This window comes from Alosa sapidissima, chromosome 3, assembly GCF_018492685.1.
Source record: "Alosa sapidissima isolate fAloSap1 chromosome 3, fAloSap1.pri, whole genome shotgun sequence".
NCBI classification, from domain to species: Eukaryota; Metazoa; Chordata; class Actinopteri; order Clupeiformes; family Clupeidae; genus Alosa; species Alosa sapidissima.
In genome coordinates, this window is record NC_055959.1 from 2,576,834 (window position 1) to 2,847,500 (window position 270,667).

Here is a 270,667-nt window from a genome sequence, read left to right on the forward strand (position 1 = left end):
CACAAAGGTGTAAAGCAGTCCCCTGTACAGTAGGCCTAAGCCGTTCCAGAGTATTCCGGTTAAATTAAAAATGTAATCTGCAGCAAGGTCTACATTCATGTCTCCAACTTTGGTCTTTAGGTTTCAAAATGTGTTTAAATTCGTTCTTCATGATTTCATAACAGGCCAAATACAAAATAAATGTTACAAATATTGCCTAGATATAGGTAAACATTAAAATCAGAGGATATACAGCTGAGTAAGAGTTTGTGAAAGGAGTCTTAATGATCAAAAAATGCTAAGCATGCATCTAGGTTGCATCAGTTTCTTAAAGCTGAGCTGTGCTTAAATTGTTCAATACATGATTCCATAACAGGCTAAATATAAAATAAATATAAATATTAAATATAGCCTAGACATCTAAATATTAGATGATCAGATAATTTACAGTTCTATGTAATATGTCATGTTTCATGTTTTTGTAATGTTTCATACAGTGATTCAGGTCTACTGCTGTGGATAGGCTAAATACAACTTTGATTATTTTTATAGCCTACTACTGTATAGTTAACTTTGGCCTTGGTGCCCTGACATGTGGCCTTTGTGCCCCCCACCAAATATGCCCAACTGAAGGCCAAGTGGCCTTGCCCCTAAAATGGTGAAATTCCAAGCCTGGGCCTAACTGTTGATTATTAATGATATTGAATCATATGAAAACAGACATGTTTTTATGGTCTGGGTCTCGACTCGGGTCTTGACTCCTAAAGGACTTGGTCTTGACTTGGACTTGCTTCCTCAAAGACTCGGCCTTGACTCGGACTCGACTGTATTTGAAAACCAACTGACTCGGTCTCGACCCTTCAAAGACTCGGTCTTGTCTCGGACTCGGCATAGGCGGTCTCGTCCCCATCACTAGTTCTACAACACTTTTTGGGTCGTTTGGTGGGTGCTTCGTCTCCCCCTAGTGCTTCTCCGCGGAAAAACCGAATATGCAACTTTCTGGTCCCGGACCGAAGAAATCCGGATGTTACTCGGCGGAAGGACTCGAAAATGTAGTCAGATTGTAGTTTCTAAGAAGACTGCAAAACGCACTCCGACTTGGCTTTGTTGCTGCTGAAATTGTAAGTAGCCTACTCTTGGGTGAACTTCGTTTTTGTAATGTGGTTTGATAGTCTCTTGAACAATGTGTTTGCTCGACCGTTTTATTGTGAGCCCTGTATGTGTTTAGCTTGGTTTCTTGATGGCTAGCTCGCTAGCTAGTGGGGGTTTAGTGTAGCAGTCACTTGCTACCAAAGCTGCAGGGGGAGCTATGTCGTGAAAAATGCGAGCCCAAATCAGGCGAAAACCCAGAAACAGCGAAGGAATAACCAGACTTGCATAGGGCTTCTTTAAGTATAGGTATAAGTGTGGCCACAATCCGGCTGTGGGATGGAGGAAGGGATTATGCATGTGCTAATATAGCATGCAAACAGTGAAGCAGTAAGACAGTGGTAAAAAGTGGCTAGTGGACAGACAGTACACAGACATGGAGAGGGTGGAGATAGACAGACTATGCGGAGAAGTCTATCTCTCCTCTTCCCTTAAGTGAAGCATTGAACAGTTCAATGGCCCTAGGGACAAATTACTTCCTCAGTCTGTCTGTTGTGCAAGGCAGTGAGCGAAGTCTCCAGCTGATCAAGCTCTTCTGCTTTGTAATAGTACTGTGGAGTGGATGACACTCATTGTCCAAAATGTTGATCAGTTTGTTCAGGGTCCTTTTATCAGATATTGAAGTGATGCACTCCAGTTCAGCTCCCACTACAGAGCCAGATTTCCTTACCAGCCGGTCAAGTCGCCCAGCATCCTTCTTCTTTGTGCTTCATCCCCAGCATACCACTGCATAGATGAGTTCTTCCAGAATATCTGCAAAAGAGTCAACAAATGTAATAAGAATGTATTGTGCAATTATTAATTGCACTCGAGTTCATAGGGTTCACCTTCTCTGACTCAAAATGTAACAGAAAATGTTATTAGACTGATGCTTTTCTGTGGATTTACTTACTCTGTAAATTTTACTCTGTAAGCACAAAAGTGATGCTCTGACGTGGATGCAACTCCGCTCAAGGATGTTGTTCTGTGCATGGTTCTGTGTATAGAACCATATCTGTTGTTCTGTGTGCTAGCCAGAGCAGAAACGTATGGAGCTAAATTTGTCTCAATAATATTTGTATATGCGCAGAGGGGGATCCACAAATATTTCTTGATTTGCATGTGTGTTTTGATATCTACAAATAAAAAAATCATATTTGTAACTCTTATATTGATTCTTACAAATATAGATAAAAAAAAAATAGATAAATAAAATGGCATTTGTAAAACCGAAAATTTCATTTTTCATAAACAAACTCAAAGATCGTAATTCTTGATTTCGCTTGCAAACTGACGGTTTTATGCGTTTACTAAACAAAGATTATGGAAACTAGATGTACCGCATAGCGGTACAAAATATGACCGCCGCTCAGTCCTGTACATCCATTCCGCGAAAATAAATCACACTTCAATTTGTCTCCATCTTTTACTCCATCCCCCACTCTTGAAACTTTTGTGTATGCTTGTTTGGCATGCCTGAGTGTGTGTGTGCGGCTGCACTGAAAGTAGCCTACTTGTGCTGAAAAGGTGAATAGATTGTAGAATAGCCAAAGAAGATGTAGCATTGTTATAAAACCTTTAAAATCTCTAAACAATCACAAGTAGGGCAGGTCATCACAGTTCATCCATTGCAACTGGATTGATGAAAGGTCACTTACACCTGTAGGCTACATTGTATTTGGGAAAAGCAAAAGGTATCAGCATAATGTTATTTATTTATTTATTTATTTATTTTTTATGTATTTATAAACAAAAACATCTCTGTCAGTTCCATGCCGTTTTCAACAGCTATCAAAAACAAAGGTCATTTTTGGATGGATGGATTTTTTGTGAATATTTCTTCTTCTACATAAGATTTTAGTCATCTTTAGTTCATGTAATACTTTATTGTCAATGCACAAATTAAGTAACAGTAGTCTGAAACGTTATTGTTAATGCACAAATTAAGTAACAGTAGTCTGAAACGAAATGCTGTTTTACATCTAACCAGTGGTGCAAATAACTGACATGTCCAAATGGGCCTTGATGAAATGCGTCGCTAGACTGTTCATACACATTTTAACGGGCCAAAGTTGAAGAGCTTTTGTCCGTTATTGTTCGTGCAAATATAGGCTTATTCATGTTCCCTTGCATTGTGTAACTGAGGTCCATGGCTAGTCTGGCTTTCATCAGACCAAACTCAATCTTTTAAGAAATCAAAAAATAAATAGCGGGCAGATCAGGCTGGGTTCACCCAGCCTAGTCCATAGGCACCCGATATTGTTTAATTTTCAGATTGAGATATACCCGCTCTGGCTATTCTAAATGCAAAAATGCATTAGGGAGTTATGACAAAACTGTAACTAACAAACTAGATCCTAATAGAAAGCGGTTAGCTTCCCTAAGCTACAGGTAGGATTATAAGGTAGGCCTATTTACAACATAAATTGTCAATAGGCTATGCTGGCGACACAAATAAAATCTCCTTTGGAAACCAATGGCTTACGACTTACAGTATCAAGCGGACTTAAACTGCCATATCGTGGCGAAAAGTTGTAATAACATTCACGCAGTTCCATGAGTCAAGGAAAGCGCGAATGAAGTAGCCACTTCTAAATGGGACCCACTACACAGTAGCTTAAGGTGTGTTGCTAAAGCAGCCATAATGAAATGAAGGTGTCATTGTTTGGATACTTCACACACACGTGCTTTTTAATTTCACAGACTACAACTACCAAGCTGGAATCAAAGCACATCGATTCCCCTCTCACACCCTGCACGCACTTAAAACAAAATAAACAGGCGTCTCAGTCTCACGCATGTATAGGCAAAACTGTATCAGACCGGTGTAACGTTGGTAAATCTTCCATTGCACAGAATGATTTGGAGCACGTGCAATAAATGACAGTCGAAAGATACAAACAGTGCTGCTATCAATTTGCTTGGTATAACCGCATTTATAGTTTTCTACAAATGCAATCAATCAAATGGGCCTCCATCACTCAACCAACGCTAACGGTAACATTACCTAGGTCCTTATTGATATTACAAGATTAACGTACCTGCAGTAAAAACCAAGCATGTCCGATAAACATCCTCACTTCATCCTCACTTACACTTCATGTGAACATCGTCCTGTCCTTATTAGATGTTCGCTGCGGTAAATTACAGTCCTTGTAGGAAGTGTCCATTATTTTTTCAACCCACTTTTAACTTCCAAAAAAATTACGTCTCACTGCAACGATGCGCCATCTAGTGGACAAACGACTACTTATCGCCAATACTGAAAATGCAGCCATGATGATGATGATGAATATTTTGGCTTTCTTTTGATCCTATTGAATTTGTAATTATGTATCGGCCGTTCTAATACCGATAGTATGTGGGTGCCTGTGTGTGTGCATGTTTATATGTGTGCACCGCCATTTACAGGCCAATGAGTGTACAGTCACTAAATGTACACATAACCTAATTTTTTTAGCCCCCCCCATGGATGAAATTCTACGAAACTTGGCATACCCCCAGACCCCCAGAGAATGCCAGGTCAATCATACACATAAAATTTGGTGCAGTTCTGAACATCTTAACTGAAGATAGGGGCGATTAAAGCAGAATAATATTGCATTTTCATTTTTGACCGGGGCGGGGCGGGGCGGGGCGGGGGGGGCAAATCACAAATGAGTGATTATGAGCCAGGTTGATGTGGGCCCTTGAGACCAACATACCATAAAAGATTCACAGAGAACTGTGTCTGCCCTACCCTCCTTTCGGGGGGTCCAGTCCAGCGGGGGGGCTGCAGATCAAAACGAAAAACGATGGTTCCATGCTATCCATGTGGGGTTACATGCCCACCAAGTTTTGTGTACCCCGGTCTTTCAGTGTCCCGGGAATCCTTGTTGGTGTACGTCACTAAATGTACACATAGATTATTTTATTGTAAGGCCCCCCATGAACGAAAGTACACAAAACTTGGCATGCATTCAGAGGGTGTCATAATGATCCTACACTTTTAATTTCGTGCAGTTTTGACCTTGTCAGCCAGAGATATTGAGATGAAAACACCTAATTTTTTGCTTTTTAATTTTTAACTAGGTGGCGCTATACATGAAATAAGTGGTAATGGGATGGGTTGACATGCCCCCTTAAGACCAACATACAAAAAAAAGGTGGACCTCCTAGGCCCTACGGTTCTCGAGATATTCACAGAAAACTGTCTCCGGCCACCTACAGGCCAGTTGGTGTATAGTAACATAAATTAATTTATTGTGTGGCCCCCCATGAACGGAATTCCACAAAACTTGGCGTGCATACAGAGGGTGTCATAATGATCCTACACTTCCAATTTCGTGCAGTTTTGACTATGTTAGGTCACAGATACCTTCAATTACACCACCTCATTTTTACTTTTTTGTGTTTAACTAGGTGGCACTATACATGAAATGAGTGGTTATGGAATGGGTTGACATGGCCCCTTGAGATCAACATACAAAAAAAAATGGTCCTCCTAAACCCTACGGTTTTCGAGATATTCACAGAAAACTGTGTCTGCCCTACCCTCCTTTCGGGGGGTCCAATTCAGCGGGGGGGCTACAGATCAAAACGAAAAACGATGGTTCCATGCTATCCATGTGGGGTTACATGTCCACCAAGTTTCGTGTACCCCGGTCCCGGGAATCATTGACGGAAATTTGGGCATGCGAAAAAGAAAAAAAAGAAAAAAAAGAAAAAAAAATAATCTGACTAAACCTATATGACCGCCGCTTCGCTGCGCGGCGGTCATAATTAAACACTACTTTTCCATCAAAAAGCTTGTTGTGAAAGGCATAACTTGTTAGATTTAAGAACTAGGTTCGCTAGCTCTGTGTGTTATGAGCAAAGAATCTTTGGTTATGAGTCCCATAGAACAACACTGCCATCTACTGGATTAGAAAGTGTCAGCAGTCTACTTGTGGATCTGAGTGGCTTCTCTGCCGCAAAGTTTGTCTCAAAAATACGTGATCCACAAATGCTGATCCACAAATGCGAAAAACGAAAACTGTGTGTGCTGGTGATCCACAAATGCAGAATCACATTTCACAAATGAAATTTTCGGTTTTACAAATGCCATTTTATTTACAAATGCACATCTATATTTGTAAAAATCAATATACGAGTTACAAATATGATTTTTTTATTTGTAGATATCAAAACACACATGCAAATCAAGAAATATTTGTGGATCCCCCTCTGCGCATATACAAATATTATTGAGACAAATTTAGCTCCATAGAAACGCCCCCGCGCGAGAACTGCTGGGCTCGCCGATACTTTTCTCTGATATGAGCACGCTTTTCTGTTTTCATGGTTTTATAGACTGAACACAGCAAATTCTTCCGAACCACTAGGTGTCGCTGTATACTTTTGATGTAAATAAATCGTAGCATCCTTACAGCGTGTCAAAAGAAGAAGTGGTGAAAATGTACTTCTGGAACTTTCTGTCCCGGGTTACGTTGCGAGAAGATGAGAATAAGCGATAGGTAACTAAGCTTTTCTGTGAACCTCTGAAATTTAAGCGAATATTTAGTTCTTAACATTCGATACGAACTCTGTAGTGTATAAAATCAGAGTGACGTCTTATTCTATAACGGAAAATCAAAGGGATGCGGTCCACATAAACTACCGGAGGTTGACAAAATACACTAGCCAGCTAGCTAGCTTGCTAACATTAGCAAGCTTGCTATACTTGGCTTCTTCGCAGGGTAGCACTAGCTAACTCGCTAACTCATAAACGTTACCCAGCATCTGTTAACGGTTAATCTGTTAACACCATCTCGTTTGTTACTTTGAGGTATACGTATTATATCACGTGTGAAAAATAACGTTAACTTTAAACTTATTGTGAAATTGGAATCTTTTCAACCAGCTAACTTTACGTCAACGCGACAGTGGTTCATGGCATGGGGTCCGATTAATGAGTGTCAGTGACTTAATAACGTAAATCGTTCCTAAATTAACTTGTCAAGTGAACATAGGAAGTATTTGTGATGGGTAAAGACTATTATAAAGTGTTGGGAATACAAAAAGGTGCGTCAGAGGACGAAATCAAGAAAGCTTACAGAAAACAGGCTTTACGATATCACCCCGACAAAAATAAGTCCCCCGGAGCGGAGGATAAATTCAAAGAGATTGCAGAGGCCTACGATGTCCTAAGCGATTCGAAGAAAAAGGACATCTATGACCGATATGGAGAAGAAGGTAATATTATGTGCATGGAGTGGTTATAAACTTACATTCTGATAGTTAAACTGTTTTGTAGTTGGTTTGTGATGAGGCTAATGCTAACAGCCAGGCGGTAACATGGAATGACCTGGACTAGATAGCCAGCCGTCCAAATCGTTTGGAGACAGTAACCAATGTCACCTGTCTTAACATTTCTGGGTTGTATGTGATTTAAAGTTTTATTTTAACCATCTCTTCATTGTTAACTTTTAATGGTAATGTAAACGGAGCCCTAAGCTAAGGCAACTGTCATAGCTGATGCTTGCCCACCCAGGAACTATGTTGCTCCTTGTACATGTAGCTGTTAACAGTAGCTTTAGCTCCTCGTTTAAATGCGAATTTGTATTTTGCAGTGAGACAAAGTTCACACGGTACTGTTAGACATTTCCGTTTTGTCTGACACCCGTCCATGAGTTGGCCAGATGGCCCACTCTGTTGCCTCACCCGAAACTACCCAGTGTTTTGCTGCCAAACAGGTTAATTCTGTCACGAGCTTGGCTATGAAGACAGGACGACTCTGCACGACTGACGTGCTGCTTATGGGTTGCACTGAGGTTACTGTTGTTCATGGATTTAGTTGGCTAACGTTTTTCTGACACAGCCACGCTGTTGTTAATTTTTTTTTTTTTTTTTTTTTTTTTTTGTAAAACACAACTCATTTGTATAATGAGTTATACAGCAGTCAGATGACCCTGATGTGTAGGCAGTACGACATGCCATTATCTTAATACAATTTTCTTTTTTCCCAACAGGTCTCAAAGGAGCTTCAAGTGGTGGATGTCCCAATGGACCCACCTACAACTACACATTTCATGGGGACCCTCACGCCATGTTTGCTGAGTTCTTTGGTGGCCGCAGCCCATTTGACCAGTTTTTCTCACACGGTGGCGGAGGAGGTGACGATGACATGGACATTGACGACCCGTTTGCAGCGTTTGGCATGGGAGGCATGGGAGGCATGGGAGGCATGGGAGGCATGGGGGGCATGGGGGGGTTCCAGAGGTCCTTCAAATCCAGGCCTGGGAACATCCACGGCGGTAGGGAGAAGAAGAAGGACCCTCCAGTCATTCATGAGTTGAAGGTGAGCTTGGAGGAGGTGTTCTCGGGCTGCACCAAGAAAATGAAGATCTCCCGCAAGCGCCTCAACGCAGACCGCTGCTCCATGCGCAACGAGGATAAGATCCTGACGGTGGACATCAAGCGTGGATGGAAGGAGGGCACCAAGATCACTTTCCCCCGGGAGGGGGACGAGACACCCACCAACATCCCAGCCGATGTGGTTTTCGTGGTGAAGGACAAAGCACATCCAGTTTTCCGCCGAGAAGGCTCAGATGTCATCTACCCTGCTAGGATATCCCTCAGAGATGTAAGTGCCAGAGATAATTAAGATAGAGCTGTCACTTTGATAACAAATTTCTGTGTCAAAATGTTTAAAAGTTCAAGGCTAAATATAGGCCAGTGTCGAAGATGTGTCAGAGATGTAAGATGTAAGTATAGCCTAGTAGGATTGTGCCAAGCTCTATGAGAATGCATGCGACCCCTGAAATGTCCCTTACTTTTAAAAAAATAAAATCTTACTAATAATTCAGACAGTGAACTTGGCAGGTAATTGGGTGTAAATTGAATTGAAGGATTTTACCTTTTTGTTTTTTCTGCTCACGGAACATCAGTCCCTCAGCGTTCCCTCTTGTACTGTCAAGTCATGTCAGAGTAGATATGTATTTGCAGAGCAGTAGCTGAATAAATAGGACGGAGACTTGGATATCATTCAAATTTTCTGTTTCAGTTTCAACATTCCTGCTGGCCCCCTCCTCCCTTTTCCTGTCTTGAGACCCTGACCTGTTTGCAATCTGGCTCCTTAGCTTCCTGCTGTACTCTTGTCGTAGGGCAGTGTTTCTCAAAGTGTGGTCCAGGGACCACTGTTGGTCCGCAAGCTATCCCAAGTGGTCCGCAAGCAGACGTGATAAAATATAATATAGAGTTTGCCATCTCCAAGCAACTTGTATGCAAAAACAATTCTGCAACTCTGCCTATGGAAGCTATGCCAATGTAAATGATATGAATCCTCTGACACAAAAAGCAAGGTGCAAAGACTATAAGCAAGGTGGTTCAGTGAGTAGGCCTACTGTGTAATATACTGTTGAAGTAGGTTTTTTTTTTTTTAGCTAGGTGGTCTGTGTTTTTTTTTTTTTATTATTATTTATTTATTTATTTATTTTTTATTAGTTAAGTGGTCCTTGGTATGAGAAAGTTTGAGAAACACTGGGCTTAATAAGTTTCACAGCAAATTGTCAGTCTGGGACCTAACTCAAAATTCTGGTCCACCTGAAAACTTTTAAGTGGTGACCACCCTTGATGGATACCCCTTCCTTTCTCATGACACTGGTCAGAGGATTCCTATTCTTGCTCCTCTTGGTGTCCTTCAGGCATTGGCAGTAGTAGTAGTAAAGAAATCATATTAATTAAATGTTTTGTCATTTACTGATTAATATGATACAAGATTTGTAAAAACATGCCCATTGTAAATACTCCATCTTTCATTTCCTCAGGCGCTTTGTGGATGCTCGATTAGTGCCCCAACACTGGACGGCAGAACTATTACTGTGACCTCTCGCGACATCATCAAACCTGGGATGAAGAAGCGTATTGCGGGGGAGGGCCTGCCTCTCTCCAAGTGCCCGGAGAAGAGGGGGGACATGGTGGTGGAGTTTGTGGTGAAGTTCCCCGACAAGTTGGGCCAGAGCACCCGAGACGCCCTCGGTCAGATTCTCCCGCCGTGATCAGAGTGTAGTGATGGGAGGAGCCGTTATCCAACACTAAGACTGCCTCATCCAGTAGCGTTTTTTGCTTTTTGCCCTGGTATCCTGCTTTTCTTTTCTATGTCCCATAAAGATAAAGAGACTTTCTGGTGAACTGGAAGTAAGACAAGTGTAACCGCACTTTTTTTTTCCCCTAAAAAATAAATATTTTATTTTACCCATTGCTAAAGGAACCCTCCGGTTTAAAAACAACCTAGGGTCTCTTTTTGGATGATAATAATTGTAAACATTTTACGTTAATCAGAGTAGTTTTGAGTCAGACCAGAATACGTATTTGCAAGGAAATGGCATATAGCACAGCCTTGCGAGCACACTACTCTAAACCACTGACTAGGCTCAAAATATTGTTACACTTTTGTGCTACTGTAGTCCATGCAGACCAGACAAGCTGAAGTATTTTAACTTTAAGTGTACAAAAAGGGTATAAAAAAACAGGTGGTGTTTGTGCAGGCAGTGCTTTACCTATTCTTCCGGTTGCCGCCATGTTGTATGGAGTCCTAGCAGTATGGCGGCAAAAAGGTAAAGCACTGACTGCTCAAACAGGTCCTTTTATACTCTTCCTGTAAACTTAGGAAGTTAAAAAAAAACTGCACCCTCCCCACAGTAGTACAGAAGTATAATGACATTTTGAGCTGAGTCAGTGGCTTTCAGTAGTTTACTCTGATGTAGTGAGCTTGCCCACAAGGCTATGCTATATGATACTTATATGCTAATTCCGTGCAAGCGCATAATCCCGCCCTACTCAAAACTACTCTGATTAAATTATATTTTGGTCCTCAACAAAGGTTTACACTCAGTATCATCCAAACATAGACCCTGGGTTGTTTTTCAGACCAGATGGTTCCTTTAGTTTCCCTGTCTGTTGGTGATCACTAACATGATGCACTTTCACATCACTGTGAAATATTAGAATTTTTATTTTTTTTATATATATATTTTGGACTGGGGTGGGACATACAAGACGATTGTACTACGTCTTAACCTATGCATCAGCATTCATTCCCACATAGCTTTACATTGCTGAAGAAACTGGGAGTCCCCCTGAAACGCATTGATTTTTGTGCATTGATAGTTGATTTTGTCTTGTAACAAAATATTAATCTTTGTGGTGTATCGTTCCATGTATATCCTGTTTTACACATTGTTTCAGACACTGATGTCTGGATTGAAATCTCGCAGCCTTTTGCAGGTAGAGTGGGAGTTGTGCAATTGTAATTCCCAATGAAAAGGAGTACAAAAGCTTTGAGTTTTGTCCATGGTCATTCAATTTTAGTTATGCAAAAAAGACTCCAACCTTTCCCCCTGCCAATGGGGCCTCCCAAGATCCACATTACAGTTGCTACATTGAGGCCCAGATTTACCAGAGGCTTTAGCAGAGATTTAGCCTGTGCAAAACCATTATCCTGACCTATGATTGTTCCATGTGTTTGTACAGTATGTATTTTCACTGAAGGTCATGATTTTTGTTTTGTTTTATGTTAAACCTGTGTGCCAAAACCTTAAGTCTGGTCCTGCGTGTATCTCAGGTGCAAGTATGCCTGAATGTAGCGTTTGTCTTATAGGGAAAAAAACACATTTGCACATATCTATATGGATATGAATAGCCTAGGGCTCAGACAGGTCTAACTGTGTGTGCCGTGTAGTGACCTGAAAACTCCAGTTAAATTCCAAGAACTCACAAATGCTGTTTTATTTCAATGCACCGTCAACCATGAAGCAACCAGGGAAATGTCCCTGAGTCAACCTCATTACTGAACTGACTTGTGGAGGATGTTAAGTATCAGTATTTTGTACTGACTGAACGTAATATCAAAATATACTCAATCCACTAATCGGTGTGTGGTGTCTATGGATCCTTTCACTTCAGCCATCTACACAAAAAAAAATCACTTTAACGTTGATCATTCTTTATATATTTATTCCATAGGAACTAAGATACAGTGCTAACAAGTGCCAAAAAGGTTTGTGTGTTCTCTGTAGATCAGAATGTGTGTGTGTGTGTGTGTGATATATATATATGGAGTTGCTCCAAAAGAAATCTATGAAACCGCTTTACCAAAATAGCAGATGAAACTCCGCAGTGATGGCTTGCCAAAGGTATTTTCAAGTTGACCCAGTAGAACATTTAACATTTTGGTTGGATGTGTGTGAAAAAACATTCAGAAGCCGTGTTCATAATTGTGGGTCACAAACATTAAAATATTTTTAAAAATATGCAACTGACTACAAATTGTATGTTTCAAGTGGCATTTGTTTTTAGTTTATGGCCATGGAAACCATCCAACCAGGTCAGTCCAATTGTATGCCAACATGTGAGTATCAATGGAGAGTTGTCTAAACTTAAATGCCATACAAGTCTATGTTAAATGCATGATGACGCATGGGGCAACTTTTTGAACAATGATGTTGGGCAACCGGTGAACATAACCGGTTCCTTGTGGTCTGATTGGATGATCATGGTAATTTGCCTAAATGATTTAGTCAAATTAAAGTTTTCCAGAAATGTTGACCAATCATGAGGAATGTGCCAGTACAACAATGCCGAGGATGGATTATTGCCCTGCAACTTTGCTGAGAATCATGGTTTTATATCATGTACAGTCGTCATACATCTTAGCTTACATAGATGTTGAGCCTGCTTGAGCCGAGTCCAAATACTGAGAAACTAAGGTAGGTGGCAGTATTGGTATGTGTTTGTAATAAATCGGCTAAATTAAGAAGTGAAGAAGAAACCACGAAGATGTCCCACCCTCTGAATTACAAGCGTTAGGTAAAATTTTGATGATCAAGGCATAGGACTTGTCAGAAGTGGCAGCGGATTTCATTTATTATAGGACCAAGACTTATTTCCAGAGGTTGGTGAACGTCTGCTGCTAATGGACATAACGCTTTGCCATCTATAAACGGGTGAGTTAGTGTAAATTTGGTGGCTAGCTAAGCTAACTAAGACGCGTCGTTTCGAGATAAATTTCTTCACTTTGTCACCTTATTTGTAGCAGGTATGTTTCATGATGCACACTAAACGAACCGAATTAGCTTTTTTATAATTACGTGCAACGTAAGATGGTAGTTGGTAGTGGTAAGATATACCTTTACCGTTGTAATCACGAGTTAGACTGTGATGGGCCTCAGGAAAGTTAGCTAACGCTAATCAGCCTATTAAATGGAATCAACAAGGTAAGCTAGCCATCGCAGCTGATGATCGCTTAATAGATGGCTAGTTAGCTATTTGGATTAATAGTTGGACGTATTTCGTCATTGTGGTTAGCATATCCGTTCAGTAATCAGTCGTTTATTTGTGTAACATTGTTTTAACAATCTGTTTGTTTAACAAACAAACGTTACACGAAATTGATCTAATGACTAGATTAAACCATATGGACAGTGATTTATGCCTACGTAACTGTAAATACACATTTGTATTTTTAGTAAGGTGCCAAAGACGCAGTTTTCAGGCAAGCACGAGAGGCCGCGTCAATATGTCAACAGTTGATATCTGCTGTGTGTTTGTGTCTAATTTGTCACAGGTGTTGGCCCTGTAAGAAGTGATGGCATAGAGATGTGAAGGGCACCTATCCGTGTCTGTTTCATATTTGGCCTCAGTGCTGTAGGGTTTGCGGCTCCCACCGCTGTTTTGATCCTCCTGGCCTAGCGAAAGTGGCTCACCCAGATCATTGTGTCTGAGGTATACTGCTGTCACGATTTCTTCAGTAAGACCTAAATAACACTTAAACACATAAGATGCCTTTAGGACTGGGGCGAAGAAAGAAGGCTTCTCCACTTGTAGAAAACGAAGAGGCGGAGCCAGTGCGGGCAGGCTTAAATGTGCCAGGCTTGGACGGCATGGATGGGGTAGGGGGCGGACTTGGGGAGGCAACTGCACAGGAGGGTCTGCCTCCCCCGCCCACCAGCTTGCGTCCCCGTCTGATCTTCCACACGCAGCTGGCACATGGGAGCCCAACGGGGCGCATCGAGGGGTTCAGCAATGTCCGGGAACTCTACGCTAAGATCGGCGAGGCCTTTGGAATACCACCAGCTGAGGTGAGGAGCAGGGGACAGCCGGGGTCCCCATCTGCTGTCTAGACGTAACTCTCGGTTACTCGGGAGTCTTCTTCAGGTGATCATACATGGGCCGACTGTTCGAGTTATGTGGCTAGGCAACCACATAACCGGTTCCATGTTTTCTGATTGGATATTTATGATAATTTGCCTATGAAGTATGAACAAAAATTGGCCAATATAAATAAGAATATGCCATAACAATAATAAAGAACATTGCCCAGCAGTATTAATCAGAAAGTCGCTTTGTCAGCTTTAAATTCGCACACCATAGATAATGTTGATGCAAACGGTGTGTGTTGTCTGTCACATACGTTCCTAGGTTATGTTCTGCACACTGAACACGCACAAGGTGGACATGGACAAGCTGTTGGGTGGTCAGATTGGACTGGAGGACTTCATCTTTGCACACGTGAAAGGCCAGCGGAAAGAGGTGGAGGTGTTCAAGGGTGAGGATGCCCTTGGCCTCACCATCACAGACAATGGAGCTGGCTACGCCTTCATCAAGGTGAGCAGGAAATGTGTCCTTGTAGTTCTATCAGCACAGTGTTTATGGAGTATATGTCAAAGTTCATGAGACTCATTCCTAGAGATTATAAAAATATGAAATGATGTGTGCTCTTAGATTTTTATAAGTGTTTTAAATTTACTTAATTGGTGTAATTTCAGAGAATAAGAGAAGGAAGCATCATTCATCAGATCCAAGTCATCAACGTGGGAGACATGATCGTGTCAATCAACGGCCACATGCTTATTGGCTGTCGACACTACGAAGTAGCCAAGATGTTGAAGGAGCTGCCCAGGGGAAAGACCTTCGTCCTGAAGCTGGTGGAGCCCTTAAAGGCATTTGGTGAGTGTGTGCCCCTAAGGATTGGCTGTTAAGTCCCAGTTTAATTTCAGTACTGGTTCTTTACTTGGCCTTCAACACCTGTTTAATGATAAGCTCCTGAACAGATGGCACTGAAATGGCACTTGTGTTGTATGTCTCTGTGTAGTGGCAACACAGCACAAGTGGCGTTTGCACCAGTTCTGTGGACAATCAAATGGCACTCTCTAATGGTGCGCCATCACATTTGATCTTGGCTCTCTGATTATAAAGCAAGCACCTAAATTACAGCAACATCTACAGAGTAGGTTGTAACGCATTTCATTTGTTCTTGAAAGTGCAAACAAGGTCAGGAATGTATAATTGTGTAATGAGTTAGTTACTGCCATGGTCTCTCTTTCTCTCTCCAGAGAATTAGGTCACCCAGTATTAGTAAGAGTAATGCTAACTTCTGATTAACCGTATCAGTGACGGCAACAGTGTCACTATCCATTATCTGCTGGCGGTGCCTAGCCCTAATACCTGTACGTGTATGATGCCGTTTACGTGTATGGCCTGGCTGTATGGCTTTAGTGAACTTCCACTCTTAAGTAGTTGGTTAACAGACCGATTAAATGGTCCACCTTTTTGTTGTTGTTACAATCAGACATGATCAGTCAGAGATCAGGCGGGTCACGGTCCGGTGGGGTCCAGCTGGGCACTGGAAGGGGCACCCTGCGTCTTAGGTCAAAAGGTCCTGCCACCGTGGAGGAACTGGTAAGCTCATAATAGTTTTGTCCACAGCAAGGGCCATGTAAGCATTCAAAGTGGGTATTTAAAGCTTTGTGTATCTGTGAATTGCAAAATAGTAATTTCAGGCTCCTGCCTCATCGGTCATCCTCATGTTGATCTGTCCGTGTCTTAGCCATCTGCGTTCGAGGAGAAGGCCATTGAGAAGGTGGATGACCTCCTGGAGAGTTATATGGGGATCAGAGACAGCGAGCTTGGTAATGAACCCCACACTGTCTTCTGTATCTGACCGCCTCTGATAGACAAATACTTGGTGTGGTAACAAGACATGGACACAAAAGCATGGGTTTTATTTCACCTATTGGCTTACAATTGTGAATCACCTGTTGGCTACAAGTATGAGTTGTATTTTACCTGTTGTATTTTTTTTTTTTTTCTTTCCGTGACACACGCTCCTTTCATCCTGTCCTCTCCTTTTGCAGCGGCCACTATGGTCGAGCTGGGCAAGGACAAGAAGAACCCTGATGAGTTTGCCGAGGCCCTGGACGAGACGCTGGGTGACTTTGCCTTCCCTGACGAGTTTGTTTTTGACGTCTGGGGCGCCATTGGCGATGCAAAGGTCGGCCGGGTGTAAAGAGTCTGGAGCAAGAGGAAGCAGGGGGCTCTGTCTCACCCTGTGGCTGTGGTGAATCTATGAAGATGCACTACTAGAAATCACTCTAGTACCTTTATGAAATCTGTTTGTTTTTTGTTTTTTTGCTCTTATGTTGTTCGTTTGCTTCAGCTGTCTACCCTGTCTACTCAGAACCTGTTCCACTGGGAGGTTTCACATGGGGACTTCTCTCCACTATATGGGAGAATTATCTCTGACCTCTTGACACTACTTTCCCCAAGTGGGTTTTTATTTTACTTTTTTTTTTTTTACCAAGTGTCATTCTGTGCAGAGTCCCAAAATTGTGATTGACATGTAATCCAGATGAACAGTAGTGAACTAGTCATTAACCACCATTTTAAAAGTGTTGCTTTAGTTCTCCTGACTTTAAGAAAAAAAAGTAACATGAAGTTAAAGTTAACTGATATTTAGCAGCTGTTTTTATCCAAAGCGACGTGGACTCGCAAACATGGAAAGATAAGAGATAAAATATGCCGCTGGGAGACTTGATAAATAAGAAATTAAATATGGCGCTGGGAGACTTTTGTTGTTTTACAGGCCCTCTGACGGTGGCTTCTATAAACTGTGACTCTTCCCTTTGCACTGTGTCACAAGGCGCTGTACCAGCTGGTTTGCACCTGCACTGCGGCCGCTCCCATGCTTACTGCGCAGCACTGGACTGGAACCGTCACCACTGAGCCCGATCAGAGCCGTGCTGGACAGGACGGGACTGGACTTTGCAGTGCTGTGCAGTGACCTTTGAGCACTGCATTAGGTCAGTGCAGCCTATGGACCACTTAGTGTGTGACCCACAGAGACCTAAACTATAAACCGATGAAGCATGTGCTGACTAGGGTTCCTTTGAGTTTCTGTTTTTCTTTGATTGTTTCTTTTTTTTAAGTGAGTGCGAGAGAGTGAGAGCAAGAGCTATAGAGAAAGAGAACTATGAGGCCTTGGTGGACCAGTTGATTTGGCAGCATTTGTTAACTCCCCAGTTCATTACATGGAGAAGTTGCATCACAGACATTCGAGATGGGGGCCCTGATTTGAAAGACAAGCAAGGTCTTCAGTGTCAAACACGTGTTGCAGAGGTAATTGTCATTGCTGGGCAAATGGTCTGATCGTAAATCTACATGAGTGTGTAAGATATAAATAAATTGTGTGAGTAACGCTGACACATTAGCCAGTTAGTCTGAAGTCTTAACTTGTCTCACTCATTTTTATATATTTACAATTACTATTACGTATTGTATTGTTATATTTATATAAATTTTTACATCTGATCGTTTGTCAAGCAATGGGAATTATATTTGCTACATATGTTTTACACTTAAGACCAAAGACTTTGTCTGTCTTTCAAATTAGGGGCCATAGCGCTGAGCAGTACAAATGACAAACAGGCTCTGACTAACACTCCCGTGCTCCTCGTTACCTGTAAGGGGCGTAAGACAACCATTCCATAATGCCAAACTGAAGGAAAACTCACTGTTTTAGGCAATCAGTGTGACTACAGTATTATACCAAGATATAAATATTTCCAGTGTATTTTCTTAGCAGAAGAAAGGTTTACAATGTGTTACAAAGGTTTACAGTGGCCTCTTAAGAGAACAGTATTGTGTCTTTATGTTGACCTCCTGTCATTAGAGGGTTCGTAGTGTTGATGTGCTTGTCGGTCTTTTTTTCTTTTCTTTTTTTTTGGAGCGGGTCATTGGACTCGAGTCCTGATGTCCACTCCTTCTCCACTGCACCTTCTTCTGTAGGCCAAGCTGTGGCCAAAGCACTTCCAATGAGCTCAACCAACAGCCTACACAGTAAGGGGGGGGGATCACATTAGCCAACGGCAAGCGGCAGGTTTCCTATTGTTCTTTATGGTTGGGCAGCGGAACGGTGGCAGCGCTAGCGTTGAACAAGCTGAGGGTTGAACTTGGTTCAACTTTCAAAGCACAACGCAAGCGTATTCAATTGACAAACCGTTTGTGTTGCTTAGGAAAGAGACACAACTTATTATGGTCTGAGCGTTACACTACGTTCGCTTGTCGCTGGCTAATGTGATCCCCGCCTAATGCTGTGGGATTCAGGGCTAGGAGAACAACCAAACGCTAATGCCAGTCGGCAACTCAGTAGCTTATGTGATGTGCAGAGAGATCGTGTCATGACAAAAATAAATAAATAAACAAAACACACACAAAAAAAAAAACACTGATCATAGAGCTGAATGCAACTTGACTTGGAATCTTTTATATAAACTGTGTAGTTACTTTATATACATCATACACTCTGTGATGATAGTTTTGTATCGGTTGATTTTGGTTTGTCTTTTTCTGTCACTCCTCAGTGCTTTTTCAACTATACTTAACTGAGTATTACTGTCAAATAGCTCTATGTTAGAAACTGTAACACTGAAAGATTTATTGTCTTGAAGGATTTTCTTTTTACACTGTTCCGCTGTTACAAATCATAGTGGCAATAATGATAATGGGATTGATTACAAGGACCTCATCATCTTTTTAACCATGTTACAAAATGAAGCAAAAAAAAAAAGAGTACCATTTTTGAATGGTCAATATATGACGAAAAATGCCGCATTAAAAAAAAGAAAAAAATATGTTTGTAGTTGTGTTTTATGGTGATGTCATCATTTACAAAACATCAACAAGTGGTGTGTCATGCGGTCTTTGCGTAGTAAACAGCATTATTTAGTTCTTTCTGATGCTATCAGGGAAGGGTCATCAACGTGTCTGTGTGTGAGGGAGTGAGAGAGCTAGAACCTCATCTGTGAGCACAGATAAGTGACTTAAAAAAGATAATGTCATCATTTGCTCTTTTGAGTAAACTGGGAAAATAACAAACTAGTGTGTTATTACACTAGAGTAGTGCCCAGGCATGAGTGATGTTGTAAAACCACCATGGACTACCTCCAATAATGTTAAGCCCGTTTCAGTGAAAAAAAACAGATCAAGCTGAAATCATTCAATTGCATGGAAAAGAAGGAGTCTTGGCTTTACCCAATAGGCCCTAGTCTCAACTATTACAATGTGTTTTGGCAACATATGGTTACAGTCTATATGCCTATGAGGCGGTGCCGTCCCAGACTTTGATCCTAGCCCTGGGGGTGTACGACAAAGCGAGTACACCTAAGATAATGGAGAAGGGCTGAATGCAAAAGGATTATGCTACAAGCATCTAACTGAGCTATCAGAAGGCTGGTAAAAGAGCCTGTGTTTTTATTGTATTCTAGAACCATCACAGCCCCAGGGTCCTGTTCAGTACAATTAATTACTTAATTAATAACTAATTCATTCTTATAACCCGCTTTGGTTATAAAAATGTTCTAAAATGACCTTGAAGAAGAAATATATATATATACAGTATATATTTATGTTGTTGTGTTTTGTCTTTTTGTTTTTTTCACTTTTATTACAATATTGTGTAATATGACCGCCTTTTTAAATGTTCTCATTCTTGTTCATTTTTATTGTCAATTGACCTGCCTCAAATGGAAAGGACGGTACAATTCTAATGCTTCATAAATAAAAGTGACATGACAGTCAACCGCTCACCGAGTCCCCAAAACAGTACTGTTGACTGCAAACAAGTCAGAAGTGCTTTCTAAGTAGTGCTGTTGGTTTTGGTGGAGCCTTTAAGGCTGGGTGGACATAAACCGTAAATGTTTTAAGGGCGTGTATGGTGACTATGCTCTCATGTTTAGATCAGATGGCCAGGTGAGCTGTACTAGGCTGTGAACACTCTAAAGAGCAGGTTGGGCGTTGGGGTCAGACCAGTTCTTCCAGTCAATCCGTTGACCAATACCATAGTGGACAATCTCTGGTATGGTGACAAAAGCTGAGAGAGATGCAGCGAACTACAGGTTATAGAGGGAGAAAATGGAGCTTTGAAACATACTTAACCCAGACAAACAGCAAGGAAAGGGGATCCTTTTTGTTCAAAGAGAATCTTAGTGCAGCTAGTGGTGCCGCCGTTCCCCTTCGACCGAGGGCTCTCTCGCAGCCTGGCGGGGCCAACCCGCTCCTCAGCGTCAAGTCGGCTGAGCTGAGGCGGCGGGCGATGTCCTCGCGCTCCAAGTCGGCGCTGGAGGACGAGCTGTCGTGCCCGGTGTGCTGCGAGATCTTCACCGACCCCGTGGTGCTCCAGTGTAGCCACAGCTTCTGCAAGAACTGCCTGCAGCAGTTCTGGAACAAGAAGGCGGCCAAGCGCGAGTGCCCCCTCTGCCGCACCAAGTGCTCGCTCCAGGAGCCCACGGTCAGCCTGGCTCTGAAGAACGTGTGCGACAGCCTGCTGAAGGAACAGAAGCTCCAGGCCGCCGCCGCAGCTGGGGCCAGCGGAGAGGCCAGTGGAGGCGCAGGGCCTCCGGAGCTATGTCCGATACACGGGGAGCCCATCAAGCTGTACTGCCAGGAGGACAACGAGGTGCTGTGCTGCATCTGCCAGACGTCCAAGAAGCACCAGGGACACAGCGTCTGTCCAGTGGTGGAGGCCGCCCAAGACCTGAAGGTAGGTCCAAGAGAGAGAGAGAAACTGAGAGAAAGTGCTTTGAATTTACTGTGGTGCTGGACGTACCCAGGGTGTGACCGAAGGAATCTGAGTGAGACAGACAGTCAAGGTGTGTGTAAAGACCATGTTGTATTACCCAGCTGACCTTCTCATATATGCCAGCGCTCAGTGTTGCAGACATTGTCTGACATTCTCTTTATTGCAGCCTGTCTGCTCGAGTAGACTCATTGTGTTGCTCAAATGAGTTTTGGACAAATGTAAAAAACAAATGAATCGAACGTTGATCAAACTGCTGTCAGGCACCTTTATGAAAATGTCACTTCTCTGACTGATTAAGAAACAAATGGGCTGGGCACATACACCTTCTGTAAAAATAATCAAATGTTGAGAAGCAGAAAGTGAGCCCATTTGAGTTTTTTTTTTTTTTTTTTTGCTTAGTTTTGATCAATCATACCACTTTGCTTCAATGTCTAAAGATTGCCATCTGCAGATTGTCTTGTCCTTCTGTACAATTCGGTTATGGATTTGTCATTTAGTTCCTTTTCCTTAAATTAGACTTATAATGCTGAGGAACTTAAATGGTTAACCACTAAATGGTCACAAACAGTCACGTTAGATGTATACCTTTTGTATGGATATATGACGGAATGTAGAGATAAGTAACATGTTTTCAAATGGTCATAGTGTGTATGTGTGTGGCATGTATGGTTGTTTATATCACAAGTTTTGCTCCACATTCTTTATTAATTCTTTCCTGTGTCTTTCTTTAGGAAGAGCTCAGAAAAGAAGTGATTCCTTTGAAGAAGAGTCTTCGCGGGCTCTATGTAGCTAAGCAGGAATGTGATGACATGACAGTATACATAAAGGTATCAACATGAAGGGCACTTCTCAGAAAAAAAACCAGAGTGTGACATCAATGTCTAACATAATTGACATTTGGTGTCAAACTAATGAATGCATCAGAATAACATGACCCATTCTGTGTTATCTAAAAATCAGTATAAATCTATTTACTGTGTAGTACATTATTGATGACAGCGGCAAAATTGTGGGCTCTCTTGGCAGAATCAGAAACAGATGACAGAGAGGCAGATAAAGGAGGACTTTGCGGAAATGTATCAGTTCCTGCAGAAGGAGGAGGCGGCCAGACTCGCAGTTCTGGAGGAGGAAGAGGAGCAGAAGAATCAGATCATGAAGAAAAAGACCGACAGCATCACACGAGACATCCTCACCTTCTCTCAAGTGGTCATTGCCATCGAAAATGAGATCGCCACCAGCGACACAAAATTTCTTCAGGTTTGTGATGCTCAGCTTTTTGCAGGTTTTTCATTACTTCAAGGATTTTTTTAATTGGACTGATTCATACGGTACATTTTTCCCAATAACAGAATTACAAGAATACCACCAAGAGGTGAGTGATTTGACCCATGGTTTTGTTTGGATTACACATACTAGCTGGCAGGAAAGCACACACACACACACACACACACACACACACACACACACACACAAGCATGTGTACAGACACACTCTCACTCTATTGACAGAAAAATACCCTCATTACAGAGCCCAGATTACACAGCAGGTGCCAGAGAGTGTTCCTGGAGTGCTGATCAACACTGCCAAGCACCTTGGCTCTCTTAAGTACAGAGTCTGGAACAAAATGCAGTCTCTTGTGGAGTATAGTGAGTATGGCATTGACATTTTGCAAATGCATGGACATTGAGTTTTTTTTTTTTCCAAGTTTAACCATACAGAAATGTAAAGTCAAAAGTCCAAGTGTTTTCAAGCATCCAGAGCTGAACTCTGGTTATCGCTTTAATCTGTTTTCTGGCAGCCCCTGTGACATTGGATCCCAACTCTGCGTACACCTGGCTCACCATCAACAGAGACCTGACCAGCGTGACCAACAGTGGCAAGGTGCACAAGCTGCCAGACAACCCCGAGCGCTTCGACCACTTCGTATTTGTGCTGGGCTCCGAGGGGTACATGGCCGGGCGCCATGCCTGGGAGGTGGAGGTCGGCGACAAGCAGGACTGGGTGCTGGGCGTGGTCAACGAGTCCGTGGAGCGAAAGGGCAAGATCTCAGGCTGTCCCGAGGGCGGCTTCTGGACCATCTCGTACTCGGATGGCGAGTACACAGCCATGACCAGGCCTCGGACGCCCCTCTGCGTCAGCGCACCGCTGCAGAGGGTCAGAATTCAGCTGGACTACGTGGCAGGTGAGGTCAGCTTCTCCAACCCCGTGGCTATGACACCCATCTACACGTTCAGTGACCAGACCTTCACTGAAAGGATGTTCCCTTTCTTCTGCCCCGGAGCCAACATCAATGGCAACAATGGCAGCCCGCTGAAGTTGTGCCCTGCAAAGGTTGCTGTGTGGAATAGCGCCACCTGGTGACGAGGAGAACTGCTCATACTTTATTTGACTTCCTGTGCTAAAACTAATTGCAACCTTGATTCAATGAGTTGATATTTTCCTTGTGTGTGTTAAGAATTGATTGTAAAAGTTTGATTCAAAGGTTAACTAATAGGCTAGTGACAAATAGTCAGAAAGGGCTTTAGTTTTTGAGATACCCCTACCGGAGGTAGAACTAAACCTAACAATGTTTTTCCTCATCTCTAAGGTCTCCCATATATGAAATGGATTCTTGGCTAAAAATATTTTACTGCTAAGATTGTTAAATTAACAGATATTGTTAGACACCCCAAAACGGACTAAAATATAGCCTGTCCGTATTGGAGTTCAGGCATATAAATTACTGCAGATCAATCACACAAGCTCTGAGAGCTTTGAAACTTGGCATGTTCATAGTCAGGAAGTTGCTTTACCTACTAGAAAAGACTGGATGTGAATATCTTGATGTATGGAATGTATAGAGACATGTAAACATAGACCTAAAATAAGCAGACATGCAAAAAATGAATATCTATGCAGAATGTTTTCATTTACTTTGTAGATGCTTTACCAGGGATTATCATAGAAACACATATGATGGCTTGTTGGAAAGGTGGGGTTGTTCTGAATCCAATATGTAAATATAGTATGACGAATCAGGGTGTTCTGTCACTCAATGTATGAGGTGTCCAAAATAAAATAAAAAACGGAACACTGGCAAAATACAGTCTCCAAGTCCAAATCACATTATCAGTGGTGAGAAGAATGTTGACATTCATTGTTACTGCAAGGTAAGTGCTGCTCTATATTTACATTTAATAATGATACATTTCATATGTCCCAGTATTAAACAATTAATATGAAACAGAGATCCAACTGAATCAGGTTAACATTGGAATGGAACACCTTTATTAAAATATTTATATTCACTTGAATTTAGTTTTGGTCAAGTCATTACTGAATAATGGAAAATAATATTGTTAGCTTTTGTCTGTCCAGACCAGCAGTGGACACAGGGGTGAAGTAAGCAGTGTAGGCCACTAAGTAGCTAAACAGTTACAGCGGGGAAAATAATTATTGAACACGTCAACATTTTTTTCAGTAAGTATACTTCCAGTGAGGCTATTCGCATAAAATTTTCACCGGACATTAATATTAACTTAGGTAATCCACACATATATAAAAATCCAAACATTAATGTCTAAAAGTAGTGTTATGAGTAAAAAAGTGGAATGGCACAGGGAAAAAGTATTGAACACGCTAAGAAAAAGCAGTACACAAACGGAAGGAATGGCAAAGAACAAACTGGAATCTATAAATAGTTCGAGAAATTATCCCTCCTATCTGTGCAAATTGATATAAGCTGGGTTAGTACATACTGGTGGGCTATAAAAAGGTTTTTTGTTAGCAAGGTGTCACACAAGTAACATTTCATGATGGGTAAAAGCAAAGAGCTCTCCCAAGATCTTTGCAACCTCATTGTTGCAAAACATATTAATGGAACTGGTTACAGATGCACTTCAAAACTTCAGAATCATCCAGCAAGCAGTATTGGAGCCATTATTTGCAAGTGGAAGGAACATCACTACATCATCAACTGGCCATGCACAGGATCTCCTTTCATGATTTCTGACCAGGACGTCAGAAGGATAGTCAGAAGAGTAGCCCAAGAGCCAAGGACCACTCTGAGAAAGCTCCAGAAAGATTTGGAGGCAGCAGGTACAATTGTTACAGAGAAAAATCATAGGTAATGCACTCCACTGCCATGGCCTCTATGCACGCTCATCCAGCATGACTCTATTGGAAGGAAAACGTGTCAAAGCTCGTTGAAAGTTTGCTACACAACATTTGAACAATCCTATGAAATACTGAGAGAATGTTGAGAATGTTTTGGAAGTTAACTAAAGATCAAGATTCACAAGAGGGACCCCTGAAATCTTCAATATTAAAGGACTATCTGTTTAAAATAATGGGCCAAACGCACACCAGAATACTGTGACTGAATAGGTTCATCATACAGGAAATGCCTTGAAGCTGTCATTACGAATAAAGGCTTTTCCACAAAGTATTTAAGAAATTTCAGCAGGCGTGTTCAATACTTTTTTCCTGTGTTATTCCACTTTATTGCACATAACTCTACCTAGATTTTTTTATGGGTGGATTATCTGAGTTAATACTAATGTCTGGTGAAAATTTCATGCAAATAGCCTCACTGGAAGTATACTTACTGAAAGAAATGTTGACGTGTTCAATACTTATTTTCCCCGCTGTAGTTGTAGAAACTACTTTCCCTAGCTAAGAAAGTACTTAGCCCTCTGACCAATGTTGCACGTGTAATTCAACTTGATTTGCATTTCAATGAAAATTCTGAAATGTATATCATTTTTCCTTTTCACTAGTCTTTTGAATTATGGAGAATGTCTTACAGGCATTGGATCCAAAGCTTTGTATCATTTGTGGGAAACATTTTGAAAAGGGCAAGAAAAAAGATCCCTATGTCCAAAACCCCACAGTGGAAGGCCTCCAACGCATACTTACCCTTGCTCAGCAGAGAGAGAGATGGTGATGTCCATAAAACTCTGGCTCCATATACAGATGATATATACCATATACAGTTTCATATCATGTAGAGTGAACTACTGCAGTAAGACAAACATCAGTGAGCACATGAGTGAGTGAGAGCACATCTGCACCAAGAAGGCTGAGTAGGGTTGAAACAACATCATTTCAAATACTGAGAGATTGTTTCATTTGTGGGAAGGCCAGCTCTAGATCAGAACCTCTGACAGCCAATTCGACTGGTACAGGGGCAATGTAAATTATAGGCCAAGTATACTTGCGTATACAAGGAATTTGGTCTCTGCATTTATCCTATTCGTGAATTAGTGAACACACAGCACACAGTGAACACAATGAGGTGAAGCACACACTAACCTGGAGCAGTGAGCTGCCTTATTACAGCGGTGCTCGGGGAGCAGTGAGGGGTTAGGTGCCTTGCTCAAGGCCACCGTGCATGTGGGCATGGGAGAGCAGTGAGGGGTTAGGTGCCTTGCTCAAGGGCACCGTGGATGTGGGCATGGGAGAGCAGTGCTCAACCACTTCCCCCGCCTTTTTTCCCTTCTGGGTCGGGGATCGAACCGGTAACTCTTCGGTTAGCCCGAACCCCTAACCAGTAGGCCACGGCTGTCCCCAGTACCAGAGACAAGGTCCTTCGGGCAGCTTCTGAATGTACATTCAAATTTTCTCATGCCCATGATCTCTTTGCATATGATGGCAAATACCATAAAATGTGCCTTGCACGCTACAGCTCTAAACAAAATATAACAGCAGCCATAGAAAAGAATAAAAAAAGTAGACCAATGTCTATAACAAAGCCTTTATTAAGCTCACTGAAAACATTGATAAAACAGTATCAGAGGTGGAAAAAGTACAAAAATATTGTACTCAAGTTAAAGTACCAATACCTTGATGAAATATTACTCAAGTACAAGTTAAAATACCGATCTGAAAATGTACTTAAGTAAAAGTAAAAAGTAGTTCATTTTAAATGTACTTTAAGTAAAAGTTACTTAGTTACTTTTTTTTTTTTTTGGGGGGGGGGGGGGATACCAGAACAACCAGTTTTACCAGAGACTTTCTAATGAGGAGATACAGCACTCAAAAAATCCTCCATAGTAATGCATTTGGTTAGTCAGTTGTCTACAAATATCACAACCACGGCAAAACGTTGACATGTGAATACATTGAGCCAATCATGTGGTGTGTTGTAAAATACATTGAGCCAATCATGTGGTGTGCTGTGAAGACATCATGCCAATCATCTTTTGTGATCTCGCTGCTGGAGCAAGATTGGTGTCGTGAAGCCTTACGCACACGCATTTCTGCCGAAATAGATGCACGATAAGTGCCCAAAAAGTGTTGCAATATGGCCGCCGAGTGGAGGTACTTGCCTGAAAAGGACTTTGGTCCTAGCTCGAGTTGCTGCAGCCAGCAGCTAAGGCAGCCATGTTCATGCTCCCAGTGTGTAGCGCTGTAGCTGCAGCAACTCGAGCTAGGTAAAACCGATTGTTTCAGTTTTGTTCATACCGACAGTACTCGGTGACGTTGAGAAATGTTGTTCTCCTTTAAGTTTGAGCAGTAATCCAGCACAACTGAAAAGCCCCTCACAGGCAGCTGAGGCAGGCAGGCCAATGTTGAGTTGCAGAGAGTTTTTTTTTTTATATTTGGAAACGAGCAGAAGGTTCAGCAGATTAAAGGGCGTCAAACTGGGGGGGAGAGTGGGAAGTATATGGCCCCAATGGAGGAGAGGGCCCTTGAAAAGTGGAATACGGGGGGGTACAACATTTTCACCAGGCATTAGTAATAACTCAGGTAATCCACACATAAAAAATCCAAACAACTCCATAAGTAGAGTCATGTGTAATGAAGTGGAATAACACAGGGAAAAAGTATTGAACAAGCTAAGAAAAAGCACTAAGGCAAGGAAAGGGAAGGAACGAGCTGGAATCTGTAAGTAAGAGTAGTTATCCTTTCTATCTGTGCAAATTAATATAAGCTTGGTTAGTATATTGATGGGCTATAAAAAGGTTTTTCATTACCAAGGTGTCACACAAGAAACATTTCATGATGGATAAAAGCAAAAAGCTCTCCCAAGACCTTTGCAACTTTATTGTTGCAAAACATATCAATGAAACTGGTTACAGATGAATTTCAAAACTTAAGAATCTTCAGTAAGCAGCATGGGAGCCATTATCTGCAAGTGGAAGAAACATCACTGCCATGCAGGATCTCCTCGCAATATTTCTGACCAGGGAGTCAGAAGGATAGTCAATTCCAAGAGCCAAGGACCACTCGGAGAAAGCTCCAGAAAGAATTGAAGGCAGCCAATTCAATTAAATTAAATTAAACAGTTCTGGAAGTAACTAAAGATCAGGATTCACAAGAGGGACCCCTGGAATCAGTTTAGAACAATGGGCCAAAATCACACCTGATACTATGACTAATACGTTTTGTCATACAGGAAATGTCTTGAAGCTGTCTTTACAAACAAAGGTTTTTCCACAAAGTATTGAAGAAATTTCAGTAGGCACGTTCAATGCTTTTTTCCTGTGTCATTCCACTTTAATACACATAACTCTTATGTTTGGATTTTTTATATGTGTGTTAATATAATGTGTGGTGAAAATTTCGAATAGACTCACTGGAAGTTTAAGCTAATTACTGAATATATATTCAGTAATTAGCTTAAACTTCCAGTATATATATATATTATATATATATATATATATATATATATATATATATATATATATATATATATATATATATATATATATATATATATATATGTCCACCATATATTTTATTTAATTTTACCTGAATATATTTGAACTTCCAAATTAAATGTCAAAATGAATGTCAGACGAAATTTAAAGTTTGACTGACTGGATTTTGTATACAAAACATAGTGAAAACTGTCTAAGGTCACTCTCACTCTCCCTTGCTAAAGAGCTAAATGGTTTAGTCCGCCTGCACGATTCATAAGGTATCTTTTGTTTATTTAGTTGAGCATCGCTAGACTAGTGGACCGCTAATTGTTGTGCTGCTGGTGCAATGTTTTCTCCAAGAAAGGTGAGCACAAACGTCAAAACACGAAATCCCATGGTGTTTGCTTGAATATCTCCGCTATCATTAGTGCTAAAACGAACTGAGACAACCCATTGAAATAGCGGAAAATACACTTTCATAGGTAGGCTACACATGTACTGTAATCTGATGCATCTCGTGATCCAGCTCAATCTCCATCACTTTCAGAAAGACTGCATGGCGCCAGCTTGATTCATGTCCTGTTGTAGGCTACATGCTGATCATTATCACTAGGCTAGTGGTTTAGGGCGCGATTTCTTTTCTCTCCCTTTCTGTTTTCGTTAGTCTTAACTTTTTTTTTTTTTTACTCAAGTAACGGATGGGCTTTTTTATGTAGCGAAGTACAATACTTCACTCAAAATGTAATCAAGTAAAATTTAAAATACTTTAAAAATGTTATAAACTACTTAAAAAATGCAAAATACTCAATACAGTAACGTGAGTTACTTTCCACCTCTGAACAGTATTGTCCAAAGATATAAAAGTGAGGACTCAATTCTTTGACTGATAGCTATGATGACATACTAAAGACCATTGCTGAGCAAGAAGGTGTGTCTATAGTTCAACACAAGAAATATAGATCCTGGAAACTAAAGGAAAAGCTGATAGGCTACAGCATTACAAAGACAGGCTTGCATTTGTTCTACGTCCAAGACAGTCAGATCTGATCTGCTCAGATATGACCATATTGTGCACTGAGGGAAGCTGCTAAACTCACAGAAATAACAGTAGACTGAGACTACACTTCCACAGACAAGTCAGAGTCTTTCTGAAATCCAAATATTACACAGGGCTGCAGACATATTGAGGAAAAGCATGGATCAGGTAGAGCATGACAGTGAGTAATATGTCAGCAGTGACTGTCTATTATGTTTCCAATGCAGCAAGTATGTACCCAACATCCTGTATAACTTTGTGAACTGTTGTGTTGATTAACATGCCCACAGAAATGACCAAACATGTGATGATGACCCAGCTTCAAAGGAGAATCTGTGTGTTATCGCAATTTGTCATGATCTCATTGAACAGAGCTGTCACATCCATACGCCAATCACACTGGGACTTCCCATTTTGATACATCATGAGTTTGGTAGTAAGACAGTCATCAATGAGCTCAGTGCAATGGGACACTGTGTTTCCTATACAGATGTTAGGCACTTCTCACATCTTTTGCAGCAGACCAGATATCAAAGACAGAGGGTGGTGTCTACATGCCAACTGGCCCCACTGGAGTTGCTGAACATGGAATTTGTGATGCAGCCATCAGCAACTTTGACCAAAATGAAGACACCCTGGATGTGAAGCGTAAAAGAATGGACAAAATGTACCTGTATACAAGTTTATCTCCATCCATTCATATCAATCGTGTTTAAGGTGGTGAGGGACCTCTGAACCTGAGGGAACCTGTGCTAGGCATTTATCTGCTGTGGACACTTGGCCTCTTCGGAACACAACAGACGTCAAAGCATGAGTTGTACACTTCCCATCCAGGGTGTCTTCATTTTGGTAAAAGTTGTCGATGGCTGCATCAACAATTCCATGTTCAGCAACTTAAGTGAGAACAGTTGGGATGTAGACACCACCAGGGCCGGCGCTAGCCATTTGGGTGCCCTAAGCACAAATGCTTGGTGGTGCCCCCAAGCCCCCAACCCCCACCAAAGGAATAACAACCATTCAGAATTTCTTAGGTTCTCTTTATTTACAAAATCAGAGCTGACTTTAAAAGGCCCTCTCCGCACAATTTCCACACATCAGCATCTAAAATGTGAGCTGACCATAGAGCAGGATCAGTTGGAGGGGGCAGATGTCTCTGCAGTGTCACTTGCTGATGGCCCCTCAGTGACAGGACTCACTCTGCCTTCAGAAGCAGATGCGGTTGTGTGTCGACTTGTATCTGTACCTGGGCTATTTGATGATTGTTGGTCAGGGCTGAGTGCTGTTGCAGAGTCTGCAGAGCTGGTTGGTGGCTGGTGTTATGGACTAGAACTGATGGTTGATCTAATTCTTCCTCCTGGCCTTGAGTTGCTCCTTGCATGCATCTTAGCATTGACCCTGTATTCAGAAATACAAGACAAAATATTCAGGGATTCTACTGAAATGCATTTTTGATTGAACCATCATACAAGATATTGCACACCTTAGGCTAGTCTTTTAGGTTTATATAGGCCTGTGTCACATGTGACACTATGTGAAAATGTACAATTCAAAACTCTATTTTACCTTTAAAAGAGGTCTAGGCACAATATAATAATTCTGTACATAATTTGACAACTCTGTGAATATGGAAATCTACAAACACTGAGATTGTGTTTTTTTCTTCTTCTTCTAATTGCAGTTCCACCAACACATGTCGCCCTCTATGAACCTCTTGAAAATAACCACATAGAACAACAACTAAACTTATCTAAAGCTGTCTAATTTGGCAAAATCACATCAAGTTCAGTTACAGGGTTTTTCCAAAGTTCACCTTAACAAGAGCCGTGTCCCACTCATCTAGGTCTACGTTATGAAAGTGTCACTTGTAGCGTTACTTTTTCACTACACAATCAGATCGTTTGATCATAATTGATAACAAACGCCGAAAAAGCGTCCTGAAATGCAAAGCAAACTAGACTAATAGGCTAACGTTATCTGACTATATCTGATGGCTAAAAGAAATAGCAAGCCCAGTTTAAGCATAATCGGAAATACCATTGCTAGCTAGCAACCTGAGGAAGGATTGCTAGTCTTATGCACCGATTGCTAACGTTAACAGAAAACAGCCGAGTGCATTCAATAACCCATAATCCATATCCAAATCCACAACGTAAAATAACTAGCTAGCCAGCATCAGTCAACGTAACACTTGAACATGAACATGGCTAGTAGGAGCTTACGTTACAAAGTTTAAAGCATAGACATGCATACACGCAAGGGCCACAAAACTAACATTTCTTTTAAATTTAAAACATTGTCTTACCTGCAAGCGCCGCGCGAGTATCATGCCTCTTCTTTTTCCTTTTTTCCGCCCCCGACTCTTGAGGCCATGTCAAAGGTGTCTGCCTAAAGATTGAGGCGTAATCGAACAGACCACTGGGAGGTGGGGGAGGGGGGCACCAGAGCGAGACTGGAGAGAGGGCCGCACAGGAGATTCACCTTTTTCTCGGCTAATTTAGTCTAGGCCTATTACATTTGTATTGCTTTTGCATATTAACATGCTTTAGACATATTTTATTTGTTATTTATACTAGTAGCCTATTGTGATGATTTTTCACGACCAAGATTGTATTGGTGCCCCCCAGGCACTTGGTGCCCTACGCGCAGTGCGTGATGTGCGTGTGCGGAGCGCCAGCACTGGACACCACTGTCCTTGATCTATATTTCTTGTGTTGACTCACCTTCATGCTCAGCAATGGTCTTTAGTATGTTCTCATAGCTATCAGTCAAAGAGTTGAGAGTCCTCCCTTTCCTACCTTTGGACAATACTGTTTTATCAATGTCTTCAGTGAGCTTAACAAAGGCTTTGTTATAGACATTGGTCTGCTTTTTTATTCTTATCTATGGCTTCTGCTATATTTCATTTAGAGATGTAGTGTGCAAGGCATTTTATGGTATTTGGTATCATATGCAAAGAGATCTGGGCATGAAAGAATTTGAAGATGTACATCTTCATCAAGCCTTTCAGAAGCTGCCTGAAGGACCTTGTCTCTGGTACTTGCGACTGTTCCAGTTGAAATTGCTGTCAGAGGTTCTGGTTTAGAGCTGGCCTTTCCACAGATGAAACAATCTGTCTGTATTGGAAATTATGTTGTATCAGCCCTACTCAGCCTTCTTGGTGCAGATGTGCTCTCACTCTCAACATTTGCAACTTGCTGCTGCTCACTGATATTTGTCTTACTGCAGTAGTTCGCTATACATGATACATGATATGAAACTTTGATTTTGGAGGAAATATCATCTGTATATAGAGCCAGAGTTTTATGGACATCACCATCTCTCTCTCTGCTGAGCAAGGGTAAGTATGCGTTGGAGGCCTTCTACTGTGGGGTTTTGGACATACATGGGGATCTTTTTTCTTGCCCTTTTCAAAATGTTTCCCACAAGCTTTGGATCCAATGTCTGTAAGACATTCTCTATAATTCAAGAGACAGTGAAAAGGAAAAAATTCAGAATTTTCATTGAAATGCAAATTAAGTTCAATTACACATGCAACATTGGTCAGAGGGCTAAGTACTTTCTTAGCTAGAGAAAGTAGTTTCTACAACTAACTGTTTAGCTACTTAGGGGTGAAGTAGGCAGTGTAGGCTCTAATGTCCACTGTTGGTCTGGACAGACAAAAGCTAACAATATTATTTTCCATTATGCAGTAATGACTTGACCAAAACAAAATGCAAGTGAATGTAAATATTTTAATAAAGGTGTTCCATTCCAATTTTAACCTGATTCAATTGGATCTGTTTCATATGAAATGTATCGTTATTAAATGTAAATAGAGCAGCACTTACCTTGCAGTAACAATGAATTTGTCAACATTCTTCTCACCACTGATAATGTGATTTGGACTTGAGACTGTATTTTGCCAGTGTTTCATTTTGGACACCTCATACATTGAGTGACAGAACACCCTAACTTGTCATACTATATGTACATATTTGGTATTGGATTCAGTACAACCCCACCTTTCCAACAAGCCATCATATGTGTTTCTATGATAATCCCTGGTAAAGCAGCTAAGGTAAATGAAAACATTCTGCATAGATATTCATTTTTTGCATGTCCGCTTATTTTAGGTGTATGTTTACATGTCTCTATTCATTCCATACATCAAGATATTCACATCCAGTCTTTTCTAGTAGGTAAAGCAACTTCCTGGCTATACACATGCCAAGTTTCAAAGTTCTCAGAGCTTGTGTGATTGATCTGCACTAGTTTATATGCCTTAACTCCCATACGGACAGGCTATATTTTAGTCCTTTTTTGGTTTTGGGGTGTATAACAATATCTGTTAATTTAACAATCTTAGCAGTAAAATATTTTTAGCCAAGAATCCATTTCATATATGAGAGACCTTAGAGATGAGGAAAAACCATTGTTGGGTTTAGTTCTACCTCCGGTAGGGGTATCTCAAAAATGTGGGGCCATTGTCACTAGCCTATAATACACATATGATTCTGCCAAAGAGGGTTCATTAAATGTTACACAATAATTGTGCATAAATGTGACACAATAATTTTAAAACTGTAGTTACATATATTTCAATGAACAGAATGGGTGCAGCTCATCTACTGTCAGGATCCCACAAAACAACAGGCCTATAATTGTATAAAGATGCATTGAGGTGGACAAATAAGTTACCGTAACTCAGGTTACGGGGACGCTGGCGAGACACGCCGCTCCGTCTGGCATCATGTTTTTGTTTGTTTTGTAATGTTCGTAATTTTATGTAATGTCATGTTTATTTTTTGTATTGGTTTGTCTAGTTAAATGTTTTCCCTATTTATTTACTCTATTTTTGATAGTTTTCGTGTTATTCTTAGTCCTTTTTACTTCTTCTAAGTCAGCTGATGTCGTTGACATGTGTCCATTGGGAGCTTGCTATGGCTAGCTTTTGCCCTAGCTTGGCATCGGACATCCTTCCATCTATCCGTGAGCGGTGCAGCACTTCACTGTCTGGTCGAGGGGATCTCTCGGGACAGCTGGACGGTCTTAGGCTACTCTGCGAAAGATCTGCCGTTGCTGACCTGCGAGCTGCCATGCCAACTGACTCTGACATCCTTCCATCCATCCGTGAACAGTGCACTTCACTGTCTGGTCGAGGGGATCTCTCGGGACAGCTGGACCTAGGCTAGCTACTCTGCGAAAGCTGCTGCCAACTGCAGACTAACGTTAACGGTGAAGAGCTGCAATCTCACGGAGCAACAAACGGTCGCTGTTAAGTCCACCGAATTGCGGATCTACACGATCGCCCAGTACTTTGGACTGTGCTCCAGTCATCTCCAGACTGCAGTCTACAAGGCCTAGCAGCTAGCTTCTAACGTTAACGTTATCTCTAGACTGCCAGTGACCGGGTTGGTCAGTTGCTAAAGAACTTTGTTGGCATTGCATCGGTTGTGAAGACACAGCTCTGTGCGCAGTTTTCACGGATCATCATTGCCCTTGGACATTTTCAGCTGGTTTGGAAATTGGACTAATTTTAAAATCACTTTTCCCCCTTTTGAAATATATTTTCTTTTTTTCTTTGTTTATTTGTTTTGTTGTCTGTCTTGTATGTGTTGGTGTCACGGGTACGCTGGCGACTACGCCGCTCCGTCCGGCATTTTTTGTATTTGTTATTTTTTAAATGTATGTCATGTCTTGATGTCATGGGTACGCTGGCGACTACGCCGCTCCATCCGGCATCGTTTGTCTTGTTATGTGTCTTGTTTGTGGAGCGCTTTGGGTTGCACTATGTGCATGTTAAATGCGCTTTAAAAATAAATCTGACTTGACTTGACTTTTAACAAATAAGTAAAATAATGAAATAAAATGATGGAATAGATCATTACTTCTTCTTCATTTCCACCAAGGAATTGTTTGTCCATTGTAGTCCACAAAAGCTCTGTTATGTTTTTCAGTCAGAGGATCGGTGGCGCTCAGCAGAGAAAGGAGTACCAATGTTGAGAAATGAACATTCTAAAGAATATCTGGGTTCATTGAATTCAACATAGAATTTTAGAACCTTCAATTGTTGCGGAACTTAGAATGTTCAAAAACCTACACCTTTAAGGGTTAACTCTCTCATGGGTGTCAGTGGCCCCCTGGTGGCCACCAATACATTACATACAGTACTCAAGTGTATTTCTCATATCAACAAAGCCAAGGCTATTTACACAATGAACTGTTGTAAAACGGCTATCGATTTGACTTAAACCAAGGACAAAATGTCTTTCCTTCCTACGTGGCTGACATCAGAGCAAATTCAAATGCTCTCTATGATTCTTCTGGTTTCCAGGCTACAAGAGTGGCGATATTCAACCCAGAACATTTTCAGCACACAACATTTTGGTCTCTAATTGATTGAGGATGCCTTACATAAGCCTTGATGCCTTACATAGCAGCAGACAAATGATCAATGAACAATTACCTGGCAGCCTGAATTTCCACCCCAAAGTTAGGTCCAGAACTGAACATTGAAAAAAATCGTTCATATCTTATATTTACCATCATGCAAAAAAGAAGTGGCTATCTCATATAGCTCGACTTACCTCACGTTTTTGTCTGTTTTTGTAGCAAAGCATGTTTATAATCCAAAGCTATTTTCTGTTTCTCTATGGCAAAACATGTTCATAATCCGGTTTTGAGATCCTACCAAATTCCTGCATGGCATCCAATTCAAGGCTCATATTGCATCCCAATTTGCAAAGAAACACCCTTTTTGCCTTTACATTGTTCATGGCAATGCAGCAAAGTTGTAGAGAATCATGAGTGTAGACACCAGACACACACAGGCTATAACACGTAAACTCGGGTCAAGTCAGGTCAGATCAGTTCGTGTCACAGATATGGATCGCAGAAAGGTCATTAAATCACTAGATAAAAAAATGGCATTTATTTCTGTAAGGCACACACCACGTCTGTAAATTGCTCAGCCCCAGAGCATTCGTCCATGGCAATGATAGATTCAGGACAGTCTGCCCTACACACACATGAAATGCATGTAGAGCTATGAGCTTGCTGTGGTGAGATACATGTCAAAATATAAGATTTTTTATAATACGCTTATTTTCTTTAAAAATCAAAATCAAATCAATGCTAGTACTATGAAATGCTAGTACTAGAAATGATGGCAGATCTGGATAGCATACACTCTGCTGAAAAAAGCAATATATAATATGTGTGTGTGGCACTTACAATGACCAGAATAAATCCTTATGAATAAAGGTAGTGAAAATGCCCTAAAAACAGCTTAGGGTTAAAATATACATAGATTTAAAAAGTAGAATCCATGAAAAAATACTTTCAAAACAATTATGGATGGAGTCGTGGTTCCAAAGTTTAATAAATTAGACACTGATGTCAAAGTGCTGTTTTAAGTCTTTTTTCTCAACTAAAAATGCTTTGCGCTGGTTAGGGGGTACTTGGCTGAAAAAATATTTCACAGGGGGTAGCTTCTACATCACTGAAAAAAGGTTGACCACTGGCCTATGGTATTCCTTGCTAATGTGATATGGAAGAGCACAGATTATTAAGAAGGTGTTTGTTCTGGTAACATTTGCTATGGAGGCTGCTACGGAGGAGATGTTGATCACTTCTATCTTGCTGCAGCAGGTTGAGTCCATCCACCCATCTTGGGGCGGTGGTAGCGGCTAAGGAGCTAGCATAGCTAGCATGTAGTAGCCTGAAAAATTGTGGGTTCAATTCCTGGCTTCCACCGTTGTGCCCTTGAACAAGGCACTTTACCCAAATTGGGAAAGTTGCTTTGGATAAAAGTGTCTGCAAAATGAATAAATGTAAATGTAAATCCTTCGGACTGAGCCAAATTGGGGCGTGTTTCCCAAAACCATAGTTGCTAACTAAGTCAAAGAAGCCCTATGCAGTTTCTTCGCTGTTTCTGGGTTTTCGCTGGATTCGGGCTCGCATTTTTCACGACATTGCTCCCCCTGCAGCTTCGGTAGCAAGTGACTGCTATGCTAAACCCCCACTAGCTAGCGAGCTAGCCATCAAGAAACCAAGCTAAACACATACAGGGCTCACAATAAAACGGTCGAGCAAACACATTGTTCAAGAGACTATTAAACTACATTTTCGAGGCGCGATTGGATACTTCCGCTGAGTCACATCCGGATTTACCTGGTCCAGGTTTAGAAAGTTGCATATTCATTCAAAGTATACTATGCAGTTTTGCATACATTTTGTTAACGAGCTCCCCCTAGAGTTGCAGAGTATTCGTATTTTACGACTAAAAGCCTGGTTGATGTGGTGTTTTTTCATGATTCAAAGGATGAAGTCATGGTTTCATAAGTTTTAATATTATTGCATTTATTGTGAGCGTCTCAAGGTGAATTCATATCTTGAGCAGACCAGACCAGCCGTCAGGAGTGGGGTGCGGGAATGTACTGTACACCAGGAGAAGACATCCTTTCATTAGATGGTCAAGGGGGAGACGATGACATCAGCTGGCTGAGACAGAGCAAGGACAAGTACCAGGTGGACACTGTCTGCTATTAGACTAGGCAAGATTTTGGGAAATGTGCTTAAAGTCCCGAAGGCAAATCATGTTCATTTTTGGCATACAACATTTTTAGGGGTTTTGAAGGGTGCTGAATTCAAATCTTCTGTATGCCAGGCTCAAAAATGTCCCATAATGCCTCAAAATTGAGAAATCCAATATGGCCGCCACCGCCAGGTCAAAATCTAATTAATCACTTATCTTTTGGACTGTACAAGGTAAAAACCTGAATGTAATGTGCTTTTATAGGTTTTCACATATAGGGAATTCAATGCCATGCTCAGATTTAAGTTCAAAACTAGAGAAAATGCTTGAAATTAATGTACATGGTTAAAATTGTTGTCTCTGATAATGAATAATTCATGAAAAAAGAGGACCATGAAACAGGTTGATGGCTTTCTGAAGAATTTACTTGAAACATGTTTAGAAGCAAGGTTGATTACCATATTTTAACTATCTGTATTTTAACTATTTATTTAGTATTTGAATAAAATGTTTGAAACTCTTAAGCTAAATGCCGAACTGTTACTACTAGATTTGTCTACTAATGAAATATTGTACCTAAGGCTATTGTTTTGATGTCCAGTGTGCTGTGATGACATGTTTGCCCATCCCACCCCTACCCTTACCCCTACACACACAAATACCCATATGTAACCCTGAATGAGGCCACACCCTCTACCTATACACTGAGGAGGTGCTTGTGAATTATGTCGCTCCCCTCACATGATGCTCAGCAGTAACAGGTAAACTATAACATAATATCATAACAATTTGTTTAGGACCATGTACTGTAATACGTCTGTAATAGCATGTGAAGATTGTTATGTGAGGATTATGTATAGGCTAACTGAATAATTAATATATAAGAAACTAAAAACACGTTAGCTAGTTAGCCTTTGTGAATAGGAAGAAGCTAACTAGAGCCTCCACTCTATTGATCTATAACTATTGATCTTATATTAAGATTAAAAAATCAATTTGTATTGTTTTTAGTATGACACCAAGTGTAAAGGTCATGTAAAAAAAGATGGCAGAGCACGAACGCGATTCAGTTGCTTCCGTAGCAGCAACTGGAATCCTTGCATTTTCACGGAATTATTTTTGGAATCTGATCCCTTATACCTGTTCGTTCGTACTCGTCGCTCGACTTATCGTGACTAAATTCAAGATGGCGTCGAACGGTAAAATTCCTTAAGGTACTGTCTGTATAAATCGTCTTGTAAATAAACTACCAGTGCTTTTTCAAAGTTCTCTATGTCTCGTTTTAAATGGCAAGGCCCTCGGAAGGCTACCAATGAAGTATGGAGCTACTTTGAGCCTCGTAAATGGTGTAAAACAGTGATTTATTTGCATGGCTAGGCCGATGCCCGAGGCACCACAACTAAACACTGTGTTGGTAGCATTGGCTAACTAGCGCCAGATTTCTGAGTGCAGGGGACAAGCCGAGGTGAGCTATGAGACATACATTCACACTCATTATCATGTTTCAACACACTTTAGGTCAAAATCACACCGGAATTATCCTTTAAAGCCGACCTAACGATGAGTCCCTTCATGACGGTGTGTTGCAATGCATTCTGGGTGCTGTGCTGTGATTCGACGGCTCGTCACCTGACCCACCAAACAACGATGCTTGAACTAAACGTAGTAAAAACTAGAAATGCAATTCCGAGGAATTACATGAGGGGATGCAATCTGCTGGTTAGGATGTTGGTGGGGCTGTTGAGCTTGCTGCTAGCTGGTTGGTAGGGTAATTGTGATACCTGCAAAGGTGCTTTTGGAGTAACCAAATTTGAATCTTGTGTGACATGGCATTCTTGAGATATCACACTCAAGGTGTTTTTGACCTTGACATTTGACCTTCAACCTCCAACATCAACTCACTTCACCTTTGAGTCCATAAAAACACTCGTACCAAATTTGAAGCATGTACGTCAAGCCGTTCTGAATGCATGAGATATGGCTGGGACTTTTATTTTGACACACAGGAAACACTTTAACAGGATGTGTAGTTCAGGTAGAGCTAGATTGTATGCTTAGAACCTGAGACAGTTGGATTTCTCACAGGTGACACCTGTGCCAGTGTTCTGATTAGCCTGGGAACTGCTCTGAGAACTACTTAACGAGCGCAGCTGGCTCTATTATGACATCACAGCCCCCATTTAAGTCTATGGGGGAAAAATACACTTTTAATTACAAATATCTCAAAAAGTATAAACTTCTCAAAAATGAAAAACGGATAGGACGGTAAAGCCTTAGAAGATCTACGGAACGGTGTTTGAACCAAATTTGTATGTTAAGCGGTTTGGGCTGAATAGCGTGCACAAAAAGGTAAAAAGAAAAATAATAATAAGAAGTCTCCGGATTTCAATAGTGGGGATGCCTCCCCTCTAATAAATCGCTACCAAGGCTCCAAATAGCAACACACTTACACCGTAGCATAATAAGGGTATCTACATGTAAACCGAAGCATTGAGAACTGTGCAAGTCTACAGGCAGTTTATTAAAAAGAAAAACAGTACCGTTCACGTCTCGTTCACATATACAGACGGGCGCCATCTTGGGAAAACAGAACTCTCTAACTTATGAACGTGTCGGGTCAACGTCAACGATAAGTAAGTTAGGCTAACGTAAACATTAGCTATTTGCTGTTGTCATATGCTTTACGTGATGGCCATTCATCACACTGTTTGGATATTACTTGGCAGTCTGAATCAGAATGACCTTAGCTCTCAGTAAGTTACAGTTTATTATAGTCATGTGATTTACATAAAGTAGTAAACAACAGTAATGTTAAACGTGTCAACAAGTTAGATTCTAGGTCCTACCCCACAAGCCACAATAGGGAACGTTCAAGTAAGCGTTAGCACATACAAACCTATTAATGTTAGCTAACATGCTAAGCATTGAAAATGAATGCGTTAGCAATAGCCAACGCATTTTTTTGAGCTGACAACTAAGCCCTGGAAATGCGTTAACGTAATCAGCCAAATTGACTCACTTCTTAAGACCCTTGGTATGGTGTTACAACGATGTGGAGTCGAAATGTAAATTGTTAGTATGGTTTTAATGTGTAAACAGCCCAACCGCGATTTTGCAATGAAGTGAATGGAGTCATTTTAGGTACTACTTTCACGAGGTCTGTAGTTCTGTCAAAATTTATCTTATCTTTGAACAGACTACATGGTTATCATCCTTAGACTTCGTAGATGTAGTTACTACAATTTGGAGGCGAAATTCGAAGTGTAAATATGGTTTTAATTTGTAAACAGAACAACCGCGATTTTGCGAGCTAGAAAAAAGGAAGTGAATGAATGGTTACTGCTTTTCTGAGGGCTGGTGTTCTCATAAAATCTACGTAATCTTTGAAAAGACTACCTGGTTATCTTCCTTAGACTTCGTAGATGTAGTTACTACAATTTGGAGTCGAAATTCGAAGTGCAAAAATGGTTTAAATGTGTAAACAAGACGCCTGATGTTTAAAATATGTTAATGAATGGGCACAGTATTATTGTGTACAGTAATGGGCTATCAGTAGTATGTAAACAGTTCATGTGTTATGTGATTTACATAAACTAGTAAACAACAGAAATGTTAAAAGCTGGTATTGTGTTTCCTGAATTCTTACATTCAGGCATTCAAATGAAATGTAATTAAATAGCGTATACTCTATCAGTGTATGATGCTTGCATGAGGGAAACATCCCAAAACAACGGCACCCATATGATTGCTGTTGTTTTGAGAAGTATTTCTCATGCAAGCATCATGCAACAATGCGAAAACAATGAAACTATTGTAGGCCTAATTATATTTTACATTAGTAAAGCAGTACTCTGATGTGCATGCTTTCACAAACTTTTGTGAACAATCTTGGCACTTTAAACATTGACTGTTTTGAAGTGCATGTATAGCAATATAGTATAAAAATGCCTTGACTGGGCCTCAGGTCAAAGATGTTTGAGAAAGGCTGATGTAGACGACAAAGCAGCAAGGAGGCGTCGTGTGATCATTTAAACAAGTTTTATGACAAGGTCGATGAGGGTGGGAAAAATCGTACATTTCTGTGCAAACTTTGCCCGCACTTCAGTCACATTGTCTTTTAAGAAAATGCAGTCCATTTTTCGGTTCCAGCAGCCAACAACCTCAGAACTGACCCTTCAGGCCTCTCAGGAGGCGCTGGCCTTCTAACCCAGTGACCACCATAGCAACCAGCATGATTGCCCTAGCAACCAGCATAGCAACCACAATATTTATGCGTTTTAGCTTATTGGATGTTGCGTTAATGCAGATAACTTTTGATCCGTGTGCCCGATTTTCATAAATGAGGTACCGTTGGAATCCTTGGATGAGGCCGAGTTCCATACCTCTGATCAAACCCACTCTTGCAGTTCCTCGGAACCGCAAATCTAGTTTATCTTGATATAAGATTAATGACACTTGGTTAGATTTTGCTAGATAAGCAGTTTTTGCAGTGTGAATAGGGGATGAGCCCAGAGCCACAGGTCTGTCGCCAGGCTGCAAAGACCTGGAGACCCCAAGCCCCCCTGTATGTTGATGTAGGCCACAGTGACCGTGCTGTCGGTCCTCACCATCACATGTTGGCCTCTTAGCCCCGGTAGAAAGTGCCGGAGGATGAGGGGAGTGGCCCTCAGCTCCAGGATATTGATGTGCTGGGATAGCCAAGCAAGTCCAGAGACCATTGATGCCCTGACCATCGAGAACGGCGCCCCAGCCTATAGGGGATGCGTCTGTAAATACGACCCGGCGACGAATCACCGGTCCCATGCCCCTCTCGGTGTTGGCGGGATCTCTCCACCAGTGTAGGGCCCTGTGAAGCCTGCGGGACACAGTCACCTTGGCCTGGGAGGGCCTTGGGGCACAGGCCTAAGCTCAACAGGCACCTCTGGACTGGGCACATGCGAAGAAGGGCAAGGGGGACTACCTGCACCATTGCCACCATAAGGCCCAAGAGGCGAAGGCAGAGTTTCCACTCCACCTGGGCGTGCAACGTGAAGCGACTGAGACATGCGGCGAAAGACTGCTGTCTCGCCGGTGAGAGAGTCACGGATGCCCTCCTGGAGTCCAGGACCATGTCCAGGAAGGTGGTGACCTGGGAAGGCGGGAGCCTGCATTTCTTGGGATTGAGGCGCAAGCCTGCACCTCAGGGACTCAGGTACCCCTGAGGTCTAAAATAGGACCAAGGTCCCCTGTTCGCTTGGGTACAAGAAAATAACGGGAGAAGAACCCTGCTTGGGGGTCTGAACACATGACTTCCCTTATCCCCCTTTTATCCAGGAGGGTGGATAGCTCTGCACGTAAGGTCTGAGCGTGCATGGCACTGCTCACCAAGGTAACCGTAGGTGCCCTCATCACACAGAGTTTGGTCCTGAACTGCAGGCGATACCCATGGGTCATGGTGGAGAGCACCCATGGATCCGCTTCTAAGGCCAGCCAAGCCTTCCTGCATCGAACTCAGAGGCGAGGCTGGCTGGCCCGCAGATTGTCAGGAACGATGAGGGCACCTGGAGGGGCCACGGCCACTAGCACGCTGGCCCCCCCGGGGATGCCTGAAGCCGCTGCCTGAAATCAGTCGGCCCCCAAGACGGATGCCCCAAGGTAGGTGTTGGCTGAGGCATGAATGCCCTAGGGCGCCTAGCACCCCTGGCATGCCTACCAAGAGACCCTGACACCTCTTCTGCACAGCGGCGGCTGTCACGCGCCTGCTGCAACAGTGTGGTTGTCTGTGGGCCGAACATGGACCCAGGCTCCACCGGCACTCTCAAAAGACGCTCTATGTCTGCCTGCTGGAGCTGAGTTTGAGACAGCCAGAGATGGCGTCTAGCTACCCAGAACTGAGCCAAGGAGCAGCCCGATGCCACTGCCTGCTTAGACACTGCAGCGAGGCACACAGAGGCTGACTGGAGCTCTCTCAAAGTAGTGGGATTACCGGAACTGCTTTGCAAGAGACCAGAGAGGTGTCGAACAGGCGGGCTTGCATCGCTGTGGGCCTATGCAACTTACCTAGCAGAGCCTCCATAGTCCTGCCATTGGCACTGAGGCAGGAGGGACCAAAGAGGGAGTTGGGAGAGGAGAAGAGGCGCTCCAAAGCTTGATCCACTGGGGGGAGCGAGCCACAACCAATCAGCCTTTCGCATGTTGGAAAGCACCTTAGGCTGGCCAGAACACGAAAAGTAGTTGGGGAGGAAAAATGGCAACAGACCAAGTCACTAAAGTCTGATAGGAGGGGAATGAGATAGGAGGGGTCCCTTGCCAAGAAAGCATGTTAGTGGCCTAAACACAACACACACTTATCATGGCCATCCAAATGTGGATGATCAGTTAGTGCCACAGCTACTATCTCTCACCAATTCCAAAAGCTTGTAGATAGATAGATAGATAGATAGATAGATAGATAGATAGATAGATACTTTATTGATCCCCAGGGGAAATTCAAGGAGATTCAAATTTGTAAGGAGATCACCTCCTGTGGTTGCTTCAAGGGATGTCTAAGCCTGCGCTGCAGTTGCAGGAAAAGTGGCATGTTATGCATGGAGTCAGGTGCTGCTGCAGCTGCATGTCAGAACACTGCTGGAGAGGAGGAGGATGAGAATTATTAGGATAGCCTAAGGCGGGGATCACATTAGCCAGCGGCAGGTTTCCTATTGTTCTCTATGGTTCGGCAGCGGAATGTAACGCTAGCGTTGAACAAGCTGGGCATTGAACTTGGTTCAACTTTCAAAGCGTAACGCAAGCGTATTCAATTGACAAACCGTTTGTGTTGCTTAGGAACGAGACAAAACGTATTATGGTCTAAGGGTTGCGTTACGTTTGCCGCTGCTGCTTGCCGCTGGCTAATGTGATCCTCGCCTAGTGTAGCCTTCTTCTTCGTACCAAGAAGTTTAAAGAATTGAATAGAATAGAATGGATTAATTACTAAATAAATAGGTGAATATGCATTATTAAATACATAGTTAAAAAGACAGATAAATAGATAAATACAGATAAATAATATAAATAGATAGTTAAAATAGGCATTTAGCTTAAGAGTTTCAAGCATTTTCTTCAAATACTAAATAAATAGTTAAAATACAGATAAATAATATAAATAGATAGTTAAAATATGGTAATCAACCTTGCTTCTAAACATGTTTCAAGTAAATTCTTCAGAAAGCCATCAACCTGTTTCATGGTCCTCTTCTTTCATGAATTATTCATTATCCGAGACAACAATTTTAACCATGTACATTAATTTCAAGCATTTTCTCTAGTTTTGAACTTAAATCTGAGCATGGCATTAAATTCCCTATATGTGAAAACCTATAAAAGCACATTACATTCAGGTTTTTACCTTGTACAGTCCAAAAGATAAGTGACTAATTCGATTTTGACCTGGCGGCGGCGGCCATGTTGGATTTCTCCATTTTGAGGCATTATGGGGCATTTTTCTAACCTGGCAATAGCCAGATGAATTTCGCTCCGCCTAGCTCCACTCATCCATCTGGAACCGATCCATTGAAGTGTTGCTTCAGAAGGCTGGGCCTAATCAAAAAATGCTTGCATATGATTGAATAAGCCACTTGTCCGTCATCTATTGACGTGCTACTTCAACCACTCACATCGAAGCCAACCCGTGACGCTAATAACAGACTCACAGTCGCTTCTACGCTATGTCACATCTATGAAACTCCCGCCCTGCGTCCTGATTGGCTAAACCATAAAGTTGGTTGGAGAAATCACTCTCAATGGAAGAGGTCCCAGATGGATGTGAGTGAAGCTAGGCGGAGCTAAGCGGAACGACATTCATCTGGCTAGGGTCAGGTTAGCATTTTTCAGCCTGGCATACAGAAGATTTGAATTCAGCACCCTTCAAACCCCTTAAAAAGGTTGTATGCCAAAAATTAACATGATTTGCCTTCAGGGATTTCTTTTCAAAATTGACCTAGACTATATGAAGTAAACAAGATAAGAAAGCCCTCTTACACTAAACTGGAGAGAACCAGAACTGTCCAAGGCGACACCGTTTAGCATGTATTTTTATGCATTACACAGTTTTGCATATATTTTTATAGAAGATGGTTTCCACCTATGTAATTGACCTTGCCCGACACTGATTGGCTAACAGGTGTTTTGGGGGATGGCGCGAGAAGGGGGCACTTCTCGAGGACCAAGGTGTATAAAAATAGGCCGCAGCCATCCATAGGGCAGATCTCATCAGGGGCTGTTTGGGCTGTACTATCACTGCAATACAGTGAATAGATCAACAGTCTTCGGAGATCTCCTGTCTAAATTGTCTCCTTCGGACGCCTTGTTCCAGAATGCTAACTACTAAACAGCTAAGTATTAATTGTTAATTGGTAATTAGATTTGGAAGTGGACTTTTTCCACAACATTGACATTCTTTTTTCCTCTTCTTTGTCTCCTCTGAAATCGCTTTCTTTATTCTCTTCACCGCCCACCTCTGCCATCATTCACGTCTGAAATACCGTGCTAGCTGCTTCTTATGTCTTGATGTGTGTGACGTCATGCCGTAAAGCAATTCATGATTCTCGTGAGATTTTTCCACCAGGTGTGTCCTATGGAAACAGCTCTCCATACAGTATGTTTGGGAAAAAAATGTTCGGGGAGATACACCCTGCACAGGAATGCTTGGGTGGGTCGCAGAGGCACATGCTGCCTCTCCCAGTCCTGAGAGAGTAGGTCAGGCGTTTCCAACCAGTGCTCCGCTGGTTATCAATAGGTTTACAGAAAAAAGTACAAGTACACGCAGCAGACCACTGACTCTCCTGGGCATCAGTGGCTCCCTAGTGACCAATAAATCACAGGTCAGAACACTAAAGTGTATTTCTCACAAAATACATTAACAAAGGCCATTAGTAAAACAAATTTTAAATGTTGTCCATCAATTTGATTTGACACTGATTTGATTAGACTTGCTTCTTTAATGCATACAAACTGTTAGATTATAGGTCAGATATATGTTTTTTATAATGTCCAGGACAGGATATCTCCACCAGCTGACCATCTCCAGCCCAGGTCAGTTGGCTCAGATGATCAGAACGTTGTAAGCCTGTTCTGCCATGTGCTCTCTCTCCCCCCTCCCAGTACCTCCTTCTGTGTGGTGCACTTTCACCTGCAGTATGTATTGCCTATATTGCCCTGCTAATGGCCCTCTTGACTTCAGATAGGTGACATAGTTGTGCTGAGTCACAGGTGCCTGCAGTTGTAGTGATAGACTGTCATACTATAGGCTCATTATGGAGATAACATGCTTAAAGTGCAACTCCCTTCATTTGTGATTAACAATGGTGTGACTACTAAATAGTTGTGTATTTCACGAGTGCCTTTTGGAGCAACAGATAGTACCTCACGCAGTATCCTCAAGACTGGGTTAAGATGTAAGTCATAGCAAGAATAAATAATGCTGGATAAGATTAATAATAATATAATAAAATAGCATTTTACGGAAAATCCACAGCAAATCCTCATAGGGGTCCTAAAGAGCAAAACTACTGTAGGCCTCGCATGGGCAAACCCCAAGGGCCACATGGGCGAGCCCCACAGTAAACCCACAGCTATCCACAGTGGGCACGGACATCTTTGCTGGGTATTTGTTTGAATAAACCGTTTTAATCCCCCCTCCATCTTGTTTGTCACACAGGGGAAAGATACACCCCACGTAGGAATGCATTTAGTAGCCCTCTTTTGTCACCCCAGTCTTGCAAGTGTTGAGGTATATACAGGCCTTCTGTGACACACCACACATGCCACTCACTCTCTAGTCTAGTGTGAGCAGAGAGCCATGGATTTGCCTCAAGTGTGCCTGGTGTGTCCTAGCCTAGGGGGCAGCCGTGGCCTACTGGTTAGCGCTTCGGACTTGTAACCGCAGGGTTGCCGGTTCGAACCCCGACCCATAGGCACGGCTGAAGTGCCCTTGAGCAAGGCACCTAACCCCTCACTGCTCCCCGAGCGCAGCTGTTGTTGCAGGCAGCTCACTGCGCCGGGATTAGTGTGTGCTTCACCTCACTGTGTGCTGAGTCTGTTTCACTAATTCACGGATTGGGATAAATGCAGAGACCAAATTTCCCTCACGGGATCAAAAGAGTATACTTATACTTCGCCTGGTGTGTGTCCTAGCCTGGCTTCGTCTATCAACTGCTCCCTGCTCAGCTTTTGCATATTCATGAACGCATGCACTCATGCGTTCATAACATGGATGTATGAGGTCATAGACGCCATTCAAATCCTCCAACATACTGGGAAGAGGGAAACGTTCTCATTGAAAGGCAGCTATTAAGGCCTCCTGATTTGCTCAAAAGGAGTGGACATAACTCTTGCGCGTTCAACTTTATTGTGATAACAACAGGCAAGCAAACTTAAAACTGTATCATACTGACCACACCCTGTGTAGTATAGAATCAGCAAAAGTGGGCTAGATGGTGACCCTTAATACAGCATATGTGACATGAAATGCTGGCATGTAGAATGGTACTCCTCCTTCATTTTCACCAGGGCAGAGGTTGTCCTTTGTAGTCCAGAAAACCTCCGTTATGCTTCTCAGTCAGGGAATCCATGACGCGCAGCATACCACTGACACTCTCACGGGCGTCTATCTCCCCCTAGTGGCAAGCAATAAATCACATGCAGTCAGACTGATGGGGTTCTCTCATGGGCAGCAGGAAAACAAAGGCAAAGACAAACACAGGACAGTGACCTCTACAGATCTGCCAGCTTGGGGGCATTAATTCATTTTGATTTGATTTGAAACACATTCATGATCATTAAGCAAGCTACTGTCTATTTAGCATACTTGGTATTTGAGACATTTAGCCAAATATGTCTCTTGACAACAATAGTTGATTTTTCAGATTGTTAGTGTATGTTTTTCAACATTTATGTTCATTATTATTGATTTTAACATTAATAATTGATAATGAACATTGTTAACATTATGTGTTCACAATAATAGTCCAATGATTGGTTGGTATCATTAACAACAGCACGTATGAGAGAGAGAGAAATTACTCAGTCTATGAAGGAAAGACAATGAAAGACTAGTTTGATCTCAGTGGCATGATTAATATAAATTTGAAGGAACTGTGTACCAGAATCTAGTGACAAACTACGAGATGACTGTTGAATAATAATTGGTAATGTCCATAAGTGTTGGCAGAGTGACTAATCCAAAACAACTGAATCTATTGTGGTAATATTCACGTTTTTATGCCATTGTCAAGAAATGTCACACAAATGTAAAAGCACATGCATTCATAATGAATAAAGCCAACATACCATTTATCTAACAATTACCTCTGAAACCAGCAGGTTAAATAGACCATGATTATCAGATTACTTGATGAAGTGTAGTTGACTGATAAGCACAAGATTGTATGGTAACTACTCACGTCTGCCCCCCCCATGTCAGTTCGCACCCATCCTGGGTGTAGGAGTGTAAACAGGACCCCGTCTGCCTTGAATTCCTGTGCTTGGCACACTGTCAGCATGTTTAAACCTGCCTGCATGGACAGAGAGAAAGAGAGAGAGAAAGGCTTTATATCTGATGTCATAGAAGGCAAGAGTTGTGAAATGATTAGTGGGAAAGTAATTTGCAGTCATGGCATGCATGCATGACAGTCATCTTTCTGCAGAAATTAACTCTTAACTTTCTGACTAGATGGGAACACTGCCATGAAAGAGTGTCAATACATTGTGCTCGCTGTTACCGTACACAAACTGTAGTATTGAAGCTGTCAGTACCTTGCTTATACGATATGTAAGTGCCAGAGTTGGGAAGAGGGAAATATTTTCAGGGGCTTTCGTGATGCTGGACAGTATTGTGGAGATATTTATCACAGCTGCCTTGCAACAGGACATCCCTGGTTTCCCACTGCTCTTCGCCGCTTCGCGCAGATATGGCAGGAACTCCTGATCTCACACAAGAAAAGAAGGAACAGAAAATAGCTGAGCAAGAAATAGACACCTAAGGAAACCTACACCTGCACCTTTTAAAATGACTAGAGAAAGCTATTTTGCAGCTATCTTAATGTTAAAGCACCACATCACATTCTACTTGAGTCACCTTAGTAACCATCATGGTTCCAATGACGTTGGTTTGGAAGGTGTCCTGCAGGTCTTTGAGTTTAGCGGTTTGCGTGTTGTCATACGGAGCCATGGCAGCGTTGTTCACCAGCAGGTTGAGTCCATCCTTCCCCAGGACTGAGCCAACCTGCTTGGCAGACTCCTGAATGCTGGACAGGTCAGCAACATCTGACAGAAACAGTGATTAAGTTAATTGGTTTGATCCATTTTGTCCATAAACAAATAACATATTAGCCCCAAATCTCCACTGTAGGCCTAATCACATGTTGGTGTATGTGTCGTAACAATGTAAAACTGGATAAAATGGAGAGATGAGACCCTTATTGTTCTACAGAATAACAAAATGGTACTAAAATGGTAGATTATACCCTAAATGTAAATGCTTTTTTACCTAGGCGAATAACATGAATGACTCCAGGGTGCTTCTTGGCCAGCTCCTGCAGACTCTGTAACACATGCAAGAATGTGCACTTTAACACACAAGCAGGAAACAGTAGCAAACGCTTTCGCTAGCTTATCACCTTAAAACCTCTGCTGAACTCTCACCTGAGCCTTGGGGGCGTTAGGATCACGGCAGCAGGCAAAGATCCTCCGGCCAGGACACGGCATCTCCGCCAGCTGTTTGACCATCTCCAGCCCCAGGCCACGGTTGGCCCCGGTGATCAGAACGTTGCAAACTTTTCCTGCCATTCTCTCGTTGTCTCAGTCTGACTCTCTCATACAATCCTCCCTCCACCTCAGTATTTATGGTCTAATAACACTCTATTGTTGGTGTAAGACCGTGGACACTCCTTCTTCTTAGTTCTTCAGATATAATGTTACAAGCTGAGACATAGGCTCTTGCTGGGTGGAGCCAGTGGTTGGGCGGGAAGTTGTTATTATGATACTGTGATTCTGTCAAATCACTATGGAGTTGGCATACTTAGCGTGCGGCTGAGTTAATTTGTGACTTCTTTAGGAGTGATCTTAACTGAACTGCCACATCATAATGATGTGGCAGTTTAGTGCATGTGTTTATGTATTTTAATTGTGGCAATGGGCATTGAGCAGATAGTAACACATTTGCAAAATATACACTGACAGAGATGAAGCGTCATCTACACCACAGATCAGTTGAATGTGCATAGAAACTTTTCTTCAGCCGAACAAAGAAAATTGATGTAATTATATTTGGTAAAAAGGAGGAAAGACTTAGGGTTGCCAATGACACAAAAGGGATTAAAGCAAAGATGTTAACAAATCATGGTATCTTAATTGACAGTGATCTAAATTTCAACAGCCACAACAAGCTATACCACCTCAAAACATTGCCAAACAATATTGCTTAGAGGTTTTACGTCTTTAATGAATGCATTGATTTATCATGTTGATTACTGCAATGTGCTTTTCACAGGCCTTCCTAAAAACACAATCAACCAGGGTTGTATTTACGGGTGGTCTGGGGTAGGCATTGCATTGGTAAAGGGTGAACAAATACTAGATAGGTGAAGAAACACAGGAATAACCTGTGCTAACGTGCAGCCCAATCTCTGTCAAAACCTCCCAGACTACATTTTACTGCCATGGATTGCCAGCAGCAGGTCATCAACAGTTTTACCACAGGTAGAAAATAATGATGAAATGAAAGCAATTTCTCAGTCATCTATATACAGTATGTCATCTTTCACACAAAGGTAGTTAAGTTCTCAAGCAGACAGATTAACAAACACAACACTACACATGCACACACACTGACGCAGGACCCAGAGAGAGTGTTGATTAAAGGATAATTCCGGTATTTAGCACTTTGAGTACCTTTTCTGGTTTGTTTTGGATGAACTAGAGTGATGGACACTGAAATTTTGACGATGGGTCCATGCCCATAACCAGCCAGTCAAAGGCGATTCAAAACGAGTTAGAAAGTCGAAACAGGACCCATCATCAAAATTTCGGTTCATCCAAAACAAACCAGAAAAGGGACTCAAAGTGCTAAATATCGGAATTATCCTTTAAAGGTGGCAAGCACCTTGGCTGACAGGCTGAGAGAAAGTTCTACCGTTCGTGGGACACTACCCCAGAATTACAAATATTGACATACTCCTTCCACCTGTAATTCTACAGTGAGTACAGTTATTGACCTTTTAACCACTTTTGTGATAAATACTGCTGGTGTTAATCTACATGAATTGTGCTATTGGCTTGATTTTGTGTTCATAATTCAATTTCAATTATCATCGCAAAGATGGTCCTAGTGAGTGTGCGAGCAGCTGCATTTTGTATAAGCTGTAAGCTCTTTAGACAGGTATTATTGCAGCCAGCGTATAGAGCATTGCAATAGTCTATCCTTGAGGTGACAAAAGCATGGATTAATTTCTCGGTATCTGGTCAGGATAAGGACTTGGGTGGATGACAAATAAGCCTGAAAAAAGGAATTTAAAAAAACTTCAAATATCATCCCTAAAAAGTGTTTATATGTGTTGCTGTATCTCTAAACTTGACTAATATACATTTTAAAAAAAAAAAAAAAAAGTGAAATATATATTTATATGCGAATTTGTCATGTTAGTGCCTAAAATTGTCATATGGTGTGACGTGAAAATAATTTGAAATAAAATGAAAATTAGATACTTTTTTCTACTTTAATTTATGTCACTGTACATTTTAATCATGTTTGCTTTGATATGCAACATTTCCTTGTGAATATTTAGAAGAAAAACCTAACATTTAACAAGTTATTTTGTCAAGGTGGAGAATGCTCCTAAATGTAACCAGATATTTTAGCTTAATTCTGATATTTCTTGTAAGAACTCACTCAAAATTCTTGAGGTTCTTGCAGATACCATTTCCTTTGTGTGCTATTGATGTTTTAATGATTTTTCAATTATAAAGTCTTTTTTGTGACATTATTTAATGTCACACCAAATGACATGGTGTCACGCCATATGATGAACTGCACCACTCCACCATGTGTCAGAGCAAAACAGGGTTTTTAATGACAATAAAATCATTAACAATGACTTTTGAAGTCACTCTATGAATGGTGTATGCATGTAACAGCAAAATAGATGAAAGTTTAGTATTTATTTTTTAAAGTTACATGGCATGGTAACATAAAAGAAAAAAGTATGAGAAATATGAATTGTACAGATACATTTTTTCCCAATTATCACAGATTTAACAAAAAAACATAATATCTGAATTTAAAACATGTTTTTACAAGAACTTTTATGTAAAAATGCAATTTGGTCATAGGGTGTGACAGAAATGTCATATAGTGTGACTTGAAAAAAGCTGTCACACCATATGATGCAGCGTCACACTATATGACATTTTGACAGTTAAACTAATTTTCTAGACAGTTAAATACAGCTAACTATTATTTAGCATGCAACTGACCACATGGCAGCAGTGCTTTTTAAGAATTCATGAAGAATATTTGTGAAAAATAGCTACTTTTTAGGCAAATGATGTCACACCATAAGACACTAAAATTTGGCCACGATTGATGATGTCCAATTCTAAGCTTTTTATATAAAAACCTAAAAAGCAGAAATCACCTCTTGACCATGCCAATTACTCCTGACATTCTATTGTTACTTCCTGGTTAAGCAGGGTTCTCTTCACAATAATAATGTCCAAATGAATGCCCGGTCAAAATATACAATATAGTGTCACGCCATATGACAACCATTTTATGGACAAAATATATTTGATTATAACTTAGTTGGACAGCATGCATAAACATCAAAACTTTCTGTGGTTGTAAAAAACATCCAATTATTTTATATGCATGGTAAAACTTTAAAGTAATTATACTTTTTATGGATATACACTCTTTTTAGGAAGTTCGCACACATGGTGGACAGTCACACCATATGACATTTTTTATGTTTGGATGATTATTTTAAGTCAAAAGTTAAATACAAATCCAATAAATTTAATATGACAGAACTTGAACCTACCAGACCTACAACATTTCCATATCAATTCTTAATAATTGCCATTTTTTATAAGTGTGTGACACATGGACAGTCTGAATTCTGCTATTTGTCATCTACCCACTTCCCTATCTTTGAAATGTTCCTTAAATGGTCAAATTAAGTTTTGGTGATCTGTTTTATGTGATTATTTAGTGATAGGTCCTGGTCAATTATAACTCCTACTAACTCAGCAGAATAACAAATGTACAGTACACACAACATGTTGTTTTCATCAAACTTTATTGCATGGCTTAATAGTCCTACATTTATACATACGTGCATTTAGCATATATTTTTATCCAAAGCGACTTAGAAAAAGAGATCTTGTAGAACAGTAGCACAAGGCAAAACATATAGGATAAACATCTCTACAACAAATATTTCATTTTGATGCTTGAGCTGGATGGTAACCAGACAGATGAAGTTGCAACATGAGGCGGCGTGAAACATTGCTCATTCCTTCATTATCACCAGGGCATTGGTTGTCCGTTGTAGTCCAGAAAAGCTCCGTTATGTTTCTCCGTCAGGGAATCCATGACACGCAGCATACCACCAACGCTCTCCTGGACACAAGTTTTACAATGAGCTACAAATTAAAAAGAAGAAGATAATCTCTGAATATAACATGCATATAAAACATATATTAACAATAATACACCTGAGACCCCACAAAAGAACAACTTGATTAATAAACTAGATGTACCACATAGCGGTACAAAATATGACCGCCTCTCAGTCATGTACATCCATTCCGCGAAAATAAATCACATTAATCAATTTGTCTCCATCTTCTACTCCATCCCCCACTCTTGAAACTTTTGTGTATGCTTGTTTGGCATGTGTGTTTACGGGCCGCACAGAAAGTAGCCTACTGGCGCTGCAAAGGTGAATAGATTTGTAGCACTTGCCAAAAAATGTGTAGCATTGTTATAAAACCTTTAAAATCTCTAAACAATCACAAGTAGGGCAGTTCATCACAGTCCATCCATTGCAACTGGACTGATGAAAGGTACACCTGTAGGCTACATTGTATTTGGGAAAAGCAGAAGGTAGCAGCATAATGTATTTATTTATTTATTTATTATTAAACATAAACAATCCCTGTCAGATCCATGCAGTTTTCAACAGCTATCAAGAAGAGAGGTCATGTCATGGATTTTTGTGAATGTTTCTTCTTCTACATATGCAAGAGTTTAGTCATCTAGTTCATATGATATTCAACTTAATTGTCAATGCACAAATTAAATACCAGTAGTCTAAAACAAAATGCAGTTTTACCCAGTGGTGCAAATAACTGACATGTCCAAAAGGGCCTTCATGAAATGCGTCTCTAGATACACATTTTAACGGGCCAAGTTGAAGAGCTGCTGTCCGTTATTGTTTGTGCAAATATAGGCTGATTCATGTTCCCTTGCATTTTGCAACTGTGAGGTCCATGGTTAGTCTGGCTTTCGCCAGACCAAGCTCAATCTTTTAAGAAATCGAAAAATAATCGCCGGCAGATCAGACTGGGTTCACCCAGCCTAGTCCATGGTAGGCGCCCGATAGAAATATTGTTTAATTTAATATCCACGCACTGGTGCCCCCTCTGCGATGTTCACCCCCCGGTTTTAGAGCTATTCTAAATGCAAAAATGCATAGAGGGAGTTATGACAAAACCGTGACTGTTAAACTATAAGCTATATAAGGTAGGCCCTATGCTAGGCCTATTACACAACATATATTGTCACTAGATTATGCTGGTGACCCAAATAAAATCTCCTTTGGGAACCAACAGTATCAAGCGGACTTAAGCTGCCACCTCTTGGCGAAAAGTTAATAGTTTTGCATATTAGTAGTAATACATTTCACGCAGCTGCGTGAATCACGGAAAGCGCGAATGAAGTGGACACTTCTAAATGGGACCCACTGTACAGTAGCTGAAGGTCTGTGGCTAAAGCAGCCATAATGAAGAAAGTGTTATCATTGTTTGGATACTTCACACACACATGCTTTTTAATCGCATAGACTACAACTACCAAGCTGGAATCAAAGCACATCGACTCCCCTCTCACACCCCAAACACGCACTTCGAACAAACAAAAAGCATCTCAGTCTCACGGTAGGCTATAGCAAAACTGTATCGGACCGGTGTAACGTTGGTACTAAATCATCCATCGCAAAGAATGATTTTTGTAGCACGTGCAACAAATATGTGTAGGTACAGCCCTGCCCTGGATACATCTCTCAACGTGCGCTCTAAAACATTTGGTTTAAATGGAGATGTAGATCATCACGGGTGCGTTAATAAATCTACATTGCGGCGAGTTGAGACAAATTATTCACTTTGACGAATTTATGTTTCAGTCCTAGTTACTTTACTTTGAGCCATGTTCTTCCTTACTTGAATCATCTTTGAAAATAGAGGATTGAAGTAGCCTAGTGGGTGTTTGGGAATGAACGTTAACTCAGATTCAGATGCTTTTTGAGACTTTGAGCAGAAATGTCCCAGCCTGGTGTTTAGGATGCATCATAGACAGGTTATCTTTCAGGTAGCCTATATATTTTCCATTAGAAAACCATCACGTTAGCGAACGTGGTCACTTAGCTCCTGCTAGTAGCCTATGGTCATAAGAGAATGGGATGACAGTCGAAAGAGAATTAGTGCTGTTATCAATTTGCTTGGTAGCCTATAACCGCATTTATGGTTTTCTACAATACATAATCAAATTGGCCTCCATCACTCAACCAATGCTAACGGTAACATTATTTTACCTACCTCCTAGGCTATAACTTACAAGATTAACGTAGCCTACCTGCAGTAAAAACCAAGCATGTCCGATAAACATTCTCAGATTTATTTAGGCTTCAAGAAGAAATGGGAATTACATTTCATGTGGAAATCATCCTACCCTTGTTAGACGTTCTCTGCGGTAAACTACAGTGTTGTCCTTGTCTTTCCAACCCACTTTAGATTAACTTCCAACAAAGTTACGTCTCACTGCAACGATGCCCCATCTGGTGGACAAACGACCACGTGATGCCAATATTGGAAATGCAGCCAAATTATTATGATGAATATTTGGTTTTCCTTTAATCCTACTGAATTTGTAATTATGTATCGGCCGTTCTAATTGCCGATACCGATAGTATGTGCGTGCCTGTGTGTGCATGTGTATATGTGTGCGCCACCATCTATAGGCCAATGAGTGTACAGTCACTAAATGTACACATAACTGTCAGGTTAATCATACACATAAAATTTGGTGCAGTTCTGAACATCTTAACTGAAGAGAGGGGCGATTAAAGCAGAATGATATTGCATTTTCATTTTTTACCAGGGGGGTGCAAATCACAAATGAGTGATTATGGGCTAGGTTGATGTGGGCCCTTGAGACCAACATACCATACAAATTTCTTCATCCTCGGTGCCACGGTTCAGGTAGTTATTTAGGAAAAACTGCATTTTTTGGGTTTCGGGGGGTGGGAGTGGCCCCTGGGGACCAAACGAAATTTTTCCGTAAAAGTCTAGTGGGCTACATACCCACCAAATTTCATTGTGCCCCGGTGTTTCGGTGTCCCGGGTATTGACCAAAATTTCAGGAAGTAGATGACGGGGGAAAAAAAAAAAAGAATAAAAAAAACTTTGACAATCCCTATATGACCGCTTCGCTAGCGGCGGTCATAATTAATTAAGACATTAACAGCCTAATTAATTAATTGTGGATCATTAAGTCCAGTCATGAACAAATGCACACTGACACTGCAGCCTTGTAACCAAAAACTGTAACACCATCGGTCAAACTATATCACTCTAGACAGACACTCACGTCTTCTCCCCCCATGTCAATGCGCACCCATCCCGGGTTCAGGACAGTAAACAGGACCCCGTCTTGCTTGAATTCCAGTGAGTTACAGACTGTCAGCATGTTCAGACCTGCCTGCGTGGGAGAATGAGCAATAGTTCCTTTCAGCAGCTGATGCCACAGCAAGTAAGAGTGTTGCAATAATTCATGGGCAGGTAGCTTCTGGTCTAATAATCTGGAGTGCATGCAATACAATACAATATCATGTAAACATTCAGTTTTCTGTTTACTTTATGGAAAGTTAACATTGTAAAGAATATTAAATGGGATATTGAATACTATACAAAGGATATTATTTTGTTTCTTGTAGAAAACTGTGCTTGTCTTATTACATTGATATTACTTTACCTTTCAATAAACAAGAAAGGTCTTTCACAATATTCTGTTCTTTGCCCGCCATAGCTTTACTGTGAACATAATGGATTAGTTGTTCACTGTAGCACAGGGAATGATTGGACTCAAGCATATGATAAAAGTGGCTGCTGCCTGTACCTTGCTAATGCGGTATCAGAGGGCAGGGAAGTGAGAGTGCATCTCAAGACCGGTTGCCATGGAGGCCAGAAATGTGGAGATGTTGACCACGGCCGCTTTGCCGCAGAACATCCCTGTCTTCCCACTGCTCTTCGCTGCCTCACACAGATATGGCAGGAACTCCTAATTACAGGATTGAGAGGAAAAGGTTAACAGAGAGAAAGATGGAGAGAGGCAGAGAGAGAGAGAGATCTACAAGGATACAAGGATACAAGGAAGTTTATTGTCACATGCATATAGTTACTGGAAGTAAGAAATGCAGTGAAATTATGTCTGGTGTCAGCCTATTTGTGCATTAATGGGGGGGGGGTAAAAAGTGCAGTAGAAGAGGGGTTTAGTAGATTAAGTGGCAAGGGCTGCATAAAAAAGGTGGGGGAGGATTGGGATTGGGTGGGGGGCACCAACAAGGGGCACCCAAGAGCAATCTATACCTCTCTCTTAGAATGGCGGTGGTGTGTAGTGGCTAATGAGCTGGGCTAGCATGCAGTAGCCAGAAGAATTCCCAGCTGCCAATGTTATGCCCTTGACCAAGGCACTTAACCCTGAGGTGCTCTGGGGAGACTGGCTCTTGTAATAATTGACATGTAAATGGCTTTGGATAAAGCGTCAGCCAAGTAAGTAAGAATAAGTAAGAGACATTGTGTATCACCCCTCAAGCTTCCTCTTTTGACCATTACCTTGGTGACCATCATAGGCCTTATGATGTTGGTGTTGAAGGCATCCTGCATCTCCTTGACTCCCGTGGTCTGCATGGTGCCATTGTCCAGTACAGCAGCGTTGTTCACCAGCAGGTTGAGTCCACTCTTGCCCAGGACCGAGCTCACCTGCTTGGCAGGCTCCTTAATGCTGTGGGGGTCAGTGGTGTCTGAGCGAAACAGCGGCTAAACATCAAGTCTATCATTAATCAACGGCATCCTTAATTTCTTTAGGAATATTCTATAGTGGAAACGATGCTTCATGTGATTAATGGAGGATGATGATGCACTAGAGTTGTAAGAAAGTTCAAATGCTTTGTTAGCAAGGCAAATGACATGAATGACTCCAGGGTGCTTCTTGGCCAGCTCCTGCAGACTCTGTAACACATGAAAGTGTGTGCACATTAAAACCGCCAGCAGGAAACAAAAGCAAGAGCTCAGTTCTCTTTTCAACTGAGCTCTGCTGAACTCTCTCACCGGGACCTTGGGAGCGCCTGGATCACGGCAGCAGGCAAAGATTTTTTTCCTTTTTTTCTTTTATATACTCTTTTGATCCCATGAGGGAAATTTGGTCTCTGCATTTATCCCAATCCGTGAATTAGTGAAACACACTCAGCACACAGTGAACACACAGTGAGGTGAAGCACACACTAATCCCGACGCAGTGAGCTGCCTGCTACAGCGGCGCTCGGGGAGCAGTCAGTGAGGGGTTAGGTGCCTTGCTCAAGGGCACTTCAACCGTTCCTACTGGTTGGGGTTCGAACAGGCAACCCTCTGGTTACAAGTCCGAAGCCCTAACCAGTAGGCATGCCAGGTAGGAACACGACATCTCCGCCAGCTGTTTGACCATCTCCAGCCCCAGGCCACGGTTGGCCCCAGTGATCAGAACGTTGCAAACTTTTCCTGCCATGCCCTCTTTCAGTTACTCCTATTTGTTCTCTTAGGCCTACTCTGATAAGGACAGCTTAGCATCCCAATTATAAGCAGCTGAAGTGTTTGTTCAAGGCTGTAGTCATGTTTTCTGCAGAGTCATGGTCTCTAATGGGCGGGGAAAACCGGACAAAAGCTTGGATTGAGGGTTTGATCTTCAATGGACCGCATATTTTCTGCAGAGTCATGGTCTCTAATGGGTGAAGAAAACCGGGCCGAGCGACGGCCAATGAGAAAAGGATGGTGGGAAGGAAAGAGGAGAGGAAGTGAAAACTAGACACTGGGCTCCAGCATGGATGTTGAATATGGAGAAGTATGTGGGCGGGTGAGGTTGTGAACGTAAACAGCTGTCAGTGCTACCCTCCTCCACACTCACACACACTGTTAGGAAGGGGGAAGATCAGAAGTGCGCAAGTTTGCCACAGTGGTCTGTTTGTGTGAGCGGAGCGGCTACAGTAAACACAGAGAGGGCCGGGCAGGAAGCAGTGGCCCCTGAGCTGGGGAGTGGGGACCCTTGGGAGAGACACACACCCGCTGTGTCACATCACCATGGAGACGGCATACTGTACAGTACTTACAGAATTAAGTTAATGTCACTTGCGCTGTTCTCAGAAAGATACAAACTGTCAGTGATATTGCTTTTTCTTGATGTGTGTATATATGTGTGTGTGTGGTAATGAGTGTGTTTGCACTCTGAAATAAACATTTGGAATAGCAGATGTGGCTCACAGAAAGAGAACAAAACATTGGAATGTCTATAACTCTTGGAATGTCTAGAACATATTGGACAAATTGAAGAGAAATGAATGTTTCTTTTTTCCGTCAGATGTCTGTGAAAAGACTATTTCATCTGTGTTGAAAGATTATTAAACAAATCCTGATATTAAACGAATTTTCTTTAACAGAAAGGTAACATGTTGGCTAATACATCTTGACAATATCGTCACAATAGTGACTGCACATCACTCTTGGAGATCAGGGACTACCGTCGTATGAAACGAAACACCTCAGGCTCACTCCTGGGACGTGATTAAACGTTGGCTTCTCAGCACCGTGCGCTTTCACACTCAGCTAGTCATCCTTTCCATCCTGGCTCCCTGAGCTGTGATCACGTAGTAAGGCAGCGTTCAATCTGCACACCACCACGACACTAATGACGTCCCAGAGGACAGGAGACGAGGCGAGAGCCGACTATTCAAATTGGCGCATCACCAGAATTCCATATTAGACCATAAAGTATACAGGAGCTTGAGACTGAAAACAAACAGTCTGATTTTGAGTTGCGCCTTGTGTGTATTTACTCTAAAAAGGTACAAATGGACTGAAATGGAAGAAAAGGCGAATATGTAGTGTGAGACACAGCACACGCCTGAGAAGTATGATCTCAAATAAGTGATTCAAATTTTGTTACTTGAAGGTTCCATTTGTTGATGTTACAACAAACAAACAAACAAACAGACACTTACAAACATCTGTCAATTAAATTCTAGATCTGCATTTGATTATTCCATAAAAGCCTCCCAAAGTAAACTCAGTTCTCAGTGGGTTAAGCACATCAAGCAAATATATGAAAGGAGTCATGCTTAGTCATGCTGAGTACGGCAAAAAATACAACAACTATGTTGCAATGACAGCGTCAGGGAGACTGATAAATAGACTGAGCACAATGAGGGTATACGTGAGAAAGAGGCTTCGCCACGCCATGGCACACGCTGAGTCAGGCGCTTTATGTACTTGCACACTTACTTAGCCAAAGGTGAAGAGGAACCCAGAGAGGAAGCTTGTGATGTATGCTGTATGCTGTAAGTGTAAAACCTTGCTGCTGGCACAGGTCAACTAAGAGCTGCAGGCTCACAAGGGGAAGAGGGGAATTTGTACCAACTAGCGTGAAATAACTCTCTGGGTACGAGTTTGACAGCGTATTTTGTTAAATGTGGCCAGAACAAAGTCAGGCCGAAATGAATTCATAAAAGATAGATACAACAGAATTGAACACTGGTTGCACTGGTTTATTCAGTTTCACTTCACCTGAGAGTCCCTGCCTTGACGTAGCTTCCGAATTCTGTGTGTGTGTGTGAGAGAGAGATAGAGAGGAAGATAGAAAGGGGTTATGTGCAGTGAGTATTGGTGGATATATTTGCAGTGATGTCAGGGCATTCAGATATTCATCATTTTCTCATAATGGCGCCCCTGATGGGACTCCATGTAAAGACCTGACAGCGGATGGCAAACACGTTGCACGGCAACGCCTGACACTCGACGACTGACCTTTGCTTGCCTCCGTGGACATATTTCTGTCTGTTTGTAAAAATACAGTCGGGAGAGCGAGAGAGAGAGACAGAGAAAGTGTGTGTGTGTTTTTCGCCAACTTTATTATGCAAATATTTCCTCATTGATGTCAATGGCACTAAATGAAAGGCTGTATAGTGCAAGAGCTGGTACACATTAATATGACTGTGGGAACAGGCCGTATGTCCTCTCCTGACCTCCTCAGTGGCCACACGTATGGAGTCAAAATAGGGTCTTTAATATTGAGCTTGGGTAAAGATGTTCACATGTGTATTAAAGTTTTGCAGCTGTGCAAAAGAAGTTCTGTATGTGCAAAGACATTTCGTACCTGTAGAATTTTTTTCTTCATGTGTGAAAGAAATGTGTATCTGTAGAAATGTTTTGTACATATGTGGGGGGGAAATGCGGATCTGTAAAAATATTTGCGTCGCGTAGGAGATTCACACACATACAAAGTATTTGTGCAGGTACATATTTTTTCCACACGTGTACAAAATATTTTTTTTACAGATCCGCATTTCCCCCCCACATATGTACAAAACATTTCTACAAATACACATTTCTTTCACAAAAGTACATAATATTTCTACAGGTACATATTTTTTTTCACACATGTACAAAATATTTCTACAGGTACGAAATTTCTTTGCACATGCAGAACTCCTTTTGCACAGCTGCAAAACTTTATTACACATGTGAACATCTTTTCACAAGCTCTCAATATTAAAGACCCTATATTTTGACTCCATACACACGGTGTACAGCTCACTGACTCACAGCTCCTGCAAGGCCGGGGGCGGCAGCACGCATGCGCACAAGCCTCAAACATGCAGGCCAACATCTACGATTTGAAGAGAGGGCTCAATCAAGACTGAGTTGGACAGAGAAGACAACAGTGGAATGGAACGACCTTGGCCACAATGTAAGCGTCCCCACTTCTGTAAACAATACACAAATAAACAAACAAAACCAATAAAAAAGAGACATTCACTGATACTGCAGTTAAAATAGCCTGTTTTCATAAAAAGAGTCTTGTTTTTTTCCTCTGGGCACATTTAACCACATAAACATCAAAACCTGATTGAAGGTTGGCTTTGAAGGGAGGCATAAACAACAAAGCAATTAAATAAACATGATCCAAGACTCTTCTTTGACAGCAATAGATAGATGAGATGCTAAAACGGTGGAAGGCAGACAATTACTTCCATTCCCCCATGGACAATTAATCTAGCAGACGTGTTCCTGTGATTCTCTCTCGCTGGTGGTAAGCACGAGATGCCTGTGGTTTGTAAGCTTCGCCAAGCAAACACCCTCCAGGACGTATTCAAAAACACAGACAGCACATTGAAAGAGTGTACAGGCTCAAGCGACAGGAGAAGAACACTACTGGCCGTCGATCGTCTCTCCGGGTTTGCAGAGACAGACCGCACAAAAAAACCGAACACAGAAAACACTCGGGAGGTTTGGGGTGGGACGCTTCCTCTCACACGATAAAAACATTTTGGCAGCGTGTTCCTTTGGCAGTGCAAGTCAGACAGGCAATGCTGGCTCTGGGGTGAACACTCACATGCACAAAAAACACTGATACGAATGTTTGTTGGTTTGTTTGTTTGCTTCCCACTTCTTTTTAAATGCACTTATGTGTCTCCAGGACCCCTGGTCTTGGGAAATACAATGATGGATTTTAACAGAGAGAGGGGGAAAAAATAAGCTTCCAAAAAGAAGTCCATGCATTTCGGTTGACAAACGGGGGGGAAATTGAAGAAACGTGGGCCTTCTTGTCATTCATGTTCTGTTTCTCTCGCTTTCTCTTGCTCTCTCTCTTGCTCTCTCTCCCTCTCTCCCCCAGTCTCTCTTTCATTCGCCCTGGCTGCTTGACGTGCTGTTGCGCCCTGTCCGTCCTCGTTCACAGGTGTGTGCTGTCCTGCGACTCAAAGCGGTGTCCCTCGGTCCTGCCGGCGCTAGGCTTGCGGCCGCTCCCCTGGTTGGGGACGGCGGAGAGCGGGTCGGGCCGGATCAGGTACCTGGTGAGAGGACACAGCTTTCATAGGGCACAGAGAGAAGAAGTAGTCAGTCAACCAACACACATGTTGTTGTTTTCTTTTCAGTATATCTGTAGGGCCTCATGCCTTTATGCAACTAGGAGATCTGGGTGTGACAGGACGTGAGTGGGTGAAACAGGTGGGGGCAGGACGGGAAACTGACCCGTGGAAACATCGACCCCTACATGGTCGGGATGCTTCTGCTTTTTTAAAATAATAATAATAATAATAATAATAATAATAATAATATTATAAATATTAATATTTAAATATTTTAATTATATTATGTACTTTTTAAATTTTAAACTATTGCCCTTTTATTGGTTTTATTTACTATTAAATTTACTTTTTTATTTACTCTTTGCTTTTGTTTATGTAAAGCACACTGAATGACCCATGGGTGCTAATAAACTTGACTTGACTTGACTTCTGCCACGGCACCCCACAACACACATCTGTTTTTGGACATTTACTAAATGTGTTGCACACATCAGTTTCTCCCAAAGGGAGGAAAATCTGCACTGAGAGTCAGCTCTTTTTGATCAGGCTCGTAATTGCACATCCATCAGTCCCATTAGTTTAGTAATTAACATGACCATGAAAGCTGACAAGCCTGCTTAATTACTCTGGAACTGAACATCATTACCATACCACAGCTCCACTATAGCAAATGCAGAAATCCTACAGCAGTTTTAGATTTACATTTATATTTATATTTATATTTAGTTCAATGTTTGAGGAAGAGATGAGAGTGTCACATTGAAACATTGTGGAGAGGAGTGATTATGTTGTCCCTCAGGGGTGTGTGAAGGGAGTTGTGTGTGTGTGTGTGTGTGTGTGTTGATGTTGGCTCTACTCACACAACGTCATGCAGCTCCAGTCTAGTGTCAGGCGAGGGGTTGATGAGGATGTAGGAGAGCCTGTTGCATTGGTCAGTCATCCCGTCTGACAGGAAGTACATGCAGGGGACACAGGAAGCATGGAAGGCGTCACCAGTGAGAACACACAATGGAGAGGACAGAGGACAGTCCAGCATGTAGCGGCTCAGGTACAGACACCGCTGCCTTGTTGCCTGTTTTATTATAGGCTTCAGCTTTGTTTCAGATAGCTGGCTAGGTAACGCTAGTCTGTCCCAATGTCCTTTAATGACTGCTGACTGGATTCAAATAACAATACTAGTTTTAGCAAAGTCCTTTTAGGCAAGTCCCTCCACTCGGCGGCCATATTGTAACGCTTTTTGGGCATTAATCGGGCATCTATTTTGGGCAGAACTGTGTTTGCGCAAGGCTTCACGAATCACGACACACAACCTTGCTCCAGCTGCGAGATCACAACATATGATTGGCACGATGTATTCACAACATACCACATGATTGGCATGATGTATGAACAAGATACTGCATGATTGGCACGATGTATTCACATGTCAACTTTTGTCGGCGGAAGGTGCGGGATATGTGTAGACGACTGCCATGTTTGCTTTACAAACTAACCCCATGCATTTCTATGGGAGATTCTTTGAGTGCTGTGTCTCCTCAGTAGAAAGGCATGTTGAGAGTGCAGAACCCTGACCATATCTCGTAACAAGAGCAAAACAAGTCAGATCTGCTCCAAAACCAGATGTATTCTTTCTAAGCCCATGCTACACCTTTCCACTAAATGTCATGAAAATCGGGCTAGTAATTTTTGTATAGCCTAGTCCTGCTTACAGACAAGCAACCAAACAGCCAAACATAGCACTAAAAAAGTCCTCGATGGAGGAAAAAGAATGTAGAGAGAGGAGTCTGAATGTATTTGATTATTGTCAACAGCAGCACTAGAACAAAGGAGCACAACCTGTGCTCAGAAAGAAGGGCTCACTACAGTGAACTGTGCTGTGTGAAAGAAGCACACTAATGCACTAGGGGTGTGTGTGTGTGGGGGGGGGTGGGGAGTGCTAATGCACTCAGGCCACATGGAGAACTGTCAATCAACTACTATGAGGACAGAGATGGAGCAGAGGGACAAATACACACACACACACACACACACATACATAAACACACAGACAAATGTGCAATGACAAGGGACATCCTCACGCACACACACATACACACACAAATGGCAACATGTGGAAGGAACAGGAATTTACATAAACACTGAGGTAAATTGGTCAGAATTTCATTCTGGGCTCTATCTTGGCGATCAGAAACGGATGGTCAGAGGTGCAAAGTTTATAGACAATAAAGGCATGGCCAGTCCATATTCACTAATTTGATGGCACGATTATGTGGTGAAATGTCGGGAGCTTGGCGCATAAGGGTTGTTCTTATGTTTCTTAATCAGTCATGGGTGTGTTTTGGGCGTAACATCCTTTAAACCAGTGGTTCTTAAACTTTTTGTCTGGCGACCCCCCAAAAAACATGGGCCAAGTCTCGCGACCCCCTTCTCTCTAACCGGTGGAATTTGGTTTCAAAATGTTGTGAGATGGGCATTGGAAGCAGAGGCAAAAAATGTCTTCTCTCATAGGTAGGCTGTCAACATCAAAGTTCCCCAGTTTGAGAACCACTGCTTTAAACCAATGAGAAGGACATCGGTCATTCCCTTTAACAGCAAAAAGCGCCACTTCAAACAGCGCATCGGCATTTTGATAGTCAGCGGTGCATTTGAAGGAATCTGCTTGCACGCTCAACCTTTTTTCAGTGATGTACCCCCTGTGAAATATTTGTTTAGCCAAGTACCCCCTAACCAGCGCAAAGCATTTTTAGTTGAGAAAAAAGACTTAAAACAGAGCACTGTGGCATCAGTGTCTAATTTATTAAACTTTGGAACTGATAAACATACAAAATTCAAACATTTGGAAAAAAAAATATTTTGAACATTTTCAATTTTAATAATCCATGACTAAATTTATTGCAAATTTTGCAAATGATATGTATATTTTAAAATCTCACGTACCCCCTGGAGTACGTGTACCCCCATTTGAGAATCACTGCCGTATGGAACAGGCATTTACACTAAACCTTGCTTTACTAAAACCTGTTTGTGACTAGCAGAGCATAGCCTGCATGCATCTGCTCTCGTCTATTATTTGAACTCATAGGCAAAGTGAAACTAACTTCACCGTGGTCTCATTGTCAGCATTGTCATGGTCTCTTTGTCAACAACAAAACAGTTCTACACAGTTAATTACTTTCACTATTGACTGACAATGGGTTACCATCGAAAACATAGCCTGAAAAATCCTGCAGAGGAGTTGCTTCAGCTGTGCTTCATATGCTCCATTCGTTATAGACCAGGTTCTCCTTGGTCAGTGGCGTAATGCTTTTTAGATGGTGTAAGATAGCGATTTTTAGATAATGTGCTAGAGTCCACACCTTAAGTAATTAATTGGCACACCCCTGGGTGCATTGTTTAATAAAAGAGAAGTGCATGGCAAAAAATTAGAGTGTAAGATAGACGCTTCGGTCAGCGCAGATCCATAGTCATGATGATGAAAAGAGTGAAGAGGGCTGAGGAGAAGCTAGTAGCTAACCTGAATTGTCCAATTGTCATTGCTCAATCAAATCTATTAGTATTAATATTGTGTTTATTACTTATGTGTATTAATTGATTGCTTCAGAGACACCATATATTTCTACTCCTTAAAACAGCCATATGGATGTTCAATCATTTCATGAAATTAATAAAAATACTGTTAACACAGTGCATAGGCAAGCACAGTAAAGAGTACTGCTTCTTATTTCTTCAAATTAGTCTACCTTTCGAAGAATGTTAATTTTGCTTAAATATGAAATATATTTCAATTTAATAGTCCACGACTTAACAATTTAGTTTTGGCCCGTGGCCCTCCACCCCGATAACACACACACACACTCACACACACACACACACACACACACACGCATACTCACTGAATCCGGACGGCGAGAGGCCCAGGTGCTTCATACGGGTGCGCACCAGTGCATTGAGCTCCTGGCGCTCGGAGCGGCGGAAAAGCGTGAGCCGCTGCTGGCTGATGCGCTCGGCCGTGCTGCCCGGACCCTTGGAGCCGCTGCCCAAGCCGCGCCCGCCCTTGCGGCTGAGCCGCCGCGCCCACTGCATGCTCTTGCGCCGCAGGAGCGGGTGCTCGGACATGTGCGAGTGCGAGGAGGACGGCGGCTCGGAGGAGGTGGAGTTGCGGTGCGGGCCCGTGCGGCACAGCAGCGGCTCTCGGGGCTCCCGCGTGTCCTCGTAGTCCTCCACCGTGATGGACACCTGCGACTGGGACAGAATGGGGGCAGCGTCACGCGCTGCACATCTCAGGGCTAAGCTACGCCAGACGCGTAACTGTAGCGCTCCGTTCGTGTTTTGCGTCTGCTGCAACAATTAGCTTCCACTGTAATCAATGAAAGTAGCTACACCAGACGCGATAGCAGCGCGTATGTTCGAAAAAAATAAGACCATTCTTCTAAAATGGATTTTACGCGTCGCGAACGGAACGCTTCAGTTACGCGCCTGGTGTAGCTTCCCTGTCACTGTGCACACATGATATTTCATTATGACAGGACAGCAAAGAGGCTGCCAGGAAGCGAGTGATAGAGAGACATGGGGTGGGATTGGGAAATGACCATGGCCGCGTGGGCTCCTGGACCCAGGTGTGGCATAGGCACTGCAGCGCCCCCCTCAGTGTGCATTCCTATTCCAGCTGTTCACTAAGATGACAGAGTGAAGATGTGTGCTCTTCCATAGACTTGTGCACTGCTACATAGGCATGAAAAGAAACTTGGCTGGATAATACTGTGATGTTTCAACACAGCTCAAATAGCAGAGAAGGGTGTTTGCAGTTCCAAAGTCACAGGTTTGACAAGAACGGAGCATGCATACTGCAAAAATTGTCTGCCTAATGTACTGGAAGCACTTTAATTAATAGTATTTAGTGATGTGATTGGTGTGACATGAGACACTGAGATTGTAACTGAAGATGACAGGCCCATTCTAGTTCTTCTTCTGAGAAGTCGGACTTTCCTATACCTCGGAGACAGGTAGTTTCTGAGCTTCTGTGCGGTAGATGCCGATGGGGATATCTCCTGTGGATGAGCAGAGCTTCTGGTAGAGGCGCCCGTATGTGCGGATCCACAGGTCCTCCTCCGTGATCTTCATCTAGTGCATGATAATGGTCAAACAGAACATACAGTAGCACGTTCAACTCATTCATTGGTCTGAAGTAATATTGTTTTAATATTAAACTGTAATCTGTATACTTATAAAATCAAGTGGCACTCTACTGACAATAATATGCATGTATGAAGGTACAAGAAGAACAAATAAAATGTTGTCTAGTTGTACCCTGACGGTTGTCTCCTTGAGTAGAAAGTACACAATACATAAAGTATATGAAGAGTTTTATGTACTCACAACACATAAAAAGCCAGACCCGGGCATGGAGTCAAGGCCAAGCAGCAGTCTGGCGATGGAGATCATGTAGTCTTTCACAAAGGACTGTCAGAAGTTGGATAATGTCATTTTGGAGGAGGAACATGTCAAACATATTATAAGCCATCCACAATCAATATGAGAATTATAACAATGACTCTGAGAAGATGGTCAGTACCTGATAGAGTAAGGTGTCCAGCATGCTTACGCTAAAGACTTTCCCCGCAGCGAACGGCAGTCGGAACATGAACACCAGGTTGGAGCCTTTCTCCCTCTCCTTCTGTAGTGGGTGGAGGCAGAAGGAGGAGTGGGGCATGCATGGAGACACAAGGATGTGAGGTAGGTAGCAGAAAGACAGGCACAAAAGAAGGTTTGCTTTCAAATAAACCTTTTACGGCCCGGCAATCCAAAACAATATCAATGTAAACTATCTTCATTTTTAACGTAACTCTCTGATCAAGGGAAGAGTGGAGGAGAGAGAGAAAGAGAGAGAGGAAGCCTGTGCAGAGACGAGGCTCACAACTGGCCTTCAAGTGTTCTTCCAAGATTTCTCTTCCATTACTCTTTCATTGCCTATTACTGGAGTTGCTCTTAGGTTACAGGAGATAAAAGGCCCTCTTACCTTCTCCAGTTTGGAGAGGGCCAGTGAATAGTGGTCTTTGACTTTGAACTGCATGAAGCGCATGTTGGCGGGGTGGGTGAGCTCTGTTATGATGCTGAGAGCTGGAAACAGCCTGTAAAGTGCCGAGAGAAGAGCGAGAGAAAAGGAGAGAGAGAATGAGGAACAGAGAGGGGGAGAGAGAGAGAAAGCAAAAAAGAGAAACAGAGTGAAAGAGAGAGAGAGAGAGAGAAGGCGAGGAGAGAGCTCTTAAAGCAGCTTATAGTACACACTGTTCACAATCAGATACTTTCATGACCAGGGATTTTTTTGCTTAAAAAGGCACAGGGGCAAAGAAAGGTGTGGATGTACTGTGAGTACAAGGTTGGTGAGTGGTCTCATTGTATATTTTGTGCTATTACACTGTGTTTTTGCACACAGCATTTCATTTTAGAGGTGCAGTGTGTGACTCCGAGACACCTTTAAGATGAGACACACTGATGAACACAGAGCATACCTGAAGAGTGTCTGAACATTGACAATGGTCTTAGCGTCTGCCATGTAATCCTCCTCTGCTATCATCGAGCTCTCCTTATCTACCACCACCATAGTGTCTGCAAACGTGACTCCACAACGCAGCAGGCTGTCTAAGCTTCAGAGAGAGAGAAAGGGACAGACAGAGACAGAGGGGGGGGGAGAGAAAGAAAGAGAGAGGGAAATACAGAGAGAAAAAGAAAGAGAGAGAATGAGACTGGGCAATAAGATTACAGTGAGGTTGACCATATGTGGAATACTGGAAGATGAATAAAGCCCAGCTTATCACTTACTTATCTATAGAGCCCACAGTATAGAACACCATAGGGAACCAGCATATAGCTTCTAAAAAGTCTGCCTCCGGTCTGAAGAATAAGAAAAAGGAGGGAGGGAGAGAGAGAGAGGGAACAAAAGAGAAACAGACAAAATGAAAGGCACAAACAACGCACTGAAACACATCAGTAATATCATTATGTGCATTGATTGCCTCCATAACAAATGGTCATTACAAGACAACATGGCTGTGCTTACATTGTTTAAATCATTTTCCTCGTCTTGGGAGCAAAAAAAAAAGCCCTAACCTTTAATATGCAATAAAAAAAATCCTTTTCCCCGTCCCTTTAATGTGCTGAACAAAGACATAATGCCCCATGGCCAGAGGCAACGCACCAGCTGAATGGCTACATCGGGGCATGACTCGAGTGTTTACGGCATTTCAATGCATTAGAGGGGAGCATTCAGCAGTGTACCGTGCGGCAGGCTAGACAGAGATTACTTCTCATAATACATGCAAAGGCTCGTTAGAGCCGCCGGTCAGACAGCGGAAATGAGAAGAATGCTCATGTCACGCCGAGGCAAACCCCCTCTCCATTCCTCATGGCTAATCGTTGCGGGGTTGGCGGTGCGGTGCGACTCCATCAGCGCAGTCGTTTATCTATGCCTTCATTAACGGAGACAGACACGCACCAATATCCAGTCAACTAATTAGATGATTCATTTTTATCAGGCTGTTGAGCTTACTGGAAAATGTAACAACCCGGCGCTAAGAATTAGCATTAAACATTAGCACTGGTGCTGCTAGCAGTTCACCGGTTTAGCCATGGAAGGCCTCGCATCATGACTTCCACTCTGCTGGTGGGTGGTTCTTACATGCTCTCGAGCAGAAGCACAATGGGGTTCAGCTCCTTCCTGGGCCGGTAGTAGGCCCGCAGAGGGACGATGAAGTTGTAGAGTCCGTTGCCCGCACTCTCGGCCGACACGATGATCAGCTTGTTCTTGAACCCATAGGAACGGGCGTCCTCAAACGGGATGTGAGGGCAGGACTACGGAACAGAGGGCAGATGTGATGAGCATACCTGTCAACACTCCCGTTTTTCCCGGGTTTCTCCCGTATTTCAAGGTCATCTCCCAGCACCCTCCCGTTTTGTTATTTCTCCCGGAAAACTCCCGTAATTTGCATGGCCATCAAACTTCATTTTAAAATCATTAGTCCATTCAAGTTGCCAGATTGTGTATGAAATACACCCTACACATACACGATCACTTAGTTTCAATTTCAACCGTTTTATCATAGGCTAAAACCTGGCAACCCAAAACCCAAATAAGGAAGCGGGTGCCGACTGCGCAGCCTGAGTCTCATCGTAAGCAAGCGGGCTAGTTGAATGGCCTACTCCAGAACTAGCTGTTGTGAAATTGTTGGGAATTTAATTGATTAACACATCACATAAAGTGTTATTGAGTGTTGTTGATACACTGAACTTGTGCCCTCGGAACCAAATCTGACAGCAAGCAGCTTTGGAGTTTTGGAAGTAGGCTGCAGGCAGGCAGCTGGTGGATACATAACTGGCATGCGTAAGGTAATGGTAAGGTAAAAGCAACGACCGAAATGCAGTGTTGAAACACGTGTATGAAACATATTAAATATGCAAACACAGATCCGGTATAAACACAGATCCGGTATAAACACTGACCGCCCCCCCCCCCCCCCCCCGAAAAAAAATCTCCCGTTTTTGGAAAGCTAAATGTTGACAGGTATGTTGATGAGATATGAAGGAAAGGCCAGCACAGAAAAGAGAAACAGAGAGAGAGAGAGAGAAAGAGATGGTAGAAGAAAGAGGACGTGAATGGAGAAGCAGATTTAAAAGGTTAGGAAGAATGAGGTCTCGAGAGAGACTTTGTCAGTGGGAGAAGGCCAGTTGTGTTAAGTGTGTTGAGGTACGGTAAGCCTGTTAATGACTTCAGGAGGGATGTTTCACCACAGGGGCTTTGCTGTTTCATGCATTTTCCATGAGGGGCCGAGCTGAGCTGAGCTGAGCTGCGGCTCTGTCTCGGTCTCTCACCTTGTCCAGACGGAGGCAGCAGAAGGGCATCTTCTCCTGCAGCAGGTGGCACAGCGCGGGCGAGCTGCCAATGTAGGGGGAGTTCAGTGGGTACCCCTTCACCCACCTGCCACAGTAATGAGCGCACACACCACACACACACACACCTCATTAAACTTTAACCACATTCTCATTAGTAGTCAGCGGTTATCAGAAGACCTAGAGCAAACTCACTAACTATGCATATTAACATTCATAACAGTCGACGACCCATAAAATAAGGACATCTTAGGAATGAGGAACACTGTGTAGCCCTGTGCTATATTTTCTTTAATTACCTTTACATTAAAAATATTAATAAATAATTACAAATGTTTTGGAATGTACTATGCCGAAATGTATTTGAATATTTTACTTTCTGTAAGTTTATTGGTTATGAAGTTTAAGTTGACCTTTGCACTGGAACCTGTTGCCACGAAAAGAAGAGAGTGGAGGAGGAAGAAGGAAGATGAAAGCAAGCGGATGGCTTCTCTGATCTCACTGCTGAAAGCATAAGTTTACACGGTTATAGCTCTATCTCTAGGACATTGGAGTGGAGTTTAGCTGACTAGAGTTGTCGGACAGATAACTTAAGTATCAGTGACGGTATATTTTCTCAGTTTGATAGACTTTGAAGTCACATTAATTTCAGTCAAGTGGCGAATTTATGCATGGTCGCCGTCTTAGCTCAACGTACTCTTAGTCGTATCAGTAGTTAACATTGTGCACTGGGACTTTGCAAACTGAGTTGGAGTAGAGTTCTCAACGGGCCTGAAAATTACAACCCGACCCGACCCGGCCCGTGGCTTTTAAAGCCCGGACCCGATGTAACCCGACACATCAACATGAATTATCTGCCCGAACCCGGCCCGCGGCCCGACGTAAAATATACGTTTTGACTGTTAACCCCTGACTTTATTTAGGTGAAGATTCAATACATTAGCGTAACAATTTACTTAAAACTGATTTTCTCCTCTTCTGGCGTAGGCTATGGTGACGGAAGAATGCCAACTTTGGATGCGGTTATCTTAGCGATGCTTTTTGCAACACCCTCGATAGGCTACATGTCGTTGGAAAGCTTAGTTTATGGCCGTTCATGTAACTTAACAATAACTTAATTTTGTAAATTTTACCACAGTGATTGGTTTCGCCTTGCAGGGTCACATATTTCATCTGCACCTTGCATTTTGAGCATTGCACATAACCTGTAGAATTTCCATCAGAATCCAGCACCACTCCAAACACTTTCCAGACCTGTGATTTTCCCACTCCTGTAGTAGCGACGGTGAATTCACCTGCGGCAAGTTTACCTTTCACCAACTCCATCTTCTTATCCAGGCTAAAGGCGTGCACGCAGCGGCGTCAGGTCTGCCTCTCTCCATGATGCACGTTGCACGCAGCAACCAGACTTTCTTTACGGTGAACAGCAGCGATGATTTTTTCACTGAGCGGAAAAGAGTAAGCCCGAGGTCCCTCCCGACCCGAGTCATTTGCTTATATTTTCGACCCGAACCCGGCCCGAACCTGCGGTACGCACCCGTCGGGTTTATCGGGCCGACCCGACCCGTTGAAGTTGGAGGAACAACTCTGTGCACTGGAACTTGGACAAGGTGTACAGAAGAATTAGCCTGACTGCCTGTGTTAACGAGTTAGCGCTTCACAGACGGCAACGACAAAACTTTCCTTCTCTTCCGGACCTGCAGGTAACTGGCATGCCATGTTTATTTTGCTTGTAAGAGTGACGGGGCCGTATAGTTTTTGGTCTCAACGAACGCAAGCAACTTACAGGCCTGCAACGAGGGTGACATTTTAGTTTGATAAGCTGGCATAGGGTACATTTATCTTTTCACATGAGAGACTGTTATTGCATTGTGTGTGTATTTCAAGGGTTGCTTATGCTATTTGAATGTTTGCCACTGAGTTTCATACTGGAAATATTGGTTTGACTGTGAGAGCACTAGGTGCCTAAAGGTGATGTCATTTAAATAATATTTGAGTTAGGTAAAAAGATTCCATTTGGGATATTGTCCTTTGAACTGAAGGGTGGTAAATGCTTTAAGATTACCTACATGTAATTTCATTTATATTTTAGCCAAGTAAAAGCTTTATATTTTTACAATACTTTTTGAAGTGTTGATGTTTTCATTAGATCTTAGATACTTAAAAAAGAGTGATTACAAGTTCACAGAAGCTTATATCTCAAAACCTTAAATACAATTACTACTTATAAGTTAAAAGAACTCAGGGCGTCCCAACAAGTGAGTTATAGAACTTATTAATGAGACATGCCCATTACTGCGGCATTGGGGCGCTACAACTGTATTCCCGGGCACGTTGAGGTGGTCAGAATTATACATACAGGACGACACATGAGAACACACACACACACACACACACACACTCCAATCTAGCCCATCAATCGCCAGACTGTTGTAGACTCCACCTTTAGGCTGGGATCACACTGACCAGCGACAAGCAGCAGGTTTCCTATTGTTCTCTATGGTTCGGCAGCAGAGCGGTGGCAGCGCTAGCGTTGAACTTGGTTCAACTTTCAAAGCGCAACGCGAGTGTATTCAATTGTCAGTTTAGGCTAACCGTTTGTGTTACTTAGGAATGAGATGGAACATAATATGGTCTGAGCGTTGTGTTACGCTTGCCGCTGCCGCTGCCGCTTTCCAATTTCCGCTGGTCAATGTGGTCCCCGCCTTAAAGGTGTGATGTCTTCATGTACAGGCTCCCCATTACTTACTCGCAGTGTCCACCCCACCATGGCACCTTCTGGTCGCGGTCGCCCTCCTCCTTCCCCTCCTCTCCGCCCTCATCCTCCGACTGGTCCCCCAGCAGGTCAAAGGTGGCACTGCCCACGCCGTCCACCAGCTCAAGCACGGGTGCGATGCTGTGCCTTCGCTCCTCCGCCGACTCCCCCATGGCGGGCAGCGCCAGGGTGTTGGCACCCACCACCTCCGACCTGCCCCCGGTCCGTACGCCCGGCCCGCCACCCAGCACCATGCCCCCTGTGCCCTGGCCCTCTGGGCTGCTGTCGCTGGAGTCGTGCAGGTCGATAGCCACCGTACCTGTGGGTGGGGACAGAGGATCACATATCGCTCAAATACAGAATGACTTACTTTGGTCAACAAAATGTGCTTGTTTTATCCACCAAATGCATTCAGAAGTGCATTCAGACTTGATTTGTGCTATGACAGAATGTGCTGTCTCTCAAAGTTTCATGGACACAATACTGCCACAAAATGTATTAAGCTGTTGTATTGTTTCATCTGGAATTAATGCATTCATAATGCAATACAGTCATTCTTTTCTGTCATGAGAACAGTCACCAGAGCAGAATGATTATAGGCGTGGTCCTCATAGATTTCACTAGATGGTGGTATTGGATAAGCGTCCTTGTATTACTCAGCGCTATGATTTTGCTAAACAGTAATTCAAATAACTTGTCTGAAATATTCAACAGTTGCCTCTAGGTAAAAATACAATGAAGTGTTTAATGTTAACGACACTTAAACACACACACATGCACACACATTTAGGGATGTTTTCACACAGTGATATTTAATTTATATTAGTTAGTCTCAATCACACATATATTTAAACTAAAATAGAAGCATGATTGCACAGTTCATATACAAAGTGCAAATTGGTCAACGTAACAAGAAAGTCTGACAAATATGCTCCCTTACAACTGACTTTTGCCAAGATTGTCACTGACAGCTGAACGTGTAAAGAGACATTTTGTAAGAATTCCAATGACTGCAAAATGGTCTGTAAAAATATCTGTGCCAGTGCCGGGACGCAAGGGGGCTTTGACCCACCCTGTAACTGTAGCAGACACACAGAAAGTGGAGGTATTAAACTGACCCAGGGCTTTTACTGGGGTGAAGCAATGTGCGATATTGAAGCAATATAATTACAATGGGAGCGCCTAGTTTTTCCCACTGCAACCACGCTGCACATAGCTTTAGAGCTTTGAAAGGAAAACAAGGCATGTGTTTTTCAGAGAATGGAAGCCTTTTTCTGAGGGCTTCTTTTTCTCTCTTGAGAAGCGAATAAGAGTGATTCATTTTCTTGAAAATGCCTTTTGAGTCACCAGGGTTGTCACAGTGTGAGAATAAAATCACATAGTTCAAAAGCACACATCTCTTAGCAAAAACAAGTTTGTGGAAGTGTACTGTTGGTCTACTTATTTCAAACTAAGCATGCATATAGCTTACTTTTTGTGTACTAATCATAGATACACTAAATTGATTTAAACTTCCCTTATAATGATACATAAAGGTTTCAGTACACTACCATTTAAAAGTTTGGAGTCACTTATAAATGTCCTTATTTTCATCATTAATGTTGTAAATGACTGTAGAAAGAAATGGCTGATCTTTAATGCAATATCTACATTGCCCATTATCAGCAACCATTCATCCAATGTTCCAAAGGCACATTCTGTTTACTAATCTGATATCATTTTAAAAGGCTAACTGAGAAAACATTGGAGAATCCTGCATGACAGATTCTAATATTACCCCTCCATAAAGACTGTGTTTACGTTTAAATTGAGTTGGGTTGACTACCTAAGTTGTTATGTTTTGGCATCCAATACAATATTTGGATTAATATTTTTATTCATAAAGTAAAAATGTTCTTTATTCAGATTAAGTGTTTGAATGTTTGTATTTGTAATCCACTGGTAGTGTTTATATCAGTAAACTTTAAGAGTACTTTGAAGGACAGTTAAAATAATGCTTCAAGTATAAAAAATAATACCTGAATGGAAACCTAGTATACACTTTAAAAGTAGGATGTGAAGTCCATGTAAGGAAACTTACAAGTACTTGCAGTATATAAATGATTAAACTTATAGTTTACTTTAGGAATTACTTTAAAGCTCTAAGTGATGTTTCTAAGCAAAAACATTTTTTGTCACATACAACAAACATCACCTCACCATCCACTAGCTGCCTGTCCCCTGAATACACTGTAAAGAAACACGGTCTCTGTGGGCAGCCCAGGCTCCAAAAACGGCAACAAAAACAGCCTGGTTCAGACAATCACCGACAAGATGCACGTTGAGGAGTTTCAGTTTTTTACGGAAGGGAGGGGAAGGGAGGGGTGAGCTAGCTCTCTGTAACATCCCTTCTGCTAACGTCAACAGAAGGGACGTTACCCAACATTGCTTAGAGCACCGGTTTTAGCCCAACTACTCCTGACTAGACACTTAACCCCAAAAGTGCTCCGGATGTGTAAGTCGGCACCGTGGCACCTACACCATAGGTGTGTTAGTGTGTAAAGTGCTTTGAGTGCTCAGAGGAGTGTGAATACCTCACTAATTTCATTGGCAATTCAATTCAGGAAGGTAAGGTAACATTGACAGCTCTAGTTCATTATGGGTTCTTACATATAAGCCTACTGTTTGCCAGCTGGTAGACAGTACTGTGTGCAATGATTAAATCTCCTCACAGTATACCACAAGCGCATTTCTACTAATTAACTTGCCACATAAAGTAAACTTGGGAATTATACTTCACCTGCACTTAAGTGTACTTAATAAAATGAACTTTAAGTATACCTTTTTTTGGTAAAGGATGCCACATTCATCTAACCGGGTGAAATATTGATCAACAGATGACAACATTCAATTCATCTGATAGAGACAAAGTGTTGAAGTGAAACAGAAAAGATTAACTGACATATTTATGTAACTGATGATCTTTTTTTCACGATCTCTGCTGTTCCTTTCTTTATCATCTATGGTTTTCTTTTATCTTCTTTATTGATATTTTTTTAATCTTCTTGACACAATAAAATGTATCAATCATGCACAAAAATGACACACACCAAAAAATGATCAATAGGGCTTTGAAACAAACATAAAAAGCAAAGTACAAATGACCAACAAACTAAGGTAGAACAGGAACCGTACCGTAAACCAAAATAAGGTCAAATCATATCAAACCTCACAGCACTGAAGTGCGAGCAGCGTGGTACTGACCCATGCTGGCGATGATACTGTGGACGGGCAGGCGCGTGAGGCCGTGGTAAATGGTCTGTGGGACGCCTCTGGGGTCAACGCCCGGCCCCCTCATGGGCTCCCGATGGTCCCTGACGAAGGCCGAGTTCTCCTCTTTGGAGATGTTGATGTAGAAGCAGGTGTCTGAGGCGGACATGATGTGACAGGGCCCCGGGTTCAGCAAGATGTTAGACGTGTCCAGCCGACGCACCCCGATCAGACACACGCCATACCTGCCACCAGGAGAGCACGCTCAGCGGCTGTGTGTGTGTGACTAGGTGTGTGTGTGTGTGTGTGTGTACAGTATGTGTGTATGTGATGGAGCATGTTTGTATGTGTGTATGTGATGGAGCGTGTGTGTGTGAGTGTCTCTGTGTTGTTTGTGTGAGTGTGTGTGTATGACTGATTGTGTGTGTGAGTGTGTGTTGCTTATGTGAGTATGTGTGTGTGTGTGACTGATTGTGTATGTGATAGAGCATGTGTGTGTATATGTGCATGTGGGTGACATGCTGGTCTTACTTCTTGTGTGCATGAAATGAGGCAAAGGTGAAGCTCTTCCCCTGGTACTCCCCAAAAAACTTGCTCTCCTCCAGTTGAATGTGATGCACCTCATTGGCTGAGCACCGCCGGTATGTCCGCTGCCATTGGTCCACTGAGCTGGCCCCGCCCTCCCTGAGACGGCAGTTGAGGACTGGTTACATGGCGACATGACTGACCTTTTCAAAGATTCCCTCACTATGCCCCCCACCTCCTGTTAAATATGACCACCCGTTCACTGACATTTCCATGGCTTTAATGGTTTACATCTAAGAGGGAATCAAACATGTCAGTTTGCAAAATGGACAAAACATGATGTTATGATGCTGCTTTAAAAACAAAAGGAGAGAAAGAGACACAAGCCCACACATGTGATGTAACACCACACATTGCATGATGTGTCCCCTCTGTGAATGGAGGAACAGGGGCTTTAATGGAGAGAAATGAGGGATTGTGTGTGTGTTTGTGTGTGTGTGGAGGAGAGAGGAGGAAGGGAAGGAGAGGAGAGGCAGATGCAAAAAGACGAAGGAGGAGGAAAGGTTGGTGAGCGAGAGAGAGAGATGAAGGAAGGGAGGGAGGGGAGCTTCGGATCATGGACACACTGCTGTTGGTCTGGTGTCCGACAGGACATTTGTGCACTGACCTGGAGAGGGGCTGGAAGGCTCCGGTGCGCTGTCTGAAGGCCTCTGAAGGTGCTGCCCTGAAGAAAGGAAGCATGGGAGCAAGGGATGGACAGAAAGAGGGAAGGAATGAAGGAAGGAAAGAGGGAGGGAGAGAGGGAGGGAGGGAGGTGGGGTATGGTAGGTGTGATGATATCATGTGGGATGGCAAAAGCGTAAAAAATTGAATGCTGAGGTTTTTCTCCTAAATGAGTTTAGGAAGATGAGAAGAAGTTTGAAGCGTTAAAGTATGGGTGTCTGCGGCGTGCATATATGGGGTGTGAGTGTGTTAATGTGTGTGTGTGTGTGTTTGGTGTGTGTGGATGTGTGCGTGTATATAGGGTCAGAGTGTGTTACTGTGTGTGTGTGTGTGCGTGTGCCATGTGTGTGTGTGTGTGCATGGGCGGACTGGCCATCTTGCATACCGGGCATTTTCCCGGTGGGCCGACGCACCTTTTGGGCCGATAGAATAGGCTATATATATAATTTAATTATTTTGGCCAACGATCGGCCCAAAGGAAGGACAATCAGCGGCCCATTGGTAACATTTCAATATTGACACTGGACTGATCCAATAACAGCTCACGTCAGGCCCCACCCCTCCCATTTTGGCTCAGAGCCAGGATTCTGTGAGCGCATCAAAAGTTAATCGAAGTTGCCTACACGAAATTGCGGCGGGTGCCGGTAGTGACAATTGTGCAAAATTAACACCAATGTAGAAGCTTCAAAAATACAATATTGCAAGTAGGCTAGCATATGTCAGCAACATGTTGAAGTTCGTTGAGTTTGAACGAGGATGTAAGCAAGCATACACAGAAGGGTTCTATCTTGGGATATGGTAAAGAAGGGTTAAAAGACTGTAGACTGACGGAAATGTAAGTTACAAAACGTCACGTCATGCACAAGCCAACTAAGCTACAGTATATATAACCTATACGATAGGCTACTGGAAGACACTAAAAATAATTAGTTCATGTAGCTGTACTGTTCCAAAATGTACAAGCAATGTACGTAGGTAGGTAGTATAGCCTACAGGAATAAAATATTTCCAGCAACAGCCCTGTTGTTTCAGTTGTCCTACAGTGATAACTGGTATAAATTACATTAATGTCTAAGACAATCTCTTTACACATAGGCTTCAGTAATTTTTGGTGCTGCTGTCAATTGTAGCCCATTGAATCATTTGAAATGATACTTTGAATTCAAGTAGAAACTCTTCTTTAATAATTGCTTGTTAGCCTACTTGAATATGGAGATCATATGCTCCATGCCTACCTCTGATCAGTCAGAGAGATAACCAATGAGGCCTACATCACTTTCAGTGCTCCATGATAGTTGAAAATATATGCATATTTAAGGGTAATGCAAAGATTTTGTATTTAATTAGGTGTGCCTGACCGATTTGAGGGCCGCTTGGGCCAAATATGCCAGGGCCGATTTTTGGTCCCAGTCCGCCCCTGTGTGTGTGTGTGTGTGTGTGTGTGAGAGAGAGAGTGAGAGAGAGAGAGAGAGGAGAGAGAGAGAGAGAGAGAGAGAGAGAGAGAGAGAGAGAGAGAGAGAGAGAGAGAGAGAGAGAGAGAGAGAGAGAGGCGGTCTCCACTCACTGTCCTCTTGATGAGTGAATCAGTAAGGTGATCAGGGTGGAGGTGGCTGGACAGACGCAGTTGAGAGCCAGCATGGCATACTTAAACTCCTCTTCACACACCACATGGTCTACAGACACAAAAGCACCCCCCCCCCACACACACACACACACACACACAGAGACACACACACACGTCAGGGGGTAGAACAAACAAAAACCTTTACCCACAATTACCCGTAGCTGCATACAGTCACGCCTGAGATGCACAGTCCCCTCCAGCAAGCTTAATAATAGAAACCTGAGCTGTGAAGGCTACGGTGCTCTCCAAAGTTTTAAGTGTGTGTGTGAGTCTCCATCAAGTGTGTGTGAGTCAGGACAAGGAGCCTGACTCAACCGGTTTCGCATCGAAGCAGTGAGTGGGCGGGCCACCCTGCTGTCTGCAGCATCAATGGGCACTCCTCTTTTAAAGGAGAACTCCTCTTTTCGCATAGATGTCTGTATCTCGAGCATGAACATGTGGGCTCATGGACATGCCCCAGAGTGTAGCGCTGTAGCTGCCTGGCTACTTTAGCTGCTGGAACTAGCAACTCGCTAGGTAAAACCACTTGTTTTTTGGGGGTTTTTTTTGTAATCGCCGGATTTCTCCTTTAACCTGACTCACACACTTTGCACAGACATGGCGTGTAGTTGTAGGATGTTTTCCTAACAAAGCACCTGCGGGTGCAGAAAATATCACAGGGTACAATGTTTTCTCCTATCCTGACCCTTGGATGGGCACTGATTGAAAAGGAAATGGGTGTTGGCCCCATGAGGTGAGAGAAGCTTAGAAGCTGAGATTGATTGCAAAAGGGTGTTACTAGTGAATGGGCAGATTATGTTAGGCTAGTATTCTTTTTATGTTTTTCATTTTTTGTTCTTATATTTTAAGTGAGTGTTGTACTTTGTGAGCAAAGATTAACCGGAGTCAAATTCCTTGTTTGTTTACGCAAATCTGGCCAATAGAGCTGATTCTGATTCTGATAATAATGAGAACAGGGAGGCGCTGTGGCGCAACAGGCTACAGCGTCCATAGTCTGACCTGCGGTCGTGTCCCGATCCCACCCCATTTGTCCTCCCTCTCACATCCTTTCAATCTTCACTGTCCTACCCAAATAAAGGCAAAAAGTCCCAAAGATATATTGAAACCTCAAAAACGAGTAAACATTGCACACTGGAGGATATATTTTTGCTGACTTTATTTGCGTGAACAACACGTTTCACAGTTTGCTTCTTTAGGTTCACGTTCGGAACGCAAATAAAAATAAGTAGAGTTAGAGTCAGCAAAAATGATATCCTCCAGTGTGCGATGTATACTTGTTTTTGAGGTTTCAATAGTTTTACTGCACATCAGCACCTGGAGAAAGAAGGGCTGTACACAGGGATTTTGAACTTTGAGGAGTCCGAAAACTATACTTTACTAATGAGAGCAGAGGGTGGAGACCTAGTCCAGAGAGGGGTGACCGGCTGCCCTCCACCGACCCCAGCCCAGCTGATCGCCCTGACCACCCCAATCCCACGTCTCCAACACTGGGCTACACCCCCAGCCCTAGTGTTGGCCTCCTGATTGGCTGTTGCACACCCACAATGGGGGTAAACGGCATGCAAAAGCCCAGTGGCCCACTTCCATGCCAAAAGACATCTCAGTTCAATTCAACTCAGTTCATTCAAAAGACATCCTCTCTCTGAGGAGAAGAGCAGAATCGGAGAGAGCTGTATGTGTGTATTTCGGTGTGTGTGTCTTTGTCTGTGTGTGTGTGTGTCATTGTCTGTGTGTGTTTGTGTAGGGGGGGGGGGGGGGGGCAACAGAACAGAGGAGAGGATAGAAGAGAGTGTAAAAAGATGTGTGCATGCATGCACCGAGGGGAAGAGTGTGAATCCAATGTAATTGACGTAACTGATGTGAGCAGACAACCCAGCACAATGAAATGGGGCAGCTACCTTAATGATCTCTTAATCGATGCAGCACAGCACAATGAAATAGGGCAGCTACCTTAATGATCTCTTAATCGATGCAGCAGCCGGCTTCATTTGCATGTACCTCATTAACATGGTGTAAACACACATTTCAGCATTTTGCCAATCAGACAGAGGATGCAGACAACATTCATATTCATTCACCAAAAACTTCCTCTTCACGAATGCATCAGACAAACACCTCTTTCTCTCCCGGCTCCTGGGCTATGCAATAACGATTTAATGTTTGATTAAGCCATTAAAAAGCTAGTCAAACTGATGGAGAAAATGTATCAACAGTATTAAAAAAATGTATCAACAGTAGAGGTGATTTTATATAGCCTTCTGCTCTCCTGGTGTCTGCCTGCTCTGGCATATTACAAGCTACTCTACAATGACCATAACGTGCACATGAGGCAATCCTGTGCACAGTCCCATGAATGGGTTATTTACATCTGTTTGTTTAGCAGATGCTTTAATCCAAAAGTTACTGATCAGTACAGGTGTGTATTTTCATCAGGGCACCGGTACTTGCATCTCTGTGTCCAGATAGAGACAACACATTTGTTTTAAGAGTGTAGGCTGTCTGGGTATATTGCATCTGTGATCTTGGCGTTGGTGTGAGTGCCATGCTCAACCAGTTTGGAGTGGTATGGGAGCTGTGGAGATGGTCGGGTCAATGTGGTGTGTGTTGGGCCGACATGGTGTGTGTTGGGCCAATAGGGTGTGTGTTGGGTCAATAGGGTGTGTGTTGGGTCAATAGGGTGTGTTGTAAGATCTAAAGTTGCAACAGCTTGCGGAAGCATCACTGATGGGCACGATTGTTTTGTTTTGAAGTTTGAATGCTGATCTCATCTTAACCTGAGCACAGCACAGCACAACTCTACTTATCTTTATTCCCCAAGTACAGGGAGTACAAACATGTTCTTTCCTACATATTCTAAAACTTAAAATAAAAAATTGACTTACGCACAAGGAAACTGCAGATAAAAGGATGTGCGAGGTTGCTGCTATGTAGCTGCTACATAGCCTGCTGTTATGCAATTATCTTGTGTTGATGTAGCAACGGGTTTAAAAAGTCATAAAAGTCTCCCAGCCAAGCCAGAGAAGTCCAAGTGTCCTTAAAGGCCTGACCAAAGAAGCTGCGAGAAACATAATGCAGGGACCGATAGGCTCCTGTGTAATATGTGGGAAGGACAATACTCCATAAAAACGGCAATTAAAAACATGGAGAACAATATGCAATAAGTCCTATTTTATGAGTAATATAAGGTAGCCTGGGCATAGCAATGAAACAACTCCTTCAAAACCGAATTACCAAAGCTTGCCACAAAGGCATTGAGGAAGACACCACTTATATAGAGTCATCATGAAGAAAATCAATGCGAGTGGAAAGCAATTTTGTCTTGAGTTTTCAGAAATTACATCTACTTTTGATCTACTGTGATGAGAGAATTGTGACAAAATGGAACAAAGCCTCTATACTCTACATTATGTTGTTTTTGGATATCCAAAACAATTTGTTTTTGGGGAAGAGCCATGGATATCCAAAAAGCACCATGACAATTCATATAATTTTTTGAAGTAAGTGCAGTAGCTGCAATAATTAGATGGCAGTTCATTATATACCTCTCTCTCTTTCTCTCGCTCACACACACACACACACACACTGTGTGCTGTGCTCACTCACATACCAATTAGCAGTTATTTTTTCAATTTGTCTCTCATGCCCCTTCTCTCTCTCTCTCTCTCTCTCTCTCTCTCTCTCTCTCTCTCTCTCTCTCTCTCTCTCACACACTTTCATGCCCCCCCTCTCTTTCTCTCTCTCTCTCACCAGGTTCTCCTCCCATTTTCTTCCCTCCACTCTTTCCTCCTCTTCCTTCCTCTGTCCCTCGCTCCCTTCCTCCTTCAGCTGAGGACTTCCAGCCAAACACAGAAAGCAATTACTGACCTAGTCTCAGCCAGGGATGCTACAGCCCACACCTCTTGATCATTGTGTACTCTTTTTCATTTCCTGAGCTCTATCCTCTCCACTGTGTGTATGTGTCTGTGTGTGGTGTGTCTTTTTGTGACTGTGTGTGTATGTGTGTGTGTGTGTGTGTCTTTTTGTGAGTGTGTGTGTGTGAGTGTGGAGTATTGAATGTTCACCAAGGCCTCCATGCTCTCCATGCTGGTAGGTAATTGTGGTGCCTTTGTGCTGGGCGGGCAGCTGTGCTAATTTAATCAGCATGAGGTTTCCTGGGCATCACTGACTGACTGACTGACTGACTGCCGTCATGACTGGACGGGTCATCAGGAATGCACAGGTGGAGAGAGAAGGGGGACCACTGGAGGGACACAGCAAGGACAAAGGGAGGAATGGAGGGGGAGATGCGGAGAGAGAGAGGGAGAAAGAGAGAGGGAGGGAGGGAGAGAGAGAGAGAGAGTGGCAAAGCTGTTGTGCAGCTCGCGATCAATTAACATGTCGCGACCCACAGCAGCCCATTAAACAGGCTGAGCTCTCTGAAATAAAAAGCATCCTCACTGGGATGAGCTCCAGCATTCTCTTTCTCTCTACCTCCCTCTTTCTCTTTACCTTCCTATCTCTCCCTCTCTCTCTCTACCTCCCTCTCTCTCTTTACCTCCCTCTCTCTCTCTTTACCTTCCTCTCTCTCTCTACCTCCCTCTCTCTCTTTACCTCCCTCTCTCTCTCTTTACCTTCCTCTCTCTCTCTACCTCCCTCTCTCTCTCTACCTCCCGGACATGCAAAAAATGAATATCTATGCAGAATGTTTTCATTTAGTTTGTAGCTGCTTTACCAGGGACTATCATAGAAACACATATGATGGCTTATGGGAAAGGTGGGGTGGTACTGAATCCAATAATACCATGTTAAATATAGTATGACAATTTAGGGTGTTCTGTCACTCAATGTATGAGGTGTCCAAAATGAAAGAAAACGGAACACTGGCAAAATACAGTCTCTAACTCCAAATCACATTATCAGTGGTGAGAAGAATGTTGATAAATCCATTGTTACTGCAAGGCAAGTGCTGATCTATATTTACATTTAATAATGATACATTTCATATGAAACACATCCAATTGAATCAGGTTAACATTGGAATGGAACACCTTTATTAAAATATTTACATTAACTTGAATTTTGTTTTGGTCAAGTCAGTGCTGAATAATGGAAAATAATATTGTTAGCTTTTGTCTGTCCAGACCAGCAGTGGACCGTAGAGCCTACACTGCTTACTTCACCCCTAAGTAGCTAAACAGTTAGTTGTAGAAACTACTTTCCCTAGCTAAGAAAGTACTTAGCCCTCTGACTAATGTTGCATGTGTAATTGAACTTGATTTGCATTTCAATGAAAATTCTGAAGTTTTTCCTTTTCACTAGTCTCTTGAATTATAGAGAATGTCTTAGACATTGGATCCAAAGCTTGTGGGAAACAGTTTGAAAAGGGCAAGAAAAAAGATCCCTATGTCCAAAACCCCACAGTAGAAGGCCTCCAACGCATACTTACCCTTGCTCAGCAGAGAGAGAGATGGTGATGTCCATAAAACTCTGGCTCCATATACAGATGATATTTCCTCCAAAATCAAAGTGTCATATCATGTAGAGTGAACTACTGCAGTAAGACAAACATCAGTGAGCAGCAGCAAGTTGGAAATGTTGAGAGTGAGAGCACATCTGCACCAAGAAGGCTGAGTAGGGTTGATACAACATCATTGCCTCTCAGACATAGCTACATGGATGAAGGCACACCACCTCCAGCTGAACCTCTCAAAGACTGAACTGCTGGTCCTCCCAGCTAAACCTACCATACATCACGACATCAACATCAAATTTGACTCCCTGTCTGTTTCACCTACCAGGACTGCAAAAAATCTAGGAGTTGTTCTCGACAACCAACTAAACTTCTCAGATCATGTTGCCTCAGTCACCCGGTCTTGCCGTTTCGCACTCTACAACATACAGAAAATCAGGACTTACTTGACTCAAGATGCTACCCAACTTCTGGTTCAGGCAATAGTCATTTCACGACTCGACTACTGCAATGCCCTCCTGACAGGTCTCCCAGCCTGCGCAGTGAAACCACTTCAGATGATCCAGAACGCGGCGGCGCGCCTGGTCTACAACCAACCCAAAAGGGCACATGTTACCCCGCTGCTCATCCAGCTACACTGGCTACCTATGGCGGCCCGCATCAAATTCAAGGCTCTAACGCTTGCCTACAAAGTAGTCTCCGGTTCTGCTTCCACCTACTTGAATGCCCTCATACAGACATGCGCTACCTCCAGACCGCTGCACTCCTCAGACGAACGACGTCTAGCTCTACCTCAAGTCCGCTCAAGTCAATCCAAACTTTTCTCATCTGTTGTTCCTTGTTGGTGGAACACACTGCCAGCTCCTACAAGGGCAGAGACATCCTTCTCCATTTTCAGAAAACTCTGAAGACCCAGCTCTTTAGAGAACATCTCCTCTCATAGCAACACTTACAACAAGTCTTACTGATCCTAGCACTCACCAGCCGTCTCAAACTGACAAGTAACTGTTAAAAACAGCACTCACTGATGCACTTATTCTTACTGTACTCTAATGTTTTTAAATTGTCCTAAAATTGTTGAGAACTGCTCTAAAACTTAAACTGTTTACTATGTTGTTAGTCGCTTTGGCTAAAAAGCTTCAGCCAAATGTAATGTAATGTAATGTAATGTGATTTCAAATATAGAGAGATTGTTTCATTTGTGGGAAGGCCAGCTCTAAACCAGAACCTCTGACAGCAATTTCAACTGGAACAGTCGCAAGTACCAGAGACGAGGTCCTTCGAGCAGCTTCTGAAAGGCTTGATGAAGATGTACATCTGTGAATTCTTTCATGCCCAGATCTCTTTGCATATGATGCCAAATACCATAAAATGCCTTGCACACTACATCTCTAAATGAAATATAGCAGAAGCCATAGAAAAGAATAAAAAGCAGACCAATGTCTATAACAAAGCCTTTATTAAGCTCACTGAAGACATTGATAAAACAGTATTGTCCAAAGGTATGAAAATGAGGACTCTCAACTCCTTGACTGATAGCTATAGAACATACTAAAGACCATTACTGAGCAAGAAGGTGTGTCAACACAAGAAATATAGATCAAGGACAGTGAACTGTTCTCACTTGAGTTGCTGAACATGGAATTGTTGATGCAGCCATCTACAACTTTTACCAAAATGAAGACACCCTGGATGGGAAGTGTACAACTCATGCTATGACGTCTGTTGTGTTCCGAAGAGGCCAAGTGTCCACAGCAGATAAATGCCTAGCACAGGTTCCCTCAGGTTCAGAGGTCCCTCACCACCTTAAACACGATTGATATGAATGGATGGAGATAAACTTGTATACAGGTACATTTTGTCCATTCTTTTACGCTTCACATCCAGGGTGTCTTCATTTTGGTCAAAGTTGCTGATGGCTGCATCACAAATTTCATGTTCAGCAACTCCAGTGGGGCCAGTTGGGATGTAGACACCACCCTCTGTCTTTGATATCTGGTCTGCTGCAAAAGATGTGAGAAGTGCCTAACATCTGTATAGGAAACACAGTGTCCCATTGCACTGAGCTCATTGATGACTGTCTTACTACCAAACTCATGATGTATCAAAATGGGAAGTCCCAGTGTGATTGGCGTATGGATGTGACAGCTCTGTTCAATACAAGGATACAAGGAAGTTTATTGTCACATGCATATAGTTACTGGAAGTAAGAAAAGCAGTGACATTATGTCTGGTGTCAGCCTATTTGTGCATTTAATGGGGGGGGGGGGGGGTAAAAAGTGTAGTAGAAGAGGGGTTTAGTAGATTAAGTGGCAAGGGCTGCATAAGAAAGGTGGGGTAGGATTGGGATGGGGCACCAACAAGGAGCACCCAAGAGCAACAGGGGCAAGGAAAAACTCCCTTGCCAAGGAAGAAACCTTGGGCAGATCCACGGCTCAAGGGGTTAACCCAACTGCCAGGGCTCTTGGTGTGTGTGTTGGGGGGATGACAGGGGAGATGGGATAGTGTGCTCTGTATGTGGGGAGAGGGAAGTGTGCAATATGTGTGTTGGAGAAGCTTCCTCATGAGACAATGTGCTGTGTATTGTGGGGGGGGGGGGGCAAGTGTGCTGTAAGTATGTTGGGGATGTGTGTTGGAGAAGCTTTCTGATGAAATAATGTGCTGTGTATGTAGGGGGAAGGGGAAGGGGGGGGGGGTGTACTGCAAGTATGGTGAAGGGACTTACTATTGCAAGCAGAGTACTGTATGTACAGTATGATGTATGTGAGTGAAGATGTGTGTGTGGGCGGGAGGGGAGTGGAGCATTGACTGTGTGTGTGTGTGTGTGTGTGTGTGGGTAGGTGGGGGCAGTGTGCTGTAAGTATGTAGAGGATGTGTGTTGGAGAAGATCCTGAAGACAATGTGCTGTGTATGTAGGGAGGGGGGGCAGTGTGCAGCAAGTATGTAGAGGAGGCTTACTGTAGCTAGCAGTGTGCTGTATGTATGTGAGGTGATGACGGTGATGATGTAAGTGTGTGTGTTGGGGATGGGGGGTGTGGGAGGGCAGAAAGGCTAGGCAATCAAGGACATGGGTAGATAGATTGAGGAGAAATAAAAAATAATAAATAAAAAGTTCAATGGAGATGTGCAAAAGTTGGAGAAAGTCAGATGTGTGTGTGTGTGTGTGTGTTTTGACGTGTGATGAAATAAGAAAATAAATAAAAGGTCTGTAGCATAGGGAGAGGGATGTAAAAGTGCTAAAAGTCATGTAGGTGTGTGTGTGTGTGGGGGAGGTTTGGGGGAGTGCTGAGGAGTGAATGAGTGCAAAGTCAGTATAGTGTGAATTCAGAGTTGGGAAATGTTTGAGAGTGCTGAGGAGTGAATGTGTGCAAAGTCAGTATAGTGTGAGTTCAGAGTTCGGATGGCCTGGGGATAAAAACTTCTCTCAGTTCTGGCTTTGTGACTACATAGGCGTCTTCTTGATTTCAGCGGTAGGAATAATCCATTGTTAGGATGAGAAGAGTCCTTCAAAATCTTTTGGGCTCTTAGGAGTACTCTTCTGGAATAGATATCTTGTAGAGCAGGGAGTTGAGTTTTTATAGTAGGTTCAGCTGAGCGCACTACTCTCTGCAGAGTACTACAATCTCTATCTGTGGAGTTACCAGGTGATGATGCTACCAGTTAGAACACTCTCAACTGCTGAAGTGTAGAAGGCCTTCATGATGGATGTAGAAACTTTGAATTTCCTTCGCTGACGAAGGAAGTAGAGTCGTTGTCTGGACTTCTTCAGAACATATTGAGTGTTAACAGTCCATATTAAGTCTTCAGTAATGTGGACACCAAGGTATTTAAAACTCTCTCTACAGGTTGCCCGCTGATCAATAGTGGGGTGTAACTGTAGTTCTGCTGCTTCCTTCTGTAATCCACTACCATTTCCTTGGTTTTATTGATATTCAATGTCAAGCTGTTAGATTGACACCACTGTGCCACCTCATCAACCTGATCCAAGTAGAGCTGTTCATTGTTGTTACTAATCAGGCCCAAGATCACTGTGTCATCTGCAAACTTGATGATGGAGGTATGACTACTGTTGGCTTTGCAGTCATGTGTGTAGATGTTGTACAGCAGTGGACACACAACACAGCCTTGGGGAGCACCAGTGCTGATGGTTAATGAGTCAGATGTCAGACCCCCCACTCTAACCACTTGTGAACGGTTGGTGAGGAAGTCAAATATCCAGTGACACACGGTGGTGTTCAGTCCTAAGGCCTTCATCTTTGTGACCAAGGTGAGAGGTACTATCGTGTTGAATGCTGAACTAAAGTCAATGAACAGCATCCTCACATAATTCCCATTCCCCTTCTCCAGGTGAGTTAAGGTGGTGTGCATGAGGTTTGAGATTCCTCTGTAGACCTGTTTGCGCTGTAAGCAAATTGGAGGGGGTCGAAGGAGGCAGGGAGGGATGAGCAGATAATGTTTTTCACAAGCTTCTCAAAACACTTCATCACTGTAGACGTCAGGGCTACTGGGCGGTAGTCATTCAGACATGATGGACTTTTGTTTTTCGGTACTGGAACAATAACAGACTGCTTGAGGCAAGTAGGAACTGTCTCTTGAGCCAATGATGTGTTAAAGATATAAGTGAACACAGGAGCTAACTGAGCAGCGCAGGATTTCAAAACCCTGTTAGAAATTCCATCCGGTCCAGCAGCTTTTCTACAATTAACCCTCCTAAAGGCATTGCTCACATCGACCTCAGAGACACATAAAGGTGCATCCTCATTTGCTTCACATGCTGCAGCTAGTGCAAGATAGTCTGTATTTTTCATGTCAAAGCGAGCATAAAAAGCATTAAGTTCATCAGGGAGGGCTTTACTCACATTCATCATAGGAGGGGACTTTCTTTCAAAGCCAGTGATGGTTCGGAGTCCTTTCCACACTTGTGCTGGATCACCCTCCAAGAAATCAGCTTCAACTTTGTCTCTATAGCGCCGCTTAGCATCTTTAATAGCTCTACGTAGATGAGATCATGACAAATTGTGATAACACACAGATTCTCTTTTGAAGCTGGGTCATCATCACATGTTTGGTAATTTCTGTGGGCATGTTAATCAGTCATACAGGATGTTGGGTGCATACTTGCTGCATTGGAAACATAATAGACAGTCACTGCTGACATTACTCACTGTCATACTCTACCTGATCCATGCTTTTCCTCAATATGTCTGCAGCCCTGTGCAATATTTGGATTTCAGAAAGACTCTGACTTGTCTGTGGAAGTGTAGTCTCAGTCTACTGTTATTTCTGTGAGTTTAGCAGCTTCCCTCAGTGCACAGTATGGTCATACTATCTGAGCAGATCAGATTTGACTGTCTTGGACGTGGAACAAATGCAAGTCTTTGTAATGCTGTCTCAGCTTTTCCTTTAGTTTCCAGGATCTATATCTCTTGTGTTGAACTATAGACACACCTTCTTGCTCAGCAATGGTCTTTAGTATGTTGTCATAGCTATCAGTCAAAGAATTGAGTCCTCATTTTCATATCTTTGGACAATACTGTTTTATCAATGTCTTCAGTGAGCTTAATAAAGGCTTTGTTATAGACATTGGTCTGCTTTTTTTATTATTTTCTATGGCTGCTGTTATATTTCGTTTAAAGATGTAGTGTGCAAGGCACATTTTATGGTATTTGACATCATATGCAAAGAGATCTGGGCATTAAAGAATTTGAATGTACAACTTCATCAAGCCTTTCAGAAGCTGCCCGAAGGACCTTGTCTCTGGTACTGGGGACAGCCGTGGCCTACTGGTTAGGGGTTCGGGCTAACCGAAGAGTTACTGGTTCGATCCCCGACCCAGCAGGGAAAAAAGGCGGGGGAAGTGGTTGAGCACTGCTCTCCCATGCCCACATCCACGGTGGCCTTGAGCAAGACACCTAACCCCTCACTGCTCTCCCATGCCCACATGCACGGTGGCCTTGAGCAAGGCACCTAAACCCTCACTGCTCCCCGAGCACCGCTGTAATAAGGCAGCTCACTGCTCCAGGTTAGTGTGTGCTTCACCTCATTGTGTTCACTGTGTGCTGTGTGTTCACTAATTCACGAATAAGATAAATGCAGAGACCAAATTCCTTGTATACGCAAGTATACTTGGCCTATAATTTACATTGCCCCTGTACGAGTCGAAATGGCTGTCAGAGGTTCTGATCTAGAGCTGGCCTTCCCACAAATGAAACAATCTCTCAGTATTTGAAATTATGTTGTTTCAACCCTACTTAGCCTTCTTCACTCTCAACATTTGCAACTTGCTGCTGCTCACTGATTTTTGTCTTACTGCAGTAGTTCACTCTACATGATGCATGATATGCAACTTTGATTTTGGAGGAAATATCATCTGTATATGGAGCCAGAGTTTTATGGACATCACCATCTCTCTCTCTGCTGAGCAAGGGTAAGTATGCGTTGGAGGCCTCCTACTGTGGGCTGTGAATGCCTGTAAGACATTCTCCATAATTCAAAAGACTAGTGAAAAGGAAAAATGATATACATTTCAGATATTTCATTGAAATGCAAATCAAGTTGAATTACACATGCAAAATTGGTCAGAGGGCTAAGTACTTTCTTAGCTAGGGAAAGTAGTTTCTACAACTAACTGTTCAGCTACTTAGGGGTGAAATAAGCAGTGTAGGCTCTACTGTCCACTGCTGGTCTGGACAGACAAAAGCTAACAATATTATTTTCCATTATTCAGTAATGACTTGACCAAAACAAAATTCAAGTGAATATAAATTTTAATAAAGGTGTTCCATTCCAATGTTAACCTGATTCAATTGGATCTTTGTTTCATATGAATTGTTTAATACTGGGACATATGAAATGTATCATTATTAAATGTAAATATAGAGCAGCACTTACCTTATGTAACTTACCTTGCAGTAACAATGAATGTCAACATTCTTCTCACCACTGATAATGTGATTTGGACTTGGAGACTGTATTTTGCCAGTGTTCTGTTTAATTTCATTTTGGACACCTCATACATTGAGTGACAGAACACCCTGATTCGTCATACTATATTTACATATTTGGTATTATTGGATTCAGTACAACCCCACCTTTCCCACAAGCCATCATGTGTTGCTATGATAATCCCTGGTAAAGCAGCTACAAAGTAAATGAAAACATTCTGCATAGATATTCATTTTTTGCATGTCCGCTTATTTTAAGTGTATGTTTACATGCCTCTATTCATTCCATACATCAAGATATTCACGTCCAGTCTTTTCTAGTAGGTAAAGCAACTTCCTGACTATAAACATGCCAAGTTTCAAAGTTCTCAGAGCTTGTGTGATTGATCTGCACTAGTTTATATGCCTTAACTCCCATACGGACAGGCTATATTTTAGTCCTTTTTTGGTTTTGGGGTGTCTAACAATATCTGTTAATTTAACAATCTTAGCAGTAAAATATTTTTAGCCAAGAATCCATTTCATATATGGGAGACCTTAGAGATGAGGAAAAACATTGTTGGGTTTAGTTCTACCTCCGGTAGGGGTATCTCAAAAACTAAAGCCCTTTCTGACCATCTGTCACTAGCCTACTTCCTCTCTCTCTCTCTACCTCTCTCTCTATCTCTCTATCTGCCTATTTTTCTCTCTTTCTCTCTCTACCCCCTCTTCTCCATCTCTCATCCTCCATCAAGTCTGTCTGTTGCCTCTTCTCTGTTCTCTTTTTTTTTTTTACTTTCTATATCGCATTCTATCTTTGTCAATGCCTTACTGTATTTTTTCTCTCCCTCCCTTTCTCTGTCCCTCCCTCCCTCCCTTCCTCTCTCTCCATCACTCTCTCTCTCCCTCTCCCTCTCTCTCCCTCTTTCCCATTTCTCTCTTGCACTGCATTTTTGCATTATGCGATGATTGAGCATTAGGCGGCGATTAAGCTATTTGTCGAGCTCGGCTCGGGTTTGCAGCGCGGGCCTCATTAATGCCACCCACTCCAGCACTTAGTGCCCATATTCCGCGCTGTGTCACAACATGTCTGCCGCGCTGGAGGCCGTCGCCGGAGCCACCACGCTGCCACTGACGAGCCACGTGCAATTAGGCGTTCTCTTTTTTTAGCCCTCCGCCTGGCAATGCGCCAATCACGCGCCACAGTGGCATCCGTCGTTGCTGGGCGTAGAGGGAGCGCGCGGCGTGAAGCCTCTGCACGCTGCACTCGGTATCAGCGCGTGGCTTTTTTGTGGCCTCGCCGAGCTCATTTAGTTGTCGTTTTGTCGTCGGGTCGCGTGACAGGCGGTCATGCTTCATGTTGTGCGGCGGGAGGGCGAGGCGATACGACACGGAGAGAAAGAGAAAGAGACAGAGAGAGATAGAGAGAGAGGTAAAGAGAGACAGAGAGAGATAGAGAGGTAAAGAGAGACCGAGAGAGAGAGAGACAGAGAGGTAAAGAGAGACAGAGAGAGATAGAGAGGTAAAGAGAGACAGAGACGGAGAGAGGGAGCTCAGGGGGAGCACAAAGAGGCGGCAGAGACGGCGGTGTCTCCTCGGCTGTGTGTCACTGCGGCGGCTATTTCAGAGGCGCAGGAAGTGCGCTGACTCGGCGAGCTGCACAGCCAGAGCCATCTCTCTGTTCCTCACGGCGGGGATGGAGAGAGAGAGAGAGAGAGAGAGGGAGAGAGAGACGGAGAGGGGGGAGTGAGTGTGAGTGCGAGGGAGAAAGAGCGAGAGAGGGAAAGAGTGAGTGAGAGAGAGAGAGAGAGAGAGAGAGAGGGAGAAGAAACAGGTGTAGGGGTGGGAGACGGGAAGGATAAGAGGAGAATTAAGGTGGTAAGAGAAGAAAGGAGGGAAGAGGAGAAGAAATGAGAGAAGGAAAGCGAGAGAAGGGAAGAGAAGAGAAGATGAGCGAGCGCTCTGTAAGAGAAAGCAGAGCAGCCAGAGACGTGGGTTGGCATTCTAAATTTGGGAAAACACCAGCTCCGTCACCAGTCATGGCTGACTAGGCTGACAAGAGCATTTACCACACAGAGCATTAGAGGGGACCAACTTCATCTACGTAAAACAGACAACATTTTGGACGCTATAGGAAGACATAAGGTGATTTTTATAAAGAACGTTCTAGGAATATTCATCTCATAATATTCTCTCTTTCCTCTCATTGTTTTTAACAGTTTTGCATTTAATGTTTATTTGTTCACAAATAATGTTTATTTGTTAACATCTCAGAGGGATGCTTATTGCCTGACCTGAATATCAAACCTGACAAAATGACCCTTTGCTATGAAGCATTTTCTCTCAGTTCTAGCACTGCTGCTGTCAGTCATAAAGAGAAAAAAAGGAAAATAAACCAGGCAATACCATCCGACAATTTTCCCAGCATTTCCCTGCAGAAAATGGCAATGCGCCTGTTTATGGGTCAGAATTCTTAACACTCCATACAAAATAGTCAATGCCAATATATCTTTTATTTCACCACTTCTGCCACTGTAAGTCCGCAGAGTATAACATAAGGCAAAACTGTTGCTGACTTTAGGTTTGAAATTCCATAGGTAAAACTGAGTTGTTGCCATCACCTAAAGGTATTGTATATAACAACATTTATTGTAACAAATCATAACGTGGTTTATCAGTGACATGTCACATGTTAAATTGAAATACTGGCTTCTATCAAAACAGTGGTGCAGCTAGTATATTCACAATTTAGAATTTAATTCACAGCTCACAAATTCTGTTTAAGTTTGGGTTGGTCGTTTTGGCCTATTTGGCCTATTTGCACCACCACACAAGGTAGTAGAATTTACACATCCAAATTGCCAGATTAGTTAGACAAAGACAGTGAGCTGCAGCTACAGGGGCAAGCAAGCATTCTGGATTGGAAATTCCTATCTAACTCAGCCTAGACTGCAACTTTAGTACTATCATAAAAGCAGTGGGCTTTTGTTTTTGGTAACCTATGAATTTAGCTAACACTGACAGAGGCGTAAAAAAATCAGCTAGTTTGCTCGTAATAAAACATTACAAACAGAGCGGTAGGCTTTTGATTTCAGGATGACAGGAATAAGGTTTGGCTATCTAAACATACATCAGCTAACATTGAGAGAGTTATAAACAAACACACAAGTTGTTTTGCAAACAATAAGGTTTTTGAAAGGTTGTTGATATTTCCAGCCTGTGCTCCTGCATCAACATGTTGATTGGTTAGAATAGTGCATGGCTCATTTGTAGATGGGACAAAGGATTGCAAAGAGCAATTCCCTGAATTTGACAAGAAAGCATATCACTCCTTACTCCCTGAAATGCATTAAATCCTTATAATGTCTATAATAAAAAGTATTGTATTATGACATTTCTTCTTGTCCTACACCCCAATAATATACCCAAATTTAGGATTGGAATTGACATTGTCCACATGCTCTCTGTTACAAACTGGACAATACTAACCTACATAACCTACACTGCATAACCTACACTTCTGGTAAAGTAATAGATCTCCTTACACCCAATCTCTTAGAGTTCAATAGTGAGGCCAGCATTGCAACCACAATAGCACAGGATGTCACCCACCCACGCAGCTGCCATCAGGAAACAGATACTCGTCCTTAACATGCAACCGGGCCTGATTTAGCAAAAGCCTGGTACCCACAGCCATAGCTTCACTTAATAAGACACCCCATCGCCAGCCCAGCAGATGTGGCCATTACAAATGCCCTGTTAAAGGTCTGACAACAATCCAGCGTCTATTTTTGGATGATAAGGAGTGTAAATTTCCGCTTGGGATCAAAACGACGTCAAATGCCGTTTTGAGTAAAACCGGAATATGCATTTACTGAATAGCATATAACATAGCCTTTAGGGTGTGATGTTTCATCTCTGGGGCGTTATAGATAATGTGAGGTGTAAAGCTATCTGTTATCCGTAATATGGTGTTATTTGTACTGTGGTACAAATGTGTTCTTAATGGGCCCAAATTTGTTTGACAAGCAAAGTGCAAAGTCTGTCAGCAAGCAAAATTCTTGTGCACAAAATACAGCTATCATGTGACATATTGGAGCATTGAGCTGACAAATCAATGTTTGCGCTTCAATGCCTTGCCCCTTGGTGTTAAATTAGCAATTCGATTTTGTCTAGTTATTAAATTAGCTTTAGTTCGACTTAAGACTTTGCACTTTTCTCATCAATCAAATTAGAGCCCAGTGTGCAAAGTTGTATGTAGAGAGACTGTGAAACTGAATTTTCCCTCGGGACAATCATTAAAGTAGCCTAACTAATATGAGACACATAGCTTCAGCAACTTCAAGACAGCGGGTCCTTGTAGCCAAAGGAAAAAGCCAATTGTCATTGATATTGATTTTGTGCTGTGTTGAAGATCTGCGCTCAGCAAAGCTCTGAGGATATGTGGACCAAAGGGAATTTCTAAAAATGTTCTGTAAAGGCTGTCAATGGGGGTGAGGACGGGCGGGCACGTGGCATCAGCCGATAGTGGACTCATTACAGCAGCCACTAGGCTGTCTAATAATATCACATCTGCCCAAGCTGTGGGAGAAAAAACCCTCTGCTTTCATGTTTCTCCCCTGAACAGTAGGGCTGCCTGACAGACACGAGACATCTAAAAATAGATGGCTATAGCACCCACCAACATAACAAACCACCACTAACGTAATAAACCACCAACATAATAAAACATCTGCACGTTTTCAACGTAATAATCCTGCCAACGTAATCGTTTGCTACCAACGTTTTCAACGTAATAATCCTGCCAACGTAATAATCTCCATAGAGTGCTGCTGTTCACTGGGTGCTTGACTAGTCATTCTATGTTGTTTTTTATGTGTTTTAACTATGACTTCTTAAACACTTTTAAACTATTGCCATTTGTATGTGTTTTAATTATTATTTCTTAAACACTTTTAAACTATTGCCCTTTTATGTACACCTTGTGTGTTTTATATTGTCTTTTTTTATTCTTTAATTTTTGACAATTGCCCTTCAATGCTTTTATTAGCTATTCTGGTTTGCTTGTGTATATGTAAAGCACATTGAATGACCTCTGTGTATGAAATGCGCTATATAAATAAAGTTGACTTGACTTAAGTAACCTTTACTGAAAAGTATGAGTATGAGTCACCCCCCGCCCCAACCCCCATCAAATCTGCCATGCATGTAGAACAGCAGTTCCCAAACTTTCCCCCCCACATACCACCACCTACATTCTGACTCGGCTCGCGTACCCCCAATCATCGGACACATAAAAACGTAACATTCTATTGACGCATTCCAGGCATCATGTTTAATTACCTGACAGTTTGGGAATCCCTGATGTAGAAGACCCCTATGAGCCTGTGCAGTGGTAGCAATGCTAATGTTGAGTGATGTTGGTGAGTTGTTTCTCAGGATTATGGGCAATTTAAATGCTACATTCTTATTCATAATGTTTATTGCTTTCCTCATTACTGTTTATTGTGGATCATTAGTATGTGTACAAGGTAGAACAACTGATGGGCAAAATGACTTTATAAGCGACTTTCAGAGTATCGTGAGGATTACCATTAAGGAGAAGACCATTATTAAAATATAAAGGATATTTTAGAGAGTAGCTAAAACTACCTTCTGGGTTCAATTCAAAATTGATTACTTTCTCAATTAGCATTTGGAGGTGTCACAAAGTTGGGCACTCAATGCCTACTTACATTATGTGTCTGTGTACTTTCTCCTGGGATGGAGTTGATTTAGTTCACCTTATTAGTAGATCAGGTTTCTAGGCCAAGTATACTTGCGTATACAAGGAATTTGGTCTCTGCAGTTATCCCATCCGTGAATTAGTGAACACACAGAGCACACAGTGAACACACAGTGAGGTGAAGCACACACTAACCTGGAGCAGTGAGCTGCCTTGCTACAGCGGCGCTCAGGGAGCAGTGAGGGGTTAGGTGTCTTGCTCAAGGGCACTTCAGCCGTTCATACTGGTCGGGGATCGAACTGTCAACCCTTCGGTTACAAGCCCAATGCCCTAACCAGTAGGCCATGACAGGTGAAGATTCTTAGACTTCACAGGTTTACTACGCATTTAAAAGCTGTCGCAACTGGACTAATAGTTGCAAAAAGTAAGTTTATATTCACAATGTCAACAGTGCACTACTAAATCTGTTCCTGCCTCCAGCATAATCAATAATTTTAGCCCTATGCACAGGATTAAGGTGTTGCGGATGGTCATCTACTTGATGGTTTGTGGCACCAACAAATAATAGTGTCACTGGCTTTAGTGTCACTGCCACTTAGCTATGTGTTCTATTTTAAGATTAAATTTCAGTAAGGATTAATTTTTTACAGTGTAGTATAAGTTGTTTTAATGAGTGCTGCTTTGAACATAACTCAGATATGGAAATTGTCTGAACTGACATTTTATAGTCAAACTATGAATGATTTTGAGTTACCTGTACTCAAGTTTTCTGCCATGACACAAGTTGTCTAAACACAGTTATTTTCAGCTTTAACAACTTAAAATTAATGATCTACTTTACTTGGAAATTTTGAGGCAATCAGTTTCCTAATTTTTTTAAAGTAAAGTCAACAAATTACATTTTACAGTTTACCCTTCTAACTTACATTAATGTCAAAACTTCGATAATTAATCAAGTTTTGGGTGTTGTAAGGTATAACGGCTGCTGAGGCATCCCAATACACGGAATTAATGGACGAGGCTAAGGCAAAGGACTCCAGCGATAATAATAATAATGCCCAACAATTATTAATAATTATTACGTTGGTGGGAAATTGGTTTATTATGTTGGCAGTAGGCAAAAGTTATTACGTTGGTGGGAAATTATTACGTTGGCAGGATTATTATGTTTAAAACGTGCAGATTTTTATTAAATTGGTGGTTGTTACAGACGGCACATCTGTATTGACACAGGCAGGCGGGATTGTGAGTATGTCTGTGTGTGTGTGTGTCTGTATGTGTATGGCTATGCGTGTGTGTCTGTGTCTATGTGTGTATACATGTGTGAGTGTCTCCGTAAATGTATGCCTGTGTGTGTGTGTGTGTGTGTGTGTATCTGTGAGTGTGTCCGTAAATGTATGCCTATGTGTGTGTGTATCTGTATCTGTGTGTGTGTGTGTGTGTATCTGTATCTGTATGTGTGCGTGTGTGGGGGTCGGGGGGGGCTCTGTTCTGTCTGTCCTACGAGACTTCACACTAGACCAATTAGGAACCTGTGGCTGCACTCACGCGCTGCTATGGCGGCGATGGAGGGGAGAGTCGATGCGCTAGTGAGAGCTGACTGCATGTGGGAGGCATGGAGGAGTTTTGAGTGGATTTCTTTGACTACAAGAACAAAATGAAATGGTAATCAGGGACTAGCACAGCTGGGCGCAGGCAGGCGGTGTATGAACGGAGTTTGACAAGAAGACAGAGTGAGAGAGAGACACACACACACACACACACACACACGCGCACGCACACAATGTTTTTGTCTAACTACCTGTTAATTAGAAATGCTTTGGCAATGCCATTTGTCATGCCAATAAATATCACCACATACAGAGAGACAGACACAGACATAAACTATGTGTATGACAGACAGACAGAGAGAGGGAGAGATAGAGAGGGAGGGAGAGAGGGATGGACAGAGAGAGAATGAGAGTGTTAGCTACCCTCCTTCTCCTCATCATCAGTGCTACTTGACTGGGTGTTGTTTTTTTGGAGGAGCTGTTGTGTAAAAGTGAGGGTCTTTGTTTTCCAAAAGCCAAGAGTGTTGGCATTCATCAGATCACAGTAGCACTGGCGCACTTAATCTGTCCATCACGACTGCGTGGGAGGAGAGGGAGAGCACAGAGGAACTGTGAAAGAGAGGGAAATAGAGGGAGGGACGGGCTACTGGTTGTGTGGGCACAGTGGTGGGTACACACACACTCACACAAACACACACACACACACACACACACACACACACACACACACACACACACACACACACACACACACACACACACACAACGAAGCAAATCCTGCTTGACTAGTCATTCTATGTTGTTTTTTATGTGTTTTAACTATGACTTCTTAAACACTTTTAAACTATTGCCATTTGTATGTGTTTTAATTATTATTTCTTAAACACTTTTAAACTATTGCCCTTTTATGTACACCTTGTGTGTTTTATATTGTCTTTTTTTATTCTTTAATTTTTGACAATTGCCCTTCAATGCTTTTATTAGCTATTCTGGTTTGCTTGTGTATATGTAAAGCACATTGAATGACCTCTGTGTATGAAATGCGCTATATAAATAAAGTTGACTTGACTTAAGTAACCTTTACTGAAAAGTATGAGTATGAGTCACCCCCCGCCCCAACCCCCATGAAATCTGCCATGCATGTAGAACAGCAGTTCCCAAACTTTCCCCCCCACATACCACCACCTACATTCTGACTCGGCTCGCGTACCCCCAATCATCGGACACATAAAAACGTAACATTCTATTGACGCATTCCAGGCATCATGTTTAATTACCTAACAGTTTGGGAATCCCTGATGTAGAAGACCCCTATGAGCCTGTGCAGTGGTAGCAATGCTAATGTTGAGTGATGTTGGTGAGTTGTTTCTCAGGATTATGGGCAATTTAAATGCTACATTCTTATTCATAATGTTTATTGCTTTCCTCATTACTGTTTATTGTGGATCATTAGTATGTGTACAAGGTAGAACAACTGATGGGCAAAATGACTTTATAAGCGACTTTCAGAGTATTGTGAGGATTACCATTAAGGAGAAGACCATTATTAAAATATAAAGGATATTTTAGAGAGTAGCTAAAACTACCTTCTGGGTTCAATTCAAAATTGATTACTTTCTCAATTAGCATTTGGAGGTGTCACAAAGTTGGGCACTCAATGCCTACTTACATTATGTGTATATACAGTATATACAGTATATGCTTCGTATTGGAACATGCCTGTGGCTGACCTGCAAACTTCACATGGAACTTGTTCTCTGGCTTGAGGATCTGCACGTACAGAGGGCAGTTTGGGGCAAAGTCCTTCACCGCCCAGGCCCTGAGAATGGTCTGATGGTCCTGAGCCAGAGAGGAGGGTGGGGGTGGGGGTGCGGAGAACAGTAATGATGAAGAAAGAGGAAGAGTATCACACTCACACACACACATAAAACACACACACACACACACACACACAGAGTATTATCTTCCCACTATTACAGACATAATTAGGTCAAATTCATAGTATCTCAGTAATTGCCTCTACACATCCTGCCTCCACTGCATGCAGCAGAGAGGGCTTAAATTACAGTTGCCTGCCAGATGCTGTCGTAAAAATCAATGGACTGAACATGGAACAATTTGAGCCTCTCAAAGAAGGAAAAAGCAACAGGCATAATGAAAGAAAACAACACACATAATGAAAGAAAACAACACACAAGACAGCAGAAAATAGGTTAAAGAGTCAGCACAGGAAAAAAAAAAAAAATTTGCAAAAAAAAAGAAAAGAAAAAGAAACGGAAGATATGCTAAAGGAATCATGTAACAATAACAACTGAGGCTCACAGGTGGGAAACAAATGAAGTCTGTTGGTAAAAGTGTGTGATAAGACCTACGGCAGCGAAGCGATCCACTTCAAATCGGTTGCTGAGAATGAAACAGGCCTCCGCGTCGTCCATCCTGTGACCAGCCAGAAGAGGGAGTGGGGGTCGGGGGCACCAATCAGGAAGTGGGGGCAGCCAGGGACAATGTGAGAAATGAGCAGGGGCCAGAAAATTGTCAGAGAAAAAGAGGGGAGAAGAAGAGAGAGAGAGAGAGTGAGTGTGTGTGAGTGTGAGAGAGAGAGAAAGAGAGCGAGAGAGAGAGAGAGAAAAAGAGAGAATTATAATCTGGCAGTGAACAAAAGGGAATTGGCACAATAAAGTGACAAATGTGTCCATCAAACCCACACTAGGACGCGGCTGGCGCCGCTGAATGCTACGTGACGACAGCAGCGCTGCACGCCGCCTGCTCTCCGCTCCTCTCTGAAAAGTGCGTGACTCATAAACGCTAGCTGGAGAGCGATGCTCTCGACCGGCACCGTGATGTACGGCTCCCCAGGATTCCAGAGCCAAGGGCCCCGAGCACTTAACTGGCAGGGGCAGGGGGTAGGCGGGCGGGCTGGGATCAGGGGGTGGTGGGGGAGGGGGGTTGGCTTGGCTTGGGTTCAGGCTCAATCACTCACTTGGCCCTCATCAAGTCCTGGTCTTTGAGCGCGGAGCCCTGGAGGTAGATGACCCGCTGGGCCCACAGGGGAATGTGTAGCACCCGCCGCACCTGCACGTCCATCTCAGCCGGACACAGGATCACCACGTAGTAGTCCTGTCCACAGCCAGACATTCAGATCAAAACACTTACAGTAATACATACAAACACACATGAACATTACACACATGAAAACACACACACACACACACACACTTTCTCTCTCTCCCTCTCTCTTACACACACACACTTTCTCTCTCCCCTCTCCCTCTCTCTCACACACACATCCCTCTCTTCCTCTCTCTCCCTCTCTCACACACACACACACACACACATGTACATTAAACACACAAACACGCACACACATACACACACAGAGTGCGGAGTGCCCTGATCTCAGTTAAGATTTGAACATGAATATACATGTCAAAACATCACAATATACAGTACATGTCTCCTAATTTAGTTAAAAAAGAAAAAATACCAGAGAGTAATAGTTATAATATTGACAATCTTATGCTCCCCTCCCCCCTGTAGGATCTGTATCTATTCTTCCAGACCAGTACGATAAGACGACAGGGCTGCACAGGCACGAGCACAAACACATATAACACTCATACAGACATGTCATGTGCTGGCTGTGCACACTTGAGCACTTTTGTATTCGGTATTCACCACAGCCTCAAGCCCAAGCCACATGGGTTGAAAAAGAAATACACACATTCATAAAACACACACACGCTTTTACAAGCTCATAAAAGCAGTGATAGTGACACAGCGTGCTTACACAATCATTTTGTCATTTCAGACACACTATTACACACACTTGTTAAGATAAACACTAACACTCATAAGCATGACTGATTCATATCATAGCTTCTGTGATCTCACTACCGTTCCAGCAGAGAGGGTTAAAGCGGAGTAATCAAGGATCTTTGGTTCCAACTTTTTAGGGGAAACATTGAAACACACACACTTCCTGCTTCCTGTGAAACACAAACACACACATGTGCATATACCATACCCAAATGTCTCATGAATACTACATGCATGCATACACACATCAATATTTATTTTAACATTTTATGCAGAGAGCCATGGACATGCACAAAAGCACAGGAACACATGCCTAAAGGCATACACACTCAAACACACACGCACGCACACGCACAGACACGCGCACACTTTGTCAGGGACGTGCACAGGAATTTTGAGGGGCAGTTGCTCTGACCTGAAAAAAGGGCACCCCCCCCCAAAATAAAAACTCACGGGCTATATGTAGGACAGAGAATAACACAGCACTCAATCACCTTAACTTATCATTATTATTTTCATGCCCACTAGTGGTATTTATGTTCTGCTCAGGCAAGATCTTTGAAATGACCTTTAAAATAGCCTATGCTTTTTTAGATTACAATTATTTAGCATGCAGCTCATCTCATCTCATCTCGTGATCATCACTTAGGCCTTCCTGTCCTCTGTGCCTCCTTCTGGTCCACATTTTCCTCACATACAGTAGTCTGGAGGCTTATGACTGCTCCTCATCTTAAATGTAATGTAATTATGAAACATTACCATTAGTAGGCTAGGCTAAAATATGAGTCTGATTAATTAATCAACTCGTCTACACAGTGTCATGTCATCTTTATCACAGTGCAAAGTCTCTGTCTCACCTGCTGGTTGGCTTTTTCGCAGCCAACCCTGCAGTGATTGCTGCCTCCCTGAATTGTCTCTCCCTCTCCTGAATCTGACTCTTTTCAGTGGGCATCTTGGCTTCAAACAATACCCAAAATACTAGTGATATTTAGGCATTTAACCATTTTGAATAAAATAATTAATGTGATGCATTAGGCCTACTTCCATCATTCATTCTTTTTGCTAAAACGAAATGTGAGAAACTAACTATCAGCAGACATGTAGCTTAGTTAGCCTAATGCCTACCAAAAAAATAGTAGCCTATAGGCTATGTCAGGGGTTCTCAAAGCTTTGATTGATGAGGGCCAATTCAGAAACCCAACATTAACTGAGGGCCACCAAAGGGGCGGGGGGAGAAAAAGAAAAAAAAATAAACTGGAAAAAATCCCATTTGTAATCATTTTAATGACCAGATTGCATCTCTACAGTTTATATTTATTGCATTAAACACATTTTAATTCATAACTGAGGCTAAACCTGGCAAAACTTGTGAAAATCTTAAGAAAAGTTGCAATGCACACACAATCCCTGGGGTTCTCTACCCTCTATTTCTTTGAGATATAACTTTTCTGGTTGCAGTCCATTTCAAGTACAAAATTATTTAGAACAGTCTCAGTGTGCCTTGCTTCTTATCAGCATAGGCCTTATTCAGGGCCAATTCCAGCTACCAAAGCACCACAGGAAAACCTGACGGCCACTAAACACCACTAAACGGAGATTCATACTTTTCAAAGCACACAGTACAGTTGTACAGTTTTACAGATGTTATTGCGGGCCGCCATTGGCCCCCGGGCCGCACTTTGAGAACCTATGGGCTATGTCCTTATGGCTTATCTGTCTGATTATTTAGGCTAAACGTGGCAAACTCAGCCTGGATTTATGAAGATTTTAATTAATTTCATAAAACTTGATGGCGATGATCGTTCGTTTGTTATACATCACAAACTCACCTTTTCCGACAACGTTGAGTCGTCTCATACGACAACCGCGACAATCTCCTTCTAGGGCCGCTTATGCAGGCTCAGCTCAGGTGTCGGTCGCGTGCAGCGCTGCAGCCACGTAAACAGAGTTTACCCTTCCCCTACTGACTTTCACTTTCAGTGCCCGAATGGAAGTGAATGAGGCTTCGCGATTTTTTTTTATCTAGACCTACGTGAAATTCTGCATCCATTGTACGATTTATTTATTTATTTTCCCTATTGGAAGGGCAACATGAGTCAAGAAGGGCATATGGGCAGTTGCCCGGGCAACCTGAGCAACCCCCCTGTGCACGTCCCTGCACTTTGTCACACTTGGCATAGGCCTGGTCAGGCCTGGCGAGGCGAGGCCTGGGAAACAGACCTGAAGTCTGGGGTGGGCGAAGAACTCGTTGAGGAAGTCCATGAGGAGGTCTATCTTCAGGCAGCTGACACAGAGCACCACATGCTTCTCCGTCTGCGCACGGTAGCGGCTGTAGTTCCCCCCCGACTTCTGCCGCTCCATCCACAGGAAGGCCAACTGCTCAAACTGCACACACACACACACACACACATACACATACACACACACACACACACAAACGGCTCAGACTTACAGACGGACCTCCAAATGGAATTTAATGGAGCGGCACTAAGTCCAACCGCACACAGCAATGTCCGCCATCTTTGCAAAAAGTGACACCCTGGCCAGGATCACTGAGCAGAATTCATTAAATGGCTGAGTTAAAGAAAGGTGTAATTTTGTGATCGCCGCTGACATCCTCTATTGAGCATGGTGATGAGGTTGCTGCGGCGACGGCAAATTGTTATATGACTTCAGTGAGCTTAATTACATTCTCAGTCGGGAAGCAGAGGACATCCACAAAGTGAATGTGAGTGCGAGTTCACCGAGCTACGAACCTACTGTGTGCTTCAGGGGAATAATGGCGAACGATGACAAGATGGAAACGGGGGACATCGAGGCTCACAATTTTCACAGTGCTCGATGTGCTGAGCTGTGGCGTGTTTGACTGACAGGCCAGAATGGCAAGCTGCGTTGGGAATTGAGTGTGTGTGGAGTGTGGTCCCGTTGGAGTTTTCCTGTGATTATCTGATACGGTGGGACACAGTGGAGGTGTCAGTCACTGCCTACAGAGTCTCCTCTGGGGACAGCCACCAGTTGATTGTATGAGAGGAGGAGAGAAGAGGGGGAGAAGGGGAATGGTGAGAGGAGAGAAGGAAGGAGGGAGAGGAGGAAGGATTGGTGAAAGGAGAGAATGGATGGAAAAAGAGGGGAGAAGACAACTGAAAAGATGAGAGGAAGAGAGATGGGAGGAAAAGGAGGGAGGAAAAAGGGAGAGAAGATAGAGGGATGAAGAGGTGAGGATGGTGGAAGAGAGGCGAGAAGGAAGGAGGAGAGGAAAACAGAGAGAGGAGAAGAGTGGAGTGGGGTTTGCCTGGACCCTGGTGTGCGCGGTTCCCCCGGGGCGTAGCGGAACACACAGGGTTCCCCCCACTGCTCTGAAATGTAGTGTGAGTGTGTGTGTGTGTGTGTGTGTGTGTGTGTGTGTTTTGGGGGGGGGGGACTAAATGTCAGAGAGTATTTATGGATGAAAGCGAGAGATAGAGAGGGAGACAAGGAGAGAGAGAAAAAAGAGACAGAAAGGGTGGGGAGGACCACATCACCAGTTTGCCTGGCATTTACTATTCAATGTGATACACACAAACACACACTGAGACACACACACACAAACAGACACACACACACTCACAGTCCACCCGCCCAGTGTATTCGACAGGGGCGTCACATAAGAGCAGTTCACTACCATCACAAGTTGGCGTCAAGCCCTACAGGGAGGTGTGTGTGTGTGTGTGTTTGTGTGTGTGTGTGTGTGTGTGTGAGTGTGTGTGTGAGTGTGTGTGTCAGTGAGCATATGAGGGGGTATCTCTGTGTCCAGTGTGTGTGCATGTGACAGATTTGCTCCATGTCCACCATCTGTTGGGAGTTCCCAGTGGAAGAAACTCCTCAGCCTGCTGTTTTTTTTCCCTGTCAGAACCATCACAGCTTTCACAGGAAAGCACATCATGTCAACACTCATGTAGAAGCATCCACTCGATGATCCATCCAACGCAAGCGTACCTTATGCAAACACAATACTCCTGAGATTGTGAGACGGCCCATCTCACCATAGCCACTGTGCTCAACACCAAGAGCATACGGTAGTTCCATTGCTTTTCTAAGTGCTTGTCGAGAGACAAAGAAGAACACCACAGCTGGGTACTTTCAAAGCTCTATACACCGTCTCCTTTTTAAGTGTCTGAACCGTCATAAAGAGACATTCAGGGTTTGCACAATCTGCCTTTGTGGGAGCGAGCTGCTGGTTACTACACAGAATAAATTCACCTTATCTGCAGCACCGTCTAAAACCAGGAAATTAGAAACATAGAATTGTACTGCGTAGTTCACCTGAAGAATGTGCTATTTTATCAGAGGCAGGACTGGCTTTTCTACTAGAGGGGAAAGCATGTGGCTGTGGTTGTCTGATTAAGCCTAAATAACAATAAATAAACCAAGGGAAAAAATGATGGCATATCAATAGAGCATTTGTGAATGCAGCACAACAAATGCATTCTGGGAAACAACCCATATGAGGAGGAGGGGGTGCAAAAAGACTGGGGAACTGGCAGCCAAGTCAAATAGGAGTTACAACAACTCCTGCTTAGCTCTGCCTATGTTTCCAAAAAAGAACCTTCCTTCTATTTAAGGCACATTAAGATGCCTCAACATTCCTGTTTTTAGTAACTGAGAGGTAAACCTTTGTTGTTCCTCACACTAAATAAAACAAATCTTGAGACTTCAGACTCAGGAGTAGACAGTGTTTCAGTGTGCTGCTATCATCAGTGCTCAACTGACAGCTTACGACCAGTAAAACAAAGAAAAAGGAAGTGGGGACTCATCTCACCTGTGTTAGACCGGAGGACACTGATTTTGCAGTCTTAACTTAGTGCAAGCAAAAACCACTAAAGTTCTGACACCACTGTGTCTTTGTCAGAGTCGAATAGACAAAGAGATGTGCACTTCTTGTAAATAAAGCCTAACTAAGTAAAGACTGCAAGTTTAATCAGTGTGCTCAGGTCTGTTTTCTTTGTTTTAATAGTCTACCGTTCTAAAACTGTGAAGCACCTGACTGTGCAATTTCAACTGGATGATGCGTGGAGTATCTCACTCTAACTAGCGGACAACCAATGTTGCAAAATCCGACCCAGAATGACTCATATTTCAGTATCTGCTCTAGTGCCATATGCCCAGTCCAGTCAAGTCCAGTTTAGTGCGTGTCCAGTCCATAGTGCCTTCTCTAACGCAGGTGAGATGAGTCTCCTGCAATAATTGATTACAAAATGCGGGGAAATTTATTACATATTGCGTTCAGGCAGCTTTTTACAAAATGTGGGAATTATTCCATAATGAAGTGAACATTTTGTAAAATGATAACATAATACATTGCTGTTACATAATGCGGTGTAAGAGGACCGCCATGGCCTGCGTGGTCAGGTATGACCCACCTGTATGGGCAGGACGATGAGGGGCCATTCAGATCAGGCAGTTTATTATAAAATGCTGCATATTATTATTTATTTATTTATTACAAAATGCGGGAATTGTTACAAAATGAAGTGAATATTTTGCCAAGTTATTATATATTGCAGTGCTGTTACATAATGCGGTGTAACAGGCGTGGTCAGGTATGATCAGGTGTGTGACCCACCTGTATGGGCAGGACGATGAGGGCCACACAGATCATGATGACCACCAGCAGCTGGGAGGGCCAGATCTGTGGTGTAACATCGCCAAAGCCAACGGTGGAGAAGGTGACCACACAGAAGTAGAGCGAGTCGAAGAGCGTCAGGTTGTTCCCCGCACGCTCCAGGTGCTGGATACCACAGATACTGAGAGACAGAGAGAGAGAGAGAGGGAGGAGAGGGAACAAAAAAGGAGAAAGAGAGGAGGTACAAGGAGAGAGAGGCAGAGAAAGAAAGAAGGAGTAGAGAGAGAGAGTGGGGAGGGAGACAGAGAGAGTGAAAAGAGAGGAGGAAAACATAATTACAGAGAATGAGAGAAAAGTGTAAGCCTCAGTTTGAAACCTCTCATGTATGCCCCATTTATGCAGGTTTTAAAGAAGTGTGTACATGGCATTTTACATTTTGAATATGTATATACTATGTGTGTGTGTGTGTGTGTGTATGTGCGTGTGTATGTGCGTGTGTGTGTGTGTGTGTGTGTGTGTGTGTGTGTGTATGCATGCGTGTGTGTGTGTGTGTGTATGCTTAAACGTGCGTGTGTGTGTGTATGCATATGCGTACGTGTGTGTATGTGCGTGTATGTGTATGTGTGCATGTGTGTGTGTGTGTGTATGCATGCGTGTGTGTGTGTATGCATATGCGTGCGTGCGTGTGTGTGTGTGTGCATGCGTGTGCATGTGCCTCTCTGTTTGCTCAGAGTTGAAGGGTCTGCTGAATCAACATTCTGTCAATGGTGGAAAGGTCACCCTTTCTGCTCCCAGCTGCTTTCCAATGTGCTTTGTTTCATGGGGTTTACCACACAAAGCTCTGCAGCTCACTAGCCTCTGTGTCACCACAGTAACACACGTCATAGCAGTGCACTGCCAAGCAAGGTTACTGTCTTGGTAACTTCCTGGTAACCCCAGGTAACTTCAGTAGGAATCGCTGATCTCCAAACGCAAACAACACGTCACTTTGGAAACAATAGCTGCTCAGTGCAGTGTTTTCACACATCAGCAGTCACTCCCAAAGATACCCGGGTTAGCCAGTACCCTCACATCCCCTTTCTTTCATATGTACTTACCTAGTCTTACCTAGCCTTCTAACGAAACCTTACCGAACACACTCAGCATGATACCACACCAATGTCCCTTACATTACCACAGATTTTAGATAACACAGATTGTGATGTACTTATCAAATAAATATATATTACTACATGCACATCCCTTGGCCCAACCATAACCCCAGGCAGATGATGTAGCAATGAGGTTTAGGATTTAAAAGGACATTATACTTTTGAGTATGTTGTAAGGTAGTGCACACTAGACAAATCATTCACACACTCCACACTTTCCTATCTAACTGAGTTTGGTCCTCCAATATTAAAATCCTCCGATATAAATATTTCACATGGTCTGTGCACTTCACATCCCTGTCTGCCTGCGGGACGCACCAGGTAAACATGAGGCACACCAGCGTGGAGATGAGGATGAGGACCTGGTTGAACATGGCCGAGTGTGTGCGCTGGATGGCTCGGTGCAGGTCGTTCTGAAAAAAGGCACACACAGGGCTCATCAGAGGTCAGCAATGTCACACAGCCCAGAGCACTCTGTTTAGCAAAGGGATAGCTGTTCATACATAGTATAGCCTGCATTTGTGTACTGTTTGCATGTGTGTTTATATGTTTGTATGATTCTGTAAACTGGTAACACTGAATGAATATAGTTTGATTTAAAGAACTAAATAATTTGTAGAGAAATAACAAATCTATTGGAGCTAAACTGTAGATAACAACAAAAACAACAATAACAACAACAACCTGCATTTAAGAAAGAAGCTTTGTAGAATAATTAAGCTAACTGTGCCTGATCTCAATAACTAACTAACTAACTAACTAACTGAATTAAAACTCCAAATATATCCAATGACTGTATATATATTTTATACAGTATATGCAAATATTGTTTAACAGTCCAAATGAATGAACCAACCAGGAAACAACATACATAAAGGACAGCATCTCTGCCAAGATATTACTTTTTTTATTATCACAGGGCATTAAAGCAACACCAAAGAGTTTTTTGTACCTTAATATAATGTTTCCAAAATCGTTTCAGTGGTTCAACTACTCGTAACAGGGTGAACGGCACTTCTGCATTCGCTTCGCGGACCTCTATCGGCTATAACCGCACTATGTAAGTTTGCCAGATCGGGTAGCGGATCTGTAGTTCGATAGAATGAGACATAAGAAACTACAAATTTGACTTGCATCTAATGTCGCAATACATCATACTTTCATTAAATCATGCAACATACCGTGTCTGTGGACATCGTTATTTGCAAAGCCGGTGGTAGACAAACAAATAGAGTGCGCGCGACAGAGGAAAAGTGCTTTAGTGTTGCTTTAAAGAAGGGGTTAGCAGCAATTAGCAAATTAGCAAAATCTGCTACCATCGGTTACAGGGGCTTCAAGGGGACCATTAACCTGAGAATCAATCTCAAACAGATTGGCTGCACATGTTGACAAACAGCACACATTGCCACACATGGCTGTTATAGATAAAGCCAGCTAGTGTGTGGCCTGGCAAACAGGCAAACAGAGGCAGGAAACAGCTGTGTGCGAAACAGATGGCAGCGCTCACAATCATGTTCTCCAGGGCGTGCTTGGCCAGCCAGCAGTTCAGAAACACCGGGATGAACAGGTTTCTGAGGGAGGGCAAAATCACCTGGCAATAGACATGAGGGGAAAACAACACACACACACACAAAAACATCATCGCAAATGATCACTGTCTCAAACACACTGTGGTACATCACATTGTGGTGTCGACCAGTGCAAAGGCTGCATTCATGGTCAATTTTTCCAAAAGTGAATTGATTGTGTGAATGTGAATCATCGGCTGTCTGATTTACTCACAGTGATTACAAAGGGGACGGCGCTTATCATTTCCAGAATGAAAGGGATGCGTAACACTTGTTCCCAAAGGTTGCCCTGGAAACCACACACACACACATACAAAAGGTTAAAGGTCAGGCTAGCTCAATTTCCATACCTTCAGGAAGAAATGACCGTTCAAGGCTGTTGTGGGGACTTCAAGGCTCCCTTCTTTCATGCCGACCTTGGGTGGCCCAATTGTGATCGAATGACACAGCATCTGCTTAGCGACTCTTTTGTGTGGCGAATGTTGGTCTGTAGGTTATAGGTGACCTGCTTCCATGCGTGTGTGGGAGAGAGGAGAAATTTCTGCGTGAATCAATGAGGTTTAAGCTCGGCTCCTGTCTCTGGGATAACCTTACCACTTTCCCCCAACCCCATTCCAGCCCACACACACACACACACACACACACAAACACACTCTCTGTGGTTAATTGACAGCAGTGTTCTTAATCAATAAGAGGTGGGGGTAAGTGGGTGGGGGGAAAACAGTAAAGCGGCTGTCTGAATGGCGGTGGCGAGGAGCGGGAGCAGGCGCGGCACGGGCGAGTGGAGCAGAGCGGAGTTCGAGAGGGAGCACGCCTGGGGGCCATAGCTGTCAACCCTCACGTCTTTTCCAGCTTTCTCACGTATTTTAACTTTTTTCCCGCTGTCTTCCCGTTTTAATATTTTCCCGTAAATATCCCGTATTTTAACAATCTCATAACATTAGCTCTACCTCTACCATAGGGGGGGGCAGTGGTGCAGTGGGAGAATTCTCGGTGGCGTAGGTGCGCGCGTGCTCACCTTGTAGCTGAGATACACCAGCAACATAGTCTCTGAGAAACTGATGAAGGCCACCAGCACCTGAGGAGGAGGATGAGGAAGAGGAGAGCAGTCAGACAAAACAGGAGACATGACAGAGGAGTGGATATATAGAGGGAGAGAAAATGTGAACATAGGTGGACTGAGAGAAAGAAAGAGAGAGAGAGAGAAGCTACAGAGATACGGAGAGAAAGGTAAGGTAAGCGGATCAAAATAAAAATCACAGCCTCACAAAGCCCTCCACTCCCAGACAGTTGCACAGATCAATATACACTAATAGAGAGACAGTGAAATAAGCAGTGGGGGAGATATATATATATATATATATATATATATATATATATATATATATATATATATATATATATATATAGAGAGAGAGAGAGAGAGAGAGAGAGAGAGAGAAACAGTAAAGCACAGTAAAAGAGGGATATGGTCTCGGGCGAAAAGAGAGGAATCAAAGCTTGAGAGAGGAGAGCGAGCGGCTGAATCTGACCTGCAGAGCCCAGAGGGGCAGTGGTCTGTTCACCCAGATGATGAGAGACCTGCGAGCACAGACACAAAGGGGCAGAAAGCCTCGGCATGAGAGAGCCACACAGCTTATCGCCACTTGAATATGCATGAGGGTCGCAAGCTCTCAAGAGCAAACACTTACAAGCAAACAACTGACCAACACCAGTAATGTGTCACAAAAACACGGCAACTGAAATAAATTGCTCTGTAAAAGAAGCATGCTATACACTCAGTGTGATGGTCTAGTGTTGTGTATCTGTAAAGAATCATTCCCTCACAGCACATTTCAAATGGGCTTTCTAGTGTGCCGGTGCAGGTGAACCATGAAAACAGTGAAAGCACAATGAAAACAGTGACCATCAAGGGATAATGTTCAAAGCTGACCCCCTCCCCAGGTGCTCTCTGCACACTAGCCAGGTTTTTGATCTCGTCTCTCTGGACTGTTGCAGGCACACAGGCCTACAGTATATGATTTTACTAGCCTCTATCTCTCCTCTCCTCCCTCTTTGTCTTCTATAATCTCATTGAGTTGTTTAAAGTTTGTTCCCAGCTGCCAATAAATCAATGGCTCCATAGGCATAGAGGGAATCCCATGCTAACTGATGACATCCCTTGACCTGGCTGTCGGGGTAAATAAAGCCCACTTCGTTAAAAGAGCCCAGCGTCTCAGTTAACGATGAGTGGCTTCCTGTCTCAGATGGCTATGTAGAGCAGCACAGGAGGCAGGAGCGTATGCTAGCTAAATGAAGTGTCTGAGCGACGCTGATCCTCGCTGGTAAAGGATTCCAAGAGTTATTGATTTGGCTTGTTAGAAGAGAACCCCATCAGGTTGTTCCTGTGTTGCTATACTTCTGTGTTTTTGTGTTCCTGTGTTTGTGTTTCTGTGTTCTTGTGTTGCTATATTTATGTGTTTCTGTGTTCTTGTGTTCCTATGTTCCTGTGCCGATGAGCAGCTGGAACAAGGTGCTGACCACACCAGGATTATGGGGTTGACTCAAGGGAACACACAAGCCACTAGTGGAAATGTATCATAATGCACCGTGGGCTGCTCTAAAAGGACCACAGAGGAAGCGTCCTCTCTGATGCAGATAATAAAGAGTCAGCGGGACTCACCAGTCAAACTGGCTCCGGTTGTGTGATGAGGCATTCTGTTTGAGAAAGCCAGTTCTATGGAGACAAGAGACACAGACAGACATATGTATACACACACACACACACACACACACACACACACAGACACACACACACACACACAGACACACAGACACACACACAGAGAGAGAGAGAGAGAGAGAGAGAGAGTCAGAAGGGTGGCAAACCAGCGGTTTGGTTTGTACAATTTATGTTTTATGTAACAAGGCACTTATTCAAAAGCAAGAAACAAACCAGGTCGCTAATTGTAAATGGTCAGATCCAATTTCTGGTCTATGTGAAAAACCTTGAACCTTGATCCTTGGAGGAACTATTTTTGACCTGAGAATACATTTGACCTAAGAATAGGCCTGTTTTGCTTTGCTTTTGATTTGGCAGGCTTGGCAGCAGTCACCATTTTACCCAGCTGACGCAGTGTAATCTGTGCTCAGAGAGTAGTCAGCATCCTGCTTTTCCTTGGGTGGCCCAAAGTCCTATTCCTGTTCCAGACCTCAAGTGTCATAATCTTGTCATAATGGGCTCATATCTCTGTATCTCATCATTATCTCTTGACAAAGCTTGCAGCGTATATTTTCACCTGTCTGTGTCTTGCTCTGCGTTCAAGCCCCCCTTCGTCTTCCCTCCCCTGCCCTCCACCCTGCCCCTCCCCTGCCCTCCACCCACCCTTCCACCCTGCCTCCCCTGCCCCTCACCGTTCCTCCGTCTCCTCCCGCGGGTCGTCCAGTAGGACTCGCAGGATGTACAGCAGGCAGCTCAGCACCTTGAGGAAGAAGTTGAAGAGCCGGACCCTTAAACCTGCAGCACAGTTAAGGAGAGAGAGGGAGAGGGAGAGGGAGAGAGAGAGAGAGAAAGAGAGCAGAGAGAGAAGGGAAGAACTTCAGGGAAAACCTTATACACGTTATACACGTCAGGCAATGGGAACAATACATTCACACCAGACTGATCTGAGACTGAACTAGCACGGGATGCACAGGAATGGATGATCACGAGGCGGCCCCACATATCACATCTGTAGCAGATCAAATCAAAACAAGGAGGGAAACTCTGTCCGTCATTTGGACAACATCCCCCACAAGGCACCAGACGAAATGACCAGCAAGAGGGAATGAACAACAACAGCAAAAAACAGCTACGCAACATCAAGAGGTGACAAGAACAAGAGCAACCCACGCCTGACTCAAAACAAGAAACACAGACACACTCAAACACAGACACACACACAGACAGCCACAACACTCACAAATACCACACACAGACACAGACACAAACATAAACTCACTGGATCTTTGGTTTTTGATGAAGAACAGCTTGAGACGCTCCTTGAAAGTGTTCTCGTTCACATAGAACTCTACTTGGACTCTGAGAGAGGGATGGCGCAAATGAGTCATGAGTCGAGATGAAAATAAAAAAAGTTTGAGAAGGAAAGAAAAATAAAAACAATCAAATAGGAGGCAAACCAAAACAAATCAGACGCCAGACCACAGATAGAAGAGGAGCAGAAAACAAAGGGAAAAAATAAAAATAAAAATGAAAGCAAACATCAACGTGACGTGTGGGGTTGAATGGATAAAATAGAGTGTGGGGAGAGAGATTGTGATTACCATTATTATTATGATTACATGAACAGCAATAAATAGGAAATAGCCTGTGTCTGTGCATGTGTGTGTGTGTGTGAGTTTGCATGTCCATGTGTGTGTGTGTCTGTGCATGTGTGAGTGTGTGTGTGTGTGTGTGCATGTCCGTGTGTGTGTGTGTGTGTGCGTGCTTGTGCATGTGTGAATGTCTGTGTGTGTGTGTGTGTGTGTGTGTGCATGTGTGTATGTATTAAAAACTAATGTGCTTTGGAGGAAATGGTGTTCCTGCATCTCCTCCCTGTCTGTCTTGGCACTGGCAGGCGCACTTGGGCTGGTTATCAGAGCTGATTAAATATAGAGCAACAAATTACTTCCTTCTGATGTTCTGGCCAGCGTGAGAGCCCGTAATTACTCTTCTTTCCTCGTCCTACGGCTCCCACCGTCAGAGACGCAGACCTCCAGCCTTACCGCACTACGCCAGTCAGGCTTTATTCTCTCACTTATGTCATCTGCTCTCTTCATCCCTCTCTCTCTCACTCACTCTTTCTTTCTGCCATACAGACTCATACATGCAAATGTAGAGTTTCTTACATCTAAGACACACACACACACACCCACACACACACACACAAACACACAGATACACACACTCTCTTTCTCTCTCACCTACTTACACCACAGAGAAGAAATGGAAAAGGGAAAGAGAGAGAGAGAGAGAGAGAGAGAGAGAGAGAGAAAGAGAGAGAGGAGAGAGGGAGGAAAAAGCATCGAGGAAATGTGACTGCCATTAACGTTTGTCCTTCTGAACACAGGAGTCATCTGAGGCGTATCTGCCAGAGCACTGGAGCGCTGCTGCTCGTGATGCCTGCGCTGTCTTCCTGCACTTGAGAGGTGAGCGGGAGCAGGCGGAGCAGGCTGCGCGGTCTTTCATGTCCCCGAGAGCGGAGAGCAGAGCGGACACCAGATCTGACTGAAACCCACTGAGCCGGGCTGACTCATGCTCTCCCCGCCACTTCAAATGAGAGGAAATAGCATCCCCTCATCATTCCCACCACAAGCTGGCAAAGACATCGTCACCAAATCACACCGCACCACATCACACACACACCTCTGTATCTCTGTTCCTGTTTCATAGTACAAAGGGGAGAGGAGTGAAATTCTATTTCACACACTGGGAAAAGGGGGGTTCTAACGCTGTTGAGTAGGCCCCAGATAACAGGTGATACTTTGCCACACAGATGCACATTAACACACACACACACACAAAACCAGACACACTATCCGGCTACCGCCGCAACCCCCCACCATTCACCATCCTCCACCAAACCCGCCCTGAAACGATGCGTTGCGTTGCCATGGCGACAGAGCGCCGTCTCTCTCTCTCTCTCTCTCCCTACCCCTCACCCACGGACACATGGCTGGACACATGGGGCTAATATAATCAAAGTTGCGTGTTATTCATTTAGAGGCCTCGTCCCTGTGATGTGTCTGAGGCTCCTCCAGCATCACCCCATGCCAGGCCCAGGCATCCCAGCTAACTGGAGGGATTGATTGCTGGCTTTGATTGGACATTTAGTAACTGTCTGAACTAGCATGCACGATGAAAGGAGTGAAAGGCCAAAGCTCTCACTGTGAGTTTGTGCATATAAATGGGTGTGTCTGTGTGTGTGTGTGTGTGTGTGTGTGTGTGTGTGTAAAGGGTGGGGTGTGTCTGTGTATTATATATAATAAGCTACTGTATGTCTTTTTACACCATGTCAGGACATGGTGTGACACAAATCTACAACTGATCTTTCCTACATCTTCAGCAGAACTTCATTTAGCCTTTGCTTCCACTGCATTAATGATTAAAATGCAAATGTAATTATAATTTATTTAGCCTAACTCATTTTCACAAATGGCTGTCTTTAGTAAGAAGATGAGAGTAGTTTGATCATCACACACTGAGATTCTGAAGCCAGCTATAATGTCTTCAGATCTGATATTGAATATTTAATAAGTTAATATTGAGTTAGTAGGGGCTTGATTATGGCCATTGTACTCTAATGTGATTGTGCTTGATATGCCTCTCTTGGGGAAACCAATTTCTTTTGTTTCTGAGGCGCATCCCTTGTTCATTTCAGAAACCCATTCAAAAGTCTGGTAATCAAATACGACTTTACCCCAGTGATAGACACCACTCTCTTCAGTCAATGCCAATTTGTGCTATTTTTGGTTCCCTCTCCTCTTATTCCATCACTGCAATGGGCAACACACCATGCTGTGTACTTATAGCTCAATTAACAAAGTGCTAACAGGGCTGAGAGAATTGATTAAACTCCCACCAAGCGCACGTATTGATAGGATTGCTGTACTGTAAGGAAGCTTTGCGTAAAGACAAACAGAGTAAAAACAATAACCCACCCCATAGCTCCCTTCCGTCTGTATCACTCGCAACATTCCCACCTCCTCTCTGTCTGTCTCTCTCTTCTATCTTTTCACCCACTAAGAAAAAACATAGAGGGAGAATCCCCTACATCATTCATCTGGGGGCCACGGCAGAGGAGAACCAAAGTGGAAATATTGCCCAATAACAAAGAGCTAAGCTGTAGGAATTTCCTGGGCAGCGGATTTCTATAGCTAAGGAAGGCCAGGCAGTAAACAAACACATTAAAAACTCATAAGGGCTCAGGCTGCAAATCCGAACCATGAAAAATCTCCAGCTCACGGGAATATGTCTCTCTTGGGTAGTAACACTGCACACCCACAACTGCTAACACATTCTTAGAGACATGAAATAAAAGTATGTAATTGGAGGCAACCATTGACTGTGTCAGTTGTGGACAAAGGGAGAGTGAAAATCTGTGAATGATCTCGGGTATCTAAGGGCTCATTAGATTTAGAACAGCAAGTTTCAGACAAGGTTGTAAGACAATGCGGTAAAAATATGGAACCAAAAAAAAGCATTTTCATCTTTTTTACATTTTTTATGAAAAATAGCGTGTCCAAAATGATTCATACCCTTTTTAAATAATCAATGGAAACATCTTTATTTGCATTCACAGCTCTCAAAATGGTTCTTATACCTACCAAACCTCTCCAGGGGCCTCATGTACAAAGACTTGCGTGGATTTCATACTAAAACATTGCGTACGCGCAAACCTGAAAAGTAGCATATGCACAAAAAAATCCTGATGTATGAAACAGTGCGTACGCAGCATTCCACGCAGCTTTTCTTTGTACATCCCAATTAACGTGAAATTAAGCGTACATGCACGAGCATTACACTCCACCCTCTCTCCTCCCTCAGTCACACTCATTTTAATATGCTAACTAGAAGGACATTCGAGAGCGCAGACCTCTGCGAAGACAAAATGGCCTATCCCGCAATATTAATAACAATGAAAACTCATCTGTGAATCCATTCATACTCAAACCTGTTGCAATTTGCAAAGTTTAATAATTGAAATCATCAAATGAATAAAAAAGTTTATTTCCAGCGAATGCGAGGTAGAAGTGCTTATCTGACGAAATGGCAAGAATCTGCAAGAATGTCTTTATCATCTGTAATTAATAACAAAACAAAAACAGTAGTGGCAGAGCGTGGCAGTGGCTAGGCTGAGACCGTGGCAGAATTATTGGTCAGTCTGCAAGTAGGTGACAGGGTTCGCATAACTGGGTTGAATGCATTTGGACCATGACAACATAACTGCATTTATTAAAAAATCATTAAATAAATCGTGTCCAAGTACCACGCATCGTGCACCCGAATGGAATGAACTCAGATGATCCAGGCCACCTCGCCACAACATTACGATTTCTGGATCATATCCCTATATTTGCACACAAGTGTGACAATAATGCAAATGCTTACTCAAGGAAAGTCAAATGTAGCCATGCAGTCAATCAGGGAAATATCTTATATTCGCACTTATTAGTCAGCCTTTCTATTCACATGCATGATCCTGTCCCATATGTATTTCTTTTAAAATGAAAACTATCGGAGATATGAAGGGAAAACACTCGGCAAATGTTAAGGCATGGGCAAATGAGTGAAGCCGACCCCATTTATCACAGGTTTTGTGGAAAGCTCTTCAGAATCTGAAATGTTTGATAACCTGTCATCAACAATCGCGTAACCAAATATCGGGGCTGTGTAGGCTATGTTTCACATTCCCTTTTAATTCTTATCCTCTAATAAGTCTACAGTCATCATAGATAGGTTGTTGCATAACTTAGTAGAATTTGCGCATGTTGCATGTCCAAATTTAGAAACATAGGCATATTTTCGAAGTGTTATCATTTTTAATAACCCACGTTTCACAATATACTGTGCAAATAAAGGCCTAGACTCGCGATCATATAATGTTGTTGCGCTGCATTGCCTCTGTCGCCAACTGACGATACACATTAGAAATTTGCGTACGCCAGACATGAAGTTTGCGTGGAGGACCGCACATTCTCACGTTCAAGTCAGTCTTCGTACATCCGGACGTGAGCGTGAGAAATGGCGTACGCAGCATTTTTGTGCGTACGCAAGCTTTGTACATGAGGACCCAGGGGCCTCATTTATAAAAGTGTTGCGTAGAAACCATCCTTCATTTGATCTTAGATAATTTCTGAAATGATCGTACGTGTGATTCAGAGAACACGAACGTACGCACAAAAAAACGTGCGTACGCCACCCTTCCAGATGTGCCCATTATAAATCACAAATGAACGTCAACTTGTGCGCAGCAGGATGGTTTTAGGTCTCCACCTTGTAAACACCCCCTCATCAATATCATTAGCATATGTTTTAATGAAATCAATGGCCTAAAAGCTGTAGCCTATGTCAAATTATATATTGAAAACATTGTATAGGCCTAACCTTTGCCATCTGATGTTAACTAGCCTATATGCGTCAGTTCGAATAGCTTAACTAATTATGTTTTTTCCAGCAAAGCTTTCTGGAAAGAGATCGTATGCATCCATGTCCATTGTCCTCTGCTCGCTTTCATTCCTTTTGCTTGCAGTAATGTGAATAATCAACATTTAGTAGCCTATGTTTAGGCCTACTTTGTAGAAAAAAAGAAAAAATTGGGTAGGCCTACCTTATGAAGGAAAGACCTAGGCCTACAGCATAATCCTGTACGTTAGGTACAGTAGGCTACTGTACGTTTCCAATATGACCCAGGGTAATATGCTGATTTAGTCTACAAAACAGAGGACTAAATTAAGCGTGATACGTCATGTAGGCTTAACGTTTCTTTTAGGATAGGCTATGTTTTTGCTGAAAAAGTAGCCTAGTTCGCCGGTCATTATTCATTCATTCTGCACATCTTTGCTATCATTTTCTTTCAACAATGTCCAATGGCTTAAACATTGTCCTTTATTGTTTGCTTTAAGCCCACCTTTATATTTTAGCCTACATTATCCAACTCACGTATTGTCATCGGATCTTGGGCACTGCCAGTCAAAAAAAGCAAACAGGTGCGCGCTCTGCCTGCACCTCTTTGCGCAACTCCGACGCAACACTAAATATGAAGATGCCAGAGGATAACTTCCGTCCCTTGGTTGTGTAGGCTATACTGTATATGATATAAAATATCTATAGCCTACATTGTATAGCTTACATTCAAATATTACCTTTCTGTTACGGAGCTGGGAATAGGCGTATGCTATCAGCGCAAATTAGGATGTAGTGGAGGCTAAACGCGAGTAAACGCAGTTTATCCACCTCTGCAATTTCAGAAATAGAGTTTAGGCCTACCCACCTCTTAGTTTATCCACCTCTCAAAATAGTTTATTCACTTTTAACATTCAAAACTGTATAATCCAATACTAAATATATTCCCAATACTGTACATTAACCTCCACCATTATCAAACATGTTCTGAATGCCTTTTTAAAAAATCCGATACCGCATGGCGCAGTCCACCTCACCGAGATCGCAGAATTCACCCACCTCTTATTTTACCACTACATCCCTGGCACAAATGTACTTTTCCTCTCCTAAACGAGGGCAATTGGACATTTTATGGTCAATATTAGATTGGTGAGAACACCAAATAAACTAGATCACCTGTAAAAATGTTTTAATCATTCCATCGTAGGTCTTGGTGTTTTTTAGATATTATGAAATAAGTAAGCTATACGTTTTTTCACTTTCTTAAGTGGGCTATAGTTCTCATTAGCAGTTTTATGCCAAACCATGAAACATTAAGCTGCGTCCAAAAACGTCTTTAAAAATCTTCTGATATTGATCATGCATATGGCAAAGAAAGACATGAGATCGTTGGTCTTGGAATTTTGAAAATGCATCGCACTTAGACCTCAGATTACTTGCAGTACCCCGGCATTACCACAAGGAAATGGTCGTACGTCAAGTTTGAACCTGACGTGGAGATAAGCACTTTTCCACGTCAAAGACGGTTTTTATAAATCTGAGCGTTGGCATGGATTTGAGCGTACGCACGGTCTATGATCAAATCTGTGCGTAAGAACGCTTTATAAATGAGGCCCCAGGTCTCCACAATGATTCTAGACCACACCTTTTTAGCAGCAATCCAGGTTTTGACGCAGAAACGATTGCCATCACTCTGGCCTTGTAGGTCTGGCTGGGCCATTCTAAAATGCTGATATTGTTCTCTGTTAACCCTTTCATGCCTTGTTTGGCTGTATGTTTTGGACCATTGAGTGGTTTAATGGTCCAATGCCGCCTATTGGGGCAGGTCTCTCAGCAAACTGCCTGATCTGTTCCCTCTAACCTTTATTTTAGTGTTACCATTTCCTTTGTCACCAGGTGCCACTGGTTGAAAAACATTCCAATATAATAATCTTCTCACTCCCACACTTGAAATGTACATGGCATCATTGGGGTTTGATGCTTCTTTTTTCTATGCCAGTCTCAGACCATGTCCCATTCCCTGGGTAAAAAAAAAAAACCCAGCGAAAGCTAAATTCCTTGTCCAGGTGTGCCCTTATAAGGTTAAGCTGAGTTGTGCATGTTTGGAGAAGAGTGATCCATGATGATGACCAAGTGGTCCATTTTGGGATGGGGTGGAAATTTCAACCACCAAAGCACCATACCCACAGAAGAGAATAGCTCTAGAAGTGTATTCGTTTTGAGTATTTTTCAGACAGTGGGACCTGGTGACCTTCTCAAAGTAAATGGTAACACTAAAACAAGGGGCTACATTAAGATTTTTGGAGAAAAGCCCAATCATAGAGGGAAGACCATCCTACATTTTGGTATAGTTTACAGTGATGAGTTCTAAACCCATCTCCAGTTATAAAACATAGTGAACTGTGGTAAACTGCATAAAGTGATTTCAGAGTGGAAGGGGCTACATGCATATACACAATGTCACCATAGTCTAGGACTGACATTATAGTTGCTTGAATAATGGTCATTCTGTTTTCTAAAAAGAAGCAAGACCTAATCCTGTAAAGTGCACCTAATTTAATTTGTACCTTTTTTGTGAGATCAAGCACATGTGTTCTAAATGCTTTCATTGCACTTAAAGGCCTTAGATTGGCACTACAGAATGAGAAAGAGAAAGAGAGACCAGGCAAATCATGAATAGGCTCGGTCTGGATGAAAAGATGATGTCCATTCATGAAGCACATTTTTAAAACACAATGCACATATTACGCATATCCATGAACACTTTATTGATTTCTCGATAGACCACTTAAGCTTTTGGTCTTGTCCTCAAACTCAGACAGGCCAACATCAGAGGATGACTCATTTATTCAGAACACTCAGATGGAATTTAACACCACTGCAGTATTATTCACACATTCAGCAAGAAAATTGAAGTCTGAAGTAAAGAACCAAATGGAAACATACACACACACAGATACAGACACACAGACGACACACAGATGACACACAGACACACAAACACATACACACACGCATAAACACACACACACACACACACACACACACACACACACACACACACACACACACACACACACACACACACACACACACACACACACACACACACACAATTGCCTTCTACAATGCGCCAAACACACACCCACGCATACACAGGCATCAGAAGAAAGGAGTTATTTCAATGTTGAAGACGGGCAGAAAGAAATTGCACACCTCCATGGCGCTGCACTCCACCAAAGAAAGGGCTAGAGCTCCACCCCACAGCCAGGGAGAAAGAGACAGCTCGACCCTGACCCAGTTACACTGGGTCCCAACACACAACGGAGAGAATGGTCAAGGGGTGAGAGAGAGAAAGAAAGAGAGAGAGAATGGATGAGGGATGAGAGAGAGAGAGAGAGAGAGAGAGAGAGAGAGAGAGAACACACACACGCACACAGACAGACACACACACAAGACACACACACGCACACACACAGACACACACACACACACACACACACACACACACACACACACACACACATAATACTCCCAGAGAATGGATGAAGGATGAAAAAGAGAGAGAGAGATAGAGAAAGAAAGGATGTGTGCCCATCCTTGTCAACACTGACTTACAGTGAGCTATAAGCACACAAAAAATACTTTTTCCATCTTTTTCAAGTACAGCAGATCCTTTTATAGCCCCACAGTGGTGCCCTTGCAGTGGCCTGAGACTGGGCTGTTTAATAGCACGAGGCTTAGGCTATGGTGAAGTAATGAATGCATAAGTTACACATGACACCAGAGCACCGTTAGAGCTCCAAAATGGCTCGGCAGCTCAGTGTCGGTCCGGTGGGGCTAGTTAGAAGCCTCCTGCATCTTTTTCTACTTCACAAAGTGTGTAATAATAAACCGCTGCTCTCTCTCTCTCTCTTTCTTTCTCTCTCTCTTTTTCTTTATTACTTCTCCCCTATGCTGTTTCTTATTCTCCATTTGGCTTTTTAACATCTCCTATCGTTCCTGTTTCTATTTCCTCTGTGTCTCATCGTTCATATGCATTCTCTGTCCCCCTCTCCTTCACTCTCTCTCTCTCTCTCTCCTCTCTCTCTCTCTCTCTGTCTTTCTCTCTCTCTCTCTTGGATGAAGCTAGCAGCAGTCAGAGGGATGCGCCGCCGTGTCTGAGGTGAGTGTTGCTCCCAGGCTTCCTCTGCCCCCGCAGTCACTTCAAAAACCCTCGGCCAGCAAAATGAAAGCCATCATTCACGGCGGCCGTGCCAGGCATGCATGCTTGACTGTAAGTAAATGGGCACCAATAGGCTTTTACTCACTCTCTGCCTATCAGCGGCCTGGCTGAACATAGTCACCGATTAAAGTGCACCATGAATCATGCGCCACACCGTCCAGCCTTTCAGCTCAAACCACACTTCCTTTTCATTTCTCTTCTTCTCTCTCTTTCCTATCCCTTCTTTCTTAAAATGCCCAAGCATTGGCCACTGAGTGGGTCTCTACTGACTGCATTTGGCTGTGCCACACACTGACTGCTTGTCCGCTGGGTCTTAAGTAGCGCATTAATTGGAGTTCTGCATCTTTGAAACGGCGCTCTAATTGGGGCCAAGCGACCCTCAGTCGAGCCCCGGCTTTTATGTCCATTTAGCTATTAGCGCTGCTTGGCTGCGTAAACACCCCGCTTTGCATCTGCACGACGCTGCCACGCCCAGTACCCCAACCAGGCTCTGCCAGCACGCAGCGCACCAGGCGTAATATCCCAGAGCATCTCTTAACTCTCTCTGTCTCTCTGTCTTTCTCTCTCTCACACACGCACACACACACACCACACACACACACACACACACACACACACAGACACACACACAGACACACACACGCACAGACACACACACACACACACAGACACACACACACACACACACACACACACACGCACAGACACACACACACGCACACACACACACAGACACACACACACACCACACACACACACACACGCACAGACACACACACACACACACGCACACACACGCACACACACACACACACACACACGCACAGACTCTCACACACACACACACACACACACACACACACACACACACACAGACACACATACATCTAACATTTGGTCAAATTAAAATAAATGTCATTCTATTATGTGGCATGTCATAAAATTGCCTTTGGAGAGGGGATATGTGATGATCAGGGCCTCTAATAGTGTCCCCGAGGCTGCTCCGCGTCAGATGAGATTCCTACTGCATATCTGATTAGGGAGAGACAGAAGGCCCCTGGTGGCACACACGCACACACAGACACACACACACAGACACACACACACGCACACACACAGAAGGCCCCTGGTGGCACACACACACGCACACACACACACACACACACTAACACACACAGACACACACACACACACACGCACAGACACACACACTCAGGTTAACCTACAGGTGGCCAAACACAGAGCTGAACACAACACAGACACACACACACACACACACACACACACACAGGTTGACCCAGAGGTGGCCAAACACACAGAGCTGAACACAACACTCACACACACTAACACACACACAGACACTCACACAGGTTGGCCTACAGGTGGCAAAACACAGAGCTGGACACAACACAGACACACACACACACACACACAGACCAAATTTCCCTCACGGGATCAAAAGAGTATATACTATACTATACTATACTATACTATACTCACACAACACTACATGAGCTGTCAGTGTGGCTTTCTGTGAGCCCCTCGCTGTTTTAGACAGGCACAGCCAGAAACTCATTAAAGGTGAATAATTTGGCCGGCCGGCCACTGAAAAAGCCGAGCTATTGATCCAACCTGGAGAGATAAAGTTGAAGATTGCCCGTCGACGGCACCCCAGCCAAAGATCCTTGATTACGAACTTCAACCCTCTCTGTCCCAGCCCTCACACCCCCACACACACACACAGAGACTTTGCACACACAGAGAGAGTGAGTGATTGAGGGCTCCATCTCCGGTGGCCACTAATCATCCACACCTTATGGGTTGAGTCGTCTGTCACTCAGGAGTTCTGTGGCCCCCCTGAGTGTGTGAGTGTGTGTGCCTGTGTGTGTGTGTGTGTGTGTGTGTGTGTGTGTGTGTGTGTGTGTGTGTGTGTGTGTGTGTGTGTGTGCCTGTGGGCCTCCTGGGCACTGCTGCTCCTGCGTTGCCTTGCACAAGCTTTTCCACATTTGCATTGTGCGTGTGGTTATCTGTAACAGCGTGTAGTGTTTCTACTGGGTGGGTTTGTCTCGCTCGTCCTCCCTTTTCTCTCCCTCTCTTCTTCTCTCTCTCTACCATCCTCTCTTCAGCCTTCGCTCTCCCTCTCTTCTTCTCTCTCTCTACGATCCTCTCTTCAGCCTTCGCTCTCCCTCTCTTCCCCCTTCAATCCTTATTCCTTTCTCTCTCCCTCTGTCCCTGTCCCTCCCATCCTGACTTCATGCTATTTTGCTCTCTCTCTCTCTTCCTTCCCAAATGCCATTTTTCTCTCTCTCTCTCTCGCTCTCTCCCTTCCTTCCGGTATGGCATTTCTCTCTCTCTCTCTCTCTCTCTCTCTCTCCCTTCCTTCCTTCCCACCAAATGCCATCTCTCTCTCTCTCTCCATTCTAATTTGTGTTCCCAGGCCCCAGTGTGTCTGCCCATACCTTACAACCTCCCTCTCAAATCTGAGTCATTAATTAGCTTGTTGCTTGGCGCTTTTTCAAATTAAAAGCCAGGGACACCCGGGCACCGTTGCATTTGTCAAGACTCCCATCTTTGGGTCAAAAGGTTTACTGCTGCAGCTAGTAGCAATTAAAAGACAGCCAATTAATTTTAATGAATGCGGTGCTTAAAGCCTAATCAAAATGTTTACTCCCTCAATAGGTGGGGTCGTCGTTTGTGGAGTGGAATCACTTGCTGCACGCGGTTGTTTGTTTGTTTGTTTGTTTGTTTACCCTGTACACTTCAGACGTTCCGCCCTCCTCTTCTCTTTGTCTGCAGTGGCTAATGAGCGCTTAAACTGTCTCGTGTCGCCCAGCAGATGGCCAGAGGCTGCCCTGCATCCCCCCACAAACACACGCACACGCACACGAACACACACACACACACGCACGCACGCACACACCACACACACACACACACACACACACACACCTCAGTGATCCATACATGTTCTCTTTAGAATGTGTTACAAAATTGCTGTTGTTGATGATGAAAACATGCACATACGCACACATGCAAGCACGCACACACAAACCACACACACCACACACACAGACACACACAACTCAGTGATCCATACCTACTCTCTTACTGTAATAGTAGAACGTCTTACAAAATTGCTGTGGATGATGAAAACATGCATGCACGCATACACGCACACACAAACCACACACACACACACAACTCAACAGTGATCTCTCTTAACAGCTGAGTATGCTGCACACACACACACACACACATGTGACACACAGGTCAACGGGGGTCCATACACACTGTCTTAACAGTGGACCTGAGAGAGGGAAGCAGGGAGGGCAGGTAGCCAGGCAGAGGAGAAGAGGGGAGGGGAGGAGAGGAGAGGAGAGGGGGAAAGGGGAGGGGAGGAGAGGAGAGGAGGAGGAGAGGGGAGGAGAGGAGAAGAGAGGTGGAGAGGGGAGGAGAGGGGAGAGGAGGAGAGGGGAGGAGAAGGGATGACAAGACAGGAGAGAAAGAGAGGAGGAGGAGGAGGAGTAAGAAGTAAGAGAGTGGAAACGCAGAAGAAGGGACAGCTCAGCAGTGACACTGAATAAGAGAGACCAGAGGCTCTCATTTGTATGATAATCCAGAGCTCTGCTCAAAGCTCACATGGAGAGCAACACAGCATTACTGCCACACACAGATTTCAATTTGAACAGTTTAAAAAGGTATATATGGAGACTAGTGTGTGTGTGTGTGTGTGTGTGTGTGTGTGTGTGTGTGTGTGTGTGTGTGTGTGTGTGTGTGTGTGTGTGTGTGTGTGTGTGTGTGTGTGCATGTGTGTTGTTGGCAATACTTGCAAATGTGAAGGTGTGATTGTGAAGTGTGTGAGTGAGTGTGTGTGAGTGAGGGGGGTGTTCTGATTGTGGTTTGGATGAAGAAATAATTTTGATGTATGTGTGTATGTGGGTGTGTGTGTCTACGGTGGCATAATTGTGTTGTGTTGTGTCGTTGGTCAGATGATTGTGGAATTGATTGTAAGTTTAGTGTTTGTGAGTCTCTGTGTGTGTGGGCAGTATGTGTGTGTGTGTGTGTGTTTGATGGGAGGCAGAGCAGCGTTAAGACTTGAGCCAGAGACTTTCCAATCAGAGCCAGTGTTCAGGGATCTTATCAGGCTGATATTGTGTGCGATTAGACTGCTGGTCTGAATGTACTACCCACGACCAATCACAGATAAAGACTGTTATTAAAAAGCTGTAACCCTATCCCCTAAAACTCACCAAGAGGGCTACTTATTTAGAGTGAGTCAAAGCAAAAGTCCAGGAGCTTGGAGGGTCTGAAAAGCTTAACATCAGCAACAAACCACTTGAGCAACTATGACTTTTTTTACTACTACTACTACTACTACTACTAATAATAATACATTTAATTTAGAAAAGCGCCTTTCAAGGTACCCAAGGACACTGTACAATTAGGTATAGGCAAGGAAGTACATAAAGCATGCAATCACATCCATGGTTGGATTCACTGACAGCGTGGACAGTACACTCAGGCAGGGAAAATGAGAGAACAAGCATAGGAAAGACACAAACACAGGCTACAAGGTACATAAAATGCCAAGATGCAGAGGAAACATAAAACACACTCAGAGGGCATACAGTAGTACACTGAGCACAAAGTGAAAACCAAATGTAGAGAAAAAGACAGATAAAAGACTGATAAAAACAGGGAAAATAAGATAAAAAGATGTGTTTTTAACTGAGTTCTAAAAGTGGATATACTTGTGCTTTGGCGCATCACAAGCGGCAGGGCATTCCACAGCTTAGGACCTGCCACCACACTGAAGGCCCTGTCACCCATGGAGCGAAGTCGAGATGTGGGGACTACTAGAAGACATGTATCTGGAGAGCGAAGGGTGCGGTATTTGCAGGTACGGGGCGAGGAGGTCTGATAGGATGGGGCCAGATTATGAAGGGATTTATAAACGAGGAGAAGGATTTCATAATGAATGCGGTAGTGGACAGGAAGCCAATGCAACTGCTGGAGGATGGGAGTAATGTGATCCCAGTAGTCTAGCCAGATGTAATGAATGCATACAAAGTGTTTCTATACTGAATAAGTATCATAATTTTCCAACTATTAGCCAAGGTTTATACATTGATTTTGCAAAATGTCTTCAGCCATGAAGTACACGAGGGAAGTTAATATGGTATTACAGTTTTTCTCGATTGCTTTTACCTGCTTAAGTAAACTGGAACCCACTTGGTCTTCATGACTACTTTCTTTGCACTGCAGAAGTCATCTCTTGCGAATGTGTTCACACATTTTCATTGGGTTCACACATTTCTTACACCCTTTTGAAAAACAGTTAGCACAGGTGTCATTCAAAAGCCCCAAACTCTATTGGTTTTCCCATGCTAAACAAAAGGAAAACATATTTTCACAGGTGGTATAGATTCCTTGCATAAGTCTAAATCTCTGATACACCTGTGTGAAACTCCTTTGCACAATTTTTCCATCAGCAATCATTCATTATACATAAGAGATGTCTGTTTTGTGTTGCTATTTGCAAGTATTGATCTAATGCACATTTAGACAAAGTACTGTATTGCCTATTTGGTGGAGAAAACAGTACAAAAGGTGTTTACTGTAGGTTTATTTCGATGAAAGTTGTAGTTCAATGAAATTTACAGTATCTTGCTAGGTGTTTGCTGTATGTCTTACATGTCAATGACAGTTACATCTTGGGAAGAATTAATAAATTCTGTTTTTACAGTATTCAGTACATTTTGTCTTTTCACAGTTTTTTTCTGATACCAGAAAAATGACTAAGTAATGGAACAGACATAGCAAAAATGCTCATTTTGAGAACTAGATTTTGCATTTTGTTGTCAAGTGTTTAATGATTGATTAAAGAGTGTTTTTGAATTGGCAACAAGTTGTAGTGTTTGAAGGCAAGATTTGCTTTTGCTGCATGTTTTAAGTGTTTTGAGAGAGTAACAGCCTTTTGCAAGCAAAATGTGTCATTTTGTCCAGAGTGCTTTTGTTCAGACACGGGTGTTAACTGTTTTGAGAATGTGATGTCAGAGTTGACACAGGTATCAAAACGATCGAGAAAAACGGTAATATGGTTTTGTTTTTTTAACTAGCATAAAACACTGTCCTGTAGTTTATACACAAGGCGGCTAATACACAGAAAATTACTGTATTTGCTTACCAGATATCTATTAGTAATTCAATGAAATATTAGTTACTACACCATACTGTGTGTGTGTATATATATATTATATATACTATATAAACTATTTTAAATAAATAATTAATTTATACAATTATTTATTTACTTTGTTTGTTTGCTTCTATCAGTTATCTGTTCCTTTCCTAAACATAACACTCTTTTGTCCGACAGTAGCCACAAGTGGTAGCCTGTCATCAACCCATTTAGCATTCATCTGGCCTGAACAACACTTGATGTGGAGATTAAGTGGGACGGAGCTCATAATAGATCCCTCGCCCCCTCAACAGGCCAGGAGTCAAGTTCAGCCGAGAGAAATTATGTGTGATCCTCAAACTGTGCTGCCTGCTCGCAAAACACTCTTAATCTGTGTGTGTGTGTGTGTGTGTGTGTGTGTGTGTGTGTGTGTGTGTGTGTGTGTAGCGAGCACATAAATACAAACGCAGTGGTGCACACAATTGAGCCATGCTCATTTGCCTGGCTTTTCTGGGCTGTATGCCTGAACGCTGCCTGCATAATGTACACATGTGATTGCTGTGGGATTTATGCCGGCTCATAGTTGTTGGGCGCATCTGGTATTTAAACCAGCAGTTGGGCTGAAAGAGTGTGGTGAGTGCAGCTGGCAAACGGCTCCAAAGAGAGGTCGCTCACAGGGATGAGAGGCGGTTAAACAGCCCCCATCACACCCATGTCCCTACAGAGTCCTCTGTCCTGAATCTGATTGTGAGGTTGATGTCCATTTAAGCTCCAGGAAGTGTCTTTAACCTGCAAGGTGGGCGGAAGTAACGACCAGGCTCTGGTCGTTACTTGAAATGATAGACAGAGCTTTGTTTGTTTCATCCGGGGGGGTTGTTAGTTGGTGTTGAGGGTAGGGAGAGCTCTTAAGTCTGTTGAGGGGGTGGAAACACGTCTGATGTGTTCATTGTGGAGAGGCCCTTCAGCAGTCACTAGAGAAAAACCCCAGAGAGTGAGAGAGATGCAAAAGAGAGAGGTAAAAGAGGAAGAGATAAAGAGTGAAAAGAAAAGGATGAGGAAAAGGAGGAAAAGAAGCAGAGAGGCAGGAGGTACAGAAAGGGAGAGGTCAGCAGGAGGAGTCTGAGTGTGCTGGATGTCACTGTGCAATGATGGCTGGCTCTCTCTCTATCTGTGTGTGTGTGTGTGTGTGTGTGTGTGTGTGTGCTGCGTATGTATGGGCGAGTTGTGGCATGTGTAGGATTGCACCACCGTCTCTGAAGCTGAGATTAATGGAGCTGAGAACAAGGCAGACGTGCCGGACAAGCTGCCCCCCAACACACACACACACACACACACACCCTCTCCACACCCCACAACCCCCCGACCCCCACATCCAGTCCCCACCAACCCCTCTCCACCTCGGGAGGCTTCGGCCACTGAATTAACCTGTCTGTCACGATTAATCAGCCCCACTCCCTTTGCTGTGGCAGTCCATCTCACATCTGCTAATACCTCGGGGCACTGCAGGCACCGTTAGCGTGGCCCTCCTGACAAATCGCTGGCAGGAGACCCCACCCTTCACGCCCCCTCTCTGTCACTCAGCGTGCCCTCTCTGGGCCCCGCGCGCACCTGGTGAGCGGTCAGGGACTGGGACTCATGTGGCTCAAAGCCCTAGATTAGCAGTTAGCTAGCTGTCACGCTGCCCTCCCCAGGGACAATGTAAACATGTAAACACTACATGCACCACTAACAGGGGGGACACGATCCCCCCTCCCCCTCCCTCACCAGTCCACATGGGTTGGGGGATAATGCTGTATTTACATTTACATTAATTTTAGATGCTTCTAAAGTGACTGTACAACCATAAGCCTATGGGGTAGATATACACTCTCCAGCTCTGCTTCAGTCCCTTCTGCTGAAGATGGGGCAAGATGCTCCACTGCTGTTCAAGCACGCGTTGGGGGAGAATATACATGATTGCAGCCAGAGCCAAGCCAAACTGGCCACTCTCTCTCTGAGGGTGCAGCCAACCATAATTTAGAGGGGATCCTCTCTCTCTCTCTCTCTCTCTCTCTCTCTCTCTCTCTTAGATAATAGTGAGTAGAATGTGTAACACCCACACACCTATATGCGCACACCCACACACCTATACACCAGACCGAGACATCAGTGCCCAGGCTACTGTGATCTAACCGGTTTCTGATCTATATGACATGACACACTTCACTTGAGCACAATATTACATTCTATGGGAGCATTGACTCAGAAAATACAGCAGTCAAAGGACCAATGTCATACTCAGCCTGCTCTGTCAGGCAAACAATATCACACCTCAGATATACGGCTCAGATACAGTACCAAAGAGGGAATTCCAGAGAAATGTCAGAATCGAAGCTGTTTCAAGCAACCATTACACCAATGGTGCTGTCTCTCTTTCTCTCTGACTCTCTCTCTCTCTCTCTCTCTCTCACACACACACACACACACACACACACACACACACACACACACACACATTTTACCTCCATCAGCTTTCACCTATTCTGTTCTGTTGTTTATCCTTTCTTTCTTTCACACCGACTCACAAGCACCAGAGGCGGTGGTCAAAGCATATTCTTATCTTTGTTAAGTATTAAAGTGTTTTTACTCTAACTCCTCACCTAGCAACCTGACTGGGTTTTCCATTAGCTTCAATAATGGAATACCTGCCTCAATTGAAAATCACCAGGTGAATAATCAAAAACTAAATGAGAATATAATAACACAATTTTCACTGTGACACCAAACTGTAACCAACCACATTTCATATTGGTACATTTACATAATGTCAATTGGCAGTTGGTCAAGAATGTAGGATCTTCAGCTTTTGCATGTTGGACAGTGGTCTTGCTTGTGTTAACTTAATATTACCCCACTAACATGCCAGACTCATTTGACATACGCTTAGTGATAAGTGATATAAAACCTATTGGCTTTGCATTGTAGTTGCTCGTACTGTTTCTGGTAAACAGTACACACTCTCACCCGGATTTTGTCTCCATCAATCAGTTGAGACATGTACTAGCCTAGGCTAGCACTACCAACCACCACCCTGTGTTGCTCATTTCCAATAGCCTAGGCTACCTGTTGCTAGATGCTGACTAAAAGATTCAACAGTTGTCTACGGACGCGCCATTAAACAGCTCACAACAAATTGCATAACATCACACTCACTAACATTTCTGTTGCCATAGTTGCATTCCCCCCCCCATTAAAGCGAGTTCTTGTGTAAAGAACACTGATGTGGCATCGAGGGAACAACTACCATATCATCAGCATTTTTCTGAAAAGACTAAGTTCTTGGGATACTGAATTCTTACCTGTCGTCCGCTTGCCAGTCTCCCAGCAACAGGTCTCGGAACCGGTACCGTGGAGGTAGCGGCAGAACCTCTTTTTCGAGCTCCACCATACTCCTCACCAAAGGATGCGATTTTACGAAACTGGAATGGAAATTGAAGGTGCCGTCCTCTTGGTGGCAAGCTATCAATTGTTATCTGCTTTATTTAGATATAAAATACATATCTTTGATGCGAAGCTAGTATATTTGGGCGTCACTGAAAAGCACAAAAAAATAAATCACTGCACCAACGTGTAGTGGATTTGCCGTGGCAGGCGCAGCGGGTGCGCAACTGGTTGCCTCCTCCAGCTCAAACTGCCTTCTAAACCATAACTGACAGGAAAACCATTACCCTAAACAATCACTCGTTCCGTTCCTTGATCCGAGTGGTTCCTGTGAAATATGACTAGGAGCCACATTCAAAATCACGGCACTGGAATGCATAAATTGGCACACTAGCCTAAATATATGCAGTTACATGCGTACACAGTTAACCTACACGCTTATTAGTCAATATAATACAGATTTTAATTAATTAATTAATTTCAGGAGGGTTAGAAATTTGCTTTTAACGCCGTGGTCGTTTTTACGCAAGGGCTATAGCTATTTGATAAGGTGTAGAAGCAGCACGCTTTCCCTGACTTTGTGGATCAAGCTATACGGTAAATACCAGACATTCACACTTATTTTCAACTGCGCTCTCCTCCCAGCTGTGTGCATGACGTAAAAAGTGCATCTGTGATGATTACAGACAGATCAAAGGTAATGAGTGCTCCTTCAGTCACCATCATGTAATTAACGCAACGCAATACACAGAAACAGTCGACAGTTGCCATTTTAATCCAGTTTAAATAGCTGGTAGCTTCCAAATATATTAGTTTAATATATTGGCCTAAATCATGCATTTGAGTAGCCTACGGGCTAGAGTGGAAGTGCTTCATTGCAAATGTGAGGCGCAAATGCCTGCCTGCTAAAGCCATTGACTTGTTGCTCTCATTTATCTTCTTAGAATGCAATTAAAAACAGCTTTTATAGTTTTGTGAATGACTATTGCACCGACAAAACTTTGTTTCGGGGTGTGCACACTTCCTGGGAAAAGCTTGCGTAATCTGCCCCCTTGTGGAAAACTTTAGGGGGAAATTTGGTGGACGAATTTTTCCTAATTTTCATGTTTCATAATCATAATCTTGTTGATAAACTGTTTCATAAGTTTGCTGACAAACAGCAAACAAAACGAACTGCGCTGAAAACAATAACAAACTTTGAACACAGCTACAATAAGCTTAATGTTATAGTACAATCAAGTTCAGAAAGAACATGAAACTAAGTGACAACATTGATGTCTATTGTTTACAGTGCATGTTAATAAAACAGTATCTAATATAGAAAATATACAACCTTGAAGCACTGCAGTGCTGAAACACTTTGAAGAGTCAGACTGAAGAATAGTTTCAGCAGAAGGTTTGGCCCTACACAGACCTGACCATATGAACCACCTAGTCTAAGACCAGAAAATCTCTGAGTGGTACAAGCCTATTTACTTTTGTTTAAGCTGCATCCACAATGATGATGGTCATGAATAATGTGGTCCTGAAAAATTGCAGTTAATTTTTGTGACATCTGTAACCAAACACAAAAATAAAAATAATTCTAAATGGACATTAAAGGTTTTATTTGCTGAATATAAAATAGAAAATTCTTTGTTTGAGAATTCCTTAATTCATTTTTTTGTCCTGTTAATATTTGAGCATGATGTTGATGAAATTCTGTCCCAGGAAATATGTCTTTTAAAAAATTGTACCACAAAAAAAAACTGAGGAGATGAAAATGAAATAAAAACTGTAAAAAGAAGGAAAAGTAAAAAGCAAAGTGGGTAAAAATGAGACATGTTTGGAATTGTTGCTTTAAACAAAAGTGAGTCCTGAGCGATACAAATGGAGGTCCATTTTTCTTCAGTGTCACTACAAGACAACAGCTGCTGGGCAGCCTGCAAAGGTTAGTCCAGGGCGATGTTTACTGAAGCAAGCGCCTCCACAGCCCACCTGGGGTACTGGTCTGGCGTAGGGAACATTCTCTTCATGAAGGACTTGACAAACTCAGGGAACCTGCTCTCAATAATACTCTGACGAATTGATCGCATCAGGGTAAGCTGGAGAGAGACAAGGAAATTACATTACCATCACACACACGTGTACGATATAGCACATTTACTTACAGACTTTATGTACAAATGCTGCATGACATGTTTTTAATCAGGAGAAACATACCTGGTAAGAAATGTTGTGGACAGTTATATGGTGCATTCCTGCTGTATCACATTTGAGCAGGGCATGAAGGTAGGCCCGCGTGTGTCTGGTTTAAACACAAAACAATTTTACAGACTTGACCAAGTAGATCACTCCATTAATACTTCGGCACAAATTATGTGTGTGTTAAACTACTCATTCCAGGCTTAGAGTTCATGTCTGTCGCCAAACTAAAATAACTCAGTTTGACTCCATCGTCAAATTCTTTGTGGCTAATATTACAATATCAGTGGAAACATGACGACAGGACATCATAAATTCAAACAAATCACTATACCTCCTACAGGTGGGGCAATTGCAGTCTGGATCTATGGGCTGGAGGTCTTTAGCAAACTGCTTCGTTTTTAGCTGCAGAGATCCCCAGGGAACCAACGCTGAGCCAAACCTCTACATACCACAGAGTACAAAATGCATCAAAATAGATGTAGTCATCCCCACATCATATTAATCAGAGGAATAACATGTTATGAAATCTGTGTTCAGTCTGATGTTTACCGCCGTGCGAGTGGGGAAGACGCAGTCGAACATGTCACACCCAAGAGCCACACACACCACCAGGTCCACTGCATATCTGTCAACACACCAAGCACACATGACTAACACGGGAAAAGAAGACAAACAACAAAACCTACTAATACTTGAAGAGAAAAAAAAATGGAGAGCAGAAGTGGGACATACCCGACACCCATCAGGTAACGGGGTTTACAGCGGGGCAAGTGGTCTGTGCTGAGGGTCACCATTTTCCAGAAATCGTCCTTTTCCTCTCCGCCACTCAAGCCCCCGATGGCGAAACCAGGGACGTCTCGTTTTGTCATCTCTGTCAGAAACACATTCATATTTAGATTCATTGTTTAAAACACCAAATTCAATGCAGTACTATATTAATTTTTGGTCAGTACTGGTACTGAAGCCAGTTTTTAACACAGTACTGAATGATCTTCATGTTGGCACTGTACTCTACCAGTGCAGCCAAAGGATTGTAGTGGAAATAGCCCACGCTGGTATCTCAGTTAAACAAGGAGGACTTCATTCAACTAATTTAATCCATAATTACAACAATAAAAATAAAACCTAGCTCACTTGCATGAATAACACAGAATGATACTAAAGTATTGAAAGGCATGTTGTATCTCACCCTCTAAGCATGCTTTGCGTAACTGGGGATTAAGACCGCCCTGTATGATGGCAAATAGATTTTGCCGATCAGGGTTCTTGTTGGCCACTATGCAGCGGTCCAGCCAGCGAATCGACCGATGCATGGCCTCCTCCACTCGAGGCCCTGTAACAGTGCTGCTGACCACATCATCCAGCTGCATCATTATGTCAGACCCTGATAAAACACATTGGATTCACTGAGCAATGGAAAACATTGTATCATAAAATGATGAGACAACGTAGCATTTTTGAAAGGACAGAGGAACACACCAAGACTGTTCTGTATGGCGATTGACTCCTCCGGAGTGAGAAGGATTTCCTTGCCATCATATGGGGACCGAAACTTCACTCCCTCTTCTGTGACTTCCGACAGCTCAACCAGAGACACCATTTGAAAACCCCCACTGTCCTACTTCCAATTAAGGTTACGTGGCATGAAATATAATTATGGACATTAAGGGTTCTGCATACCATTGGTAATATAGTTTTCTGCCAGAACAGTGCAACTTTAAATAAACAATTCATTAAACTCACCGTCAAAAGATTTCTTTTCCAGTTCATGAAACCATGAAGGCCATTTGCCTTATCAAATAATCGAGGACCCTGTAAATAACACAACATGTTTAATAAAAACATGCAAAGAGTCAATGCATGATGCATCCATTAGGCTACACATCTGTTATATCATCTGTATTTTCTATTTCGTTTCAGTTCCCTAGAGTGCAAGAGTTGTTCTTGTGATGCCACCATATAATTTGTGCAATTATGACAAAGTAGCCCACTTTTAAAACTGAACAGAAGATGTACAGGGACTTTAAGAAAATAGTAGCCTACGTGGTTAACCGTGCAGTAAATACATACCGGTCTTGTACCCAAATGATACGTATTGCCGAGGCATATTTGACAGTTAAGGTCCTCTAGTTGATCCACAGTGATTCCCTTGAGTGTTCCTTGAGTGCCAACAGGCATGAACACCGGTGTATTCACTATACAGTGTGGCAAAGCGAGATCGCAGACTCTGGCTTTGGTCACGGGACATTCAGCTACGATTTGCAGAGCAAGAGGTGCCAACGCCGTAGCCTTCTTCGAACACATTTCGTTTGCTTCAATTGTATTAACGCCTTCAGTTCCAAATGGTTCATCTGATCTACTGGGCGCTGCCATTTTGGATGGGGTATGACGTCCACGTGAGCAGGATAACAGGAAATTACAAAGTACGGAATTTTTTTTTTTTTTTTGGCCCCAGAACTAAAAAAAAAAACAATCAGCCAGTGTTTGCTTTAAAAAGTTATCCGAATGAACAGTTAATCATACTAAGAAGGGTAGGCCTACTTAAAAACATCCCATAAATAATAATGACAACTTTCCCCCGAAATCAAAGGCATTTCATTTCATCATTTGTGTACATTTTAATTTCCCAAGACGTTTTTAGATTCCTCTTGGGCTAGTCTGGGCTAATCTCACCCAGACAATCAGACATGAGAAAAACGCTCTCACGTCTCCCTCCCATTCAGGCAGATATCTAGACACCTTAACATTGGGGACCCGGGCCAGACGGTCTGTGTTGATGTCTGAGTTCGATGACAAATTGAGCTCTCAAAATAAGTTATTTTGTTAGCTAGATTTTAACGGTAACGTATTGTAGTTCACAAATAGTTTTATGTAATTGTATGCGATATGGTATGCAATTGCTCAATTGCCTTTTGAGGACAGGGTTACGTTAAAATTATAACTGAACACCTAGAGTAACCCGAGCACCTCTGTAGTGTGCTAACAGGCTTGCTAGCTTTGCGGAAACCGAACGAATCTAACGTAGTGAAACCATGGGGAACCGGGGGATGGAGGAATTGATCCCCCTGATCAATCAACTTCAGGATGCTTTCAGTTCAATTGGACAGAGCTGTAACTTGGACTTGCCCCAGATAGCCGTGGTCGGTGGACAAAGCGCTGGAAAAAGCTCTGTTTTGGAAAACTTCGTTGGAAGGTTAGTAGACTGTAGCTTGCTATCTAGGAAGCTAACGTCCGTAGCCAGCTAATGCTAGCCTGCTAGGTAACTAGTTATTTGCAGTTTTATACAAACCAAATTTGTGATTTTAGTCAGAGTCCATCGGAGTAGTTATTTCGTTTTCGTGGGCTTTCATAATTGTATCAAGGAACTAGTGAGGTTTTATCGCACATTGAATCTGCTGATGTGTTCGCCCAGACTCATTGAAATGGAAGGTCTGTTAGAGACAACCCAGATGTAGAGAGAATGTGAAATTTGTTTGGCAGGCAACTTCTGTTCTGAACAATGTCTGGTTTATTTATATATTTAGTAAAAGAAACATAGAAAACACAAGGCTATGTTTTGTAACGTTGCATTTTAAGGCTCGTCAAACTTTTTTTGGGAAAAGACGAAAATAGAAACGCAGCCGTGCAGACCTTATGTGATGGTTAGAGAATGACAGCGGAGATCGAGACGACTCTCGCCACTTGCTACAAGAGTCGGCTGTCTTTGCAGAGTACCTAATGTAACTTCTGTTTGTGGCCAACCCGTCATCATATGCATGATGTTGCAGGTTTTATTTGTCAATATAGTTGTCTACCACCTGTCACAGCATTGTTGCAACAGACCTTCGGAAATAACCATTATGTTCAACTGGTGCAACCGGCTGCAGGGCTGTATGTGAGTTTCGAATGACACTTGTGTAACCAGTGGAAGCACTTCCTGCATTGGAAGTGCAATGCAGTTGAAGCGTTTTTTTTTTTCATTACACCTCATACAACCGTAACTGGGTTACATTTAACGTGAACTGGATTGTTATTCGATTGTGTTTATGCACCTATAGCAAACCACTCCCGGGTCAGCTGATATTTTGATGGTAGGGCCTACACTAAGCGCGCAGGTAAACTTAGGTGTGGGGCCGCTTAGACTATTTATAATCTGCAGACACGCCTAGATGAGCCAGCAGCCTTGGGTCGTCTTCCCTGTGTCCTGATTTTGAAAGGGAATGAAAAGCTGAAAGAGGAAGACTGCAGGAGAGACTGCAAGAGGAAGGCTGCAACATATTGTTGCCTCTAGGCACTTCCTGCGAACATTTAGTTTTCCTCTCCAGTAGTTTTTATTTGCGAATAATGCAGTGTGTCCAAATCGTCGTTTTATTTTACAGTTCACTGTAATTTACAGCTTTAATGTTTAGTCTCATGTAGGGCTTGTTAGTTTGAATATCATCCTTTGAAAATTGTGAACGTGTTTAAAACCTGTTGACACCTTTGCCACTTTGTCTTTCAAAATGTGCACGATGAAATGTTATGGCCAGCAAGTAGGTAGTGTTTATTCTATATGACAGTTGTGAATGGAGAGGTTTGACATGTTTGTCCAATATTAAAATGTAAGTTAGTTAGAACAATATCAATGATGCAATGCTTTTGGAACAATTACATGTAGCTGGGTGATTACTAATTTGCCTCTGTAGATGTTACATCCTTATTAGTAGCTTATTTATTTAGTGTAATTTAATACAGTTGTGCCTTTTACAGATCATTGGAAATGTATGCAGTGCATTAATACAGGTTGTACAAAAAACATAGGGAATCAATAGATATTTTGCATGAAAATCTGCCAACTGTCAGATGTCATATAGTGTTTGTTTCTCGTGGGTTTCCCCTTCTGTCAATCAAATAAGATTGCTGCTGAGATAGGCTAAAGTGTCACCTTCTCCAATCATCTAGGTTTACCAATTCAGAAAAACAACAAATCAGGAGTGTAGCATTTTCCACCATCCACCCCTTCCCTTCCCCTCACCTCCCTGTCCTTGTTCTTTTTATGGTTCCCATTTAGGCACAGGAACACAGAAATCCATTGTCAACACACTCCCCTATAAGCTTGCATGTAAAGTGCAAAGTCCTCCCTCATGCCAGTCCAGTACATAGCCTAGTTGTATGGGGCGACATGAAGGAAAGGCTGAAAGGCTGACCTCACTCGAAGCATAGCAGGACTGAGGTCACTCACAGCAGACTGTCTGCGTTGTTGCAAGATCTTGGTCTCAGCCACTATAGACTACTTTCTGTCTGTAAAAGTGTAATATACTGTAAAAGTGCCAGTGTAGGCCACGGAAGTATACACTATCTGGAGGTTTTTTGTCAATTGCTGTGAAAGATTGTGTCAATGGCTCGATGCAGCTTTTGTCACCTTTCATCTCTGTAAATGTGAAGTCTCTCACACCTCAGCTGATGTTTTTCATCACAAAGTCGAAATAGAATGCCTGGAATTGTTTTCACTCAATGTGATGATTCTTTTCTCAGGTTAATGATCTTCCACCAGTCCACATGTACCCTATGGGTGCATCCCCATTGGTGGGATGGTGGGGGTGGGTGGGTCTTGTTCCGTGGTTCCCTAGACTCTCAGCGCTCCTCCCCACAGTTGGGTGGTGTGACCGCTGATAGGAGACCTTTCAAAGAAGCAGGAAAAACTGGCAGCACCTGTTTTTGTCCCAGTTCTTTTCCTCTCTCTCTCCTCTCTGAGTCTTATTTAAACCCAGTGTGATGTCATCTCACAATGGCAGCTACGGATTTCATGTTAAATATTTAAACAGCCAAGTGAAAGGGAATGTTTCCTTTTCTTAAAAGAGAGGCTTTTCTTGACCGCTTTTGTCAAAAGTAAGTGGGTTTGCTGTTGCTAGTGAGGGCATTCTTGGCCAGGCGGTCGCCCACGCTCACAAAACACTTATGTGCTGCATAGTTATTTATGTGCAGTGGATTGATTGAGTTTGCCTGATGTGGAGCGCTGTGCTCAGGGTGTGATTAAGTTTACACTGGGTGGCTGTTATTCTCTGGAGCTGTAAAAAGAGAGGTTGTCCTGATACTGCAAAGCACATGTCTCAGGGTTTAATCTAATAAAATCGTGACTCAGCAACAAGGCATTGCATCTGTGCCCCAAATGGGTGTGGCCACTATGCATGTGTGTGTGTGTGTGTGTGAGTGAGAGAGAGAAAGAGTGAGAAAGTGAAAGGGACAGAGAGGTGGAGAGTGTGAGTAAGCAAGTAAGAGAAGGAGGGAGAGAAATAGCGATAGCTCACACCCTGCTCTAAACTAACCCATACAGAGTCACCACTAAAACGTTGATTAGCAATCTCTATTTAATCATGAACAAAATGGCCAGATAAACAATGGCCTGTTTGTATTGTTTTTTTCCCCTCTCGAGCCCTCTCCGTGTCCTTTCATTGTCCTACGCCTGTGTTCAAAAAGCCGCACTCTAAAGAACAAAAAGTTACCCCATTTCATGTTTGCACAATGGCAGGAGGGGGGGCACATTTAATGTCATTAGAATGTGCTTCTAGCATGGTTCCGGAGTCATCTCTGCCATCAGGCCCTTCTAGAACAGTCAGCACTAATGGCCTCCAATTGCATTGGTCTCAATTCGAGGTCATTTCGTCATCAAGTGGTGTTCTGCGTGGTTTAGGGAAATAGAATTTAATGGTGTTTGATGGGGGTTTCTGAGTATGTGGTTGAGAGGCTAACCAAGGTGAGTTCACTGAAAGCAAATGGTAAACGTCCATCTAGACGAGCCTCATGGCTTCGTTTTGCATGGAGAATGAAATAGGTTCCTCCTATTAGGAGATTTACTATTTACTTTGAGTGAATTTACCAAAGTTAGCCACTCAACCACATACTCAGAAACCCTCTTTGCCTTCCAAGAAGACCTCCTCTCCTAACACTTCTAACAACTTAACAAACCTAACGTGGACTTACCATGCACTTCCCTCTCTTCCCTCCTCCTCTTCCTCCTTCTACCACCTTCTCCTCCTACCACTCTTTAACTAGCGCCACTGATAATGTCGGCATCTTATCCTCTAGTACTAGTATTGACTGATGCAGTAGTAATTCCTAGCTATGCTGTAGCTTGAATGCTATTCTCCTTCTGTAAGTCGCTTTGGATAAAAGCGTGTGCTAAATTAATAAATGTAAATAAGGAGTGGAGTAAGGAGTGAGACGCTGACTTAGCTAAGCTGTGTGACGGGGGCCTCACCACATCATCTGTAACCATCAGTGGTGGAGTTATCACTTCTTTATTTTGTTCTAGCTGTTGTTGCGGGCCTTGTTCTGCTTCCTCTATCTGCAGGCAACTTTTGAGGAACCTGCTGCCACCTCTTTTTGCACTGTATTCTTTTACGGGCAGGGGGAGAACTAGCATTTCATCTGTTGCATTGTGCCAACCATCAACCACCAAGCCACTAAACGTTTCAGCAGTCCCACATCAAAGCTGACTTGCTTTAACAAAGCCCCCACCACGTTCCCCTTTCATGTGGAGCGTAGAGATGAAAGGAGAACGGCAACATGGCAGACCGGTGTCAGAGATGCACTAACCAGAAGCACTTGATTCCCACCCTGTAATCAAAATGGAAACTATTGACCACTGTGAGATCAATTGAGGCTTTTCAATACCTGTGTGCGCGTGCGTGCGTGCGTGCGTCTGTGCGTGCGTCTGTGTGTGTGATTGTGTGTGTGTGTGTCCCAGACTGCTGGTCTTTTCCACTGCATAATACATGATCACACAATCTGCTCTGCCTCCTCCATCATTTACAAGACATTAATAATGGACATCGGCCCACCTGCCCCTTCCTCTCCGGGAAACTGTAAGACAATCTGTATGGTGAAGTCCTGTTCAATCTCACACTCTAGATATGCTCATTTCTCAGCATCCTCTATGGTCATATTGTTCAATCTCACACTCTAGATATGCTTATTTCTCAGCATCCTCTATGGTTATATTGTTTCACAGTGGTCTGCTTTATGAGGAGTGAGTAATTTCGGCTTTATCTGGCTGTTTACTGCCTACATGCACTCACTGTAATCTCCCGCCTGTGAACTAAGGGTTTAAGGTTTTGGATTAAGTATGAGAAGTACGATCATTGGTCTTTTGGGCACCTTGTGGGCACTCCACCCACCTCCGAGTGGTTTCATACATGCCACCGACACTTGTAGCCACATAGTAATGTAGTTTTTTGACATAATAAAGTAAAGTTTAATAAACTGCGGTTATTAAGCAGATGTGGTCAATACACAGTTTTGTTGTGTTTTCATTGGCATGAAACACTTTAGATGTATCTAATAGAATAGGAAATTACTGTAGTCATTGCTTGTGTCTATGACTTTTTTTTTACTGAACAAGTGCATCTCTGATTCTTTCTGATCTCACTCCAGAAAGCTAACAGGTTCATTTGATCCTGATGTCAGTGAGCTATTGGGAACTATTGAAGTGTTGGATGGGGAGGCTTCAGTGACTGTGGCATGGATGCTTTGCGGGAAGATTGAATCCCATTTCCATCATGCCTCAAAGCTTCCTCTGTCTCGGTGACCAGCTTTTGTCGTCAGCCTCCACCATTTAGCTTTGTCTAGCCTCCTTCCGCTTGAACCGTGGTGCTAGCAAAAAGCCAGTTTCTCATTGGCTGGTTTTGAGAAACAGCTATTGCACAAACATGAATAGTGTTGTTGGGCTACTGTTGTCATTATGTTGTCATGAAGTCATGGGCTGTTTACAGTTTCGGCAGTTGGTTCTTATTGTTATCAGTTCCGGGAAATGATGTCTACGTCATCTCCTCTGTGCTGTGCGTCCTTGGTGTCCTTTCCTCGGCCAGGCCCTCTGCCCCTTCACCTGCACCGCTTGGTCCACGCCTAGGCCAGCGTCCACTTGGCTACTCTCAGACTCTGCCCACAGGTTAATGTGTAACAAGTCAAACGCTGTTCATAGAGTCAGCTGAGTAATGGGCGCTTCTTTCTTTTGTTTGTTCTCTTGTTCTTTCCTCCCTTCCTTTCCACTGTTATTTATGAGTTCATATGCGCTTTGTGTATATATATGTGCTCCATAAAAGTGGCCCATAAAAATCTCTGAAGGCCATTATGGATTATCACATAACAACTCTCCCCAGCGGTTACTAAGAGACTTCCTATTTCCTCTCTGACGGACTCTGTCTGTTGAAGTCAAAAGATCTGAGGAGACACTACTGGTGTCAGGCTTTGTTTGCACTGCCTCTTGCGGCAGGCCTCAGCCTCCATCGCTGGGTCAGTGCATGTCCAGGTGTACCCCAGTAGCACCATCCCCTCTCCTCACCCTCTTCACCCTCCTGACAACCCCAGAACAGGCTGCTGTATGCGGGCCAGAGGAGCTCAGGCCAGTGGTGGTTCTGGTCTGATATGATCTGGGTCAAGCTTATGCCCTTCTGAATTGTGTCATTTTGTGCAAGCATCCATCCATCTCCTGTGTGTGCGCGTGCGTGTGTACAGAAAATGTCTGTGTGTGTGTATATACACAGGAAAGGCGTGTGTGTGCGTGTGTACGTGTGTACAGGAAAGGTTTATAGTGTGTGTGTGTGTGTACACATGTACATGACAAGTCTATCAGGGTGTTTGGATTGTGTGTGTGTGTGTGTGTGTGTGTGTGTGGGGGGGGGGGGGGGGGGGTGTAAGGAGAGCCTTTGATTGACATCAGATGTAGAGCGTACCCTAGTTTCGTGCCGTGAGGCTGTGTGATCCCTCTGGAGTCTGGCTAGGACCTGCCTGTCCTGTCCTGTCCTGTCCTGTGCAAGAGCAGGGTCTGCTCAGGGTAGACACTCTGACTCACTCCACTGGATGGGCGGCGTCTGGGCTTCTCATAGTTGTGGTCTACATGAGAACAAAGACCGATTAGTAGTGTTTGGGTAACGTTAGTTACTCACTCAAATGAGACGAGCGTTTTTTTGTAGTTTTGTACAGAAACACACCACAGCACCAGCTGTGGAAAGCATTCCTGCTCTTGGAATAGTCGCCTAATAAAAATGAGTTAAAAAAAAATCTGTGCTTGCTTTATTAGTGGTAAAATCAATCATCTGTGAATCAATATCAATGATGTGCGAGGCCTACTTATGTAATACACACACACTAATATATATATATATATATATATGTCCACATACACACACACACACACACACACACAGTTCTTCCTCTGTGAAATTCAGCTGGAAAATAGCTCTTCCGTATGTAGGTTAAGTGGTTGGGGAAAGTAACTCAGCAGTCAATGGGCCAGCAGGGAAGGCCAGACTATGAGTGGAGTGGACCCCCAGAGAATTATCCTTGCCTGACCCGTGACACATTTAGGGATGTAACGATTACCGGTATAATGGTAAACCGCGATAAAAATGTTGACTATAACAATTACCGTTTTCATTTCAAATATCATGATTATCACGGTTGATTACCGCGGTGTGGAAACCGTGTGTTTAATCTTCCCAGCTTCATCAGAGCCTGCTTTTGACATACAGTAGGCCTGGTACAATGGAACAAAACTGGTACCCTACTGATTCTGTTGTTTAATTGATGGTTTTAACTACGATTCGGATTAGGCTACACCTGATTTTAAAAGGCGGAACTTTTCCACCGCAAAATGTGTACTGTATCATGTAGCCACTCTGCGTCTTTTTATTTTCGCGTCCACATTAAATCCATTCCACTCACGTTATCAGGAGAATACAGTAGCCTAAAGTTTTATTTTGAACGCTCACTTTGGTTTCACTCATTGCATCCAAATAACAGAATTAGCAAACTTCAAGTTATGGTAGGATAAGTTAAGCTATAAGCACATAGCCAATTAAACATGAAGAAAAAAGTGTATGGGACACTTTTTGAAACTATTTCAGCTTGTGTAGGCCGTTACATCCCTAGACACATTTAAACAGATCCCAATGCACAGGCTAGTTTACAGGAAAATGTTCTCACCATGGGCACAGACACTGTGCATGCTCAACCTAGATATCGTCACTCATTTCTTTCTTTTTTTGCTCTCTCTCTTTTTAGGGACTTTCTTCCTCGTGGATCCGGCATCGTCACTCGCAGGCCCCTTGTTTTGCAGCTGGTCAACAATAAAGCAGGTGAGTGGAATCTGCCAGACCAGACTAGATTAATATGATCCACGATTGAATGAATCCCATCCATATACAGTACATTTTTTACCTGTTTGGCACAAACTGTCTAATCCTTATGTGTGTGACTGTCTACAGAGTATGCCGAGTTCTTGCACTGTAAGGGTAGAAAGTTTGTGGACTTTGAGGAGGTGCGGTCGGAGATTGAGGCGGAGACGGACCGCATCACAGGCTCCAACAAGGGCATCTCTCCCATCCCCATCAACCTCAAAGTCTTCTCTCCTAATGGTAAACTTAACGTGTTCGCACGCACACACACACATGCACGTATAGATACAGCGGGGAAAATAAGTATTGAACACGTCAACATTTTTTTTCAGTAAGTATACTTCCAGTGAGGCTATTTGCATGAAATTTTCACCAGACATTAGTATTAACTCAGATAATCCACCCATATAAAAAAATCCAAACATTAAAGTCCATAGGTCCAGTTATGTGCAATAAAGTGGAATGACACAGGAAAAAAGTATTGAACACGCCTGCTGAAATTTCTTAAATACTTTGTGGAAAAGCCTTTATTCGTAATGACCGCTTCAAGGCATTTCCTGTATGATGAAGATTTCAGGGGTCCCTCTTGTGAATCCTGATCTTTAGTTAACTTCCAAAACTGTTCAATTGAATTGAAGTCAGGGCCTTGCTTTCCTTTCTCTGAAACCAATTGAGAGTTTCCTTTGCTGAATGGTTTGGATCATTGTCCTGCTGGAAGGTCTAGCCATGTCTCATCCTCATCATCCTGGTGGATGTAAAGATTCTCCCAGAACAAAATGACTCCATTCATCATTCCTTCAACTGTATGAAGTCTGCTAGTACCATGAGATGAAAAACAGCCCACACCATGATGCCACCACCTCCAAACCTCACTGTTGGTAGGGTATTTTTAGGGTGATGCACAGTTCTCCTCCAAATATGGTGTGTAGTATGACATCCGAAAAGTTACATTTTTAACCAGAATACATTCTCTCAGTATTTCATAGGATTGTTCAAATGTTGTGTAGCAAACTTTCAACGAGCTTCGACATGTTTTTCTTCAGCAATAGAATCATGCTTGATGAGCGTGCATAGAGGCCATGGCGGTGGAATGCATTACCTATGATTTTCTCTGTAACAATTGTACCTGCTGCCTCCAAATCTTTCTGGAGCTTTCTCAGAGTGGTCCTTGGCTCTTGGGCTACTCTTCTGACTATCCTTCAGACTTCCTGGTCAGAAATCATGAAAGGAGATCCTGTGCATGGCCAGTTGATGATGTAGTGATGTTCCTTCCACTTGCAAATAATGGCTCCAATACTGCTTGCTGGATGATTCTGAAGTTTTGAAGTGCATCTGTAACCAGTTCCATTAATATGTTTGGCAACAATAAGGTTGCAAAGATCTTGGGAGAGCTCTTTGCTTTTACCCATCATGAAATGTTACTTGTGTGACACCTTGCTAACAAAAAACCTTTTTATAGCCCACCAGTATGTACTAACCCAGCTTATATCAATTTGCACAGATAGGAGGGATAATTTCTCGAACTATTTATAGATTCCAGTTTGTTCTTTGCCATTCCTTCCGTTTGTGTACTGCTTTTTCTTAGCGTGTCCAATACTTTTTCCCTGTGCCATTCCACTTTTTTACTCATAACACTACTTTTACATAATTTGACATAATTTCACTGCATTTCTTACTTCCAGTAACTATATGCATGTGACAATAAACTTCCTTGTATCCTTTTAGACATTAATGTTTGGATTTTTATATATGTGTGGATTACCTAAGTTAATACTAATGTCCGGTGAACATTTCATGCGAATAGCCTCACTGGAAGTATACTTACTGAAAAAAATGTTGACGTGTTCAATACTTATTTTCCCCGCTGTATACCCTGTACACACTCTCTCTATTTCTCTGTCTCACGCGCGGGTGCACACGTACATTTACAGGTATTCATCTGGCAGACGCGTTTATCCAAAGTGACTTACATCAAAAGAATAACATTTCAGCTACAGAGCTACAGCTACAGCAATAGAATTTAAGCTACAGTGCAGAGGAGACTGTATTTAAGCTACAGTGCAGAGGAGACTGTATTTAAGCTACAGTGCAGAGGAGACTGTATTTAAGCTACAGTGCAGAGGAGACTGTATTTAAGCTACAGTGCAGAGGAGACTATAGCTAGGAATTACACAAACATGCAGACAAGTACAACCTCCCACACTACCGACACTCTCACTCGCACACACACACTGTCCAAACAGCGCACCTGAGAGTGTTTCCCCAGGTGCCTTTGTCCTAGTGTAAACATAGACACCTGTGCTGAAGTGTGTGCGTGCGTGTGTGTGTGTGTGTGTGCTTGCGTGCTTGCTCTCTGTGTACACACACCAAAAATGTACACATGCACAGGCTTGAGTCTTACACAGAAACACAGAAATAAGCACTTAGTGATGGCCGCTTCATTAGAAATGTCTCATGCTTCTTTCTTTCTCTCTCTCTCTCTCTCTCTCTCTCTCTCTCTCTCTCTCTCTCTCTCTCTCTCTCTCTCTCTCAGTTTTGAATCTGACCCTAATTGACCTCCCGGGGATGACGAAGGTTGCAGTGGGAGACCAGCCTGTGGACATTGAATTCCAGATCAGGGAAATGCTGATGCAGTTCATCACCAAGGAGAGCTGCCTCATCCTGGCCGTCACGCCCGCCAACCAGGACCTGGCCAACTCGGACGCACTCAAGATAGCCAAGGAGGTGGACCCACAGGGTAGGACCCCGTAGGGAGAGGGACGAGGCTGCCGCCAGCCAGTCCCCACACGCCTGCCAATTAGTTAGATAGCTGTCATGAGTACATGTACAAAAGCACTCATTACGAAAGAAATGTCTTTACCCAAACTAAGATATCATGGAATCTGCTCTTGCATGTCTCGTGCGGAGCACATGGTGTTTGAAAGACGTTGGCAAAATTGCTGTAACTAACAATCATTTTCAGAGTTGATTAATCTGACGATTATCTTAATAGTAAGGTGCAATATCATCAGAGATATTTTAATATTATACCAAAGTGCAGTATTATCATACAGAAAGGATCAAGTTATTTTCTCTAACTTTTTCAGCAGTGTAATGCCAAATGATTTGCGAGCCCTGTTGGTTTGTAAGGACAGCACCCTATACATTCTGCCTGATGGCAGCACCTCATATGCCTGGAATGACACAAATCGATTATCGAAATAGTTAGCAATTAATTTAAAAGTCAACAACTAATCGATTAATCATTGTATTGTAGAGATAATACACATACTTACATTCACACATGTAAATAAATACATTACTAATACTATACCAGGTATATATTTTGTATGCTTAATGAGTGTGCACTCATTTCTACTAACACTCCTTATGTTGATCCTGTCTGCTGTGTATATTTTGAGCACTGGACAAAAGTCTTAATATACATTATGATTGCTACTGTATGTATATTCACACAGGCAAATGTTGTGCTTATGATAGTAAATGCATCTTGTATGTACTGGATGTGATGCAGATGACAATCCTAGCAAGTGCATAGTCATTTCCACCATAAGTGTGTCCAGTTGTGGGAGGGATGAGGAGTGAGAGCTGATTGTATTGACCTGTTCCCCAGGGCTGCGCACTATTGGCGTCATTACCAAACTGGATCTGATGGACGAAGGGACAGACGCCAGAGATATCCTGGAAAACAAACTGCTGCCTCTGCGCAGGGGTATGGACACTCCCTCACACGCTCACACACACACACACACACACACATGTTTATGCATACACACACACACACACACACACACACACACACACACACACACACACACCTATGTGCCCACACACCCAGAGACGGCATAGTTCTGCCCAAAACTCACCCTGTGTATGTTTGTGTGTGTGTGTCTCTGTGTGTGTGTGTGTGTGTGTGTGTTTGCATGCCACAGGCTACATTGGGGTGGTGAACCGCAGTCAGAAGGACATTGATGGTAGAAAGGACATCAAAGTTGCGCTGGCGGCTGAGAGGAAGTTCTTCCTGTCGCACCCGAGCTATAGACACATGGCTGAGCGCATGGGCACCCCACACCTGCAGAAGACCCTCAACCAGGTGTGCTGCCTCCTGCTGGATTCATACTCAGTCCACAGGAGGAGGAGGCTTTTTATAGTCTTTTGTCCACCAACACTAAAATATTAGCCATTTGGTTTTTTTAGCACAACGGATCAAAATTAGCATGCACAGCTAACTCTGGTTTATTTACAGCATTTTGCCTGTCAATCAATGAGCATTGTCCCTATCAAATAAACAAATTAAATAAATTAAGATAAAATGACTTGTCTCCACCAGCAATTGACCAACCACATCCGTGACACGCTGCCTGGCCTACGTAGCAAGCTGCAGTCTCAGCTCCTCTCCCTAGAGAAGGAGGTGGAGGAGTTCAAGAACTTCAGGCCGGACGACCCCACCCGCAAGACTAAGGCTCTCCTCCAGTGAGTAGACTACGCCCTGAAATGGACGCTGCCATTAATCTTATTGATCCAATCAATTTCAGTATTGACTTCCAATGATTATAAAAAACAACATAATCAAAATATAATGATCATTTTGCTGTATTCCATTTTGTAATAATGCTTTCATTTTGTCTTGAGTTACTGTATATCCAACGCACCCCTTGAGTTTACAGTGGTAACTGTTGTGTACGTGATCTTTTTTTGCCTTTAGTTTGTATTTGTTTTAAAGTTGAATTATATTTATTATATAGAATAATAGCATAATATACCTGTGATACCTATCTACTGTGATCTTTTTCAAGTTTAAAAAATGGATGAAATCATTAAATAGTGCTAAATAAGCGGGATCTCAATATGGAACAAAATAATCAGGCCTGATTTTCTCCATGATTGAACTAGTGTGACTGAGGGAGGGGAGCTACTTGTTCCTGAGGTTTTTTTTTCTCAGAAGTCACATGATGTAGTTCTGAGGAGGTCCTCGGACTGGGAGGTGTGTTTGGCGAGTAAGGGCATCTCGGGGGTTGAAGGCGTGCCATATATATCACAACATAGTTGAACATCACCTGGACTCTCATGGAGCGCCATTCGACCTTGCCGTTGCAGGATGGTGCAGCAGTTCGGAGTGGACTTTGAGAAGCGTATTGAGGGCTCCGGGGACCAGGTGGACACTAAGGAGCTATCGGGGGGAGCCAAGATCAACCGCATCTTTCACGAGCGCTTCCCCTTTGAGCTGGTCAAGGTAATGCGTCCATCTTACCCTCTGGATTGGTTAAGGACCAGATTGGCGTGCGTGTGCGTGTGTGTGTCAGGGAACGTTCTCATCAGGCTTGGAATTTCCCCATTCTGGGGGCAAGGCCACTTGGCCTTCAGTTGGGCATATTTGCTGGGGGGCACAAAGGCCACATGTCAGGGCACCAAGGCCAAAGTTAACTATACAGTAGTAGGCTATAAAAAAATTATCAAAGTTTTATTTAGCCTATTCACTGCAGTAGACCTGCATCATTGTATGAAACATTACAAAAACATGAAACATGACATATTACATATAACTGTAAATCATCTGATCATCTAATAAAAACAGATATCTAGGCTATATATAAAATGTATTTTATATTTGGCCTGCTATGAAATCATGTATTGAACAATTTAAATTTAAGCACAGCTCAGCTTTAAGAAACTCAAATAGCCTAGATGCATGCTTAGCATTTTGTGATCATTAAGGCTACTTTCACAAACTCTTAGTCAGTTGTCCTCTGATTTACCAATATCTAGGCGATATTTGTAACATTTATTTTGTATTTGGCCCGTTATGAAATCATGTGGAACAATTTAAACACATTGTAAAACTTAAAGCCCAAATTTGGAGACATCCATGCATGTCAAAATTTACTGCAAATTCAAAACTGGATTACTCTGGAATGTCTAACTGTACAGGGGACTGCTTTACACTTTTGTGTTCGGTAAGGTCTGCTGTTTATTCTGATATGTGGTTTGTCATGTGTTAAAAGAAGGGTTCGTGAAGTATTCTACCGAGATGAATGGGTAGGGAGATCATGGACGCAAAACCTTCAGTAGAATGTATTATTAAATTAAATTATATTATTTACTTTTCTCGCGAACCGTTCAACACAGCAATTATCGGCTAACATCGTTTAAAAGCTGAGAAAAAGCTCTTTCATGTGATACTTGTGATGTCTGTGTGATGAATAGGCTAGTTCACGAGTAGTTCAACTGAGAAGAATGGGTGAATTTGGACGCACTTTCTTGCGCTGTCACTTTCTCTACTGCGTAAAAGACTAAATTAATTTGCGCTGTGAATGCTAAGATTATTTTGACAGGCCACAGGCTAAATAAAAATCGCTATTAGTAGGACACAAAGCAGAATATTGAAAGAAGGGGGCACCAAGGCCACCGTGGCCTGTAAACCTATGATTTTCAAAGGGGCTTCACGGCCAACGCAAGGGGCTACGACGGCCATGGCCGTCGTGGCCGCCGTGAAATTCCTACCCTGGTTATCATGATTGGGGGCAAAGTCGTGGAATATCAAGGAATTTTGTTGTAGCAGTTTAAAAATTACTTGCCAAAATACATATATAAATAAACATGTATACCAATACAAATATTTCCACTCACAATTGGTGTATATCTGGTCATTAGCTTTACTGCTTGCTTGAGTTGTTGTGGTTAGCCCAACTTTGGTTATTCAATGCCCATGTATTTCTCTTCTGCTCTAAAAAAAAGTCCAAGATACTTGAGCACTAGTACGCGGCTGCTCTGAAATCTTTGGTCAGTATATTGTACCATTCATTATGAGTCATGGAAATTCAGTTTTTTTTGTTAGGGAAAAGTCATGGAATTTTACATTTGACTTAGAGTGGGAACCCTGTGTTTTCTGCGTGTGTGTGGTTTCTCTGAGACCATGACTCACGCCGTCTCCTTTCCGTTCCCCTTCTCAGATTGTGTTTGACGAGAAGGAACTGAGGAAGGAGATCAGCCACGCCATCAAGAACGTCCACGGCGTCAGGCAAGTCTGGCCAGAGCCCAGCTCCCCGTCTCCCCCTCTAACTTAACGCCCAGCGCAGCAAAGAGGAGGGACACCCGTAGAGAGGCACACTCATCCTTTCATCATGCCATCACTGCGCTCACCACCCCCCCCCCCCCCCCCTATTCCCTTTGCTCCCCCCCTATTCCCTTTGCCCCCCCCTGGACATGCTGGACATGCCATTGATATGTCTTAGAACCCTCTGTCCCCATCGTTCAGTCTCTGGATATGTTTAGAGTAGTGCTTTTATGTGGAGATCTTAACATGTGTATTCCCTTCTCCCCCATCACGCTCTCTCTCTCTCTCTCTCTCTCTCTCTCTCTCTCTCTCTCTCTCTCTCTCTCTCTCTCTCTCTCTCTCTCTCTCTCTCTCTCTCTCTCTTGCTCTCTCTTGCTCTCTATCTTGCTCATTTTGCCACCTGACTGTTTTTCTTACTTATTTCTGTCTCTCCCAACACACTCTTTCTTTCTTTCTCTCTCACTCTCTCTCTCCTCTCCCTCTCTCTCTCTCTCTCTCGCTCGTTTGCTGGTTTCCTTCTTACCTCTTCCTCTCTCTCCCAACACAACTGTGCAAACCTCTCCCCATGTGTACATGTGTTTGGAATGTGTCCTCATCTATTTTAACGAAATGCTATCAAATTGCTTGTCTCTCTTTCTCTCTTCGTCTCTGCTTTGTCTGTCTGTCTGTCTGTCTGTCTCACTGGGTCCTCATGTCTTCTGTCTGCCTGTCACTCTGCCTCTGTCTCCCTGTCTGGCTTGTCTGTCTGTCTGTCTTTCCGTCTGTCTGTCTGTCTCCTCTTGTGCGTTCTCAGAACGGGCCTGTTCACTCCAGACCTGGCGTTCGAAGCCATCGTGAAAAAGCAGATCGTTAAGGTGAAAGAGCCCTGTATCAAATGTATCGATCTGGTCATTCAGGAGCTCATCAACACAGTCAGGGATTGCACCGGCAAGGTACAGCAGGGGGCGGTGGTCTGCCAATCCACCCCCCCCCCCCCCCCCCCCCCCCACCCCTATGCCTGGCCACAGGGAGCCTCCAACCAGTCGGTGAGGGGTGATTCACACTGCCGTGTCCACCATAGTAGTGTTTAGTCTGGGAGAGAGTTAAGGGTAGATGATCTGGGATGGAGATGGTGTGTGTGGGGGGGGGGGGGGGGGGGTTATGGGTGTGTATGTGTGGTTGGGGTGTGGGGGGTGGGGGGGCGGGGCGATTAAGGGTGGGTAAGGTTGGCATGTGTGGGTGACTGGCAGTGTGATCCCCCTCTCCCAGGCTCTGCGGGCTCCTCTGCTTGTCGTGGTGTGTTTGGGGTGTTGTGGCCGTCTCGTGGATGTGCAGGGATGAGGCTCAGGGACGCACGTCTCCCAAAGCGTCTCAGCTGAACATCTCTGGGTGGCGGTTCAAGGGACAAGCTGCCGGAGAAACCTCACCACACATCTCTCCCTCACCACACATCTCTCCCTCACCACACATCTCTCCCTCACCACACATCTCTCCCTCTGCCTTGAAGCATACCTCTCGTCTTAGATTACTGGCAGCAGCCACTAGTGAGGTTTGTCGGATGTGTTTCCAGGGAAGTATTGTTTAGAGCGATATGGATGTGTGGTACCGGTGGTTTGTCCCACGTTTGAACCGCTTTTTCTATTTAGTCTTGGTGTAGACTTTAGATAATTGACTAACCAAACTAAGTTTCTTCTTGTTTTTCTCTCCCTGTCTCTTGGCCCTCTCTCTTTCCCTTGTCCTCTTTGCCCTGTCCTCTTTCTCTTTCTCTCTCTCCCTCTCTCTCTCTGTTTCTTCTCTTTGTCCACCTCCTCTGGTGCCCTCTCTTGATTGTAACCCCTCCTACCTCATGGTGCCTCAGAACGGGGCTGTTCACCCCCGACCTGGCCTTCGAGGCCATCGTCAAAAAGCAGATCCGCAAACTGACCGCGCCCAGTCTGAAATGCGTGGACCTGGTGGTGTCTGAGCTCACCACGCTCGTCAGGAGGAGCGCAGAGAAGGTAACCGGCAGCGGGCCGGCGCCGGCCCGGCACAAACCAAGGCTGTGGAAGAAAGATCGCTGGAAAAGCAACAAGATCTTGCAGCCTTGGGGTGGATGCTATTCCCCCTGTACCCACCACCCCCATTTCTCCCGCAATCGCCTCCACCTTCCCCTCCTCTGTCAACACACTGCTCCCTCACACCAATCAGTAGAGGCATTCATGAAGGCTGTCATTCCCAGAGCCCTCTGTCACTCTCCATGATTGCGTTTCGCTTTCAGGCCTGGCGTGTGAATATATCCGCTCTCATAACCCCAACCCCCACCACAACCACCACCACCACCAACGTGCCGCCAATCTCATGCAAATCGCTTTGCCAAATTGAGGAGCGTCCCTCATAATCTCTGCACCATCTCAGCGCTGCCATCTGGCTCCTGGCCTCTCAGAATGATTCTTTTATTTATTCATATCCAAATCCCCCAATCCCATCACCCCCCCCCCCGCCTGTCTCGAAACAACATACACTCGGTTTGGTGGTAAAAGATTTCTCCTCCCAGCTCTGACCTCTAGCAGGTGGCTGACCTTCTTGTGTCTGTTCAGCTACAGGGAAATAGCAAAGGCCAAGGTCCAAGAGAAGCAGAACCATGTTTACCACCTCAGGCTCTCTATGGAGCCCTCAGGTGTTACCATAGCAACAGGGTTAATGTGTGCCCCACATGGACGAAGGAGGAACTACACTTTCCTCTCTCGTCTTTTATTACCAAACTCTTCATGTTCTGTCCACTTTATTATTCCATTTCTCTCAATTTCTCTCAACTAACCTCTGAGCACAGAGAAAAAGTGATAGGAAGCACCATCGCCCACACATGACCATCTGCTCCATTCATTTTGAATTCCTTTTGGACCCCAATCAGTAGCATGAGCAGTCACGCACCTTTAAAGCCTTGTGTTCCAAACCAACAGGAACATGCAAATCATTCCCTCATGTTGAGATGTGGTCATTCTCAGTGTAGTCATGTGGTCATCTGTGTGGTCATGGTGTATTCCTTGCTGCTTTGGAAAATGTGTGTGTGTGTGTGTGTGTGTGTGTGTGTGTGTGTGTGTGTATGTGTGTGTATATAAGTGAGCACTGCTTTGTGTGAAAGAGTAAATCAATGTGTTTGGATTTAATCATCCACTCCACTTACCACCCCAGATTTTATCCTGTTAAAGTTCTCTTAGTTGTGTGTGCATGGATGATCACATGACGTGAGTTTGTGCGTGTACGTGTGCGTGTGCGTGTGCGTGTGTGTGTGTGAATGTGCTGTTCATCTATGACCTATGATAAGTGTGAGTTGCGCTGCAGTGATGTGTGGTTGGCTCCACAGCTCGGCTCTTACCCCAGACTACGAGAGGAGACTGAGAGGATTGTTACCACCCACGTCAGGGACCGAGAGAGCAAGACCAAGGACCAGGTGAGGCTGCGGCTCGTTTCAGAACACACCCAGGCCATTTCATACCATTACACCAGCTCTATTCATTTGGCTATGCTGCTATGACAAATGACTCACAGAGACAGGAAGTCTTCCCTTTACTGTCATGTCATTTGAGAGGTGTGTTATGAGGATGCTCCAAATGTTTCAGTGTGTTAGATTGTGGTTCATGGTGTCACTCTCATGATGTCTGTCTGTCTGTCTGTCTCTCTTTCTTTCTTTCTTTCTTTCTTTCTTTCTTTCTTTCTTTCTTTCTTTCTCTCTCTGGTTGTAGGTTCTTCTGCTTATTGACATCGAGCTGTCATACATCAACACCAACCACGAGGACTTCATAGGCTTTGCTAAGTATGGATTTTCTCGGCACGGTCTTCTTCACCTTGGATTCCTAATCCTTCCATTTGCACCCAAAGCCTTTCCCTGATAGAAGTGTGTGTGCGTGTGTGCGTGTGTGCGTGTGTGCGTGTGTGCGTGTGTGTGCGTGTGTGTGTGTGTGTGTGTGTGTGTGTGAGTGTGTGTGTGAGAAAGAGAGTGAGTGAGTGTGTGTATGTGTCTGTCTGTGCGTCCGGGTGCATTAAGGAATGTCCTTTAACCTCCCGCTGCTTGTATTGAAATGTTCTGAGAAACTCACCTTGAGGATAAAGAGCTTAACATATGGAAGAGCCACAATGACCCAGCGTGGCATTGCTCTTGGAACTCTGAGGTCGTCCAGAATTCCATTCCACAAGCCTGACAGAATCATTTCAAGTGGTTTGTTTGGTTTGGGCTTGATTTGGTTTGACGTTTGGTTGTTTTGACAGACATATTCATTTAACACCCATTAGTGCTATTGCACCCCTCCTGCTGTGATGCTGGACGATGAACCGGGTTGGAGTTTTACTGTGGCTAATTCTGAGCCGCTTTGTGGTCAGCAGAGGCAGACGGTCCTAACGCTTGCACCAGGAGAACTCATTGCATGGTGTTCGTAGATCCCCCATTGTTAGAGAGCGAAAGCTTTTGATGAGTTGCTGCACGAGGTCGCCCCACCCTAAAGGAGAGGTCTTCTGTTGAGTATGACACCTTGTTTCTGACTGGAGTGACACCGCTCTGCATCGTCTAAGTGCCTGACTGGTTTCCCCTCTCCCCCCCCAAATGCACTCTGCATCCCCGGGTCAGCTTGCCTCTAGAGGGACATGAGCATGGGTTGCTGGCGCAGTGTGTTTTTGTTTTTTTGTTTAACGGTTCTCGTGAACGTCACTTTCAGCCTTGACTTCCGAAGGCTGGACGACGGTGGCTCTCCAGGGTTCACCAACAACAGGTGCGCTCCCAGGTCCACCCCCCACCCCATACCCCCACACACCTGGGTTGCGGTGCCCTCCCCTCCTCACGCAGAACTTTACTTGGGTTCAGAGCAGCCATTCTTTCCCAAGTCACCCACCCAGCTTCTAGAGTCCCCTGACTCTTGATGGGTATAAGTTTAGACGCAGCTAAATGTACATTGTTGTTCTTAGACGTGCGTTTTAGACGTTAATGAGGTAGTGGTGAGTATGAACATGCTTGTTGACCACTACCTTACCCCTGTCTCATCTTTCTGTCTTGTCTTTCTGTCTGTCTGTCTGTATCTGGTTTGAAACGTGTCTCTCTCTCAACAGCGCACAGCAGAGGAACACCCATGCAAACAAGAAGAGGGCCATTCCTAACCAGGTACGGGCTTCCTGTCTCGTCACTCTGACCCCAAATGACTCCCCTCAGAAGTCCTCATCATAAGCAGTCAGATTCTGACCTCTCCCCTTAATAATGACCCCCCCCACCACATCTATAACCTCTCCTTCTGATTCCAAGAAATCAACAGTACTGATCACATACTAGAATTTCCTGAAGACCTCCAGTTGAATGCCCAAACTACCACTCTGTGAATGTTATATTTTGGTTGCATATCCTGTGTCTTCCTGTTTCCTGATCAATATGATGACTGTACCTGTATGTGGTGGAATCTGTCAAATGTCCCAGCTCACCCTGCACAGCCACCCAGTCTCGCTGTTCCAGAATGCTCCATATCTCAGCGAGCAACTCTGAACCCAGAGAGTCTCCCTAATTCCATTTTAGGGTGGGCAAAGTAATCAGTACATACCTCCCCTCCTACCCCTGCTGCCCTCCCTTCCCTCTTTGCATTTAAGGAATGAAGCATCTCCTAACTAGCACTGCTTGTGTTAATTGTTTGTTTGCACCTGGACACTCAACAGGCATGATTCTCTGCAGCACGGAAAACAAATAATCACAGTGTTATTGTTTTTCCACTCTTTGTCATGTTGTTTGTCATGTTCTAATGAACGTATGCTCTTGTTTGCTATAATTCAGAATGTGCATGGACGCGGTTGCCATTAATGAAGTTGCCAATTGTATTGAACTGGTTTGTTCAACTTCAAGTGAATCTAATCTAATTGCACGTAACTATTCTCTCTTTCTCTCTGTCTCTTTCTGTCCCTCTGTCATTCTCCATCTCCATCTCTTTTACTCACCCAATCGGGTTCTCTCCATCATCTGTCTTCTCTTTCACATCCTTCTTGTTCCCTCCATCATACTTTTCCTTGTCTTTCTCCATCCTTACCTCTCTCTCTCTCTCTCTCTCTCTCTCTCTCTCTCTCTCTCTCTCTCTCTCTCTCTCTCTCTCTCTGTCATTCTGCATTTTCTTTTTACTGTAATCTGCTCTGCCATCCCTCCCCCTACCTCTGAACCCCTCCCCCCACCGCACTGCAGGGTGAAATATTGGTAAGTACCCCACAAACCCCATACCTCTACACCCAGTTAGAGTTGACCAGTAGGGGGCGCCCCTCGCAGGAGAGCCGAGGCCATAACAGGGTAGCCGTCTGGTGTTCCTCGAGGAGACCAATGCTGGGGTCCTGGTCCCTCTCCCACCTCCCTCCCCCATGGGAGAGGTGCTAGGAGAGGCCACTAGGCTGATGAGGTGTTTCTCTCTCCCACAGCAAGGTGGCTTCGGTGAGGCCGAAACGGAAAAGGTACAACCGCCCCGGTGGTACTAAAAGATCAAACGCAGACAAATGTCAATCCGCTAACATATCGATATATTATTTTTATGGTCTCGCTGTCACCAGTAATCGGTGACGTTGTAAATTTCCAACCCACTGTATGTGCGCCCAATAATCGGTGTGCACATTAACAAACACAAGTAATTTATGTAATTGTGCACATTGTAAACATCTGCACCATCACTAACAGTGCAAGTGTCCGCTTCTCACTGCATGCTCATTGGCTACCAGGACATGGGTATTATGTGTGGAGCTGTGGTTTGTGTGTGGAAGCGCCCAAGGCCTCGGCGCTCCTGTGGCAATGGCAGCCCCCCTCTGCGGCTCTCGACTGCGGCGTGGGGGAAACCGAGTTTGCCTTGGGGAGACTCGGCTGTAGCATCGCCGCCGCGAATGGAGTGGGAGGGAGGGAAAGGGGATAAACCAATGAGGTGCTATAGACTCACTCGCATATGATCCAATCAGACACTCTGAACTGAAGTCATTACTACACTTGCTCGTACATGAACCAATCAGATGCTGCAAACAGAAGTCATTATGACACACGCTTACACATGGACCAGTCAGAAGCTGCAAACAGAGGTCATCACTACAGTCACTCACACATTAACCAATCAGATGCTACAAACAGAGGTCATCACTACAGTCACTCACACATGAACCAATCAGATGCTGCAAACAGAAGTCATTACTACAAACACTCAATCTTGTGTTCTTATTTATAGAAGTGTCATGTCTGTGTTGGTTTGTGGTCTTGGAGACATTTCCTTTCTTCACACCCACATATATTCATTCCTCAATCACATGGTTTCATTTTAAATTTACTATTGATGTGACATTTCTGATCCTTATTTTATTGAGGGTTCTAACCATCCAAAGGAATAGATAATCCCAAAAATGAAAATTCTCTCATTGCATGCTCAATCTCACGCCAGCAGAACTCCATATTTAAGTTTCTTTTTCTGTGGAACACAAGACGAGTTAGACCAGACTATGTTACCATGCTACTACAGAGTGGAAGTGAAGGTATTTAATTCCTCCGGGTCATATTCTGACACTTCTGGTCGTATCTCATTTTGTGGTGCACTGAACAACAAACTCCTGGCATGTGAAATTGAGAATATTTCTTTTTTTTTTTTCCCCCGGGTAAATAAGGGCTATAAGTGTGGGCTGTGGAGTGTGTGTGTGTGGGTGTGTGGGAGACCGAGACAAAGGTGAGAACACAGGAGATTGGTGCCGATTCATTCAAATTAATGCTGCGGCCTAATTATCAGCCAAGGAAATCAGACGCAGACAGTCATTGCCCTTTTGGGATGGGTGGGCCCCTCTGAAAATCTCATTAAACCCTCCAATTATAGTCTTTCTCTTTCACCCGCTTGAATATCTGAAGGTAATTGAACTGACAGATCAGATCTTCTGAACAGTGATTTGAGTTTACTGAGTAGTGACTTACAAACGGAATTGTCAAGTGGCTGTTAGACTACAAGACTTTCATGGAAAAATGTTTTTTTTGAGCATGTTTTTCTTCATTGAGTGTCAATTAGTAATTAGAATTTTGACTTTTGTGTTTAACTTTAGACATGTTCTCTTTGGGTTGCCAAAGATGAATGGTTTTGATTTGTTTGAGTTCAACTATTGTCCTTACCCTTTCCTTACCCTGAGAATCAAGATGGAAGAGCTATAAGCGTTCAACAAAATGTTAATACGAGATTAAAATGTTGAATAACTACACATGCTAGAAAAAGCCTCTATGTCAGTCAGAGTTGGCTGGTCCAACATGGCTGCCTTATTAAGCTGAATGAAGAAATGAATGGACTGTCTCCACAGTTTGGTTCTGTTCTTTCTTTGTTTGTCTCACTCTTTCTTTGTATAAACATTTCCTCTAACTATATTAAAACATACTCCTGTAGCACTAAATGGCGGTGTCAGACGCCAGGCACGGTTGGATAAGGGATGTGAAAGGCTGCTCCCCACCAAGGCAAACTAGACGTCTAGCTCCTCTGTCTTAACCCCTCTGATTGTTTCTGTTGGCCTGCTCCTCTCACACACTAATGAAGGTCTTACAGCCTCCCTCCAGTATGCTTGGCAGCGTCCGGGGGTTGGGGGAAGGAGGAGCAAGAGAGCACTGGCACACGTTTACAAAGAAAGCCTCTAACGTCACAACATGAATGTGGGAGACCACATCTGTGCAGTGGTTAACTTTTTCTTTTTTTTTTCAATGTCATGGGGCTGCCATCTTGCATACCTGCATGAGATCCATGAGCCTCTGCAGTTTGATGGAAAACATTCCAAATTGGGAAACATTCTAGATTTCTCTACAGTGCTCTGTTGCCCGCCACTTCCCTTTCTCCCCTCTTTTGTGTGTGTGTGTGTGTGTGTGTGTGTGTGTGTGTGTGTGTGTGTGTCTCTTTCACACTCCTCTCAGACGCTTCTTTATCCCCTCATTCCCCTCTTCCTCTCTCCCTCAGTGAATCTCTTGTCCACACACTGGAGTGTACGTCAGTGTCCAGTTAACTCCACTAACCCAGCTTGTTTTTTGACTAGCTCTGTTCCATAGGCTAGTGAGCCCTCTACTGACCCGTCAGTTTGACCCCTAACATACCACAGCTGACCTTTGAACTAACCTCTTCCAGCCATTTGGTCCAGATGGCATTCGCTTTACCCCATCCCACCAGTTTGTGGTGAGGGTAGGGAGAGAGAAAAGAAAAGCCTCAGCCTCTCCTCTGCATCACTCCTCCCTCTCCCTCTCTCTCTTTCCCAGACACGATCTCTGTAGGCTTCTGGAAGTGTTCAGCACCCTTAACTATTTTAATGAGCTTGTGAGTGTTGTAGTTGGTCCTGTAAAGCCAACACAAAAGATCAGGTCTGCTCTTTTTTATGGTCTCCAATCATTTGCTTGGTATGTCTTTGAACCGTGGGCCAGCCTCACAACTCTGCTGTTTTGGTTGTTGTTGCTTTTGCTGTGAGTGCTGTGGACATCAAGAGGTATTTTTGACATTTTGTTTCATCTAGTGAATAAGGACCACATATAGACTCAATGTGGTTGGAGACTTTTATTTTGTTTGACTGAAGTAGTATTATAGCAGTGGTCATTGCTTGGTAAGTATTACTCCCTGGGTTCCCCGTTTGTCAGCCGGGGGGGAGATTGTCCTGTTGAAACTGAGGCTCATGAGTTTCTCTCGGTCCCTCCTGCACGCCCCCCCCCCCCCCCCCGCCCCCCCACTCCCCCTGATCTTCCCCACAGGTGATCCGGAAAGGCTGGCTCACCATCAACATCAGCATCATGAAAGGAGGCTCCAAGGAATACTGGTTTGTCCTGACCGCAGAGTCGCTCTCCTGGTACAAAGACGAGGAGGTGAGCCTGCTCTCGGTTTTCTTACCACTCCTCCTTGTTTCTTCTACCATATGACTAGCTGTCTTTCTCACTCGTCACTCTCTCACTTTCTCTGTTTCACTCGGCCCTCCTCTGCCTGGAAGTCTGAAATATCTCATCACATGACTAATCATATTGGTATCATTCAAGTTCGGTTCAACTTTATTTGCAGAGCCCAGAGCCTGAACTCCTAGAACAAGCACACATTAATAACAGATTTTAGATTTAAGATTTTTATTTTACACATCTGATCCAGCCGTAGACTTTGTTTCTCTGCAATCCTCTCTGAGTGATTTGAGAGCGAGCGGGAGAGTGTTTGTGTGTGTGTCCCAGCCCAGCCTAACCAATGTGCGGACTACTGTTCAGCCATAGAGTAATGAACAGGTAGTCTGAACACTGGGCAGGCGAGGGGGAGGGAGAGCCCAGGGGGTTTGGCAGGTTGGCCTGGCCTCTGGTCAGTGCCCTAGAGACGGCATAGAGAGGGGGGGAGAGAGTAAACACACTACGCAACCCAACACTGATAAAGTTACAACACACACACAAAATGAAAGGGTAGACAAATACACACACACACACACACACACACACACACACACACACACACACACATATATACATACAGAAACACATTCTTATAGCTGCAGCGGCCAACGTGCAGCAAGAAAATTATGGAGAAATGACCTCATGCTAGGAAATGGAAAAGTCCCTTGCTCTGTGGTTACCACTCACGTCTGACTTTCAGGAGGTCTGGAGCCTCCCTAAAATGCTTAAAGTGACTTGTGCACACAAAACGTGTGCACTAACCCAACATCTTTATAAAGTTTGACTGACTTATGACTTTCCCCAGTTGCGTTTGATGTCAACCACATGTGTTCCTTGTTAGATGCATTTTTTTTTCTACTCTTCATAAAAGAGAAGTGTTATGTAGCTTCCTTAATACCGCATATAATTTCTCGTCTAAATGTTTAAGATTCCATCATCTTAGTGTGCCAGTTGCATGTGTGTGCAGTGTAAAAACAGACTTTAACCCTTAAAGGTGTACCGTCACACCGGTGTGACGGGAATGTTGGAAAATGAACGTTAATTGAATTCAACATAGAATTGTAGAACCTTGAATTGTTGCGGAACGGAATCTAATGTTAGAATGTTCAAAAACCCACACAGTGTCCAGTGCACTTACCCCCAGTGTCCCGCCGAAGCTGTGTGGGCCAGCAAAGTCCATTTCCAGAGCAAAACCCCAGGAGCGCAACAGAAGAGTCCTCAACTGTACTGAGCAAAAAAAGTAATATATATATTTATATTAACGCTTCAAGCGAGAGTCTTTGCATAGCTTTTAGGACTGCTGCTTTTCGGTGCGCCTTTGCGAACAGTTCTCTTCTGAGAGAGTTGAGGGAGAGAAAGAGGGAGGACGGTCGGTGGTGGAAGCTAACTGACGTGGCAGGCGCGCTGAAACGTTCCAGCCGGGATCCGACTTTGGAATTTGCAGGAAATCGTACTGGGTTACTAGGGGGGGTTGGGATATGTGTGAGGGAGCTTGTGTGTGTGTGTGTGTGTGTGTGTGTGTGTGTGTGTATGTGTGTGGTGTGAGTGTGTCTGTTTGGGGCGGCAGTGGGGGGGTGGTGGTGTTTCTGTGAGTGATGTAACTGCTGGGACTGGAGCTCTGTTCTCTGTGTTTGTGCGGACATAAATGCTTCCAGATGTTTCTTCTCAGCAGTGGAGGCGGCTGGCAGTGCCCCCACCCTGCAGCACAAGCATGCTCCTCCTCTCCTCATCCTCTTGTCTAGCACATCCATATGGTGGGCTACAGACAGACACCCCCCTCCTCCTCCTCCTCCTCCTCCTCCTCCTCCTTCTTTCCCTTCTTCTTCTTCTTCCCCCTCCATAAAAAAGTCACAGGAAATACAATTCTTACCCTGTGACTAGAGAAGCAGAAAGTGCTGACTCTGCTGATTTCTTTCTTTCTTTCTGTCTTTTTTTTTATTTGAACATGTTTGGCTGTAGTAGTTTGTGGTTGTAGTCTCATGTGAATGTTCTCTGTGGGTTTTGGGGAAAATTTGCCAACTACTTTGGATCAAGCTCTGGGTCATTTGTCTTGTCTTCAGTGGAGAAAACCCTCTTATGAGTCTGTTTCAAAAGCTGAACACGACTGTTAACCCTACCTAACGTCTCTATGGAAATCCAAGCACGCACACTAAATAAAACCTGAATAACTTTTGGTGTTGCCAGACTTTATCTAGTCAACTCCATCTTTATAGCAACATGTAGCCACTATGGAAGCCCTTGGTTTGATTACATTTTCATCCGGGCTACAGGGCAGTCTAGGGGGAGTGGCTAAACGCACAATGGAAAGAAGAAGCTGTGATTTAAAAACCTGCCAAAATTACAGTGTCCTCTAACGTCTCGCTAGACTTTTTTTTTTTTTTTTTTTTTTTTTTTTTTTTTTGATCAAAACCAGTTTCATAAGTTTCATGTCTTTAAGTCTGATTTGAGAAATTCTTTTAAACCTGAGCGGAAAGGTTAATGCCTGTCCTCAGTGACAGTCGTGTCTGCTCCCTGCTGGGTTTGGCAGAGGTTTGATTGACACAGTAGATCCATTAAAACGGGTCCTGACAGCAGAGATCTTACAAGTACAGGCAATGATGTACTCTGCTTTCAGTGTTTTTCAGTTAGCGATGCACTTAAAGATGCACATTATTGTGTCATTCAGTACAAACCTCAAAAGAAATGTGAAATGTGTTCTAGACTAGACTAGTCCTCTTAAAGGTCAGTTTAGGTGACACATTGGAGCTCTAGGCTTTCATTGTCCAGCGCCAGAGACATATTGTCAAATAGAACAGCCATTAGTTTCTCTAACCACTTGGACATTAGCGTTACATCTCACCACAAAACGAAAGAAAACAGACAACACACAGTGACCAGGGTAGCACACAATAGAACTCAAACTCCAGTAGAGTATTTGTGCAGTTCTAATTTTTTTGATGTACGTGACAAGCTCCACGACACGCTAGCAAGCACAGATTTGGTCTCTAACATCATATGAAGAGATTGGTTCCAAAAACACTATATTTCCATTTTTAAAAACATTAAAAAGTCATGTCATTTACCATAATTGTGTATTTCAGGTAATATCAATACAATTGCAATTGTGTTGTTTTGAGTAAAGATAAATCAAACAACAATACCCTATCACAGTTCTACTGAAATTACTTGGAAAACAAAATGTAAAGAAATGATTTATGAAAATTCATTCAAATGGAGGATAAAGCCTTTTTGAACCGAACTCTTCATATATTGTTGCGTGACACTTGTCACCTGAACTATTAATGGGCCTTAAGTCTGAACCGTCAGTGGTTCTGGACCAGCACACTCAACCCTTCCTCTGTTCTGGACCAGCACACTCAACCCTTCCTCTGTTCCTCTCTTCTTTCCTCCGCGTACAGGAGAAGGAGAAGAAGTACATGCTGCCTCTGGACAACCTGAAAATACGGGACGTGGAGAAAGGCTTCATGTCCACTAAGCACATTTTTGCTATCTTCAATACTGAGCAAAGGTCAGTCATGTGGGAGTGTGTTTGTGTGTGCGTGCGTGCAAGTGTGCATGTGGGTGTGTGTGAGTGACTGAACCTGTGTGTCCAGGGCAGTGCCTTGCTAGGTTATACAGCACGTGCCACTGTGGTTCCGCGTAGAGACCTATTTCCACTGTTCTCCCAGGAACGTGTACAAGGACCTGCGCCAGGTCGAGCTGGCCTGCGACTCCCAGGAGGACGTGGACAGCTGGAAGGCCTCGTTCCTCAGGGCAGGCGTCTACCCAGAAAAGGATCAGGTGTGTGAATGACACACACACGCACACACACACACACACACACACTCTCACTCACTCACTCACCTGAGACCTAGAGAAGGATCAGGTGCGTGTGTGAATGAAACATCCATAAATCCAAATCATGCAGGCAGTGGAACACACACACACACACACACACACACACACACACACACACACACACACACACACACACCTGGGAGGAGGATCAGGTCACAGGTGTGTGTTTATGTTCATGCTCATCTACACATGGAGGCACTTGACATTAACAGATCAATCCTACAACCTCATCAATGTCAAAACTGTTCAAAGACAAGAGTGTGCTGAATGAAACATCCACAAATCCAAATCATCACACTCACACACAGACACTTTTCACAGTCTAAACCAATTTCATTCACTTGGCACTGGTGCAGTAGTCAGGCTATAAAAGCTCTCTGTGAAATTCCCAGAGTAAATTAGTTACTCAGTTTCCATTTTGGGTCAGTCTGGTTCTGAGTCCAGCTGTGTCCTGCTTTGCGTACCATTAGTCCAACTGTTAGAGCAACCTGCCCACAACAAACTTTTTTTTTTTTTTTTTTTTTTTTCAGAAAAAGTCGAGCACCTTGTGATAAAATTGTGCTGCTGTGAATGAAAGTGTCACCAGGCTTGGATGAAAATGTCTGATAAATGTTAAAATGCTTACATGTTAATAGCTTAAATGTTATTCTATTTCTGTACGACGCTTTGGATAAAGGCGTCTGCCAAATGAATACATGTAATTGTAAACGGAAGCTGAAAAGGTGTAGGTATAAACATAAACTTAATGCAAACGCACTTGTAGGTGGACCAGGAGGATTCTGGCCCGACCGAGTCCTTCTCCATGGACCCGCAGCTGGAGCGGCAGGTGGAGACGATCAGGAACCTGGTGGACTCCTACATCGGCATCGTCAACAAGACCGTCCGCGACCTCATCCCCAAAGCCATCATGTACCTCATGATCAACAGTGTGAGTGGACAGATTGCCCGGGACATGGGTGGAGTAGGGAGGAATGGGTCTCTTGGGTCTCTCTTTGCTTGCGGATTCCAAACACATTACCAGAATGGCCTGGGGGTGTTGTAAAGGATATTAGTATTAGTAATATTTTTTGGCTTCATTTGTGTGTAAGGTTGAGATGGGTACTGAACCAAGATTCTATAGTTGTTTCTGAAACTTTTGATGAATTCATTGATCAAAAGTGATTGATTGAGATTTGTTGTCTCTCTCTCTCTCTCTCTCTCTATTCCTCCTCCTCCTCATTCTCCTCCCCTGGCATCTGTCCTCCCTCAGACTAAGGAGTTCATCCACTGCGAGCTGCTCTCCTACCTGTACAGTTCGGGCGACCAGAACAGCCTGATGGAGGAGTCAGCAGACCAGGCCCAGCGGCGTGACGACATGTTGCGCATGTACCACTCCCTCAAGGAGGCGCTCAAGATCATCGGCGACATCAGCACCACCACCATCACCGTGCCCCTTCCCCCGCCCGTCGACAGTGGCTGGATAAGCCCCAGGTGAGGGAAGAGGGGCCGAGCTCCCACACAGGGCCGTCTCTAGACCCATTGTACTGGGGCACATGGCCCCCGTAATCAACTGCTGTGCCCCAGTAATTTCATTATACTGGACTGTGCCCCAGTAGAGTGTTTGGGTCTAGTGACACCCACCCCACCAATGTGTAGTCACTGTCCAGCTCTTTACCCTTTGAAACTTCTGTAGAGCAATGATGGCAATGTTCCAATCACTGCAATCCAATGACTATCGATTCCTATGTTCCGAAATATGAAGATGTTCTACACGTTGTTGTTTTTACTCATGGTTTAGGAATTTAAAAAGTCATTTTGCACATTCGAGGGACTATTTCCCTATCATTTTGTCTTAATTTCCATCAGTCATTTTGTCAGTATTTTGTATAAACTGTAAACATTTATTTACTAACTACAGATATTTACTCTGAATCTATTAACAGTGTTGATGAATGGCTACCTTTTGTCACTGTATGTAGATTGTTTGGTGATGCCATGTTTGTTTGAACACCATTTGGTATTCCTTTCTTTATCTTCCTTCTTTCCCTCTCTGTCTCATTCTCTCCTTCTTTCCCTCTCTCTCTCACTCTCTCTCTCTTTCCCTCTCTCACTCACTCTCTCTCTCTCACCCTCCCTCCCTCTCCCTCTTTCTGCGTTCCCAGCCCCACACCTCCACCCACCAGTCGACCGGCCGTGGCTGCCCACCACCCCAACAGGCCCCCAGCGGTGCGTGGTCCGACCCCGGGGCCCCCTACCCTGATGCCCACCCCGGCTCCCCCCATCCCCTCTCGCCCCGGCCCGCCCATCAACGCCTTCAGCAACAACAGCGCCCAGGACCCATTCAGCGCCCCTCCTCAGATACCCTCACGGCCCGCTCGCGTGCCCCCTGGGGTGCCCAGGTAAGACCCCAACCCCCCCCCCCCACCTCCGCTGTGCCAGCTTCAGAGAGGGGCGCGGACATGCCTGCCAGGTGTGCTGTGGCGCCCCGTCACGCTGTCTTTGCAGTGCCACACACGCTCCATCACCCATCTGCCCACATGCTAGCCTATGGCTCTCATTTGCCCCCAGTGGTGGCATTGCTGTGGGTGTGGAGCTCGGCGTGCCCTTGTGCAGGGTTGCAGTGCGTTTTGCAGGCATCAGATGCCGGTTCACTCTCACTCTTCATTCTCTGGCTGCTCGGCAGGCTTTCCTCACGGACACCTCTAGGCATTGTGACGCAGCGTGTGCATGTGCTCGCTTTCACTTCCTGTCTTGCTCACTCCTCCCTCCTCTGTCTTTCGTTCTTCCTTTATCTTCAGTCTTTATATGTCTGTTAATCCTTCTTTCGGTTTGTCTTTCTGTCTGTACTTCACTGTGTCTGATGGTGTGCCTGCTGCTTCTGTGTTCAATATTCACTCTCTCTCTCACTCCTCATTTTGCAAGCGGGCCTGTCCTTATGTTTCTCTCTCTCTCTTCCTCTGTTCTCTCCCCCTGCAGCCGAAGACCCCCGGGCGCCCCCCATCGGCCCACCATAATCCGCCCGGCCGAGCCCTCCCTGCTCGACTAGGCCCAGGCCTGGAGCCGGAGCAGGGGGGCCAGCCTGGGCCCTGCAGCCCCAGCCGGAGAGCGGGCCGTGAGCTCCCAAAAAATATGCGTGCTTGTGTTTTTTTTTTTTTTTTTATCTTGCTTGATACATCCAGCTTGACGAGTAGACCTAATGTTGTAGCCCACCCCTGTTCTCCCAGTATAGGAAAGCTGCTAATCCATCCTACTCATTCAAATCTAGGGGAAAGAGAGAAAGATACAGAGAGAGAGAGGGAGAGAGAGAGGGAGAAGATCAGTCAGTGATCAATAAATGAAAGAGGAAAAACACAGGGTCTGCATGTTAACGGAGAACAGGTTGTTTGGGTTACTCTGAGTAACAAGCTGATGTGTTTGCGATGCTCATGAATGCTGTGGACTTCATTCTGAATTGAGACGCTTTCTCTTTTTTGTTTTTGGCAAATGTGTTTAATGCTATGTATGCGTGTGCGTGTTCAGGGAGTGTGCCACAAGGGGGCACTCTCTCTGAACCTCCTGAAAGAGTTGAAAGACCTTGGCATCATTTTGAAGTGAGGTGTTTTATTTTTATTTTATTTTTTTATTTTAAATAGGGAACTCGGCAGGCGCTTCTTCACTCTAATGCAGGCTACCCCCTCACTCTCCCTGTAAAATAACCGCCCCCGAGCCCAACCTTTAAACCTCATCTGTGTGTATTGTACAAACTCATCCTGTGGTTCCTTTCTATAGGTTTTCTATAATCTGAAATAGGCTGCCATTGCTGTTTATTGTCGCTGATGTATTAGGGGTGGCTTTTAGAGTGCTCTTTGAGTGCAGGGAGACGTAATAACTTAGTCTAGTTTTGACCAACGACCAACCTTTAAGCTCTTCAGAGACTGGCCTCCATGCTGCATTCATTAAACTTTGGGCAACACTTCATAATAACAAGATTACGTTTCTTTAGTGAATTACACATTCATGAGTTTATATGGTGTCATTATCTAATGATGAACATGTGGGAAATATGTACATGATTAGTTAACATTCTAAAATAAAATTATTCTTATTACTCTTGTTATAAATAGTATGGTTTATAATGTAATGGCATTATGTTCAAAAAATATTTCATTATTTTAAGCATTAAACTTGATGGGTTTTGAAGCACTGAAGCTGAATTATTTGATAATTAAAGATCTGTGAACAAATTACAATGTTACTTAAGTACCATCAAACACAGTTTTGAATATTTGCTCAGCATTTCAGCATTACTGCAAGTTCAGCATTACTGCAGGTGTCACCTAAAGTCCTGTTTGGTGAATATTTTGCTGGGTGTTATACTATCTGAAATAGTTTGGCATATTTTTTGTTGGATGCATTGAAAACTGAATGGCCCATATAATTCCGTAGAGAGCACTTAATCCATTTAGGAGTTGGTCCATACCTGATTGGAGACTTAATGTGTGTGGTTGGGTGGATGCCTGTGATCCGGACCATGTAAGGCATGCATGGAGAAATAGTAATAAGATTTTGGGGTCTCTAACTTTTGGTCTTTTCAATTGATCCCCACGTTTGTTTTTCGGATTCTCGCAATTGTATAGTAGGCGACTTATCTCCAAGAGTCGTCATTTTCCTAAATGAACTTCAGTCCACGTACAGTAGGCCGTGCAAAAGATGAGTCATTGAGGAAGTCGTTCTGTAGCCACCCTTATGTTTTAATATTCTAGGTGTGATTACTAATAGAGACACTAACACAACTGTTAATGGGTGACTAGGGAACTGGGGAAACCACAGACTGCAATGTGGAAAGGTATTATTTATCTCTTGGGCATTTGTGATTAATGTTTTAGATGTGGTGAATTGAGCTGAGTTTTTTTTTTCCCTTCCATCCTTGTTGAGGGAAGAAGACAATGGTTTTTCTTAGAATAACTCCCCAGGATCTCCAGAACTGTTTGATGCACAAACCAACAGTTTGTTTTGCAGAATTCTTGGGTGATGTGGAGAAACCTGGGGAGAGAGAGCCTGAACAGCACTGATGACCTGTTTCCGTTTTGGTCTTCTTTTATGAATATATTGTTGTTGCATTATATTTTGGCGGGTGATTTCTATTCGATGCCTTCAGGGAGTGCAGGGTGTTACCCCAACCACCCCCACACCCAATGCCCCAACATGAGAATAGGTTATGAGTGCCGTTGTCAAGGAGAGGGAGGTTGGGTCTGTGACTCATCTCTTTTCTTGTTTCATTTTGTTGATCCTCATTGAATGACCTGCCTATAAATATGATCCCCCACGTTCATCTCCGTGGCCTCATAACTGAAAGAGGACACCCACGCATGACTCACCTGAGTCTGTGGGAAACGAGGGAGGTGAGGAGCTTAACATGCAAATGACTGGAGCTCCCCGAGCCGCCAACACACCAGGCAGAAGGTGTTCCCTTCACCTCCCTTCGTCCTCCGTAGCAGCCTGTCCCATGGCAACGTCCCCTGGGCCTGGCCTGGCCTGACTGTGGGGACAGGCGACTTCAGCGAATGGCTAACCGCTAAACAACGTGGCATAGCACAATCGGGCCTGCTACACACGTGTTGTCGCCCACGTTGACGCCTGATCTTTCACGACACTCGTTTTGGAGTGGAGTCTTTAGCCTTATTTGACCGCAGAAAAAAATAAATCTGTTTCGGCGTCTCCGTGTTCCATGGCGCCGTTGCCAGGCGGCCACACACCCACCCACCCGCCGTCTCCGACGCAACACCCTCCTGCACTCGGTGCATTCGGCTGTGGTTGTGACTCAGCCAGCCGCTGTCTGTGTCCACCTCTGCTCTGCTTCCCGTCTCTCTGCTTCCGAACCTCCCTCCTCCTCTCGTCCTCCATGCGCTGTTAGGTGTGGAGGATGGAGGGGGAGGATGGAGGGTTGAGGCAGAGGATGGGAGACGAGAGAAATGGAGAACCCAATAGGTTGTTCTTCAATTTTGTATTCTATTGACACTACAAATCCTTGTTTAAGTGCCTCTGTAGCGATTAATGGACTTCCAAATAAACGGTCTCAGAACTGAAGCTCACTATCCTGGTTTGTCCTTGTGTCTGGTGTGGTTCCCTTCACTTCTCTGTCTTTCCTGGCTTTTGACAGAGCTGTTCTCTCTTGCATGCCACTTTCACTCTCTCCTCTGCCCCATTCGGTTGAACATGTCTGGCTAAGGGAATGGCAAACTGCTGTGGACGCGCTAGTCTTGGCATTTGGTCCAGTAGGCCTCTGCTGGTGTTCCTTCAGGTCTCTCCTAATACCTTGAATGACCCTGTCCGTTTTCCTTCCACAGATGCTTTTACTGTACACTTCATACAGTTATGGGGTAAACATTCATACTTCCAAAGTAGAAAGTAAAAGAAATGGTGCAGCAAATGTAAATTATAGGTTATAGTTATAGGACTTAAGTGAGCTGTGAACGGTAAACAGGATGAACCAGTGAAGAGGTAGTTATCTGTAGGGATCATTGTACATATACCCTGTTTGCTTTGCAAATGATGTTTCCTGCTGATAAGATTTCAAAGATGCAGCCCATGATGAAAGGCTAGGAGAAAACCGTAGCCTGGTCCAAGACGCACGCACACACACACATGCACACACCCGCACTCATGCATGCACACACACACAACGCACTTTCCCAAATTCTTCCAGAAAGGTTGATTCACACTGTTGTTGTCATTACGGTTGTCCCTGCACAGACGTCCTGCTCCGAGGCGGAACCAGTGGTGAGCCCTCCGCGAGCTGGGGAAGGGTTTCTGTGTGACGCTGGGTTACCATGGGAGGACTTCACCGAAGAGGAAGGTTCGGGGGAATAACCGTGCACTGGGTTCTGGGTTAAGGGTTACGAACTGCCTGCTTTGGCAACAAAAAAAAATCTTCACATGGATTATGTAAGGGAATCCCTCTGTATTCTGTTGTTTTAAATCAAGTACTGTATTTCAGAAAGCTCTGAATTTCTAGTTTCAGAATTCAGGCTGCTTGTCAATTTTCAGAATTTGAGACTTTTGCCACTGCTACCATTGAGGGCAACTAGGACGTATGTGTGTGTGGGTGGATATGAGAACTTTCAGGCTTTCTGTAGTTTTAATCTACAAGAACCATCTTTCTCTTTTTTTCTTGTTGTAACAAGAAAAGGGCAGAGTGCATTTCTATCTATTGTCCCAGTGTGTAGGAATTCCCTTTAACAACAGTTTTGTGTGCTGTAAGAAATGATTATATGATTCATATGAGCTAAATCTTTTTTCAAAAGGGAACAGGAGATATTCATCATCCCCAGGACATATTAATTATTTTAGAACTGTGCAATGTATTTAAAATCACCTGAAGATGGGGACATTTCTCAGAAGCGTAGTGTGAACCGCCAAAGAACATAGCACAGGAATTATAACAGACATACGTCTTAATAAATTTGACTCCAGTGGTTAGATTGTGTAGGTAACTGTAAATATTTGTGGTATGGCAGCTTTGTTGCAGAGGGGACGTTTTAGGGATCACCTTCACCTGTCTCTCTGAGGACATAGGTTGCCTTCATGTTAATTAGTAGTAGCTCATCCCCACCAGGTCATTGGCACAATCTGTACAGTAAGAGTGCAGGCATTCATCACTACGTTTAGGTAATGCTTATTGGTTGACGGTGGCTGTTGCAGAAAATTGGAATTAAGGGATTCAATTAAATGAGTGCTTGTGAGGGTTTGAGAGGAGATGGAGTGATAAGCTAGCTTGAATGACAAATTCAAGTTAAAATGCTGATGTATTTGGGAGAATAGGTAGCCTTGTCTTGACTGCAGTCCAACCATTGGATTTTTGCACTCCGATATTTAACTAAGGTGTATAGTTGATGGCTTCATTCAGTCGTGTTATTTCTGTGTTGAAATAGTAACTGTACAGCTGTAAAATGTTTGGTTAAGTTGAATGGGTAATTGAATTTGGTAAATTGAATGGGTAGTTCAAATTTTGTTTAAAAGGAACATGTTTTTAATCTCTGTTGTGAAATGATCGTGTGTACTGCCCTTTATAAATATTCATAAAAGCCTTAAAATGTCAATTTTAATATAAATAAATAAATACATACCTGCTACCCATTGCTTTACATTCACATGCATTGTTTTAGGACAACCATAAAATGACATGGATTTATCCAAATCAGTTATCATTTGCAGTCCTTTTCTTATTTTTGAACCCATGCATTTCACATTGGAAGGCACTGCAACTAACAAACATGTATAAAAAAAACTATCTAGATGAAAAGGTGGAAAGTCCCATGAACAAGTTAAAGGTCACATCAAGATGTTAACCACAAAACAGACAGAAGGTGACTTCAAAGGAAATTAGTACAAAACTGGCCCAGATCATTTCATGAGACGGCCACAGGAGAGCCCTAGTATCGCAAAGCCTAGAGACGACCAGGGGGAAATATTCACTGATTGTGGGTAGGATTAATTTCATTGATGACCGCATTTGGCATTTCTAAATCAAACCAACTATGTCATGGAGATGGTAATTAAAAGTCTTTGGCTAAAAAAACTTACTAAAACAGTCATAGATAGCCTTTGTCAGCATTGATTTTGATTGGCTTTACAGTACACATGTTTGAACTCTCCAGACTGAACTGAAGTCACATCTGAACCAGCAACACACATTTGAGGAGACATCTGTGATGTTTTTTTCCTTCATTATAACTGACTACTCTTCCTTTGTCTAACTTTACCCTCATCAATCATCTTCATCAACCCTCTCCATCTCACAACACATTCATTTCTTCACGTCGGCCTTAAACGATCTTCAAATCTCATACCACAAAGGTTCATAGTAGCTTCCCTGTCATTCCACAGCTTCCTTGTTTTCTTGCTGTTTGCTAGCCCCTGCTCTCCTCACTGTGACATCTGAAATGGCCACGAAGATAAAGCATTCTGAATCCGCTCTCAGGTGCGGACCCGCTTGTCGTCAAAGAAGCGACGAAGTGTGTACACCTGTGCGAGGGCCACAGCCAGCATGACGAGCAGGTTGGCACATGACCAGAAGGAGACGCGCCACAGGTTGTCCTCCAGCAGGTAGCGGTCGCGTGTCTCAAATGCCCGCAGCGCCGCCTGTGTCTGCCGACTGCGTTCCAGACGTTGGTGCACCACATCAATTGTGTCCTGTGGCAGAGAGAGAGACCAGTCCAATGACATTCATTATAAGTCCAATGACAGCAGTCCAATAACATGCATGATAAGTGATTACTGTATACATTAAATCTTTATTAAATCTATTCTATTTGTTATATCTTATATATCACTGTGGCTTCTTATCCACAAATGTTGTAAACTCCTAACCCTGATGTCCACCAGCTTGTACTCCAGCATGCTGTCGGATTCAGGTGTGTTTTCCCAGTTGCCTTCTCCCAGGGAGTCTGCAGACCCGCTCATGACCAGTCTCACTAGCACCATCTTCTCTGAGAACATGCTGAAGCTGTTGTCGAAACAGACTCTGTAGTCTCCGTCCTCAGTCGGGTCCACCCTGGCATATTGAAAGAGCCGATGACATACTTACAGTGGTTATAAAACTACTCACCCTCCTTGGATAAGGTGCATCTACTTAATGCTGACTTGAAGGGGTGAATATTTATGCAATAATTTATTTTGCATTAGGCCTACATATATTTTTATTGACAGTACTTTGTATCTACTTTTCCTTTGACATTAAAGATTAATTTACAAAAAAAAAAATGTAAATAGGCCAAATTAAATTGACCAAGATTCCATTTATAAAAGCAATAAAACAGGAAAATATCCGGGGGGGGGGGGGGGGGTGGGTGTTAGTACTTTTCATAGGCACCGTAGCTGAGGCTTTAAAGCCATTGCTTTAAGCAGTGACCACAGTGACGCAACTAAAACTCATATCTGAGTCAAAAAGCAGCCAAACCTCAGAGTTATCCAATCACCACAGAAAAAAATGTCTGGTGGTTCAAAACCACTTGCCTATAAGCAGCCTTTTACTGAAACAGGGGGGTGTGTGCTTGGGTGAGGTGAGTTAAGCAATGAGTTACCACATCTGTAAACATGTAAACACTCACGTATGGATGCCATCGGACCTCCTGAAATCAGACACCTGCCTGTACCCACTGGGGGAGAGGAGAGTGAAGCCAACATCCAGTGATGAGCCAGCTAGGACCTTGACAGGTATGAGGCAAAAAAAAGTATGCACACTTGTAAAACAATACTTTTAGGTAGCCTACATTTTAAAGAACTAGCCTACAAACACTAACTTCTGAAATGAATGGTGGGCTACTCTGCTACCATGTAGTGTTGCACGGTGCACCGATACTACAAAAGTATCGCAATACCCTGAAATTAAAAATGTCACGATGCCTAATTTTATTAGTATCGATACTTTTGAGAATGACGTGTTCTTTTGAAGTAACATGCGTGTGCACAAGGCATGCTTCTAGCGCCTCCTCCCCTAACCTGTGGCTGTGCATCTTTTCTCCTCACACACACGTAAGCGCAGCTGTCATGCTATAAACAGCGAGACATGGCTGCTAGTTCAAGTGATGCTATGGTAACACATAATAATAGGGTAATATCAAGTTTATTTGCTCACTTGCATCTCTCAAGTTTGTGTTGCTAACCCACCTAGGCTGTGGGATTTTGGTCATTTAGGCCTACTTTTTGGGTTAAATGTAATTTAGAAATAGGCTAAGCAACCATCGCAAACTTTTACATCTGAAGAGAGATCCTTGCTAACTATCCCGCTAGCTCAGGTCACGTTTGACAATAGTGCTCGCTAAAATCATTAATGGACATTGCAAGACACTTATCTCTTCTATGATCCCAGAAAGATTTTCTTCGACTTGTACATTTTTTGACAATGTATTTCATCTAATGACATACAAAACATAATTAATTGCATCCACATATCCTTGTGCAACTTTTATTCACTAGACTAAAACCGTGAGTCAAGGCAAAGTCCTTTTAGGCAAGTCCCTCTACTTGGCGGCCATATGGCAACGCTTTTTGGGCACTCATCGGGCATCCATCTCAGCAGAAATGCGCGTGCGCAAGGCTTCATGACACCAATCTACTGCAATCTTGCGAGTGCCTTCACGTACCCCCATTTGAGAACCACTGCGCAATGCCGTGTCGGTGTTGTGGTCAACAACTGCCCTTTTTTTTACCCCCGAAAAGTGGGGGTGCGTTCGCACGCCCTGCACCGGTGCTCTCAGCGCGCTTGACCGGGACCAGAAAATAATTTCTTTTTCGCCATAGACTGCCGTTCAAATTTTTTTGAAAGATAGGTCCCATCGAGGCAAACGGAAGGGGCGGGACTTCGCCACTCTATAGCCAATCATGTGTTGTGATCTCGCCACTGGAGCAAGATCAGGGGATACGTGAGATTTTAACCCTTCGAAGCCGATTGACGCAAAGTGCACCCTTTCTTCTCTGTTACATTGCTCCGCAACTGTTCATAGCAGCGAGAAGCCTTTATTGTGTGACAGAGCAGAAGTGGGGCTTTCCCCATCACGCACTTGTCTGTACGTAAAAGTATGAAAATAAAAAAAAATCATAAAATTAAATCAAATTGCATCATATTTACAGTCTATACTTCTCTGCGTTCACCTGCACACCCATTACTCTCGTTTGAATTACTGATGAACCCGTGAACGCATAGATGAAAGAGGAGACACGGGGCTATCCATTGGTACCAAGTATGTTGATCTTTCTGGCTTATGAAAGCAGACGAAGTGACTGCAAAATAATAACGTCATGTACAAAAACCAACGCTGCACACCCATTACTCTCGTTTGAATTACTTGCGGACCTGTGATCGCATAGATATGCCACGCATGTCAGATGAAAGAGGAGACACAGAGCTATCATTTGATACATCCTTCTGGGTTATAAAACAGACGAAGTGTGTCTGTGTCTGTCAATATCAGACGCAGTTTATTTTAGCAGATTATTCATTTAGAACTTGTAGCCTAGACTAAATCACTCTGTGCGTAAAAAGACGCTACTTGCAGTCCAATCAGCTTGAATGAAACCACCCGAAATCACTACACAGCACCTAAAATAATAATTAACTTTTATAAATATATATATAATAAATAATTTTTGTTAGACTTTTTTTAAAATTATTATTAGACTATCTTACAGCGTCGGCGCCAGAGAGCAACGGGTGGGGGGGGCTATGACCACTGACGGGGGGGCACCTCACCTCACTTTTATTCGTTATTTTGCCATATAATAAAGAGCATCCTTTTGGATAACTGAATCATTATGATCAAGGGGTGAAATAGTGCAAGAACATAGCGGTCATAGCCTATATCGTTGAATAAACTAGCACACAACGTTTAGAATAATAGAATTTTAATAGAATAGCGTTGCATAGGCTACAATACAAGTAAATAGGCTATAACAGACTCACCATAGCAAGCCTTTTCCCAGCTAGGTCCATTATAGGCTTTTTGTCACTGCTTCCAATAATGCCTGTTTGGACGGGCCTGCCCTGGGCCCAGTTCCCCGAAAGCATCTTAAGCCTAAGGGCTGAGCTACACCAGGCGCGTAACTGAAGCGTTCCTTTCGTGTTGTGTCTGCTGCAACAATTAGCTTCCATTATAATCAATGGAAGTAGCTACACCAGACGTGACAGTGGGGCGTACGTTAAAAAAAAAATAGACCATTATTACGCGTCGCGAACGGAACGCTTCAGTTACGCGCCTGGTGTAGCTCATACCTAAGAGCGCCGTAAAGTCCCTCTTACGAACGTCTTAAGATTTGCCGACTGTTTCCCGAAACCATCGTAGCTTAAGAGCGTCGTGAAAACACTCGTAGATCTACGAGTGCTCCAGAGTACTCGTTACCGGCTAAGAGCGTCTTAACAGTACTTCTCACTGAGGTCACCAACAGGACATACAGAGGAATTACAACTTAGAATACATAATCCAATTTACGTTCCCATTCTTTATTGTTTTTACCCGTGATGAATCAGATTTTAGCGTGCAAAATAGCAAAATGATGTTTGTCAATTTTAAAGACAATTTTTCATGTAAAGACATTTGCAGTTTGTTTCGTATTAGGCGTGTTCGACTTGAGGCAGATCTGACTTGGTCTGGCTTTCTACGTAAACGTGATCTTCAGAGGCTAGCCGGGAGGAGCTACAACAGAGGGCAGCTCATCCCGGACAGACAGGCTACAGTCTGCTGACGTGACTCGCGGGAGACATCGCGGAATGTTGTTTGCAATAAACACAGCAGAACTTTCATTCTTACTCATTAAAATGAGCATGATGACTGACGAAATAAATTCTTATGATGTAGTTTAAATAAACCACTGTTGTCATACAGTTAACAGGCCTGCATTGTAGCATATAAATTCAATATCAAGTGTTTCCCCTATATGTGTGTCTATCTATTTAGCCAACAGCAGAAAATAACAGAATATCCAAACGTTTTCAGTAGGCTAGCCTACCATAGTTGCAGAAATCACGTATAAGAAGGTATCCCTTCGATTTCTGTTTATTTTCGCATATTCCAACATAAGGAAGCAGCATGAGACTCCCGTCATAATCGTCATGAGGACATTCCTCCTAAATGGCCCTATCACGTCTTTGAACTGACGTCATGAGGGCGTGTTTTAGCTCGTGCAGCTCGTGGAAGGCAACTGCAAGATCTGTCTGTAGGCTAAAACGTTCCACATTCTCGACGCACCCGACCTGTAGCGCGAAAATGTGACGTCACAGAAGCGCCGTAACCATTTATACTCGCGCGTCGTGGTCACGACACTAGTTGCAATATTCTCCTGAACAGAGGTGTCGCTGTTGTGAAAAGATTAATGCTAACTACGTTACACAGCAGAAGAAGCTGCATTAAGAAACACTAGTAGCAGAGAATGTAAACGGGCTCTGCTATTAGCTAGCCTCTGTGATGGTACTTCAGACTTTGGTTGCTACTATTCACAACTACCACCATCATTATCATCTAGTTTCCAAGGTGTGCGCACAGGTAGATAGATAGATAGATAGATAGATAGATAGATAGATAGATACTTTAGTCATCCCGAGGGAAATTTTAATAATTTAAACAGTTTAGTTAGCTGGCTAGCTAGCTAGCAGCTGGCTGAGTTTGTGTAATTTCCTGAAGTGGAAAGAGATTTTGTTCAGGCCTTAATAGATATCCTTTGTTTGAAAATAAATCGTTTCTATTCTTTCCTCTTAATTCCATGTGTTGCAACTCTCGCTGGTAACTTTATTAACTTATCCAGCAAACTATTACAAATTCACGACTGTAACAAAACACTGCAACTCTCGCTTGCCCTCGAACTAGTCCATCTTCCTGTTTCGCGCTCGTCTGAAAAAAAATGAGTGGTGCGCTACCTCTTGCTACCTGGCTAAAATCTTGGCGCACCAGCAAGATCTACGTCATTTTGACGTCACGGTGTCGCGCTACCGGTCGGGTGCGTCGAGTATGTAGAACGCATAAGACTCCCGCGATATTTTAAGGTCATGTGACATGGTGTCACGGTGGTAAGTCCCTCCCCGGCTGACAGAAGTCAGACAGAATTGCTAACCAGCAAGCATTGCGTCCATCCCAGTATGCATTGTGTTCAACCCAGCATGCATCACATCAAGTCAGATACGCACAGATCTGCCTCAAGTCGAACACGCCTATTCACATGTCGACGTTTTGCCGAGGAAGGGGTGGGATATGTGTAGACAACGGCCATATTGGCGTTACAAACTAACCCCATGCATTTCTATGGAGGATTTTTTGAGTGCTGTGTCTCCTCATTAGAAAGTCTCTGGTCAAGGTCAATTACTCTCACGTATCTCTTAAAGTGACAGGCACCTACACATCACCAATGTGCACTCAATTAGACCTACACACCACATTAAACATATGCCTAAGTGTAATAGTTTAAAAATAGTTATAGTTTTAGAATAGTTTCAAATTGCTAAATATATTTACTAGTAATTATGCAGAATATATGAAATATGACATAAGCCATCATTTTCCATGTGTGTTTGTGTGGAGAGAGTCAAGCAGAATCTGGGATGGCCACTGGTGTGAATGATCACACTACAGTATATTCAGTATTACTGATGATGATGTCAAGGTGGTGGGGCCCCCAAATCAAATACATTTTTTAAGTATCGAAATCGCAATTCTTGACTTGGTATCGGTATCGAAACATTAAAGGAACCATATGTAAGATTGTGGCCAAAATTGGTACTGCAATCACTTTCAAATTACTGTAGAGTGGTGTATCCCCTCTCTCTCCCCCCTGACTCGAGGTTGCCAACCCAGATGCCAAAACACTACTGACTTTGTGATTAGTAAATAGGTGGAGGGTGGCGCATCAGGCCAAAACACAACATCAACATGCTGCAACTTCACTTTTTAAATGACAATATCCTGGCCAGACTACTCTTGTCAGTGATAAGTATTTGTAATGAACATGATTTCTTAATGTCTAGTGACATATCAGGGCCATTTTATGATTAATTGAAATACATTTCTTACATACGGTTCCTTTAATTTTGGTATCGTGACAACACTATTACCAGGTGGTTAATACCGCCTATCTTGCACTATCAGGCCAGGTTTCCTACCACAACTGTCCTACTTTCACTTTGACTTGGAAAACTTAACCAGTTCAACTGGCTTGGCCAGCGAGCTGCACAGTCAGAGCACGCGTAGGCGTAGATCTAGAATGTAGACTGAAATGTGCAATGCCCTTAGACTTGTCAAGTGTTTTTATTTTTATTTATTTTTATCTATGTATGCGCATTATGCTAAACCTTTAAACCCATATGTTGCCATTACACAACATGGTACGCCTTTTGCACCACAGTTATGTTAAAGAAAAACAGGATGTGGATTATGTATTAGGGTTTCAGTCCCTCAATGAGCTTTAGGATCAGGTAGTTAGCGTTTACAAATTACTGTTTATTACCTGCCTGATCTTATCTACACTAAGTGCACTTTGACCCTTTGTGGGAATAATACGTTCCATTTCCTTTGTTGAAGCAGGCTGATAGTGGGCTTTTACAGGTTACCTAAATATAACTTGCTTATAGGTTTGAAGTTATTTTCTTAACTGATTGCAGGACTAAACAATACAGAATAACACGTTAAATGTGGCATGAAGGTAAACTGTGACTGGTAGCCTATGTTGTCTTACCTGATATTCAACTTCCAAACTACTTTGACTAATAACTGTCTGAAAAAAGCACTCGGTTGCGCCGGCAGGTAAAACAAACGTGAACTCGACGTCTTGGTTCTTAGAAAAGGTGACCACAACGTCCGCAAAGGAGGCAAGTAGTGACACTAGTATGCCCAACCTCAAGAGAGACTCCATATTGTCCAAACCGATTGCATGTGACTGGCATTGAGCAGTTACAGCTCCAGTGATACAGGTAGGGGATTCCTGTAGGAACTTCATGAAAACAGGAACCGGCGTTCGTCTTCGATAACCAATCAGAATGCCCGATGCCATTGTAGTAGGCTACCAACTGGGTGGAAGTTTATTTGCATGATATCATTTATTTTAATGGCGATGAACACTTACATTTCTTTTTGGCAACAGTCGGAAATGGCGAGTTTTAGCCTTACCATCAATTTGAAAACCCTTGAGAATTTGATTCAAGCCATGCTCAATAACTCATTGACCATGTTTAGCACTTCTATCTTTAGCATGATATTTTCATTGCGCATGGCCACTGATGATCACTAGTGATGCACTTGGTGATGGTCATAGGCCCGAAAGGCACCCCAGGAAACAGACAGCACAGACTGGTAGTCCGGTGGACAGCCCATAGAGCCCATTGTGGACCCGGAAATGTTGAGTACACCAAAGTTTTATGATGGAAATATATAGTATGGGTTTCCAGCATTAGCCGGATGCTAATTTGCATATGTTGGGCAATTTGTGTAATTGAGCATAAATTAGAATAATAGCCTATATTGATCATATTATAAGAGCTGCTTGGCCAAAATGGACAATGTTAGTATGTTTTTAGGGGTTACTGGAGATGCTGAGTCCATACCTGACATTTTCAAGATTCAAAATCACTATTTAAACTTGGTTTGGTCACATTTTACTCTCATTAAGCTGATTTTGCGGAGTTTTTTTGGTCCAATTTAGACAGATTTTTGGAGGATAGGGCTGTAGCGATATACAGTAGGGCTGTAACGATACACCTAACAATTCGATTCGTATCACGATTTTTGACCCACGGTTTGATACGAACCTCAATTTTTCTTTTTTTGGATGGGGGGGGCTAGACATTTCAATAGCCTACCTTAGAATACCAGAGGATTACAATGTAATATATCTGTATTATTTTATATCTTGATATAAAAAGAGAGAATACTGAATGTCTGATATTTATGACAGCACACTTTATGCAGATTAGCCTATAGCTTAGGCCTACTATTTCTATTACAACTCTACCACATTTAGCTGTCTGGTTGAAGCCTGGAAATAGTTGGCAAATAGTTGGCTAGCTTATCCTACTCTACTGATTGGACTGTTCAGTTTCCTCATGTGTGTTTAAGGTAATACTGTTCTCCTTGGGACAAGCCTTTTGGGAAACATTGGCATTGAGATGATCATTCAGTTCTCCCAGAATCCCCAGCGCAAAACATCATGGGAATCTCAAGCACAGTCCAGCACGCTGGCGTTGCACAGTTCCCCCAACAAGCCATTGCCGTCCTCGGCGCTGGCATTCCCACATTCAGTCCAGCAATTAGTCTCTGGCACTGCCACACAGCAGGTGGGGTGCACACACCGCAAGAGCCCTACTCACCCTGGGTAACCACAACCACCAGCAGCCCAATGCGGGGCGTGCTAGCAGTCACCTGGTCTGTCGCCTCTCGTCCCCAGCTCCCTTCAGAGAACGTCCTTAGGTCGCACTTTCGCAGTGTGTACCACTGCAACATTCCTCCAACACCTGGCGGGGCCTAGCCTCCACTGCCACAGACTCCCCGGCACTGAGCACCATAACTGGCACCGTAACTGACACTGGCACCGTACAGGGCTTAAAATTCATTTTTCAAAATAGGGGGGAATTCCCCCCTTAGGTTATTCATGTAGGGGGGATTTACACAATTTGGGGGGGAGGGGGGGTTCAATTCTGATACCAAGTCAAGAATTGCGATTTCGATACTTCTTCGATACTTTTTTAAAAATGTGTTTGATTTTGGGGCCCCCACCACCCTGACGTCATCAGTAATATATACTGTAGTGGGAGTGGACATCCTAGATTCTGCTTGACTCTCTCCACACACACAATGTTAAATTCATATAGAGTGTATTTAGTTGATAATGTATTTTTTAATGTATAGCATTTTACTAGTAATTACTAGTATCTAAACATATTTAGTAATTTGAATGCTTCATATTGACGTTTAAACTATAACACTATAACAGACATATCTTTAATGTGGTGTGTAGGTCTAATTGAGTGCACATTGGTCAAGTCAAGGTCAAGGTCAAGGTAACTTTATTGTCCCTGAGGGGCAATTAATTGCGCAGCCAGCAGACAGACATAAGGACAGACACACAACAATATGTAACAATACAACAATACATAACACGCAAATGTAGTTAAAACCGTTCAGGCAGATTGTTTAAAATGGAAATGGAAGTCGGGATAAAAGAGTTTCTGAGTCTATTGGACCTGCATCTGGGCATGGAGTACCTAAGGCCTGAGGGGAGTAGGTTAAACTGGCAGGACAAGGGATGGCGGGGGTCAGCTACAATAGATTGGGCCTTCTTTGCCACTCTTTTAGTGTAGGTGTGAGAGAGAGAGGGGAAGTTGATGCCTGCAATCTTGCTACATGTCCTGACAATACTCTCCAGTCTATTTTTGTTTTTAATGGACAGAGAACCAAACCAGTAGATAAAACAGAAGGTTAAAACAGACTCAATAAAACAGGAATACTGTAAAACATTTTCATAAAAGTAGGGTCAATGTTAAAATTCCTCAGTTTGCGGTAAAAGTACATGCGCTGATGGGCTTTGGCACAAACAGCATCAGTGTATGAATTAAAACATAGCTTATTGTCAATAATTATGCCAAGGTACTTATACTTGTGTACTACCTCAACTGGTTGACCATCAATGATAGTGGGGGGAAGAGGGGGGCATTGCTTCCTGAAGTCAATAATTAGTTCCTTGGTCTTTGCTACATTTATGTTTAAAAAGGAGCGCTTACACCAATCATTAAAATCATTCACTATGGGTCCATGGTCCGTCTCGGTGTTATTGAGAAGAGACACAATGACAGAGTCATCTGCAAACTTAAAAACCTGTCTTCCATCATATTGTGAACGGCATTAATTTGTGTATAAAACAAAGAGGAGAGTGGAGAGCACACATCCCTGAGGGGAGCCAGTAGAAGATAAAAGATTGCCAGATAAAACACCGTTAACTTTAACCCTTTAGGATCTGGAGGTTAAAAAGTCAACTAACCAGGCTATTAGCCCTGGGTTTATGTTGTGTGTCTTTAAAAGTCTGTCTGCTAAAATATGGGGTTGAATACAATTAAAAGCTGATGAAAAATCAATAAATAGTAATCGTACAAAATTTTTTGCCCGTTCCAGGTGGTTAAAAACTGAATTGAGCAGGCTGCCTGTAGCATCTTCGAACCCCCTACCTGCCCTGTAGGCAAATTGTAAGGGGTCGAGTTGCGACTGTGTTGTTGCTAAAATCTCCTGTTTACTAATTCAGGAGATTCATAATAAGGGAAGTGAGAGCCACTGGCCTAAAATCATTAAGTGATTTAGGTCCCTTGGTCTTAGGCACAGGCACAATCACCGACTCTTTCCAGAGATGAGGGACCTGGTGTGATTGGAGTGACTTATTCAAAATAAAGGTGAGTATGTCAGACAGAGGCTCTGCACAGCTGTTGAGGAGGCGGCCACCAATATTGTCTGGACCAGGGCTCTTCCTTTCCTTCACCCCCCTAAGCATTTTGTGAACTCTGTCCTTATCAATACTGATAGCAACATTTTGTTCTGCCTGTGGTTCCCTGTACACCGACAATTCCTTTGTAAAATCATAAATATTAAAACAATTTATATATATATCTATGCTCATTGGTGATGAGCATAGATATATATATATATATCTATGGGTGTTGAGTAGGTGTAATTGAATGCCTGTCACTTTTAGAAATACGTGAGAGTAATTAGCCTCCCTTCAGCCTGACGGTTTTAGGCTAGTCACCAGTGAATAAAAGTTGTGCATAGTGCATATGTGGATGCAATTCATTATGTTTTCTATGTCATTAGATAAAATAAATGTTCAAAAAACGAACAAGTCGAAGACAATCTTTCTGGGATCAAGTGTTGACGTGACCTGAGCTAGCAGGATAGTTACCAAGGAGCTCTTTCCAGATGTAAAAGTTTGCCATGGTTGCGTAGCCTATTTGCGTAAGCGCAAAGTGGTTCTCTCACTCTCTCTCTCTCTCTCTCTCTCTCTCTCTCTCTCTCTCTCTCCGTGTGTGTGTGTGTCTGCGTCTGCATGAGGCTATGTTCAATTCAACTCGGTAGTTGATCCGTCCGGTCAATAGCACCGCATTCACGCCACTTCATGATTATACATTATTAACGTCATCAGACAGGCTGTAAAAGTGTATGCGGGAATTTCTCGCATTATGATGGCTAGAGTTGCGGGACTTGAACAAATTATGCGCAATACCCGCAATCCCGCAGTGAAATTTAAGCCCTGCCGTAACTGGCACTGCACCTCCGATGCTCCACTCCGTCGTCTCGCCAGTCGGGGCAGCAGCCTCCAGTTCCATCGCAGCCGGACCACGCTGCACACGGCTACAGCTACCGACTCTGCTCTGCTCCGCAGCCAGGGCCACCGCCAACTCCAGCCTAAAGCTGTCCGAGGGGCTCAAGGTCTTCTCTTGGTGAAGTCAGCGCCCAGGCCAGCGTCACTACCTTATTTTCCAAGGCCGCTTCCTCAGACCGCTCTCCCAGTCGCGTGAAGTCCTTCTCCGCCGTGGCCACTGCATCGAGACCCTCTTCAGGCAAGCATTTCTCCCGTAGCTAGGCTCAGGCGATGGCTGGTCTCCTCCTACGGCTTCTACTGAAGGCCTCTGTAAGCTTTTTAGTACCCCTTACAAGGGCTCTCTTCGGATCCTTTTGCTTGGGCCTCCACCTAGCGGTGAGCATGGACGGATTATAAACTTTCGGGCCCCTGGGCCCAGATGTATTAAGGGCCCCCCATTAATTGTCGCATATGTGGAAGGGGGTGTTAACTTATATTTTCCCTCCTTATGTTTGACCTTTGACCCGGGGAGCGGATGCGCTGGGTGTTGTGTGGGATATGAGTTAGTTGGACCAGTGGCAGGTGAAATGGTAGCTACGGAGTTGCTCTGTACTGAACTGGAATAAAAGGTTAAAGTTATATAAACGTAGTGTTTATTGAATCTAACATTGGTAGCAGAGGATGGCTGCTAGTTACAAAGTTCCGCCGAAGTTTGACGAGACCCGGCCATACGAAAGTTGGAAAAATGAAATCAACGTCTGGACGCGGGTTACAGAACTCGACGAAAAGAAACATGCACTCGCTGTCGCCTTGGGGCTCCAAGGAAGAGCCCGGGAAACAGCCATGGAAATACCCGCAGCTGACTTGGACAGTGATACCGGTATGAATACGTTGTTAGCAAAACTAGATAGTGTGTTCCTAAAGGAGGAAAAAGACCGCGCATATGAAGCGTATTCCCATTTTGATAGCATTACAAAAGACAGTTCTTTGTCCATGTCGGACTATATAATTGACTTTGAGCAACGATATAACCGGATGAAAAAGTACCACATGACGTTACCCGATGCTGTGTTAGCATTTAAGCTCTTGGACACGGCTTGTCTGGATGTGAAAAACAGGCAACTTGCACTGACAGCGTGCACGGACTTAAAGTTCGCCGACATGAAGTCAGCACTTCAGAGGATTTTCGGAGGAAAAACGCCAGGCACGTCAAACGGAATACAAGTAAACCAGCAGGACGTGGCGTTCTTTACAGAGCAAAGAAAGCAAGGACGAGGACAACGGTACACGTTACAGACTGGACAACAGAGGCAGCCTTTACCAGGTACCAATCCACTGGATAAATTCGGTAAGAGATCAAGATGCGCCATCTGTCAGAGCACGTTTCATTGGGCTAAGGATTGTCCTCATAAGAAGAGTGAACATGTAAAGCTAACTGAAGAAGAAAATGTTGAGGAATGTAACATCACACTGTTTACAAAAGCCTCCATGTCTGACTCAGAAATCTTCTTGGTTGAATCCCTGGGGTCAGCTATTATTGACACTGCTTGTACTCGTACTGTATGTGGGGAGAAATGGCTGGAAAACTATGTGAAAGACCTCAGCACAGACCAAGTGAACAAGATGCTGCAAACTGAAATCCCCAGTTGCAGGCCATTTCGATTCGGAGATGGAAACTTAGTATATTCCACCAGAAAAGTGAAACTGCCTGCCAAAATAGGGCAGACAAAATGTCATGTTGAAGCTGAAGTGGTCAAAGCTGATATCCCACTGCTGCTGAGCAAAACATCTTTGAAGAAAGCAGGAACCATTTTGGACATGGAAAACGACCGAGCTGTGATGTTCAGACAACCTGTGCCTCTTGAATTCACTAGCTCTGGCCACTACTGTGTAGACATTAGAGACAAATATCCTAAAAAAGGTGAGATTGAAGATGAAGTCCTTACTGTGACAGAAAACATGTCCACTGATGAGAAACACAAAGTTCTCCTGAAGCTTCACAAACAGTTTGGCCATGCTTCTGCAGATCGTCTACAAAGGCTCATTCGTAGTGCAGGAAATGAGGATAAAGAATGTATTACTATTTTGCAACAAATAGTACAGGACTGTGACATATGCAAGAGGTACAGCAAGACAAAACCAAAGCCTGCTGCAGGTTTGCCCTTGGCCTCAGAGTATAATGAAACGGTAGCAGTGGACCTGCATGAGTTGGAACCAGGCGTATGGTACCTCCATATCATCGACCATTTCACGCGTTTCAGTGCTGGAAACATTGTGAAAACAAAGAAATCCTGTGAAATCGTCAACTCCTTCATTCACACATGGATAAGTGTACATGGCCCCCCACGGAGACTATACAGTGACAACGGTGGAGAATTCAATAATGAGGAAATCAGAGACATGGCAGAAAACTTCAACATTGAGACAAGAACAACAGCAGGATACAGTCCCTGGAGCAACGGCCTTCTGGAGAGGCACAATCAGACACTCACCGAAATCATCCAAAAAGTGAAACGGGAAAATGGATGTGACTGGCACACAGCTCTTGACTGGGCCCTTATGGCCAAGAACAGTATGCTTAGTGTTCATGGTTATAGCCCACATCAACTAGTATTTGGACAGAATCCTAACCTCCCCTCTGTATTAGTTGATAAGCTACCTGCCTTAGAGGGTACCACTGTAAGTGCTAGGGTAGGAGAACACATATCAGCTTTGCATGCTTCCAGGAAAGCATTCACTGAAGCCGAATGCTCAGAGAGAATTAGGAGGGCACTTCGCAAGCAGCTTAGACCTACAGATGACAAATATGTGACAGGGGACAGAGTATATTACAAACGAGCAGACTGCACTGAGTGGAAGGGACCAGGGGTGGTTATTGGTCAGGATGGAGCTGTTGTATTTGTAAGACATGGTGGTATTCTTGTTCGAGTGCATCACTCTAGGCTTTGTAAGGTGAACACACAGGAGCAGGACAAGCAGATTGCACAAGATGATGCTAACAGAAAAGCAGAAAGTGAGGAAGGCATGACAAACACTGCAGTAGACAGCTCAGATAGTGATCAGGATACTGACGATGAACAGGAGAACATCAGTGACATGGATGTGAATACAGGAGAAGTGTTGCACCCACCCATGACACAAACTAATGTGACACAAACTGACACAGAACACAGGGCCTGTGGTAACCCTGCCCCTTTTGCAGGTGTAAAGTTAAGAACAGGTCAGACTGTAACATTTGTGAGTAGAGATGATGGCATTCAACATACAGCCAGAGTTTTAGGCAGAGCAGGAAAAGTCACAGGAAAGAACAAAAACTGGTATAACCTACAGCATCTTGAACCTAATGGCTGTGAGGGACAAAAGGAGTCAGTTGATATGTCACATGTTGATAGTCTTAACATTGAGTCAGAAGACAGGGAGGTTGATGTACTCATAACAAAAGACATTTCATTTGATGTAGCAAAACAAGAAGAAATTAAGAATTGGCACAATAATGATGTGTTTGAGGAGGTTGAAAATGCAGGCCAAAAATGTGTCTCCACCAGATGGGTCTGTAGTCTCAAGGAAACTCCCAAGGGTATTGTGCCTAAAGCACGACTAGTAGCCAGGGGTTTTGAAGAGCTTAATATGCAAGAGTTACAGAAAGATTCTCCAACTTGTGCCTCAGAATCTCTTAGGCTATTGTTATCAGTAATCTGTCAAAACCAGTGGCAAGTTCATTCTATGGACATCAAATCTGCATTCTTGCAGGGCATGGAGCTCTCCAGGGATATTTATATCCGGCCCCCTCCTGAGGCAGGCAGTGAAAATGTAATATGGAAACTAAAGAAATGTGTATATGGTCTTGCTGATGCATCTCTATACTGGTATAACAAAGTCAAAGAAATCATGCTGGGCACAGGTGGTAAAATGTCGCAGGTGGATCCAGCCGTCTTTTTTTGGTTAGACAAGCAGTTTAAGGTTACTGGAGTACTTGCATGCCATGTAGATGATTTTCTTTGGGCAGGCTCGCAAGATTTTTCAACAAATGTGATTCCCCTACTGAAGTCTGCATTCCATGTAGGGCGCGAGGAGCATGAGCATTTCTGCTATGTAGGGATGGATTTTGCTACTGTTAATGGTGTAGTTCAGGTACATCAGCACAGTTACATTGAGAATTTACAACCTCTTCACATGCAACCAACACGTGCTATACTGAGGGATGCCCCCCTTAATGACACTGAGAAAGAGCAGCTTAGGTCAAAAATAGGACAGATCCTATGGGTTGCCAAGCAGACCAGACCAGATGTTATGTTTGACTCATGTAGTTTAGCATCTAATATCAAAAATGCTACGGTGCAGTCTATGCATGAGGTAAATAAAATCATCCGTAAGCTGAAGTCAGAAAGGGTGACCCTCAAGTTTCAGCATTTAGGAGACAATGATGTTCTCAACCTGGTTGTTTTCAGTGATGCTTCTCTTGGTAATCTTCCAGATGGTGGTACACAGGGGGGGACATTGATAGTTCTTATGGGAGAAAGAGGGAAGTTTTCTCCTCTCTGTTGGCAATCCAAGAGAATTAGACGTGTTGTACGAAGCACTCTTGCAGGAGAAACACTTGCTATGTCAGATGGTATAGACAATGCTGTTTTTCTTGCAACTCTTATGTCTGAGCTCACCACTGGTAATGCTGAACTGAATGCTCCTTCACTGGTCTGTGTGACTGACAATCGATCTCTGTTCGATGCCCTTAAGTCAACTAAACAGGTCACAGAGAAGAGACTCAGGTTGGACATAAGCAGCATTAAGGAGCTTATACAAAGCAAGAAAATCAAAGAGATGCTCTGGTCTGACACAAAAGGCCAACTCGCTGACTGTCTCACCAAAAAGGGAGCATCGGCTCTGGTGCTTTTGAAAGCTCTAAGTGAAGGACTGTGGAATCTGTGGTGAAAACTTTGTTTGCGTTAATATGTTCATATTTTGTCAAACTTACTCTGAATGTATCAGGATGTCTTTTTTTTGTTTTATAGTCATTGGATGACTTTGTATGTTTATTTGAAATCTTGACAGGTATTACTTTTACATTGTTTTATTATTTCACATAAAAAGGATAGGGAGATTGTTAACTTATATTTTCCCTCCTTATGTTTGACCTTTGACCCGGGGAGCGGATGCGCTGGGTGTTGTGTGGGATATGAGTTAGTTGGACCAGTGGCAGGTGAAATGGTAGCTACGGAGTTGCTCTGTACTGAACTGGAATAAAAGGTTAAAGTTATATAAACGTAGTGTTTATTGAATCTAACAGGGGGGTTTGGAGGTCCTTCCTCAGAAATGTTTTAATTTGTTTGATGTGATTTCCTGTATTCTGGTGCATTTTGGGGATGGCCAATACTACATAATAATAGCCTACATCCTGATGTGTTTTGATATTGAGGCAATGATTCCATGCAAAGGCTTGGGCTTCAGGGCCCCCTGACCCCTTGGGCCCCTGGGCCGGGCTCGGTAGGCCCGTGCAGTAATTCATCCCTGGCGGTGAGGTCTCCCACTCCCGGCTCCTCCAGCACTGAAGACACTGTCTCCTACAGAACGCTCCATGGAAAACGTGCCCATCTACAGGTGCTGCTTTGGAAAGCAGCAGACCGTCCTGATCCACCGGCTGTGGATATCACCGCGTTTGGAAGGAGTTAGAAGACAAGTATGAAGAAAGGAGAGGAACTTGCCCACCCTCGATTCAAGTCCTGTTGCTCCTCCTGATTTGTTAGATGTTATCAGCTGTAACTGCAAAGCTGGGTTAAAAAAATACATGTGTATACATGTATCTGGAAAGTGCAGCTGTGCAGCTGCAGGCCTGGCCTGTACTAATTATTGTTTCTGCAAAGGCAGTGATGTTACATGTGGCAATATATTTACACAGCAAAAACAGCAGAAGGACAGGGATGAAGAGTCTGGAGAAGATGACGACAGGACAACGGGTGAGGACAGTGAGGAGTAGTAGAGGCTAGTTCTTCCCTTTGTTACTCAATTGTGGCCAGTGAATAGCTATTTCCAAAATGACTGTGGAATTCAGAAATAACTTGAGGATCCAAATTATTCCTAAACACTGAACATTTTTATCCTCCAAAAATCCGTCTAAATCGCCCCTAAAAACTCAGCAAAATCAGCTTAATAAGAGTAAAAACGTGACCAAACCAAGTTTAAATAGTGATTTTGAATCTTGAAAATGTCAGATATGGACTCAGCATCTCCAGTAACCCCTAAAAAAATACTAACATAGTCCATTTTGGCCAAGCAGCTCTTATAATATGATCAATATAGGTGATTATGCTAATTTATGCTAATTAGCTCAATTACACAAATTGCCCAACATATGCAAATTAGCATCCGGCGGTTTCTGCATGCTGGGAACCCATACTATATATTTCCATCATAAAACTTTGGTGTACTCAACATTTCCGGGTTCACCTTTCTGTCCACTGGACTATGGCTAGATGTGTCACGTTTGAATTTTCCCGACAAGCTGCCTGTGAATCTGATTATGATTATGATTATAATATGTTCAATAGAACTGCAGCAGTGAATGACTATATGACAGTAGGCTACCAAGCTTGTCACAGTGGACTGTCGATATACAGGAACTCCCACATTAGCTGAGCACAGCGCAGTAGCAAACCACTTCTCTGTCAAAATCTCACATTGTTTTAAAATTGATTGCCAGTTCCAGTTGGAAATGACTGTCAGTATGCGTTTACTTACCATCCACAACAAGGCACTAGATGTACCGCAAAGCAGTACAAAATATCACCACCATTGACCACCTACTGTGTACTCAGATTATTGACCACCATGCACCATTGAGAGCATCCTCACCAACTGTGTCACAGTTTGGTATGGCAACTGCTCTGCCCACGACCGAAAAGAAGTGAACGACCAGAGGGTGGTGAAAACAGCCCAACGCATCACCGGTTCCACTCCCTTCCTTCGAGGCCATCCAGGGTAAGCGAATCTTGCGTAAGGCGCGCAGCATCATCAAAGACTGTTCTCACACACTGTGTGTGTTTCGTGTTCAAGGGGGAGACTTGAGAGTCCTGTTTAACAGGTTTGCCAAGTGACTAGTTGTATTTTCCTTGAACCTTTTGGAGAGCTACTCAGACAGTGGGGAGCTATTGCTAACACAAAGCTACCTGTTGGAGTCTCCTGAAAGTATGGCTGATGACGTTAGTCCTGTAGCTGTGTCCATGTTGGATAGCCAGGAGGGACGCTATGCCTTTACCCCTGAAATAGGTCAAGCAAAGACACGGAGAGATGTATATCTGAACCTGCTGTTCTTGATGGTGATTGTAGGTCAGACTGCAGTGATGGTGGAGGCTTGCTTCATCTTACACCTCTACACCACTAGAGCACAGGTGAGTATGATTTTTGTTTTATTTAATTATTGGAAAAATGTATACCGCTAAGTAAAAAAGCAGGAGGGCGTGCAGCCAAAAAAAAATCGGTTACACTTTACTTGACAGTATGGACATAAGAGTGACATTTGTGACAAGTCATAAACGTTTATGACAACGTTGCGGTTATTAAGTCATTTTTTATCGGTTTTGTCAGTTTTTGTCATAACAATTAAGTTAGGGTTAAGGTTCATGTGTCATGACTGTCATGACAGTGTCATGTCACTCTTATGTCGATACTGTAAAGTGTTACCAAAAACTCTGTGTATGGTAGTTGAGGTTGGTTATGTATTATTGATTTGGCTGACACTTTTATCCAAAGTGACCTAGGAGTAAGGCCACAACAAAAGAGGAAGTTGAGGGGTTGGATCTTTAACATATGGATTTATTAACCAAATTAAATTAACCAAATAACAAACAAAGAATGTGAGATGGGTCCAAGTCAGTCGTCAGTAATGCATGGATGTTTGTAATGTCTCTGAGTGCAGTGTTGCATGTCCAGAATCCAAAGTAAGAATGGCCTTCCTCTAGGGGAGAGGAAGCAGCCCTTTTAACTGGACACCTGCCATCAGGTGCAGCTCCTCAGCTTGTCAGCTCCTGCACCTGAAGACAAAATTAGTAGAGGAAAATTAACCTTAATTTAAGATGAGATTTAAGATTTCATATTATGAGCAAGTTCCTGCTGCTTATGAGCCTGCTGCTTACTTCACACATGTGAGAAACCCTCCAGTGGCAGTGGGGTGGGGGTCGGGGTGTGTGTGTGATGCAAACCAACCTCTGGTATATCTGAGGTTGCCTTCACACTGGGTTCTTTTAACTGGACCGTACCTGAGTGCGATTACTCCCCCCTAGCCCTGACCCAGCTGGTCTCCGTTCACATTACATTTTTGATTGTGGACCCGGATCCGTTTGTCATAAACACTAGCTTTTGTACCAATATCACTTGGCAACGTCACAAAAACAGCAGTTTATTTTCTGGTATTGGAACAGATAGCATTCAAACTGCACTGGAGTTCTGACGAACCATACCCAGACCACTGCAGTAGACTGCATTCACATTAGCAAAAATCACCAAACCATCGGTCCATGCGAAACAGTCTAGTGTGAATGTGCCCCCAGATTATAGCAACAGGATTCATTTTATTTTCTTCTGTTTTTTTAGAGTGCACAAGAAGACTCATCACTCAATTCTGAAGGTAGGCTATGTCACTTAAGTGTACATTTGAATCGTTAGCTAAATAAATAGTATCCACAAATATAAGCTTTGACATGTTGGCCAATAAATTTAAATCTCCAGGGCAAATTCAACGTACCATGAGGTCAAATTCCATGAAGAAACCCTCAAAACCAATGGCATATCTGATTGGTAAATCTTATTTTAACCATATATCTCTGCTAAAAGTATGGACTTATATTAATTTTGAAGGAATGCATGATTTTCATCATTCTTTTGTGTGTGGTGAAATAGGTGCTAATAAACCTAGCAAGGATGGAGTCATCGTTTGGGAAGTGGGTGATGGCATGGATGAAACCATCATGCGCAAAATGGAATATGACAACGGGAAGCTCATCATTCAGGAAGAGGGATATTAATCTATTTACTCCAAGATGTATTTTAAAGAGACACAAGAACACCTGATCCTACATGAGGTTGTCAAGACCACACCCCGCTACCCAAAATAAATAGTTCTCCTACGGTCAAAAAGATTCCCTCCCAAAGCTGCAGGTTCAGGTAGTACTACAAATAGCTTGGGAGGAGTGTTTCATCTGTTTAAAAATGAAGCTATCTTTGTCAAGGTGAACAACCACTCAGAGGTCATACTTCAACCTACTTCCAACTACTTTGGTGCTTATATGGTGTAGCAAACAAGTCAGAAGACAGGATCTTGACATACAAAACATTGTATTTCATTTATTTATTCAGCCAGGCTAATTTTCAACTGTAGTCCTTTGGCAAGATGTTATGAGAACCATCAATTGACTTGGTCAGTTGTTCCCAGATGTCAAATCAGCAATAAAATATAATTTACAAAAGCACATAAAAAGCACAAAACAAAGAAACAAAAAACAACACACATTAAGGAGACAACCGCAACACAGGACAGCCCATCACTCATGGATATAAAAAACAGAAAAAAAAAACATACATACTGTAAGGAAAAACCCAAACAAGAGCGTTCACACAGCAGCCTAGGCAGTGTGATCATGAATGCAGTACATCAAAGCAAGGGTAGAGTAGCATGATGTTTTTAATGTTAATATGTGTATTTTTTTAATTGGTGTAGGCTATGTAAAGTTAAGTGCATTGTGCAATTGTTCTTCAGATATAAATTAATTTCCTTATAGTCAAATTGAAATAATTGTTTTGCTAAATTCATTTGATCATTCTTTTTGTTCCACCTCTGGGCATTTCATTTGATGTAATGATGAGAACAAATGGGTTGCTGTGCCTTGCTCAAAGGCACAACAGTGGAAGCTGGGAATTGAACCCACAACTTTCAGGCTACTGCAGTGATCAGCGCACAGTTTTTTGAAATTAACTTTATCCTTCATTGTCCTTATTATCCAGTACTGTATTAGACAGTGTCATAGACATGCTTTTTTTCACCTCCAGGCACTTGATTCAATAGAACGATGCGACCAGGGAAAATCTACAGTAGATAATGATTATGTACTACAGTGGACAATAATTGACCGTGGGACTAAGAGCCCTGATCTCATGAACTTGCTTTAAACATGTCCTGTAGAGATGATTATTTCTGAACACTTGTGAGCACAGGAAGTGGTATGTTGGGGTGGGCCAGGGGATGTAGGCCAGGTGGTGGTGATATTTTGAGTGGGGTTGTGGCCTACTTTCCCCTCCTGTAAATACCAGCACCCTTGAAAGATGTCAGCCCTGAAAGAGTGCCAGCCAAGCAGGCAAATTGATCACAGACCTAATTCAAGCTGATTTCATTTAATTTGCTCTGGCCGTTTTTGTTTCGACTGTCTGAGTGAAGATTTTTAACCCTGGTATTCATATCATGTCTAGTCAGTCTCTTATTGAACAATGTAATGGGCCATTTAAGGGGTTGACTACTGCTGTATGATATATTATAGCTTTGTAGCTATTAACAAGACTGTTTTTAGTGTAAAGGTATAATAAACTTTCTTCGTTACAAGAGAATTTCAGCATAGGCTCAGGCTATAATACACTATGTACACTGCACTATGCTGAGATGGCATGAGAAGAGCTCTGGAACCTTATATAATAAATAACATTAGAATAGAATTATACATGATCTTCTAATAATGGATACGAACATGATCTGTTCACCGTGTACCTTGGGTTGCTGTAAACATATATCTCTCATAACCAATCTGCAATCATGGTTCGAAAGACATGCCATACTTAGTGTTCAACCATGAATAAAAAATATATCATGAATAATTATAAAGTTAACTCATCATTGCAACTATCATGCAAACATTTTGAATTTTGTTTCAGGCCATAACTGACTAATATCTAATATCGGCCTGACTGGATTACTGTTAGATTTCTGTTATTGATTCTTATCTTTCTCTTTCTCTCTCTTAATTATTGCTTATTAGCTCATCATTGCAACTTTTGCATATTATGAACTTTGTTTCAAGCTTTGAACAAGCTTCCTGCGAATTTGGCCGTCATGATTATGCTATATTCAAAATAACTGCTGCTGTGATTGGCTGCAACAATATACAGTGTCAAGCCTGTCACCCTGGGCTGTTGATATACAGGAATTCCCACGTTAGCTAAGACAGCAGCAAACCACTTCTCTGTCAAAATCCAAAAAAGTATAAAATTAATCGCCAGTACCAGTTGGAATTGAGGGTCAAGTGTTTGCTTTACCATCTGCAAGAAGTAATAATAACTAGAAAAGCATTTCCTGAAGGAAATACAGTGCATGAAAATGCAAAAATATGATGTAAAATATCATACAGAATAAAAACAAACTATATTGGTTGCTAAGTAGATGAGGTTTAATATAGTTGGAATGACTGAACAGTTAAATAGGTGGATAGTTTAAATGGTTAAATTATTTAGGTAGATAGTTGACGATAACCGACAGTTGGAATGGCTCTAATGTTTGCTAGCAGTTATGCTAACTATGTTAACAAAGATAATAATGTTAACAAAGTTACTATGCTAACTAGCATGCTAACATGCTAGCATGCTAACTTTGCTAACCATGTGACTTAGCTAACTTAGCTAATCATTATAAGTAGTTTTGCTAAAAATGCTAACTAGCACGCTAACATGCTAGCATGCTAACTATGCTAACCATGTGACTTAGCTAACTTAGCTAATCATTTTAAGCAGTTTTGCTAAAAATGCTAACTAGCATGCTAACATGCTAACTATGCTAACCACGTTACTTAGCTAACTTAGCTAATTGTTTTTAGCAGTTATGCTAACTAGCATGCTAACATGCTAGCATGCTAACTATGCTAACCATGTGACTAAGCTAACTTAGCTAATCATTTTAAGCAGTTTTGCTAAAAATGCTAACTAGCATGCTAACATGCTAGCATGCTAACTATGCTAACCATGTGACTTAGCTAACTTAGCTAACTAGCTACAGTGGGTAGGAGTCATAGTTGATGACAAGTAACAGTTACAATGGCTAAACAGTTAAAAAGTTCAGTAGTTTAAAGGGTTACATTGTTTAACAGTAAAATATTATAGTGAGGACTTTTATTTTGAAACAGTTTTTGGCAGAGGAAGCAGTTGAACAGGATGTGTAGTCTTAATAGGGCCAGTTTGTATGCTTAAAGCCTGAGACTGGCAGTTGGTCCAGGTGGCCCGAACACCTGCCATAGGATTCTAATTGCTTAACGGCCGTATTGTGATGTCATAATCATAATGTTAAGTCAATGGGGAAATTTGGATTAGTTTTTAATTAATAGTTTAAAAAGTATAAAAGTTACAAAGCTGAAAAATACATAGCACCCATGTCCCAAGTAAGACCTACGTAACATAGTTTGAATGAAGTTTCTACGTTAAACGGTTGAGGCTGCATTAAATGCGTTAGCGGAAGAATAAGAATAAGAACTAGAAAAGCATTTCCTGAAGGAAATACAGTGCATGAAAATGCAAAAAATATGATGTAAAATATCATACAGAGTAAAAACAAACTATATTGGTTGCTAGGTAGATGAGGTTTAATATAGTTGGCATGACTGAACAGTTAAATAGGTGGATAGTTTATATAGGTAAATGATTTACTTGGTAGATAAGGTTTAATATAGTTGGAATGATTGAACGGTTAAATAAGTGGATACTTTAAATGGTTAAATTATTTAGGTAGATAGTTGACGATAACTGACACTTGGAATGGCTCTAATGTTTGCTAGTAGTTATGCTAACTATGTTAACAAAGATAATAATGTTAACCAAGTTACTATGCTAACTAGCATGCTAACAATGTTAAAATGCTAAGTATGTTAACCATGTTACTTAGCTGACTTAGCTCATCATTTTAAGCAGTTTTGTTAAAACTGCTAACTAGCATGCTAACATGTTAGCATGCTAACTATGCTAACCATGTGACTTAGCTAACTTAGCTAATCATTTTTAGCAGTTTTGCTAAAAATGCTAACTAGCATGCTAACATGCTAACTATGCTAACCATGTTACTTAGCTAACTTAGCTAACTAGCTACAGTGGGTAGGAGTCATAGTTGATGATAAGTAACAGTTACAATGGCTGAACAGTTAAAAAGTTCAGTAGTTTAAAGGGTTAAATTGTTTAACAGTGAAATATTGTAGTGAGGACTTTTATTTTGAAACAGTTTTCGGCAGAGGAAGCAGTTGAACAGGATGTGTAGTCTTAATAGGGCCAGTTTGTATGCTTAAAGCCTGAGACTGGCAGTTGGTCCAGGTGGCCCGAACACCTGCCATAGGATTCTAATTGCTGTGATGTCATAAAGGCCCAATGTTAAGTCAATGGGGAAATTTTGAGTAGTTTTTAATTAATAGTTTAAAAAGTATAAAAGTTACAAAGCTGAAAAATACATAGCACCCATGTCCTAAGTAAGACCTACGTAACAAAGTTTGAATGAAGTTTCTACGTTAAACGGTTGAAGCTGCATTAAATGCGTTAGAAGAAGAATAAGAACTAGAAAAGCATTTCCTGAAGGAAATACAGTGCATGAAAATGCAAAAATATGATGTAAAATATCATACAGAGTAAAAACAAACTATATTGGTTGCTAGGTAGATGAGGTTTAATATAGTTGGAATGACTGAACAGTTAAATAAGTGGATAGTTTAAATGGTTAAATTATTTAGGTAGATAGTTGACGATAACTGACACTTGGAATGGCTCTAATGTTTGCTAGCAGTTATGCTAACTATGTTAACAAAGATAATAATGTTAACCAAGTTACTATGCTAACTAACATGCTAACAATGTTTAAATGTTAAGTATGCTAACCATGTGACTTAGCTAACTTAGCTAATCATTTTTAGCAGTTATGCTAACTAGCATGCTAACATGCTAACTATGCTAATCATGTTACTTAGCTAACTTAGTTAATCATTTGTAGCAGTTATGCTAACTATGCTAACTAGCATGCTAACATGCTAAATATGCTAACCATGTTACTTAGCTGACTTAGCTAATCATTTTTAGCAGTTTTGCTAAAAATGCTAACTAGCATGCTAATATGTTAGCATGCTAACTATGCTAACCACGTTACTTAGCTAACTTAGCTAATCGTTTTTAGCAGTTATGCTAAAAATGCTAACTAGCATGCTAATATGTTAGCATGCTAACTATGCTAACCACATTACTTAGCTAACATAGCTAATCGTTTTTAGCAGTTTTGCTAAAAATGCTAACTAGCATGCTAACATGCTAGCATGCTAACTATGCTAACCACGTTACTTAGCTAACTTAGCTAATCATTTTTAGCAGTTTTGCTAAAAATGCTAACTAGCATGCTAAAATGCTAGCATGCTAACTATGTTACTTAGCTAACTTAGCTAACTAGCTACAGTGGGTAGGAGTCATAGTTGATGACAAGTAACAGTTACAATGGCTGAACAGTTAAAAAGGTCAGTAGTTTAAAGGGTTAAATTGTTTAACAGTGAAATATTGTAGTGAGGACTTTTATTTTGAAACAGTTTTTGGCAGAGGAAGCAGTTGAACAGGATGTGTAGTCTTAACCCTCTAGGCGCCACAGGCGACTATAGTCGACAAGATGCGGTACTGAATAAAACGGCCGATTTAGTCAAATAGGGTGTCATATTTCGTTCGACTTCCACTCCACTAGATGGCAGACATGTCATACGTCATCCCCGAGTCGAAAAAAGGACACGCTTTAAACAAAAGTTTCTAGCTACAAGCGCATTGAATCAGTGCATGAAATACCGGAGCTAGTGTGCGTGTGAGCCACTTTGTCAGAGCGATATTGTCAACGTCAGCGAGTATTTGCATTAGATTATCGTCTAATGGCATCAAAAAAGTTTACCTGAAATGAAGTGTTGGGTCTTCTATTCGCGGACCCTGATTCTGAAGGGGAATATCTGCCTTCAGAAAATGACGGTGATTCGTTTAGTGAGGCTTCAGATGCGTCCCTGCCTTGCAATGATGCAGCTGGACAAAGTGAGAGTTTACTCCATAGTTTAGCTTACACCAAGCACAAACGTTGAATCGTTTGCCCAATGTCACTGGTGGGAATAATGTTTCACGGGTTCGGAGTGTTCATCGGGAAGTTAGCAGGGTGTTAGTGGTGTGGCGAACGAGGCTTGAGGTAGCCTAATATCCATAGCGCTAGCTTCTGTCTTCTGAACGTGTGCCTCTCCACAATCGCGGCGACAGTAACGTGGTGGAGCCTTTGTCTAATGCCACTGGGTATGTTAGACGAGGTCGAAGTGCTCATAGGACAGTTAGGGGGGAACGTAGTGGCAGTGTGGGGAGTCGCAATGAGAATGACAGTAGGCCTAGTCCGAGCTGCGCAAATTCTCTCCACTCGGCGCGCGCGAGGCAGATCTGGCCATGCTGCTCGCATGGTGGAGGTGGTGACACGCTCTCTCCCTCTCCCACACACACACACACATTAGGTCATGCATAGTCTATCACAAGATGATGGGAATGCCGGCCCTGTATGGATAGGGATAGGGAGTCATTATCTCTACAGCAAAAGGCCTGCTACATAAAAAAAAAAAAAAGTCAGCCATTTAGTAATGATTTACACTGTTGATTTGCTATCTACTTCCCTGATCATTTAGGACATACAGTACACTATGTGTTCCTTTTTGTGTGTTCATGTCCTTGTGATGTGTGTGTCTTTGTCAGCTAAGAAAAAAAACAAAAAAACATCAACAAAAACAACAAAAAGAAAAAAAAATACTAACATTGTCTCTTGTCTTGTCTCGTCATCTCACTCCTGATCTGTGCCTTGCCGTGGCAAATGAGCTTTTGAACTAAACAGGTCTTGTCTACTTGTGTTTGTGTGTCATCTGAATAATATATATGTGCCCCATACATGGAATCAGAGTGCCTACTGTATGTAGTAAATGGAAAATCTCTACAGCAAAAGGCCAGTCTACCGCTACATGCATTTGGTTTGTTTCTGCCATTTATTAGTAATGATTTACACAGTTTGTTCACTACTTACTATTTACCTGAGCATTCAGTATTGTGCAATATAGCATACAGAAGGTGAGGGACATTTTGGGGGGAAAGAAGTGGTGCATTTTATCATTCAAACATGCAACTTTTCATGAAAATTCTATAATCCAAGATGGCCGCCACCATATGACGTCATGATATGCAAATTAGATATAAACATTTAATCTCTACATACACTTTGGGTCATCCTTAATATTTCTCTAATTTACAGAAAGTCTCTATCTCTTATCACTTTTAAGATATAGCCTTTTGAAATGAAGATGTCAAAATTGATCGTTTCGGAAAAAAACCTCTGGCGCCTAAAGGGTTAATAGGGCCAGTTTGTATGCTTAAAGCCTGAGACTGGCAGTTGGTCCAGGTGGCCCGAACACCTGCCATAGGATTCTAATTGCTTAACGGCTCTATTGTGATGTCATCAGCCCATGTTAAGTCTATGGGGAAATTTTGACTAGTTTTTAATTAATAGTTTAAAAAGTATAAAAGTTACAAAGCTGAAAAATACATAGCACCCATGTCCTAAGTAAGACCTACGTAACATAGTTTGAATGAAGTTTCTACGTTAAACGGTTGAAGCTGCATTAAACGCGTTAGAAGAAGAAGAATAAGAAGAAGCCTAGGAAGAACAGTACAGTGCATTTTCATGCACTGTAATAAGAAGAAGAAGAATAAGAAGCCTAGGAAGAACAGTACAGTGCATTTTCATGCACTGTAATAAGAATAAGAAGAAGCCTAGGAAGAACAGTACAGTGCATTTTCATGCACTGTAACTAGAAAACGCAATTCCAGGGAATTACCAGTGCATGAAAATGCAAAACATATGGTGTGAAATATATTGTTAAAACAAATGATGTGCTAATTGGCAACCAACATGATGAGGTTTAATATAGTTCAAATGACTGAACTAGGTAGATGAGGTTTAATATAGTTGGAATGACTGAACAGTTAAATAGGTGGATAGTTTATATAGTTAAATGATTTGCTTGGTAGATAAGGTTTAATATAGTTGGAATGATTGAACGGTTAAATAGGTGGATAATTTAAATAGTTAAATTATTTAGGTAGATAATTGACGATAACTGACAGTTGGAATGGCCCTAATGTTTGCTAGCAGTTATGCTACTATGTTGTCAAAGATAATAATGTTAACCAAGTTTTTTTGCTAAAATTGCTAATTAGCATGCTAACTATGCTAGCATGCTAACTATGTTACTTAGCTAATAATTTTTAACAGTTTTGCTAACTATGCTAACTAGCATGCTAACATGCTAGCATGCTAACTATGTTAACCATATTACTTAGCTAACTTAGCTAATCATTTTTAGCAGTTTTGCTAAAAATGCTAACTAACATGTTAACACGCTAGCATGCTAACTATGCTAACCACGTTACTTAGCTAACGTAGCTAATCATTTTTAGCAGTTTTGCTAAAAATGCTAACTAGCATGCTAACTATGCTAACCATGTTACTTAGCTAATCATTTTTAATAGTTTTGTTAAAAATGCTAACTAGCATGCTAACATGCTAACATGCTAACCATGCTAATTAGCTACAGTGGGTAGGAGTCATAGTTGATGACAAGTAACAGTTACAATGGCTGAACAGTTAAAAAGTTCAGTAGTTTAAAGGGTTAAATTGTTGAACAGTGAAATATTGTAGTGAGGACTTTTATTTTGAAACAGTTTTTGGCAGAGGAAGCAGTTGAACAGGATGTGTAGTCTTAATAGGGCCAGTTTGTATGCTTAAAGCCTGAGACTGGCAGTTGATCCAGGTGGCCCAAACACCTGCCATAGGATTCTAATTGCTTAACGGCCGTATTGTGATGTCATAATCATAATGTTAAGTCAATGGGGAAATTTTGATTAGTTTTTAATTAATAGTTTAAAAAGTATAAAAGTTACAAAGCTGAAAAATACATAGCACCCATGTCCTAAGTAAGACCTACGTAACATAGTTTGAATGAAGTTTCTATGTTAAACGGTTGAAGCTGCATTAAGTGCGTTAGAAGAAGAATAAGAATCAGAAGAATAAGAAGCCTAGGAAGAACAGTACAGTGCATTTTCATGCACTGTAACTAGAAAAGCATTTCCTGAAGGAAATACAGTGCATGAAAATGCAAAAATATGATGTAAAATATCATACAGAGTAAAAACAAACTATATTGGTTGCTAGGTAGATGAGGTTTAATATAGTTGGAATGACTGAACAGTTAAATAAGTGGATAGTTTAAATGGTTAAATTATTTAGGTAGATAGTTGACGATAACTGACACTTGGAATGGCTCTAATGTTTGCTAGTAGTTATGCTAACTATGTTAACAAAGATAATAATGTTAACCAAGTATGCTAACTAGCATGCTAACAATGTTAAAATGCTAAGTATGCTAACCATGTGACTTAGCTAACTTAGCTAATCATTTTTAGCAGTTATGCTAACTATGCTAACTAGCATGCTAACATGCTAAATATGCTAACCATGTTACTTAGCTGACTTAGCTAATCATTTTAAGCAGTTTTGCTAAAAATGCTAACTAGCATGCTAACATGCTAGCATGCTAACTATGCTAACCATATGACTTAGCTAACTAGCTACAGTGGGTAGGAATCATAGTTGATGACAAGTAACAGTTACAATGGCTGAACAGTTCAAAAGTTCAGTAGTTTAAAGGGTTGAATTGTTTAACAGTGAAATATTGTAGTGAGGACTTTTATTTTAAAACAGTTTTTGGCAGAGGAAGCAGTTGAACAGGATGTGTAGTCTTAATAGGGCCAGTTTGTATGCTTAAAGCCTGAGACTGGCAGTTGGTCCAGGTGGCCCGAACACCTGCCATAGGATTCTAATTGCTTAACGGCTCTATTGTGATGTCATCAGCCCATGTTAAGTCTATGGGGAAATTTTGACTAGTTTTTAATTAATAGTTTAAAAAGTATAAAAGTTACAAAGCTGAAAAATACATAGCACCCATGTCCCAAGTAAGACCTACGTAACATAGTTTGAATGAAGTTTCTACGTTAAACGGTTGAAGCTGCATTAAATGCGTTAGAAGAAGAATAAGAACTAGAAAAGCATTTCCTGAAGGAAATACAGTGCATGAAAATGCAAAAAATATGATGTAAAATATCATACAGAGTAAAAACAAACTATATTGGTTGCTAGGTAGATAAGGTTTAATATAGTTGGAATGATTGAACGGTTAAATAGGTGGATAATTTGAACGGTTAAATAGGTGGATAATTGAAATGGTTAAATTATTTATGTAGATAATTGACGATAACTGACAGTTGGCATGGCTCTAATGTTTGCTAGCAGTTATAAGATAATAATGTTAACCAAGTTACTTAACTTAGTTAACTTAGCTAATGTTTTCATATTTAGTAGTTATGCTAACTAGCATGCTAACATGCTAACTATGTTAACCATGTTACTTAGCTAACTTAGCTAATCATTTTTAGCAGTAATGTTAACTAGCATGTTAGCATGCTAACTATGCTAACCATGTTACTTAGCTAACTTAGCTAATCATTTTTAGCAGTTTTGCTAAAAATGCTAACTAGCATGCTAACATGTTAACTATGCTAACCATGTTACTTAGCTAACTTAGCTAATCATTTTTAGCAGTTTTGTTAAAAATGCTAATTAGCATGCTAACATGCTAACTATGCTAACCATATTACTTAGCTAACTTAGCTAACTAGCTACAGTGGGTAGGAGTCATAGTTGATGACAAGTAACAGTTACAATGGCTGAACAGTTAAAAAGTTCAGTAGTTTAAAGGGTTAAATTGTTTAACAGTAAAATATTGTAGTGAGGACTTTTATTTTGAAACAGATTTTGGCAGAGGAAGCAGTTGAACAGGATTTGTAGTCTTAATAGGGCCAGTTTGTATGCTTAAAGCCTGAGACTGGCAGTTGGTCCAGGTGGCCCGAACACCTGCCATAGGATTCTAATTGCTGTGATGTCATAAAGGCCCAATGTTAAGTCAATGGGGAAATTTTGAGTAGTTTTTAATTAATAGTTTAAAAAGTATAAAAGTTACAAAGCTGAAAAATACATAGCACCCATGTCCTAAGTAAGACCTACGTAACATAGTTTGAATGAAGTTTCTACGTTAAACGGTTGAAGCTGCATTAAGTGCGTTAGAAGAAGAAGAAGAATAAGAACTAGAAAAGCATTTCCTGAAGGAAATACAGTGCATGAAAATGCAAGAAATATGATGTCAAATATCATACAGATTAAAAACAAACTATATTGGTTGCTAGGTAGATGAGGTTTAATATAGTTGGCATGACTGAACACTTAAATAGGTGGATAGTTTATATAGGTAAATGATTTACTTGGTAGATAAGGTTTAATATAGTTGGAATGATTGAACGGTTAAATAAGTGGATAGTTTAAATGGTTAAATTATTTAGGTAGATAGTTGACGATAACTGACACTTGGAATGGCTCTAATGTTTACTAGTAGTTATGCTAACTATGTTAACAAAGATAATAATGTTAACCAAGTTACTATGCTAACTAGCATGCTAACAATGTTAAAATGCTAAGTATGTTAACCATGTTACTTAGCTGACTTAGCTCATCATTTTAAGCAGTTTTGCTAAAACTGCTAACTAGCATGTTAGCATGCTAACCATGTGACTTAGCTAACTTAGCTAATCATTTTTAGCAGTTTTGCTAAAAATGCTAACTAGCATGCTAACATGCTAACCACGTTACTTAGCTGACTTAGCTAATCGTTTTTAGCAGTTTTGCTAAAAATGCTAACTAACATGCTAGCATGCTAACTATGCTAACCACGTTACTTAGCTGACTTAGCTAATCATTTTTAGCAGTTTTACTAAAAATGCTAACTAGCATGCTAACATGCTAGCGTGCTAACTATGCTAACCACGTTACTTAGCTGACTTAGCTAATCGTTTTTAGCAGTTTTGCTAAAAATGCTAACTAGCATGCTAACATGCTAGCATGCTAACTATGCTACCCACGTTACTTAGCTGACTTAGCTAATCGTTTTTAGCAGTTTTGCTAAAAATGCTAACTAGCATGCTAACATGCTAGCATGCTAACTATGTTAACCATGTTACTTAGCTAACTTAGCTAACTAGCTACAGTGGGTAGGAGTCATAGTTGATGACAAGTAAGAGTTACAATGGCTGAACAGTTAAAAAGTTCAGTAGTTTAAAGGGTTGAATTGTTTAACAGTGAAATATTGTAGTGAGGACTTTTATTTTAAAACAGTTTTTGGCAGAGGAAGCAGTTGAACAGGATGTGTAGTCTTAATAGGGCCAGTTTGTATGCTTAAAGCCTGAGACTGGCAGTTGGTCCAGGTGGCCCGAACACCTGCCATAGGATTCTAATTGCTTAACGGCCGTATTGTGATGTCATAATCATAATGTTAAGTCAATGGGGAAATTTTGATTAGTTTTTAATTAATAGTTTAAAAAGTATAAAAGTTACAAAGTTGAAAAATACATAGCACCCATGTCCTAAGTAAGACCTACGTAACATAGTTTGAATGAAGTTTCTACGTTAAACGGTTGAAGCTGCATTAAATGCGTTAGAAGAAGAAGAAGAATAAGAAGAAGCCTAGGAAGAACAGTACAGTGCATTTTCATGCACTGTAAAAAGCCTTGGAAGAACAGTACAGTGCATTTTCATGCACTGTAATAAGAAGCCTAGGAAGAACAGTACAGTGCATTTTCATGCACTGTAACTAGAAAACGCAATTCCAGGGAATTACCAGTGCATGAAAATGCAAAACATATGGTGTGAAATATATTGTTAAAACAGATGATGTGCTAATTGGCAACCAACATGATGAGGTTTAATATAGTTCAAATGACTGAACTAGGTAGATGAGGTTTAATATAGTTGGAATGACTGAACTAGCTAATCATTTTTAGTAGTTATGCTAACTATGCTAACTAACATGCTAACTATGCTAACCATATTACTTAGCTAACTTAGTTAATAATTTTTAGCAGTTATGCTAACTATGCTAACTAACATGCTAACTATGCTAACCATGTGACTTAGAAAACTTAGCTAATCATTTTAAACAGTTTTGCTAAAAATGCTAACTAGCATGCTAACATGTTAGCATGCTAACTATGCTAACCATGTGACTTAGCTAATCATTTTAAGCAGTTTTGCTAAAAATGCTAACCAGCATGCTAACATGCTAGCATGCTAACTATGCTTACCACGTTACTTAGCTGACTTAGCTAATCGTTTTTAGCAGTTTTGCTAAAAATGCTAACTAGCATGCTAACATGCTAGCATGCTAACTATGTTAACCATGTTACTTAGCTAACTTAGCTAACTAGCTACAGTGGGTAGGAGTCATAGTTGATGACAAGTAAGAGTTACAATGGCTGAACAGTTAAAAAGTTCAGTAGTTTAAAGGGTTAAATTGTTTAACAGTAAAATATTATAGTGAGGACTTTTATTTTGAAACAGCTTTTGGCAGAGGAAGCAGTTGAACAGGATGTGTAGTCTTAATAGGGCCAGTTTGTATGCTTAAAGCCTGAGAATGGCAGTTGATCCAGGTGGCCTGAACACCTGCCATAGGATTCTAATTGCTTAACGGCTCTATTGTGATGTCATCAGCCCATGTTAAGTCTATGGGGAAATTTTGAACAGTTTTTAATTAATAGTTTAAAAAGTATAAAAGTTACAAAGCTGAAAAATACATAGCACCCATGTCCTAAGTAAGACCTACGTAACATAGTTTGAATGAAGTTTCTACGTTAAACGGTTGAAGCTGCATTAAACGCGTTAGAAGAAGAAGAATAAGAAGAAGCCTAGGAAGAACAGTACAGTGCATTTTCATGCACTGTAATAACATGATGTGCAATGAATGCATTGTGGTAATGAAATAATATAATGTTAAGAGGGACTACAATTTAAATCATGAGTAATTTTTTCTTCTACATTTCCTGTCTCTTACATGACTCTTGACTAGTCGCTGTTGTAAAAGTACTACTCAAAAGGTTGATCTCAGTTTGTTGGACTTCATGACTCCCTTTTACCTCCACCCATTCTGCTCTTCCTGTGCACCTGATGATGTAAAAGCGAGGGGTGTGTTATACCCTATGTACTTGCACAAAGCCTGAGAAAGTACCTGAATTCTTTCATGATATTTTCTGCCACTGAGCTGTAATATAAGTTCTAGAGTATGGCTGATGATGATGTAGCTGTATCCATGCTGGATAGCCAGCTAGGAGGGACGCTATCCTTTCACCCCTGAAATAAGTCAACCAAAGACACAGAGAGATGTAAATCTTAACCTGTTGTTCTGGATGGTGGTTGTAGCTCTGAGTGGAGTGATGGTGGAGGCTTGCTTCATCTTCCGCCTCCACACCAGAGGAGCACATGTGAATATGTTTGTTTGATTTTATTATTGGAAAAATGTAACAAAAACATACAAATATGCATTCAAACTGTAATACTTTTTTTGTATAAGAAACTTCCTGTTTGCTGTTTCACTCTATGAGTTCAGCACACATTAATATAGTTTTCTTTGTCTTTGTGTATTGTCCCATATAATCGCCAGTTTACCACTGAATATATACAAGATGTTATTGTTAAAAAAGGAAAGTTGCCAGCAAATCAAAAAACAAGAAGTTAGTATCAGTGAACAGTAAACACGTTACCTTTCTATTTTTTATTTAATTTTTGGTGTCCATAGATTTTTTTGGATTAGTGTTATTGAGCATGAATTACTTCTCTAATAATTTGTTGTCATAAATGACCTAGAAGAATGTTGGGCCATGACTAATGATCTATGAATGAGTAAACTGCTTGGAAATTATCAAAATACATTTAACATTAACACTAACATTTCAATGACAAAAACAATATAATAGTATTTTTTGTCCAACACTGTACTTAAACATGATTCAAAATCCAAATCAGATGTACTTCATCTTTTATCAAAACCATGATAATCAATTTATTCAAATGATCTAGAATGTCAATGGAAAATAACTGTAATGTTGAATTAATTTACCCTAGGCCTATAATGTTGCCCTTTTCAGTTTATTACAACAATGATACATTTCCAATTGTCATAATTGCAAACGCATTTGTAGCTGAATATGAGGGCAAATGAATAAAATATATTTGGTTGTGCAATTCATTTTAGTGCCCAAAGCAATTACAAGAGTTGCAAAGAAGTTGAATAGCACATATAAGCATCATTCAAGCTGCATGCTATAGGTACATTTCACTAATGGCAGTTGTCAAATAGTCGAAGGCAGCTGAAAAACATTTAATGTGCTTCTTTCTTCAACTATCACATTTATATTCTGATAACTTTATACTGTATTTTTGCAATTTTGGTGTGCTAAGTAGTTCTTCTGAAGATGGACATCAAAAAATTGTTTGGACGTCATATAGCAGATATAAGGAAGGAGTGAGGTGAGACATAAGGTGTAGTGACAAGATAGCTATATATTATATTATACAAGATAGATAGATATTATATTATTATTACGGTAGATAGCTCTAGCCTGCTTGCAGCTACAAGGCCTACTAGTTTGATCCAGATTGTGGATAAGCACTGTGAGTTAAGTTGTGCCCTCCTCATCACAACAGTCAGACAGAAGGGGTTGCTATCACCAGTACTTCAATAAACTAGCTATACATCTGCATTATGCATCTTGTGTACCTCATTATGCCTCTTGTGAACAGCCACATTTTTGTCACATACCTTTTTTTCTCTTTCAGTAATGATTCAAAACCAGTTTTTATTAGATTTGTGCACCAAGAGCAAAGCTTAAACAACCTTCCAAACCTCTGGCACATGTGACCAGTGAGACCTTTCAAATTGTGCTACACTCATACAGTATCCACTTACAGTATCTCACATACTCCAATACTCTAAAACTGTTTTATCATCACTGTCTTTCTTTGTTGTCGTCACTGCAGGTAATCAGAAACCTACTGCTGATGGACTCATGCTTTGGCATGACTACGGTGATGCTATACATGAGATGGAGTACAAAGATGGGGGCCTCATTATCCAGGAAGAGGGATACTACTTTGTCTACTCCATGATGTCCTTTACATAGATAGATAAAACTTCAATTCTGCACTCTATTGTTATGCTCAGTACACATTACCCTTCTGAAATCTCACTTATGAGGTCATGGCAATACCTGGATTTAGCCAAACACTTTATATCAAATAGTTATCTGGGAGTTATGTTCCACTTCTTTGAAGGTGATGCTATATTTGTAAGGGTAAATAATACCCAAATCATACTGTCCACCTCAGCAGATAACTATTTTGGACCCTAGCAAAAGTGGCATAAGCAAGGTGAATGGTTGGCATCAGTTTACTCTTATAGTGTATTTTTTCACTTCAATGGTTTTATTCTGCTGTCAAGTTAATCCCACAATAGTTATTTGGGTAGAATAAATAGTTACCTGGGAGGTGTGTACCATTTTTATGAAACCAGTGCTTAAGAGTCAGCAATACCAAAAACATGACAACCACTTCAGAGAGAGAACTTATTTGGTATCATGGTATTAACAACAAAAAAAGGCATCAGTGTAGTCGTTAGTTATTTTGAATACATAGACCTAAAATACATTCTTCCTTTAGATTTACATATTATTATGACCGCCGTTAGCGAAGCGGTCATATAGGGATTGTCAAAGTTTTTTTTTTTTTCGTCATCTACTTCCTGAATTTTTGGTCAACGATACCCGGGACACCGAACCACCGGGGCACATGAAATTTGGTGGGTATGTAGCCTCACTAGACTTTTACGGAAAAATTTTATTTCGTCCCCGGGGGCCACTCCCCCCCGTGCTGGGCCCCCCGAGCAGTTTTTCCTAAATAACTACCTGAACCGTGGCACTGAGGATGAAGAATCTTTTATGGTATGTTGGTCTCAAGGGCCCACATCAATCTGGCCCATAATCACTCATTTGTGATTTGCACCCCCCCCGGTAAAAAATGAAAATGCAATATTATTCTGCTTTAATCGCCCCTATCTTCAGATGTTTAGAACTGCACCAAAGTTTATGTGTATGATTGACCTGGCATTCTCTGGGGGTATGCCAAGTTTCGTAGAATTCCATCCATGGGGGGGTCTAAAAAAATTAGGTTATGTGTACATTTAGTGACTGTAAACTCATTGGCCTGTAGATGGCGGTGCACACATATACACATGCTCACACACACAGGCACCCACATACTATCGGTATTAGAACGGCCGATACATAACTACAAATTCAGTAGGATTAAAAGAAAGCCAAAATAAATATTCATCATCATCATCATCATCATCATGGCTGCATTTCCAGTATTGGCGATAAGTAGTCGTTTGTCCACTAGATGGCGCATCGTTGCAGTGAGACGTAATTTTGTTGGAAGTTAAAAGTGGGTTGGAAAAACAATGGACGCTTCCTACAAGGAGTGTAGTTTACCGCAGAGAACGTCTAATAAGGATAGGATGTTCACATGAAATGTAATTCCCATTTCTTCTTGAAGCCGAAATAAATCTGAGGATGTTTATCGGACATGCTTGGTTTTTACTACAGGTACGTTAATCTTATAATATCAATAAGGACCTAGGTAATTTTACCGTTAGCGTTGGTTGAGTGATGGAGGCCAATTTGATTGATTGCATTTGTACAAAACTATAAATGCGGTTATACCAAGCAAATTGATAGCAGCACTGTAATTGTATCTTTCGACTGTCATTTGTTGCATGTGCTACAAAACTCATTCTGTGCAATGGAAGATTTACCGACGTTACACCGGTCTGATACAGTTTAGCCTATACATGCGTGAGACTGAGACATCCTGTTCAACTGCTTCCTCTGCCAAAAACTGTTTCAAAATAAAAGTCCTCACTACAATATTTCACTGTTAAACAATTCAACCCTTTAAACTACTGAACTTTTTAACTGTTCAGCCATTGTAACTGTTACTTGTCATCAACTATGACTCCTACCCACTGTAGCTAGTTAGCTAAGTTAGCTAAGTAACATGGTTAGCATAGTTAGCATGCTAGCATGTTAGCATGCTAGTTAGCATTTTTAGCAAAACCTCTTAAAATGATTAGCTAAGTTAGCTAAGTCATATGGTTAGCATAGTTAGCATGTTAGCATGCTAGTTAGCATTTTTAGCAAAACCTCTTAAAATGATTAGCTAAGTTAGCTAAGTCATATGGTTAGCATAGTTAGCATGCAAGCATGTTAGCATGCTAGTTAGCATTTTTAGCAAAACTGCTTAAAACGATTAGCTAAGTTAGCTAAGTCATATGGTTAGCATAGTTAGCATGCTAGCATGTTAGCATGTTAGTTAGCAATTTTAGCAAAACTACTAAAACAATTAGCTAAGTTAGCTAAGTAACATGGTTAGCATAGTTAGCATGCTAGTTAGCATAGTAACTTTGTTAATATTATTATCTTTGTTAACATAGTTAGTATAACTGTTAGCAAACATTAGAGCCATTCCAACTGTCAGTTATCGTCAACTATCTACCTAAATAATTTAACCATTTAAACTATCCACCTATTTAACTGTTCAGTCATTCCAACTATATTAAACCTCATCTACTTAGCAACCAATATAGTTTGTTTTTACTCTGTATGATTTTTTTACGTCATATTTTTGCATTTTCATGCACTGTATTTCCTTCAGGAAATGCTTTTCTAGTTCTTCTTATTCTTCTTCTTCTAACGCATTTAATGCAGCTTCAACCGTTTAACGTAGAAACTTCATTCAAACATTGACGCGTAGGTCTTAATTAGGACATGTGGGCTTTGTATTTTTCATCTTTGTAACTTTTATACTTTTTAAACTATTAATTAAAAACGATCAAAATTTCCCCATTGACTTAACATTGCCCTTTATGACATCACAGCAATTAGAATCCTATGGCAGGTGTTCGGGCCACCTGGACCAACTGCCAGTCTCAGGCTTTAAGCATACAAACTGGCCCTATTAAGACTACACATCCTGTTCAACTGCTTCCTCTGCCAAAAACTGTTTCAAAATAAAAGTCCTCACCACAATATTTCACTGTTAAACAATTTAACCCTTTAAACTACTGAACTTTTTAACTGTTCAGCCATTGTAACTGTTACTTGTCATCAACTATGACTCCTACCCACTGTAGCTAGTTAGCTAAGTCAGCTAAGTAACGTGGTTAGCATAGTTAGCATGCTAGCATGTTAGCATGCTAGTTAGCATTTTTAGTAAAACTGCTAAAAACGATTAGCTAAGTCAGCTAAGTAACGTGGTTAGCATAGTTAGCATGCTAGCATGTTAGCATGCTAGTTAGCATTTTTAGTAAAACTGCTAAAAATGATTAGCTAAGTCAGCTAAGTAACGTGGTTAGCATAGTTAGCATGCTAGCATGTTAGTTAGCATTTTTAGCAAAACTGCTAAAAACGATTAGCTAAGTCAGCTAAGTAACGTGGTTAGCATGTTAGCATGCTAGTTAGCATTTTTAGCAAAACTGCTAAAAATGATTAGCTAAGTTAGCTAAGTCACATGGTTAGCATGCTAGTTAGCAGTTTTAGCAAAACTGCTTAAAATGATGAGCTAAGTCAGCTAAGTAACATGGTTAACATACTTAGCATTTTAACATTGTTAGCATGCTAGTTAGCATAGTAACTTGGTTAACATTATTATCTTTGTTAACATAGTTAGCATAACTACTAGTAAACATTAGAGCCATTCCAAGTGTCAGTTATCGTCAACTATCTACCTAAATAATTTAACCATTTAAACTATCCACTTATTTAACCGTTCAATCATTCCAACTATATTAAACCTTATCTACCAAGTAAATCATTTACCTATATAAACTATCCACCTATTTAAGTGTTCAGTCATGCCAACTATATTAAACCTCATCTACCTAGCAACCAATATAGTTTGTTTTTAATCTGTATGATATTTGACATCATATTTTTTGCATTTTCATGCACTGTATTTCCTTCAGGAAATGCTTTTCTAGTTACAGTGCATGAAAATGCACTGTACTGTTCTTCCTAGGCTTCTTCTTATTACAGTGCATGAAAATGCACTGTACTGTTCTTCCTAGGCTTCTTATTACAGTGCATGAAAATGCACTGTACTGTTCTTCCTAGGCTTCTTCTTATTACAGTGCATGAAAATGCACTGTACTGTTCTTCCTAGGCTTCTTCTTATTATTATTCTTCTTCTAACGCACTTAATGCAGCTTCAACCGTTTAACGTAGAAACTTCATTCAAACTATGTTACGTAGGTCTTACTTATGACATGTGGGCTTTGTATTTTTCATCTTTGTAACTTTTATACTTTTTAAACTATTAATTAAAAACTAGTCAAAATTTCCCCATAGACTTAACATGGGCTGATGACATCACAATAGAGCCGTTAAGCAATTAGAATCCTATGGCAGGTGTTCGGGCCACCTGGACCAACTGCCAGTCTCAGGCTTTAAGCATACAAACTGGCCCTATTAAGACTACACATCCTGTTCAACTGCTTCCTCTGCCAAAAACTGTTTCAAAATAAAAGTCCTCACCACAATATTTCACTGTTAAACAATTTAACCCTTTAAACTACTGAACTTTTTAACTGTTCAGCCATTGTAACTGTTACTTGTCATCAACTATGACTCCTACCCACTGTAGCTAGTTAGCTAAGTCAGCTAAGTAACGTGGTTAGCATAGTTAGCATGCTAGCATGTTAGCATGCTAGTTAGCATTTTTAGTAAAACTGCTAAAAACGATTAGCTAAGTCAGCTAAGTAACGTGGTTAGCATAGTTAGCATGCTAGCATGTTAGCATGCTAGTTAGCATTTTTAGTAAAACTGCTAAAAATGATTAGCTAAGTCAGCTAAGTAACGTGGTTAGCATAGTTAGCATGCTAGCATGTTAGTTAGCATTTTTAGCAAAACTGCTAAAAACGATTAGCTAAGTCAGCTAAGTAACGTGGTTAGCATGTTAGCATGCTAGTTAGCATTTTTAGCAAAACTGCTAAAAATGATTAGCTAAGTTAGCTAAGTCACATGGTTAGCATGCTAGTTAGCAGTTTTAGCAAAACTGCTTAAAATGATGAGCTAAGTCAGCTAAGTAACATGGTTAACATACTAGCTTAGCATAGTTAGCATGTTAGCATGCTAGTTAGCATAACTGCTAAAAACAATTAGCTAAGTTAGCTAAGTCACATGGTTAACATACTTAGCATTTTAACATTGTTAGCATGCTAGTTAGCATAGTAACTTGGTTAACATTATTATCTTTGTTAATATAGTTAGCATAACTGCTAGCAAACATTAGAGCCATTCCAAGTGTCAGTTATCGTCAACTATCTACCTAAATAATTTAACCATTTAAACTATCCACTTATTTAACCGTTCAATCATTCCAACTATATTAAACCTTATCTACCAAGTAAATCATTTAACTATATAAACTATCCACCTATTTAACTGTTCAGTCATTCCAACTATATTAAACCTCATCTACCTAGCAACCAATATAGGTTGTTTTTACTCTGTATGATATTTTACATCATATTTTTGCATTTTCATGCACTTTATTTCCTTCAGGAAATGCTTTTCTAGTTCTTCTTCTTCTTCTAACGCATTTAATGCAGCTTCAACCGTTTAACGTTGAAACTTCATTCAAACTATGTTACGTAGGTCTTACTTAGGACATGGGTGCTATGTATTTTTCAACTTTGTAACTTTTATACTTTTTAAACTATTAATTAAAAACTAATCAAAATTTCCCCATTGACTTAACATTATGATTATGACATCACAATACGGCCGTTAAGCAATTAGAATCCTATGGCAGGTGTTCGGGCCACCTGGACCAACTGCCAGTCTCAGGCTTTAAGCATACAAACTGGCCCTATTAAGACTACACATCCTGTTCAACTGCTTCCTCTGCCAAAAACTGTTTCAAAATAAAAGTCCTCACTACAATATTTCACTGTTAAACAATTCAACCCTTTAAACTACTGAACTTTTTAACTGTTCAGCCATTGTAACTGTTACTTGTCATCAACTATGACTCCTACCCACTGTAGCTAGTTAGCTAAGTTAGCTAAGTAACATGGTTAGCATAGTTAGCATGTTAGCATGCTAGTTAGCATTTTTAACAAAACTGCTTAAAATGATTAGCTAAGTTAGCTAAGTCACATGGTTAGCATAGTTAGCATGCTAGCATGTTAGCATGCTAGTTAGCATTTTTAGCAAAACTGCTAAAAATGATTAGCTAAGTTAGCTAAGTCATATGGTTAGCATAGTTAGCATGCAAGCATGTTAGCATGCTAGTTAGCATTTTTAGCAAAACTGCTAAAAATGATTAGCTAAGTTAGCTAAGTCATATGGTTAGCATAGTTAGCATGCAAGCATGTTAGCATGCTAGTTAGCATTTTTAGCAAAACTGCAAAAAATGATTAGCTAAGTTAGCTAAGTCACATGGTTAGCATAGTTAGCATGCTAGCATGTTAGCATGCTAGTTAGCATTTATAGCAAAACTGCTTAAAATGATTAGCTAAGTTAGCTAAGTCACATGGTTAGCATGGTAGCATGTTAGCATGTTAGTTAGCATTTTTAGCAAAACTGCTTAAAATGATGAGCTAAGTCAGCTAAGTAACATGGTTAACATTGTTAGCATGTTAGTTAGCATAGTTAGCATAACTGCTAAAAATGATTAGCTAAGTTAGCTAAGTCACATGGTTAGCATACTTAGCATTTTAACATTGTTAGCATGCTAGTTAGCATAGTAACTTGGTTAGCATTATTATCTTTGTTAATATAGTTAGCATAACTGCTAGCAAACATTAGAGCCATTCCAAGTGTCAGTTATCATCAACTATCTACCTAAATAATTTAACCATTTAAACTATCCACTTATTTAACTGTTCAGTCATTCCAACTATATTAAACCTCATCTACCTAGCAACCAATATAGTTTGTTTTTACTCTGTATGATATTTTACATCATATTTTTGCATTTTCATGCACTGTATTTCCTTCAGGAAATGCTTTTCTAGTTCTTATTCTTCTTCTAACGCATTTAATGCAGCTTCAACCGTTTAACGTAGAAACTTCATTCAAACTATGTTACGTAGGTCTTACTTGGGACATGGGTGCTATGTATTTTTCAGATTTGTAACTTTTATACTTTTTAAACTATTAATTAAAAACTAGTCAAAATTTCCCCATAGACTTAACATGGGCTGATGACATCACAATAGAGCCGTTAAGCAATTAGAATCCTATGGCAGGTGTTCGGGCCACCTGGACCAACTGCCAGTCTCAGGCTTTAAGCATACAAACTGGCCCTATTAAGACTACACATCCTGTTCAACTGCTTCCTCTGCCAAAAACTGTTTCAAAATAAAAGTCCTCACTACAATATTTCACTGTTAAACAATTTAACCCTTTAAACTACTGAACTTTTTAACTGTTCAGCCATTGTAACTGTTACTTGTCATCAACTATGACTCCTACCCACTGTAGCTAGTTAGCTAAGTTAGCTAAGTCACATGGTTAGCATAGTTAGCATGCTAGCATGTTAGCATGCTAGTTAGCATTTTTAGCAAAACCTCTTAAAATGATTAGCTAAGTTAGCTAAGTCATATGGTTAGCATAGTTAGCATGCTAGCATGTTAGCATGCTAGTTAGCATTTTTAGCAAAACCTCTTAAAATGATTAGCTAAGTTAGCTAAGTCATATGGTTAGCATAGTTAGCATGCCAGCATGTTAGCATGCTAATTAGCAATTTTAGCAAAACTGCTAAAAATGATTAGCTATGTTAACTAAGTAACGTGGTTAGCATAGTTAGCATGCTAGCGCTAGCATGTTAGCATGCTAGTTAGCATTTTTAGCAAAACTACTAAAAACAATTAGCTAAGTTAGCTAAGTAACATGGTTAGCATAGTTAGCATGCTAGCATGTTAGCATGCTAGTTAGCATAGTAACTTTGTTAACATTATTATCTTTGTTAACATAGTTAGCATAACTGCTAGCAAACATTAGAGCCATTCCAACTGTCAGTTATCGTCAACTATCTACCTAAATAATTTAACCATTTAAACTATCCACCTATTTAACTGTTCAGTCATTCCAACTATATTAAACCTCATCTACTTAGCAACCAATATAGTTTGTTTTTACTCTGTATGATATTTTACATCATATTTTTGCATTTTCATGCACTGTATTTCCTTCAGGAAATGCTTTTCTAGTTCTTATTCTTCTTCTTCTTCTAACGCACTTAATGCAGCTTCAACCGTTTAACGTAGAAACTTCATTCAAACTATGTTACGTAGGTCTTACTTAGGACATGGGTGCTATGTATTTTTCAGCTTTGTAACTTTTATACTTTTTAAACTATTAATTAAAAACTATCAAAATTTCCCCATTGACTTAACATTATGATTATGACATCACAATACGGCCGTTAAGCAATTAGAATCCTATGGCAGGTGTTCGGGCCACCTGGACCAACTGCCAGTCTCAGGCTTTAAGCATACAAACTGGCCCTATTAAGACTACACATCCTGTTCAACTGCTTCCTCTGCCAAAAACTGTTTCAAAATAAAAGTCCTCACTATAATATTTTACTGTTAAACAATTTAACCCTTTAAACTACTGAACTTTTTAACTGTTCAGCCATTGTAACTGTTACTTGTCATCAACAATGACTCCTACCCACTGTAGCTAGTTAGCTAAGTTAGCTAAGTAGCATGGTTAGCATAGTTAGCATGCTAGCATAGTTAGCATGCTAATAAGCATTTTTAGCAAAACTGCTTAAAATGATTAGCTAAGTTAGCTAAGTCACATGGTTAGCATAGTTAGCATGTTAGCATGCTAGTTAGCATTTTTAGCAAAACTGCTAAAAATGATTAGCTAAGTTAGCTAAGTCACATGGTTAGCATAGTTAGCATGCTAGCATGTTAGCATGCTAGTTAGCATTTTTAGCAAAACTGCTAAAAATGATTAGCTAAGTTAGCTAAGTCACATGGTTAGCATAGTTAGCATGTTAGCATGTTAGTTAGCATTTTAAGCAAAACTGCTTAAAATGATTAGCTAAGTTAGCTAAGTAACATGGTTAGCATAGTTAGCATGTTAGCATGCTAGTTAGCATTTTTAGCAAAACTGCTTAAAATGATTAGCTAAGTTAGCTAAGTCACATGGTTAGCATGCTAGTTAGCATTTTTAGCAAAACTGCTTAAAATGATGAGCTAAGTCAGCTAAGTAACATGGTTACCATACTTAGCATTTTAACATTGTTAGCATGCTAGTTAGCATAGTAACTTGGTTAACATTACTATCTTTGTTAACATAGTTAGCATAACTGCTAGCAAACATTAGAGCCATTCCAAGTGTCAGTTATCGTCAACTATCTACCTAAATAATTTAACCATTTAAAGTATCCACTTATTTAACCGTTCAATCATTCCACCTATATTAAACCTTATCTACCAAGTAAATCATTTACCTATATAAACTATCCACCTATTTAACTGTTCAGTCATTCCAACTATATTAAACCTCATCTACCTAGCAACCAATATAGTTTGTTTTTACTCTGTATGATATTTGACATCATATTGTTTGCATTTTCATGCACTGTATTTCCTTCAGGAAATGCTTTTCTAGTTCTTATTCTTCTTCTTCTTCTAACGCACTTAATGCAGCTTCAACCGTTTAACGTAGAAACTTCATTCAAACTATGTTACGTAGGTCTTACTTAGGACATGGGTGCTATGTATTTTTCAGCTTTGTAACTTTTATACTTTTTAAACTATTAATTAAAAACTATCAAAATTTCCCCATTGACTTAACATTATGATTATGACATCACAATACGGCCGTTAAGCAATTAGAATCCTATGGCAGGTGTTCGGGCCACCTGGACCAACTGCCAGTCTCAGGCTTTAAGCATACAAACTGGCCCTATTAAGACTACACATCCTGTTCAACTGCTTCCTCTGCCAAAATCTGTTTCAAAATAAAAGTCCTCACTACAATATTTTACTGTTAAACAATTTAACCCTTTAAACTATTGAACTTTTTAACTGTTCAGCCATTGTAACTGTTACTTGTCATCAACTATGACTCCTACCCACTGTAGCTAGTTAGCTAAGTTAGCTAAGTCACATGGTTAGCATGTTAGCATGCTAGTTAGCATTTTTAGCAAAACTGCTAAAAATGATTAGCTAAGTTAGCTAAGTAACATGGTTAACATAGTTAGCATGCTAGCATGTTAGCATGCTAGTTAGCATTTTTAGCAAAACTGTTAAAAATGATTACCTAAGTTAGCTAAGTAACATGGTTAACATAGTTAGCATGCTAGCATGTTAGCATGCTAGTTAGCATTTTTAGCAAAACTGCTAAAAATGATTAGCTAAGTTAGTTAAGTAACGTGGTTAGCATAGTTAGCATGCTAGTGTGTTAGCATGCTAGTTAGCATAGTAACTTGGTTAACATTATTATCTTTGTTAACATAGTTAGCATAACTGCTAGCAAACATTAGAGCCATTCCAACTGTCAGTTATCGTCAACTATCTACCCAAATAATTTAACCATTTAAACTATCCACCTATTTAACTGTTCAGTCATTCCAACTATATTAAACCTCATCTACTTAGCAACCAATATAGTTTGTTTTTACTCTGTATGATTTTTTTACGTTATATTTTTGCATTTTCATGCACTGTATTTCCTTCAGGAAATACTTTTCTAGTTCTTATTCTTCTTCTTCTTCTAACGCACTTAATGCAGCTTCAACCGTTTAACGTAGAAACTTCATTCAAACTATGTTACGTAGGTCTTACTTAGGACATGGGTGCTATGTATTTTTCAGCTTTGTAACTTTTATACTTTTTAAACTATTAATTAAAAACTACTCAAAATTTCCCCATTGACTTAACATTGGGCCTTTATGACATCACAGCAATTAGAATCCTATGGCAGGTGTTCGGGCCACCTGGACCAACTGCCAGTCTCAGGCTTTAAGCATACAAACTGGCCCTATTAAGACTACAAATCCTGTTCAACTGCTTCCTCTGCCAAAATCTGTTTCAAAATAAAAGTCCTCACTACAATATTTTACTGTTAAACAATTTAACCCTTTAAACTACTGAACTTTTTAACTGTTCAGCCATTGTAACTGTTACTTGTCATCAACTATGACTCCTACCCACTGTAGCTAGTTAGCTAAGTTAGCTAAGTAATATGGTTAGCATAGTTAGCATGTTAGCATGCTAATTAGCATTTTTAACAAAACTGCTAAAAATGATTAGCTAAGTTAGCTAAGTAACATGGTTAGCATAGTTAACATGTTAGCATGCTAGTTAGCATTTTTAGCAAAACTGCTAAAAATGATTAGCTAAGTTAGCTAAGTAACATGGTTAGCATAGTTAGCATGCTAACATGCTAGTTAGCATAGTTAGCATTACTGCTAAAAATGATTAGCTAAGTTAGCTAAGTAACATGGTTAACATAGTTAGCATGTTAGCATGCTAGTTAGCATAACTACTAAATATGAAAACATTAGCTAAGTTAACTAAGTTAAGTAACTTGGTTAACATTATTATCTTATAACTGCTAGCAAACATTAGAGCCATGCCAACTGTCAGTTATCGTCAATTATCTACCTAAATAATTTAACCATTTCAATTATCCACCTATTTAACCGTTCAAATTATCCACCTATTTAACCGTTCAATCATTCCAACTATATTAAACCTTATCTACCTAGCAACCAATATAGTTTGTTTTTACTCTGTATGATATTTTACATCATATTTTTTGCATTTTCATGCACTGTATTTCCTTCAGGAAATGCTTTTCTAGTTCTTATTCTTCTTCTAACGCATTTAATGCAGCTTCAACCGTTTAACGTAGAAACTTCATTCAAACTATGTTACGTAGGTCTTACTTGGGACATGGGTGCTATGTATTTTTCAGCTTTGTAACTTTTATACTTTTTAAACTATTAATTAAAAACTAGTCAAAATTTCCCCATAGACTTAACATGGGCTGATGACATCACAATAGAGCCGTTAAGCAATTAGAATCCTATGGCAGGTGTAAAACAGGCTGTACTGAAACTAACTTCACCGTGGTATCAGTCAACGACAAAACAGTTCTACACAATTAGTTACTTTCACTATTGACTGACAATCGGTTACTATTGAAAACATAAAAAGCAACACTTACTCTAATAATGTTCGAATGACTGAATAAAACAACGTTTATCCTGCAGGGGAGTTGCTTATATCTCGTGACAGTGCGTCTTCAGCTGTGCTCATATGTGCCTCTCGCCTAATCACTTTTAACCGTCATTACCAATTTGCAAATGATGGTGAATAATTACTCATTGTGAGATGTATTTCGTAATATCTTTATTCTAATTATGTTTCCCATTGTAATCATGTAATTTGTAATGTATAGCATGGATGTGCTCTGGTGCTCGTTCATGGATGATAGAAGGATGGTGCATTGTGCACGTGTCCATCAATGTTGATAATGTGCTCTTAAAATAACATATGAACAACTCGCCATGGACTTCTGACCAGGTTTCTCTTGGTCAGTGGCGTAATGTGTTTTAAGTAGTGTATGATAGCGATTCTAGGACAATGCGCCAGACCACTCCTTAGGTTGTTCATTGCCACACCTCCTGGCGCATTGTTTAAAAATGAGACGTTCAAAATACCAAAATACATTTTGGGTTTTTCGCCATGGGCCAGAGTGGAAAATAGGGGCCTTAGACTTCAACTGTGAATAAAAAACAGATCACTAACCATTATAAAGTTAGCTCATCATTGCAACTAATTTTGTTGCAATGCAAACATATTTTGAACTTTGTTTCAGGCCATAACTGACCACTATAAAACTTAAGACACTTGGTTTTTAGAGTTACTAAACACCTAATATTGGCCTGATTGGATTAGTGTTAGATTTCTTATACACTAATATTGGCCTGATTGGATTAGTGTTAGATTTCTTATACACTAATATTGGCCTGATTGGATTAGTGTTAGATTTCTTATACACTAATATTGGCCTGATTGGATTAGTGTTGGATTTCTTATACACTATTATATATGATTTTCTTTTCCCCCTCTCTTATTTCTTTCTTTCTCTCTCTCTTTCTCACACACACACTCTGGGGGGAGATCGTGTGAGAGGAGGTGTCATCTCTAAAGAGGAAGAGGTTGTGTGTGACAGCTTAGAGGTAGGGGTATATGGATAGGTTATAAGCTCATTGCACAATCACCCTCTCTCTCATTCACACTGGTGAGCTTGTGCTTCCTCTTGCTGCCTCTGAAGGGTCTCATATGGCGTCATCACTCAACTAAAGAAGAACTAGGAGATCTGTAGCGGTTCTTTTTTTCTTTCGAAAAGGTAATACACAAGATGTTCGTTGAGGTCCTTGAATCTTGAGAAGGACAATGTTTAGGTAACCTCAGAGTGAATCTTTAATCGAGTTTATTGGGCTGTTAGTTAGATCGAGACATTGCGTGACAGTGCTTTCAGCAGGAGATTTTTTGGCGTTCAGTCACCATGGCAGACTTTGGCTGTGCTTATCCCCCTCCTCCCATGGTGGGCACCTACACTTCGCATCCTCCCTTACCGCCCAGAACGCGGCCTCTGAAGACGAGGAGTATGGCGTGGCCTGTGCTGGTTGCACTGCTGATTCTGGCTCTGGGCGGCATGGCGGTGGAGGCCTGCTTCATCTACGACCTGTACCAAAAGGTGGACCCGGTGAGTAACGTCGCCTCTCTCTCTCTCTCGTCCTTTTGACTGATTTCTCTGGTTTGCCTCTTCAGCGGTGGGCCTCATCTCCTACGTGACTTTCAGTCATCTTTTTCACACCTTCGTCTCTTTCTCTTCTCACCTCAGCAAACGTGTTCACTTTCTCATTCCTTTCTTTCTTTCAGTCTGTCAGTCTTTCTCCATCTCAGAATATAAATCAGCAGTCAGTAAGGTGTCCAAAGAAAAATGAGTTTCCAATTAATTTGTATACCAGTCCAGGTGAAATCAGCAAGTATAGAGCATTTGATGTATACGATACAATATAAGTGGCAAATTGATTGTTCATTCGTGAGTACAGTGAATATCTTTTACAAAAAAACATATTGTTAGTGAAGGTCCAAGTCAATGTCAAAAGATATTAAGAAACTCCATGATGGACACAATGAGATTGCAAGTAACAAGACTAGTTAGTTCATGTCCCATGACACAACAGAAAAATAAGCGACAGACAGGTTAACTTTTTTCTCTCTCCACACTGACGGGGAACCCATGACTGATTCTCTCCTGCTGCGGGGTCTGTGGGTAGCGGCTAGACCCTCGGTAGACTTCTGTGCTGAAAAACCCCCAGCTGAATGCCAGCATGCACAGATGCATGCTTTTAGTTGGTCCCCAGGTTTTAGCTCCGTCCAACAAAACCATCAAAAACTCCAAAATCTTAAATCTGTGTGAATTGAGGGGGAGATGGGGGTTTGTGGCTAAAGACCGTGACTGGAAAGTTGGTAACCTGGACACCTGTCTTTCAATATTGTAGAACACACTGTCGCTTTCTCTAGTGCAATATATGTACAATAGTTTATATTTCATTTTATCCCCTGGAGACAATAAATGCTGTTTTCTGTAAGTAAGGGATAATAGACACCGATTTGTCCTGATATATGGAATTAGTGGATGAAGTGCAAAGCCTTACGCGCACGATTTTATTCACGCTGCTAGGCAGCCTGGATTCTATGGACTTCGTTTTCACCTCAACGAAGGAACCAATCACAGAACAGAGGGAGGGCAGCAAGACGATGACGACACACCGAAGCCGTTATGAGCTACGTACAGACGCATTTGACAGACATTCGTATAGCGCCCAATAAATGGCTCTGGGCATTTGTAAACCACGTTTTAAATACGAGAAAATTAATTTCTAGTTCCCAGACCCCATCTCAATGAGATGAAGTCTGACGTTAGCCAGGCTAGGTAAACTGTATATCGGGACAAAGAAAGTAGTACAACAAATTGAACCAGTTGGTTTCTTTTTAAACTGAATCACATATTTTGTGGTAAAGATGCATGACTATTGCTTACATACATGAGTGGCAACGGGAGGATAAGCAGGATAACGGCCTTCGAGATGTCCCGATATATGGAATTAATGGACTTGGCGGAGGTTACTCGACTTCGCCTAGGGTTGTGGAGTTCTTTGCCTCCACCTTGTCCATTAATTATGTAGCCTATATCGGGACACCTGAGTGGCCGTTATCCCTATAGGCTATATTATAAGCACCCCTCCAACATTTCTGTCAGACAAAGACAGACAGAAAAAATGAGAATGGGAGCAGTCGTGGCCTACCGGTTAGGGCTTCAGGCTTGTAACCAGAAGGTTGCCGGTTCAATCCCCGACCAGTAGGAATGGCTGAAGTGCCCTTGAGGAAGGCACCTAACCCCTCACTGCTCCCTGAGCGCCGCTGTAGCAGGCAGCTCACTGCGTCGGAATTAATGTGTGCTTCACCTCACTGTGTGTTCACTGTGTGCTGAGTGTGTTTCAATAATTCACGGATTGGGATAAATGCAGAGACCAAATTTCCCCCTCACGGGATCAAAAGAGTATTTTATACTTATACTGCATTAGCATGACCAGACCTGATCATCATAGCCAACCTTACAAACGTTGCTAAGCAGGGTGGGATGGCGGGCATTTCATTCACTTTTCATACTAAAAGTAAACCATGACTTCACAACCACACAAAATTGCAAGCACTGATTTTTTTCTCCGTGAAATTATTCAAATCATAGAAATATAATCAAGATGAATCCATTGATTTGTCTTTGTCTTGTTCGATGTGACCTCTCCTTGACCTGGCAATCACTCAGGTATGGTAACTGTGTCCTCGGCTAAACCGGTAAGCTGTGAAAGTGGTCAAAGAGGAAGGAGCCCATTTTCACAATAGGTGGGAAGATGTAGAGAGGTGGTGGTCAGGGTGTGTGTGAAGTGTGTATTTGTTTGGGCAGTTCAGGGCACCACATGACCCAAAACATCCACTGGTATATCTGAAATTATAATAACATATATTTTTCTTCTCTGTTTTCTTCCAGAGTGCAAAAGGAGACGCACCACTGGGTCATGAAAGTATGTTACTTAAGTGTACATTTGAATTGTTAGCAAAATAAACAGCATCCAACACCCCTCAAATATAAACATGTTTTTTTTTTGACATGTCGATCAATGACTTTATATCCCCAGAGCAAATTCAAGTCAACATGAGTTCAGATTCCATGAAGAAACCCTCAAAACCAATGGCACATCTGATTGGTAAATGTTTTTTGCCTTATCTCAGCTAAAAGTTATGGATATTTTAAATGTATGTTTAAGAAATGCATGATTTTGTCATTCGTTTGTCTTCTGTGGTGAAACAGGTGCAAGTAAACCTCGCAAAGATGGAATCATCCTTTGGGAAGTGGAGGAGCGCATGGATGTAACCATCATGCACAAAATGAAATACGACAATGGGAAGATCATTATTCAGAAAGAGGGCTATTACGCTATTTACTCCAAGATGTATTTTAAAGAGACACAACAACGCCTGATCCTACATGAGGTTGTCAAGACCACACCACGCTACCCAAAAGAAATAGTTCTCCTACGGTCAAAAAGATTCCCTCCCAAAGATACACATGCAGGTCATACAAATAGCTACTTGGGAGGAGTGTTCCATTTGTTTGAAAAAGAAGCTATCTTTGTCAAGGTGAATAATCGCACGGAGGTCACACTTCTCCAACCAGCAGACAACTACTTTGGCGCTTATATGGTGTAGCAAACAAGTCAAAAGACAGCATCTTGACACACAGTACATATGTGTTGGTATTAGCATAAAGGCGATACATTAAAGAAGAATAAGATATTTCTAATGTTAATGTGTGTATTTTGTTTTAAACAACGTATAGAAAGTTAAGAGCACTGAACAATTACTGTTATTCAAATTAACTCCTTTTGGTCAAATACACATGATTGATATGATTGTTTTGCACAATTTATTTTTAGGAATATACATTGAATTCAGTTTTTTTACATCAGATTTCAAGCACTTTACTTTCATCTCAAACAAAATATCTACTGTGATCACAGGATTGCATAACAACCTGTTGGTATTCTTGGTATTTTTTAGTACTTACAATGTAATTCAAATATGTCATCTTTGTGATTTTCATTTTATATGTTGACAATCCTGCACATTTGTGGTTTGATGACTGAATTTAACATTCACATAGCAATGTGCAGTGTGACTATGTCGCTGTTATGTCCTGATAAGTAAAATAGGTATTATTATTATTATTATTATTATTATTATTTAGCTATTTATGTGTATATATGCTTTAATATTGTCATATTTGATGACTGACCGTCTCAACACACATTGTATTATGTACAGTCAGTCAAGCCATTGTAATAATCCCAATATAGTCGCAAAGTGAAAATGCAAAATGTAACCTGGACTGTTATCTCACTTCTGAAAACCTATTCCATTGGTTTTTCACACAATGAATGTAATTTATTGTAAACTGTATTCATCATTCAAATAGTTGGTTTTGCAAAACGTATGGTGTCTGTAGTCTGTAGATGTACCATCAATGACTTGCCACAGAGTAACTGTGTTTATTGAAAGAAAAACAGCAGCTTTCTGACATGAGTGTCATAATAAAACATTTCTCTCTATTCATATTTTTCATGTTGTATTATGTTTGAAATGGTCATGATTCTGTACATAGCCTAAAAAACACCAATAATAACCTACAGCCAAGACATACAGTTAATGACTAATGTTTTTTAACAAGAGGCTTATTACAGCTCAACAAATATATCTACTGTAGCGGAATCCTCCCCCGTTTATCAGGCCCATTGTATCTGTAATCAAATACTTACACAAAAAGAAACCCGTACAGACCTCATATTTGCTAATGTGATGGTGACTTCCTCATAGAGAAGAATGAAGCAAACTACACATATTGCGCAATGGTCAAATAGCACTGAAATTAAATGATCTTCTTTTTTGCTTTGGTGTGTGTGTGTGTGTGTTGACGGGGGTATATTTCAGACAAAGAATTCATTTCCCTTTTCTGAAACACACAGAGAGGCAGCCAGCAGCATGCTTTGTGAGACCCTAGATCTTGACAGAGCGGCGAGCATGCACACAGGCCACACGCATTTCACAGGAAGTGTCAGGCCGCTTAGGCGTGCTGAGTGGGAGGAGGAGGCAGCAGTCAAAGAAGTTATAACAGCCCATGCATGGACACTTGTACTCTCTTTCTTTATCTCTCTCTTTCTCTCTCAAGTGACTAACAGCCTGGGTGGCTGTGCTTGTTTCCTCTTGATGGACCAAAATCAGGATTTAACCTTCTGTGTAATTTCTCTGGAGTCCATGACCTTTGTCTTTACAGGTCAGGAGGTCTGACTTATGGTAGACTATTTCTGGAAGAATACTTTCGTCATTTTGATTTTTAAAGAGCGCTTCTTAGAGTTAAAGAGGGATCATTTTTTGACGCATTTTCAGGCAGGAGGAGCACTTACTGTGGAAATGGCAGCCTCTGGCAACCTGTACCCCAATGTCTTCATGGTGGACACTCACACAGATTATCCTCCGCCACTGCCACCCAAACCGGTCCCTTTCCGCAAGAGAAGGAGTGTGGCTCAGCCAGTGCTGTTTGCCCTGGTCATTCTGGCCCTGTGTGGCATGGCGGTGGAAGCCTGTTTCATTTACAGTCTGTACACCAGCAAGTCCTCTCCGGTGAGTAGTCATTCCCCTCATTAAGTGTGGCACCTTCCTCCGTTTTCCATTGCTGGCTCAAATGAAGAGCCTCCCTATATGACCACAGATAAATGTATTTAACTTATTCATCAATTTGCATTCCAATCAACTAGGATGTCTGTCAGTGCCATTTCTACTATTTCACTTAAGACTTTTCTGATTTTAGTTTGCTGCATTTTTTATTTATTTTTATTTTTTTACATGATTTTTATTGGTTTTAGTTTGCTGCATTTTTGTTCACACACATTTTTGTCCATGTTATTTCAGTGTAAAAAAATCAATGAATGATGTGTTTAGTATTTAGATATGTGTATTATATAATATATTGATATTGTTTGGTGACACGCGATGCGAATTTCGAGCCAAGCCTGAAGGAGTTCAGTTCTATATCCATTGAGATATCCATAAGATATCTCAATTTAAACGTAAACATAAAAGTACCGTAGATGCCATTGTAGTACAGAATTGGGAAAATACTGAACATAAAATGGAACTGAACTCCTTCAGGCTTGGCTCGAAATTCGCTTCGTGATTCACCAAACAATATCAATACCAAAACCAGAAAACTGTCAATACTTCCAGAAAATGGAAAGAGGTACTGTAGGCTTGTTTAGGGCATGGAGTGGAAGCAACATTTGTGGTGAGCACTTATAGCTGGTTTGTCCCACCATGATGTGAAACCCCCCCATAAAAAAAGTTCCACTATGATCTGACTATGGCACTTGGTCCTGTGGTTTCATTTATGTTTTGAGCTAAAGAGTACTGCTAATAGTCAAGGTGTCTAGACTGAGTCATGAAACAGCAGGTTCAGTCTACTTTTCCCTATGCTGCTTTGTACTGTAGGTGCCAATCTGACTGCGGAGATGCCCCTGCTTGCCAGAGTTTCATCTCAGTTTCCCCATTCGTTAAAAATGTCTCTTATTTCTGTTTTTTCAATCTGAGTTAAATTTCTTATCACTTCACAGGGTGACTCAGAAACACAGGAGATGTCAAAGCAAGGTACAGTTCAGCTCTATGACCTAACAATTATGCCACTGTACCACAACATGTATAATACTTAGGCCCGGGCTACACTGGGTCTGCAACTGAAGCGCTCTGTTCACGTAGCGTGACAATAGTTTTTGAAAACTTGTGTAATTTCCGGAATGTATGTGCCACTGTCATATCTTGTGTAGCCAGTTCCATTGATTACAGTGGAAGCTATTGTTGCATCAGATGTTGCGCTAACAGAACGCTTCAGTTACGTGCCCAATGTAGCCTCCCTGTACAGTTCCTATGTAATTTCCGCACTCATTAAAGGATCAAAAAATCCCTTGTTTCTCTGATTGATGAATACAGTTGCAGATAAACCAACACCAATAGATAACCCTGTGGTTCCACCTTCCAAACCTCTCGCCCATATGAACAGTGAGATTTTTCTACCTTTTGCTACAGTATTTATTACCTTTTAGACACATAATCTCTAATACTCCAAAACTGTTTTATCATCAGTCTTTGTTGTCGTCACTGCAGGTAATCAGAAACCTACTGCTGATGGACTCATGCTTTGGCATGACTACGGTGAATCTATCATACATGGAATGAAATACAAAGATGGGGGCCTAATTATCCAGGAAGAGGGATATTACTTTGTTTACTCCAAGGTCTACTTTACAGAGAAGCACAACATTTCACTTTTGCATTCCATTGTTAGGACCACAGACCGTTACCCTGAAGAGCTGGTGCTTCTGCAGTCAAGGGAATACATACCCAAGTCAATCAAAAACTTTAAAACAAATAGTTATCTGGGAGGTATGTTCCACTTCTTTAAAGGTGATACTATATTTGTAAGGGTAAATAATACCGAAATCATACTGTCCACATCAGCAGATAACTATTTTGGAGCCTATATGGTGTAGTAAAGTGGCATAAACAAGATGGATGATTGGCATCGGTTTACTTTGTATGCACAATGTATGTTTGCACTCCAATTGTTTTATTTTACATAAACACCATAGCACATCTTATCATCTTGTTATTCCAACCGTCTATAAAAATGCCTCATACATTTTAATGCAGAACATACTTTGTATTTATTTGTAGACTTTTCGGTAACATTTTACTTGACAGTGCCGACATAAGAGTGACATGACACTGTCATGAACGTGTCATAAACAAGTCATAAACATTTATGACATAACGCTTCTGTTATTAAGTGGCATTCGGTTTTTGTCATAACAAGTTAGGGTTAGGATTAGGGTTAGGTTTAGAGTTATGGTTAGGGTTAGGGTTGAGATTAGGATTAGGATTAGGGTTAGAGGTTAGGATTAGGATTAGGGTTAGGATTAGGATTAGGTTTCATGACAGTGTTACCGACTTTTCTTTCTCCTATTCTGATAGCCATCAATGTAGTACATACTCTGCCAAAAGCTTCTAATGTCTGCAAATACTCCAGTCTTTTTTGCTTTAAATGAGGAGGAAGGGAAGTGTGGTTTGTGTGTCAGTTATAGGCCAGAGAAGGCTTTAAATAAGTCAGCACACTTCTTGAATATTTTCCTTTTTTTGTGTTTTATTTTGTCATGATTTTTAAAGTTTTTCACTTTTGATCTGCACCTAGGAAATGCACAATGACCTCCTTGAACTAGTCATAGGCCAGAGGCATGGGAGAGTCTGTACATGGAGTGAGGAAATATGAAGGAAGCACTGAGAATAGAGTTGATCTATTTGGCATTTTTTCAAACCGCCGCCAAGAGTTTTTCATGTGACATATATAAATTGCAGTAACTTTTAATATCTGAATTTATTACAGTGTTTTTTATGTTTATATATGTTATATTATAGTGTTTGTTATGTTTATATATATATTATGTTTGTTATGTTCTTATATGTAATCTTAATGGTTTGGAAAAAACTGGAAAAAACTACTCAAGTTGAATGTATATTTTATAACTGTGAATAGATTAGTAATGTAATGTTGCACTTCATGCTGTGTTTGTGCAAGGTTTCGAAAATAATAAAGTGCTTATAATTGCACATTTCTGGTGTGAAACTATAATAATCTTGAGCCTACTGTGATTTCTGCATATTCTATATCTAAGAATGCATAACGGTTAAAATGTAAAGTTGCTGAGCAACAATTCCGATAAGAATCTACTAGCGGTGGAACTATTCTATGGGGACTCCGCGGAAGAATGGACATTTGTAGATGAAATAGCTTTTAAATTTCATGATTATTTGTTTATTTTATATCAATGTTTAAAGGGACACCAGGCAAGCCTGATCGGTCTGAAGCTCTTCCTTTTCTTTGCAGCTTCTGTCAAGGGTTTTCGCTGCTTCTTCGCCGGCTCTGCCATTATACACACGTTTGCAACAATCTCTAGCGTTTTGTTAGCCTGCCTGCTTCGGTCGGTGGGTAGGATACACTGAACTTGCAAAGCGGGATATTCTTCCTACAGGCAGTAGGGGTGGGCGAGAGAGTCTTCATTTGCCCTGTAATGAGTCATTTAACCATATACCGACTTACGAAGATGAGTAATTAACACGAAAACGTTGCCTGGTGTCCCTTTAATGTCCTATATGTGGTAGCCGTTTTATAAAAGCAATAAGCCCCTTGAGGCTGTTCTATATCGTGAATATAGCACAGCTGAGGGTTGTTTAACGGCACTCAGCTTCGCTTCGCTCGCTTCGTGCCTAACAACATCCCTCAGCTGTGTTATATTCACGATATAGAACGGCCTCTCGGGGCTTATTGATTAATAAAACTATTGGCATATGAGCTGCTAGAGTGTGCAGTCTCCTTCTGTTCAGAACACATGATTAACAATACAAACACTCATGAAAGCTGTCCTTGCCTTGCCTACACCTACACACTCTGCATGTCCACCAAAAGAAAACAAACAACTTGCACATTTGCTGACAGTCAGTCTCTTGCCTTGGGAGCTGCAGTGCGGTCAGGTCGGTGCCCTGGCCTTCTGCAGTAAACTTCAACCACAGCAGTTTACTGTCATAGCGGAAAGGCCTCCATCTTGTTTGCAGTGCACTGCTACAGGGGGGTGGGTGCACTGGCTCTCCCTCTCTCCTCATGCACAGCACAACTAGACGCTGACCTTCACACAGCCCATTAGCATTTTGCTCCTGCACTCTCTTTTAGGGCATCTCTCAATTCACCTCAAACAGAAATGAGTTCACAGTTTGATAACACGGGGTAATTGCATTCATGTGTTGCAAGGGGTCAAATATGTGTCTATGTCATGTTCTACATGTTCTCTCATGTCATGATGTCATGTCATGTTCCACTACAAGTTTCTGACTTGACTGTTTCTGATCCATTTGATTGTGTCATTCTTACAGTATTTTCACCTCCTCCCTTTCTGTCTCTTCCACATACACACACACACACACACACAGACAGACACACATGCACACACACACACACACGAACACACACACACGCGCACACACACACACACGAACACACACACACACACACAGACACACACACACGCACACACACACACACACACACACTTTTTTATTAATGTGTAGGTTTTGTGAGTGAGTGTTTGTGAGTGTTTAGGTGAATGTGTGAAAGCAAGAGTTGTTATCTTAACTAAGCACTTTGTGTCCTTTCTCTCCTCCCTGCTCTATTCTGAGAAGCTGCTCTTTTGAGCTCACCCACGCCAGGGGCTCGTTCTTCATAACGCGCTTGTGTATTTGTAAACCCGGAGAGGAAGTGGGGGGGTGGGGGGAGAAATGCGACACAGGTATCGGAGGAGCACGTTTGTTTCGCTGACTCACGTCTAGCTTTAGTTATGAGCCTGTGCATCTATCTGGTAGTGGAACTTTCCGTCACTGTGGCTGAGCCTTATGGAGTATGGTCAGTAATAGCAGGAGTGGTCACTTTCCTTTTGACATTTACTCATGTGAGTCACTGTCGCACAGGATAAGGCACAGGTCACAGGTGGTCTATCTGGCTGTGAGATATTGGATAACAGTGGTGGTGTTATGTTAGCACCCCCGGTGGAAAGCTTTTTCTAAATGCTATCTGATTACAAATGCCAACAAAGACCTATGGACTCTCTACAACAACTTTAAGGAACTGATCTTTTCAAAGTCAAGCGGACATGCTTTTTTCTTACTTTCTACATGCTCTTTACTTTCTCTGTAGTGAGTAATTTCTGCCAATTATGTTTATGTATTTATCATCAAAAACCAAATGAGGAAGTATGGGTCACTTAGAATTTAGAATATGACTTATAAGGCATCATCATCATCTATCCTCTGCCATGATACAGATGCAATATCCCATTGACAAATCACATAGGATTGTGTGCTAACATCAGCACATACAGTACATCAGACAAAGAATTACATGCTAGTTTTAATAGCACAGTTGGAACTTCATACACAGATGTAATACAATGGCTGTAATAAAGTATGCAATTAAATAACATACAAATGAATCTGACTTGAATGTTACATCTTAAAATGAACATTTTTATATAATACCACACATTCTCATGTCACATTGATAAATGATGTCAATCTTGGTTGGAATTCCAATTCCATTAAACTTGCACTAGCAGTGAAACATGTTCAGGGATGACAGATTACACATACATTTACATTCACACAAGAATAGAGATCGCTTAATGGTGATTTGAGCCCCCACTGTCGACTTCAAGGCAGCGCTGCCACCGGTGATTAAAGGCAGCGCTGCCTTGCCTAACCCTAACCCTAGCGCCCTCCAGGCAGCGCTGCCTTGCCTAACCCTAACCCTAGCCCTAGCCCTAACCCTAGGCCTAACCCTAGCCCTAACCCTAGCCCTAACTAGGCTTGGGTATCGAATATCGAGTATTGGTTGGAACCGGGACTATCTTTGCGATTTTCCCGGAATCGTTCAAAAGTTTAAATTTCGATTCCTAGTTTCGATTCCCAGTCCGCTGACCGAAAGAAGAAACGGCTAACACCAATGAAGAAGCGCATAGTTCATAGAATTAAAATTCAGGGAGAAGGTCAGACTATTTCAAGCAGGGTTCCTGCGGATCCTTAAAAAGTCTTAAATACAACTGAATTGATAGACTGAGAGATAGACAGGTAGCCTACGTGGAATGAGGAAGCCTATGGTAGAATGAGCGGGAGAAAGAGTTGGTAAGCCAGTTAACGATAGGTTGGCCATACGTTCGAATTTAGGCCGGACATATGGATTTTAAAAGCCCTGTCCGGCGTCCGGCGCAGCCTCAAGCCGGACGCTCATTTGTTCTCCTTTTTGGAGTTGCGCTTGGCATCTAAAATCTTTGCTTGGACGCAGCATCGTTTCACAAACTATGGACGCGAAGACTGCTGGTCAAATTATGTGCAGTGCTTTGCAATCAGGAGGAAATACTGTATATGTTAAGTTGATCTGTTTGCATCTTTCCAGCGTGTGTTGCTGGCCTAGCCTAGGGAAGAAAATATCTGTGTAAGTTATAATAGCCAACCTGTAATATCTGCCAGCAGCTTGCTTGCCAGCGTTTCCCAGTAGGCTAGGCCTACTTCGTAGCCTAGAAATCGAGATGCGCCCCTAGCGCTACCTACTTCGCAAAAGTTGTGAAATAACCGCATATTTTTTGAATGTCGGCGACTGCTACATAAAAAAAACGTGCGTTCATAATACGTGCGTGCTAGAGATGAAACCAGCAGTTTTCAGCAGGATCATGCGAGGAGGACCTGTCTCTTAATTAATTTAAAACAAGTCAATGGTTTTAAAATGTTTCAGTCAAGCTTTGGTTGGTTTAGATACAACTGGTATGCAAAATGTAAAGTAGTGGATTAACTTTAATTTGCTGTGCTGCATATTGGACAATAGATGCACATAGTAAATTATATAAAGTAGGCTTATTAAAATATGTAAATAGCTTAGTCTAACTTTGAAAAAATATTGAAGGGAATCCAGTCCAGTACACATGTTTTTGGCAAGTAGCCCTAGGCTACTACAGACACAGGTGAAGAACAGTCAGCCTCAGCAGTAAGCAAAACCAAATATGTACAGCCAGCTTCAAAAGCAAGCAGCCCAGACCCTAAAATTGGGCATTTATAGCTGTGAAGGTAATTCACACACAATTATTTTTCTTTCGCCAAAATATATTTGGTAACTTCTGTAGACATCCAAAATGGGATGGGGGTTAAAATTAGTAGGAAAAAAAAAAATGATTGCATAAACAGTCATATATATCTTTTTGCCGTGGTATAGTCTTAATTTTAATTTAGATGTCTTGAAAAGGTCTTCCTTGAAAAAGGCAAAATTTGCACTTGGAAAATGTGCAGATACCCTGAGAAAGACCGTTGGTTAGCTAGCTCATTTTAAACTTTTTTTGACCCTGCCTGTTAAAAAAATCGGAATCGAGAATTGTTAGGAACCGGAATCGAAATAAGAAATCGGAATTGGAATCGGAATCGGAATCGTTCAAATTCAAACGATACCCAACCCTAGCCCTAACCCTAGCCCTAGCCCTAGCGCCCTCTAGGCAGCGCTGCCTTGAAGTCAACGGTGGGGGCCCAAAAGACCATATAGGGCCTGCAACAAATAAGCATTCTACACTCAAACATAGGTGATTATGTAAGGGATAATGTATAGAACGCCGGTCATTATGGGGAAAATAAGTCCCGACAGGGCGAACCGGACCCCGACGCGCCAGCGGAGGGGTCTTGTTTCGCCCTGAAGGGACTTATTTTCCCATGATGACCGGCGTTCTATACATTATCCCGCTTATTATACGGCTACTTGCCAAAACGAAAAAATAAACTCCATGATATGTCTCTTTACACTTATTTGTTACCGTTTCGTCGTGGCTTTTGCTGAGAAACAAATAGTTCGCAACACACGCTGAACTTGAATCAAACATTCTTTAGAACACAGCTGATCAACCGTCTGATCAAATTCAGAGGTCCTTTCCCAAGAAATAATGACCGCTAGAACTTTCGGAAATCCCATTCAAGTCAATGGAGCATTCTACTTGCATTGTGAAGAGCCGTATAATAATTGTTTTTATTTATTCAAGTTTTAATTTTAGTCTGACTAATTTAAATTCACACAACTGTTTGTAAATACACCCTATAAATAAATATATACCATCTTTATATATATAGCCTATATATAGCCTATATATATATTCGTGGATACAAAGACTTGATTGCCAAGTAGCCACATTCCTTTCTTATAGGAGGGCACTGCAGTGCAGAATAATGCACATGTGTTTCCAATAATCTTATCAGCACAGACCTCCATTGCAATTATAGGCAAGGTAAGAGCCAACTGTTGAACAATATTAGTGTGTCTATGGTGACATAGCCTACATTTGAAAGGGTAGTCACAACCCACTGCCAGTGTAATGTTAAGATAAGATAAAGAACATTAAGGTATTGCCTTTACCTCCCCATATCGATTACCAATCAATGATTTAAAAAAGAGAAAAACATGTCTCATAGCCTACAGGGGAAAAAGGTTGTCAGTGAGCTTCCAATAACTGGGAAATACTGCCCTCTGGTGGATTAAGCAACTATGACATTTTCTCAGAACAACATACCTTAGAAAAGGAAAAATGTGCTTAGAAATGTGGAAAATGTCCAAACAAATATATTAAATACCAAATTAGAATATCAGACATGAACCACATGAAGTAGTTCATCTGAAACATGTATGTGGGTAGCCATAGCCACTTAGTAGTACTCAACGTCACGCTAGTTTCTATTTCCAATCAATGTGAAAGGACAAACAGAAGGGCCTAGATAGAAAGAGAAACAAAGATGCTCAAAGCAGGAGAGGAACATCCATGCAAAAGACAGAACTAAAGGCCTCTGACAGATAATGAGTATCTGTGTGGTAACTAATTAGTCTTGGAATCCTCCTCAGCCTGGGGCAAGCCTCTGTCGTGCTCGTTCACATCTGGAGGCAGTGGAAACCAGACCCAGTTTATCATAAAAAGTGTGGGGGTGTCGCAATCACTGGCAAACAATTCATTCAGACCGTAACGGATAATATGGCTGCTGTGAGTGTGTTTGTTCCGACACGCAAGGCAATGACGGAGAGGACGAGACAGAGGGGGAGTGGGGATCGGACGGAGGTTGGAGAAGGGGAGAGAAATGTAATTATTCTGCACCCACTATGTGTTCTCTTGTCTTATCGAAGATATAGAGCATGTGTAAGATCCCAAATGGGCATACATGGGTGGTGGGTGGTGGAGGTGGTTGGATATTCCAGTGTCTGCATGGCTTAAATATATCTAATGACCTTCTATGGTCTATAGTGTTTGTTGGTAGCGCTAATAGCATCTACTGATACGTTTTTGCTGAATGGGGATTTCCCATTAGCCTGATTCTAGTCTTAGTCACAGATTGAAGTCATTATGATGTGTGTGTATGTGTGTGTCTGTCTGTCTGTCTTTGTTTGTCTTAATATGTCGATTTAGGTGGGCTGTTAGCTGACTGCGGTTAGGATTTCTTGATAACAGTTTTGGAAAATGAGGGTCACACTCACACTTTCAATTGGGGTCACAAAATTACACTGACACATAGAGCTGTGTGTGTGTGTTTATTTATTTATGTATGTGTCTGAGTGTGTACGATATCTGTATGTATGTAGGCCTATGTTCTAAAATGTGTATATATTTATGTATGTGTGTGAGTGTGTATGTATGTAGGCCTATGTTCTAGTGTGTATATATTTATGTATGTGTGTGTGTTGGGGTGTGTGTGTGTGTGTTTGTATTTGTGTGTGTCATTCTATTTGTCTGTGTTTTGTCTGCGTATGACACCAGTCCTCCGGTTCCTCGACAGCACAGTTTTGAAAAATGAGGGTCCCGTGCTGTCACACTCACACGGTCTCACTTTCAGTTGGGGTCACTGACTCACATAGAGTAAATACACCAGATCACAGTCTGCTTTCATAGAAAGGGGACATTTGATGGTGTGTGTGTGTGTGTATATGCGTGTGTGTGTGTGTGTGTGTTTGTCTGTCTTAATGTGTCGATTTAAGTGGGCTGTCAGCCGACTGCGGTTAGGATTCCTTGATAACAGTTTTGGAAAATGAGGGTCTTGTGCTCTCTCAGTTTCAACTCTGACTCACTGACTCACATAGAGTGAATACACCAGATCACAGTCTGCTTTCATCAAAAGGGGACATTTGATGGTTTCTGATGTACTGTATGTTATGGGAGATTATCTGTGTAGTGTATGTGTTTTAGGTATGTGTATGTGTATGTATGAATGTCTATGTGTATGTATGTATCTATGTATGTGTATGTATGAATGTGTATGTATGAGTGTATGTATTTATCAGTGTATGTATGTATTTATTTGTGTGTGTGTGTGTGTATGTATGTATGTCTGTAGCTATGTATGTAGGTCTATGTTCTATATGAATGTGTAATATATATATATTTGTGTATGTGTGTTTGTGTAGGCCTATGTTCTATATGAATGTATATGTACTGTATTTATGTATGTGTGTCTATGTTTGTGTTTGTGTGTTTTGTCTACGTATGACATCCGTTCTGGCTGTCTGCAGCTCCGGTTCCTCGACAGCACAGTTTTGGAAAATGAGGGTCCTGTGCTGTCACACTCACACGGTCTCACTTTCAGTTGGGGTCACAACTCTGACTCACATAGAGTTGTAAATCACAATCAGCTTTACAGAAAGAGGAAATTTGATTGTTTGTGATGATACGGTAGATTGTCTATGTATGTATGTGTGAATTTTTGCATGATCATTGTTTATGTATGTATGTATGTATGTATGTATGTATGTATGTTTACATATGTATGTATGTATGTATGTATGTATGCATGTATATGTATATGTATGTATGTATGTATGTATGTATGTATGTGCGTATGTTTCTGTGCGCCGTGTGTCTGTGTGTGTGTGTGTGTGTATATATATTTATGTAGTCCTATGGTCTGTATGAAAACATTAGATCACAGTCCACGTTCACAGAAAAGGAAAATTTGAATTTGATGGTTTCGATTTTGAACTGTGAGTGGCTCCTTTCCGTATTGTGAAACCTTTTGACATTAGATTTTAAAAACAAGGCAAACTCTACAGAGCTATCTGGGTCCTACGACTGAATGCTGCTACAATAAATTGCTATGTATGCTATGTTTGAGTAAAAGACCGTATACAATTTTAATTAGTGACCCCGGCAGTAGTTTGTCTGTGTATGTATGCATGAATGTGTGCATGTTTGTTTATATGACCATTGTTTAAGAATGTATATGTATGCCTAACTAATGTATGTATGTATGTATGTGTGTGTATGTATGTATGTATGTATGTATGTATGTATGTATGTATGTATGTATGTATGTATGTATGTATCTATCTATCTATCTATCTATCTATCTATCTATCTATCATCTCTCTGACTGTCTGCTTTGTTTGCTGAATATATACATGAGTCATTCAGCCTGTGGTGTGGAGAAATGGTGGGTGGTGATAACTTTTTGGATGGGCTTGATGACGCCATGAAATACTCCCACAGCTTTCCCTGCTATACTCTAAACAGCATCTGACAGCATCACAAATCTGTAGTACAAACAGCAGTTTTAATAGAAGAAATAGAATAAGCTAAGTATTACAATAACACATTAGTTTAAACGTGAAGTATTTATTGTACAAAATTTTTTAAAAATGTGTAAATAAATAAATATTTTTATATAAATAAGGCCAGTGTAGTTCATAGCATAATGAAGAATCAGATGCAGATATCCATATAGATCTGACTGCAATACACATATGAGTAAAAACTCACTTTCTTCTCTCGATTTCCACTTTCTCCTTTTTTCAGTGTCACTTTCAAAACACAGTTTGTACTTCACACATGCAATGGCATGTCTGTATTTGTGAATTTCCATAATTTGCTCTTGACATTTGTGAAGTTTCAAGTGAGGCCTCAATATAATGTATACACAAATTATACAGTTAGAGATTTCCTCTGTTTCATGGTCATACTAACCAAACCCAGTGTCCTCTTTAACTTAACTAAGTGTTATCCTTACACTAAGGATATATGAAATAAAACCTAAACATATGAAATCTAAGGCATATCATACATTTTTTTTTATACAAACTCTTTTTAAAGCCTCCCTACGAGACAATCACATTTATGAACATATCATGACAGGTGCCACATGCAGGCATACAGGACAAGCACCATGCATGTGGCCATCATAGGGAATGATCAGGGAAGGTCTGTCTATGGCAGCTTCATGGTGCTGAGGCGCCTGTTGGTGTTTTAACGTCGTCTTCAAGGCAGCGCTGCATGGAAGGCACTAGGGTTTGGCAAGGGTTAGGGTTAGGGTTAAGGTTAGGGTTAGGTGCCTTGAAGTCGACGGTGGGGGCTTAAAACACTATCGAGCCGCTGTGGCAGCTTATGAGAATATAGCACACTGAAACATTCTTTTCAAACATCATCAGTTATGATGATTAATGACAGGATCTTTCCTGACATTTCTTGGGGTTTTTATCCTGGCCATATTGTGTCACACATTGCTCTAGTACTAGTACAGTGAGCTGTGTGAGAATAGAACAGAGAGAGAGCTGATCCATGAGTCTTAATTTGGAACATAAACCCTTTCAACTGCAGAAACAAACATGTGCGTTCCTTTAGCATTTCCAGTGTCACAGAAAACAACATTGAGCCAATGGTAACTTGGGGACAAACAAAAATAGAAAAAGTCAACATTTTGTAGAACATTACACTAAAGACAGATTCATTTTCATTTCAAAGCCTCTGCATTGGTTTCAAACTGGCTTTAACCAGAAATCCTCTAGGAACAGATTGAAAGGGTCTATATCATCCACTGAGATACACATTACCGTAATCACAAAGCTATGATGGTCCTGTGAGCTACAGACTTATGGTCACTCTGGTCTGGTGTCTCCCAGCTGCATCTTCACAGACAAATGGCTGTGCTTTCACAGTCAACAGGAAAAGAAGTCATTGGCTGGGGAGCAGTGGCACAAGTGGCAGCACCCTATCACAATTGGGTCTCCGCCCATGGGGGGCCAGATTCGATTCCGACCTGCGGTCATTTCCAGATCCCACCCCATCTGTTTCCCACTCTCTCTATCTCTTTCCACTGTCATATCACCACTGTCATAAACATAAAGGCACCCCCCCCAAAAGAAAAAAAAACTCAATGGTAATAATAATAATAATAATAATAATAATAATAATAATAATAATGAAAACATTCATTGGCTCAACAAGTCATTGGCTTTTGCTGGTGCTTGGTTGACTGATGGGTTGCTTTATACATTCTTTTGGTCCACTTTTGAATGCGCTGGAGTGGTCAGTCAGTCGACTGCCCAAGCTTACCCATTTTGTAAATCCCCACAAAGGTGAAAAGATTTTTCTTTGTGTCTGTTTTGAGCAGGTGGTGGTTGGAGCAGTTGATGCTAATGCTAGTCTGAGCCTCCAAGCGCAGGATCTTTCCAAAGAAGCCGGTTGAGTTTGACTTCTCACCAATGGAGCTCTCCAGAACGATTTCTTCTCCTTTATTGCTACTTTTCTTTATTATCTTCACAGTATTAGAACCAGTACTGCCAGACATGAGGGTCACCTGTCCATAGAGGAAATAAAACCCATCTTCTTTAATACTTATTAGGGTTTCACTTTGCTCCATGTCAATATCCTCCTTGTTGTTCCATGAAATAGGTCCATATTCATTAGCGGATTCTATTGGAAGGAATTATTTGAGTTACTGAATGGAATTCATGTACAACAAGATTCATTACATCTACAGTTGTGCTCATAAGTTTACATACCCTGTACATACTGTACACATGCTAAAGTTGACAAAATGAGGAATAATCTTTTGGAAATTGACCTTAATGCCTTAATACAAAATGAGGAAAAATCCAACCTTTAAGGACACTAATTTTCTTGTAAATGAATAATGTATCATAAATAAATAAATCCTTTCTTAAAAATAAACATGTGATGATGTAGGGCTATTTTAATTCCAAAGGCCAAGGGAACTTAATCAGGATGCATAGTGTCCTGGATCCATGAAATAACTGGCCTTTAAACATAAAAATCTGCCCGCCTCAATGGGAATTTAACATAGGGGTATGTATGCTTATGAGCCCCTGTTTTTTTAAGGAAGAACATTTATTTATTTACGATACATTATTCATTCACAAAGAACATTGGTGTCCTCTTTTTAGTCAACATTAGCATGTGTACAGGTTATGTAAACTTGTATACAGCACAACTGTATAGATACATATTGTTGAGACAATGATGAAGAAGAAGCATGTTCCTGTAATTCCAAAAGGCAGACTTACTTGAAGGGACCAAGTCAAAAAAGGTGACGTCTGCTTTGTTTGGTATGGGAGGGTTTTGGGTACCTTCTCTACCCTGTAAAGGACAACATAATAACATTATAGAGAGATGTTTGGGTTTATGCGTTGAATGAATTCTCATAATTTGAGCATTATAGTCAGCTCTTAGCATCTACTGTATATGCTTCAGTTATAACATCTTTTGTCACAGCAATCGTAGCAATGACCATCAACTAATGGCAGGATTTTGAAACTTCCATGATATTTTGAGCCTATTCTTATACTTAAAACATCATAGACAGTTCAACTTACATATTGTCAATGTGTCAAGGACTTTAAAATATTTGAAACTGTTAAAGGGACAGTATTAGATATGTCTTACACAGGGCAGAATATTTGACAATATTTTGTAAAAATAACAAAAAATATCTCGTTTGGAGTGTGTTGCAACAGAGACAAGAGAGAAAGGAAAATGTTGCAATCTGTGGTTAGTCTTATGGCATAGTCTTTTTGAGAGGGTAGTGTATAGCAATGATAGATGATTTATTTAAACAAATCAGATATGAGGAATGAGTTGCAAAAACAGCTATAACTGCAGGTTTTTATTTCACATATAATTCAAGTCCTACCTAAATCAAATGTATCAACATGTCTGCTCTTTTTTCTAAATGTGATTTTCTGTTTTTATTTCTTATTTAATACTGTTATCCATCCTTGTCTGTCTGTTACTTGTTGTCTGTTAAAGTGTATCTTGTATGTGCTGCTTTTTGGCCAGGGCTCACTTGTAAAAGAGATTGTAATCTCAATTCGATTATTTTCCCGCGTAAAATAAAGGTTAAATAAAATAAATGAATCAGATACATTTCACCTTTGAAATGTAGCAGTGGTATATGCATGGAGTGTACATGAAATATATTGCACTCTGGAAAGGACAGTAATGGCTCAGGTCAGTGTCTGTTATAAACATGCCCAATCCTGTCTATGGGCTTGTGAGGGCATGTCAGGTCTTTTGTGGTTTTGAGGTTAGCGTTATAACATATCCACTCACGGTTGTTGTAAGCGTTACTTAAATCCCAGATACTTGTCAAATAAAATGGTCATTTCAAGAGTCTGTGACATCATATTCATCAACCACAGACTGACCTCAGAACCTCAGTGGGTTCAAAGAATGGAAGTTCCACAAACGCTGACCTACTCTTCATCGCCTCACCAAGTCTTAATAGGCTCGTAATGTCTAACATATTAATGCCAATCCATTTTTTTATACTTGCTGCATGGAAATGATACAGCAAGGGTACACAAGATTAAAACCATCAGGAAGCATTATCTATGAGTTTATGTACACCATCTATGCAATCCATTCAGCTCTATACATGATCTAATTTTGCTATTGGTTCACTACCTCTTAATGAACCCCTTGTCTAATAATGATGCCTTTGAGTTAAGCCATCTGTTATGTCTTTTATTACCTACTACTCTTAAACATGAGCAGAAGAGATGAGCAATCTGTTTTAGCTCCAGTCTTGCTGATTGAATCTTACCAGTGTTTTACCAGGAGCTCCAGGGATGGCAATGAAGTGGAGGCTAAGGTTGGCGGCCAGGCCGATAGTGAGCACTGTCATCCAGAGAATGAGTATGCAGTTGAGCCGTCGGCTTTCATGCCCGACAGCAGCAATGCCGCCAGCCTCCCCTAGCTCCAGTGACTGCTGTGTCATCGCTGGCGACGCAAAGGCAAACTGGAGGGTTGTTCGGTCTTCCTTTGCTTGTTTTTGTTTTTTTTTTTGTACTCCGGTCGTCTTTTTCTTTTTTTCACCGTTCTTTTTTCGTGGTTTCAATAAAAAAATAGAGAAACCCCTAGTCAAGACTATACCGTTTGGCAGCTCCAGGCTTCCCGTGCAAAACTTGTACCTTGCAGACGACCAAGATGTCACAAGCCTCCGCTTGCGTTTGCTGGTGCCCCGTTGTGAGCAGCCACCGGTGTCTCTGCAGTCGCAAGGTGCAGTACTTTCCCTTCTGAGAGCAAATGACGGAAAACACAGAGTAGAGACAGCACCACAACAAATAGACGGGACTGGCCCTCCTTCAACATACATCACTGAACACGTGCAGGGAGTGGGTCGAAAAGAGGAAGCTCAATAGGCAGGAAAGGCCACCATACAATATCTGGACTGGCTGACCTTCGGACGCATTGATGTCACCCATTGTGGCGTGGTCAATCTGAGGTTCCTCATCATGTACAGTATCCATATGTGCACACACACAGAACGAAAACATGGGCCATAAACCATGTGTGGTTTCACCTGATGGCAAGGGGAAACAGCGTGTTCTTTCAGACAGCAAGAAAGTATGAGTCAATACCCCCCCCCCACCCACCCCTCAACCCCATTCCCCTCTCTCTTCCTCTTCAGCAAAGTGCACCTGTCAAAAACCACATCCAGATGCATTTCTTGTCGCAGCTCTGCATGTTACAATATGGCCCGTCGAGAGTCGACTCACATTCCGCATGTGTTCTCCCACATGGAAGAAAGCCAAAGTGAAATGCCATTGGAATAAATAGGCTTTATCTATTAACCTCGCAAAAAAAAAAAAAGCTGCACCCACACTTGCCCACCTGCTGCTCTCCTTTGTTTTCATGGAAAACAAATTGCCTGTCTGAAGAACCTGTCATGACATGACAAGCACTGTCCTTTATGTGGTTTTACAAACAGTAGCCATGCGGTGAGGCTGGGAAAGTTCTGGGGCACAATTCTAACGTCATCCTCTTGATCTTTGTCATCTAGGTGTTCTGTTTTTAAACACCTGCACTCCTACGAGCTGTAAACAGGTGACCACAGCCTCAGTATGTCCAAGACAGTGATCAAAATCATCAGTTCCCTCTGCAGCAAATTTGAGGACTATTTTAATGTTCCTTTTCAAGGAAGGGGGAGACAAGGATGGGGATGTAAGGAAGAAGAAGTAAGTCTGACTCATAGACAGCTGAAACTGCAGATTCAACATTTTATGAAAGGAGGAAGAAAGATGAACGTTTTCACAGATTCACAGATATTGTGTGTGTGTGTGTGTGTGTGTGTGTGTGTGTGTGTGTGTGTTTGTTGGATGAACAGGGGCATGAAAAACAAGAGGAAGAGCTGAGCAGAATGAAGAAGTAAAAATTAATAGTATAATCTCTGAGCAGCAATGGTCAAAGTATGTTGGCTTCCCCCTTCCCCATTAATAATATTTACAGTTCTAGTGAATTCGGATGGTCTAGCCTCAAGACAAGTCTTGTGATAGTCCTGTGTTTCAGACTTCCTCTGAAAGCAATCAGCAATCAGCCCGGGAGGTGTCATTGCAAGACATTTTTTGTATATCGAGAGAATATGCACTCGCTTTACTAAATTGTGTGCACTTTTAAGAAAATTGTGCACTTGTTTTATTACACTGTGTGCTTATTTTACTGAATTGTGTGGTCATGTTAGTGCACTCATTTGAGAAAATGTTGCACTTGTTTTACTAAATTAAAATGACCACAGCCTCAGCATGTCCAAGGCTCATCAATATCAAATCATCACAGTTCCCTCTGCAGCAAATTAGAGTGTTCAGTTCCAGTTTTGTGAAATGAGTGCACAGTTTCCCAGAGGGCCTCATTGCTCTGATAAAGTAAGTTGAGGGCCACGTATTGGACGACATAAAACATAAATCACATTGTATGGTTATGTTATAAAAACGTAATTTATTCATAGCAGTAGATCTGCATTACTGAATGAAAGATGACATTATGGGCCCTACTGGTAGACAGAGACACTTCTAAGAGTTGCTCCTTGATTGTTAGCTGTTGGAATGCAGGCAGCTTTAGTTCAACTGTTTTTGTGTATCAACACAAGGATTCAATTGTCCCTTGTAATAACACATTGGGTCTGTCATTTCTCCATCTGTTTGTCTTCTACGCCCTCTGTTGGTAGGTTTAGCACATCAGAGACCATTTTGTTATGAAATGAATGATGCACATGGGTTCACATTATGGTTGTACTTGGTTGCAGCGTGGTTTCAGTCCAGGACAGAACTTACCAGAAATATTCATATACTTTTGTAAATATTAGATATTAGAATATCAGATCTATTTAGATTTAAACCTTTCTAAAAAGGCTAATGGTCTTTATTATGTTTTTTTTTTCCTTCTTGTGTATAATCCTTCTTTTAATGATGTTGCACCAGTTGATTTATTTAAATTGACAATAATTAACAAATGTGGCTCTCATCACTAGTATGTTGTGTATTAACAATATTCTTTAACAATTAACAACCAACTATGATTTTTCTTTAACGATATCATGAATTGTCATTATACGACGGAGTATTAGTACGACGGAGTATTAGGGCCACACATGAAGGAAAAAATATTTTTGCCATGACGAGATTAAACTCGACATGTCGACTTTAAAGTCACCATGTCAACATTAAACTCGACATTTCGAGAATAAAGTTGAAATGTAATATCGACTTTAATCTCGACATATCGACTTTAATGTCGCCACGTCGACATTAAACTCAACATTTCGAGAATAAAGTTGAAATATCATGTCGACTTTAATCTCGACGTGTCGACATTAAACTCAACATTTTGAGAATAAAGTTAGTTTGGAGAGAGAACGACCGCTCGGGACGATTGAAAGGGAGGACGAATGAAACAATGCAACAAGTGCAACAATGATTCAGAGTGTTCGAGTGCAACAATGATTAGACATAGGCCTATATCATGTGGACAAAACATAGAACATATTAACCTACGTTGCTCAGCCAAATACTTTGCTGTTAGGTCCTTATCACGGAGTTACAGGCGGTAAATGCGATGGTCAAAAGTAGCCTAAACGTCATAGCGGTTTATTTATTTATTGTAGGCCTATTATTAAAGTGTTGTTTTTCATCTAAAGGTTCAACTTCATGCTTATGCACTAGAGGCATACTAGGCGCTCTCCCCAATCCTAGACTTTCATGTTGCTTGTTTGTAATGGATGCAAAACAGCCTATTGCTGAATGTCTTTGGAGGGACGAATTAAGCTCTTTAATAATAGGCCTACAATAAATAAATAAACCGCTAATGACGTTTAGGCTACTTTTGACCATCGCATATCGCCTGTAACTCTGTGATAAGGACCTAACAGGAAAGTATTTGGCTGAGCAATGGAGGTTAATATGTTCTATGTTTTGTCCACATGATACAGGCCTATGTCTAATTATTGTTGCACTCGAAGAAAACTATGTTTCATTCGTCCTCCCTTTCAATCGTCCCGAGCAGTCGTTCTCTCTCCAAACTAACTTATTCTCAAAATGTTGAGTTTAATGTCGACACGTCGACATTAAAGTAGACATGATATTTCAACTTTGTTCTCGAAATGTCGAGTTTAATGTCGACATGGCGACTTTAAAGTCGATACGTCGAGATTAAAGTCGACATGGCGACTTAAAAATCGACATGTCGAGTTTTATCTCGTCATGGCAAAAATATTTTTTCCTTCATGTGTGGCCCAAGGGCGCGGGAAGGGGGGTGCTGAGGGTGCTGCAGCACCCCCTGCTGGCAGGAGATAGATTTTTAAAAATGATTATATATTTTTTTTAAATAATTACTGTCTGACATTATTTATATTTTTGTATGTGAAATGATGAGTCAAATAGCAAAAAAGGGTTATGGATAGGTTCGAATATAGGCTACTAAAAATGAACAGTTATAGAGATCAATGTGAACGTGAGTCAGTTACTGTGAGAACTGTAGCGTGGTCTCAGCTATGTGATAGCGATCAAGTGTGTAGGCCTACAGTTGATATAGGCCTACATATTCTATGCGATTTACACGTTCAAAAAAAGCATGGATAAGCTGAAAGAAACTAATAAATGTATAGCTAGTGAAATCATTTCACTATCCTAGTCGCTAAGATAGAAATTATTAGGACACATAGCCTACTTGCTGCGGAGACGACACACTTTAGTCTATTCAGAAATTATTTGCGTGATCATTGCAGCCTGATTATTAGCCTATATTTAAAGCTTATACCATGGTCTAGGTTGAAAAGGGTGTCGTTTAAAAAGTGATATACTACACCTATAAAATTATTATTGACAACACCTAAGTTAGTCCGCTCAGCTGTGACTTATGAACATTCCACAGCATTGCAAAAACAGCTGAAAAAACAAACGATTTTAACTCTAAAACTCAAAATCCGAAACATGTCCGGGGTGGGGGGGGGGTGGGGGAATCGTCGGACATCCATTATTTCTGTTATTCAGCACCCCTGGTCAAAAATAGGTTCCCGCGCGCCTGGTGTGGCCCTAATACTCCGTCGTATATCATTAGTCTAAGATGAAACAAAAACATTTTTTTTTTTATTAATGACTGAATTATATTCAGTATATTCAATGGAACATTCTTTTCCATGTATTTTTAATATACTCAAGAATAATCAAGACTGCATGGATGGAGCTTCCCCCCCCTCCACATTTTCTGTTGGACCCTTGGTGGCCTTTTGAATGGCAGAAAATTCTCCCTTTAAAATCCACTATGATAAAAAGCGTGCCTTCCATCAAGTTGACGTTCAAGTAGTTTATTGTCATGTACTTATCTACTTATAAAAGGAATTATAAGTAATGAAATTCTTGTGCTCAAGAGCCAGCTCAACTTTAAAGAATAAATTAAAAGTAGCAATTAAAAAAAAGGTATATTGTGTGGGTATGGGGTGGTGGGGATTGGTGTGTGTGTGGGTGCATGGGTGGGGTGGGTGGGGGTTTGGGGTGAAAAATAAATACTTTCCTTGAGATAATCATTTTTTGTCACATACAGCTAACATCACCTCACCATCCGCTAGCTGCCTGTGCTCCGAATACACTGTAAAAAATGCGGTCTCCATAGACAGCCTAGGTTCCAAAAACGGCCACAAAAACAACTTGGGCCAACCTGGCCCATAAAAACATAACAAACTGTTCCAGCAAATCACCGACAAAATGCACGTTTGGGAGAGTTTCAATTACACGGGAGGGAGGGGTAGGAAGTAGCGAGCTAGCTCTCTGTTTTGTTTGAATGTCAACAGAAGTGACGTTACCCTGCATCGCTTATAGCACTTTTAAGGTTGTTCTTAACTTGCATTCTGTCTTGTTTTCCTCTTAGTCAGAGAACTAAAATGAAAGACATAACCACAAGAGCCAAGGAACAAACAACAACAAGTCTTCAAAATATTAAAGGTAATTTTTGGTTTGACCTGAAGATGTATAACAGGGGTCCCCAACAGGTTGTTTCTGAGTAGCTCTCAAAATAATGTTCAAAGAATTTTTTTGCGAATTTGATAACAAAGTCACTTGGTAAACCTGATAAAATTCACAATCTACAAAATCTTTACAAGCCTGCATCGGTCCTGTCTATATTTTGAGGGTTGATTTTAAGGGGGAAACAGCACTCCCCCTTGCTCCCTAAAGTAATGGGACACCCTACCCCTACACATGCACACGCAAAAACGAGGATTAGGGCAAAAATCTAGGGGAAGGGGAGGTATTGGGACGGGCCCTTAGTCTTGGTTACCTAACGTCATAAAACCTGTATAACATAGCACTTCCTTGAGTTGACATAGTGTTTTACTTACAGGCTGGGCTCTGGTCGTAGACTGCCGCGATGGTACTGCTCCAGGCTTCAACCGCAACCTTTTTGCGAAGCCTCTGCTGAACTCAGAGATGAAGATGAAGTCACTCTCTTCAAAATGTGATGAACTAGTTTTGAATTATAGTGTTATGGCATTGTTCCAAAAAATAAACTGAAGCCATTTGAGCACTTCGGACCTGTAACCGGAGGGTTGCCTGTTCGAACCCCGACCAGTAGGCACGGTTGAAGTGCCCTTGAGCAAGGCACCTAACCCCTCACTGCTCCCCGAGCGCCGCTGTTGATGCAGGCAGCTCACTGCCCCGGGATTAGTGTGTGCTTCACCTCACTGTGTGTACACTGTGTGCTGTGTTTGTTTCACTAATTCACGGATTGGGATAAATGCAAAGACCAAATTTCCCTCACGGGATCAAAAGAGTATATATACTTATACTTACCTTTAAGATAATTGCATCACTTTTTTTCTGAGGATCAACCTCACCCCACTCTAATTGTGCCACAATCCATGCCCACCTGCATATTCAAATCAGATAATTTGCCTTGCAAGTAGACATATTAAAGTGACAAAGACAGCTAGAACTGTTGAAGATATTATTTTATCAGATGCAGAACACTATTCACATTCAGGCAAAACAACAAACAGTCCTGCTGCAGACATGGATAGGCTATTGTGTTTAGTAAGCTAGCCTGAAATTTCACAGCTAGGTTTGCATTTAACCTCACAAGTCACTTTGCATGGAAGCATTTCCCAATTGAATCTATGTAAATGTAAATATCTCATGCAGTCAAAAAACAAACCCACAGACCAACAGCTATTTTAAGGTTTGGCTGGCAGACGTTGATATCTTGTCGGCTAGACTACCCCCATGGACAGCTTTCAGAGTTTTCCTTACCTCAGACAAAGCAATCGGTCTACAAAGTGGAGCAAGTGAGCTATTTCTGGATATTTAAGACGGGATCCAAGGAAAGAGAGCGTAAACACAGAGAGAAATGTTTCCTCTTCTAAAGCGCCAGCGAACAGACTCGGAGGGTTGCCTCAGAAGTCGTTAACAAATCCAGTGACAGAGTGGCTGTTAGTTAAAACACTTAGGCCTACACTGAATTATTAGGCCGACCCCTTAGGAAAGTGTATGGCAGACAGTGCTGGTGGGGCATTGTTGGCCCTGTTACCGCCCACTTATACCGAAAACTTTCAACAGATGGCACAATTTGTCTAAGTTCTGCTTCCACCATTGCACACCTAAGCCTCCCGTGGCCACCACTATTTCACCCAAAGTGGTGTGGATAGGAGAGTCTAAACATAAAAATGTTTTCTTTCAAGGACACGAATCCTCTAGAGCACAGTCTGACTTCTGAAAAATAACCCTATGGAAGTGTCACCTTTTAGAAAACGTATTAGGCTACAGCCAATGCAGCTTAAAGTGATTAAAAATGTGGGAAAGGCAGACGCCCTTGCATTTCAGTCATGCGAAACAGTAATTAAAACATGATGGTTGTGAGGTAATTGCCCTTTGGGAAATATACAGAGAAAGAGAGAAAGAAAGAAAGAGAGAGAGAGAGAGAGAGAGAGAGAGAGAGAGCGGACGAGCGTGGGGTGGGGTTGGGGGGCAACATTGAAACGCAGGAGGGAAAAGGATAGGTTATGGAAGCCGAGGGCGGGGGAAGCCTAATAACGCTTGCAAATCAGGACAGCTCCGAGAAGTTTGCTAAAGAGTGGGAGGAACACTCAGAAGTATGGAAAATATCACATTGCCTTCTGGAAAAGTTGAATAGACATGACCTGTGGTGATTTACTTGACAGACGAATCAAACAATATGTTCAAGAGTTGCATTTTGAAGAATCGATCCAGGTTTGATTGGCCAACACGCCTCGTGATGCGAAGACCGTTTCAACTATTTTAAAGCGGTAAAACTTAAGAGAGCACCGTAGGAGTTTGACAGGCACCTCAGTTGATGTTGTTTGCTTTCAATTATTTAAATTGTTTAAGGTTGACAGTGCCATACATCTGCTAACCTTGAACGACTTAATATAATGGTAAGGTTAACGTACACGTGTTCGGTTTAGAAATTAGTCTCCTTTATTGTTTTAACATGACTTTATAAGGTTAGCTATAACAGGCGCTATAGCACGTTTACAAATGACATAAGGCTGTTGTGGAAAGGACTGTGCGCAACAAGTTTTGAACGTTTGGCTTAGGAGAACTTCCAACAATGCAAAAGTTTAATACGACGAACAGCAGCACGGCGACCCGGGACGCTGAACTTCAGCAACGGCTAGCCGATAACGGGGCAGCTGGGGAGCCCATGAGAGGGAATGGGAAGAAGCACATACTAGCAGAACCTGCGGACAATACATTCTGCACCAAGAGAAAGATGCTGGTCTGCTTGGACATAATTTGTTTGTTCGTAGGTGAGTACCCAACAAAGTTATCTAAGTTCATCTCTTGAACTTTTCTGCACGCCACTCACTGCATTCAAGTCCTTCGGTATGCTATGGATTGTTTTCAAGACCCAAACAGTTAACTTGTGTTGTTTAACGTAGTTCGCCCGATGACTAATAGGCCTAGGTTTATTATTTACTGTGAGGTGAATGTTTTGCATTTAACATTCTGAATTCTCTAACGTATTTGCCTTTTTGTATATTGTTAGTTAAATGGAAATTATAATTGCAGATCATATTTGCCGTTTGTGTTTACATGCAGAGGTGATGTTTGGGTAACCACCTCAGAGGAAAGACCTGTTGTGCACAGTTCTGTAAAGCTTAGAGAGGCCTTTAGAGGTTTTACGAAACCAAATTTGATAAATAAGTCACGAATGACTTTTTGCAAGCTAAATTTATGAGAAACACGTTCACCCGAGTTTAGTCTAATCCTTGGACCGAGGCAAACTATTGTTCTGGTACTAATGAGAGCGAGAGAGAGAGAGAAAGAAAGAGTGTGTACAAAGTGCTAAGCCAGTTTTTCCACAAACATAAACATGATGAATACATTTAATGGCGCATTGAAAGCCAGAAGGTTGGTTATTACTTAAGCCTACATGTGTTGCACCTCTATAGCATGTTTTGCTAACACCTGTTGAACAGAACCTGTCCAGGCAGACAGACAGGTCTGCATAGGCTACTGACGGTTATGGGCCACTGTGCTCCAGTGCCTCCAGAGACAATCATCCCAGGCTCCCAGGCACATAATTAAGAACCATGCTCCATATGACACACCATGCATAAATGTGAGAAGAATTGCTCTGAGAGGTGCATTACTGTTTTGTTGACACACGTGTATCTCTCACGGGCAGCGAGAGCCATCATTGTGCTTTCACCTGATGCCTGATGTCTGTTGGACTTGCTTTGGAGTTGGAGAGAGTTGACCAACAAGGTCGCTAGAGAAAAAAAACAGTGCTGGGTTTCCACTGGCAAGAGTGTATAAGTAGCATGCAGGATGATGCACACATTGGCCAATAGTTTCTCTTCGTCTTTTTCATTGGTTTTGCTGAGTGTCACGCTGGTGTCATCTTGTCACGGTGGAGTAAGACTGACATATGATGATGAGAACTCACAGGGTTGTGTCACAGATGCCCCTTAAGCTAACCACAAGGCTTTCTGTCAGATGTATGACATAACGCCTCGCTGTGATGAGCTCTTTAGGGTCTGTGTCACCATGCAGTTAAGAAATGTATGGTTGTATGGTTGCTAATGGTGTTAAAATACACACGGCATTGCTACCTCTCTCTTAGGAAATAAGAGGTGTAAGATCTGTCTGATAATAGGTGAAGAATGGGCAGTCTGTTTCTCGCTCTCTCCCTTCCCCTCCATCTCCTCTTGGCCTTCTGCCGCGCTGGGTGAGGGTACTGGGGCAGGACGGTTGTTGATGGGGGTACTCAGACACACAAAGATGAACGATGTTCTAGTGTAACTTATTCATTTTCTGGTTCAACTCTGATTCATTATGCTCATAAGTAAAGCTTTTTTGTGTGTGTGTGTGTGTGTATCTGCTTGTGTATGTGGTGTGTGTGTGTGTGTGTGTGTGTTTCCTTTTGCTATGTGCTATGTGTGTGTGTACGTGTGTGTACGTGTCTCCATGTGTTCTGTGATGGTGGAAATGTGTATGTGAGTATATGTGTGAGTGTGTCTTCATTGCGTGATATTACAGAGAAAGGGAAATTGAGAAAGAGCAAGTGTCACATCTGAAGTGTCCACCCTCCCGTGGCCTGCCTGTGGTTTACTGTGATGTCTGAGCAGGAATGTGTGCCCTGCAGTCACGCCTGAGACAGAGTGTCCAGCGTGGGGTCACCAGAGACCAGGAGAGGCTGCCCCTCACACCCCTGCTGCTGTGGGTGGGAGACCACCATCAAACGCATACCAATCATGTCTACTAGAATAGATGTATTTAAGAAGAGAAGTTGATTTGTGCATGGCAAATGTAGGCTATTAAAGAGTCTGGCTGCAACATAGCAAAAGGTTAAAAGGTCTTTCTGTTCATTTAAATCCCGGCGTTAACTTAAAACACATTATCTGTGCACTATGGGTCCAGGGGGAAATTAAATGGAAAATTTAAAAAAAGTAAATAAGTCAATGAAAAGTCACATTTTTACTAAATTGTAATGGTTTTCCTAGACCCCCACACACATGGATCAACCCTCACCTCCTCTCTGCTTCTTAGTATTTATATATTAGTCCTCTGCTAGTGGCCTCTCCACCTGCGCAGAAACAATCAGCCTATTTATGATTCTGCGTCACTTATAATCCAATTTAAAGGTTTGGAGCTCACACCCCCACCCTGCACGGCACACGATAATAGGTTGTTGTGTTTCATGTGCAGGATGTGATTTTGGTTTTGTTTTTGCTGGGGCCGTTGTGAAAGAGCAGCTGTCGCTAATTTAAATTCCCCCACAGGCGTAACTAATACCAATAATGTGAATTAAAAAAGCAATTGTGTCTGGGTAAAATGTTTGTCATTGTAACTGTAATTCTAATTATTCTTTTGAGCGAGGACAGTGTTGTTTATGGTTATTTTCTCCTCCTATTCTTGATTATTTGTGCATGTGTGTGTGTGTGCGTGTATGCCTTCTTGGTGTGCACGTGTATGCGTGTGTGTCTGTGAGCGTGATAACCCCTCGAACATGCAAACTTGTGGGTGTGTGTGCCTCAGTATGTTGGTGTGCACGTCAGCAGCCTATGAGATGGTCATTGTTTCCTAAAGCAGAACTGCACAGACATAGTTCCCTTTTGATGTGGCTTCCCTAGGCCACTAAACATGCTTCCATGTGTGTGTTGTGTGTCTGTGAGAATGACAGCCCATCAGGGTCAGAGTGTGGTGGGAAAGTGACAGCAGCATGAGGAAGATTGACACGATAGCTGAGTGAAAGACTGAATGACACTGAGTGTGTGTGTGTGTGTGTGTGTGTGTGTGTGAATGAATGAATCTGTGTGTGTGTACAGTATATGACATGAAGCCATGTGCCACAGGCCTAACCTTGCTATCACCCTCAGCGATCACACCCGCTCTGGAGAGCTGCCTAGTCGTACCCCCCCCCCCTCTTCTTGGGCTTATCTCTCCACCCTCTTCCCAATCTTTTCTTCTCCATTCTTTAGCGGAATGCAATTACAGACGGAAGGTGTCCTGACCTGGAGAGCTCAGTGTTTTTTTTCCAAAGGCATGTGGGTGCTCGTGTATGTCTCCGTTACCTGTGTGTATGTTTATGTTTTGGTTCTGTGTGTGTGCTCTGTGGGTTTGTGTTCCTCCCCTGTTGGCAGCGAAAGCCACCAGGTGAGACGGCAGCGAGCTCCGGCATGTTCCTTGTATGTTTTCCGGCATACTTCCGAGTGTCACATGCATACTGTACGGGGCGTTCCTGTTCCGTTACACGCTGCCCGGCTCCCCATGCTGTTGTCGGTTCACCTGGTTACTGTGTTGATGTCTCGCCAGTGATGCAGAGAGAAGGTGTTTTCTTCTTTACTGTCTAAAACGTGCTCAAGCTGGCTTGTGATGGTTTACAACTGACACAAAAAAATGCATGCTATGTTTTGTTTTCATGGAGGTTTTCATGGATTCATGGGTTTTCATGGAATTTTAATTTGCAGGATTCTGAGATGCTTCATGTGTGGTACATATGTAAAATAACCAGGCAGACCTCCCGTTCTGTTTGGACGTTTTCACGATACAGTTCAGTTGCTGTTTGCAATGAGAGACTTAGACCTTAGAGAATTTAGCTATCTCTATGTAAATTCGGCTAAGTGAAATATTCAAAAAGCTATCGATTGAAATATAGGCAAGGCCAGTGATTCAGTTTAGAGTGATACGAAAGTGGAAAAGTGTGACGCACACTGAGCCCCCCCCACACACACACACACACACTATCTGTAGCAGTTTCTGTCCCCCCTGACCCCCCCCTCCATTTCCCCTGTAGCTGTAGTAGTGCATTAGCCCAGAGGACCTGGGCCTGCTCGCATTCATCCTCACGTCAGCCATTAGTGCGCGCCCCAGCCTGCGCCCCGGCCTGGCCAGAGATACGTGCAGCGCAGGCCTGAACGAGGAAACAGCCCCAGGGCGCCGCCGGGAGGGGGGAGTGCTTGTTCTGGTGGTGCTGGTGGTGTGTGTGTGTGTGTGTGTGTGTGTGTGTGTGTGTTTGTGTGTGTGTGTTTATGTGTGTGTGAAGGGGGGGGGGGGGTGGGGTGTACTGTATGGATTTATATGGATACTAGATGTTATGGATCCTAAGAGAGAAACTTGCCATGCTGATCTGAGGCCAGGCGGTGCCCTTTACGCCTCTGAATGCCTAAAAAATTACCTCTTTGTTACATTATTGAATATGCAATTGAGTCTTTTTTTTAACTGAAGTTGAGCAACTGCTTCACAAGTGTTTCTGTGTCTCTAATTGGTTATTTACTGTCTATGGCGCAGATCTGAAAACAGATAGTGCTGTGTGTTGTGTTTGGGTGTAATTGTGCCTTATTTCACAACAACCTAACATAGTGAACTATGTGTTTATTAGATAAGTACTAAATATAGAATTTGGTTTGTATTTGTACATCATAATCTGTTGGTAAGTATGGTAGTAATCTGTTCTTGGAAGGGGGTTTTGGGGCCTGTGGCCCAGCATGGCTGTAATGCCTCTGCCTTATAGCCTGAGTGTCCTCATTGCAAACTATGTCTTCATTGCTGGTGTATTAAAAGCGTTATTGCACCTATTTAATCAAAGGAGTTCTGAGCCTTTGTCTGCAGCTGAGATTGTTATCTTCTGCTTGCTTGGACCCATTCCTCTCCTCCAGGTCATAGACATGATCTCTCCATCATCAGTCAGTCTCCCTCTCTGTCTCTCTCTCTTTCTCTCTCCCTCTCTCTCTCTCTCTCTGTCTCTCGTCCCGTCGTCTTGTCTTCCCAAACTAATGAGTCTCTGGCCTGTCCTACCTTTATTAACTCTCAGACAGCCTCAGGTGCTGCTGCGGCTGCTGCTTCACACACACCATCATCTACCCGTCATCTCTCCATCTCGCCTGCCAAACACTCAGACTCAGACTCAGACACACATGCACGTACACACACACACACACACACACACACACACACACACACACACACACTTACACTCACATATGCACACTAAACTAGGCGCAGATGTACATTACACACACACACACACACACACACACACACACACACACACACACACACACACACACACACACACACACCACCGCTTTCAGACCAAACTTCTCCGACAGTCTGGAGCTTGGCAAACCACAGGCCGAGACAGGCAGACCACACAAGCTCCCCCCTCTATCCTCAGACAGACCACCACCCACGCTAATGTAGACACCCACACATACGCTATTCCACCCAAAAACACTGACACACACACACACACACACACACACACCTGCAATGCTGCCCAAATACACTGACACACAGACACACACACACACGCAATACCACCCAAACACACAGACACACACACACACACACAAACACATACACACACACACACACACAGCTGCAATGCCACCCAGACACACTGACATATATTATGCACATGCACACACACTAGCCTTACAATCCTAACATGTTGACACACAAACTACCATTACACGCACGCACACAACCACACACACACACTAATGCCACCATCACTAGTGTAACACCCACTCTACTCCCGCTGACAGCTGCTCTTGCTTGCTCTGGATGCACCTCACAGACTGGAGTGGGGAAAGTGTGTGACTCTGTGTGTTAGGGCATGGGGGGTTTGCTGCAAAAACAACTCAGCAACAGTAACAACAGCAAGCAACAGACCAGGCCAGTGCAGGGGGGCTGCTGGTGTGTGTGTGTGTGTGTGTACAGTGTGTGTTTGGGGGGGACTGGACAGATAACAACCGACTCTTCTTTCAAGACAGAAATAAATGGTGAGGGTTTTTTTTCCATCCAGCACTTTCTATCGGCCAGCCACTCATCTCGTCGTTTGCGTGTTTGTTTTGTTTGGCCAAATTGCACTCTAAGCAATCTGCTGCGCTGGTGTTGTTCTCAATCTCTGTCTGGACTGAAAGCACCTGAGAGGCGTCTTCACTCCATAACGGCCCTTCGCAACCCCCGCCCGGACCCTCCCCCCACCCTCACATACACACACACACACACACACACACACACACACACACACTCCTACCCTCATTGCGCGCACCCAGGGACATGATGCAGATGATAGGAGATGATGAGAGGAGATCTGTGTGTGTGTGTGTATGTGTGTGTGTGGGCAGTTTGGTCCAGGCATGGAGGAGATGATGAGAGGAGATCAGTGGGGGTGTGTGTCTGTGTCTGTTTCTGTGTTGTTCCTCCGCCTCACCTTGCTTTGTGCTGCCGTGATTAGTTCTTTTCATAGTAACAATCAGGGTAGACAAAACAGGACACCCAAGAACAAAACAGAAGAAGAACTGAAGAATCAAAGACGAGAGAGAGAGAGAGACACCCGCAGGCCAAATTACTACGGCAGAGGAGGAAGCATTGATCGGGGCTTGATCAGCCCACCACAATGCTTTGGGCATCCACCTCTCTCTCTGTCTCTCTCTGTCTCTCTCTCTCTCCCACCCTCTCTCGCTCCCTCTGAGGTCCCCATAAGACAATGGCTTTAATGAGGCAAGTGTGTGTGTGCCGCCGATGTGCTGCTTAACTCTCACTCTAATCAGCAACACCAACCCAGCGCCAGCACATTCACCCCCTTCAGCTGGCTCAGCCGCCGCCACCATACACACTGCCAGCTGTGGGAGCTCACTGAGTGTGTGTGTGTGTGTCTGAGAGAGAGAGAGAAGCAAGGATGTGTGTGAGTGCACTGTAAGCCTGAACAGTCAAACTAACTTGAAGTAATGATTTAACACAACTTAATCATTGAAGAACAAAACAAAGTCCAAAAACTATTATTCTAAATTACCGTACATAGTTTAAAGAGCATCTCAACTGTTTTGAGTGTTACTTAGACTCCCATGATCCTTTGATAATAGGCCTACTAGTTGCACTGAAATGCCAATGTAATTTGGGAAATGTGTCTCTAAAAATGCAAGGTAATTAGATTCCTCAAATATTTTGAGTAAGCCTGTTCAGGTTTACAGTGTGTGTGGTAGTCTGGCTGTGTGTACGTGGGTGTGTGTGTGTGTGTGCACACCCCCGGATTCTTGGCCCGACACACCTGACTACCTTTAGTACAAAGCCCCCTTTTGTTTCTTGTCAGGATGACGAGCGGAGACAGGAGCGTGTTGCCGTGGCGCCGGTTGATGCCAGAGTGACAGAGGTTTTTGTGGTTCTTTGATGCCTGCTTATGTCTGTCGGGGCATGGATGTTGACGTCTGCCTCCTTGTTGTGTCTTATGTTGTGTATTAATTTGACTTTGAACACTCTGGGTGGCTGCTTATCTTAATGTGTGCTTTTTCTGTTTGTTCTCTTTACAAACAAAAAAAGTAGTAAAGGAGAAAACAACAAACATTCAAAGTATTTAAAAACAGAGACATGATACCCACATATTGTTTTTGTTTTTTCTCCATGTTCAAACATTCCGTTGTTCTGAGCAGCATGCGAAGGCTGTCTGGTCAGCTCAATAGCCTAGGCCTTCATCACCGCTGCCCTCCACGAACTCCCAGCGTTCTGAGTCTACCTTCCTCGACATGTCAGAGGAAGTCCGCAGAATTTCACGGCCTGGTGTCACTTCTTCAGATGTAGTTTACCCACAGAGTGGTTCTGTGGTTTGTTTGGTGTGGCTGCGGGGTTGGTTCTGCTGGACTGGGTAATTGCACAGTCCAGTCGGTTATCTGAGACGGGGGAAGGGATCATCTGTGTTTATGTGGGTTTGCATGATTCCATGCATGTTGTCTGAGGGCTTCTATGCACATTCTGCTTATCTGCCTCTGTACTGCATTGTTCCTATGATTGGTGCCCTGTTGCTGTGTTTATAATCCGCAACGTCACATGCAATAAAGAGTCTGCTTGTGTGTGTGTGTGTGTGTTTGTGGCCACAGATGGAGACTGGTGCTAAGTTGTTGACGAGGACGTTGTGGGTTTTGTACATAGTAGTTTGTGTGGTCGTTGTGTGTGTACACCGTATGTTTAGCCGTCTGTGAAGGTTTGTGTTATAATAATAATAATAATAATAATAATAATAATATTTATATAGTACTTTTCAAGCACAGAGCAGTGCTTTACTATTGTGTAGTTACTAGTGTGGTTGTTGGGCCAGCACGGTCTTGTTTGGGTGAGCATATGTATTGTTAGTGTGTCCACTGAGAGAGTCTAGTAGACTGTTGTGGCCCAGTGTTCCAGCTGTGCATGTCCGTATCGGCTGTTCCTCTGGTGTTTCCTATGCTGATCTGTACTGTGAATTGTTGTGTTGTTTTGTGGTCTTGGGACTGTTGTGTTCTCCCCAGTGCTGTGCTGTGGTGTGGTGTTTGTGCTGTTCCGTGCTGTTCAGTGCTGTTCCAAGTGGCCCTGTGAGGGGTTCTGTTGGTGAGGTGGGGCCGTGTTTACAGAGCGGGTCTCAGCAGAGCTCGGATCTCTGACCCTCACATTCCAGAACCACCACTAATCGCCTCCGTCTGCCTTTCTCCAGAGAAAGACACATCTTTCTAACTCTCTCGCGTTCCTTCCTTTCTCTCTCCCTCCCTCTCTCTCTGTCTATCCATCTCTCTCTCTATCTCCTTCCTTTCTCTGTCTGTCCATCTCTCTCTTCTTTCTCTCTCTCTCTCTCTAAGTGTCCATCTCTCTCTTTCTTTGTCTGTCCATCTCTCTCTCTATCTCACTCTCTTTTTTTCGCTCTCTCTCACTATGTACCTCTCAGCCTATCTCTGTCTCTTTCTCTCCATTTCTTCTTCTGTTTCTCTCTCTTTTCCAGACTCTTTCCCCATCTCTCTCTCTCTTCTCGTGTGTGTTGCCAGTAATCTGTGCGTCTCCCCTGCTCCCAGTCGAAGTTCACCGGGGTGTCATAGTGGTTTATGGGCCTGAAGCATGCGTACCATGTTTACATTTCACTTTTACTGCATGGAGCTCGTACTGAAGTATACACTAACGACAAAAAAATGTGCTCCACCTCTTGAAGCCCCTTTCCCCCTTTCCTTGCCTCTCACGGTTAGTTTGTTGTTCACTTTCTCTTTCGCTCTCTCCCTCTCTTTTTCTCTCGTCCGCTCTGTGTGTGTGTGTGTGTGTGTGTGTGTGTGTGTGTGTGTGTGTGTGTGTGTTTATTGTTGTTCTTTCACGGTGAGCTCATTCTGGGCCGTGGTTGCACAAGTGTAAATTAGAACCAGAGACATTCTCATTCCGTGCGAGATACACAACCCCAATTTTCCCCTTTCTCTCCAAAGCTCTCTCTCTCTCTCTCTCTGTCTCCCCCTGTGACTTGAGTAATGCCGCTTCCCTAAACAAGCACTCTCTTAACTCTCTTTCACCACTCTCCCCTCCGCTCTTTGCTCTTTCTCTTTCTTTCTTTTTCCCACTGTCCTCCTCTCCTCCTCTCCTCTCCTCTCCTGGGCTGCGGTCGGTCGTCTCTCTCCCCTGGCCAGGTGCTGGAGTTTGCTCACAGCTGCTTGACAGATTAAGTGCAGCCGGTGTGCGGTTTAGAGGCTTGTTGCGAGGAATGTGAGGCCAACGTCAACCCCCAGACGCACTACACCGAAGAGGTGCCCGCAGAGATGCCTGACCGGGCCATAGATGGACCCGGGGGGTCCTGTTCTGTATGACCTGCTGCATTCTGTGCTGTGGCAAGTGTGACTGTGTGTGTGTGTGTGATTGTGTGTGTGTGTGTGACTGTGTGTGTGTGTGATTGTGTGTGGGTGTGATTGTGTGTGTGTGTGTGACTGTGTGTGTGTGTGACTGTGTGTGTGTGTGATTGTGTGTGTGTGTGTGACAGTGTGTGTGTGTGAGACTGTGTGGGTGTGTGATTGTGTGTGTGTGTGTGACTGTGTGTGTGTGTGTGTGTGATTGTGTGTGTGTGTGTGACTGTGTGGGTGTGTGATTGTGTGTGGGTGTGTGTGGGGAGGCGGGGGGGCTGGGTGGTGGTCCAGGTTTGGTCCAGGCATGGAGGGGATGGGGGATGTTGAATTATTTTTGTAGGTGATGGAGCATCTGTTGGGCTCTTGCCATCCGACTACATCTGAAAATGTGCCGCAAATGGGGCCAGTGGCTTTTTGATTTTGATCTGTTAATGGACTTCAAACACACCCACACTAATGGGATATGCGGAGTTTAGGCCAATCAATACGTGACTGACTTGGTCTGGGTCATGAGCAATAAGCTGAAAGAGAGGCGGTGGAGGAGTGTGTGTGTGTGTGTGTGTGTGTGTGTGTGTGTATGTGTGTGTGTTTATGTGTGTGTGTGCGTGCGTGTCGTTGTGGGGGGTTGGTTAATTTGTTCCATTACTGTCTGAAAGTATTAACGGTGTGCTCCAACCAGAAAATCCTGTCAGCCACCGATGCACCGCTCT

The 270,667-nt window shown here is 42.3% G+C and overlaps 12 protein-coding genes, 1 long non-coding RNA gene and 1 pseudogene across 22 annotated transcripts in view; 7 read left to right on the top strand and 7 right to left on the bottom strand.

Moving 5' to 3' along the window:
• Positions 1-6,382: 6,382 nt before the first annotated feature.
• Positions 6,383-11,995, top strand: dnajb1a (DnaJ heat shock protein family (Hsp40) member B1a). 2 transcript variants are annotated; one of them, XM_042086616.1, is made up of 3 exons: positions 6,383-7,320; positions 8,097-8,710; positions 9,894-11,995. In XM_042086616.1, the coding sequence occupies exons 1-3, from the start codon at positions 7,110-7,112 to the stop codon at positions 10,122-10,124; spliced, it is 1,056 nt and encodes a 351-aa protein (XP_041942550.1). In that variant the 5' UTR covers positions 6,383-7,109; the 3' UTR covers positions 10,125-11,995. The 2 variants fall into 2 exon arrangements, with proteins under 2 accessions (XP_041942550.1, XP_041942551.1); XM_042086617.1 differs by having other exon boundaries at positions 6,383-6,602.
• Positions 11,996-12,865: 870 nt separating this feature from the next.
• On the top strand, positions 12,866-18,629 carry gipc1 (GIPC PDZ domain containing family, member 1). The gene is made up of 7 exons (XM_042086273.1): positions 12,866-13,070; positions 13,691-14,204; positions 14,545-14,730; positions 14,892-15,072; positions 15,695-15,804; positions 15,953-16,034; positions 16,260-18,629. The coding sequence occupies exons 2-7, from the start codon at positions 13,905-13,907 to the stop codon at positions 16,409-16,411; spliced, it is 1,011 nt and encodes a 336-aa protein (XP_041942207.1). The 5' UTR covers positions 12,866-13,070; positions 13,691-13,904; the 3' UTR covers positions 16,412-18,629.
• A 1,317-nt stretch (positions 18,630-19,946) lies between these two features.
• Positions 19,947-23,590, top strand: trim35-12 (tripartite motif containing 35-12). The gene is made up of 6 exons (XM_042086272.1): positions 19,947-20,941; positions 21,712-21,807; positions 22,007-22,237; positions 22,330-22,352; positions 22,508-22,626; positions 22,779-23,590. Exons 1-6 carry the CDS (start codon positions 20,282-20,284, stop codon positions 23,339-23,341), a joined length of 1,692 nt encoding a protein of 563 aa, XP_041942206.1. The 5' UTR covers positions 19,947-20,281; the 3' UTR covers positions 23,342-23,590.
• Positions 23,591-48,503: 24,913 nt separating this feature from the next.
• Positions 48,504-51,048, bottom strand: LOC121706077 (C-factor-like). The gene is made up of 6 exons (XM_042087528.1): positions 50,817-51,048; positions 50,662-50,716; positions 50,251-50,438; positions 49,929-50,096; positions 49,577-49,687; positions 48,504-48,790 (listed from the first exon to the last, which is right to left on the bottom strand). Exons 1-6 carry the CDS (start codon positions 50,958-50,960, stop codon positions 48,677-48,679), a joined length of 780 nt encoding a protein of 259 aa, XP_041943462.1. The 5' UTR covers positions 50,961-51,048; the 3' UTR covers positions 48,504-48,676.
• A 3,451-nt stretch (positions 51,049-54,499) lies between these two features.
• Positions 54,500-60,742, bottom strand: LOC121706078 (annotated as a pseudogene).
• A 1,817-nt stretch (positions 60,743-62,559) lies between these two features.
• On the bottom strand, positions 62,560-137,355 carry LOC121705838 (potassium channel subfamily T member 2). 3 transcript variants are annotated; one of them, XM_042087105.1, is made up of 30 exons: positions 136,991-137,355; positions 118,085-118,164; positions 117,498-117,600; positions 116,767-116,820; positions 115,637-115,685; positions 115,123-115,182; positions 114,319-114,393; positions 114,044-114,127; positions 112,855-112,949; positions 111,386-111,566; positions 108,004-108,168; positions 104,948-105,084; positions 104,340-104,403; positions 103,698-103,806; positions 82,261-82,369; positions 80,641-80,697; positions 79,980-80,132; positions 79,443-79,693; positions 76,194-76,518; positions 73,427-73,532; positions 72,237-72,409; positions 71,381-71,452; positions 71,071-71,205; positions 70,578-70,689; positions 70,134-70,235; positions 69,938-70,021; positions 69,554-69,682; positions 68,455-68,803; positions 65,422-65,506; positions 62,560-64,543 (listed from the first exon to the last, which is right to left on the bottom strand). In XM_042087105.1, exons 1-30 carry the CDS (start codon positions 137,077-137,079, stop codon positions 64,426-64,428), a joined length of 3,705 nt encoding a protein of 1,234 aa, XP_041943039.1. In that variant the 5' UTR covers positions 137,080-137,355; the 3' UTR covers positions 62,560-64,425. The 3 variants fall into 3 exon arrangements, with proteins under 3 accessions (XP_041943039.1, XP_041943040.1, XP_041943041.1); XM_042087107.1 differs by having other exon boundaries at positions 64,444-64,560; XM_042087106.1 differs by lacking the exon at positions 80,641-80,697.
• Positions 137,356-138,186: 831 nt separating this feature from the next.
• Positions 138,187-141,657, bottom strand: qtrt1 (queuine tRNA-ribosyltransferase 1). Its single transcript, XM_042087797.1, has 9 exons — positions 141,330-141,657; positions 141,003-141,071; positions 140,739-140,877; positions 140,449-140,643; positions 139,992-140,130; positions 139,809-139,884; positions 139,591-139,700; positions 139,275-139,359; positions 138,187-139,156 (listed from the first exon to the last, which is right to left on the bottom strand). The coding sequence occupies exons 1-9, from the start codon at positions 141,630-141,632 to the stop codon at positions 139,004-139,006; spliced, it is 1,269 nt and encodes a 422-aa protein (XP_041943731.1). The 5' UTR covers positions 141,633-141,657; the 3' UTR covers positions 138,187-139,003.
• Positions 141,658-141,995: 338 nt separating this feature from the next.
• Positions 141,996-177,194, top strand: dnm2a (dynamin 2a). Of its 4 annotated transcripts, none has more exons than XM_042087792.1 (21): positions 141,996-142,452; positions 150,279-150,352; positions 150,482-150,631; positions 152,925-153,128; positions 154,005-154,103; positions 154,324-154,484; positions 154,722-154,864; positions 155,489-155,624; positions 157,342-157,409; positions 158,239-158,377; positions 160,768-160,854; positions 161,147-161,217; positions 162,501-162,552; positions 163,606-163,617; positions 167,137-167,247; positions 170,706-170,815; positions 170,976-171,087; positions 171,908-172,072; positions 172,394-172,614; positions 173,286-173,522; positions 174,100-177,194. In XM_042087792.1, the coding sequence occupies exons 1-21, from the start codon at positions 142,292-142,294 to the stop codon at positions 174,167-174,169; spliced, it is 2,583 nt and encodes an 860-aa protein (XP_041943726.1). In that variant the 5' UTR covers positions 141,996-142,291; the 3' UTR covers positions 174,170-177,194. The 4 variants fall into 4 exon arrangements, with proteins under 4 accessions (XP_041943726.1, XP_041943728.1, XP_041943730.1 ...); XM_042087794.1 differs by lacking the exon at positions 163,606-163,617 and adding an exon at positions 163,833-163,865; XM_042087796.1 differs by lacking the exon at positions 158,239-158,377 and adding an exon at positions 159,283-159,421.
• Positions 172,066-187,594, bottom strand: tmed1a (transmembrane p24 trafficking protein 1a). Of its 4 annotated transcripts, none has more exons than XR_006030995.1 (5): positions 187,318-187,594; positions 181,212-181,309; positions 180,472-180,655; positions 179,952-180,294; positions 172,066-172,171 (listed from the first exon to the last, which is right to left on the bottom strand). XR_006030995.1 is itself a non-coding variant. In XM_042087798.1 (4 exons), exons 1-4 carry the CDS (start codon positions 187,576-187,578, stop codon positions 180,079-180,081), a joined length of 759 nt encoding a protein of 252 aa, XP_041943732.1. In that variant the 5' UTR covers positions 187,579-187,594; the 3' UTR covers positions 179,186-180,078. The 4 variants fall into 4 exon arrangements, 2 of the variants coding, with proteins under 2 accessions (XP_041943732.1, XP_041943733.1); XR_006030994.1 differs by lacking the exon at positions 172,066-172,171 and adding an exon at positions 173,982-174,384; XM_042087798.1 differs by lacking the exon at positions 172,066-172,171 and having other exon boundaries at positions 179,186-180,294.
• A 42,503-nt stretch (positions 187,595-230,097) lies between these two features.
• LOC121706001 lies at positions 230,098-241,724 on the bottom strand. Its single transcript, XR_006030954.1, has 4 exons — positions 241,618-241,724; positions 232,889-232,894; positions 230,261-230,265; positions 230,098-230,108 (listed from the first exon to the last, which is right to left on the bottom strand). It is a non-coding gene; the product is annotated as an uncharacterized LOC121706001 (long non-coding RNA).
• LOC121706000 (tumor necrosis factor ligand superfamily member 14-like) lies at positions 230,267-234,710 on the top strand. The gene is made up of 4 exons (XM_042087411.1): positions 230,267-230,748; positions 233,101-233,134; positions 233,249-233,317; positions 233,422-234,710. Exons 1-4 carry the CDS (start codon positions 230,548-230,550, stop codon positions 233,817-233,819), a joined length of 702 nt encoding a protein of 233 aa, XP_041943345.1. The 5' UTR covers positions 230,267-230,547; the 3' UTR covers positions 233,820-234,710.
• On the top strand, positions 235,085-238,018 carry LOC121705999 (tumor necrosis factor ligand superfamily member 6-like). Its single transcript, XM_042087410.1, has 4 exons — positions 235,085-235,787; positions 236,774-236,807; positions 237,147-237,215; positions 237,321-238,018. The coding sequence occupies exons 1-4, from the start codon at positions 235,458-235,460 to the stop codon at positions 237,704-237,706; spliced, it is 819 nt and encodes a 272-aa protein (XP_041943344.1). The 5' UTR covers positions 235,085-235,457; the 3' UTR covers positions 237,707-238,018.
• A 5,714-nt stretch (positions 241,725-247,438) lies between the features above and the next one.
• tnfsf18 (TNF superfamily member 18) lies at positions 247,439-252,432 on the bottom strand. Its single transcript, XM_042086231.1, has 3 exons — positions 251,652-252,432; positions 250,114-250,186; positions 247,439-249,502 (listed from the first exon to the last, which is right to left on the bottom strand). Exons 1-3 carry the CDS (start codon positions 252,201-252,203, stop codon positions 249,117-249,119), a joined length of 1,011 nt encoding a protein of 336 aa, XP_041942165.1. The 5' UTR covers positions 252,204-252,432; the 3' UTR covers positions 247,439-249,116.
• Positions 252,433-259,382: 6,950 nt separating this feature from the next.
• ppap2d (phosphatidic acid phosphatase type 2D) overlaps positions 259,383-270,667 on the top strand; it is a 22,709-nt gene continuing 11,424 nt past the window's right edge. Inside the window, exon 1 of the mRNA XM_042086328.1 lies at positions 259,383-260,138. Coding sequence (XP_041942262.1) covers positions 259,940-260,138 — 199 coding nt within the window. The 5' untranslated portion in view covers positions 259,383-259,939. The remainder of the gene's footprint in view (positions 260,139-270,667) is intronic.

Bases quoted from the DNA above. Each gene is read 5' to 3' on its own strand.
- qtrt1 (XM_042087797.1), bottom strand. From the start codon at position 141,632: ATGGCAGCGCCCAGTAGATCAGATGAACCATTTGGAACTGAAGGCGTT. The intron at 140,878-141,002 runs GTGAGTTTAATG...AATTGGAAGTAG, and splicing joins GGAAAAGAAATCTTTTGACG to GACAGTGGGGGTTTTCAAAT. The intron at 139,157-139,274 runs GTATGTTTCTCC...GTCTCTCTCCAG, and splicing joins TCCACAACATTTCTTACCAG to CTTACCCTGATGCGATCAAT.
- LOC121706077 (XM_042087528.1), bottom strand. From the start codon at position 50,960: ATGGCAGGAAAAGTTTGCAACGTTCTGATCACCGGGGCCAACCGTGGC. The intron at 50,097-50,250 runs GTGACTCAAGTA...GTGTGAGATCAG, and splicing joins GAACCATGATGGTTACTAAG to GAGTTCCTGCCATATCTGCG. The intron at 49,688-49,928 runs GTACTGACAGCT...CTGTCCATGCAG, and splicing joins TTACATATCGTATAAGCAAG to GCAGGTTTAAACATGCTGAC.
- LOC121705838 (XM_042087105.1), bottom strand. From the start codon at position 137,079: ATGGTGGAGCTCGAAAAAGAGGTTCTGCCGCTACCTCCACGGTACCGG. The intron at 112,950-114,043 runs GTGAGCGCTGCC...GCCTTTTTTCAG, and splicing joins ACGCCCTGGAGAACATGATT to AACGACCTGCACCGAGCCAT. The intron at 79,694-79,979 runs GTAAGACCAGCA...TCCTGGTGGCAG, and splicing joins TCATTTCATGCACACAAGAA to GTATGGCGTGTGTCTGATCG.
- trim35-12 (XM_042086272.1), top strand. From the start codon at position 20,282: ATGCAGCGAACTACAGGTTATAGAGGGAGAAAATGGAGCTTTGAAACA. The intron at 21,808-22,006 runs GTATCAACATGA...CTCTCTTGGCAG, and splicing joins ACATGACAGTATACATAAAG to AATCAGAAACAGATGACAGA. The intron at 22,627-22,778 runs GTGAGTATGGCA...GTTTTCTGGCAG, and splicing joins GCAGTCTCTTGTGGAGTATA to CCCCTGTGACATTGGATCCC.
- dnajb1a (XM_042086616.1), top strand. From the start codon at position 7,110: ATGGGTAAAGACTATTATAAAGTGTTGGGAATACAAAAAGGTGCGTCA. The intron at 7,321-8,096 runs GTAATATTATGT...TTTTCCCAACAG, and splicing joins TGACCGATATGGAGAAGAAG to GTCTCAAAGGAGCTTCAAGT. The intron at 8,711-9,893 runs GTAAGTGCCAGA...TCATTTCCTCAG, and splicing joins CTAGGATATCCCTCAGAGAT to GCGCTTTGTGGATGCTCGAT.
- gipc1 (XM_042086273.1), top strand. From the start codon at position 13,905: ATGCCTTTAGGACTGGGGCGAAGAAAGAAGGCTTCTCCACTTGTAGAA. The intron at 15,073-15,694 runs GTGAGTGTGTGC...TGTTACAATCAG, and splicing joins GGAGCCCTTAAAGGCATTTG to ACATGATCAGTCAGAGATCA. The intron at 16,035-16,259 runs GTAATGAACCCC...CTCCTTTTGCAG, and splicing joins GATCAGAGACAGCGAGCTTG to CGGCCACTATGGTCGAGCTG.
- tmed1a (XM_042087798.1), bottom strand. From the start codon at position 187,578: ATGAAGTTCCTACAGGAATCCCCTACCTGTATCACTGGAGCTGTAACT. The intron at 180,656-181,211 runs GTGAGTGTTTAC...TCAATATGCCAG, and splicing joins AGGTCCGATGGCATCCATAC to GGTGGACCCGACTGAGGACG. The intron at 180,295-180,471 runs GTTAGGAGTTTA...TCTCTGCCACAG, and splicing joins ACAAGCTGGTGGACATCAGG to GACACAATTGATGTGGTGCA.
- tnfsf18 (XM_042086231.1), bottom strand. From the start codon at position 252,203: ATGTATGTTGAAGGAGGGCCAGTCCCGTCTATTTGTTGTGGTGCTGTC. The intron at 250,187-251,651 runs GTAAGATTCAAT...TGTCCTTTACAG, and splicing joins GAGCTCCTGGTAAAACACTG to GGTAGAGAAGGTACCCAAAA. The intron at 249,503-250,113 runs GTAAGTCTGCCT...TCCTTCCAATAG, and splicing joins TTTTGACTTGGTCCCTTCAA to AATCCGCTAATGAATATGGA.
- dnm2a (XM_042087794.1), top strand. From the start codon at position 142,292: ATGGGGAACCGGGGGATGGAGGAATTGATCCCCCTGATCAATCAACTT. The intron at 154,104-154,323 runs GTATGGACACTC...TGCATGCCACAG, and splicing joins ACTGCTGCCTCTGCGCAGGG to GCTACATTGGGGTGGTGAAC. The intron at 171,088-171,907 runs GTGTGTGAATGA...ACGCACTTGTAG, and splicing joins TCTACCCAGAAAAGGATCAG to GTGGACCAGGAGGATTCTGG.
- LOC121706000 (XM_042087411.1), top strand. From the start codon at position 230,548: ATGGCAGACTTTGGCTGTGCTTATCCCCCTCCTCCCATGGTGGGCACC. The intron at 230,749-233,100 runs GTGAGTAACGTC...GTTTTCTTCCAG, and splicing joins TGTACCAAAAGGTGGACCCG to AGTGCAAAAGGAGACGCACC. The intron at 233,135-233,248 runs GTATGTTACTTA...TTATATCCCCAG, and splicing joins CGCACCACTGGGTCATGAAA to AGCAAATTCAAGTCAACATG.
- LOC121705999 (XM_042087410.1), top strand. From the start codon at position 235,458: ATGGTAGACTATTTCTGGAAGAATACTTTCGTCATTTTGATTTTTAAA. The intron at 236,808-237,146 runs GTACAGTTCAGC...TGATGAATACAG, and splicing joins ACAGGAGATGTCAAAGCAAG to TTGCAGATAAACCAACACCA. The intron at 237,216-237,320 runs GTGAGATTTTTC...TCGTCACTGCAG, and splicing joins ACCTCTCGCCCATATGAACA to GTAATCAGAAACCTACTGCT.